The sequence below is a fragment of the Copadichromis virginalis genome, linkage group LG1 (assembly GCF_057382275.1).
Source record: "Copadichromis virginalis isolate Kocher_CV1m ecotype Utaka linkage group LG1, C_Virginalis_male_GT1.1, whole genome shotgun sequence".
NCBI lineage: Eukaryota > Metazoa > Chordata > Actinopteri > Cichliformes > Cichlidae > Copadichromis > Copadichromis virginalis.
The window spans coordinates 42632349-42918102 of NC_140618.1; the positions used below are offsets into that span (position 1 = coordinate 42632349).

The window sequence follows — 285754 nt, forward strand, 5'->3', positions numbered from 1 at the left end:
AGCTAAGAAACATTAAATCACTTTTAAAAGTCTTGTACATTCAGTAAATAGCCAATGCAGATACAGTGGGGCAAAAAAGTATTTAGTCAGCCACCGATTGTGCAAGTTCCCCCACTTAAAATGATGACAGAGGTCAGTAATTTGCACCAGAGGTACACTTCAACTGTGAGAGACAGAATGTGAAAAAAAAATCCATGAATCCACATGGTAGGATTTGTAAAGAATTTATTCAAGTATGGGTAAGGTAAGGGTAAGTGACGGAAGTGACGGACAAGGTAAGCGACCCATGTTGTAGGTGACGTCAGACGCCGGAGATTTTGGCGGAGAAAAAGCAAATGGTAGCATAGAGTTTAACAAAGGTTTTCCAAGCTTCAGTATTACCAAATATACTAATCAATTGTCATATAACTAACAACATCTGTTTTATCATCTCTAACACCCTGGAGGACAACGGGGAGAGTTTAGACGCTCTCCAAGATTACATCGACCGCTGTTTTCAAGATTTAGTAATGAATAAAGCCCAGAGTGCATCTTCCCCGGCCAGAATTGAGACGCCGTCATCGGAGAGATGTCGCCCGGCAGACTCCCCCGGTACAACATCGCCTGCCGGCAAAGACATCGCAGACATCCTGGAGTCAATCGACAAGCGATTGTCCAGTTTCGATGCGAGGCTGTCCCTGGTGGAGATTTTACACCGGGAATTTAAATCTCTGAGAGAATCCCTGGAATTCAGCCAGCAGCAGGTGGAAACGCTTGCCGCTGAAAATGCCACGCTACGGGAGTCGGTCAAATCTCTCACCGATAACGTGACCCAGCTAAACATTGAAAATAAACAAATAAAAGAGTCCGTTATCGATCTACAAGCCCGTATCATGAGATAATCTTGTGTTTTCTGGTATTCCAGAAACTGCCGGAGAGGACGCGGAGGCAACGGTGAAAAACTTCATTAAAATCCACCTGAAGCTGCCGGAGGACACCGTAAAGAACATCAACTTCGATAGAGTACATTGCTTGGGGGGGGTGCGGTCGCGGACCGGGAGACCACGGCCTATTGTGGCCAAATTCGGTCAATTCAAACAGAAGGAACAGGTGAAGAGTCGCGGCAGAGAGCTGAAAGGAACGGACTTCAGCATGAACGTCCAGTTCCCCAAAGAGATCCTGGAACGACGCAAGGTCCTGTTCCCAGTTCGACGTAGCTTCATCCAGAAAGGCTCCCGTGCTGTCATCGCCGTGGACCGGCTCTACGTGGACGGACAGCTCTACCGCGACCCCGGCACCACACCGTGGTTATATTGACTGCACTCCAGATAAGAACCCGCTACACTCTTTTCTTATTCATTCACACTTTCTCCTTTAACATGGGTTTAACCTAGTAATATCAATATGATGTCATAGCAGATATAACACCGTCACCCTCCGTCATTACTTTAATTGGAACGTTTCCGTTTCATTTCTTTTTTTTTGTTGTCGCTCACAGTTCATGTGGTTTCTTTCTTTCTCTTGTCTTTCACTGCTGTGATCACCTACTTCCCCACTCACCTACAAACAACACCCTCTATTTCTCCATATTTTCACACCGCGATCACGCAAACACATCAGCTCAACGGCAGCACATTCACAACAGCCTCACAGCACGCACAGACTTGCAGGACACATAAGCAAGCCACGCTTGTTCATATTAGTGAATATTCACACATAGTCAGACTTATGGAGCCTCTCACCACACTTCTTTTTCTCTTTCTATTTACAAACAAGGGATGTTTCCACATTCTCTCCACCCGTCTAAACGAAACACCCAGCATACATCATTAGACATACACACACAATTATGGGCATGCTGAGGTTTGTCACATGGAATGTAAATGGAGCTGGCACCAGAGGAAAGAGGTTAAAGATATTTAACCAGCTTAAAAAACTACAGGCAGATATTGTTTTATTACAAGAAACTCACAGACCTGTCACAGGTTTAAACGAATTTAAAACACCTGAGTTTCCTAACGTGTTTGCAGCCTGTTATAATTCTAGACAACGGGGAGTAGCAATTTTAATACATAAAAATGTTAATTTTACAGTACTCGATACAGTTATAGATCCAGAGGGTAGATTTCTAATTACTAAACTATCAATATTGAACAAAAAACTATGTATTGTAAGCAGAGATGGGCAGTAACGCGTTACTTGTAACGCGTTACTTGTAACGCGTTACTGTAATCTGATTACTTTTTTCAAGTAACGAGTAAAGTAAGGGATTACTATTGCAAAATCGGTAATTAGATTACCGTTACTTTCCCGTAGGAACGCTGCGTTACTGCGTTACTAAAACCGTGATTTTTTTTTGCGAGAATGTCTCATGACAGTGACGTAAGCAAGTGCGACGTTGGTGACAGCAGCTGTGTGCAGATCAACAATGGATAATATATCGAGTGCGGGAGAGAGTATGAGCGTGCAGCGTTTAAAGTGTGGAAGTACTGACCTTACTTTGAGTTTGATTCCATAAAAAGTGACAAAAACATTAGCGTCCATCGTGCGTGGGAAGAAAACTTCTTTTTACAGCGAAAAAAACCCCTAAACTTCCGAGCAAGCACCGAGTAGCTACGACGTGATGGGAAACTCACAGAGACACTCGCGCGGATTCTTCAACTGACCGCAGCACACCTACACCAGGGTAACCCTCCGCCTACCCTGCTCCTGCTTTACAGGTGAAAATAGAGCAAAAGGACCGCTGAGTCTTTGACTTTATTTATGTTCTGCTGTGTTTTACTTGCATCTGTTTGAAAGAGTGAGTGAAAACACAAAAAATATTTTATTTTATGTGCTGGAATGTGTAGAAAATAGGTTTAAATGTTAAACTAATTTATTCAAGTCAGAGAATGTTGCATATAATTAAATGTTTTGCTTGATGCATAAAGTTAAAAGATTAAAACTGATAAAACAAGTTAAAAAAAGAGACTTTTCCATTTGATTACATTTTGTATGATGGATTATGTAGAAAAAGTAGAATTGGGCTGAAAGATCTATCACTTTATCACCTCTTCAGGTTGTAAATCGTGTTTTTAAAAAGTAACTAAGTAACTAAGTAACTAAGTAATTAATTACTTTTGAAAATAAGTAATCAGTAAAGTAACGGGATTACTTTTTGGGGGGAGTAATCAGTAATTAATTACTGATTACTTTTTTCAAGTAACTTGACCAACACTGATTGTAAGTATATATGGTCCAAATGTTGATGAACCCTCATTCTTCCACGGATTTTTTAGTGCACTCTCTGAACACCTTGATTGCACACTCATTCTTGGCGGTGACCTCAACCTTGGACTAAATGAAGACATGGATAGGCTTAACACAACAGGAACTCAGCGCAATTGGCAGTCCAAAAATATAATCAAACAGTATATGAGCGACTTTGGTCTTTGCGATGCATGGCGCTCTCTTCACCCCAACAGTAAGGAATATACTTTTTTCTCGCATGTTCATCACTCTTACTCTCGTTTGGATTATTTTTTGGTCAGCAGCTCACTGCTGAGTGACATTTCAGACACTGAGATTCATCCTATAGCTGTCAGCGATCATGCTCCTGTATCTTTAACACTAATGCACAAGAATAATACTACGCCAAGAAAAAACTGGAGATTTAATACATCACTGCTTAAAGATGAAGACTTTATTAAATATTTTAAAAAGGAATGGACTTCATATTTAGACTTTAATGACACTCCCGGAATATCTGCTTCTGTTCTATGGGAAGCAGGGAAAGCTGTGATGAGAGGTAAAATAATTTCTTTCTCATCACACAAAAAGAAAGAAGAAAACAAAAATATTCAGGAATTAGAAAAAAACATCAAATCACTAGAAGAAGCCTACGCGTGCGACCAAGATCAGGAAACATTGAACAAAATATGCAAAACAAAACTAGAATTAAATGAAATTATTAATAAAAAAACACAATTCCTTATACAAAGACTTCGCTTGCAGAATTTTGAACACAGTAACAAATCAGGTCGATTTCTAGCTAACCAGCTAAAAATAAATAAAGAAAAAACAACTATATGTGCTGCTAAAGATTTATCAGGGAACACAATATATGACCCTGGAAGAATAAACAACATTTTTAGGGATTTCTATGAAACTTTATACTCACCACAAATAAACCCATCTAAAAATGAAATTGATCTGTTTCTTGACAACGTAACTCTTCCAAAATTACTAGACAGTCAAGCAATGGAACTGGATTCGCCACTGACGCCAAGTGAACTCCAGGAAGCCCTGATAAGTATGCCCAATAATAAGGCTCCAGGTCCAGACGGCTTCCCTGCAGAATTCTACAAAGAATTCTGGACAATTTTGGCACCAGTATTCCACAGCATGTTGCAGGAAATCGAGGAAAATGGCAGACTACCACCAAATATGAATTCTGCCAACATTAGTCTCCTGCTAAAACCAGGCAAAGACCCTTTATTTCCCTCAAGCTATCGTCCAATTTCTCTTTTAAATGTAGACCTTAAAATAATCTGCAAAGCTCTCTCAAAGAGATTAGAGAAAATGACCCCCCTCTTAATTCATCCTGACCAAACTGGTTTCATAAAAGGTCGGCACTCCTCAACAAACACTCGTAGATTACTTAATTTAATAGACTACTCATACGATAAAAACATCGAAACCATAATATTATCTCTAGATGCAGAAAAAGCCTTTGACAGAGTTAACTGGAAATTTTTATTCGCAACTTTACACAAATTTGGTTTTGGAAACTCTTTTATAAACTGGATAAGAATATTATACAATTCCCCAACAGCTCGTATCAGAACAAATGACCAGACATCCTCCAGCTTCTGTCTCCTGAGGGGCACCAGACAGGGATGCCCACTCTCCCCTTCACTTTTTGCAATTTTTATCGAACCTCTAGCAGCAGCATTTAGACAGGCTACAACAATTAAGGGCATAAAATGTAAGAACATAGAACATAAAATCAGTCTCTATGCGGATGATGTGTTGCTTTTTCTGCAAAACACACAAACCAACCTCTCTGAGGTAATTACTTTAATAAACTGGTTTTCAAGAGTTTCAGATTATTCAATTAACTGGCCAAAATCTACAGTTCTCCCCATTAACTGCTCCTTCCATAATTCTTCCTCTGCCCCACTGCAATCCGGAAATATTAAATATTTAGGTATTAATGTCTCTCCTAAGCTTTCAGACTTAACTAAACTAAACCACATCCCACTTCTAAAGAAAGTAGAAGGCGATCTGACTAGATGGAAATCTTTACCCATATCACTCATGGGAAGGGTCGCCACTATAAAAATGATGATCTTGCCAAAAATAAATTACTTATTTTTGATGATCCCTAACAAACCATCACAAGATTGGTTCAGATCTCTGGATTCATATATTTCCAAATTCCTTTGGAAAGATAAACCCCCGCGTATCAGCTTAAAAACGCTACAAAGAACCAAGGATAGAGGAGGATTAGATCTGCCTAATTTTCACCAATACTTCTTAGCCAACAGGCTTCAGTTCATCTCAGAATGGTTAAAACATACCTTCTTAGTTGAGCCCTGGCTAGATGTTGAACAGGCACTATGCAAGGATCTAGAGATTTCAGACCTACCATTTATTAGCTCAAACATCAAAAGACATGAATGCTTTAAAAGTATCAACATCAGCTTTTCTCTAACAGCATGGTGGGAGTTTCTAAAAATAACGGAGTCTTCATTAATCCCATGCAAACGTACACCTATCTGGAATAACCCTGACATATTACAAAACAATAATATGATTAATTTCCCAGAATGGAGTTGTAAAGGAATTAAATACTTAGAACATATATTAGAGGGAACAGAATTTATTCCATTTGACAGACTAGTTGAACAATATGGGATCAACAAGACAAGATTTTTAGAATATCAACAAATTAAATCCATAGTAAAAAAGAAATTTAACCTCAGTCAAGTTGAATTACAAACACCACTAAGTGCGGCACATTTTCTTACTCTTAAATCCCCCAAATTATTATCTAAAATATACAGAACACTTTCTAAATTAGATGAATCAATATCCCTTCCTACTGCAAAGTGGGAAGCAGATTTATCAGTCAACCTAGACCAAAACTTCTGGTCTCAGATTTGCTTAAAAACTTTCAAATTAATTAAAAATCCCAGTCTGCAATTAATACAATACAAAATACTTCATAGAGTGCACTATACAGGTCATCGGATGTTCAAGATGGGCTTTACATCTTCCAACAACTGCTCACACTGTCAAGGCAATACACCAGACAATTACATCCACGCTCTTTGGTTCTGTCCACCAGTGCAAAAGTTTTGGCGCGAGATATGTGAAGACTTATCAAAGTGTCTGAAATGTAACATTCCAACTTCCCCCTTAGTGTGTCTACTGGGCAGCTTAGATAATGTCACTTCAGAAAAGAATATAGCCCATATGATCTTCACTGCCCTATGCATAGCCAAGAAAACAGTCCTCATGAACTGGAAAAATAAAAATAATCTTAATTCTAACCAATATAGAAATTATCTATTAGATTACATTAGTCTTGACACAGCCTCTGCCACCACATTAGATCAATTGCTCTGGGCCCCTTTTATCAGCTCCATCACCTAGTGGGGGTGGGGGGTCATAGTTTGGTCCCGCCTTCACTGTTGTGATTGGTGAGGGGGTAGGGACAGGCTTAGGGCGTCAGGGGGTTCCCCGGAGGCATCTTCCTTGGGGGGCTCAACCCGGGGTAGCGGTCACGTCCGGTTGGGGGCTCTGTTGGCTCTCAGGTGACTGTTTCCTCGCGGCTGCGTGCAGCGGGGCTAGGGGAGGGTCTGTGCTGACGGACGTGGGTTACTGACCTGGCAACCTGGCTGCCCCTGGGTGGGTCCGGGATGGGCGTGAGGTTCTGGGGGCGCTCCGTCTCTGGGCTGGGGCCCGGGCCGGGCCTCGGGGGCTTGGGTCCTGGTTGGTGTGTTGCCGGGGTTGTGGGCGGGTGGGTGCATGGGGGCCCGGCCCTGGAGCAGGGTGCCGCCGGTGCGTCGAACCGCCTGGGGGGCTCTTCATCTGGTGGGGGGGATGGTCACATCTTGCAGGAGCTTTCTTCTCTTCAGGAACTCTCTGCGGGAGGGGGAGATACAGGAGAGGTGGAGGAAGATCTCAGCCTGGGCGTTTACCGTCTTATGTAGTCTGGAAGATGTGTGGATGGTGGGGTGGGTGCAGTTTTCTCTGTGGTGGGGTTGGGTGGACTGTCCAGGGCTCTGTGGAGCCGGAGGGCGCTACTGCACTGGGCCCCGGTCTGATGGGCCTGGGCCCCCCTTCCCTGGCGGGTCGCGGAGGGTGGGAGTGCCTACTGGGGTCAGCGGGGGAGCTGGCCCCAGGGAGGGGTTACCTGCCCCTCCCTTCCTTCCCTCCCCATCTCCAGCTGCCTCCCTCTTCCCGCTCCTCCACAACCACCCACACATGCAGGGCCTTGGAGTGGGGGTATGTCACCAGGGTGCAGAGGAGGCTACCCCCCCCCCCCCCCCCCGTCCCCTTCTGGCTGCCTCTGCCTCAATTTTATCCCACAACTTAGACATTCACATTATTCACACTCTCATTACACATACATATAGGATCTTGGGGGTGGGCACAATCACGGAGTCCAATTTACCATCAGGGTGTATACCTCACCCCTGACGTCGTTGCCCACCTCTCAATTTTAAATACACTTAGACATTGAGGGCTAGCAGGAGGGACTATGCGCTTACCTGCTGCTCCATGGCAGGTAGCTCCATGCCCTCCTGGGTTTTAATTGCACCTTAGAACACATATGCATCAACACTACAATGAGCGGGTGGAGGGAGGTTTGGAGTCTTCTCCCACCCCCATTCTCTGCGGCCTGCTGGAGCGGGAGGGCTAGTAGGAGGAGTTGGCCGTCCGACTGCGGTCTGGGGTGTGGGGCCTCCCTGCTGCTGCGGAGTCAGGGTGGTCTGCCTCTCCCCACCGCAGGGAAAAGGGTAACACCACCTGGGTCTGGGTGCAATTCCCCCCTCCAGGGACAAGGGTACCTAGACCCGGTTTGTAGAGTACGCTTGGGGAGTGTGATTGTGTGTACAGCGTCTCTTTATGTCTGTCTCCACGTTGGTTGAGTGTGGAGTAAGTGCATATGAGAGCATGAGGGTGGGAATGGATGTTTGTGTCTGTGTGTGCCTGTATGTCTGTGTCTATATGTCAGGTTGGGTATCAGACGCCACCTCTCTGGGGACACCTCAGGCCCTCCAAGGTTTGGAGGCCTATCTCCACCCACCACCACTTCCCCTGCCGGTGGCGGACTCCCTCAGGTGTCGGTGTGTTGGTGGTTCTTTGTGTCTGGGGGTGGGCGTCCGGGTACACACCGGCTCACTCCTTGGCGGCCGCTTGTCGGGGCCTGGGGCCTGGGGCTCGCTCGGGCCCCTTTGGAGGTGGGGTGCCCCCGGCCTCTCGGCCTGGGGCTCGGTCACTCAGGCGCAGCTGGGGGCCGGCGGAGCTCACGGGCGCGTCACTGCAACTCCCCCTGACTTCTGCTCCGCGGCTGCTGGGCGAGCCCTCATCTGGGACTCTCCTCAGCTCTTACTGGAACAGTGGCGCGGCTGCCCCTCTGTTGGTCTTCCATGGTCTCTTGTGTTCTGGGGGCCTCTGGATGTCTGGAGTTTTGATCTCCTCCATACCCGCTTCACACCCTGGAGGACGGGGCTGTGGCCCCCCCACACTCCCTAGCAGATCATTACATGGAGAAACCTTTGGAATGCAAGCATGCTGATCCACACAGGTATGCACACATGGGTATTCACAGACACGGACTAAAGCTTTCTTGGCTGCTACCTCAAAGCACACTGTGCGCTGTCTATCTTGCGTGCTGCACAATATCGTTTATTATTTAGTAAATATTGATATCTATGACTAGCTAGTTTATTGTGATGGTGCTTTGTTTTCTCTATTATTATGTTGCTCTTTGTTGTTTGCTGTCTCCTCTGTTTGTTTTTTTTTGCTTGGTTTTTTTTTTCTCCATACAGGTGACCCAGGAGTTCTTTTTTTTTTTCTCTCTCTTCCCCCCCCTTCTCACCGTCTCTTCTCCCCTTTGGTTTTCTTTCTTTCTCTCCCCCTCTTTCTCTCATTCATTCCCCCTGTCCTATTTATTAAAAAAAAAAAAAAAAAAAATGACAAAGGATGAACTGAAGCTCTGCCATCACGTAATGTCGCATACTGCTGTTTCTGATGTCATTTAAAAAAAAAAAAAAAAAAAAAAAAAGAGAGAGAGAGAGAGAGAGAGAGAGAGAGAGAGAGAGAGAGCTGTGCATGAAGTGTGGTTTTATCCTGGTGGAAGCAAAACAGTAAAAGTCAGACTGAATCCATAACGATGTTTATGTGAAGCCCAGTTTGGATCTTCTTTTGCTGCTGGTTCAGTCAATGTTGTTTGGAGAGAGATCAAACTAACAGCTTTAGAATCGGCGCAAAAAGGGCGTGAACACAAAGCGCCGACCCGCCGAAACATCAGAATCAGCGAGCTGTCGGCTTTCAGCCCCGACCGTGAGAAAGTCACATCTCACTGATTCTGATCCGTCGGCGGCTCGGCGCTGTGTGTTTACGTCTCTGTGCAGAATCCGTGTTCCTGCTCTCATTACTGTCTTAGCGGTTTGGTGGCTGTTGAAATTTTGAGGTTTAACCTGAGATTCTGGCATTTTGGGCAAAATACATTTATATTAAAAAATCGATTCAGGATTTTAATGAATCGATTTCACGTTATCCAAGCCAGAATCGATTTTAATCAATAAAGGTAACAATGCTATTCATGACATCTCTAAGGGAGATATCCACAATCTGGCATAAGACAGAAAAACCATTCTCAGATATTGGGACTAGCGTTATTCTCCTGAAGTTCTACCCCTGGAAAGGTGTTCTGGAGGGAAAATGACTGCATGATCCTGCATTTTGTCTCTCGCTTCTAAAGTTTTACTGTGGTCTGAAGGTCTACACTTTGAAACAATAAAAATGTAAAAATAAAACACCATTGAGAAAAGCATGTAGCCCCTGTAGTCAGTCATGTCTGTTTACAAGTGTCAAGTCTGTGTCACTCTGTTTGTGGGTCTTATCCCTGTTTGTTTACCCTTTCCTTGTGTCTAGTTGTATTTTTTCAGTCAAGGTCTCTGTCTCTGTGTTTATGTTCCCTGTTTTATTTTGACAGTCCTTGTCTCGTGTGAATTCTGCTCAGTTTTGCTTCACCCGTCTTATCAGGCCATCCAGCCGTTTTCCCCAGGTGTGTCCACTCTGCCCTGATTCCCTCTTGTGTATATATTATCTTTGTCTCTCACTGTTCTTTGTCGTTATCTCATAATCAGAGATCAAACCCTGTGTTGTCCATTTGGTAATGACAATGACTTATAAGAGAGAAAATCTTTATATACTGTAATATAAATATGATCACCACATATAATAATTTACACACTCCAACAGCTGCAAGGGTTCAGTGAACACATTAATATGATGTAAAATGGCCTGTATTTATATAGCGCTTTTATTAGTCCCTAAGGACCTTAAAGCGCTTTACATATCCAGTCATCCACCCATATACTGGTGATGGCAGCTACATTGTAGCCACAGCCACACTGGGGCGCACTGACTGAGGCGAGGCTGCCGGACACTGGCGCCACCGGGCCCTCTGACCACCACCAGTAGGCAACGGGTGAAGCATCTTGCCCAAGGACACAACGACTGAGACTGTCCAAGCCGGGGCTCGAACCGGCAACCTTCCGATTACAAGGCGAACTCCCAACTCTTGAGCCACGATCGCCCCAGAATGTACCGTAATGAAAGGGAGAAGATGAAAACATGACAGGCAATTTGAAACATCTGACAAATTATCTTTCCCCTTCCATTACCCTCCTGCCTCTAAGTCAGATGACATTGCAGTCAAATGACAGATGCCCATGTTTTTGAGTGGCCCCCTCCTCTGGCATCTCTTTGGCTGTCACTAGCAAAGATAATCTTTCAGTTTTTATTTTCTTTTTAACCTTAATCTGTTGTCAAATATTTTCAACAAATCATCTGAAAGACAGAAAAATAAGTGAAAAAGACAGATTTAAGGAGCTTGTGAAAAAAGTAAACTTGGCTTCTTTAAATTTCTTGAAGACATTTCACCTCTCATCTGAGCTTCTGCAGTTCTAATACCAAATGGTGGTGAGTCCTAGATATTTAATCCCTAGTGGGATATTTCATCCCTTGTCCCTTAAGGAGGTCGTTGACCCACAATTGATCATATGTCAGAATCAGAGAGAGATACACAGAGAGAAAGCCACAGGCAAGAATGATTTCCTGTATTACTCAGTGGTGCATTTGGATCTCAGTCTCTTACTGAACCTGCTCCTTTTACTGGCCAGCACGTAATGCAGTGGGTGGGAGGTATTGTCTACCGTTGTCCTTACCTTGGATAATATCTAGTGAGTTTGCTTGCATCTGTGACTCTTAACCTTCTGCCCCAGCATGCGACAGCATAGAGCAGGGGTGTCAAACTCAAATACACAGTTGGCCAAAATTCAAAACTGGAACAAAGTCGCGGGCTAACATTAATATTTATTGAAATATATTTATTCCTCCAGATATGAGAATGAATCTTTTCTTATGGACTCAAACAAGTTTTGCTGAAAAACTGAATATGGAACAAGCAAAGCTTAATACTAAACAATATATATATATATATATATATATATATGTGCAGAACACAACGCGTAATCTAGGAAGAATACTACAAATAAATTAAGTTATAAATAATACAAAATAAATAATTCATGTGATGGCTGAATATATAAACCGCCCGCAGGGGCGTGCTGGGTGTTTATATATATATATATAAACACCCAGCACGCCCCTGCGGGCGGTTTATCCTTCAAGCTCGGGTCCTCTACCAGAGGCCTGGGAGCTTGAGGGTCCTGCGCAGTATCTTAGCTGTTCCCAGGACTGCGCTCTTCTGGACAGAGATCTCCGATGTTATTCCCGGGATCTGCTGTAGCCACTCGCCTAGCTTGGGAGTCACCGCACCTAGTGCTCCGATTACCACGGGGACCACCGTTACCTTCACCCTCCACATCCTCTCGAGCTCTTCTCTGAGCCCTTGGTATTTCTCCAGCTTCTCATGTTCCTTCTTCCTGATATTGCTGTCATTCGGAACCGCTACATCGATCACTACGGCCGTCTTCTTCTGTTTGTCTACCACCACTATGTCCGGTTGGTTAGCCACCACCATTTTGTCTGTCTGTATCTGGAAGTCCCACAGGATCTTAGCTCGGTCATTCTCCACCACCCTTGGGGGCATCCCCCATTTTGACCTCGGGACTTCCAGGTTATACTCGGCACAGATGTTCCTGTACACTATGCCGGCCACTTGGTTATGGCGTTCCATGTATGCCTTGCCTGCTAGCATCTTGCACCCTGCTGTTATGTGCTGGATTGTCTCTGGGGCATCTTTACACAGCCTGCACCTGGGGTCTTGCCTGGTGTGATAGACCCCAGCCTCTATGGATCTTGTGCTCAGAGCTTGTTCTTTCTTGGATCTTTCTTGTCTTTATGTCAGTGGCTTCTATCTCCTCCTTTGGCCAGCCTATTACCCCAGCAGGGTACCTGATCACGGGCAGGGCGTAGGTGTTGATGGCCCGGATCTTGTTCTTACCATTCATCTGACTCCTCAGGACTTGCCTGACCCTCTGCAGGTACTTGGTGGTTGCAGCCATTCTAGCGGCCTCTTCATGGTTCCCATTCGCCTGCGGGATCCCCAGGTACTTGTAACTGTCCTCTATGTCTGCAATGTTGCCTTCTGGTAGTTCAATCCCCTCAGTTCTGACCTTCCCTCTCTTTGTTACCATTCGACTACACTTCTCCAGTCCGAACGACATTCCAATGTCATTGCTGTATAGCCTGGTAGTGTGGATCAGTGAATCGATGTCTCGTTCACTCTTGGCATACAGCTTGATGTCATCCATGTACAGGAGGTGGCTGACAACTGCTCCGTTCTGTAGTCGGTATCCGTAGCCAGTCTTGTTAATGATCTCACTGAGGGGGTTCAGGCCTATGCAGAACAGCAGTGGGGACAGAGCATCTCCTTGGTAGATCCCGCACTTGATGGTGACTTGTGCTATGGGCTTGGAGTTGGCCTCTAGTGTTGTACGCCACATCCCCATTGAGTTCCTGATGAAGGCTCTTAGGGTCCCATTGATCTTGTACAATTCTAGGCATTCCAGTATCCAGCTGTGGGGCATTGAGTCATAGGCCTTCTTGTAATCAATCCAGGCAGTGCACAGGTTGGTCAGTCTGGTCTTGCAGTCTCGGCTGATTGTTCTGTCTACCAGTAGCTGGTGTTTTGCGCCTCTGGTATTCTTGCCAATCCCTTTCTGTGCCCCACTCATGCATTGACCCATGTGCCTGTTCATCTTAGCCTGACAGGAGCTTCCACGTGGTGCTGAGGCAGGTTATTGGTCGGTAGTTGGATGGGACCGGTCCCTTCTTGGGGTCCTTGGGGATCAGGACCGTCCGGCCTTCGGTTAGCCATTCCGGGTGTCTCTCGTCAACTAGCAGCTGGTTCATTTGTGCTGCCAGACGCTCGTGGAGTGCAGTCAGCTTCTTCAGCCAGTAGGCGTGGACCATGTTGGGCCCTGGTGCTGTCCAACTCTTCATACTGGAGACCCTTTCTTGGATATCTGCCACTGTGATGGTTACTGGACCCTGTTCAGGGAGGTCGCTATGGTCTGCCCTCAGATCCACTAGCCACTGAGCATTATGGGTTGCATCCTTCTCCCATATGCTCTTCCAGTATTGCTCCGTCTCCAGCCTTGGTGGTGTTGTTCTCTTATTGTTCCCTTGCCACTGAGAGTACACCTTTGCTGGTTCTGTGGAGAACAGCTGGTTTATTCTCCTGCCTTCTATCTCTCTGGTGTACCTCCTCAAGCGGCTGGCCAAGGCTGTGAGTCTTTGTTTGGCAGTTTCCAAGGCCTCAGGTATGGACAGTTTGCTGTATTTCTTATGCACCTTCTTTGCCGCACCTTTCTGCAACTCCGTTAGTTGGCTAACCTCCCTCCGTGCTACTTTGATCTTGCCCTCTAGCCTCCTTCTCCATGGAGGGTACAAGCACCTCACTGCTGCCGTATTGTAGATCAGCTTGTTAGTGTCGGTAATCGTGGTTGTAGGTATTGTCCGTAGTGCTGCATTAACATCATCTAGCAGACCTTCTGAGGGTACTTCACGTAATCTTGGTAACCGGCTACAGGGGATCCAGGTTTCAAGCTTGGCCATGATCCTATTTCTCAGGTCAGTTCCTCTCGCACTCAACGATCCTTCTCCTATCGCACTTGGGGCTATGTACCCAATCTCGGGTTGGGGTGATGATATCTCCCCCCTGACCTGGCGTCCTGACTCCTCCTTGCCGTAGCATTTATGTTGTACCTCATCAATCTCTAGCTGTGATAGCAGTCCCTTCTTTCGAATGTTGGAACACTGAGCTACTAGTTGTTTCGCCGTCATTGTGCATGTTGGGTATCGAAGAATCCATAGGTCCCTCAACCTATTCATGTAGCCCCTTCCGCCAGGGTTACTTGCGTAGTAGCATTCCAACAACGCCCTGTTTTCGTCTCTTGCCCACCGATGCCTTCTTGTTCCAGTAGCCCACTTGTCGTCAGGGTGCCCTGGTTCCTCAACACCTGACGCGGACCTTGTTGATCCGGGCGACGTCCGAGCCGGCATGCCTTCATATTTATCTGTCTCGCTCATGTCTGCGGTAGGCTTGCTTAGCATAGGGGGTCTCGCCTTAGGACCCTTACTGGATACAGACGCCCCAGGCAGGAATCAAACTTGCGACCCTCTGCTCCAAAGGCGTGTAGTCTAACCACTACGCTATCCAGCTGCTATATATATATATATATTAACTGTATAATACCAGTAGGCCAGCTCTAATAGTAATTTGTTATGGCTTTGCGGGCCAAATGTAATTAGGCTGTGGGCCAAATTTGGCCCGCGGGCCAGAGTTTGACACCTATGGCATAGAGGATGGCATTCACCACACAGACTCATAGAATGTCCTGAGCATTGACCGACAGATGTTAAAAGACTTCAGCCACCTCAGAAAATAGAGACATTTCTGGCCCTTCCTGTACAGCGCAGTGGTGTTTTGAACCCAGTCCAGTTTATTGTCTATGTCTACTCTGAGGCATTTATAGCCCTCCACAATGTCAACATCGACCCCCTGGATTGAAACAGTGGTTGCAGGTTTCCAGTTCCTCCTAAAGTCCGTGGAAAGAAAACTTATTTTTACAGCGAAAAAACCCTTAACTTCCGAGCAAGCACTAGTGATGTGCGGATTGATCCTGAAATATCGATTCCTCCAATACCAATCATTTATGTTCTAGAATCGATTCTCACATTAAAATATCAATATTTTAGTAATTTAGGGTAAATTTGTAGTTCATCATTAACAGGAACACAGTGGAAAGAAACTATATCATTCGGATTGTCTACATTCAAAGGAACTACTTCCTCTTCCGCCTTTCATAAGGAACTGTGTGAAATACGTCTGTATAAATGTCTCGCAGCCCCTTGGCGTGCGCACTCACAACAATGGCTGAGCGTAGTTGAGTCATGTGTGGACTTGTTTTACCTCCACAAACAGCTGAGACGTGGTTTGCGATACATGTGGCAAAAAAGTGAGGTGTTGTGGTCATACATGCCAACCTTGAGACCTCAGAATTAGGGAGACATTCAGAGGGGCTGTTGGGGGGGGGGGGATAAATAAATTTACAGTGTTTATTTATCGGATAAAATACATTAAATCACCGTTATTATTGGCCAGCCCGGAAACAGCGCGGGTGTCCAAATTCAGAGGCTGCTTCCACCTGAGGACCGGCCTTCGTGGTCTAAAGAAAGCCGGGTAGTACGGCACGAGCTCCCTCGGCGGACTGAAACTCTGCCGTCTGCTCCTTGCTATCTAAAATATAACCGGGCACTGACGTAAACTCTCGACCGTCTCACACTTTGTTTAATCAGTTTTCTGTTTGTCATTTATTCAGCTGTGTGAAAACCCCGGAGGAACCCTCCCGAGGGATTAATAAAGTTAAATTTTATTTAATCTAATCTAATAACTTTAATCTCAGCCAAACCGATTTACTCACGAACAAATAAAACACTGAAAAAGCCAAACAAGAACATTTTTAGGTTATCAAAGTGACTTATATATCATGTTTAACGACCGCGGGGGTTTGAAGACGATGTGTCGGCTCAGATATTTGAAGTTCACACAGCTACATTCTCACCTGACAACATGTTAAAAGTTTTTTGCGACCCAGAAAGAGAAATAAGAGTGATATTAAAACTAAGTCGCTGCCGCCATTGTTGGAGACTGGAATTGGCTATGAATTCTGCGATATGGTTTTTCACTTTTGTTGTCCAGGTGGAAATTCAGGAGAAATTCGGGAGAATGGTGGCTCCGGGAGAATTTCAGGAGGGGCACTGAAATTTGGTATTCTCCCGGAAAAATCAGGAGGGTTGGCATGTATGGTTGTGGCAACATCACTAACCTTGTCACACATCTCAGAGTAACTCATATCACAGAATATGACGAGCGTATGTTGAGACTGAAGAGGAGGACAGGGACAGGTGGTGCTAGGGTGAGAGTCTCTCACGGAGTCCTTTAGTGCTGCAGGCAGGCAACGTGTTCAAATAGCCACAACTTCAGGTTTTTTATTTCTATATGATGAACTCTGCATTGTTACGTGATAAGAACAAGTAATCTGATGTCCTGTAATCATTATCAGAATCAGAATCAGAATCAGAATGGGTTTATTGCCAGATGTTGAGGTTTACAACATTAGGAAATTGCTGCGGTGCTTCAGTGCAGACAATAAGAATTAAAGTGCTATGTAGAAAGAAAGATATGTGCATGAGATATACATGAGATATATACATGAGAATAAGAATTATGAGTGCTACGTAGAAAGATATATACATGAGTGCTGTTAGATTTGTATTGTTGATTGTCATTTATGCTTAGAGATATTTACTTATATATGCTTAGAGTTTTGTAATTAGTTGTAGATTGGTAGAGGTTTTGATCCTTGATAGTCTGCAAACTTTGTGTGTATTAGACAGCACTTTGGGAGCATGAGAGGTCATACCGTGTCTTATTGTTTTATGGTAGGATTAACGTAGTTGCGTCTGTTCTAGTCTAAGTGCTCTTTGTTTAGATGAACTGCAGGACTTCCTCACCGTGTTATCTAGGATGAACCATCTAGGGTGAGGGGGAGGCTACCCTCTTCCTGACCAAGGATGTTTGACCCTTTGATCAGCAGTCCACACACACACACACACACACACACACACACACACACACACACAGGCAAGGTACTCTTTGTGTGTATGTAGACGTCATATGTTAATGAACTTATGCATATTCATGTAACCTCAATAAAAGAACAGTGGTACGGGAGAACGGACGAGAGCTACTGGGGTCAAGCGAAGGAACGGCGCTCTGTCCGGTTCTCTCCCGTGCACGAGGAACATGAAGAAGGTTGCCTACTTGCATCTTGCTTGCAGTGTAATTATATTGTCTTAACGTTCCAGCGAATAGGTTTATGCTACAAACCTATCAAGTGCAGGTGGTGATCAGTGCCAAACATGGAATGATGCAGTGACACAGCGTAGGGTCATGTGTTAGTGGCGGGGACAGTCATGTGGTTATTGTTCATGTGTCCAACAGCAGAGGGGAAGAAACTGTTCTTATGGCGAGAGGTTCTGGTGCGAATGGACCGGAGCCTCCTGCCTGAGGGGAGCAGGTCAAACAGACTGTGTCCAGGGTGAGAAGGGTCAGCTGAGATCCGAGCTGCACGCCGCAATGTCCTGGAGATGTACAGGTCCTGCAGAGATGGGAGTCTACAGCCAATCACCTTCTCAGCAGAGCGCACAACACGCTGCAGTCTCTGTTTGTCCCTGATAGTGGCTCCAGCGTACCACACGGTGATGGAGGAGGTGAGGATGGACTCGATGATTGCAGTGTAGAACTGCATCATCGTCCGTGTTGACAGGTTGAATTTCTTCAGCTGCCTCAGGAAGTACATCCTCTGCTGGGCTTTCTTGATGACGGAGGTGATGGTGGGCTCCCACTTCAGGTCCTGGGTGATGGTGGTACCCAGGAAGCGGAATGAGTCCACAGAGGTGATGGGGGTGTCAGTCAGGATGATGGGGGGGAGTGGGGCTGTGTGCTTCCTGAAGTCCACAATAATCTCCACTGTCTTCTGGGCATTCAGCACCAGGTTGTTGTGGCTGCACCAAGACACCAGACGTTCAACCTCCCTCCTGTAGGCAGACTCGTCCCCGTCCGAGATGAGTCCAATAACGGTGGTGTCATCTGCAAACTTGATTAGCTTGACAGACTGGTGGGTGGAGGTGCAGCAGTTGGTGTACAGGGAGAAGAGCAGAGGAGAAAGAACACAGCCCTGAGGGGAGCCGGTGCTGATGGTCCGGGAGTCCGAGACATTCTTTCCCAGCCTCACATGCTGCTTCCTGTCCGTCAGGAAGTCAGTGATCCACCGGCAGATGGGATCAGGCACATTCATCTGGGAAAGCTTGCCTCGGAGATGGTCTGGAAGGATGGTGTTGAAGGCAGAGCTGAAGTCCACAAACAGGATCCTGGCGTAGGTTCCTGGGGAGTCCAGATGCTGCAGGATGAAGTGTAGGGCCATGTTGATGGCGTCATCTACAGACCTGTTGGCTCTGTATGCAAACTGCAGGGGGTCCAGGAGGGGGGCCGTGAGGGTCTTGAGATGGGAGAGAACTAGGCGCTCAAATGACTTCATGACCACAGATGTCAGAGCCACGGGTCTGTAGTCATTTAGTCCAGTGATCCTAGGTTTCTTGGGCACAGGGATTATGGTAGAGGACTTGAAGCAGGCAGGCACATGACATGCCTGCAGTGAGGAGTTGAAGATGCCAGAAAACACTGGGGCCAGCTCGTTTGCACAGTGTCTGAGGGTGGCAGGAGACACACCGTCTGGGCCGGGAGCTTTCCGAGCATTCAGACTCTTAAACTGCTTCCTCACATCTGCTTCATGAATATGAAGAGTTGTGGTCGGAGGAGGTGGTGTGAAATCCTCTTTTGTGTGGGGTGAGGGGGCGGGTGTTGCAGGTGAACAGTTTGAAGGTGGTGATGGCTCTATGGAGGGGGGAGAGGTGGGGGAATGAGTGTCCAAAGTGCCTCTATTGTTGGGGTCGTTGGAGGTGTGAAGGCTGCCTGATGGCTCGTCAAAACGGCAGTAGAAGTCGTTGAGGGTGTTGGCTAAGAGCAAGTCATCAGTGGAGTGGGGGGTTTTAGGCTTGTAGTTGGTGATATTCCTAAAACCTTTCCACACAGAGGCCGAGTCATTCTCTGAGATCTGCTGCTGCATCTTCTCAGAGTGCTGATGTTTGGCAAGGTCCACTTCTTTAGTGAACCTGTACTTGGCCTCTCTGTAGCAGTCCCTGTCTCCGCTTCTGAACGCCTTATTCTTTTCCAGCCACAGCTTTTTGAGTTTAGGAGTAAACCAGGGTTTGTCATTGTTATAACTCACCCTGGTGCGTGATGGCACAATGCTGTCCTCACAGAAGTGGATATAGGAGTCTAATGTTCTCTCCTCTCTGGTCGGGCATTTAATATACTGCTTATATTTTGGAAGCTCATGGCTCAGATTGGCTTTGTTACAGTCCCCAAGAGCAATGATGAGAGAGTCCGGGAATGTCCGCTCCGTGTGGAGGATCTGCTCCGCGAGTGCGCACTGAGCTGCCTGCGCATCTGCGTCTGGCGGGATGTAAACAGCGGCCAGGATGAATGAAGCAAACTCCCGCGGAGAATAAAACGGTTTGCAGTGAATAAAAAGATATTCCAGAGAGGGAGAGCAGTGCTGAGCAATCACTGTTACATCTGTGCACCAGCCACTATTGATGTAGAAGCAGACACCTCCACCTTTGGTTTTGCCGGAGAGAGCGGCCTGCCGGTCCACGCGCAGCAGATGAAAGCCCTCCAGCTTGAGCGCGCAGTCCGGGATGTCCTCACTGAGCCACGACTCCGTAAAACATAAGACACAGGAGGAGGCAAAGTCTCTGTTCATGCTTCTCATCAGGGCCAGTTCGTCTAACTTATTCCAGAGTGAGCGTACATTAGAAAGGAAGATCCCAGGAAGGGCCGTTCTCAGTCCGCGTTTCCTCAAACGCACGAGTACGCCGGCTCGCTTACCTCTCTTTCGACGTCTCACTTTCCTGATCAGAGATTATGACGCTATAATTTAAGATACAATAAATAAAATCCGTTTTTGTACAAAGTATCGGTATCGGATCAGTATCGTCGATACCACCCTGAATATTACTTGGTATCGGATCGGAAAGGAAATCAGTGGTATCGCACATCACTAGCAAGCACCCAGGACGCTACGACGTAATGGGAAATTCACAGACAAACTCACGGATTCTTCCACTGACCGCTGCGGCACACCTGCACCAGGGCAAACATCCGCCTGCTATACAGGTGAAAATAGAGCAACAGGCCCGCTGAGTCCTTGATTTTATCAAAAAAAGTTGTAAAGTTGTTTTTGTAGGATGGCACATTGATTGTGTTTAAATATCAGAATACTACCATACCTTGGTACGTCTATTCTGCAAGAGTAATTTGGTTTTACAAAAGCAGTTTTATATCTTTTTAAAAACAAGAGTGTTGCAGTGCTCGCATTTAATCAAAAGACAACTGAGTAGAAGATGCATTTTTATTAAAGAGGTTCCATTCAGTCACTCTGAGTGACGGTTGGCATGTCACTTTTGGATTCACCTCTCATCTTCATCACCCTCATCGCTTTCTTTAATGCCTTCAAGTCGGGAGTCTTGTTCTTCAGAGTCGCTGTCAGCAAATTCATCCCACCAGTGGAACTGTTTGCTTGCATTACTTTTCTCATCATCACTGTCTTCCTCTCTAAACTGTCTCCTAAATCCTCCAGGAAGCAGATCCTCCGCTGCTTCTCCTTCATCCGGGTTGACTTCATAGTCAACCTCAGCAGCAGCAAGGTCACTTTCATCTTGATGAGCTTCATTGCGTTCCTCTTCATCGTTGCTGCTGTCAGCATTTTGATCATCATTATTATAATTGCAATAATTGTGGTCATTTTCAGTATCTCTGTTATTGTGGTCATTTCCATCATCAGAGTTGCTGTCATCATGTCCATCATCAGAGTTGCTGTCATCAATTTCAAAACGAATGTTGAAGAAATTATTCTGATTGATTCTGAGGGCATGCTCAAAAATCTCACTGTAAATATCTACCATCAGCTATCAAAGTTACAGCATCAAAAGTAAGTTTCACTTATAAAGCAGTTCCCCCAAAACTCACCTTTTTTTCAAAGAAACTGCTCTATGAAAATGTCCTAGTTCAGCTGTGTGTGTATCTGCTTGTTGCTGAAGTCATAAATATGTTTCAGTTGTAACATTTAAACCTGCACTGTAACTGTGCAATAGCTGTGATGTCATAAGAACTACCAGATTTCCATCCCATGACTGTTCCTTAAAATTCCACCTCAGGAAGGCCAACTCTGATGGCCTTCATCAGGGCTTATGTAAGCTTACTTCAGGAGTACCAATGTAGCCACTGTACTCCAGGTACCCTATGACCCTGATGGAGGGAGGTGTTAGCCCTTTTCTAACACAAAAATCAGTATAAATCACAATATACTGATTGTCATGGTCCTGGGTCGGTGACCCAGCGCTTTTAGTTATCATTTTCTAGTTTATGATGATGATTATTATTGTTTGAGTTCTGTGTGTTATATTTGGTCTGCCTTTGAGTCTGTGTCTCTGTCTATGGTGTCACCCCATCTGTTTGTGAATCTGTCTGTTTAGTTCAATGTCTTGTCTGGTTCCATGTGTCTGAGTTTCCTGTTTTATTGTGAAGGTCCGCGTCGTATGTGAGTGTGATCAGCTTACGTTTCCCCTGTCCCGTCAGCCCAGATTCCTCCCAGCTGTGTTGCCCTCCTGTCTCTCATCCCCTGATTACTGGTGTGTGTATTTAAGCCCTGTGTGTTCTCCTGCCTGTTGCCGGTTCGTCTGTGTTCCTCCGTGTCAGTCTGTTACCCTGTGTTCCACGGTGTCCTGTTCCTCGTCTGCGTCTCGCTGCTATTCATCATCCGTTGTCATATGCTCCCAGGTCTGTTATTTTTAGTTCTCCCTGTTTAGGTGTCTTTAGTTGTTTGTTATGCCCCACTGTTTGTTTGCCACTACACCTTTGTAAATAAAACCACCGGTATCTCATCCACTGCCTGCATCTTGGGTCCTCCTTCTAAATCCACACGGCTCGCCTCGGCAGCCGTGACACTGATATTTAAAAAACATAACCATGCTAACAGACAGTCATTTCTAAGTAGTGATCAGTGTTGGTCAAGTTACTTGAAAAAAGTAATCAGTAACTAATTACCGATTACTCCCCCAAAAAAGTAATTAGTTACTTCGTTACTTCGTTACTTTTTAAAAACACGATTTACACCCTGAATAGGTGATAAAGCGATAGATCTGTCAGCCCAATTCTACTTTTTCTGCATAATCCATCATATAAAATGTAATCAAATGGAAAAGTCTCTCTTTTTAAAACTTGTTTTAATCTTTTAACTTTATGCATCAAGCAAAAATTTAATTATCTGCAACATTCTCTGACTGGAAGAAATTAGTTTAACATTTAAACCTATTTCCTGCACATTCCAGCACATAATTTTTTTTGTGTGTGTTTACACTCACTCTTTCAAATAGATGCAAGTAAAACACAGCAGAAAATAAATAAAGTCAAAGACTCAGCGGTCCTGTTGCTCTATTTTCACCTGTAAAGCAGGAGTGGGGCAGGCGGAGGTTTACCCTGGTGCAGGTGTGCCGCGGTCAGTGGAAGAATCCGCGAGTTTCTCTGTGAGTTTCCCATTACGTCGTAGCTACTCGGTGTTTGCTTGGAAGTTTAGGGGTTTTTTCGCTGTAAAAAGAAGTTTTCTTCCCACGCACAGCGGACACTAATGTTTTTGTCACTTTTTATGGAATCAAACTCAAAGTAAGGTCAGTACTTCCACGCTTTAAACGCTGCACGCTCATACTCTCTCCCGCACTGATATATGATGCACTGTTGATCAAGTAACGCGTTACTGCCCATCTCTGTACATATGTGGACGCCAGGTCCTAGGAGGTTAAGGTGCCTGGGAAGGGAAAAACTGCATTATAGGTGGCAGAAAATTCACCTCTGTTCAAGGATCATCATTCACAGTGAACATAGATGGCCTCTTTCATTCCTCTTTCAAACCATCTGTCTTCTCTGTAAAAGATGTGAACGTCAGCATCCTTGAAAGAGTGACCTTTGTCTTTTCGACAGACATGTACAGCGGAGTCTTGTCCCATCGAGGTGGCTCTTATATTTTGTGTCGTGCATTATGTAGAGGTCTGAGCACTCCTCACTACACTGCACAGCGTACAGTGCGTTGTTTAGCTTGTGGTTGGGAGTTTTGTCCTTGGGATGAACCAGTTTTTGTCTAAGAGTGGCTGAAGTGCACTGGGATGTGATCCTTGGAGAAGACTCTGCTGTGTTCCTCTGATAAACCTGCTACATAAGGGATGACAGTGTTGTTCCATTTGTCATTCTGTTTCTCCCTAATTAATTGAAACCTTCTTTCCTACCCATCTTCGCTATTTTCATGAAAGATAAGATAAGATAAGATAAGATAAGATAACCTTTATTAGTCCCACACGTGGGAAATTTGTTTTGTCACAGCAGGAAGTGGACAGTGCAAAAGTTATGACGCAAAAATTAGAATACAATAAGAATAAATACAGTACACAACTGTACAGAATAGAATAAAATAATATACTATATACAGTAGAATAAAATAGAATAAAAATATACAATAAGATAAAAATAGAATACGAATGCTATATACAACTGAGTAAAAATACAACGATGCCAGAAAAGATTATTGCACTTAGTGTTATTGCACATGTATGGATGTGTGTGTTTGTTCAGTTAAAGTCTTTGTTGTGGAGTCTGACAGCAGTGGGGAGGAAAGACCTGCGAAATCTCTCCGTCCCACACCGTGGGTGCCGCAGTCTCCCACTGAAGGAGCTGCTCAGTGCTGTCACAGTCTGCTGCATGGGGTGGGAGACGTTGTCCAACAGGGATGACAGCTTAGCCGCCGTTCTCCTGTCACTCACCACCTCCACTGGGTCCAGAGGGCATCCTAGAACAGAGCTGGCCCTTCGGATCACCCTGTTCAGTCTCTTCCTGTCCCCAGCAGAGATGCTGCCGCCCCAGCAGACCACACCATAAAAGATAGCAGAAGCCACCACAGAGTCATAGAAGGTCTTCAGGAGTGGGCCCTCCACTCCAAACGACCTGAGTCTCCGCAGCAGGTACAACCTGCTCTGCCCTTTCCTGTAGAGGGCGTCTGAGTTATGAGTCCAGTCCAGTCTGTTGTTCAGATGAACACCAAGGTACCTGTAGCTGTCCACAGCCTCAATGTCCATACCCTGGATGTTCAGTGGTTGCAGTGGAGAATGCTTGTGCCTGCGGAAGTCTACCACCAGTTCCTTGGTTTTACTGGCGTTGATCTGGAGGTAGTTCAGCTGGCACCAGTCCACAAAGTCTTGAGTCAGTCCTCTGTACTCCTTGTCGTCCCCATCAGTGATGAGGCCGACTATTGCAGAGTCATCAGAGAACTTCTGCAGGAAGCACTGGGTGGAATTGTGGGAGAAGTCTGCAGTGTAGATGGTGAAGAGGAACGGAGCCAGAACCGTTCCCTGTGGGGCCCCCGTACTGCAGACGACCCTGTCCGACACACAGCCCTGAGTCCTCACATACTGTGGTCGGTCGGTGAGGTAGTCCAAAATCCAGGTAGTGAGGTGATGGTCCACTCCAGAGTTCTCCAGCTTGTCCTTCAGAACCGAGGGAAGAATAGTGTTGAAGGCACTGGAGAAATCAAAGAACATGATTCTCACAGTGCTTCCAGCGGTCTCCAGGTGAGCGAGGGAACGATGTAGGAGGTGAATGACGGCATCATCCGCTCCAATGCCAGGCTGGTAGGCAAACTGAAGTGGGTCCAGTGATGAGCTTGTTAGGCGCCGAAGCTGAGCCAGGACCAACCGCTCCAGGGTCTTCATCAGGTGGGATGTCAGAGCCACCGGCCTGTAGCTGTTGAGGTCCTTTTGAGATAACCACATTTTAAGAGCTTACTTCACATGTGTGTGTTCCTTCGTTTTCCCTTCTGGCTTAGAGGGAACATTTTCTTCCTGGTGTTGCAGGTTCCTGATTGCTCCAAGTTTGTGTTCCAGAGGGTGGTGGGAGCCAAAAAGGAGGTACTGGTCCGTGTGTGTGGGCTTTCGGTAAACTTCAATGTTGAGGTTTGATCTCCACTTGGCAGTGTGCATGCATGTACAGTGTGTGTATGGTGTGTAGTTCAATGTGTAGTAGCAGTGTGTGTCCATTTACCTTTGTGGTGGGGAGCCTGTCTCAGCAGCCGAAAAAAAAGCTCTAAGCTGCACTGATTCTAGTTGCTGGTGCCTTGTCTTGCGGTCTTGCGGGTTGCACACTTCGTGCTCACATGGGATCCTGGAGCCAGCCATTCCCCTGGCATATTGCCCATGGTCACACATTTCACACAGACAGCGGATCCTGGCAGTGGCTGCCTGAGGTCAGTGAGTTCTCTGATGTCGCGGGCGTCCCCCTGTTCCCACGGTCTTGCAAGTTCACGAGCAGTAATGTAGAAACTAATGGCTTATCTGTTGAAGCCGGGGCAGTCAGTGTTTATTTGTGTGTTGTTTTCTGGGAAGGCCAAGAAAGAGCTAGAACACCTAGCAGGAACTCCCTGCTCATTGACTCCCTGTAACTAAGGTTACGGACTCCCTGCTGGCTAGGCTACACGGGGCCATGTCTACCCGGGCTTGTCTAACCAATTTGGTGTTCATTTCATCCCTCTACCTGCATCACCTGTCCCATCACATGCTGGCAGGTTCTGAGGACCCTGACATTGCACCTGAGCTGCTGGCCACTTCCACTCACCTGGCTTCCCTACCCTGCCAGCTCTCCTCTTTCCACCATGCCTAAGTGGGCAAAGTGGGGATAGTGGATGCCTCACAGGCAATGGTGAAGTTTTTTGGCCCTCGGGTGGCATCCACTCCCCTATCTGCGTGAGGCCAGGCCCATCTTCCTGCAACCCCTCCCAGCACCTGCCCTCCAGCAGGAGCCAGTAGAGGGCGACTATCAGGAGGAGGATACTGACTCTGGGGTCCACTTCCCCGACATGCCCATCGTCCACAAGTTGGACCACACATACAGCCCAACGGTCACACCTCACCAATAGTTTGCTTCGCTTTAGTTTACTGAACAGTCACTGCTTTAAATATGTTTTACTTATTAGCCAATATAATTTCTTGGTTAAATTAATTTTTTTCATCACACCATACAATGTTCATAGGGAGTGTACACATGTCACGTGGCAGTGAAAGAGGCCACACGAAACAATGGTCAAAATTCTGTTTTATGTTATATTAATTCATCTTTCTTTGTTTGAGTAACCTGGGGGTTTGGCTTCTCCTCCCTGATTGGTAAAAGGTGTGGCAGAGGGCTAATTGATCTGAAGTACTGCTGAAAGCCTCATTGGACTAAACCAAATGCTTCAGTGCCTGGGGGGTGTTTGGAGTTTGTTTAATCATTTTGTGTTAGTAGATTATATGGCAGCCATTTGTCTTCCCCTTGTGTGTCATATGGTGTACCTAAGCCAGTATTTAAGTTCATGTGTCATTTCAGCAGGTCAGTTTGTCTTATGTTTGTTTGAGGTTTTGTTAGTTGGGTTCATTAAGGTTCAGGATCAGATGCATTTGCTTTATATGTGTGTTATGAGCAGTTTGCCTTATGGGCGTGACCTTCCTGTGCTTTTTGATTTGTTGGAGTCCGATCAGATCCAGCAATGCCATGTAGCCGTTACCAGAGCACAGGCTAAGCAAGTCAATACCCACTCTGAGATTCTGAGTGCGCTGCCCAAGACCACAGCTTGCATCAAACGCCATTTTTACTGGCCTGGTCTGAGCAAAGATGTGGCTCCATTTTGTAAAAGTTGCCCACAGTGTCAGATAGCATCTGTTAAAATTTCCATCAGCGCTGCACTCCAACCTCTCCCTGTCATCGGCATTCCTTTTGAGCATCTTGGAATGGAAATTGTAGGGTCTGTTGAGAGGAGCAAAGCGGCATTCCCAGGTGGAAAAGTGTGCGGCATCGCTCCAGAGAACATGTTTCCACTGCTCTAGACTCCAGTGGCAGCATATTTTAAATCATGGATCTAACACTTTGCATTGCACTTGGTGATGTAAGACTTGGATGTATGAGTATGCGCGAACATACTCATCAGCTAACACGACAGCTTCCTTTACAGCTTTTGTTCTCAGCTTACTCAAGAACGTGTAAATCACCTCTCAGTTTTTCAATTTTTCAACAAGGGCCAGTTGCCACAGCTACTGTTTCATCTCCATTTTCTTGGATGTACATCAATGATCAGATAGTTGTTCACACTCTAACTCATATTGCTCCTTTGCTTTGCCTCAGTTCTAGTTTCCTTCTCCACCTTGGTCCTTTGTTATTTCATCATCCTACAACGCTTTTTATCTTCTTCTTCAATGACTGAATCATCTGTCATCAACCACAGCATTAATGATTGTAACATAGTCCTCTTTCTCCAAATTCCCCTTACCACCAACACCATACTAGTGTTAGACTTGGGCAAACTAAGAGGTCCTGGACAACGTAACCTGAACTTCCAGAGTCTGGAAAATGAAAAGTATGCTTATATTTAACTAAATTATTTTGCTCAGTCATAATTACAGCAACATCTGCAAACTACAGAATCCTCTTCGATTTGGAATAGATCAGTGATGTCCAACTCCAGGCCTCAAGGGCTGGTGTCCTGCAGGTTTTAGATGTGACCTTGACAGTGTTGGGGAGTAATGGAATACATGTACCGGCGTTGCGTATTTAAAATGGTAAATGGCCTGTATTTATATAGCGCTTTACTAGTCCCTAAGGACCCCAAAGCGCTTTACACATCCAGTCATCCACCCATCCACACACACATTCACACACTGGTGATGGCAGCTACATTGCAGCCACAGCCACCCTGGGGCGCACTGACAGAGGCGAGGCTGCCGGACACTGGCGCCACCGGGCCCTCTGACCACCACCAGTAGGCAACAGGTGAAGTGTCTTGCCCAAGGACACAAAGACCGAGACTGTTCAAGTCGGGGCTCAAACCGGCAACCTTCTGATTACAAGGCGAACTCCCAACTCTTGAGCCACGATCGCCCAAAATCTAAAATACAAAATATGAGTAACTGTATTCCGTTACAGTTTCCATTTAAAAAGGTGGTATTCGGAATACAGTTACTTTGTTGAAATAAGTGGATTACACAGCGGTCTTTTCCTGTTTCATATGTTAGGCTATGCCCTCTCTATTTTTGATAATTCCACGTCATTGGAAACCCAAACAAAACACGCATTAAGAGGCTCTAATGTGTGTGTCTGAATCTAGCGGCCTATGTCACCCCTACTTGCGGCCCGCATAATGAAAAATTATTGTTCAAAAAATGATTTAATATGAAAGCAATAGGCAGAGTGTTACAGGCATAGCCCTAAAGAATGTAACCTTATGGGCAGTGTAGCCCAGTTGTAAGTAAGCTATTAAGACTCGTCTGTACACTGTGTTCGTGTTTTCCTCTGAAACAATAAGTTCTGTTGGAGCAGCCTTTCAACACCTCTGTCTGTCTCTCGCTAGCAAAGTTGACCCAGACAACAAAGTAAAGCTAGTTTTTGGTTACGAGTCCAACACGGAACCCGACATATTAGCCAGAGGTCCCTTTACTATGGTTCAGCGCCGCGGACCTGTTTTATATACAAGATCGCTGCAAAAAGTGCAGCCTTACCTAATGTCCACCTACTGTTACTCATTTATATTAAGATTTAAACATCTAGTTGGTGTTGGTGTGGTGAGTATTCTTCAGTAATAGTAATAAATCACACAGCAGTAGTACATTCACTGGACTGTTTGAATCTTATTATTATATTTTTACTACCCAGTATTTGAACATTTTTTATGTGTCTATTCGATTCGTTCTGATTATAAGAAAGGCCAGTTTGCTTTAAAAAGTCCAAAAAGTCAGTACCGTGCAGTAATAAAACAGAAGTACACCAGAAAAAATCCAGCTTTTGAAAGCAAATGAAGTTGTGAGAGAACAAATCTTTACAGTGAAGGAAGCAAATGTGATTGTGTAACTCCTGTATGGAAATGTTTGCTCCGAACAAAATATCAGGAAAAAGCATGCATAGCAATCAATAACCCTCTATCCCTCCCAATAAGCCGCTGAATCATAATTTCCTTCTGATTGTGAATCACAGTTTCAGCTTCAAAGCTCATGTCCCAGCTTCACACTGATTCACCTGCCTCTGCACTCTTCGAGGCCAAAATTGCAAAAAGAAAAAGCTTCCCCACATTCTGAGGTCAGGAGAAATGCTTCCCTCGTGTAATCACGCTCTATTGCTTGCTCTGGTCTCTCACTGACAAGCTCTGGAGAACCTTTTCTGACACAGATCACAACTCTGAGTGATGTCAACTCCAGACAACAGATACAGATCGGAAATGAACAAGACTAAAAAGCTGAGTCACCCAGATGTATGCAGGAGTGTTAACAGCATGCATTTAAATACATACAAGTATAATAAATACCTCTGTTACCATCCACTTATAATGTTTGGTTGTTCACAGAAATGGATATGAGCCAGGAAAAGCGGCCAAGTGTTTTCACCAAAATTTTTCCATAACACAGCTGAAATGTCTAAAATAGTCAGAAGCTTTCACAGCAGCAATGGAAGCTTGTGGCTGGGAGCTTTTATGGATCCTTTCAGTAATAATCTAGAAGACAGCTAACAGATGCTGCTTACATAAATGAACAGTGGACACTTGACCTCACAACTTCTTAGATCATCGTTGTTTGCTTTTTGCTTTTGGGGGCATACTGCAAGCTACCCAGGCACTGAAGGATGACAAACTTCCAGATGTCTGAAGTTATTACAGTTTGTTGGGAGCAGTGTGTTTTATAGTGACAGGAGGGTCTGAACAGATATGTGAAAGTTTTGACATATATCTGCTTCTGCTACTTTCTTCTTTATCAGGTGAATTTGTAAAAGATTCCACTAAACAGTCACTTTAACTGATTTTCTCGCAAATAATCAAAGAGTAAGTTCTCCAGATCCAGCTATCATCCATGTATTTCAGACGAAATCTAGTTTTCTCTTTTTGTTCAAATACTTTCTAATAATATAACACACATATATCAGATGTTGCTCCCTTCCGTTGTGAGAAGTCACTGAATGACGGTATATTGACGAGTGACAGTTTCCTAAAAGGAACAAGCACACACCCTAACCCTAACCGTTTTGTCTAAAGACTGATCATTTACCAACATAGTACATTCACATCGACGCAAAGGCACAATCAATACATGAGATCTGCATACAATTCAGACCAGCTGCAGTCTACATCAGCAGAGCGCCTAGACTTCTATGAGTTTTAATTATTCACAAGTACGCTTCATCGAACAAAACTGGGGCAGGGAGATGAATTACAGGGAGGCAGATTACAACTCTCCGCCCCTCCCATCCCTTGCTAACCATCTGCCAAGCTTCTAACTAAAAATAGGTGTTAGACATGCGTAGAGACGTCAAAAAATGTGCTCGTCTGAATAGAATAGATTTGAAAAGCATGAGAGGTGTTGCCATGGGCATATAAACAGTGTTGGGGAGTAACGGAATACATGTACCGCCGTTACGTATTTAAAATACAAAATATGAGTAACTGTATTCCGTTACAGTTACCGTTTAAAAAGGTGGTATTCAGAATACAGTTACTTTGTTGAAATAAATGGATTACACTGCGGTACTTTCCTGTTTCATATTGTCGCGGGTCAGGACTGTTTGGGTTTTGTTTGACAGCTACGTTCTGTTGTTCCAGGCGGCAGCGTTACGGTTGCCATGGTTACAGGGCGACACGCTCTCTCTCTCTCTCTCTCTCTGCGACTGCGTGTTTCCTGGGTGAGAGAGCGCCTTTTCGTTGTTGTTGTGCTAAGCTAACAGGCAGAATGCTACAAGCATAGCTCTAAAGAATGTAGCATCATGGGCAGTGTAGTCCGTGTTGCAGGGAGAATGGACTGCCATACACGTTATGTGTCTGTGAGCGAGGAGGGAGAAAAAGGGGAGTGGAAAGGTACGAGTTGTCATCGAGGAAAAACGGGAGCTGGAAACATGTAAATATAATAATAACCACTGCAGCCAAGAAGAGTGCCTGACGAGCCCAGTTGTAAGTAAGCTATTAAGACTCGACTGTACACCGTGTTCGTGTTTTCCTCCGAAAACAATAAGTTCCGTTGGAGCAGCCTTTCAACGCCTCTCTCTGTCAAGAAAAGTTGACCCACACAACAAAGTAAAGCTATTTTTCGGCTACGGACCCCGCCGTATTAGTCAGAGGTCCCTTTACTACAGTTCGGAGTCGCGGACCTTCAGTAACAGTAATAAATCACACAGCAATAGTACATTCATGTTGTTGTAAAAAGCATGATAATATATTAAGTAATCCAAAGTATTCAGAATACGTTACTGTCATTGAGTAACGTAACGGAATACGTTACAGAATACATTTTGGGGCATGTATTCTGTAATCTGTAATGGAATACATTTTAAAAGTAACCTTCCCAACACTGCATATAAATGGGTTATGAGAACAAAAAGTAAAAAAGTATTGTAAACTATAGAAGTGCACCTGTAGATAAACATAGCTACGAGGTAAACAGCACATTTGCTTTTATTTAATTTATTAAGACAGATGAAGCTCGAAACAGACCAGCAGCCTCAGTCTGAGATAAACTGCACCATTTAATCTCAGATTGTAGAACACCTGGGGGTCACTGTAGCTCTGTTTCATCTCCACCCACCTCCAGCATTCACTCACCAGCCCCATACTGCTGCCTGAGGATGCCTGCGTCTCCTGACAGGGGTGAAGCTGATGACCTGGCCACTGAGGTGGTGGATATGAAGGGAGACAGGAGACCAAGCTGAGACTCTTGAGACACCCGCTGCTTCCCCAGCCCTGGCATTTGACCTCCTGCAAAATTTTTGCGAGGCTCAGAGGTGGCCCTCCAAGATGAGGCACCTCCCAAAGCTGTGATGGTATTCCTCAGTGATCCACGGTTCTGAATGTGTGACACAGCCTCTTCAGCCACCATGCTGTCAGCCAGTGTGACATGCAGTGTAGCATGAACATTAAATTCCTGACTTTCATCAGCCCACAGATCAGAAACACGGCACTCATACACGCCCTCGTCTTCTTTCTTCACCTTGGACAGGCTGAGGCTGTGAGAGATGGCATTGCCCTGAACACGCACAGTCTGAAAGTCAAGCACAGAGATCATGGGAAAAAATGGCAATGCCTCAGTAACATCTGCTTTTATTATGCATTTTATTCATCGACCTGTAGTTCCATGTTTTATGACTAACCACCAAAATGTGACTCTTCATTAGTTGCGCAACACATCAACACAAAAGATTTATAAAGCCTTCATTATCTCTAATAAGGACACATGTTACTAACTCCTATATAACATATTATTTGCTAGTTTAGCATAAACTAAATGTGCACAAGAGGAATCTTTGAGCCTCACTTTTGTGCTGCCGCAGATCAATCTTCATGTGCCAGAAAGAATTTCATGCTCTCTCTAAAGTGTGAATATCATAGAACAAATCCAGGGAATAAAACACTTTCAACGGGACAGTAAAGCGGGTACTTACACTTATTTTTGTGGCTTCTCTTGAAACATCCTAAAAAAAGAGATACTTTTATCAGTTTTGAAAATCTCACTGAATGTCAGCTGCACATTTTGGCAACAACACGAGTTTTCCTTCATTTTGTTTCAGAGAGAGGAAATGGCACAAGCAGAGCTGTTTGTCTCAAAGACACCGCTGATAGCCTCTCTCCTCTCTCTTTGTCCCTTGGGTGTGTTTTCTTCTGCTTTCTTTCCCCCCTGCTACATGTTGTAATGGGCTGAAGGGGAAATGAATTTCCATATGCGCTCATGATGGTGGCTTGAAACACCAGACCTATCAGATAATGTTGACAATCACCAAGTGCCCAAAGTCTGAGTGGTGTGGATTTTAAAATGGTTCAACAAGTGCTGCTTATGGCTACTGAAATGTGGAGAAATGCTTTAGCAGTATTCCCAAATATAGTCAGTGTTAATGCTTAAAGGATGTTAAAATAAATTGTAGTGCAGATGATGCAGGGTAGAGACAGAGACACACACATATGCATGAGGGCTATAAGTACCTTGGCTCTGTTAGCCGGAGCAGTGATCTGCAGCTCATCTTCAGACATATCTTTCTTCAGGTACCACCACTGGATCTCCAAAGACATGGGTGCTGAGCTGACAGCTTTAAAGGCGCAGGGCATTTCAACATCATCTCCTTCCCCCACACTCACATCTTTAGGGACTTCAGTAAATGTAGCTTTGGTGTGTAAGGGTAGAAGAGAGAAAAAGGTGAGACGGCAATTTTGCAAGTTTTTAAATGAGCAATGCCCTCCTCTGCAGATTGGTCTTTCATCTGCCCCTATTTAAATCACACCCCTTTCATAGTCTGACACGTTTCTACTGAGGTATCCAAAAATCTCCCCTGGCTTTATTTAAGTGAAAGCATTTTATTTTTCTATTCATGTTATTAGAGAAGGATAAGCTGCTTAGTGTCAGCATTAGCAGGGCAAGTGGCGCTTAGCTGAAGGAGCTTTTTAATGCCAATCTATCTCCGATGTTTCCTTCATGTCACTTCACTTACCATTGGCACAAATCATACAGGCTGAGTTGATAAGGAAACAATAAAGGATCCCGTCGAGTCCCGTTTTTTCCATGTCACAGTTAATTCTTATCACGTTCACGAGCGTTGGACGGTCATTTGACCTGGACGCGATGTTACCCGCCTGCTCAGATAACTCCAAATACAGGCACAGAAGAACCCCGATTCAGACGCAGCAGCAGCAGCAGCAACACGCAGGATCCAAAGCTGAGCTCGGGCATAATTAAACTATTATTACAAATAGTGGATCCCTCAGAGAAGAGGCGCCTCCTTCGTTCCCAGCTGACTACCATCTGAGAAAACGAACTTCCTGATCAGGGACTTCCTCTACCTTGGTACAGCGCTTCCCTGAAAGAAGAAAGGCTCCATCCTCACTAACGGTCTTGTGCGTGTGTTAAAGGTCGGAAGTACTGCAGCTGAGGCAGCCAGAGACCAACAGCGATCGCTGCTGAAAAGTGCAGAGCTTCGTCGCTGCGCCTCCTCTGTCTGCTGTCACCGACCTGCAGCCCTCCCGCTGCTGTGCACGCTGCAAAGAGACACACACACACACCGCCAGTCTTGTCTTCCCACTGCTTCAGGGCTCCAAATATAAATACCAATTTTCTTTTATGCATTGAACTCACACACTTGCTGAATTAGTGTGAAAGCTGAGCTGAGTCATATTAATTGAACGACACGTTGTTAATGGAAATGAATGAAAATGTAACTTTTCAAAGCCGGTGAATTTAAAAAAATCTATTTATGTAAAATGATAACGAAAAAAATGATTGACTTTTCATGTTCAAAGCTATGATAGTTGTAAATGAACCTATTCAAAAGTAATTTTAAACTTGTGCAAATGATGACATAAAATCTTGCAGCAGCCTCTCTGTGATTTCTCTATCATGATCCAAGGTGAGCATCACGTTTTTGGGTGTATTTTTCCATCCCTGCTCAAGTGGGGGAGACGGATAGTTGTAACACACTGCAATCCAAAATATCTGCATGTCTCTGTTATTAAATAGTAGAGCTATTTTTTATTTTATTTACTAATTGCATGGCATGAGTGAAATTTTACAATTAACCACATAGTCTGGGTACGTTGTAACATAATGTAACACAATGAAATAAGGGTGCTGACAAAACCTTAGTATGTAATCTTTTTTATTCAACACTTAAATGCACGGATAAACATTTGTGTGTGTGGAGGTGTGTGTGACAGAGTGCAGAAATATGGATTTTGAACCTATTCTAACAAAAACAACTTTTCACCAACTGAATATTTCATTCATTTTGTTTGGCCTTCATTCAGTCTCGCCTCATTGGCTCAGTGGGCATTGTAACCTACAACTCTTGCACTAAGATTTGAACATAATAATGAAGATGAAAAAAATGTATTTGTGCACCAGCTTCATTAACTGAATTGCATGCGTTTGTGTCAAGTTTTTAATCACCATCAGATGGCTGACCTTGGTGTGGTTTGCAAAGTGCTTCAGAAAGATGAGGAACTCCATCCATCCTATATTTCCATTACCAATACTTCCTACTGGCCCATCTCTGACAAGTGTCTGCATAACGTATGCATGGGAACACAAACATTGGAGGAGTTGTGTTGCCAATGGCATTAACTGCACATACAAGGGTGAACCTCTCTCTGCTGATGTCATTGCCCCGACTTGTTTAGTGCCACATTTGCAATCATTCTGTCTGGGGTTTGCACAGTTGTTATGCCAGTCTCATCAATATTCAATATCAGTGCTAACAACTAACCTGATTGGCTACCTCCCTGGACTTTTTGAGGGACAACAACAACAACAACAACAACAATAATAATGTGCAATAAACACTCACTCATTCTTTTATTTATTTATTAAGTCATTCTTTTTTTGCTCATACCTTTCTTGCACTTTAAGTTACTGTGTTGTGTTGTTACTGTGTTGTGCTCAGTTGTGTTTAGTTGTGCATAGTGCCAACATGGAACAGTTTCCACTTTCGTTGTACTATTGTAGTAGATATGACTGTGCAATGACAATAAAGAGTTATCTTAAATTACATTAAAACATACCAAAGTAAAGCAATCTCTCTCCTTTCGTCTCAGACATCACTGCCATAAAGCTTCTCTTCTGCCACTTAATATGTGCATCCAGCCGCTACATTACTGCCATCTTGTTGCCGCAGTCGGCTATTGCTGCCAAAAGCTTTTTGTTTTTTTTGTTTTTCTTTGGGAGCAACATCTGATATATGTGTGTTATTTTTCTTTTCAGAATCAGAATCAGAATACTTTATTCATCCCGAGGGAAATTAGGGGTTACAGCAGGCAGCACGCTAATGGCGCATGCGCACTCACAAAGGAACCTTCTGACCAACTTTACACAAACATCAATGTCATTGCAATGGTGTTATGTCTCTGTCTCTGAGGGCGTGTCCATCATGTAACAATGACTGGAGCTGGCCAGCAACTTTTTTCTGATAAAGTTAGGGTTCTTGCACATGCACGCTGTCTTTGACAGGAAACTAAGGGGAAACCAGTGTGAGGCAAACAGGAGCTGGTCGTTTTTTGTTACTGCTCTGAGATCAGTTACAATTTGCACTTCCTATGGAAACACAGCTAGCATTAGCAAATAAATGAGCTCCAGTGATTTAGCATCCTAACAAATGAGCTTCCTCTTGCCTACCACTTTGGCCAACATGTGTGATGTATAGAAGATTGATTATTTGATCAATTTGATATAATTGATCATTTTAATATAATTTTTGAAAACTCAAGATGTAGACCTGTGTTTCTGAGGTCATGAACAACTTCTATTTCCAGTAGTATATGGCTAGTCAACGCAAATGTGATTTATAAAATATGATGATGGACATTAAACATTGTAAATGTCCATTGTAAATGAGCTCAGTCTTAAACACATGCAAGAGTAATTTTAATTAATACTGATCGGGGGCGTGGGGGGGCGGACTGGCCCTTTCAGCCCCTCTGCCACATGTCTTACTCTCTCTCTCTCTCTCCCTCCATCTTCCTGTCACTCTTCACTGCTCTGTCCAATACAGCCCCCCAAAAAAGGCCAACAAATATTTTAATAATGGTGGGGAACATTTTTCTGCAGAATAATCATTTTAGGTAAGTGGGTGACTGTAGCTCAGGAGGTAAAGCAGGTAATTTACTGCTCGGAAGGTTAGTGGTTCTATCAGGGCTGGACTGGGACAAAAAAATCGGCCCGGGCATTTTGACTACAGACCGGCCCACCAGGTATTATAGGAAAAGCCGTAAAGCCTGTGAATGAAAACGAACCCTGTTGTGACAGTGATGTACACTGTCTTGTTGGTATATATGTATCAATCTAATAAACTTAAACCTACACCATCACTTACATCATCAGACATTTTTAAATGAGAATAAGAAAGTGCACTACCTGCGACTACCGCTGGTTTCCTCTTTCCAGCGCAAAGAGGGCACTAAACAAACACGAGAGACGGGACTTGCGACAGAAAAGCCGATCAGCTGATCATTGATCAGTTTCATGATTGAAGTAGCAACAGGAGAGGGAGGGGGAGAGAATGAGAGAAGAAGAGGCAGCTGTGCAGTGTAAAGACACAGAATAACTCCAGCTTTGTGATTGGTTTTCATTCTAGCTGAAGTACAGGACAAATCGTGTTTCTTTTCACCTCAATATTCTTTTCACCTCAATATTGAAGTTCAACCTCCTCGGCTGTAATTGGTCCAGCCCAGAGTTGATCATGACCAATTGGCCAATCCACCACCTTTCATTGTTTATACCACAGGTGTCGAACTCCAGGCCTCGAGGTTTTAGATGTGTCCTTGATCCAACACAGCTGATTTAAATGGCTAAATGACCTCCTCAACATGTCTTGAAGTTCTCCAGAAGCCGTCATTCAGGTATGTTGACCCACGGTGATATCTAAAACCTGCAGGACACCGGCCCTCGAGGCCTGGAGTTCGACACCCCTGGTTTATACCATTACAACAGAAAAAAACAAAAAAAACATCGACCCATAAAAATGGAAAATTGCCATTGGGCACCGGGCAAATGGCCGGTATGCCTGACGGCCTGTCCAGCTGTGGGTTCCATCCGTGTATCTTCCAGTCTGCATGCCAATTAATCCTTGGGCAAGATACTAACCCCAGGTTGCTCTCCAATGCATCCATTAGCGTTTTATTGTTAACTAGAAAGCACTGAAAAGCATAGAAGAAAGGGAATGCGGTGTTGTATACAGCGCTCTGAGTACTCTGGAGAGTAGAAAGGGGCTATTCAAGAATCAGTCCATTTGCCATCTATAAGGTTCCAATAATACAGTTTTATGTATCATCATCATTATCAAGCCTGTAGACTCCTGGTGGACATAGAGCTGCAACAACACCACGCCAACGGACTCTGTTCTGAGCCGTTTTCTTCAGCTGGGTCCACGTCATTCTGGCGGCCTTTACTTCACTCTCGAGAGATCTCCACGTCTGTTTGGGTCTCCCCACTTTCCGTTTTCCTTGTGGGTTCCAGTCCAGTGCTTGCCATTGTCGAATGGTTTTTGATGTCTTGACCGACCGGGTTCTGTCTGGTTCTCTTCCACAGGTCTGTGTTCGAGATCTTCTCAGGCCATCTGATGTTGAGGATGTGTCGCAAGCACTTGTTGATGAAGCTCTGTATCTTGCTGGTAATGGTGTTGGTCACCTGCCACCAGAGATGGGGAGTAATGCGTAATCCGATTACTTTTTTCAAGTAACGAGTAAAGTAAGGGATTACTATTGCAAAAAAGGTAATTAGATTACTGTTACTTTCCCCGTAAGCACGCTGCGTTACTGCGTTACTAAAACCATGATTTTTTTGCGAGAGTGTCTCATGTCAATGACGTAAGCGAGTGCGACTTTCGTGGCAACAGCTGTGTGCAGATCAAAAACAGATAATATAACGAGTGCCGGAGAGAGTATGACCGTGCAGCGTTTAAAGCGTGGAAGTACTGACCTTATGTGCAGGTGTGACCGCGGCGGCACACCTGCACCGGGGCAAACCTCCGCCCCCCCCACTCCTGCTATACAGGTGAAAATAGAGCAACAGGACTGCTGAGTCTTTTATTTTATTTTGACCAACACTCCCTGCCACATCTCGGACCCATACAGGAGGACTGCTTTCAAATTGGTGTTGAAGATGCAGATCTTGCTGCGCTGAGATAAGGCTTTGGAGTTACAGATGGGTCACAGGATGTTGAATGCAAGCCTTTCTTTGTTGATCTGGCTCCTAATGTCTTCATCTGTGCCACCATTGCTGTTGATTAATCTTCCTAGGGTAGACGAAGCAGTCGGTTTCCACTAAGTCTTCTCCCTGTAGCTGCAGTGGATCTTTTTGTCAGTTGTTCATCTGCATCACCTCTGTTTTTCTGATGTTGATCTTCAGGTCAGGTAAGCTTGGACTGTGCATGTTGCTGCTTATGGGACAGAAGGCTAACGTCCTCTGCAAAATCCAGGTCCTCCAGCTGTTTGGTGAAGGTCCACTGGAATGCAGTATTGCTGCCCTCTGTGGTTCCTCTCATGCTCCAGTCCATGACAATCAGGAATAATGTCGGTGACAACATCCAGCCTTGCCTCCCTCCGGTTTTCACTGCGAAGGGGTTGGTCAGTTTTCCCTTGTGGATGATCTGGCAGGACGAGTCTTCGTATAGCTGTTGGATGATGTTGATGTGGGATTCCATGGTGCTGCATCAGTTTCCAAATGGTCTCCCTGTCGACACTGTCGAAGGCTTTTTCAAAGTCAACGAAGATTGTGTACAAGGGAGACGGCCATTCGATAGACTGCTTGATGATGATGCGCAGAGTGGCGCAGAGTGGCGATGCGCCGCCACCTTGTAAACAAGATGGCGGCGCGGCAATAGCACGCAGCGGACGCTCTGGGGCCAAAGTGGTGCTGCATTGTTTAAGTTTTTTGTGTGTTTTTTGTGTGCAGCGTGTTTATTTTGCACTATGTATGGATATCGTCGCAACTGGTGTCGGTGTCCGTGCATACAACAGCCAGACACTTTTCAACCTAAATAACCCGGTTGACAACATCCAGGATGGGCTGCGGGAAACACTGCGTGAACTCGGCTTGCTCCGCGAACCAGGCCTCGAAGCCTCGGCGTTGCCTGATGCCGGCGGCCGGAGGAGGGGACATCGGAAGCGGTGCGCAAGGAAGCGGAAGCGCGGCAAGCGGGCGGGAGTCTGTGCTAGGCTAAAAACAAACCCTAGCCGGCCGGCTCTACCATCCATCATCTTATCCAACGTCTGCTCCCTGGATAATAAACTGGATTATATCCGACTCCAGCAGGCTACACAGCGTGAGGTTAGAGACTGCTGTGTCTTTGTTTTCACAGAAACATGGCTCAGCGACAGAGTACCGGACACCGCTATTCAGCTAAACGGGCTGGCCTCGTTTCGCACCGACAGAAATGCAGCTCTGTGCGGTAAGACTCGCGGTGGCGGCTTGTGTGTTTACATCAACGCGAAACGGTGCAAGAACTCTGTGCTAGTTTCTAGTTATTGCTCATCGCTGGTGGAGTTTGTGACTGTTAGATGCAGACCTTTTTATTTACTACGGGAATTCACCACTGTTTTCATTATCGGAGTGTACATTCCACCTAGCGCTAACGCTAAGGAAGCGCTATGGGAACTGTATACAAAGATCAGTGAACTGCAAAATACACACCCGGATGGACTGTTTATTGTTGCTGGAGATTTCAACCATGCAAATCTCAAGTCAGTGCTTCCTAGATTCCATCAGTATGTGGACTTTGCAACGAGAGGGGAAAACACGCTGGATCTTGTTTACACAAACATCCCCGGCGCATATCGGGCAGAGCCCCGCCCCCACCTCGGCTACTCAGACCACATCTCTGTTATGCTAATTCCAGCATACAGACCACTCGTCAGGCGATCAAAACCGGTTCTGAAGCAGGTGAAAACCTGGCCAGCAGGAGCCATCTCTGCTCTTCAGGACTGCTTCGAGAGCACTGACTGGAACATGTTTAGGGAGGCTGCAACTTACAGCGACTTCACTGACTTGGAGGAGTACACGTCATCAGTGTCCAGCTACATCAACAAGTGCACCGATGACGTCACTGTCTCCAAGACCATCATCTCACGACCCAACCAGAAACCGTGGATTACTGCGGAAGTGCACGCACTTCCGCAGTAATCCGAGACTCTGCCCTCAAAGCGGGAGATAAGGTGGCGCTTAGAAGAGCTAGGGCCGAACTTTCTCGGGCCATCAGAGAGGCGAAGCGCGCACACACCCAGAGAATCCACAACCACTTCAAGGACAGCGGCGACACACGGCGCATGTGGCAGGGCTTACAAGCCATCACTAACTACAGGATGACATCACCTGCCTGTGACAGTGACGGCTCCCTCCCAGATGCGCTGAACAACTTCTACGCTCGGTTCGACAGGCAGAACAACGTGGCGGCGAGGAAGACCACCCGTCCTCCGAACGACCAGGTCCTGTGTCTCACTACAGCTGAGGTGAGGAAAACTCTACGCAGAGTCAACCCACGTAAAGCTGCTGGACCAGACAACATCCCAGGCAGAGTGCTCAGAGAATGTGCTGAACAGCTGGCAGATGTTCTCACCAACATCTTCAACATCTCTCTGAGCAGTGCCGTCGTTCCCACGTGCTTCAAGGCCATCACCATCGTCCCCGTGCCCAAGAAGTCTTCGTTGTCCTGTCTCAACGACTACTGTCCTGTTGCACTTACACCCACCATCACGAAGCGCTTTGAGCGGCTCGTCATGAGACACATCAAGACCCTGCTGCCCCCCTCACTGGACCCACTGCAATTTGCGTACCGCCATAACCGCTCAACGGACGACGCCATCTCCACTGCACTCCATCTTGCCCTCACACACTTGGACAAGAAGGACTCACACGTCCGAATGCTGTACATAGATTTCAGCTCAGCATTTAACACGATCATCCCCCAACAACTGATCGGAAAGCTGAGCCTGTTGGGCCTGAACACCTCCCTCTGCAACTGGATCCTGGACTTTCTGACCGGAAGGCCTCAGTCAGTACGGATCGGGAACTGCACCTCCAGCACCACCACACTGAGCACTGGGGCCCCACAAGGCTGTGTGCTCAGTCCTCTGCTGTTCACACTGCTGACTCATGACTGTGTAGCAACACACAGTTCAAATCACATCATTAAGTTGGCTGATGACACGACCGTGGTGGGTCTCATTAGCAAGAACGACGAGTCAGCGTACAGAGAGGAAGTGAAGAGGCTAACGGGCTGGTGTAAAGACAACAACCTGTCTCTGAAGGTTGACAAGACAAAAGAGATGGTTGTTGACTTTAGGAGGACACGAGGCGACCACTCACCGCTGAGCATCAACGGCTCCTCTGTGGAGATCGTCAGCAGCACCAAATTCCTGGGCGTCCACCTGGAGAAGGACCTCGGCTGGTCCCTCAACACCAGCTCCCTGCACAAGAAAGCCCAACAGCGTCTCTTCTTTCTGAGAAGACTGAGAAAGGCCCGGCTTCCACCACCGATCCTGACCACCTTCTATAGAGGAACTATCGAGAGCATCCTGAGCGGCTGCATCACTGTCTGGTTTGGGAACTGTGCCATATCGGACTGCAAGACCCTACAGCGGATAGTGGGAACAGCAGAGAAGATCATCGGGGTCTCTCTCCCCTCTGTTGAGGACATCTACACCACACGCTGCATTCGCAAAGCCACCAGCATTGTGGCTGATCGGACACACCCCTCTCACACACTCTTCACACTCCTGCCATCTGGAAAAAGGTACCGAAGCATTCGGGCACACACATCCAGACTGTGCAACACAGTTTCCACAAGCCACCCGTCTCCTCAGCAAAAAGGGACTGACTGATAAACACGCACACACACACACACACACACACACACACACACACACACACACACACACACACACACACACAAACATTATCACTCAGCTTAACTCAACTACCTCAAAACATTGAGACTGGACTGATTAATCAACACAAGCGCAAACACACTGACCTACACCACCAATATCGTACACACCAACCTGTAAATGCTCTTTTGCACAATATTATTACTGGACTTTTTGCACTAACTTCTTCACTTCCTAATTTTTGCTGCTACACTAAGGAATGTTTACTGTTCCTCCACTACCTCAACTCATCATCACAAAACCTTATTATTATGTTACGTTGTGTTTTTTTGTCACACTGTCACTTTGTTGCTCTTGTTTGCACATTTGCACGTGCACTTTGTTGTCTGCTGTCTGTTAACCAAAAAAAAAGGCTTCCTTAGATAGTTAGATAGTTAGTTTTTGTTCATTTATGTTGTAATTTATGTTAGGTCAGTCTGTCTTGTCTCTGCTAGCCAGCTAACTAAGATAAGAGATAAGATAAGATAGAAGCTTATTAATCCCTCGGGTGGGTTCCTCTGGGAAATTCGGTTTCCAAAAGCACAGCACCGACAGAAGTTTCAGTTACAGAATGTTATATATAAAAAACACCCAGCACGCCCCTGCGGGCGGTTTATCCTTCAAGCTCGGGTCCTCTACCAGAGGCCTGGGAGCTTGAGGGTCCTGCGCAGTATATATATATATATATATATATATATATATATATATATATATATATATATATATATATATATATATATATATATACACACACACACACGTATATAAATACACACACATATATAAATACACACACATATATAAATAAAATATACAAAGGGGATAAATAGAATAAATAGGAATAAAAATAAAAATACAAGTGAATTGCACATTTCAAGTATTGAGGTCTATTGCACCATTGACGATTTACAAAGGTATTGCACAGTGAGGTGAAGAGGCACTACAGCTTAGTTGTTCCCCCCTCCTTTGTCCTCCTGTTTCCCCTCCCTCTCCCCTCCAGAGAGGAGTTAAACAGTCTGATGGCGTGTGGGACAAAGGAGTTTTTAAGTCTGTTAGTTCTTGTCTTGGGGAGAAGCAACCTGTCACTGAACAGACTCTTCTGGTTGTTAATGGCCGTGTGCAGAGGATGCCCAGCATTGTCCATAATGTCCAGCAGCTTCTTTAGTGTCCTTTTCTCTGCCACTGTCACCAGAGTGTCCAGCTTCATGCCGACCACAGAGCCAGCCTTCCTGATCAGTTTCTCCAGCCTGGATGAGTCCTTCTTTGCTGTGCTGCTCCCCCAGCACACCACAGCATAGAAAAGTACTCCAGCAACCACCGACTGGTAAAACATCCTCAGGAGCTTCCTGCAGATGTTAAAAGACCTCAGCCTCCTGAGGAAGTACAGTCGGCTTTGGGCTTTTTTATACAGGTGCTCTGTGTTGCATGACCATTAAGTTGCATGACCATTAACTAGGCCTCTTAGTTAGCTAGTTTAGTGTTTTCTGTTAATTTATGTTGTAAATTTATGTTGCATGTAGCACCTTGGTCCTGGAGGAACGTTGTTTCGCTTCACTGTGTACTAACTGTATATGGTTGAAGTGACAATAAAGCCAACTTGACTTGACTTGATGTGCTCTGTACATGATCTGTCTTGTCTTAATCCTGCCTGCTCTGATGTCAGTCTCTTGTCCAATGCCTCCTTCATTCTCTCCAAGATGATTCTGGTCAACACCTTGCTGAGGATGGACAGCAGCATAATTCCTCGCCAGTTGCCGCACTGAGATAAATCGCCTTTCTTGGGGAGCTTCACCAGGTACCCAAGCTTCCAGTCAGCAGGCACTTGCTCCTGTTCCCATATTATCACTAGGATAGGTTGCAGCATCTCCACTGCTGCTGCCACGTCTGCCTTGACAGCTTCTGGAAGCCCTGGTACCTTTCCATTTTTCAAGGACTTGATGGCTTTGGTGATCTCTGCCTTGATTGGTGGACTGCTGTTGATACAGAGGTGCTCTTCTGCTGGTGGTATGTCGGGGACTGTTTGCGGTGTTAGTCGATTCAGGATCTCTTTGAGAGTAAATGGAGTAAACGGCTGTTTTTCCAAACAGCTGAACTCTTCTACTGGTTCACCACAGGGTTGCTGTCTCTCTCCTCTACTGTATATTTTGTCACTAATGACTGTCGCAGTACACAGGCTAATAGGCATTTCATTAAATACGCAGATGACACAGTCATTGAAAGCCTCCTTCATGGTGAAGAGGATTCCCATGGGCCTGTTGTGGATGAGTTTGTTTTGTGGTGTGATCAGTCCTTCTTAAAGATCAACACACTGAAAACCAAGGACATGGTTATTGACTTCAGGAAGACATCCCCCCATCCTGCACTAACAGTGGTGAATGGTGCAGCCATTGAACTGGTGGACAGTTATAAGTATTTGGGGGTTGTTCTTGATAAGACTCTGTCCTTTGAGTCACAACTTGCTGCTACAGTGAAAAAGGTTCAACAAAGACCTTTTAAGGAGGTTGAGAGGTTTTAATGTTTCATCTGTAATGATGACTCTTCTTTTTATAAAAAGTTTTATTGGATCTGTTTTAACCTTCTGTATCATTGCTTGGTATGGTAATATTTATTTGAATAATAAGACCAGACTTAGCAACCTGGTTAAAGTGGCTGGTCAGATTTCAGGGAGGTCTCAGGTCCAGCTTGTGGACTTCTATGACAGGCAGGTGCTGAGGAAGGCAACCTCTGTCATGTTGTGTTCTTTAATGATTTTCAACTGCTTCCATCAGGTTGTCGGTATAAAGTGCCTGCAGTGAATACAAAGAGACATAGATTGTCTTTTGTACCTAGTGCTATTATCATGGTTAATAACTCTAAACCATAAGGGTTGTTGCCATTACACACTGCACTTTTTTGATGATAAATTTAGGTTGTTTCCTCAGGGCTTATGGACATACTGCAAATTTCCCACTGGGGACAATAAAGTTACCATTACACATTGAACACTGAACCCATCTTCTTCTTTGTTTCTTGTCACTTGTGATTGTTTTCCCATTCTTGTCCTTGACTGGCTTCCTTGAGTTGAAACTTTTTCCTGACAAGGTCTGGGTGATCTCATACACTCACCTCATGTTGTTCTGCTTGGCTGCTGTTTCTGCCTCTTTTGTCATACTGTGCACAAATTGTCTTTTGTCCCGTCTGGCGCTCTTCTTCACTTCTCGGTTCACTTGACATCTGTTAATTTTTTGCTTCACCTCCTTTCTCTTCTCTATCTTCTCCCATGTGTCTTTTGTCATCCCATCTTTCTGCTCCCTCTTCTTCTTCCCCAGGACTTTGGTGTAAACGGCCTTCCAGGTCTTCTGTATTTCTGTCCAGGGCTTCTCTAATGTCTTTTCGACCAGATCCCCCAGCACCTCAAATCTGTTCCTGACTTCACAGTTGAACTCTTTTGCTTGCTTGCTGTCTTTCAAAAACTGTATGTTGAACTTGTGATGTGGTCTTCCTGAAGACTCGCAGAAGAATCTCAACTTGGTCTTCAGTGTTGCCACTAGCAACTGTCCCAACTCTCCATAATACAGTTTTATGTATACTGAGGTGTTTTCATAGTGTTGCAATAATAACGAAAGAGGATGTATGTTATATCACAAGACACGGTGGTAAGAAGACTGATCAATTTGTTTAACTAACTCGTTTACGCAAGGCATTTTGTAGAGGGCATAGGAGGCGTGGTATTTTTCTTGAAACAACAACTGTGATCTCCACATTTCAACCTCTTTTCTCGAAATGATCAATAATATATTTCCCTTAATGTAGCCCCAAGCCCTTTCGTGGGGAAGTGAGACGTAGAGAGAGTGGTGGAGAAACGGCCACGCCTGTGATCTGACGTGACGCTAACTGAGTGCAGACCGTCAGCCCGTTCTTGTGGGTCACATGACAGGCCAGCCTTCCCGACTGAGCTGAAACACGTCCCATAACCATGGTAAGCACTTTACCGAATACCGACTTTAGTGCAACGTTGTGCATTCCGACATTTGCCTGTGTGAAGTTTTGACCGCTGGAAAAACTCATTTTGACTGTGTAACGTGATTTGATCTAAAGTCAGCTGCGTGAATGGTCCTTTGGCCTAGCTCGGCGTTTGACAGCAGCTAGCTAAGCTAACTAGCAGCCGACTGAAGCTATCGAGCAACTAGATGCAACATTTGTTTGTCTTTGAAACACTCATCGTGCTCCTATATACAGTATGATATTTGCAAACACATCAACATTTCTGACGCAAATTAAATAAGACTGTACAGTTAGGTTTTTGTTAGCGTCGTCTTTCGCTTTGCTGTGTCATATTTTAATGTAAGCATCTAAATGTTGCCTCCGACTTAGAGTAACCGAACACGGAGCATACAGACGGAAGCATGTCGTGTGAGATTGTGCAGGCGAGCTCAAACACCTGTAGCAGCTTCGTTTGGTCTGATGGACATTCAGTCGTTTCTGTAAAACTCTTTTCTTCAATTCACGGACGATCCTGCCATCAAACCTCATTAGTAGATACAGCCGTCGTGACTTCAAACATGCAAACAAATCTGACTCGATGTGTTTTGGATTTAGACATGGAAACAACAACTCGGGAGTCTGCTGAACTCCTCAGACTGCTCCGTTTTTTCCTTTCTCTTTTCTGGCGTTATAGACCATCAGACAAGTCAAACTTGAGTTCTTGCTTTTTATGCTGTGTTGCATGAAGAAAATCCTGCTAGATCAATCAAGGAGTGCTATAACTTGTATTTCCATCCTCTGTTGCAGCCAGCAACACAGCAGTCACCCCAGGATGAACAGGAGAAGCTTCTGGATGAAGCTGTGCAAGCTGTCAAGGTCCAGTCGTTCCAGATGAAGCGATGCCTGGTAGGAGCATTTCAGTTTATAGGACTATCATCTTGATTGTGATGTGCTTTTTAAACCACTGGTTCTTCCTAAGGATACTCCTGGACTTTTATGGTCTTTTTGATTAAAAGGAATACTACAATAATATGGATAATCAATAGAGATGGCTAATATAACCTCAAAATTCTGTCATGATATTTAAAGAGACTGTGAAGTAATCATATTTCTTACACTATGGGGAAAAAGGATGAACTAAATTTTATTGATGTAAGTAAATGAGGGGCATTTTCCATCAGTTAATCCCCTTTTCCTTTTCATAATGATGTCTCAAAGATGAATTCAAGGTCCGTTCAGGCTGTTCAGCGTGTTATACATGAAGTGTTTCTTGAATCACGCATGTGTTTTGGATGTGATATGTAATATATTTGTGGCCTGCAGGACAAAAACAAGTTGATGGACGCCCTGAAGCATGCCTCCAACATGTTGGGTGAACTAAGGACCTCCATGCTTTCTCCAAAGAGCTACTACGAGCTCTGTATCCTTTACATGTGCTGATTAGACATTTATGTCTCATCTAAACAGGCTGACTGTATAACAGATGCTACTAGCCAGTCGTTACATGTCACAGTTTATAACTTTATGATGTTTGAGGTGGGGTTGTCATATTGTCATTCATTTGCCTTCATGTTAATGTTAATCATATTTGAAGGCAAATGAAGCAGCAAGCAGGCGGGAGATATTCACTTGAAAAGGACAAGGAGAATAAGCGCTGCCTAGTATTTTACTGCATGGTCACATTGATTTGGGGAGAAAACTTCAGACACTGGGCCAGAAGTTGAAACAGCGTGGACAGTATGCTTGCATTACAACAATATCTTGTTTAATAAATGAGAGCTGAATGAAGGCAGTGCAAACTGATGTTTGAAAGTGCAGAGCTGGCTGCCTTCTAAAGTCAAACACTCAGGTTGCCATTGGAGATCTCATCCAAAATAGTCTTAGTTGAACAACTGTTGGAAAAAAGGCAGAACTACTGCACTCATTTAATTCATCCCCGTTTTTAGTTCTACTGATGCTTCCTTTGAGGATTTGTTGGAGTGTAAACTCTAGGCTTATAGAGCCGTAATGTAAAATTGAAAGAACACTTAATGCTTAGGTGGCCTGACAGTATTGCGCCTGAACACACTGTGTGCAGATTGAAAGTGAAGCCACTACATTATAAACATGCTGCAAGGAACTGCATTGTTGAATGTGTATGATTTGTGGCGTGTGTGCATTGGTCCCTAACACTGTCTGCAGATATGGCCATCTCTGATGAACTCCACTACTTAGAGGTTTATCTGACCGACGAGTTTGCCAAGGGACGTAAGGTGGCAGATCTGTATGAGCTGGTCCAGTATGCGGGCAACATCATCCCCAGACTGTGAGTATCAACCAACCTGAACTTCTGTCAAATGTGGAGCATTAGTGGCGTCTGTTCAGCGCTGTCTTCCTTTTACCCAGTAGAGAGGCGACATTAACATTTCAGCCATACAAATGAAGTGCTGAAAAACACGTGTTTGGTCTGAAAAGGTTGCAAATGTGCATCAGTAAGGCCAATGTCTCCATGTTATCTGCTTTTTGTTTGAACTGATGTTTTCCTCCTAGGGCTATTTTATTATGGTGATATTATTTCAACTCTAGGCCCCTGTCCCAGGTTTCTACCTGCATTTGTGGATATAGCTCAGACCATACACAAGCAAATGTGGGTTGGTCCTTGTGTATCTGTGTCCAAATATTTAGACATTTGGATGCAGAGGCAGTGTTTCAGAATTAAATATTTCGATCTGTTGATGTAATGTTAATATGGATTCTGGTTGTGATGTGTGGATTTTTACCCCTCAGCCGTAAGAGGCTGAGGGGACTGTTGTTGTCAGCATGGCAGGTGAGCAGGTGCGTGGGAGGACAGCGCGAACATCTAAGTTTGTGAATGCGATAACTGGAGAATGAGGTCACGTAGGAGCTTCACATTGATACCATAGTTGACTCTGCTATGAGTCTCGGACGAGTTTCATTCCTGGTGATTTTGACCTCGTGGTCAGAATTAAGTTTCATGAAAATCCTCTCAAAATCTTGTGAATGTGATAACTTGAACAAGGCGACATAGAAATTGCAAATTGATAACATAAGTGTCTCTACTAGGAGAGTGAGGGTTAGCAGTGGTGGTCGCCAGTAAATGTGCAAAAGTTACTTTTACACATTAGTGGGTAGTCGCATTGGTGTAGGTGAAATGTGATGAATCCACATTTGTCACCTTGTGAGACTGTTGTCTGTTTATACTAACTTTATTCTCTGAAGTTGTGGAGACGTCTGTCTAATGAAGTCTTTTGTTTCCTCCCGTCTCTCCAGTTATCTGCTAATTACAGTGGGTGTGGTATATGTTCGGTCCTTCCCGCAGTCTCGCAAGGACATTCTGAAGGACCTTGTTGAGATGTGCCGTGGTGTCCAGCACCCACTCAGGGGCCTCTTCCTCAGAAATTACTTGTTGCAGTGTACTCGCAACATACTACCAGATGATGGAGAGCAGTCAGAGTAAGTAAGCTGAGCTTTTTCCCTCTGTGTGCACCCACGACTATCACAGTAGTTGTGGGTTTTTTTCCCTTTCCAACATTTCAATTACAAAGGAGTGTTTGCAACCGATGTTGCAATCTCTTTGCTACACTATACTATTTGCTTGTCTGCCTTTACATTCATATGAACTTCAATGACATCCCATTCTTAATCCATAGAGTTTGCAGCTGTATATAAAAGCTTTGACTATTCTTGGAAGGCTTTCCACAAAATTTAGGAGTGTTCTATGGACTTTTTAACCATTCTTACAGAATGGCATTTGTGAGGTCAGACACGAATAAGGCCTGGTTCACAGTCTCGAACTCATCCCAAAGACAATCTATCAGGTTAAGGTCAGGACTCTGTGCAGGGCAGTCAAATTCTTATGCACCATATTTGCTCCTCCATGTCTTTATGGACCTTGCTTTTTGCACTGGTGTGCAGTCATGTTGGAACAGGAAGGGGCCAACTGTTCCCACAAAATGGTAAATGTATTTATATAGCGCTTTACTAGTCCCTAAGGACCCCAAAGCGCGTTACACAACCAGTCATCCACCCATTCACACACACATTCACACACTGGTGATGGCAGCTACATTGCAGCCACAGCCACCCTGGGGCGCACTGACAGAGGCGAGGCTGCCGGACACTGGCGCCACCGGGCCCTCTGACCACCACCAGTAGGCAACAGGTGAAGTGTCTCGCCCAAGGACACAACGACCGAGACTGTCCAAGCCGGGGCTCGAACCGGCAACCTTCCGATTACAAGGCGAACGCCCAACTCTTGAGCCACGATCGCCCCACAAGTTGGGAGTATAAAATTGTCCAAAATGTCTTGGTATACTGAAGGAGTAAGAACTAAGTAAGAACCATTCACTAGAACTAAGGGGCCAGGCCCAGCTCCTGAATTTCACCCCCCCACACCTTAATCCCCCCTGCATCTGATGCTTTGCATAGTGATGTAAGGCTTGGGCATAGAAACCCATTACATGAAGCTCTCTACTCCCTGTTCTTGAGCCAGTCTGAAGGCCATTTGAATTTTGGAGGTCTATAGCGATTGAGTCTGCAGAAAGTTTGCAACCTTCACACAGAGCCTTGTAGGTTTGTGTTTACTTGTGTTATCTTTCTCTAATATTAACATTTGTTTGAGAATTTGAAACATTTAAAAATGACAAACGTATAAAAACAAGTAGGAAATCAGGAAGTGGCCACATCTTTGCATGTCTGCTGTATTTTTTTTAATGCTAGTATTTTGTTGGGTACCCCAGCTGTTTAATACATTGGTAATGTTATAATTAGATCTTATTAGAAGTCATGATAGACCTGTGAAGTTATTTTAACCAGGCCTGCAACGCTTTTTCAGAATCTTTATTCCATATTTAGTGGTGAAGAAATTTCTAGTAGTTGGGGTTATGTATAAGTGACATAATGATGATGACAAGTGAACCGAACAGAGAAGGTAACGTCAGACTCACAGGAGGAAGATGACTCTGAAGATCACAGGTACTTTATAATAATGGCTTTTTAAAACATATAGATGTTAATTATCGCTGTATGTGTGATGATGTTCCTTCATTCAGATTGCCCCATAGGGTACATAGAGACACGTATACATGCTTACACTGTGGTCATTATTGTAAGCAGGGATGGGAATTGATAAGAATTTGGTGATTCTGATTCTATTATCGATATCACTTTGAGAGTCACCACCATCCTAAGCAGCATATGAAAGACATTCATGCAAATTATTTACATGCTGAGTGGCCAGATGTTTATGGGTGTTGGAGGTGTTTCTCCTCTTGTTGTGATCAGGTCATTACTCCAAAGTAAAAAACATTATTACACAGAACGCCTTTCTTAAAAGTAATGCATTACATTACTTAATTTCTCCCTGGAGAAAGACATTCGTTATGCTGCTTTTTACATTGCTTTCAGGTTACTCTGTTTACTGACCTAAATCACTGGATCGGATATCGGAGAGAAATAAAAAATGTAACCCGATCCATTAAATATCAAAAAAGCACCTCAGAAAACTTGCGACACAGCGTAACTCTGCTCATAACCGTAGCACGTCGGAGCAGTGTGGTCACGTGATAGAGCAGCTGTGTGTGTTTGTAGCCTCGCTACCAACCCAGCATTTCATCTCCGACAAAGTTATCCCCGAGAGAAGTAAAGCAAGTGTGTAAGTCCATCTCTGAATGTTAGTAAAGCATTCCTGCGTTAAGCTTAACAAGCGATATATGGAGCGACTGCCTCTTCTTGCTGCTACTTCAATCATGAAACTGATCAATGATCAGCTGATCGTCTCTCTCCTTTGTTTTTGGCCCACTTTGCACCAGAAAGAGGAAACCAGCGGCTGAACAACAGCAGCACGTTTAAGCTTGATCAGCTGTTGTTAGAATGTATTTAATATTACTTTCTACTCCAGGATCTTTTTCTACGTAGCTGACGCTGGTAACTGTGCAGGGGCGGATCTAGCAAAGTTTAGCCAGGGGGGCCGATAGGGCATGAACAGGGAAAAGGGGGCACAAAGACATACTTTTCTTTCTTATTCTCATTTAAAATGTCGAGCTTTTAATAAATAATTATCTGACAGCCAAAGTTTTAATTTGATGTAAAATGTATAGAAGTCAATTACTGTATATAGTAACTATTAAGTCTAATATATATACCCTAGTAAGCTATAGTACTTTTTCCTTTGGGAAGGTACCATCTGTGCAGTCTGCAGCTCTGTTGAAGAAAGATGTTGAATCTATTTAACATTTCTTGAAAAATAATTGATGTCTGTGCATTTTTTTTCACACTGCATCAAATTAAAGTTGATTACGTCGATTAAGCATCATGAGGTGGAGCGTGAGGGGTGGTTCCCTATTTTTTATTTTTTTTGCTGGGAGTTTGCAGCCCTATTAGTTAGGTTGCTTAATATTTCTGCTAAGTACTCTTTAAAATACCAGAATAGGGAGGATGGTGCAGGTTTAAGTTTATTAGCTTGATCAGTATTGCTGAACTATGAAACATTTTTTTTTTTGCATACAGGTATAATCAGAATCAGAATCAGAATACTTTATTGATCCCTGGGGGAAATTATTTTTTGTTACAGTGCTCCATTTTAAACCAACATTAAGACAAGACAGACAATACACTAACTAAGAATAGTACAATATATACATATATATACATACATACATACATAAGTCACTCATAAATAAATAGTTGGAAAAGAAACATGTGTAGTTGTAGCAGCAAACAGTGTGTTAAGTGGATGCGTTGTACAGGGAGATGGCCACAGGCAGGAATGATTTCCTGTGTCGTTCAGTGGTGCTTTTCGGTAATCTCAGTCTCTCACTGAACGAGCTCCTGTGACTGACCAACATGTCATGGAGTGGGTGGGAGGTGTTATCCAACATTGTCTTTATCTTGGACAGCATCCGCCTCTCCGACACCACCTTGAGGGAGTCCAGCTCCATCCCCACAACATTGCTGGCCTTACGGATTAGTTTATTAAGTCTGTTGGCATCTGCGACCCTCAGCCTGCTCCCCCAGCATGCAACAGCATAGAGGATCGCACTGGCCACAACAGACTCATAGAAAATCCTCAGCATTTTCTGGCAGATGTTGAAGGACCTCAGTCGCCTCAAGAAATAGAGACGACTCTGGCCCTTCCTGTAAAGTGCTGTGGTGTTTTTAGCCCAGTCCAGTTTATTGTCAATGTGTACTCCAAGGTATTTATAGTCCTCCACAATGTCAACACTGACCCCCTGGATTGAAACAGGGGTCAAGTGTTTCCTGGTCTTCCTGAAGTCCACGATCAGTTCCTTGGTCTTTGCCACGTTGAGCTGCAGATGATTCTGCTCACACCACGTGACAAAGGAGTCGACCACAGCCCGGTACTCTGTCTCATCATCCCTGCTGATGCATCCAACCACCGCAGAGTCATCAGAAAACTTCTGAAGATGGCAGGTCTCTGTGCAGTGGCTGAAGTCTGTGGTGTAGAGGGTGAAGAGGAAGGGGGAGAGGACAGTCCCCTGTGGTGCCCCTGTGTTGCTGATCACCTTGTCAGACACACACTGTGGGAGACGTACATACAGTGGGGCAAAAAAGTATTTAGTCAGCCACCGATTGTGCAAGTTCCCCCTCCTAAAATGATGACAGAGGTCAGTAATTTGCACCAGAGGTACACTTCAACTGTGAGAGACAGAATGTGAAAAAAAATCCATGAATCCACATGGTAGGATTTGTAAAGAATTTATTCGTAAATCAGGGTGGAAAATAAGTATTTGGTCAATAACAAAAATACAACTCAATACTTTGTAACATAACCTTTGTTGGCAATAACAGAGGTCAAACGTTTACTATAGGTCTTTACCAGGTTTGCACACACAGTAGCTGGTATTTTGGCCCATTCCTCCATGCAGATCTTCTCGAGAGCAGTGATGTTTTGGGGCTGTCGCCGAGCAACACGGACTTTCAACTCCCGCCACAGATTTTCTATGGGGTTGAGGTCTGGAGACTGGCTAGGCCACTCCAGGACTTTCAAATGCTTCTTACGGAGCCACTCCTTTGTTGCCCGGGCGGTGTGTTTTGGATCATTGTCATGTTGGAAGACCCAGCCTCGTTTCATCTTCAAAGTTCTCACTGATGGAAGGAGGTTTTGGCTCAAAATCTCACGATACATGGCCCCATTCATTCTGTCCTTAACACGGATCAGTCGTCCTGTCCCCTTGGCAGAAAAACAGCCCCATAGCATGATGTTTCCACCCCCATGCTTCACAGTAGGTATGGTGTTCTTGGGATGCAACTCAGTATTCTTCTTCCTCCAAACACGACGAGTTGAGTTTATACCAAAAAGTTCTACTTTGGTTTCATCTGACCACATGACATTCTCCCAATCCTCTGCTGTATCATCCATGTGCTCTCTGGCAAACTTCAGACGGGCCTGGACATGCACTGGCTTCAGCAGCGGAACACGTCTGGCACTGCGGGATTTGATTCCCTGCCGTTGTAGTGTGTTACTGATGGTGACCTTTGTTACTTTGGTCCCAGCTCTCTGCAGGTCATTCACCAGGTCCCCCCGTGTGGTTCTGGGATCTTTGCTCACCGTTCTCATGATCATTTTGACCCCACGGGATGAGATCTTGCGTGGAGCCCCAGATCGAGGGAGATTATCAGTGGTCTTGTATGTCTTCCATTTTCTGATGATTGCTCCCACAGTTGATTTTTTCACACCAAGCTGCTTGCCTATTGTAGAGTCACTCTTCCCAGTCTGGTGCAGGTCTACAATACTTTTCCTGGTGTCCTTCGAAAGCTCTTTGGTCTTGGCCATGGCGGAGTTTGGAGTCTGACTGTTTGAGGCTGTGGACAGGTGTCTTTTATACAGATGATGAGTTCAAACAGGTGCCATTCATACAGGTAACGAGTGGGGGACAGAAAAGCTTCTTACAGAAGACGTTACAGGTCTGTGAGAGCCAGAGATTTTCCTTGTTTGAGGTGACCAAATACTTATTTTCCACCCTGATTTACGAATAAATTCTTTACAAATCCTACCATGTGGATTCATGGATTTTTTTTTTCACATTCTGTCTCTCACAGTTGAAGTGTACCTCTGGTGCAAATTACTGACCTCTGTCATCATTTTAAGTGGGGGAACTTGCACAATCGGTGGCTGACTAAATACTTTTTTGCCCCACTGTATTGTGGTCTTCCTGTCAGGTAATCAACAATCCAGGACACCAGAGAAGCATCCACCTGCATCGCTGCTAACTTATCACCCAGGAGGGTCGGCCTGATGGTTTAGTGTAGTTGTTGTTTTAAACTTGAGTATGAACTTATACAAAATGCAGCAAGATATTTAAAAATCAGTTTTATTGATTAAAAAACTATCGGATTCATATTGGTATCGGCAGATATCCAAATTTATGATATCGGTGTTGGACATAAAGTGGTATCGTGCCATCTCTAGTAATGACCAATCATTACGAGGCGTGTGGGACTAAGGCTGCAGCCCCACATGCCAACACAAATCCCCAAAGAACACACGTGATCTTTTCTTAATATTTGGGTATGAGTACAAAGATGAAAGAGACTAAATAGAATTTATTAACATTTAGGTGATGTAATGTAGATGTGATCTGTGAACTGGACTTTTCTATTCAGGGATATTAAGCAGGATTTTTCATATAATAAATTATTAAGTCCACTGTTTGGATTAAAAAACGCGTCACTGTTCATGGTGTTATATTGGTGTTTTAATAGTTGATACTGGGAATTTAGAAATCACCAGAGGGGAAGGACAACTCTAGTCCTGCAATCTTCTGCATCCCTCTTGTTAAACTGCAGCTTTTACTCCACAGGGGAACAGAGGAGATGACCGGTGACATCAATGACTCCATCGACTTTGTCCTTCTAAACTTTGCGGAGATGAACAAGTTGTGGGTTCGAATGCAGCATCAGGGTCACAGCCGAGACCGAGAGAAGAGAGAAAAGGAGCGACAAGAACTGAGGATTCTGGTGGGCACCAATCTAGTTCGGCTCAGCCAACTGGAGGGTGTCAATGTGGAGAAATACAAACAGGTGTGTTTTTGCTGATCTGTGCAGTGGGGACTGGTCTCAGCACAGAAATCGATTTGTTGCTGTCATCTTAGAAAGAGGAGAGCTGCTGGTTCTCTGGTGTGTTCAACACTGATCACGACTTTCAGAAATGTGCGAGTGATGTTTGATTATCTGTGTTTACTTATGTTATAGTGATAGGGTTGTTATCAACTCAAGTAACGTTATGTTGACATTACCTGACTTCCTGTGTCTTTTCTGCATTTACTGGAAGTCCCAGAGATGTGATATAATATATGACTACACATTGCTTTATTTTCACCAAAATCAACTATGGCCACTGTTATGACTTTATTGTGTGGTAATGGTTTGACACACACATTAGGGCGGAGTTATGTGCTCCAGTGAGTGATCGTCCTATCGGCCTCCTGTGAGCGATAGCATCACCACTGTGGGGGGTGGTAGAGGAGGCTAACACATGTGTGGCCCAAAAGCAATACGAAGATTCAGTGTTATTATGCACATCTGATTAAACTATGCTGGACGTCTGTGCGTAAATGGTAAATGGCCTGTATTTGTATAGCACTTTACTAGTCCCTAAGGACCCCAAAGCGCTTTACATATCCAGTCATCCACCCATTCACACACACATTCACACACTGGTGATGGCAGCTACATTGCAGCCACAGCCACCCTGGGGCGCACTGACAGAGGCGAGGCTGCCGGACACTGGCGCCACCGGGCCCTCTGACCACCACCAGTAGGCAACGGGTGAAGTGTCTTGCCCAAGGACACAACGACCGAGACTGTCGGAGCCGGGGCTCGAACCGGCAACCTTCCGATTACAAGGCGACCTCCCAACTCTTGAGCCACGACCGTAGTGTCAAAGTGGTCATCCCGTATTATCCTTTTATCCATTCCAGGATGCTTTTGGATGTAACCCCACTCCTCACTTTGAGTTTTCACAAAGCAGGATAGCACTTTGGAAGTAATGATACTCCAGAAACAAGTACAGCACAATGTCGTATCCTTGAGCATTGATGATTCTTTTGACATTGAATTGTAATGTTTCAGCGTCGTGTTTGCTGCATTTGACATGTATTTATACCGTACATACTTACATACATACTGTTGTTGTATTTATGATAATTTGTTCAGTCAAACCATTTTTCTTGTGCCTTTTTCTCTCCACAGATTGTTCTTCCTGGAGTCCTGGAGCAGGTTGTGAACTGCAGGGATTCACTGGCTCAGGAATATCTTATGGAATGCATCATTCAGGTACCTTATGTGAAAATTCTCGAGTCTCATTTACAACTAATCCAGTAGACCAGACTTTACTTGCTGTTTGTACCTTAGTTTATAACACTGGCTTTAGGGAATAGTAGGGATGACCAGAAATCATGCACTGTTAGTAAAAACAAACAAACACTGTACCAAGGAAAACAAATGGGGGATTGGTCACATGTAAGCAGATTTGTTCCACCCGCCGTGTTCCCCAATAAGCCAACATTATTTGAAAAATTCAAATGGCCTTTATTTCAATCATCCTGGTTGTTTCAAATATATGACGTGCAGTCACAGTCATTCAGGCCTCAGCTAACATAATCTCGTCTCCGAAGGTTTTCCCAGACGAGTTCCACCTTCAAACACTGAATCCTTTCCTGCGTTCCTGTGCTGAGCTACATCAACATGTAAATGTCAAGAACATCATCATCGCCCTCATTGACAGGTATGGTTTTATTTGCTGGAGTGTAGCAGAGCTACCCAGTGAGCAAACTGCAATTTAGTGCTTTTTGAGACTGGTTGACTGACAGTACCAGTTACAGTTAGCCATATATTACTTTATTCTATACATTTTAAAAACATTAGTTTGTATTTAAATATTTGTATCTTAATCATAGTCAATTTAGAGTTCTCATTCAACCCAACACTTATGTCTTGTTAGGTTGTCGGAGGAAATTGGCACAGGGAGCTAACCAGAAGCTTCTAGCCAGTGCTAACCTTCACCACTGTGCTGCTCCATAAGCATGTTTTTTACTCTGGTCCCCAAGCTTAAACCTTTAACTGCAACATGAGGTTTCCAGCATTTTGTTCTTCCTGTTTAAACTAATGATGATTTGCTCATAATAATGCTTGTTCAGCAGTGAACAGTACAAACCTTTTAAAACCCTGATGCACAGCTGAGCTCAAGGACTTACTGTTTATGGAGATGTTTTTAAGCCAGCTTCTGATTTGTGTTTCAGACTTGCTCTGTTTGCTCATCGAGAAGATGGCCCAGGGATCCCTGCTGAAATCAAACTGTTTGACATCTTCTCTCAGCAGGTGGCCACTGTAATTCAGGTACGTTTCCTTAAATTCAACAAGGTTTGACATAGGGGTAGGCAATATATACTTGATGTGTCGCGGGTTTTTCCACGTATGATGATTAAAATGCCTTTATCATAACCATCGAGTATAGGTTGCCGAGGAAATATTAAGCTGTCTGCACGTAATTCACTGCAAGTTTTTGGTTTTCTCCCACACGCACAGAATGCATCATTTACCGGCACATTTTTGGCACATTGCGCTGAGCGAGAGTGTTTATATACTATCAGATAGGGGGAAATATGGCGATAGTGGGAGTTGCAGACTTGCTGTCATTTGGATTTCCAAGGTGGATGTCGAACAAAATGCGGTAATTTACAAAATATGACATAAAACTGTTGCTACAAAAGGTAGCAGTACCACAAATGTATTCCGCCAGCTGAAAAGTCATCCCCTGCAAAATTACGAATGTTTTAAACTGCGCGTGTGAACATCTCCCCACACACCAAAGAAAAGCTTAAATAAACCAGCGGCTGTGATACGAACTACAACAGCCAGAGAAACGGGGAAAACAGCACACGTGAGTCTGATTGCATGTTACTGTTTAACATGCAGTATATTTGTGGTGTTCGACACTTGCAGTGTAGGAAGATCTCTGCTTTCAGACAATGTGCCATTGGCTTGGTTGTGTGAAGTCGAGTGAGTTCGTGGCTTCCATGTTTGTTTAGGCACATTTTACAAAATTATGTAACAGATGTTTTCATTGTTTGTTGTTTTCGCTGTGTTTGCTGGTCGTAGAAATGGTTTATATGAGCTTTTACCTGAGATTTGGAGGTTCAGTGGATACCACACATGCTGATATTGACATAAAAACCTGACTTCACAGAGGCTTAAGCTGCAACTCACCCGCGGTACCGGGGGAGCTGGGGCGCAAGACCTGTCATGATATATCTAGAGTGTATCACAATATAGACAAAACATTGTATTTGCCCTAGTTTGACCAAAGTAGATGACAGAGTTACTTTATTGAATGCAAAAGGTTTTTGGGAGAGAGCTATCCTTAACCATACGAGTGTGAGCACATTAAAAGCACGTAATATTATTATGGAGCCACATTTAAAGTCTAACAGAGATGGTATATCATATTAGGATCTTAGCAAACTAGCAATCATAATTTATTTGTTACAGGACAACAGAGTCAAAGGCGGAGCCTCTCAAACTAGGTAGAGTACTAGAGTAAGTGTAACTAACAATGGGACTACTGCTCCCTTCTGTTGTCTACTCTTTCAGTCTCGCCAGGACATGCCATCAGAGGATATTGTATCGCTTCAGGTCTCTCTCATCAATTTGGCCATGAAATGCTACCCTGAACGTGTAGATTATGTAGACAAAGTCCTGGAGAGTACTGTGGAGATCTTCAACAAGCTCAACCTGGAACAGTAAGTCTCTGGCCCCCTGATGAACTCCTGAGTGAGCCGTGTGATGTCATGAAATCATAGAGCTGTGTTTAATAAAAGCTGCAGAATGCATTCATTCTTATGACATAAATTTGCATATTGAGATGTGTTATTAGTATTATTGAGGAAACTAGAAACTTGGTTGCTTTCATGAGTTGTGCAGATGAAAGATTTTACATCTCAGGACATAATAATCATCTTAACATTTGGCAAATACATCGTCAGATGCACAAAAGCACATGACATATTATACAGTGTCATTATTTATTTAACAAGATGGTAAGTCAGTGAAGCGGTACAGTCCAGGCTTCCTGCTTCCATGGGCATTAAGTAGCCGCCAGGTCCTGATTATCACATGCACTGTATTCTTTTAAGATTTTTACCTTACAATAGAAAGCGCCCTGAGGCAACTTTTGTTGTGATTTGTCATTTTTAAATAAAACTGAATTAAAAATGGTGCTTGGCTGACTGATCATCAGTTAAATGTGACCCCTCTGGTTGTTTGTAGGTGTGTCAGTAGTGAGTCAGCTGTGTGTTAACACACTGAAGTACCATGTTACAATAATCACATTACATATGTGGCATGCTAACACTAAGCTTGCAAAGAAGTCGACGTGATTTTTTTGTTGTGCCGACCGCAGACCAGCAGACCCTTCAGCAGGTAGCAGTCGTGCTGCATTTCTACCTGTTCGTGTTTCTCATGTAGAATCACCAATTTGTTTGGCCCTTTGGTCGGTTTTCAACTTTGCTTTGTGTTAAATAGCTGAAATCTAGGAGAAAGATCAAATGTGTCCTCATTAGTATAGATTTGTGTTGATGTGGGACTGCAGCCTAGAGTCAAAAGCAATGTAACAGTTACTGTAATTAGGCAAAGTACTGGATTACTTTGAAGAATAACAAGTAATGAGTAATACATTGCTTTCTTGAGAAACAACTGCAACACTGGTGTTGCAAAGCAGGAACAACATCAGCAGTGATCTGAGGGAAGCAGCCCTTTAATCTGGGTCAGGCTAGAAGACCATTTCCAATCAATCTGAACTCTGTGCAGTGAGAAAGATTATTCACAAATGGAAAACATCCAAGACAGCCCCGTCCAAGAGCGTGTTGTCCCACACAATCGACCCAAGAGCTCTGGAGGCCTCAGTAAGCATGTTAAAGGTCAACGTGCAAAACAGAGGTTACAAGTATGCCTGATTTGGAAATGTTGCCATTTTCCAAACAAAATGTCTTCTCTCTGAAAAGAGTTTGACAGTGTGACTTCATTTTGCAAAGTTGCAACTGAACAAAGTCCTTTAGACAGATGAGAGCAAAGATGTTTGGAGAAGAACAAACACAGCATGTCAGCAGAAACATCTCTAAGCATATGCTTACTTTTATGTGTGTCCTCACTCAGTTTCTCAACTTTAATAATTTCCACAAACTTGATCTTTGAGCCCATACTGATCCCCCCTGAAGGTATGAGGGTTTTTTGTCCCTTGGAACTGTAAACCTGAGTCGGCTTCTTTTAATCGTGCAGGGAAAAACATTTTCAGTCTCCTTTCTTCTCCCTCCTCTAGCATAGCAACCAGCAGTGCGGTGTCAAAGGAACTTACCAGGCTGTTGAAGATCCCGGTGGATACCTACAACAATGTGCTGATGGTCCTGCAGCTCAAACACTTCCCACCACTCTTTGAATACTTCGACTATGAGTCCCGCAAGAACATGAGTTGCTATGTGCTGAGCAACACATTGGACTACAACACCACCATTGTGGCACAAGAGCAGGTTATTAATCTAACAGCTGTAGATTTGTATTTAAACCGACAGAGCATCAGACAAAACACCCCCTAGCAACATTTTACATAAGAAAGGATGTGTGGTTTTCATAGATACAGTTTTTGTAATTATTTTTTTACACATTTAAATATCGTCTTGATGCATCTCAATCATCCAGGAACGTAAATCTCCCAAAGTTGGTTCTGTTCATCTGGACGCAGCGTTTTCAGTGGGAGAAACGTTTCGTCATCATCAGGTGACGTCTTCAGTCTCAGCTGACTGCAGGTTTCAATCTTATAAACAGGACATTTGCATAATGACTGAAACCAGCCCACTGAAGGAACAATGGGCTGAGAGGTCAGTTCCTTAATCTTAATTATGCAAATTATCATGACCACGGATCAAAGACCACTGATCGATGGCCATGAGTCCCATTCACAGAGAGTTGGAGAATGGCTGCAATCACAGCATTGTAAGATGGTGACAGAACACACCGGGTCAAAACACGCTGCACCAAAAACTGGTGCACCCCAAGGATCGGGTCCCCCGACACAAACAGAGTAACATAGTGTACGCTGTTCAGTGCAGGAGGAGTGCCAGGATTTATACGTCGGGGAAACCAAACAACCTCTGGCTACAACACAGAAGAGCCACCTGCAGTCTATTTACACCTACAGGCCAGTGGACACTCTTTCAATGATGAGGATGTAACATCCTGGACAGGGAGGAACGCTGGTTTGAGGGCGGAGTCAAGGAGGCCATTTACGTGAAAAGGGAAAGACCATCTCTGAATGGAGGAGGGGCCTAAGGGTACATCTGTCACCATCTTACAATGCTGTGATTGCAGCCATTCCCCAACTCTCTGTGAATGGGACTCATGGCCATTGATCAGTGGGCTTTGATCAGTGGTCATGAGAATTTGCATAATTATGATGAAGGAACTGACCTCTCAGCCCATTGTTCCTTCATTCGCTGGTTTCAGTCATTATGCAAATGTGCTGTTTATAAGGGTGAAACCTGCAGTCAGCTGAGACTGAAGACGTCACCTGATGATGATGAAATGTTTCTCCCACTGAAAACGCTGCGTCCAGATGAACAGAACCAACTTTTTGCAGACACATTTATATAGTTTCCCAACAACCTTGCAAATAGGCTTGTCAAAGTTAACAAACACCCCAAACTACAGTCGCCGTAGAGAAGCCCTCACCGACAGATGAAAAAGTGATGTTAGAAAACTTATGTAGGCTGTTTGACCACAGCCACAGTCTCTTGCTGAATGCACGCTGGTTATGTATGGCTGAAGTATCATCTGTACTTTGTGATGCAACTTGTCATATTTGCTTAGATTAGTGAGAAATCTGTATAAAAGTAGCTGTTTTTTCATTTTTGTTTTAGTAGTTTCATGTTAAAGTATTCTTTAAGGTTTTTGTGCAGACATCTAACCTGGTTACACAGTTTGTAAATAGTATCGGTTTAATGTTGTACCCTTTGTTCCTCTAGGTGGACGCCATCTTGAACTTGGTGTCCACACTGATACAGGACCAGCCAGACCAACCAACTGAAGATCCAGACCCAGAGGACTTTGCTGAGGAGCAGAGCCTTGTGGGTCGTTTCATCCATCTGCTCCATTCTGAAGATCCTGATCAGCAGTATCTTGTAGGTGTTTGCGTTAACATTGTGTCTTTCTACGTTCTCAGTCATCAAGGTTGTGGTAGTCTTGAGTGCTTGAAAACAAGGCAACTGGACATTTGTACAGGCAAGGCCAACAACGTGCCATGGGCTCCTCTGTGTCCCCCACTGTAGCTAAGCTTATCATGGAGGAAGGGGCTGAGAGGGACGGCACTGAGCCACAGGTTCAGGTATGCGGGTGACATTCACTGATTTACCAGGGAGGATATCAGGGTTACCATTCCTGGACTGTGCTTTGCTCGTTAAGGAGGCTGTAAGCCTCAACATTGAAGTTTACCGGAAGCCGACACAGACTCCCAGAAGCCTACGCTTTGACTTACCACACCCTCTGCAGGGCTCGCAAAATCGCCCCGCCCGTCGGGCTATATGATAACCGATGGGCGGGGCTGAGATAGATTTTGTTCACCCGACCGGAGATATTGCTAGCTCCGGGACGTGGGGCAAGCGATTTTGCGAGCCCTGCTCTGGAAGACGAGCGTGGAGTCATCAGGATCCTGCAACGTCAGGCAGAAATGTATCTTCTGAAGCAGAAAGGAAAGAAGAGGAAGAGTCGTGTGTTTAAAAAAACAAACAAAAAACCATCTTAGATATGTGGTTCTCCCAACTGGACCTAAATGAAATCAGCTGCACACTCACGTGTATCTCTACATCTAAAGGTCACTCAGGATACCAATGTTCACATTTTGGACCAAGAAGACAGGTGGTTTGCTAAAATGAGATCATCTGTGTCCACTGTGAACCATCTTCATTGAATAGAGGCGTAGCCTATGACACGAAGTATCAGCCACTTACTGTGCAGTCTGACATCCTTCCAGCCACTTCAGGTGACCTCAATAGCTCCACTGATGGTGGGGTGACAGTGTCCTACACCGGTTTCACCCTTAACACCCAGTGATGACCTAGGAATGTTTTTTGGCTCATGTGATGACTCGCATGATTAACTCATTCACTGCCAGCCATTGGCAGTGAATGAGTTAAACCCATTGACTCATTCACTGCAATTGATGGCTATAGACGTCAATGGCAGTGAATGAGTTAATAGTGGATCAATAACCCTCAGGAACCAATCCAAGGTTTAAATTAACCGGGTGCACTTGCCTCAGCGGCTACGTCGCCCTTACTCCAGTGGTGAGAATGAGGAGCTGGATGCACTGGTTGCCACAGAGCGGTGTGCTCAGCCCGACGTTATTCACTGTATTTGCTCAAAACTGTTCAGTCGTGAAGCTGTATTTATTTTTGTTTTACTAGTTTTATGTTGAAGTATTTAAGTTTTGTTTGGGTCTGATATTGGAACAATGATGAGACTCACTGTAGAGAGGAGATCCAACACCCGAACACCAGCAACACCGTGGAGGTCATTGTGCGTTGGTGGAGGTCCAGGCAGTGTGGACGTCATCTTCCTGGATCTCCACATAATATCTTACCTGTTGTTTCTATTCTTGATTGTGTGTATATGTGAATGTAATGTTGTTATGTGTGTGAAGACATAATGACAATAAAGGATTCTTATTCTTCTTCACTCCACCTTTTGTTTTCAGAATTAAAGAAGCCTCGTGGAAATGTATCTGAAGTTGTAGAAGTCCAGTTGTCTTCTTTTCAAGCATTTGAGACGAACCCGAAGAGTCTTAATTGTGCACATTATGTATTAGAAAGAGTCCTGCAGGTGGTCTCCTTTAAGTTGCTGCTAGAGATTCTGAGAATAATGCTGCAGTGTTTCCTTTGTCCCCACCTTATCTAGTTCTTGGGAAAATTCCAGCAGTTTGTTCTTCTGTGAGTGTTTTTGCTGAGACCAGTGGTTTTCACTTAACTTTGTTCTTGTTTGCTTCAGATTCTTAATACAGCACGCAAACACTTTGGAGCTGGTGGAAACCAAAGGATTCGTTACACATTGCCTCCCCTTGTGTTTGCTGCCTACCAGCTAGCCTTTCGATACAAGGAAAACTCCTCCACCGTGAGCAAATGTTATTTTTCATCACAAAGCACATAATGCATTTTCTTTTATGTCCTGTTATGAAATCATACCAATTTCTTTTCCTCTTAGGATGACAAATGGGAAAAGAAGTGCCAGAAGATTTTTTCTTTTGCCCACCAGACAATCAGTGCACTCATTAAGGCTGAGCTCGCCGAGCTGCCTCTTCGACTCTTCCTGCAGGGGGCGCTGGCTGCAGGGGAGATTGGCTTTGAAAACCACGAGACTGTAGCGTATGAGTTCATGTCACAGGTAGAATGTTTAATAATACTGTCATGCCTTTAAATAGTTTATATACATACATGTGTGCACACTACCGGTCAGAGTTTTGGATACCTGAGTTTTTCCAGTTTTTTATTGAAAATTCTGCAGTTTAATGTCTCATTGCACTCTGAAATGAAAGCGGTTGGACTGAAAAGAAGAAATCATTGAATCAATTTAGAGACCAACATGTATTCTAACCCTTTGACCCAAAGTAGCCACCTTTGGTGTCTGAAAACACCCGTGGCACTCTTTCTACAATAGAAATCAAATATTGTTCAGAAGTTCTTCCCATATCTGTTGCAGAAGTTCCCATAAATGAGGCACTGCTAGTTGCTTTGCTTTCACTCTTCTGTCCAGTTCATCCCAAACAGCTTGATGCGGTTTAAGTCTGGAGACTGTGACTTATGTTTTGGGTCATTATCTTGCTGTAGGATGAACCCCTGACCAGCTAGTCATATACCAGAGGCTATTGCATGGGCCTGCAGAATGCTGTTCTGTCCTGAGTGCCTTTGATGGTGAAGGAAACTGTACTCCCTGACTTTCTTTGAAATTGCTGCAGAATAGTTTTAAATGTTGAACCCATGTTCTGTTCCCTGGAAAAGGCCTTTTGGATGATTCTCAAATGTGCAGAATGTTTCAGTTTTGGCTAACTTTACCTTTCTTTAACCTCTGGCAGTTCACCACTTACCCTTGTACCATTTGAAGCTATTCACTGAACTTGAACGACTTGAACTTCAATAAATAATTGGAAAAATTGGGGTGCTCTAAAACTTTAGAGTGTATAACCAAAAACATAACTTTATTTTGTTGTATTTTAAAACCATTAGACCGCTACAGTCCTCTTTCTGTCAATGGGTGGTGTTGTTCCATCCCCTCAACCTTTTCATCTCTTCTCTTGGTTCTCCATACTTTGTCCATATTAGGCATTCTCTCTCTATGAGGATGAGATCAGTGACTCCAAAGCTCAGCTGGCAGCCATCACCTTGATTATTGGCACTTTTGAGCGAATGCGATGCTTCAGCGAGGAAAACCACGAGCCCCTGAGGACTCAGTGTGCACTGGCTGCGTCCAAGCTGCTGAAGAAGCCTGACCAGTGCAGAGCTGTCAGCATCTGTGCCCATCTCTTCTGGTCAGGTCGCAGCACTGACAAAAATGGTGAAGAGGTGTGTTGGAATTAGGCTTTTTTCCCCACACACTAACATAAAGTTGTTGAAGATGGTTGTAGTAAAATCATGTGCATGCAGATGAGTGACGTTCTAAAAAATGACATTTAAATGGAATCATCAGTGTGTGGTGTAGGACTTTGTTCTAGAGGAGGAAGAAGGCTAAACAGTCACTGTATTAAACCCCAAAAGATTAGTTATGGAATCAAATGGATGGAAGGATCAGCAAGTTCAGTTTTACGGGACACAGTGCGCTTTAACACACTATATAATGCTGTTAATGCTATTGTGCACTTTAGTCTTTTTGCACATCTCTAAATGCTCCCTGCTCATTTTACACATTTAGATCCGTGATGGTAAGCGGGTGATGGAGTGTCTAAAGAAAGCCTTGAAGATTGCCAACCAGTGCATGGATCCATCACTGCAAGTTCAGCTTTTCATTGAAATCCTCAACAGATACGTCTGCTTCTATGAGAGGGAAAACGATGCGGTAAGACAAAAAAATGTTTGTGCTAACCAGTAACTGGTCATTTTGCCAGAGAGAATAATTTCTTCATTTGCCTCAAACCAACCACTCAAGTTAAAGTGTTGATTAACAGTTAGGTCCAATGTTCCCGCTAAGCACTGCTGGCACGTCTCTGCGCACAGAACATCTGCGTTGCAGACAAAAAAAAATCTAACCTGAATTGAAATTAAAATTAAAACTTTAACAGTTTAGTCAGTGAGTGACTGGCTGCTCCTGTATGGGATCAGAACGATGCCACCGTATCCCACAGTCCAGCCAATGATGCGATTCACATTCGTATATACGCAGCTAATCAACGTCGACAGGCTATGACAGCGTCCTTATGTGCCGGTGTTTTAGCAAAGCGGCTGATGTGGAGTGAAGCCACGTTAATGACAACGTGTACAACCATTGGAGATGTGAGCAGGACAGACGAACAACTGACGGACAAAGTGTGGACTTTATACCAGTTTGTAAATTGTGTTGATCGGCCACGTAAAACCAGAGTTATGATAAAATATCTGCAATGTTTGTTTTTCTTCCTGAATACTGTCGTTGTTTACATTTACTGCAGGAAGAAACGGTAAAAACGCCGTTTTATAAGGAAAACGCTCGAAAGCCTGTGAGCAAAAACTCCACCCTTTCCTATTGGTGGAAAATGTACCATGTGGACCAATCAAAAAAATGATATGGCAACATGACATTTAGTTGTTTAGGAAGGAGGAAGTTTTAGGAGTGACGGCGTGTTTGAGATGTGAGAGATTTGCAACGTTTAGCGTAAATCTTGTGTAGTTAGTGTGTAGTTAGTGTGTAGTGTAGTCAATAGTGTTGTTGTGTGTGTCAGAACAATGAGGCGACTGCTGAGTGTTACAGGTGTTACAGCAGTGATACATCTCCTGTTGTCAGGCCTGCAGGTATCAGGCTGTTGTTCTCCTTCATCTCATAGTGGACAGAAATTATTTTTTGGAGTGGCACAGATAATTTGTGTGGCATCAGATTTGATGCAGAACAGCTGATTGTAGAGCAGGGCGATATGGCCAAAAATATTTATCACGATATATATTTGAAAATTTGCGATAACGATATAACTGACGATATAATTGATGCGAGACAAAATACAACTCCACAACATTACTAGCGCAAAAAGACAACCTTCCATTAATTTTCACTTAAACAAGAAGCTGGTTTTTATGTACATTAAAGCTTCATAAAAATGTAACAGTGCAAATGCAAATTGCTTGCTGAAAGTTTAACCAAAAGGCATTTCCAGTAGAAATGGGCTGACATATCCTGAGCATAACCATGTATAATATCCACTGAAGTTAAAAAGAGGTGCTTTGCAACATTAAACTGCAGTGTGCAGTACGCATTTTTCGGACCATAAGGTGCACGGGATTATAAGGCACATTAAGTGAAACAAAGCAGTCAGATAAATCAAACTTTATTAAACTCATTCTTCTTGCTTCCTCCACTTCTGTACCATTGATTCATTAATGTTGAATTCTCTGGCAGCTGCTCTATTCCCATGTTGTTGCAGTATATTAATGACTAACCTCGTATTGTGGATGGATTATCTCAGTTGTTCTCCTGACTGAAGTTTGGTCCGTTTACAGCATCCTGCCATGCGATTGCATTTGTCTCTAACCATGAAGAACCTTAACGTTAACTTTTATAAGTGGAAAAGTGTTAGTGTTCGTCCTCCAGCTTCACTGTTTATGTTATGCTAATATAGCTGTGTCGCTAGCGATCACGTAGCACATCATTATATACCAGCTAGCCCAACTTCAGTAACCCTACAAACGTCACTGCTGTTTAGTTTCCTGTCTTCATTTATGTTGGAAGTGATAGCAGAGCTGTACGTTTGAATTTTTTCAGAAATCTCTCAGTCAGAACATGCTATATCATGCTTAGGTAACTAGCGAAACTAGCGAGCTAACTTCCGCTAGCTTCCTGCTAACTTCTAACTCCGTTAAATGTAATAACTTTTGTTTTCATGGATGCCTGGAAGTTAAACTTCATAGTTACACCTGGTAAAGCAGCAATGCTGATCGTTTTATTAAAGATGAAAGAATTTAGACAGTTTTTAACTCTCAGTGATGCTGCAGTGTTGTTTGACCTGAAGGATACGGAGTTTAGGACCCAGATTACTCCCAGATTTAAGAGCATCTTAGTCCGACAAATACGACAATAACAACGGCCGCTTGCATGTTCTGCAAAAAAATGTGCTTTGTCGTGTACCTGACGGACAAACACCAAACCAGTTCCACATCACGGAAGTTGCACCATTTTTACAAACCAATTCTGGTTCATCTGTTTCACTCAACAATCGGCCATGTGCGTATGAAAACAAAGGCACTGCGCATGCGCGTTTTACTCCCATTCTATCGCGATATTTCATTTTCCTATCGTTGCCTAACATTATACCGGTATTACCGTGAACGGTATAATATGGCCCAGCCCTAGCTGATTGTTCTGTAAATAGTTTGAAATGTTTATTTAAAACCCGCCTTGGCTGCATTTTAGGTAAACTGCTGCAAAAACTTAACTCAGTTACTTTTTTGAAGAAGTAACTACAGTGGGGCAAAACAGTATTTAGTCAGCCACCGATTGTGCAAGTTCCCCCACCTAAAATGATGACAGAGGTCAGTAATTTGCACCAGAGGTACACTTCAACTGTGAGAGACAGAATGTGAAAAAAAAATCCATGAATCCACATGGTAGGATTTGTAAAGAATTTATTCGTAAATCAGGGTGGAAAATAAGTATTTGGTCAATAACAAAAATACAACTCAATACTTTGTAACATAACCTTTGTTGGCAATAACAGAGGTCAAACGTTTACTATAGGTCTTTACCAGGTTTGCACACACAGTAGCTGGTATTTTGGCCCATTCCTCCATGCAGATCTTCTCGAGAGCAGTGATGTTTTGGGGCTGTCGCCGAGCAACACGGACTTTCAACTCCCGCCACAGATTTTCTATGGGGTTGAGGTCTGGAGACTGGCTAGGCCACTCCAGGACTTTCAAATGCTTCTTACGGAGCCACTCCTTTGTTGCCCGGGCGGTGTGTTTTGGATCATTGTCATGTTGGAAGACCCAGCCTCGTTTCATCTTCAAAGTTCTCACTGATGGAAGGAGGTTTTGGCTCAAAATCTCACGATACATGGCCCCATTCATTCTGTCCTTAACACGGATCAGTCGTCCTGTCCCCTTGGCAGAAAAACAGCCCCATAGCATGATGTTTCCACCCCCATGCTTCACAGTAGGTATGGTGTTCTTGGGATGCAACTCAGTATTCTTCTTCCTCCAAACACGACGAGTTGAGTTTATACCAAAAAGTTCTACTTTGGTTTCATCTGACCACATGACATTCTCCCAATCCTCTGCTGTATCATCCATGTGCTCTCTGGCAAACTTCAGACGGGCCTGGACATGCACTGGCTTCAGCAGCGGAACACGTCTGGCACTGCGGGATTTGATTCCCTGCCGTTGTAGTGTGTTACTGATGGTGACCTTTGTTACTTTGGTCCCAGCTCTCTGCAGGTCATTCACCAGGTCCCCCCGTGTGGTTCTGGGATCTTTGCTCACCGTTCTCATGATCATTTTGACCCCACGGGATGAGATCTTGCGTGGAGCCCCAGATCGAGGGAGATTATCAGTGGTCTTGTATGTCTTCCATTTTCTGATGATTGCTCCCACAGTTGATTTTTTCACACCAAGCTGCTTGCCTATTGTAGATTCACTCTTCCCAGTCTGGTGCAGGTCTACAATACTTTTCCTGGTGTCCTTCGAAAGCTCTTTGGTCTTGGCCATGGCGGAGTTTGGAGTCTGACTGTTTGAGGCTGTGGACAGGTGTCTTTTATACAGATGATGAGTTCAAACAGGTGCCATTCATACAGGTAACGAGTGGGGGACAGAAAAGCTTCTTACAGAAGATGCTACAGGTCTGTGAGAGCCAGAGATTTTCCTTGTTTGAGGTGACCAAATACTTATTTTCCACCCTGATTTATGAATAAATTCTTTACAAATCCTACCATGTGGATTCATGGATTTTTTTTTTCACATTCTGTCTCTCACAGTTGAAGTGTACCTCTGGTGCAAATTACTGACCTCTGTCATCATTTTAAGTGGGGGAACTTGCACAATCGGTGGCTGACTAAATACTTTTTTGCCCCACTGGATATAATTAATTGCTCAACATTGGTCATTATTTACTGTATTTTGCAGACAGAGTTACCGACTCTCTCCCAGACCACAGACTCAGAGTACAAGTCAGAGCTTTATAAAAAAAAATTAATTAAAAAAAAGTTGTTTTCAAAATTAGAGTTCAAGTTATTTTTCCTTCCAATAGTGTTAACATGCTGCACAGGTCAATGACTAGATTTTTTAACATTTTCGTTGTAAGTGGGTTAAAGCAGTTAATTAAAGATAGTCTAACATAAATGCTGTAATTTGATTACTTTAATAAACATGTAGCTTGGATGCTGGCGTGACCACAGTGCACACGTCTGCTGTTGCTCACAGTGGTCCAAGGGACGCTCAGTTTGTGTGTTCGCTCAGACACGTGAAGCATTAGAGGGAACATTGGTTAGGTCTATAAATGTTTGGACAATGATACGGTTTAATAATGTTCGCTCTGTGCACAACAACCGTAGATTTTAATAATCAAAATTACTAAAACAGTGTAATTATCCAGAAGCTTATAGACCTAATTCTCTATTGTCTTACAAAGCTGCAAACAGCAGTCGGAGGGCTTGTGCGCCCTGTTGCATGTCCAAGCATGCCATTGTCAAGTTGAACTACGGCTTGGGCGTGGTGTGGGTGAGCTGCTATCTGGTCTGGGATGTTGATTGGTGTTGTTATTTACGCACTAAATATACTACCTTTGCCGACTAGGTGGTGATGGAAATTACCTACTTACTACAAGTCACCCTAATGCATATCATGCACGGATCCACCAACTGAAATGTTATTTGCATGGTATGATGATTATCATCTACTGCTGATTATCTGTTGCCACTAGGTGGCATTGTCACTTAATATTAGATCCCGACTACAGTTGTTTTCATGCTGGCCACACACCCCCGTCATGGAGTGTGATGTCACATCACCTAGGGCTGTTCGATATAACGATATAAAAACGTCCATCGTTTCATTTTACGCTATCGTTTGTTTCGGGGTGTCGCAAAATAAACTGTTTACAGCAATATTTTTTCATGGTTCTGATGTCACTGTAGTGGCTGTATGAATTCCTTAAAGTTCTCTCTTTCTCTTATATTTAATATAACCACACTACGGACGGAAAAGCACCTGTATTTATGCGTTGTCGTTAGCAACAACGACGGTAAAACCATCGCGTGTCTGCTTGTTCCACATAAACCTTTCACAATAAAGCTCAAGATCCTGTTGAGACTTCAAAATAAACTGAATAACGTGAACGAGTATGCAGAGTATTTTTTATTAATCCTTTATTTATCCAGGTAAAAAATCTCATTGAGATTAAAAATCTCATTGAGATTAAAAATCTCATTTCCAAGAGAGATCTATTTACGGATGAGAAGCAGAAAAGAGCCGTCAGGTGCTAATAAATAAAGCTCAGACTCAAACGTTAGAACAGGCTTTCCCCCGCAGCACGCCGTGTAATAAATACTCACAAAGAAACGGCGCCGTTACAACTTAAGTCTAAAAATGTATTGTTTGATGCATCGGTTAAAACACTCGACTCCAGCTACACGACGCGCAGCTGGAAACACTTCATGCAAGACGAGCTGCTCGAGATTCACAGAATTTACAGAAAATGTTAAATGTTTGTGATTTATATCGTTATCAGACGATATAATTTTTATATCGGGACATGAGCTTTTGGTCATATCGCACAGCCCTAACATCACCTGTCGCGCCACCTTATTTGTGGCACTGTGGGTGATCGAGCACTTCTCTCCTTCGTTTTTTTCCCCTTTCCCTTTATGGTCATGTTTCACTGTGCTGAAGAATGACCTGTTGTCTTAATGAGTGTATTGAATCCTTGTGCTACACTCAAAAAGGTGCTTTGTGAGGTGACCTTGAAGCGCTTTGGCTAGTCTGCTGAGGAAGAGCTTCTTGTGAAGCCAGGATGTGTAGATGTGCTTTTTAGACTCAGGTTGGTTCGCACAGGTTTGTATATGATTTTGAAAATGAACTTCTGCCACATTCTTAACAGCATCTTGAATCTGGGCAGTTATTTTTAAAGTTATTTACTTAAATGTGAAGCAAGCCCCAACTTTAATTTCAGTGGTCACAAAAAAGTTTTTTAAAAAAATGTAAAGAGCCAGTTAAGGTAACTCGGGCATCTGACAAGGATGCATCCTGGGCGCCTCCTGGGTGAGGTGTTCCAGGCATGTCCCACCGGGAGGAGGCCCCGGGGCAGACCCAGGACACGCTGGAGAGATTATATCTCTCGGCTGGCCTGGGAACGCCTTGGTATTCCCCCGGATAAGCTGGAGGAGGTGGCTGGGGAGAGGGAGGTCTGGGCTTCTCTACTTAGGCTGCTGCCCCCGCGACCCGGCCCCAGATAAGCGGAACAAGATGGATCGATGGACACTTAAAAAATGGCATTTATATTGTGGCTGTTGATTGGTTGTCAGGACTCCTTGAGCCCTCCTCCCTGTGTAGTCCCTCCCCGGACCAGGCCCCTGTTTTTATTAGTGTTTGGTGGGATTGTTTCCGTGACCAACCCTGGCATCCATGTCGGAGCTGGAGTGAGGCTTAGCCATCAAATTGAAAATGTGTCACTTTTTTACAGTCGCCTTTGTGTAAAACTCAGATTGTTGTTTGGATTTGAACAGTTGCTCTTATCTATTCCAACTGACCCACAGAGCGTGCACATGAATACTTTGGTACGAGTGAATGTTGTCCACCCAATAATATTAGAATGTAAACAGGAACCCTTGTGCTGTTCCTCCTCTTCCTCCCATCCAGGTGACAGTCCAGGTGTTAAACCAGCTGATCCAAAAGATCAGGGAAGACCTTCCCAACCTGGAAGCTAGTGAAGAGACGGAGCAGATCAACAAACACTTCCACAATACACTGGAGCATCTTCGTCTGCAGAGGGAATCCCCTGAATCTGAGGGCCCTGCCTACGAGGGCCTGGTCCTTTAAAGCTAATGTAGGTTGGAAAATATAAAGTCCCTTTTAGATGTTCCACTATATTAAGAGTAGACGACCGCACACCATCACAAGAATAAAGAAGTTGTGTTAAAGGCCAGGAATAGAAATAAACATTAAGAGCTGAAAGACCTCCTTTCGGTCCTTCATTTAGTTGTTGATGTCTCTTCATCATTCCTCCTTGCTATCCATCCTTGCATGTGTAAAGCAATGCTGCACGTAACTTTAGTGTGCAAGTCTTTTATTTACCATTCCTTTATAAGGCCACAATTAACCAGTTTGTCTGTATCCTGCACTATGTTAATGTTGATGGAGGACTTGCTAACTGTGTCATCATGCCTTCAGTTGTTGATATCTGTCCATATTGAGAGCGAATGTAATAGCCAAGTGTATAAAAACTACAGAAAATCTCAAAGTTGTAGTTGTCTTGCAGCGGGTTTGCATACGGCCTGGTTTCCTGAACATGAATAATCAATAACTCTGCTGTTCTTTAGGTTGGCTTTGTGGCAACTTTAAACAGATTGTGCCAAACCAAACTGAAGACCAGATGACCGTGCGATCTTTGGCCGTCACACTTCAGCGTTCTTCTTTTTGCCACATCGTGCTCGTCATTCTCTCTTTAGGCTCCTTATAGTGTCTCGTTTGAAGTCAGGACTTCTCACCACTGGATTGACCTGGTCAAAACTGTGGTGTGTTTGCATGCTTTAGTGTGCTTGGCATCAGAGGGCCAGTGTTTAGTTCACTCTCTATGGATCTCACTAATTACACACTGTTTTTTGTTCTTCCCCATGATATTTTTTGATAACAACCATGTCCTTTTGGATGAACATGTTAAGGAGGTGCAGCAGTTCCTCAGGATTGTATGTTGGCCGACTTGTCAGTGTACAATGGTGCAGAAGCTTTGTGTCGTTTTCCACAACATTTATTGATTTCTCTTTCTTGCTTATCAATGTTGATTTGTTGGAGTCGGCATTGAACTGTTACCTTTTTGCTTTTAAATATGTGTTTAAATGCACTTGTAAATCAGATAAATAAAAATACAGACTAAGTAGAAATGATCATTGTCTCTGAAATAAAATTGACATTAACAGTTCTTGAACTTTACTTATTTTACACACAGTATTTCCTGAGTGTGATTAGACTCTCCTGTGCTGTTGTATGTTGCTGAAGGATTATTTGGTTGTGGCTCAAACTTTGATTCAACGTTTGAAATGGAATAATATCAGTAACAGTTGCATTAAGATAGACATATAAGTCTATCTATATTTAACCCCCCCTCACCATGCGAGCTTTCTTTATCCTTCAAGCTTGGCCCTTGGGAACTTGAGGAGGACTGTGCTCTTCTGGACAGAGATCTCTGATGTTGTTCCTGGACTTTGCTGGTCGGGAGTCACTACACCTTTTTCCCCAAGGCCAAATAGACTTGATTAACACCAGTATGCTAAAAGAGATTAAAGAAGTCCTTGTGTGTTTAAACAGGGGGGTCTTCGTTTTGTCCTTTGATTCCAACATCAGCAGCATTTTTTCAACATGCTCTTCTATTAGGAGACTGTTACTCTTTCACTTTTTGCACTCATATCATCTTAAGTAACATCTAATCCTTTTGGCATATGTTAATATAAAGAAGTGCAATTTCATCAGTGTGTTTCACATTATAAAGAAATGATACTCTTCCCTAACCATCACTGGGTTATAATATGTAATTTTATGTATAACACTGAAAAGGGGTCTTTTCGGTTTCGTTTTATTATTTACTTTTGTGTATGACAAGCTACAACTTTTCTCTGTCAGTAGCAAGCTCCCCGGGCTTCATAAAGTTGAGGTAACTTAATTAGAAGAGTGGCTGGAGAGAAACACTTTCCTAAATGACCTCAGTGACTCCCTGGCCAGCTACTCTGGTTTGTACCACACCAAAGGAAAATCCCAGTGGTGCATGTTAAAATGAAAGAAAAGCAACTAACTTCCTGAAAAACAGTGTAGTCATGTATACTCTACACTGTAACATGTTAGTACTCGATTCTGATTACTATTACTAGGCAGTTTTCGTACCCGTGAAGCTAAGCTGGTGTACTGTATGTTATCAGTCTGTGTCTTAAAGTCAAATTCCCGACAGTTCCGGGGACTAAATTCTACTGAAGTGTGTCTGAGGAAGTGTGGCACGGTTCATCCTCTTTCCTGTCGAAAAAACTGTCGTATATAACTGTAGCTTTATTCGTTCACATACCAGACTATGAATATAGCCCCTGACACAGACTTTCAGCATGGCTTTTCCATTCTGCTCCCATTCGCAAACCTAACTTCAGGCTTATGTTCCAACTATCCTTTTCCCCAAGGAACTTGAACGCAACGCTACAACAGAAGGGCGAGCTGTGCGCATGCTCGCAGGTTTTACGTTATTAGAAGCCTATACAGAAGCGTGTACCTATTCGTTAATGGGGAGTCGTCATCTAGTTAGGTAGATATCGAAGTGGTTTTGTGGCACGTCTGTGTCCGCGTTTGCTGGATAAAGACCTGCGGCATTCATGTACTGACAGATATTTAAGTTACCGTAAAGCTGTTTGCGTGTCGCTGGAAGAAGGGACGATGTCGGCAAATAAAACAAAGAAGGTCAAAATGGCTACTAAATCTTGTCCTGAATGCGACCAACAGGTAAGAAAATACATCTTTAATTGTTAGGGCTGTGTTACTGATTGCGTTTCGTTTTATTGATACCAATCATGGCAGCCTACGGTAGTTTCCAGCTCTAGAGACGGAAACGGGGTTCAGTGCGAGCCCCGGTGATCACGATGTTTCTCAAACGGCTCAGCTGGTAGATGTTGATTTTCCGTTCGGCAGAGAGAGCATCGGCATCTATGTCCGTCTTCACGGTTGTGGCTTTGTGACTTTGTATGTATAAAACAGACGGACATATGATCACATATTTGCGTTAGTAATGTAAGGGACTGGCTCAAAAGTTCAGTAAATGAGTTGGGCTATAGTAGCGCATTTTCATTACCGTACCTCAGTTACTTGTGATCTTCACTGAGCATTTCGATTGGTTAAAGATAAAAATAAAAAAAAATCAGCCCTTTGGCTTTGTGAGCATCTCTTCCTGGAACTACGGTAATGGTGCTGGATCACAATGGACTCTTCAAATTAAAGCCAACAGTGGGTAGACTGCAACAAGTCTACATCAGTAATGCGCATGGTTAGTTACACAGTTCGACCCTGTCCTCACACTACCACCACACACAAGCATGTGTTACTGCTAGTGATGTGCGATACCACTGATTTCCTTTCCGATCCGATACCAAGTAAAATTCAGGGTGGTATCGGTGATACTGATCCGATACCGATACTCTGTACAAAAACGTAATGTTTCATTGCATTTCAGAATACAATATACAATTGTATTATGTAATTGTAATAATAACATAACCATATTGCTTCATAATGATTAGAGGACATCAGACAACTTGTTTTTATTGCTTAATAATGCAGAATAATCATATAGAAATAAAAAAAAAAACTGACTGACTGGCTGTTTGTGGAGGTAAAACGCGTCCACACATGACTCTGTTTGCGCTCAGCCATTGTTGTGAGTGTGCACGCCAGAGGCTGCCACACATTTATACAGCCGTATTCCGCACATGACTATGAAAAGCGTAAGAGGAAGTAGTTCCTTCCAAATTAGACGATCCGAATGATATAGTTTTTTTTCCACTGCGTTCATTTTAATGGAAAAACTACAAATTTACCCCAGAGTACTAAAATATATATATTATAATATGAGAATTGATTCTAGAACATAAATTGCTGGTATCGGAAGAATCGATATTTCGGTATCGATTCGCACACCACTAGTTACCGCGTTTCTTTCTTTTCATTAGCTGCGTCTGGCTTACTCTTCTGACCCTGTGAATAAATCCGTTGAAAATAGTTCTGCTCAGCAGTAAAACGGCTGCTGGTAAGATGTAGATGTTACACTTAGGCTATAAAAATATGAAATGGGTGCAGTACAAATGCCAGCATTTTATCACTGTTTAATTAAATATTCCTAAAAGCAGTTGTAAACAACATGTGCATGGTTTTGCAAAATTTTAACTTTATACCAAATGCTGTTGCTATTTGTAGTTTGAAAAACTGTAGATGAGTCATTAGTTTTTCTTTCTTGTTCACTGAAAGAAATCTGTCCGTTTTGTGCTGGAAAAAGTGCATTATAGTCAGCTTCAGTGTCTGAAGCTCCTCCTCAATGGTTCATAGAAACCATACCTGTAGATACCATCCATTCACCTTTTCTGCTTCCCACAAAGACATGGCCAGTGGAATCAAAGATCTCAAATTTGGACTCATCAGACCAAAGCACAGATTTCCACTGGTCTAATGTTTATTGGCTAAAACAAATCTATTTTGCTTGTTGCTTTTCCTTGGTAGTGGTTTCTTAGCAGCTATTTGACCACAAAGGCCTGATTTGCACAGCCTCTGCTGAACAGTTTATATAGAGATGTGTCTGCTACTGGAATTATGTGTAGCATTTATCTGGGCTCTAATCTGAGGTGCTGTTAACTTGTGATTTCTGATACTGGTGACTCGGATGAATTTATCCTCAGCAGTAGGGCTGCCACAAACGATTATTTTGATAGTCGACTAGTCACCGATTATTTTTGCGATTAGTCGACTAATCAGAGCATCATCCATTGGATGTAAAACTACAGCTTATTGCACCAGCAGCATCTGCTCTTATATAACTATCATTAGCTTACAGCTTTAGGTGTGTAAGGTCTGTGCTAACTAACAATAAAGACAAGATGATAGTTTATTAAATTTTAATGAAGTTTGCAGATTGTTTCGGTGAAGTTTAATAAACTCCTTGCTATCTAAAATATAACAGGACACCGGAGTAAATTCTCGAGCATCTCACACTTCTGATAATCAGCTGTCTGCTTGACGTTTATTCAGCTGTGTAAAAACTATAACTTTAATCTCAGCCAAACCGATTTACTCAGGAACAAATAAAATACTGAAAAAAGCCAAACAATAACATGTTTAAGTTATCTAAGTGACTCATATATCATGTTTAACCTGAGCAGCGAAAGACGGAGGTGGGTTTGAAAACGATTTGCCGGGAGTCCGGTGTTCTCGCGGCTCTAGTGAGCCTAGCCCCTATGGCGTGATTTTTGTGCCACTATTCTGAGCGCACGTAAAAAAAAATGCTAGATGGTGGGTAACATGCATCTCCAAAAACGTTAGAGCACTTATGCAAATATTTGATGTCTTGATAAATCGAGCAGGTATTTGAAGTTTACACAGCACCATTCTCGCATGAAAATATCTTAAAAGTTTATTTTGTGACCCAGAAAGAGTAATATTTCAAACTCCGCCACTCTGTGTTCCTCCGCCACTGCCTCGTTTGAGTTTTGGACGAAATGGATTCTGGGATATTGCATTTCGTCATTTCGAGCTGATTGGAGACCAAAACAGCCAACAGATTTTTTTTTGCATCCAAGTCTGTGATTGGCTGGTTTTGTTGAGCGCGCACGGACAGAAATGTTGAGAGCGCGAGCGCAAGTGCAAAAACTGAGCGACAGGGGCTGCTATTGTGTGCGTGTGTATGGATAATAGCAAACACTGAAATACATTTTTTGCACGCAGCAATGAATTTTGTTCACTCAAATTTAGCTTTTCTTTGCTCAAAAATAAATTTCTCCTCAAAATACAACACTTGCACCTGGAATTTATTTTTACGTGCGCTCAGAATAGTGGCACAAAAATAACGCCATAAGCCCCCGGCTAGCTATCGAGCTAGTGGGTAACAGACGTCTCCGAAAACGTCGGAGCGCTTTTGAAAATATGTGGTGTCTTGATAAACTGAGCAGATATTTGAGGTTTACACAGCTACATTCTCGCCTGAAAATATGTTAAACGTTTATTTTGTGACCCAGAAAGAATAATAAGAGTAATATTAAAACTAACTAGCTGCCGCCATTGTTGGAAACTGTGCTGGGCCGCGCTATGAATTCTGGGACGCAGCTTCTTCTTCTTCGGGGTTTAACGGCAGCTGGCATCCTTGTACATGCAGTGCTGCCATCTTCTGTTTCAGTCCGTTATTACACTCTTAAATCCTGCTACTTATTCCTGCGTCTTTTGTGAGCTTGCAAAGCTTCAAACGACGCGTCGACTATTAAATCAGTCGTCGACGATTCTGATAGTCGACCTAATCGTGACTAGTCGACTAATCGTGGTAGCCCTACTCAGCAGCAGAGGTGACTTATGTTGTTCCTTTCCTGGGGCGGTCCTCATGTGAGCCAGTTTCATCATAGCACTTGATGGTTTTTGCGACTGCACTCGTTGACACATTCAGAGTTTTAGCAATTTTCCAGACTGACTAACCTTCAGTTCATAAAGTAATGATTGACTGTTTTTTCTCTTTACTTAGCTGATTGTTTTTTTGCCATTACATGAACACTGACAAGACACACCTGTAATGTGAAAACCATTTCAGGTGACTACATCATGAAGCTCATTGAGAGAAGGCCAAGAGTGTACAAAGCAATAATCAAAGCAAAGGGAGGCTATTGTTATTAGAGTTTCAAGATGGCGCCAGTGTGTGTGGCTCGCCGTCTGGCTCTTCCTCTGTTGTGTTTGCTTATGTTGTTTTTTATTGCTAGAGTCAACTCTCTTTTAATGTACAATCGCCAAAAACTGTTGGACCTCCGACTAGTTGCCAGTGATCTTACCAATGCAACTTATAATGGACATAAGGCGTTACCTCCATTCCTGTCTGGGATACCAGCTAACCTTTGTCGGACCCTGGCCCCAGCCTCACGGCGAAAGCGTTTCAGACGCCGGGGCAAACGTAGCGGTCTACTCGTGAAACTTAAGGCGTACTTGATGCGCTCTTCCCCGGCTCTTTGGAACGAACGTGGATCTGTGCCTTGTCATGCCTTTTCTCCGTGCTCTCTGGAGCCCATCGATGCCTGGCTGGTGCCCGTTGTTGGCTCGGATCAGATGTCCCAGCCACGAAAGATTTCCCCTCATCTTCGTCGGCGCGGTGCGAACCTACAGAACTTGCGGCCGCTGCGTCGGGTCTCGCTGTCAGCCACGAACACGCTGACCTCCACCAGGTTTGGATTGGTGAACACTAGATCGCTGAGTAATAAAACTTTTATTTTAAGGGATTTATTTATGACCCAAGGACTGGATTTCCTCTGTATAACTGAGACATGGTTGAGGGCCGGTGAGTCCAGCGCTTTCACAGATCTCTTACCTGATGGCTGCTGCTTTTTAAACTCTCCTCGAATATCAGGCAGAGGAGGAGGACTAGCGGCTGTTTTTAAGAAGCAGTATAAATGTAAACCACTGCCATTATCAACCTCACCTAGTAGCTTTGAACTGAGCATGTTTGAGCTAGGTCGCTCTCACACAGTGCTCTGTGCTGTGGTTTACAGACCCCCAAAATACAATAAGAACTTCTTAAATGACTTTTCTGATCTGTTGGCTGAAATTATGCCAAAATATGATCATGTCCTTATTATTGGGGACTTCAATATTCATGTGTGCTGCCCTGACAAGCCAATGGCAAAGGACTTTTTATATCTTATTGACTCTTTTGATCTTGTGCAACCTGTGTCTGTGCCTACACAAAAATATGGGCACACGTTGGATCTTGTTTTAACTCATAATTTACCTGTCTCTAACTTAGAGGTTTGTGACATTGTAGGGTCGGATCATTAGCCTGTCTTGTTTGAGGTTTTCCTTCCTTTTACCAAAGTTAATCTTCCTCCTGTTGCTGCTAGGAGCTGTCGTATTTTTAACCCTTCCTCTGCTGGACAGTTCTCTATTGTTTTTAATCAGAACGGCGGCCTTCCTGATTCCATATGCAATGATACAGAAGAGCTGAGTACGTGGTTTTACTCTGTCTGCCAAACTGCTTTAGATTCAGTGGCCCCCTTTAAGCTTAGGCAAGTAAAAGCCAAATCTGAACCCTGGCTGAATGAAGACACCTGGGCTGCCAGAAGAAAGTGTAGGAGAGCTGAACGTAAATGGAAGAAGGATCAACTTCAGGTGTCATACCAAATGTTACAAGACTACTGGAATTCTTACCAGAAAACTGTAAAAGACGCTAAGAGGAAACATTTTGCTGCTATTATTCAGGCAAATTGTCGTAAGCCTCATGTCTTATTTAAGACTATTGACATGGTCCTTCATGCTCCACAGACTGCTGGTGTCGAGTCTTCTCAGGAAATTTGTGAAAACTTCCTGCACTTTTTTATTGATAAAGTGCTATCTGTCAAAGCGCAGACTTCCCAGTCCATTCTCGACCCTTCTACCCCTGTCCCTAGTTCTGCTGTCTTTGACAGGTTCGAGCCAGTTTCCATGCTCTGCCTGCAGGAGTTGGTTGCTCACATGAAGCCCTCAGCTTCCCCTTATGATGCTCTCCCTCCTCGATTTTTCAAAGAGGTTTTTCTCACTATAGCATCAGCTGTACAATCCATTGTAAATAGTAGTTTGTCCTCTGGTGTTGTACCTGTCAATCTCAAACATGCGGTGATTCAGCCTCTACTCAAGAAACCTGCTCTTGATCCTGATATTATTGTGAATTACAGACCTATTTCCAAACTGTCTTTTATCTCAAAGATTCTTGAAAAGGTAGTTTACAAGCAATTAATGTCCTTCCTAGAAGAACACGGTATTTTAGAAGTTTTCCAATCTGGTTTTAAAGCTTTACATAGTACCGAATCTGCCCTTTTAAGAGTTTTTAATGATGTGTTTTTGGCAAATGACTCAGGTGACTGTGTTATTATCGTGCTGTTAGATTTAACTGCTGCTTTTGATACAGTGGATCATAATATTTTAATCTCCCGTTTAGAGCAGTTGGTGGGTATGCGGAGTGCCGCACTGCAGTGACTCAGATCCTATTTGGCAGAGCGAACTTTCTCTGTGAAACTCGGGGAGTTTGTATCCTCTGCTGCTTCTCTTCAATGTGGGGTCCCACAGGGTTCAGTTTTAGGCCCGCTTCTTTTCTCTCTATATCTCCTACCCCTTGGGTCTATTTTCAGGAAACATGGGATTTCTTTCCACTGCTACGCCGATGACTCCCAGATTTATTTCCCACTTAAAAGATAAATGGCTTCTCAGTAGACTCGCTGCTCAGATGCCTTGATGAAATAAGGGCCTGGATGGCTTTGAACTTTTTAAATTTTAATGAACAGAAAACAGAAGTGATGGTTTTTGGTGGCGCTTCTGAGGCCACTATTATAGATCTTGGTTCACTGGCACAGTATGTTAAACCAGTCATCACTAATCTGGGAGTTAAAATAGAGGCAAATCTTAAACTTGAAAGCCAGGTCAGAGCTGTTGTAAGCTCTAGCTTTTTTCATTTGAGGGAATTAGCCAAAATAAAGCCTATCTTATCGAAACAGCATTTTGAGACAGTAATCCATTCCTTTGTTACTTCTAGGCTGGATTATTGTAACGCACTTTATTGTGGGGTTAGTGATGCAGCTCGTCTTTTAACTGGAACAAAAAAGTTTGAGCACATTACCCCCATTTTAATTTCACTCCACTGGCTACCTGTACATCTTAGGATTGTTTTTAAAATTCTCATATTTGCTTTTAAATCTCTTAATGGCCTGCCGCCCCCCCCCCCCCCCCCCCCCCCCCCCCCCACCTCTCGGAGCTACTACAACCATATACACCTGCCCGTTCCCTTAGGTCCGCCAATCAGCAGCTCCTTAAGGCACCAAAAACTAAGTATAAATTTAAAGGTGATCGTGCTTCTGCTGTAGCTGCTCCAAAGTTGTGGAATGATCTACCCTTGCATGTTAGGCAGGCCTCTTCTCTCTCTGAATTTAAAAGTCTTCTTAAAACATATTTATTCGCTGAAGCCTTTGGCATTGATTAGAGGGGTTGACTCAATTTGTTATTTATTTTATCTTATCTCATTTTAATTTTCTTTACTTATGCTATTAGCATGTACAGCACTTTGTGAACTCTGGTTTTATGTTAAAGTGCTTTATAAATAAAGGTGGTATGGTATTAAGAATCTAAAATGTAAAACATGTTTTGTGTCACTTCACACACATTTGTTTACTACATAGTTCCATATGTGTTCATTCATAGTTTTCATGCCTTCAGTGAGATTGTAAAATGTAAATAGTCATGAAACAGGAGAAAAAACATTAAATGAAAACGTATGTCCAAAAACTTTGACTAGTAGAATATGAAGGCAGATCCAAAGAGAGCCAACATCTCTACTGTTGGTGTGTGAATTACAATGTTGCTCTCCAGTTGTGCTGAAAGAAACTACAACTTTCTCATGAAAACTCTTGCCAGACTGTACATTTAATGTGCAAATAGAGCTTCACCAGCACAGTGCATTAAGGGACTGTCATTCATGCAAATGCAAGCTGGTGATGGAATATGAAGAGATGGCCAAAACCAAAAGTAAAGTTGTCGACATTAAAAACTCACGTTGGTGAGCTGCTGTATTTTAAAAGACGCAACGGCCCATGTGACTGGGATGGAAGCAGCACAAAGGGGCTGAGCTCACAGGCTTTTGGTGTCTGCTAGAGGAAGGAAAAACATCACCTTCAACAACATTTTGGTAAATATGTTGGTGTGATCACAGCATCATCTTACTGGGAGGTTATAATTATAACGCATTCACATGTTGTAGTTGCATGTCATAGGGCTGTTGCTATGGTAGATAACATAAAGGTAGTCTGTTGGCCTCAATTTAACAACAGACGTTCTCTGCAGACAGTGTCAAAAACATGTGAGTCTTAAACCTGCCTTCTCCTCTAACACCATCAGATGGTTGCAAAAGGACTTTCGGTCCCATCAGATTGTATAGGAAATTACTTTTTGACTTTTCCTCTGTAAACACTGCTAAGTTCATGGACTCAGTCACAGGTTTTGGGTGATACTGAATAAAAGTTTATTTCAGAATACTGTGTTTACTGAGACTAAAAGCGAAAGCTAAGAAGTGAAATTGAAAAATCAGCTATTTGACCTGTTGCACCTTTCAATCGGGATGGGGTTGTTTGCGGCACACGACTACTTCCTTTCAAATAACCACTGAAGGCTGTTTCACCTTTTTAAATAATTTGGGTAGTCAGCAGACATTTAGAGATGTAAGTCTATTAGGGGTGGGCGATATAAACAATATACGATAGAAACTATATAAATTTGGCCAACGATAGAGATTTTGACTATATCGCTCTATCGCGATAGCGCATGTTGATGATGTCATCAAGCTGCGCATGTTTTGGTCGCAAGCATCGCAGCGGCTACAACCATTATCATCTGCAAATGATGGCGGGCGACAGTCACAGCAAAGAGATGAAGCACTGTTGAAATATGGGGAAAGCCAAAAACTGCGCTTCCTCCACTTCCGTAACATTGATTCATTAATGTTGAATTCTCTCGCAGCTGCTCTGTTCCCATGTTGTTGCAGTATATTAATAACTAACCTCGTATTGTGGATGAATAATCTCAGTTGTTCTCCTGACTGAAGTTTGGCCCGTGTACAGCATCCTGCTATGCGACTGCATTTGCCACCAGAATACTCACGTTAACTTTTATCGAGTGGAAAAAAAGTTGGCGTTCATCCTCCAGCTTCACTGTGCTAATGTTATGCTAACATAGCTGTGTCGCTAGCAATCACGTAGCACAACATTATATACCAGGTAGCCCAACTTCAGTAACCCTGCAAACGTCACTGCTGTTTAGTTTTCTGTCTTCATTTATGTTGGAAGTGACAGCAGAGCTGGACGTTTGAATTAGTTTCAAAAATCTCTGTCAGAACATGCTGTGAAATGTTTAGGTGTAAACTAGCGAGCTAACTTCCTGCTAACTTCTAACTCCGTTAAATTTAATAAATTCTGTTTTCATGGATGCCTGGATGTTAAACTTAATTGTTACACCTGGTAAAGCAGCAACGCTGATGATTTAATTAAAGATGAAAGAATTTAGACAGTTTTTAACTCTTAGTGTTGGTTTGACTTTGGGACCTGAAGCTGTCGGAGTTTTGGACCCAGATTACTCCGCGAAGCTCCTCCCTACGGCAGCCGTAATGCTCTGACGATCCATCAAGCAGTGCTGCTTACCAAAGTTGTACTAAAACATTTTTAACAGATTTCTGCAGCCAAAATCTGTTCGAGGTCAGTAAGCACAACCAGAATTCATACATAAGGCACACTCTCGATTTTTGAGAATATTAAAGGATTTTAAGTCCTTATAGTGTGGAAAATACGTTATACAGAAGAAAAGAATATATCGCGATATATATCGTTACCGCACGTGCTTCAAATTATATCACGATATGGATTTTAGGTCATATCGCCCAGCCCTAAAGTCTATTGTATCAAAATTTGGTCACTGTAGTCCAAACTAAGAAAATTCAAAACAACGTTTCCACATACTCATTCAAACTGTACTTTTTCTACTCATATTAATATGGAGCATGAACATTTTTCTTGTAAAACAAAGGAGGGCCTAGCAAAAAAAGTTTGGGAACCGCTGAGAGAACCCACACAAACATGGAGCGAACATGCAAACGCCACACAAAGGCCCCGATCAGATGGAGAAGTCAAAGTCCATCTCGATGTTACTGTTGCTTCTCACTGTGAAGCAATAGTAATCAGTGCGGCACCGTGCTGTTCATCTAAATGATATTAAATAAACAAAGCAACTCAGCCTGAAAATAATTGAAATTTTGACAAATTGCATGCAGTTTTTTTTTTCTTTAAATTGTAATTGTGAACAGTTTGTTGGTTAAAAGGCAATAATAACAATAATCCATCCATCCATTTATATAATAGTAATATAATAATTTATTTTTATTATTGTTGTAGTAGTAGTTTGTCATTTGATTATTATTATTAGTAGTATTCATTTTAAAGACTTGTTTAAATTCCTTAAAAATCTGTGCTTTGTTCGTACACATTGGTCAGGGGGACTTCTACACTTGTTTGTAGAGCACAAACCACTTCATGACTAAAAATATTGATAAATCACTATAGCTGCTGCTGTATAAAATGTTTATACTGGACTGGTTCTTACACAATAAAACATAGCCTTTATCCACTGAGCACTCAAACATACAACTTGCATCATTCACATCTATTCATGCGCCTCAGCTGTCGTGCCGTAATCCTTTGAGAGAGAAGAGTCTTATCTTTTGGTAACCCTTCCAAACAAGTCATACTTGTTCAGTCTGTTTCTAACTGTACTGTCATGAACTCATGAACCTCTAACATGCTAAGTGAGATCTACACTGTCCAGTGAAAAACATTGACATCAGTGAAACTTAAGTGGACGCTAGTGGGCTTGCAGATGTAGAAAATACAATCAAACCTTTGGCTAAATTCTTCTGCAAGTAATGAGTCATAGTGCGCAATGGTTATGATCCATTTAGTGCTAAAAATGGCATGATTTAGTGGATATCTTCATTCACTCCATTGAAGTTTATCAACTCATGTCATTTATTTGGAATAAACCTGCCCTGTGTTAGCTTTGATCCTTGAGATATGTGTCAGACATGGAGACCTCTAAGAGTGTGTCAGATTGTCTGCTGCAGGCTTTGTGCAGCTAAAACAGGAATCCACCTTGTGGAAATGATGTAGTGATGTTTTAACAGTAATGTTTCTTATTTCTCACTCTTTCTAGATTCCAGTGGCGTGCAAGTCCTGCCCATGTGGTTATGTATTTATTAGCAGGAAACTCCTTAATGCAAAGTTAAATGAGCGCTCCTCCCCAGCCATAGCAGGTAAGTTGGTAGTTGGTGAGTTGAAGATACAGTAAACCTACAGCCAATTGGAATCACCAGTTATTCCAACATGCATGTTTTTGGATTGCACAAAGCTAAAGAACAAGTAGTGCTGTAGGTTAAAGAAAAATGTGAAAAAATAAAGTGACATGATTAGGAAATTGCTACGGTACTTAGTGCAAAAACATACTGTCATATAACACTTAAATAGACATAAAAATAAGAATTAAAAGTGCTAAGTAGATAGATATATACATGATATATACATGAGTGCAGGTGGTGATCAGTGCCAAACATGGAATGATGCAGTGACACAGCGTAGGGTCATGTGTTAGTGGTGGGAACAGTCATGTGGTTATTGTTCATGTGTCCAACAGCAGAGGGGAAGAAACTGTTCTTATGGCGAGAGGTTCTGGTGCGAATGGACCGGAGCCTCCTGCCTGAGGGGAGCAGGTCAAACAGACTGTGTCCAGGGTGAGAAGGGTCAGCTGAGATCCGAGCTGCACGCCGCAGTGTCCTGGAGGTGTACAGGTCCTGCAAAGATGGGAGTCTGCAGCCAATCACCTTCTCAGCAGAGCGCACAACACGCTGCAGTCTCTGTTTGTCCCTGATAGTGGCTCCAGCGTACCACACGGTGATGGAGGAGGTGAGGATGGACTCGATGATTGCAGTGTAGAACTGCATCATCGTCCGTGTTGGCAGGTTGAATTTCTTCAGCTGCCTCAGGAAGTACATCCTCTGCTGGGCTTTCTTGATGACGGAGGTGATGGTGGGCTCCCACTTCAGGTCCTGGGTGATGGTGGTACCCAGGAAGCGGAATGAGTCCACAGAGGTGATGGGGGTGTCAGTCAGGATGATGGGGGGGAGTGGAGCTGTGTGCTTCCTGAAGTCCACAATAATCTCCACTGTCTTCTGGGCATTTAGCACCAGGTTGTTGTGGCTGCACCAGGACACCAGACGTTCAACCTCCCTCCTGTAGGCAGACTCATCCCCGTCCGAGATGAGTCCAATAACGGTGGTGTCATCTGCAAACTTGATTAGCTTGACAGACTGGTGGGTGGAGGTGCAGCAGTTGGTGTACAGGGAGAAGAGCAGAGGAGAAAGAACACAGCCCTGAGGGGAGCCAGTGCTGATGGTCCGAGAGTCCGAGACATTCTTTCCCAGCTTCACATGCTGCTTCCTGTCCGTCAGGAAGTCAGTGATCCACCGGCAGATGGGATCAGGCACTTTCATTTGGGAAAGCTTGTCTCGGAGATGGTCTGGAAGGATGGTGTTGAAGGCAGAGCTGAAGTCCACAAACAGGATCCTGGCGTAGGTTCCTGGGGAGTCCAGATGCTGCAGGATGAAGCGTAGGGCCATGTTGATGGCGTTATCTACAGACCTGTTGGCTCTGTATGCAAACTGCAGGGGGGCCGTGAGGGTCTTGAGGTAGGAGAGAACCAGGTGCTCAGTCAAAGGAGCTTGCAAAGAAAAGCGTCTGGACTTCTTTAAGTTGCTTGAAGACGTTTCACCTCTCATCCGAGAAGCTTCTTCAGTTCTAAGGTCAAATGGTGGAGAGTCCCAGATATAAACCTAGTGGGAGTAACCCCCCACAGAGGGACAAAAGGACCCCCTGATGATCCTCTAACACTTAGAGTCCCCCGAGAGCAGCCATTTGGCTTTTCTACCTTTAAAACTCGCCTTCCAGCCAAATGGCTGGTAGGTGTTTAGCTAGGCTTTAGCTTCAGCCAAGTGGAAGCTAAATTGGCTAGTCATTCATATGTAAATTAGGTTGTTATCTGGGAATTCTGGAGGGGAGTGGGGGTGTGTGAATGAAGGGGTGGGGGAGCTGCTAAAAGCTGTGAACTTCCTTTTGTGTTTCATCTTGATGCATTCTCAATCATCCAGGGAAATAAATCTCCAAAAGTCACCAACTTGGAGTGTTTCAGTTTGCCATCTTAGAGAGAAATCAACACACATGGGTGTATGTCCTTTGTTGCTGAGATTTATTGATAAAAACAGTACAAAAAACCAACCATTTGTACACATATTTACAAATAATAATAAAAAGTGAGTGAGTACATTTCAACATTTTCAGCAATCACTCACAATCCTGGCACTGCCATGGTATCTGTAGTCTGCATTTACCACATGTGTATCTGTAGCAGTGAACACATCGCAAAGAACATATATATATATAAATATATATATAAATCTCAGCAACAAAGGACCCATGTGTGTTGATTTCTCTCTAAGATGGCAAACTGAAACACTCCAAGTTGGTGACTTTTGGAGATTTATTTCCCTGGATGATTGAGAATGCATCAAGATGAAACACAAAAGGAAGTTCACAGCTTTTAGCAGCTCCCCCACCCCCTCATTCACACACCCCCACTCCCCTCCAGAATTCCCAGATAACAACCTAATTTACATATGAATGACTAGACAATTTAGCTTCCACTTGGCTGAAGCTAAAGCCTAGCTAAAAGCCTACCAGCCATTTGGCTGGAAGGCGAGTTTTAAAGGTAGAAAGGTAGAAGCTGCTCTCGGGGGACTCTAAGTGCTAATCGCCTGAGCCAAGGTGTGAAACTGGGTGTGGGTCCCAATCAGCCAGAGTTTCGGGTGTGTTCATTGTGAAACCTGGCCCCACCTTATCATGTGAATTCCTGAGGTCAGATGGCCCAGGATGTGAGTGGGCGTTAAGGCGTCTGGGAGGGATCTCAAAACTGGATTATAGATGGCAGAGAGTTGGTGTCGTAAACCCCGCCTCTGTTCAAAGATGGTCGCTCACAGTGGACATAGATGCTTCTTTCACTCCTCTTTCAAACCATCTGTCCTCTCTGTCCAAAATGTGAACGTTGGCATCCTCAAAGAGTGTCCTTTATCCTTAAGATGCAGATGGACTGCTGAGTCTTGTCCTGTGGAGGTGGCTCTTCTGTGTTGTGCCATGCGCTTGTGAAGTGGCTGTTTGGTCTCTCCAATGTAGAGGTCTGAGCATTCCTCGCTGCACTGTACAGCATACACCACATTGTTAAGTCTGTGTTTTGGCGTTTTGTCTTTCGGGTGAACCAGTTTGTGTCTGAGCGTGTTGCTGGGTCTGAAATACACCGGGATGTCATGCTTGGAGAAAACTCTCCTGAGTTCCTCTGATACACCGGCTACATAGGGGATGACAATGTTGTTGCGTCTGTCCTTCTTATCCTCCCTCGCTGGTGTCTGGTCTTCTTTTCTGTGCCTCTTTGCTGACTTTAAGAGCGCCCATTTAGGATAGCCGCACGTTTTGAGTGCTTCCTTTACATGTGTGTGTTCCTTCTTTTTCCCTTCAGGCTTAGAGGGAACATGTTCTGCCCGGTGGTGTAGGGTCCTGATTACTCCAAGTTTGTGTTCCAGAGGGTGATGGGAGTCAAAGAGGAGGTACTGGTCCGTGTGTGTGGGCTTCCGGTAAACTTCGATGTTGAGGTTGCCGTTCTCTTCAATGTGCACAGCGCAGTCCAGGAAAGGCAAACAGTTGTCCTTTGTGTCTTCCCTGGTGAACTTGATGTTTTTATCCACAGCGTTAATGTGCGCAGTGAAGGATTCCACTTCTTGTGTCTTGATTTTGACCCAGGTGTCGTCCACATATCTGTACCAGTGGCTGGGTACTCTTCCTTTGAAAGAGCCAAGAGCCTTCCTTTCCACTTCCTCCATGTAAAGGTTGGCTACAATAGGTGACACGGGGGAGCCCATGGCACAGCCATGTTTTTGTCTGTAAAAGCCTTCGTTGTACTTGAAATATGTAGTGGTGAGGCAGAGGTCTAACAGTGTGCAGATCTGATCGGGTGTGAAGTTGGTCCTGTCCTCCAAGGAGCTGTCTTCTTGTAGTCGTTTTCTGACAGTCTCCACGGCCTCCGTGGTGGGTATGCAGGTGAAGAGAGAGACTACATCAAAGGACACCATGGTTTCATCTGGATCCAGGGTAAGTTTCTGGACCTTGTCGGTGAAGTCGGTGGAGTTCTTGATGTGGTGTGGGGTGTTCCCCACGAGAGGCGCAAGGATGGTAGCAAGGTGTTTAGCAATGTTATAAGTGGCTGAGTTTATGCTACTGACTATGGGTCTGAGTGGGACAGCTTCCTTGTGGATCTTAGGAAGTCCATAGATGCAGGGTATGGCATCCCCTGGGTAAAGGCGGTGATATATAAGGCGGTCAATAATTTTGTCCTTTTCAAAGTCTTGAAGGCAAGCTATAACTTTCTTTTTGTAGCTGCTTGTGGGGTCTCGCTTTAGGGCTTCGTAGGTATTGTTGTCACTGAGGAGAGTAGTGATCTTTGTATGGTAATCTGTAGTGTTTAGGACCACGGTGCATCTTCCCTTATCAGCTGGTAAAACAGTGATGTTGTGGTCTTTGCTCAGGGAAGCGACGGCCTTCTTTTCCTGTATTGTGAGTAGGGATGGGTATCGTTTAGGTTTTATCCGATACCGGTGCCAAATCGGTACTTTTGAAACTGTGCTCGAACCGGTGCTTAAAGAATGGAGAACACAAACTTTGTCCAAAAACCTCTCATGTTCAGCTGTTTTTGTAAAAAGATAACAATGTTAGCCTTTTCTGCAGCTATGGGGCATATATGGCATCACTCTTGGCTGGAAGCAGTGCTTAAACAATGGAAAAAGACACAAACTTTGTCCTAAACCTCTCATGTTTAACTGTTTCCCACTTTTTCTTTGGTCATTTTAGCCTTTTTGGCCAGGGTGAAGGGAGTATCTGCCATCAAACAAGAAGACAGCCGCATGTAGCTATGATGATGTTTGCTAGTTCACCTTACATGCATTAATGTAATAACGTGGTTAGCCTACTCAACGTAAATTACACATGAACAACATTAAGCTACTCACGCAGAGAAGAAGGGCTGCTGCCATCATCATCCTCATCATTTCTGCTACACTGGCAGGGCTAGGGGCCAGGACTCTATTCTTCGGGTTTTTGGGGGATGTTGCTCCGGGTCCGATAACTGGCAACCCACCCGACGTGCTCGGTGTGAGGTCTCGCAGCAAGCTATCAAATACGGCGCATTTCTCGGCTTTTAAAAAAAACGCTATGCGTCGCCAGGTGTTTCATCGGATTCGAGGTGTTACCTCCTTTGACAGTATCACAGTATCAGCTTAAAGCACTTGTTGCTGCTGAGTTTGCATATTTTGCTGTGAAGTACAGCCAGACTTTTGACCGCTTCGCCTTGGACATTTTTAATCTGGAGCTCTGCTCTAACAGAACGTACGTACCTGGCCCCGCCTACTATCCTCGGAAACGTAAAATGATTGGCTAGAAGTGTATCACAGCTCAGGAAAAAAAAGCACCGAAATAAAGCACCGAAATGTGCGCTGCTTTTCGGTCTGGTTACTACCGTTTATGTCACCGGTACCCAACCCTAATTGTGAGGTTGGATGGAGGGACTTTGGCACTGGGGAGCGTGGCTGAGACTTTCATCCTGATTTGCTCTGCTTCTGTCTGTGATAATGTATTAATCCGTATGGCAGATTCTGTGGCTGTGATGAGGTCCACTATGGGCAACTGTTGTGGAGAAATGGCAAAATTGAGTCCTTTGGCTAATACTCTCTTTTCAAGTTCAGTGAGAATCCTGTCTGAAAAGTTCTTAACCCATTTCTCCTGACTGGCATCAGGTGTGTTTTCTTCTCTGGGTTGTGTAGTTTCAGCATGAGGAGTGTGTGTTTTTGAAAGCAAGGTGTGGAATTTCCTGCGTTGTCTTTCTTTTCCTTTAGAGTGTTGGGCCCGCTGAGCCTTGTCCACAAACTTGTAAACCTCTTCTAAGATTGGAGATGGTAGAAGGATTTCCAGTTCCTGCAGGGTCTGGCTGATCTTGTTCTGGAGGGCATCTATAGTGAAATGGACCTCTCTTATCCTTTCACTTAAAAGGTGATTTTGTGCTCTCTGTAGAATCAAGTCTGCTCTGTATCCCCTGACAGTGGATCCAAGGCGCAGGCTCTTAGGAACAACTCTGCTTTGTCTGCATCTTAGGTTGAAACGGAGATGGTTCCTATAATCCGCTAGTTTCCTTGATTCCCTTTCATACTCCCGCACCAGTTGAAGGGTGTTCCTCCCAAAATGGTGCTCAGGTGCTCAAATGACTTCATGACCACAGATGTCAGAGCCACGGGTCTGTAGTCATTTAGTCCAGTGATCCTAGGTTTCTTGGGCACAGGGATTATGGTAGAGGACTTGAAGCAGGCAGGCACATGACATGCCTGCAGTGAGGAGTTGAAAATGCCAGAAAACACTGGGGCCAGCTCGTTTGCACAGTGTCTGAGGGTGGCAGGAGACACACCGTCTTTTCAAGCATTCAGACTCTTAAACTGCTTCCTCACATCTGCTTCATGAATATGAAGAGTTGTGGTGGGAGGAGGTGGTGTGAAATCCTCTTTTGTGTGGGGTGAGGAGGGGGGTGTTGTAGGTGAAGTGTTTGAAGGTGGTGATGGCTCTATGGAGGGGGGAGAGGTGGGGGAATGAGTGTCCAAAGTGCCTCTATTGTTGGGGCCGTTGGAGGTGTGAAGGCTGCCTGATGGCTCGTCTAAACGACAGTAGAAGTCGTTAAGGGTGTTGGCTAAGAGCAAGTCATCAGTGGAGTGGGGGGTTTTAGGCTTGTAGTTGGTGATATTCTTAAAACCTTTCCACACAGAGGCCGAGTCATTCTCTGAGATCTGCTGCTGCATCTTCTCAGAGTGCTGATGTTTAGCAATGTCCACTTCTTTAGTGAACCTGTACTTGGCCTCTCTGTAGCAGTCCCTGTCTCCGCTTCTGAACGCCTTACTCTTTTCCAGCCACAGCTTTTTGAGTTTAGGAGTAAACCAGGGTTTGTCATTGTTATAACTCACCCTGGTGCGTGATGGCACAATGCTGTCCTCACAGAAGTGGATATAGGAGGTGACAGTGTCCGTAAACTCGTCCAAGCTGTTAGAAGCAGCCTTCAATGTGTCCCAGTCTGTGGTCTCCAAACACGTGCGAAGCTCCTCCACAGCCTCGTTGCTCCACAGTTTTTTGGTCCTCACGACAGGTTTGGAGAGCTTCAGCCTCTGTCTGTACGCGGGGATTAGGTGGATCATGACGTGGTCAGAAAGTCCGAGTGAAGCGCGGGGCACCGCGCGATAGGCCCCGCTGATCGTGCTGTAACAGTGGTCTAATGTCCTCTCCTCTCTGGTCGGGCATTTAATATACTGCTTATATTTTGGAAGCTCATGGCTCAGATTGGCTTTGTTAAAGTCCCCAAGAGCAATGATGAGAGAGTCCGGGTATGTCCGCTCCATGTGCAGTATCTGCTCCGCGAGGGCACACTGAGCTGCCTGCACATCCGCGCCTGGCGGGATGTAAACAGCGGCCAAGATGAATGAAGCAAACTCCCGCGGAAAATAAAACGGTTTGCAGTGAATAAAAAGGTATTCCAGAGAGGAAGAGCAGTGCTGAGCAATCACTGTTACATCTGTGCACCAGCCACTATTAATGTAGAAGCAGACACCTCCACCTGTGGTCTTACCAGAGAGAGCGGCCTGCCGGTCCGCGCGCAGCAGATGAAAGTCCTCCAGCTTGAGCGCGCAGTCCGGGATGTCCTCACAGAGCCACGTCTCCGTAAAACATAAGACACAGGAGGAGGCAACGTCTCTGTTCATGCTTCTCATCAGGGCCAGCTCGTCCATCGTATTCCTGAGTGAACATACATTGGAAAGGAAGATCCCAGGAAGAGCAGTTCGCAGTCCGCGTCTCCTCAGACGCCCGAGTGCGCCGGCTCGCTTTCGTCTCCTTCGGCGTCTCTCTTTCCTGATCAGAGTCTGCAGTAAATCTGCCGCAGATGTGACAAATATTGGAAGTAAATCCACAGGTGTTGTAGTCCTGTAGTTAAGAAGCTCTTCTCTGGTGTAAGAATATCCAGAGGAGTGCCCAGACACAGAAGTTATGCACAAAAACAAAACAGAAGTAACGCACTGAAGCACCAGGGCATATATATATTTATTTATTTTTATATATATATATATAATTTTTTTTTTTTTTTTTTTTTTTTTTTTTTTAGGGGTGCAACGATACTCGTATCGATATTGAACCGTTCGATACAGTGCTTTCGGTTCGGTACGCATATGTATCGAACAATACAAAATTTTTAATTTATTTTATCAACTTTCCTCCTGACTATGCTGTCTGTGTTGAGCGCTCAGTGGATCTGCGCTCGACAGTGCAGCCTAGGCGGAGTAGTCGAACGCAGATTCACTGAGCGCAGGGCAAGCTAGCGAGACAGAAGTTAAGCTCTCCTTGCAACATGGCAAATTGAACCTCCCCCACCTCATTCAGATCTGGCATTTGGAATTATTTTGGTTTTCATGTGACGTATGACCCTGAAGGTAAGCGCTCATGGACTAAAGTAAAACAGTATGTTGGATGTGCCACGCAATGCTCAATTACATGGGTGGGAGCTAGTGCGTTAGCGCAGTTAGCTCGTTAACGTGTTGGCCGTCCAGCCCCACGCACGGGGCGATCCGCGGTAACTCGTTAACGGAGATTGCGTTAATGCCATTTCAGATTAACGCTGACAGCACTAGTGGGAACACAACGAATATGACTGCACATTTACACCGACATCATCCTAGTGCAAAGACAAGTGGAAGCAGACAAAAACAACAAGCACGCATGCTACAAACTTTACCCGAGTCATTTAGACAGCTGTTAGCACAGGATTCTCCTTATGGGGACCTGATATGTTTAATATGCTGCTGAGAATATAGCCCAGAAGAAGCGTATAGTAGAGCTTTTATTTTGGAAAGATTTCTCTGTAATAAACTCTCTTTTCCAAAGATGAGTGATTCCTCAATCAGATACAGGGCTCGCAAAATCGCTAGCCTGACGTCCTGGGGCTAGCGATTTTTCCAGTCGGGCTACCAAAATCGATCTCTGCCCTGCCCGTCGGGCTATTGTAGGAAAAATATATGTCAATGCTTTTGCATTCTTTCAGAAATGTAGCTGGGTAATTATGTCATTGGCATCGATGAGCCACTGTCAATATGTGACATATTGAAGTCGCGTTTGAATTTGCGCTTGTTTTTTGCTTTCACTTTGCAATCGTGCGAACTGTGTATAGAGAGCGACAGCACTGATCTGTGAGTGATGATAATTTGTGCACCAATTCCTCTGACATCGTCTTATTAATCGTTAGCTTACTATGCAAACATGACAAGTGAAATCTCCCGCAGCTTAAACATGTGAGAGGTTGATCGCGCAGAGAATCGCTGAGCTTATGTGAGTGCGCGTGTAAAAGCAGCAGGATATATATTTTAGTTCTGCTGAGCCAAATAAGACAGGTCAGGGTGAAGAAGTGACAGCCAAAGAAAAGCTTACCACAAAACGGAGAAGTTATGATAAATCAGACTATAAGGCAAAAAGAAAGTGCAGCTTTATGGTTTCATGGACAAAAGAATTTCTGTTGCTGCGATATGACGAGCTAAATAACCAGGGCTGCACATAAGTGGTCCGCAGGTGCGCATTCGCTGTCAAAATAAAAAACACGCACAAGATAAGAAGTTGCAACGCGTGTTTGCGTACATAAGATTTTCTGGAGGAGGACAGACATTTGTTTAGAACTCTTAAAGATGTCGAAGAAGCTCCTTTAAGCAATTACTGTGATGTTCCTCCACCTCCAAACAAATGTCAGAAGGAGTCCGAACCACAAAAGAAGCACGTATTCTCGGAAAAGTAGTTGCAGGAGGTGAGCTGGCTTCAAACAAATGATGAACGCACAGAGATGTGGAGCAGAATGTGCCGTGAAAATTTAATAAATGACAAATTAAAAAGGCATGAACATTTTTTTTTGTATCAAAAAAATATCGAACCGTGACACCAAAGTATCGAACCGAACCGTGGATTTTGTGTATCGTTGCACCCCTAATAAATAAATATATATATATATATATATATATATATATATATATATATATATATATATATGCTCTTAACTCAAAAAGATCAATTGGAGAATAACTTCAGCAATTACTTCCTCTAAATCATCAACCCCATTTTTACAAGAAGTCCTACCAATTAATGGTTCAATCTATCTCTATTAATTGCACAGGCCTTCAAGCTGGCAGGAGTTAAACTGTTACTTAAAAAAGTCATCTCTTGACCCAGCGGTCTTAGCTAATTATAGACCCATCTCCAAACTCCCTTTTGTTTCAAAAATTCTTGAAAGAGTAGTTGTTAAACAGTAGATGCAGATGACTGCTCTGTTCATGTGCAGAGGAATGGAAGAGTTTCAGAGCTCATCACAGCACAGAAACAGCTTTAGTGAAGGTTACAAATGATCTTCTTATGGCCTCTGACAGTGGACTCATCTCTGTGCTTGTCCTGCTAGACCTCAGTGCAGCGTTCGATACTGTCGACCATAATATTTTCTCATAGCAATCAGAGTATGCAAATTACATTAAATGTAAATGGAGAGTCCTCTTCACACACTGAGGTTAATTATGGAGTTCCTCAGGGTTCACTGCTAGGACCAATTCTGTTTACATTATACATGCTTCTCTTAGGCAGCATCATCAGAAGGCATTGCATACATTTTTAACTTTCTGTCTACTATCTGATTGGCCTCCTGGTTTGTGGGAAAGACCTTGGAAGCCCAGAAATACAAAATATTTAGCTCCTTATACTGCCCATACACAGAAACCGTGTGATTGTGAAAACATGAATGAAATGTTAAAAATTGGAGACCTTGCTCAAAAAACAAAAGAGAGAAAACAACAAAAAAACAAAGCTGCTTTTGGTAACAAGGATTTGGGTGGAAGTCTGAACAACACCCCCCTGAACAGATGGCTAAACAGCATGTGGTATTTGTAATCCCTGCTTTAGACAAGCTGGACTTTAGGCGGAGGAGGACTGAGCGCATTCGCAGAGAGAGAATTGAGTGTCCTCTAACCAATGACATGGAGAACAGGAGGAGACCCCGGGCTAACAGCCAATCAGATCCCATACGAAGAGGACGAGGCAGACCAAAAACAGTGGGGCTGAAGAAACAGGAAGAGGAGAAAGGTAAAACAAGTCATATTCACAGATGCATTTTGTGGCACTGTTTTTTTGTTTGCTCATTTTAGGGACCTTTTTTTTAGTTTTGCCTTTGTTGTGTTGTCACAGTACAAATAGACAGGAGGACAAAAGAAATGAGCAGGAACTCACTAAATAAAGTGGCTATACAAACTATGGAATAATATCTATTAAATTACAAATGCATCCAATGAAAATGGGGGGAAACGGCGAGGTTAGATCTAGACTACCTGGCGCTTTGATATTGCCTTCTAGAGCTCAGTCTGCCCGTGACAGGAAAACCAGCATTGCCACAAACTTATACACACGATAATTAAAAATCCTCTTCTTTTTATAATTTGCTTGGGAAATGTGTGCAACACTTTCCTGAAATAAACATACATGGAAATACATACTTACGATGGTATTTACAACTGAATATTTGGTGTGAGCACCTTTATTCCTCAGCACATCCTGAACACTCTGAGGCAGTTTTCTGTCATTTCTTTAAGTAGTCTTCAGGAAGTGGAAGCTCTCCAGGCTTCTTATAAGTAAGTACAGATACAGTTTCAAACTGGTCCTTTGTTAAGTGTCTCATATGCAGACACAGCACTGCTCACCACTTTTTATATTCAAATGATTTATGTCCATGTTAAGCAGCTTAACAGACAAAGAAATATGATGATCAGAAAGTAAAATATAAAGTAAGGAGGGTGGATCAAGACTCCTGCATGTTACTGTGTATTAGCAAGGACTTGTTTGCACATCTTGCACTGATTCTGGGTTGACTATGCAAATCTGCAAAAGCAGAATGAAATAAATTGCCTTTGAGTTGTGTTGTGGAAAATTTAACAATAACCTGCAACACACCCAGTGAGCTTGATTTGAAGTGGGTTTAATAAACACATTGCAATGTGGAGCGAGCTCCCAGTGAAACCCCAGGGCCATCTCTGAGTTGTGGCCTCACATCTTACATGCAGAGACGCAGACAAAGAACGTTCCACATTATTTATTTGTAACAAATGTTTGGAATCATGTCTGATTTTCGTTCCACTTCTCACGTGTGCACCACTTTGTGTTGGTCTTTCACGTGGAATTACAATAACATTGATTCATGTTTGTGGCTGTAATGGGACAAAATGTGGGAAAGTTCAAGTGGGCCGAACACTTTTCAAGCCACTGTAGATCTTGCCACTCTATCTATGCTGTGTACTGCACTCTTCACTGTTGTAGGGCCATCAGCCCATTTAAAAGGTGTAAAACATCTTGGGGAAACTAAAACAACCACGTTTAACTCTGGAAGAACAACCGCCTTCTTTAGGTGCTTCCAGCATGTTTGAGGCCGATCAAAATCCCTCAATGAAATGTGATGAACCCAAATCCTGTCTTTACGGTGTGACACAATGTTTCGAAGTTCTGTACACATGTCAAAAGAAACCACAACTGCTGTTATTTTTATGTTTCCTCAGACAATGAGGGCCTAATGCACTTATGCACTGACATGCTGGAAAATCAGTCTAGCTACCCTACAAAATGAGCACAAGTTGCTGTAAAACCTGCATGCTATAATTACTCCAGTCACTTTCACTCATGCTCAGGACTCTAACGGAGTTTGTGATGTTCAGAGAGTCGTGTAAATGCATATCATTTGTAAAATGATTAGAAACGTCACACCACAGAATTTTTTCAGGTAAAACTGCCTGACTGTTTAATCAGGTGTCATCTGCATTCATTCGCTGATCCCTGTTGGGTGGCACCGAGTCTGCTCTGCAGTCGCTGAGTTGGAGCTTGGCACGCTCTTGTTGGATTGATCGTTGGGTCCTTCACATTTCTCTCTTTATGTGCGTTTGTGTGCATTTTATTTTTACCTTTGTTGCGATCCTACGGACTTTTCTCAACCTCCACACGCAGCCGGCCACAGTTTCCCAACCCAATTTTCATGTGTTCTCACATTATCAACAACAGCCTTCATTTCTCCTCCATGCTCTCTTCTCTCCACTTCTCACAGCTGCTGTGTCTCTCCCACCTCTGCAGCAGTTCACGGTTGTGGCGTGTCAGAGGCCCAGTGGGCCGTTCTTCTTCAGCTTTGCCTTTTATCTTTCACTCTTTTCAGTCTCTGTCTTTGCCATTTCAGCTCCCAGTATGGCAAATGTGAAACTCGGTCTTCTCAAGTGCATTCACACACAGTGATGTCGCTGGTGAACCTCAGCTTGTGATCAGGAGCGCATGCTTGCATCCATGATGGCATTCGTACATACTGCTACATGCTGCTGAACCCTTCAGGGTTTAGGGCAGTGCTGCTGTCTGTTCACCTTGTTGACTCTTGAAGTCGACGCCGTTGCTCTCGAACTGCATTTTGTCTTCAGGGAGAGATTGATTGTCCTCGAAGCTTGTTCTTCAGTGTAACATCTACCTGAAGGTGAAGCTGTGTAATATTCAGCCAAAGCACGGCTGGTGTGGTTCCAGTTATGTTAATCTATCATTTTGCTCCGGCCGCTGAGCTTGTGGAGGGCGCTGATCCAGTTCCGCAGCCACCTGTACCAACACACATATATTTAATATCATTTTCATCACTGCTCAATAACACTTTGCCTCTTGTTCTTCTATCCATCACTCTCTGTTGCACACACACTTCACTGCATTCCTCTTCTACAGCTTCTACACACTTCATGCTGCATGTATTCTTTCCCATATTTCTGAAAGAAAAAAAAATCATACAATCAAAACCTGGATTTGCCCGGACCACCCGAGGGGATCCTCCGACGGCCTCACTGGTCGCACTGCTGGGCTCAGCTTTGTGGACAAGCGCGTTCGCCGTCCGGCCTTTTCTTTCTGGTCCAACAGTGTTAACCACCATAAACTAAGGACAGAGTCCTTCCCACAACAGTCCTGAAGTCAGGCGTCGTATTCCTGAGGTTTCCCTCCCAGTGGTCCATCCAAAACAAAACAAAAACTACAAATAAAAAAACTTTTATCCCTGTCAGCATCTCTTTCTATCACACAACCATCTTCCACACACTTGGAGTTTTCAACCAGACCACGTAGAGGAAAGCCTCCCACGGCTCCAGTGGCCGTGTTGCTGAGCTCAGCTTCCTTTGTACGAACAAGCGCCTCCTCTGACCTCGTTTTCTGCTTGGCCGTCACCTAAAGATTTACATCCCTGATGAGCAGAAGACGTTCCACATGCATGTAAACTGGTGACAGGAGTGCTCTTACTATGAGAAAGTGATATTGCTATAACTAATGTGATGTGATTAAATATGTGATTAATGAAAAAAGAAATCTGCCACCACAGTTGTCTTTAGAGCAAAATGCTTTTGAATCTGTATGTGGACCTTATATTATGTGCACATGCTCCATTTGCCAATTTGGTTTTCAAACACAAGCAATGTATTTATTTACTAACAGTTTGTGAAGTAATAGGTGTATACTGAATATGGCCTTACAGTACAGATTGCTCTAGAATTTGCAGATACTGTTATGGTACTATGGGTCTGAGACTGCAGACACCTGAAACTATAGCCAGTGTTGTTAAGTACTTATTGCCGTGTGTGTGTGTGTGTGTGTGTGTGTTCACAGACAAACAGGAGAAGGAGGTGGATATATACGCGAGTCTCTCTGATGAGAAGGCCTTTGTGTTTTCTGTGGCATTGGCTGAGATCAACCGCAAGATCCTGGCGCAGAGACTTATCTTGTGAATCAAATCCAGAGTAACTAAGAAAACGGATGACCAAAGAGACGAGACCTCTCTGGAGCTGAACCTGGCTGTATTTCACTTGGATTACGAGACACAGTTCATGAAACTGCAAAGTCTTATCTCGTCATGGCGAGAAGGATTTGTGTTGGAATATCAGTTGCAACAACCATGGATCAGAAGACTTTTCCATGAAGTCAAAGAGAGGAAGAGCTTATATGTTATCGTATTCAAAATAAATGGACTGTTATGAAATGATCTTTACTGGAATGACCATGAAAAGACAATACATTTGCATACACGAGATTTAAAGCAAACTGTCAGTAATTAGTGCTTTGCACAGTGCTCACCATATTTTATATAATGTTAGGAATCTTCTGTAGCCATGCTTCACATGAGTTTCACAATGCCTACAATGTGGATGGACTAAAAACTGCAGTCAGCCCAGTGTTCAGCTCTCCTGGAGGAAGGTGGATGTTTCTGAGGCAGAGACACTAATGTTGCTTTTCAAATCTGTCCAACTTTGATTCCTTCTGTTCTTTTTGATCGCTATTGGTGGCTTTGGATGTCCACAGTGACGCATGAATCTGTTTGATTACTTTATAAAAATGTATTAAAGACAGTCAACCCAAACATTTGACATGTAGTTGGGACTCAAATGTTTATCTTTTCTAACTTTTGGTTGTAACTGCTGATCCCATTTCATATGTCAAACTTTGGCTTGCAGCGCAGTTGCTTATATCTGTATTTGGTAGAATAGCAAAGATGGTTGTAGAACTTCCAGTGGGAAAATGTTCTTTAAATCTTATTTTGGCACTAGGTTGAGTGACTTTAGATAACACCTAAACCTAAGTGGCCTAATAAGTGTCCAAAGGCATTTCTTAACATGGATTACAAACAGTTGCTGTACACATGGGTTACTTTGAGGAAATACTGAAACAAAGCAGTTAGATTGAACTGAACTGGCTAAGGGAGAGCTCTCAAGGTCCAAATGTTTCATTTTAGGAGTGTTGTGTGTACAGTAGGAGAGTAGATTTGAAATGAAACCATCAGCTTTTATTCAAGGATTAAATAAGAATATAGAAACAAAAAGATTTTGCAACAAATTGAGGAGATTGATTCAAACACCAAAATCAAGTGGACAGCACAGTGCAGAGCTATTAATCACACCACAACAGCGTCCATAGGGTTTCTTCAGCCAGTCAGAGTTAATCAGGTGACCATATCCCAGTTAACGATGCTTTTATTAATCTCTGGCTCTCTTCCACAGCATGTCTTTATCCCGTCCTCCTTTTCTCACCCTAGCTGGTCGTGGCAGATGGCCCCGCCCCTCCCTGAGCCTGGTTCTGCAGGAGGGTTCTTCCTGTTAAAAGGGAGTTTTTCCTTCCCACTGTCAAAGTGCTGCTCATAGGGGGTCATGTGATTGTTGGGTTTTTCTGTATTATTATTGCGTCTACCTTACACTATAAAGCGCCTTAAGGCGACTGTTGTTGTGATTTGGCGCTGTGTAAATAAAACTGAATTTTCACGAAAACAAAACAGACTGAGATTAACAAACCCGGCATTTAGGGAACTTCCTGACTTCAAGCATTTTCATACAATGCCAAGGATTTGTATCCGGTTACATTTAAAACAACATCAATACTTTTGTTTCATTATGTCCCTTAAAAGATGGAGAAACAATGCACTTTAAAGCTCTAACAATAACATGTTTGCATGTTATGATTGAGTATTGTAGGATTAGATTGCCTATACGTAATCTTTGCTTTTTCACTTTTCGTGAGCAAGTAGCACCAGTATTATGTACTAGAGTAAACTATCGTGCAGCGACTACAGAAAACCTGTGAAATCAACAAGGAAGATGTCATGATGGCTTCTTCCAACTATGTCCTTCTTCTACTGCATGTCAACTTCCATTGAAACTGGTTATGTGTCACCCTGTTCCACAGATGAGATGGAATAAAGTCTCAGGTCCGTAAGTATTTGGCCAGTGACACAGTTTTGTCATTTTGCCTGTGCACGGCATTACAGAAGGTTTGGAAACAAACATTCAGGATATGAATGACGCGCAGACAAAATAATGTTTATGCGTTTCTACACACAGTACTAAGAAAACAATTATCTGAAATAATCCTATATAGATACAAGTGTATATTCAAAATAATGTAGCAATAATAAAATGCTGGAATTGGAACTTTGAAGAGACGCTGCTGACTTATCCAAAAGAAATCATGAATGTGTATACTGAGGATGAACCCTGAAGTCTAGCACTAACATTCATGAGCCAGTGTGCATGTGTTAATAGTTTATTGCTGCTAAAGGAGAAAACTACTTACTTACACAGTGCTGGTGCTTAAGCTAAGCTCCCTTATGATTCTGGCTCAATCCAAATAACTATACATGTTATACTGTGACACTGGAATTATGAACAACAGTTACATTTTAAAACATTTTAAAGTAAAACATTCAAACATTGCAACGCTGCCAGTAAAAAGCATATTTTTAAGAACCAAAATGAATTCCTGTTTCTAACCAGTCACATTTGTAGGATTCATCTCCAACAGTTTAACCTCGAATCAAACCTGATAAAACACTTAAGGATCACATGACGCATCATGCATTCATCAAGCCAATCATACAGTCACAGGGGATGACCTTATCTTTTAAAGGCTGTAAAGAAACATTATTTAAAAGGAGTTCTTTTCTCATGACTGCTTAATGGAAAATGTATCTAGTATTTGTCTAATGCTTTAATAAATATACACATTTAATCTTGATGTTAGCGCACACAGTGTCTGATATGCAGATTAGTGTGTATAGAAGCTGGAAGTGGGACACTTGTTATCTATGCATGAACACACAGTTAGCCCTGTTTGCAGGAACAGCCAGTTATCTGACTAAAATGTTCAAAGGCTAATTAAGACAAACTTTGAACTCTTGCTAGATGAACAGTTAAACTGTGTCCAACCAAGACCTGCAACACCAAGGTATTAATAACTCTAAATGGCAAAAATATATGTTTTAATATCAGAACATCACAAGACCTCATGTGTAGTCTGTTAACACCCTGATACATGAATCTAAGAATGCTGCAGCTGGGATGTAGTGCAGCAGCCATATCCATCTTTCCATTTCATATTTCACCAAGGCCACATGTGCCAGTGAGCACAGACCTGAGGTCAGAGTGGGGAAGTCAGACATCTGTTGATTTGCTCAGTTTCTTTTCACTGGAAAACAAAGCACACAAACACGATTTATAGAATAAGATCAGAAGAAAATCCACAGAATGTAACATGCTCACATGCTGAAATATGTCACAATAGCCAAAGTACAAGACACTTCTATGGATTCACACTGACTGTTGGAAGTCAGGGAATACTCAAACCAGCACTTCCAGTTCCTGATTCCATCTCAGTTCAAAATGTTTGCTGTCTTCTCTTGACTACTACTACTACGCTACTTTTAAGATTAGCAAAAAATAAAGTTTCAATTCTAAGTATATAGTTAGGGCTAGAGATGGCACGATACCACTTTTTTATGTCCGATACCGATACCGATATCATAAATTTGGATATCTGCCGATACCGATATGAATCCGATATAGTGTTTTTTAATCAACAAAACTGTTTTTTAAAATATCTTGCTGCATTTTGCAAGTCTGCAAGTTCATACTCAAGTTTAAAACAACAACTACACTAAAGCTATTCTGTTATACCTGTATACAAAAAAAATATTTCATAGTTCAGCAATACTGATCAATCTAATAAACTTAAACCTACACCATCCTCCCTATTCTGGTATTTTAAAGAGTACTTAGCGTAAATATTAAGCAACCTAACTAATAGGGTTCCAACTCCCAGCAACAACAAAAATAAAAAAATAAAAAATAGGGAACCACCCCTCACGCTCCACCTCATGATGCTTAATCGACGTAATCAACCTTAATTTGATGCAGTGTGAAAAAAAATGCACAGAAATCAATTATTTTTCAAGAAATATTAAATAGATTCAACATCTTTCTTCAACAAAATTGCAGACTGCACAGATGGTACCTTCCCAAAGGAAAAAGTACTATAGCTTACTAGGGTATATATATTAGACTTAATAGTTACTATATACAGTAATTGACTTCTATTCATTTTACATCAAATTAAAACTTTGTGTGTCAGATAATTATTTATTAAAAGCTAGACATTTTAAATGAGAATAAGAAAGAAAAGTATGTCTTTGTGCCCCCTTTTCCCAGTTAATGCCCTACGGCCCCCCTGGCTAAACTTTGCTAGATCCGCCCCTGCACAGTTACCAGCCGTCAGCTACGTAGAAAAAGATCCTCGAGTAGAAAGTAATAATAAATAAATTCTAACAACAGCTTATCAAGCTTAAACGTGCTGCTGTTGTTCAGCCGCTGGTTTCCTCTTTCTGGTGCAAAGTGGGCCAAAAACAAAGACGGACTCCCGACAGAAAAGCCGATCAGCTGATCATTTAAGCAGTTTCACGATTGAAGTAGCAGCCAGAGAGGGAGAGGCAGTCGCTCGTTAAGCTTAACGCAGGAATGCTTTACAAACATTCAGAGATGGACTTACACACTTGCTTTACTTCTCTCGGGGATAACTTTGTCGGAGATGAAATGCCGGGTTGCTAGCGAAGCTCCAAATGCTATCCAGACCACAGGTCCCGCATGCCACAGCTGCTCTATCACGTGATGCATACTGCTCCGACATGCTAACGTTCTGAGGCGAGTTACGGCGTGTTGCAAGTTTTGTGAGGTGCTTTCGTGATATTTAATGGATCGGATTACATTTTTTATTTTTCTCCGATATCCGATCCAGTCATTTAGGTCAGTATCGGACCGATACCGATACGTAATATCGGATCGGTCCATCTCTAGTTAGGGCTGCATCAAGTGACCCTGAATCCTCCCTTAGTTATGCTGGAATAGACGTAGGCTGCCGGGGGATTCCCATCATGCACTGGGTGTTTCCTCTTCAGTCACCTTTCTCACTCACTATGTGTTAACAGACCTCTCTGCATTGAATCATATCTGTTATTAACCTCTGTCTCTCTTCCATAGCATGTCTTTATCCTGTCTTCCCTCTCTCACCCCAACCAATCACAGCAGATGGCCCCGCCCCTCCCTGAGCCTGGTTCTGTCAGAGGTTTCTTCCTGTTAAAAGGAAGTTTTTCCTTCCCACTGTCGCCAAAGTGCTGCTCATAGGGGGTCATATGATTGTTGGGTTTTTCTTCGTATGCATTATTGTAGGGTCTACTGTACAATATAAAGGAGGTGACTCTTGTTGTGATTTGGTGCTGTATAAATAAAATTGACTTGACTTTGCACATTTAGCTGTGATTCTACCTCTCAAACCTAGATCGTATGTAAATTGTGTACATTTAAAAATATTTATTGTGGCATGTTTTACTTAGGTTTAATAAACTTTGTCTCTTTTTTCAGGTTGTACACTGAGACATTCCCCTTCAACTAGTTACACCATAGTAAAGGTGTTTTTAAGGAACATTTTATATTGTTAGCAGGGAAACTGGCTTCATCTCAAGTGTTTGGATATCCCTATAACATGTGGAAATATTTAAGAGGCATTCTGATAGTATAGTTGTAAAACATAACTTTACTCTTACCGTAGCTCGTGTTTCAGACGAGTCAGTTTGTCTTGCAGACGTTCATTTTTCACTTGCGTGGGATTATCTGGGACGAACCAGGCTGCTATAAACTTGCACATCACTAAAACATGCTGGAGAAACACAAGAAAATATTCAGGTGGATATTTCAATGTTAAAAACAACCCAGTCTGAGCCACGTGTGATGAACAAACCTCAAAGAGGATGATAAAGGCAAAGCGCACAGCCAAGACCATCCAGAACTGAGACTTCAGCGAGTAGTCGTTTTCATTCCTGTAGTCTCTGTAGCTGCACATGTAACACAGTCCTGTTAATCACATCTGTGAATGACTCGTATATTTACACCAAGCAGAGTAATTCTGCTTATGTTAAAACATAATATATCTGTTATGTTTTAACCTTGAAGCACTTTGGTTTTAAATGTGCTATATAAATAAAGTTGGATTGTATTCTCACCTGCACTCTGTGATGCTGAAGTTATGCCTTTCCCAGGGATTTATGAATGCATCGAAGTTTGAACTATTCATATACGCTGTTGACAGAGTGTCATTAATGTAGCCCTCCATGCAGCTGCAACAAGAGCACGAAACACATGAGACGACACAGAAACCAGTCATCTCACATCTTCACACGTTTCTCTACCAGCTGAAATCTGACTGACTCTGTGTAATCGAGCTTTCCCTTAGCGCACGGGCCATAATGGTAACGATAGACAAGTCGAGGAATAAAGTCCGATGTGATTCCAATAACCAGACCATTAGCGATCACTGCCAGCACACCGATGGCCTCCAACAGCTTTGTCCACACACCTGCAGACATATTAAACACACATTATATAACATTTTCAACCCACAGTGAATGTTTTGTGCTGACTTATAATGGACATCAGTGAGTTTAATCCAGCTCTTGATATCTTATTGCTATAAAAAAAAAAACATGAATACTGAAACTTTGAATTATGGATCCGTTTCTGAGTATTTGGAAACTGAGGCCATTTTGCTGGTCAGTCTCTTAAAATGACAGAGTGGCTTTATTGGATTCTAACCAGACAAGCTTGTTACAGGCACAGCTGCACTTATAACAAGCAAAAACGAAAATCTGAAAATTGGGACTGTATATAAAACTGGCTGTAAGTCTCTAATGGTTAATGCAGTAGTTCTGTTGAATCCTTGAAACGTTAAAGTCTGCACTTCACTGTAGTGCTGTACTGTGTCATGGTATAAACCCACACAGCTCACCGATGTCATTAGTCTTCTTGGGTACCAGCCGTTGCTCCAGGCGGACCATTTTGATAGCATCCAGACGGATCTCAAAGATGTTGTTGACGAGGGCTAGAAGGGGTGCGAGGGGAAATGCTGCCACGAATATGGTGGTGAAACTAAACTGGATCACTGGACAACACAGAGATAAGAATTTCATAGATTTGAAGTCATTTCAGAAAGCATTCACATTTGTTTCATGATGAAAGATAAAAACCTGGTGTAAAAAAAATAATTTTCACCAGTTCAACAGTCAACTCAGGGCACTTTATGATTTAACCTCCTAGGACCTGCGTCCACATATGTGGACATCACTTTTTGGGTTATTTAGACCAAAATACTCAATTTTGCTCTACAAGGGCCTGATATCCACCTACGAGGACATTATGCTGCTACTGTTCTATCAAAATTTTAAACGAATGTCCTCTTATGTGGCTCTCATTTTTCATAAAAACAAAAATAAGGTTAAAAAAAAAAATCTGGTAATTCTTTGTTTTTACATTCATCGGGCCCCAATCAGCCCAAATATCAAAGAGAAATTAAAAATGCTGCTGTGGAAGAGTTCGGGTCTTAGGAGGTTACGGTAGAGATCTGAAAAACGTCCCTGGTGCCAGAACCCTGGCGATCAGATGATCCCCTCTGTTTAGGAAAGATATGAAGGACATGCTGGTGCCCAGTGATGTCCACTGGAGCAAAAGCTGCAGCTGATTCAGTTTGTCTCTAAACTGCATCTGCTCATGACTGTCCTCCAACATTTAACCTTTGCACAAACATGTCAGGCATTCTCACTCGGGTGCCATTTGTGTGAGAAACAACTGACCCTGTAATCAGTGAGTTGTTTTTTGAAGATGTGGTCAGGAGACTAAGAGCACCCACCCATTTCCAAAAATTCATTGAACAGGCTGAAGGCATCACTGCTGGCCAGGTGGTAGTTACGCAGCCATTCACGATGTTTGCAAATGTCACATGGTTCAATACATCCATTTTCCTCTCGACAAGCCTTCCTGTAACAGTGACCGCATTTCCTCTCCAGCTTCTTTGCAGCTTTTTCATTCACAAGTCTTTTGCACCAGCTGGAAACCATACACATGAAGAAGTACAACACATTGATTACACCATTTTCGATGAGGTCCTGTAGCTGCTGAGCCATTTCCTTAAAGGAGAGCTGTAATGAAAACAGCACACTTACGGTACTGTGAACTCAACGATGTTGTTGAGAGTCTGTTTGAGCAGCATGATCACAGCCATCTGGATAAAGAGGTCTGTCAGACAGCCGCTGGGATGACACTAGAACACACGACAGTGATGAGTGTTAGCACTCAAACATATATATGGATGTTTGATTATCTCCATACCTCTTCCAGTCGATGCCCAGCGAGACGCACATAGTTTCCTGGATGGCCATTTATCCTGTGACGAAACAACGTCACATAAGCAGTCAGCTGGGGGAACATCTGTTATAATGCTCTCAGTATCATATCAGAGTAATGACAGCATGGTAAGTGTACAGTAACGTACTCTACACTATGTTCTGTGTCACTCTGTGAGGAAGATCTTCCAATAAGAGTTCATCCGCTGACCATTTTCTAGCTGACCGTTTGCATTAGAGAATTTTATTTTACCTTCCGACTTTCCAAGATGTTCATTTTTTATATATTTAATATTTTTTTATATATATTTTACAAATGCATTTGAGGAGTCTGAACAATGACAGGTTGGATATTTCTATACATGACTAAAACATAAATAACAAAAAGTAAAAATCTAACTTGGTTTGCTGTCAAAACCCAAGATCATTAGTCAGCCAATCATTTAAGCTCTAGTTTGTCTGTCATCTTAATGTTTAAAATAAATAATAATAATAATAATACAGAGTACCTGCCCAGAAAAAAGGCCACATAAAAGAGAGAGGAGAAGAGGGTGAAGAACTGGAAGGTGAACATCTTGACTGTGAAGCTCCTCTCGGTAGCAGCAAGTGAGTTCAGCTTCTCTGAATACAAACACATGCACAGACAAACAAAATGTCTTATATTTCGTTTTCTCAGGAAAACATGTCAAAATTAGTTTATTACACATGAATGAGCTAAAATATAATGGCCTGCTTATCATTGCCACAGGCTGTGCTGTGGTTGCTGGCACCAGGACAACAGGTGCTTTAAAGCTTTCAGTTTATGCTTCGGAGCTTCAGCTGATCACAACAAAACCTCCGCCTACACCATCAGCCAGCCCAATGATCAGTCCCCACTTAGATCAGCACCACTCTTTAAGAGCACCCAAAGCTTTCCCTTTCCTGTCAGTAAACATCAGCTTTACTGACACGTTTTGCTTCTCCAGCTCATGTGCCAGAAGGCCGTCAGGAGCAGAATCACATGATCTGTGTTTCCCCCTTTTTCTGATTGGTCAAAATAGTCTGGCTCAACTGTGAATATATTAGTATCGTTATTGTTTGCAGTGAAATAAATTGCTTCTCACCAATATCACACAACTTCAGGGAGACCCATCTGTTGACCTGCAGGTGGAGTTAAAGACACAGAAGTTAATTATACGCATCACGTTGGTTGGATCCATACAGCAGCACTTTTCAGGAGATTCCAGTCAAACTGTCCTCTGTGTCTTTCAGCTTGAAGACTACATGTAAAGGTTTTTTGTCTAAAGAGCATTATCAGTTGAGTTCTATAAAAGGCAAAAACCCCATACCTGTTTTAAATTAGTCTGCTTTTGCTTTAATCCCCCTGAGGGCATGCTGCTCTGACTCTTTGGATCTCCTCGACTGAATATGGATAGAGCAGTGCTTTTAAAGGCTGGCACTGGCATGCTGGACGAGGATTATGTTGGTTTGGTCGAAAAGAAAGTAATATGTAGGTATGATTATACAGTGACAAACAGATGACTAGTGATGACCCTTGAACTGAATCAGCTTGACCCAGAGGGTGAGGGTTTTGGTCCAGACAACGAAAGCATTGGTGGACAAATTACATCAGGTGTTTTGATCACATCTTGTATATTGACCTGTCAGATCAGTTTCAGGGGCAGGTTGAATGCTCCGATAGCTGTGAGACGCTCTGGCACAACAAAATTATTTTACTCACTTTTACTGGCTGCCAGGACTGCAGGAAAACAAAAGAAGTCAAGGATGAAGTGTCAAGACAGCAGAGACCATCAGACCTCATTGGCCCAGTCCAAACGCCCACGTAATAGTCGGGAGATTTCAAAATCCAACTGAAATGCGACTTCATGGGTAATGGTAAGGGTAAAAATCAGGAGGGAAAGAACGCGACTTAAAGACGCAACTTTCTTTCCAAACCTACACAGACAATAAGGAGAGCAAATCTCCTGTATGTCTGTTGCCAGACAATGTGGAGCAGTTTTGATAGCAAGTTTGGCCAAACAAGTTTCAAATACACTATCCTTTGGTTTTCTGTGCATGCTTTTGAGAACGACAGCCTCTCTGTTTTAGAGGTTCACCATCAGTTGGTCCCCAGACTCATTACAGGGCAAAAGATGCAGAGGCTGAGGCCGACTGTTCACTTGTGCTCTAAGTCAACACTCAAAGCACTTTATATTTTGAAAATGTACGTACAAATATATACAATGCATTTCCTATGATTTTAAGTGCTTTCTAAATATCACACTCTGACAGTGTCAGTGTCTGGCCAAAGGCCATTTGGAAATGAGGCAGCCCACAGCAGCCTGAGCCACAGCAGCCCAGACTAGAGTGCTGCTATAGTAGACAGCAAACACAAAGGGAGACCACTGTGTGCTCCCCAGCTTCAGCTGGCTGCAGCCCACGGCAAGATTTACAGAAGAAACTTGTTCAAACAGCATGTTTTTGGCTCTGTTTAAGCAGGGTGTGCAGGTTGGCTTTTAAACTTAACATGCTGGGAGATTGGTCATTGTTGCACACTGCAACAATGACCAATCAAAGGGGTCCCCTGGTCCCCTGGATAGTATTTTAAGCTGGTTAAACGGAACATGCTCTTCCTGTTCATTCTGCCAACACTGAGTGATGAAGATCCAGGTATACATACGCGGGTCATGATCTGAATGGTGATGTAGTGCAGCACAGCTCCAAGAAAAACAGATACAAGGTTGGCGTTGTCTTTCAAAAACTCCCATTTACTCTCAGACATCAAGGGCGCAGCGACAACTCGAAATACCACCAGAGCATGAGCGAGGCCGATAATCAGCATCAACTGCAAAACAATCACATCAACACATACTTTTATTCAGTGGGCCACAATTTCATTTGGGTTTTTATTTTATTTTAAAAGTCTGATTTTTATTTTCCATAAATCAGGTTCATGTTCTTCAAGATCAATCCAGATTCTGCACCTGAGAGTTATATAGCATTACAGTTCTTGTTTCAGGACTTTAAAGTGGTTGTGAGCTGGTTTTAGTCAGCGATGTGTCCTAGAGTTTCTGAGAAAAATCACACCAAGGAATGCTGCACACAGGCCCCATCCCAAACTCCATCCACAGCACGTGTTCAGTTTTACATATTTAGAGGTTTAGATGTGTGATGCATGGTCCAGGTCTCTTACCATGAGTGTGACCAGGATGAGGACCAGGGTACTCCGTAGATAGGAGTGTCTGAACTGTTTAGCTTTGCAGTTTGGATCATTCACTAGTTCCATGATCAGTTCCTCCTGATGAGATGCGCACACACAGATATTCACACATTAAACATATATAAAGGCAAGTTTATTTGTATAACACAATTCAACAACAAGGTGATTCAAAGTGCTTTACAGAGACATTAGAAACAAAAACAAATAAAAAGCATGATTTCAAATTGATTAAAACAAGCAAATAAACTAACTAACTAATTAACAAACAAACAAAACAGTATATAAAATCAAAACAGATAAAATCAGAACAGTAGATAAAATCAGTAGTTAAATGTAAAGTAGAAATTTGTGTTAATATAAGGGTTTTAACAAGAGCAGTAAAGGTTGAAGATGACAGAAATAACTTTATGTGACAAATTAAATGTCTTATCACTGCAGACGGGTGATGATTATCAGCTGATCAGAGTTCTTTATGCACACATGAAAGTCTTGAACTCTTCATGTGTGCATTTTGAGATCAGTGAATGAATGTTCGTGGTTAAGCCAAGTCAGTCATTATATGAGAGCAGACCCCAAACGACAGCATGTAACATTTTATTGTACGCAGACACAGCTAAAGGTCTTACCTCCTCTTCACACCAGTCATAGACCTTCCATTTAGAAACATGTTTAGCTCTGTGTCTCTTCCACAGCTCCAAGAACAGAGTGGCTAAAATGACACATTTTAATTCACCCAGAAGTACAAAAGAATCAGACATCAGATCCAATTTAATTGCACATCACAGATGCTCAAACACTCACCCCAGATTGCCATGAACATTGCAAAAGCCACAGTGCCGTCATTGTCAAACAAATGTGTGACCTGTGCAGACACAACACGTGTGTGATGAAGAGCAAAATAATAACAATCACATCAAGAGCAGGACTGTTAGCTCTTCACTTAGCTCTGTATCATTGGGGGGGGAGGGGGGGGCTTTAAAGGGTTTTTGCAGCCAAGAAGAAGAAATGCTGTTGGGAGGGGACTTTACAGCTGGTAGGTGTATTTTTGAATGTTAAATGATTTGAACTGTTTATGCATACACCTGAGACAACACATGAGAACAAGATTAACAGAAGAATTAAGGTCACCTTAGCATAGGTGCAGCTGTCTGACAGTTGCCATGTCCCACACCTCTTTTCACAGCGAGGACACATCGTGATGTTGGACTCGCACACTTCCTTACTGGGGACCAAAAGTATTATACATGATACAATATTAGGCCTTATAATACTGGTATGGCTCAGCCATGTATTTTAAATTTTTATCTTTAAGATTGTCTGAGATTCATCGTTTTGTATAGAAACAATATAGCACATGATGTTATTACATAAGAGGGTTGGTGTTGAAAAAGGCGAGGCCATAGAGAAACACTATAACACCCAGAATAGCAGCTGGTACCAGCAGTTTAGTGTACCAGGCAAGCCAGAGGTAGTACAGAGCCACCTTCTCCCCGAAGTACGACCTGCAAGGAGAAAGCAAACAAACACATGTTGGTACACTATAACCCTGCACTTTACCATTTACCCTTTAAAATAATGAACCAGGTCAAAGGTTCCCTTTCTGAAAACATGACAGTTTTCCTTCTCTGAAGAAATCCAGCGTAAAATCTATCATTGCTTTATGAAGCCAAGAGAAGTTGTCACGTTCTGCTAAAAGGTCCAGCAGATGTGCAACAGTAACAAGTGTCGGGTTGAAAAAAGGAGACAAAGCAGTAAACTTGGTAAATAGCAAAGAAACAAATCTCCATGCTCAAAAGGGGTTTTTTATTTTAAACTAATGTTTCTATTACTAATTAAACTAAAAGAGACGACCAAGCCGCCATTACCTTTAAAAGAGGGAGAACAAGAAAACCAGGCATGGTCACTACACTGCAAAGCAGGAGCAACCAGCCACCAAGCACACGGCTCACTAACTACAAAACCAACCGGCCTGTCTCACACTAGAGTGCACATTCAGTGCAACTGGATAGTGTAGTGTAGTGCACTCCTTTGGAGTGAGAGTTGCGAGTTCCAGTCCCACCCTGTATCCAGTGAGGGTCCTGGCTGGTCCCCCCGTGCTAAAACTGAGCCCTGGAATGGCGCACCACGTCTGCAGCCTGCCCGCAGCTCGGACACAAGCATCTCACTACATGTTCACTACATGTTGTACTGTGTATGTGACAAATACAATTTGAATTGAACTTTCTTAATTGCTGGTTAGAGTAGGCTGTCCCTTATCAATAGTACATTTGTACAATGGCTGAAACTAGCATCACTGAATGAACAACGGGCTGTTAAGTCTCTTCATCATTAATGTGCAGATTGTCACTGATCAAAGACGACTGCACATTAATGATGGACGTGACTTGGCCGAGTGACGAGATGTTTCTCCCACTGAAACGCGACGTCCAGATGAACAGAATCAACTTTTGGGATCATGACGCTGTTAGACAGAGAGAGAAACCATCAAAAACAGTTACAGGGATAGACCGACTTGATGTCATTGACCGGCTGTCTGCTAAACAGAGCTGTCCATCGAGCCCATTTTTTCCTCAGCTCTTTCTGCTGCTTTCTCTGAAAGGCACAGGGAGGGGAGGGGGGACAAGGAAGCATCAGGATTTCTGTAATATGTAATACAAAGAAGATTTTATGGCCAATTCAAAGCACAGATTGAAAGCTAATGTCTTTTCTCACAGTTTCAAATACTAAATTGTTCTCAGACTTTCTGTACATATGTAAATATTTAATAAGGATCTTTCATCTGTTTTGTATTTTTATGAACTGATGGAGTTTCGTGCTCACAGAATCAAGTATGTTTGGCATTTATCAAGACGAAACACACTTTGAAGAGCCATAAACACGAAGACAATACTTGTATTTCTATTACACAATTAGTCATTTAATAAAATCTACAGTGCTATTAATGCTCAAATTCTTAGCCAGTATTCAGTGCTTGTTTCGTACTTTGTTTCTTTACTGTGCTTCAGAACTGAATCTGATTTCCTAGTGAGGCTGTAGTTTGAGTTGCTTTGCACGTTGACCGAGAACATGGCGAGTAAAGAGCAGCAGGTTAGTCTTACTCACTTCATGAAGACAGAACATCGTTTCAAACACATCCTTCATTAACAGCTCTTCCAGGTTTTCTGACACAACAAAACATGTTTACATGAAAAAAAGTTGCACATTAACATACATACAGTACTTCCACGTTAGCTAAAGATTTACAGATTCTCTCACCTCCTGTGTTGATGTACGTGTGATGAAGGATGAAATGAACAATTCGGATCCTGGAGAAAAGATAAAAGGCTCAAATGAACACAGTGTGGATGCGTGGCGTTTTTAGGATTTATTTTTGGGCCTTTTTGTCTTTATTTGACAGTTGTGTAGTGAAGAACAGCCAGGACAGAGGGGAAGAAGTAGCAGGGGAAACACACGGGCTGCAGGCCAGACTCACACTCAGGCATTGCTGCATTTCGATGTGAAACCTGACCCTCAGATTAGCACAAATGAAAGAAGACCTTCCACGAGGAGTTTTATTAAACGGTTTCATTCTTGCATTGTGTAACAGTCCACAAAGAGCTCTCACACTAGTGTGCATTCAGAAAGTATTTGCATGCCACTTGTTTCACATTTTGCCATCGCAGCCTTATTCCACCTCACAATCCTACACACAACACCCCATAATGATCAAATGCAAACGCCTGCTAGGTGGCTGGGTTAATCCAGAGTTCTTTTGGGTTTGAGAAGGATTATGTTATTTATTGGTTCTCACCCCAACCGGTCGCAGCAGATGGCCCCGCCCCTCCCTGAGCCTGGTTCTGCCGGAGGTTTCTTCCTGTTAAAAGGGAGTTTTTCCTTCCCACTGTCGCCAAAGTGCTGCTCATAGGGGGTCATATGATTGTTGGGCTTTTCTCTGTATCTATGAAGCGCCTTGAGGCAACTTTTGTTGTGATTTGGTGCTATATAAATAAAATTGAATTGAATTGGTTAACAGTGTTTTGTATTTCTCTGCGTTTGAGTTTTCTTATTATCCTGACCCCTGGTATCGCTTTCTTATTTTATCATTTGTGTATTTCATCTTAGTTAGTTATTGATGGTTTAACAGTACATCTTTGTCTTTCCTTGCGGTGTTCTTAGTCTCATCTTTGTGTCGGTCTTCTCTCCATGGTTGTCTGTCTGCCTCCAGTTCATGGACCCTGAACAATGTTCAGTCAGGTACAGTAAGGTAAATCTGATTGAACATTGTGTTATTGTATGTTTATCTCACAATATTAGGAACCATGAGGCAACTGTTGTTGTGATTTGGTAATAATAATAATAATGATAATAATAACTTTATTTATAAAGCGCTTTCAAACAAAGTGCTGTACAACTGTTTAAAACTGTATAATTGATTTAATTAAAAACTGAACATCTTTGGAGAGATCTGAAAATGGCTCTGCATCGTTGCTCCCCATCCAACCTGATGGGACTCTGATGGAAAAGGGCTCGGCGGGGGGTGAGAGAGAGAGAGCGAGCAAGAGAGCGAGCGAGCGAGCGCAAGAGAGAGAGAAGAAAGCACCAACATCTCCTCCTGCAGGAAGAGTTTGTCACCTGGTTGCCTGGGTGACGGCTCCTTTCTCATCTCCACAACAGTTGCAAGAGTCAGAAACTTTCAGCAGGTACTGGTAGACTTCAAACATCTCACTGGGAGCACGTATGCCAAAAAAGTCTTTGTTGTCATGGGTAATCCTCTGAAACACACACATATACACATGCATGCGCACACATTATCATCACTTATTCATTCAGCTGTTCGTGCTTTGTTACATCAGAGATTTTTGGAGAAACTCACAGTGATGTGTATGTTTTTCTTTTTCAGCTGTGCTATGAAGGCTTCCTGTCTCAAAGTCTTTTGCTCATTGTCCACTTTATCGGCGACCAGCACATAGTCAAATGTTCTGTGGGTGGGCTGTTCAAAGACAAAAATATATACATGTAAGGATGTGTCGAGGGGAGTCTTGTGGGAGTCTATGAAAGCCTATATTAGGGGCCAAGTTATTTCTTATGTGGCACACAGAGACAAGGAGCGCTCTAAACAACTTAAAGAACTGGCTGACAAGATTGCGGATATGGATAGGCGTTACGCTCTTTCACCTACGCCAGATCTTTTTAAGGAGAAATTACTGTTGCAAACTGAATTTGACACGCTTATGACATGGAGAGCCGAAAGAAATATTTTTAAATCCAGGCAGGTATATTATGAGCATGGAGATAAAGCGGGGAGGCTCCTTGCACTTCAGCTCAAACAGCGGTCAGCTGAGCGCGTGATTTCGGGAATTGAAATAGGTGCTGATTCGATATCTCACGACCCCCGAGTCATTAATGACCAGTTCAAATATTTTTACTCTACCCTATATAAATCAGAGGTGGGCAGTAATTCATCCGAGATCTACTCGTTTCTTGACTCGCTGGATCTTCCCAAGCTCTCTCCGGACGCTCAGTCGCCTTTGGAACAGCCGTTGTCGATTGAAGAGATAACGAACGCTATTAAATTATCTCAGACTGGAAGGTCGCCAGGTCCGGACGGTTTCCCCATGGAGTTTTACAAGGAATTCTCTTCGAAGCTCACACCTATTTTAGAATCAGTTTATGCTGAATCTTTTGCTACTGGCAATCTGCCACAGACGCTTACCCAGGCCACGATCTCAGTCTTACTAAAGAAAGATAAAGATCCTGTACAGTGTAGCTCATACAGGCCAATAAGTCTTTTGTGCTGTGACTATAAGATTTTAACCAAAACTCTTGCACTACGGTTGGACCCTATTATTTCCACCATTATTAATGAGGACCAAACGGGCTTCATTCCCGGACGGCAGTCATTTTTTAATGTGAGACGACTGTTTAATGTGGTATTCTCCCCCCATTCGACAATACAACCGGAAGTTATTCTGAGCCTTGACGCTGAAAAGGCGTTTGATAGAATCGAATGGTCCTACCTTTTCACAGTTCTGGAGAAATTCGGCATGGGACCTACTTTTTGTAGATGGATTAAAGTCCTATATTCAACGCCTATGGCTGCAGTCAGGACAAATGGTCTGATTTCGGAATATTTTTCGCTCTACAGGGGGACGAGGCAGGGCTGTTGCCTGTCACCCTTCCTGTTTGACATTGCGATCGAACCGCTGGCAATTGCTATCAGATCTGATGAGAGGATTAAAGGTATATCCAGGGGTGAGGTAACTCATAAAACTCTGCTTTATGCTGATGATCTCCTTTTGCAGATATCAGACCCAATTGGGAGTATGCCCCACCTTTTCCGCTGGCTGCGGGAGTTCAGCAACATATCGGGGTATAAGGTTAATTTATCAAAATCTTTACTGTTTCCATTGAACAATCTGGCAAAACAGACCACTTATGACGATTTGCCTTTTAAAATTGAAAATGACAAATTCACATATTTGGGACTGGAAATAGCTGGCTCGATTAAGACTATTTTCCAGTATAACTACAGGTCTATTCTGGACAGTACTAAATCTGATCTGGGTAGGTGGTCAAAACTTCCACTTTCGCTGGCAGGACGGATAAATGTGGTGAAGATGACTGTAATGCCCAGGTTTCTTTATCTATTCCAAATGATCCCCATCTTTCTCCCCAAATCCTATTTTGCCCAGCTGGATCGCTTTGTCTCTTTGTTCATATGGAACAAAAAACCTGCACGCATAAGGAGAGCGAGCCTGGAGAGAGCTAAAGCTGATGGTGGTTTGGGCTTACCTAATTTCTTATTCTATTATTGGGCTGCTAACATTGTCAAGCTGACATATTGGATAACCATGTTTGCGGATGGGGAGGGTCCAGTCTGGGCAGATATGGAACTGAGAGCTACACTCCCAATCTCTCCGATTTCGATCTTAACTGCCCCTCTCCCACTGAATGTCAAAGCATCTGGGCTGAACTCCAATTTGGTGGTTCAAAATTCAATTAAGATCTGGGGTCAATTCAGGAAACATTTTAACTTGACAAATACTTGTAGCTTTTCTCCGATAATGTTCAACCATCTTTTTACACCATCTCAAATAGATCATTCATTTGCAGTCTGGCACAGAAACGGTCTGGTTTTCTTTCAAGATCTCTTCACTGAGGATGGCTTTGTCTCATTTAAATATTTGTGTGAAGACCATAACTTACCAAAGTCTCACTACTTCAGATACCTTCAGGCTCGGAGTTTTGCCTCTAAATTTCTCCCAGGGTACCCGTCTCTGCCCTCTAAGGACCTACTGTATCTAGTTCTTAATGTGAGTCAGCCCACTAAAAGAGCAATATCGAAGATTTATGCATTGATTCTTGAAAGCTGCCCTCATACATGGGACAAACCTAAGGCGGCGTGGGAAGGGGAGGTTGGAGAACTCATATCAGAAGACATCTGGAAGAAAGCCATACAGCGTATACATACGTCTTCTCTCTGTATTAGACATGGCCTGATTCAATTTAAGGTCGTCCACAGGCTCCACTATTCTAATGACAGACTGTCTAAACTGTACCCTGATGTTGCACCGAATTGTCCTAGATGTGATTACTCTCCTGTTTCTTTGGGGCACATGTTTTGGTCATGTCCCTCCCTGTATGGTTTCTGGACATCAATTTTTCAATCACTGTCAGCTATATCGGGTGAAACACTGCGGCCTGACTCTTTGATAGCTATCTTCGGTGTACCTCGGGAAGAGCTGAGACTCTCTCCCCTCCACAAAAACGCAATAGCCTTTGCCTCGTTGCATGCCCGCCGTCTGATACTGCTGAGCTGGAAGGCGTCGAACCCTCCTTCCTACGTCCATTGGATTAGAGAGGTGATGTTGGGATTAGCTCTGGAAAAAATTAGGTATACCGTGCGCGGCTTGGAGAGTAAATATGACAAAACCTGGTCACGGTTCATAACTCATGTCAAGAGTCTGTCTTTTGCCTGATTTATTGTTCTTTACTTGTTGGTAATTTATGCTCTTGCTCTCTTCTCGGACTGCTGTCCATAGTCTCCTCAATGCCCGTACTTTGACTGTTGGGATTTCTTTATTCCCTTTTTCTTCTTTGTTTCTTCTCTCATGTGCCGGGGTCCGGCTGTTGGTGCTATAATGACTGTCACAGATTGGTTTGAGTGTTTCTCCCCTTTTTTTTTTTTTTTTTTTTTTTTTGTGTTGTGTGTATTGTGCTTCCTGGTTGTGGGGATGCCACCTGGATGGGGGTGGGGGGTAGGGTTCGCAACTTTTGTAAGAAATTCTGGACTGTTTTGTTGGAAAACTATAAATAAAGTTGTAAAAAAAAAATATATATATATATATATATATATATATATATATATATATATATATATATATATATATATATATATATATATATATATATATATATATATATATATATATATATATATATATATATATATATATATATATATATATATATATATACACACACACACACACACACACAAACAGAGAGGGAGAGAAATGGGAACATTGCACCGAGATAGAGCATGCAAACGAGACGAGAGACACAAACCGTTTCAGAGTTTTATCCTGAACATAAGCAGGAGATAAACCTGAATGTTTCCACGTCTGATGTCACACAGCTTTGTATATTTTATGTCTGCATGTTACAGACGACATTTGTCTGCTGTTATCTTGTTAATGTAGGGAAGTTTTAGAGAGCGACAGCAGATTCTTACCAGCGAACGAAGTAAAGGCTCAGCGTCATCCTTCTTGCTGCCCCACAGCTCCATATTTTCCTTGCACACAAACACACATACACAGTCAGTACTGAAATATACTCCACCACATGACATCATACTACACACATTTCCAATATATTGGAGACAAATTAAAGCAAAAGGCCTCTTTCAAACTTTTGAAACTAGAATTCATACATTTTGAAGTGAGAGTCAAACTCATAAAGTACAACACAGTTTGTCACTCGGTGCTCTTCTGGTAGCTCTTACAACAGTGCTGCTATGAAGCAGTCACTGGCTCGGTACCTGGAACAACTTTGTAATGTGTTATGCATCTTCACACTATGAAACAGGGAGGCCATAACCACATATGTAATGAGTTGTAACACACTTACTCATGACTAAATACTGGAAAAGCAATGCTTACAAGCACAGCTGCCAGTTATCCTGCCTGGAGGATTTTCTTTCTTTAGCTAAAACACTATGAATGTTTTTCATTTCCACAATTTTGGAAATATACGTCATTGTTCATCTGTAAAACATGCAACTCTGCACCTGTCCATGTCTGAGACGGATCATCTGCTGCCAACTGCACCTTCTTCATGTTAACACACACAAACCATTTTAATCACAATTGGATTCAACATTCAACACCAACCTGTTTCTGCTCAGCTTCTACAGTTTGTAGCTGGCATTACCAAATATACACCTAAAGGTACGATGTGCTTCACAAAGTCTTTAAGAGCTCCAAATGAAGTTCCACATTTAATGTTGAAATGGTTTATTATTAACGCCCTTTCCTTTTCTAATATCTTTCATGTACTTAGTTAAAAAACAAAGAGTACTAAGACCAGTGTGTATTTATTGTAGAGGGAGAGCATTCACAGCAGGTTGGTCTGGACCGATAGCCTGCTTGTCATTGACCTGACAATTACAACCAGTTTCATTTTCCTTAATCAAGTCAGAGTGCAGAGTCCAGCTGACATCATTACTGATGTAAATTTAGTTTCACTAAATCATCCAACACACGTTTATTATAGTCACCGTTTGCTATGAGTGGAAGCAGGATGTCAGTGACACATTTCTAATAAACATCCGTACATTTGTAAAGTTTAGAAACATGAGCAGAGTGTCAGACTCTGTCCTCTCCGGCCTGTGGCTGCATGCAGGCCCAGACCTGCCCGGAGCTCCTTTGTTTCTGCTGCTTGTGAAGCTCGTATCAGTGTTAAGTGGCTCACAGCATTCACACAGTTACTATCTGTCAGTGGCAACCTTTAGCATGGGTGTGACCCAGTGCCCATCCTAACCTGAAACTGATTTACCAGCTATTGGGTTACTTTCTTTAGGTGCAACCTTTGAACATCCTGCTTCTCAAATACAAACACCGTGTTTTTATTCGGTACTACATGTCAAGTCAGTACAGACTCGCCTGGCATTCTTCACACTAAACTGAGAATCAAGCCTCACGACAACAGGACAGGATTTCAGACTGTTGGAATAATCTGAGAGTAGCTAAAAACGTTTCTACAAATCAATAATAAAGCAGTATTTTCTTCGTGGACATGATTTCATTCAGCTGCATTTCTATCCAGGTCAGTTTCCAGTAAAAAGCCAGAGACGCCCCATCTCTGTCAGAGGATGAAAACACAGGCGCTCCATTTACCTCGACCTTCTTGAAGAACATGCTGAAAGGTGCTTCAGAGCAGATGTGGGTTCCGTCTCTCGACACTTCTCCACCCAGCAGCTCAGCAGTGTCTCTCCATCACTGCCGCAGGAACTTTGATGGAAACTCTTTCTAAACCAGCTCGTAGCGCTTCACTTCCGCATATTTTAGCTCCGTGTTTGTCCGTGTGGCGGTACAGGTGTGCCTTTTTACCTGTAGCACTGACGTCACATTTCAAAACAAGACTGTTGCGTTCAGGTTCCCCGGGAAGTGTAGTTCACTTGAGCATTCAAATCCTGAGAAAAACAGTACCTGTTCTCTGATCTGTGTTTGGCACGTTTTTAATTCCGTCTCAGTCAGTGTACGCCACACTGCACTCGCTTAAACTGTAAACGGGCTTCTGCTCTTGTTAATGCTTTAACTTTGGTTTTAAATGTCATATTTATCGGTTTTTCCGAAAAATAATGATATATGACACATCGATATATGTGCGTGTTAACTTATCAAATTTATACTCACTGTAATTCATTCTGTTGTGATCTAAACTGGCCACACAAATTCACCAAAGTCCCAAACTAACATAATGACTGGTCTGTAGGTCACCTCCTCAACCATGTAAGCAATAGCAGCTGCAACAGAAGGGCTCAGCTGGAGAGCGACATTGAGAATATTCTTCAGAGAAACCCTCAATCTTTTATTTTGTTTCCTCACTTTGAAATTCACAGCACAGCTTATTTATATCTGATCATTTAAAATAACAAAAAGACTTCCTCTTGTGTCCTTTGTGAAGGTGTCTGCTTCTCGACTACATGCAGCCCAAACTGCATGGGTGTAGTTTCACAGAATCAAAATAAAATGCAATGACTGATTCATGGTTTCAGTTGGGGAATCTGTAGCTGTGACTCCAGCCTGTCTGATGAAGCCTCAGCAAAGTGAAACTTGGAGCTGGTCTGTTTACATGCCATGTTCCTGTCCATGAGTTTTCTTCAGCAAGCCAAGCTACTTCTTGGAAAGACAACCTGAACACACCTTAAACATCGTCGGAGTTACTACAAAGCAGCCTTCCTTGTTTTAAAAAACAGAATCACATTTAAACTTTGCCATGAGTCTGTAACCATGACACAAACAGCAGGAACACTGTTCCTGCACAGCAGCACACAGTGAAAGGCCTCTGTCCTTTTCATGTTTAACAACACATTTCTAATTTGCAGAAGATAACAAAACTGCCGTCATCCCTAAAGTTGCCATGCAAAACTCCAGTTATAAAGCCTGCAGGTCAAGTACAGAACCATTACAGCATCACTGATACAGTCTGTATGCAAACACAGGCTGTTAAACGCTGAGATATGTAGGAAAAACTGTAACAGGGAGTGTGCACAGACACACTTTGTAATCATGGTATCCAGCTGTGCAGGATGTAGTTAAACTTAAAGGTGTGTTATGTAAGGTGTGTTAGCTAGTCTCAAAATGAAGGCTGAGTTTAATGTCACAGCTTCTTATTCACACTGAAATGTGAGCTCTATTTTTGATGCAGAACTTTCACACTTTTACACACACACAACATGTGGGAAATAGCGCACTGTTACACTGATTCAATACAAAAAGCACCTGTTTGTCACCTGTGCAGCTTAATGCAGAACAACGCAACATCTCAGGCACAAATTCTAACCAACATATTGTGGCATGCAGAAAAGTGTCCATGTCATCTCGTCTTTATCCCCGAGTTCAGTAAACCAAACTTAGCACAAAAAGTAAGAGAAAAACAGAATTCACTTTCGCGTCCCATTTATGGATATAATTCACTTCATGTTTCGTTCAGTTTATGTTCTAATTCTACTTCAGTTAGATTTGTCTTTGGCACATTTTCACATGAACATTTATAGTAAAATAATCCTATTTAATTCAAATACAGTGGAATTCTTACTTCTCCCTTTTAAAACTCTGGAGACAAGCCGAGGATGAGCCCCTCAACTCTGGACCTGGGCCCGCTGAAGGTTGCCAGGGATTGCAAGTGGACTTGGATCAGAGGCTAATTTTTCCCACAGAGATCGTAACAACTACTCTGCGACCAGACCTCGTCCTTTGGTCTAACTCCTCAAAACTCAGTCGTTGAGCTGACGGTAACATGGGAGGAAGCAATTGAGGAGGCATTTGAGCGTAAGAACCAGCGGTATGCCAACTTGGCAGCTGAGGCAGAGGACAGAGGCTGGAAGATCAAGGTGCGTCCAGTGGAGGTGGGGTGCAGGGGCTTTGTTGGCAGTACAACAGCAAAGCTGCTCTGAGAGATTGGGATCAAAGGACAGGCACAACGGCAGGCTGTAAGATAGATAAGATAAGATAAGTCTTTATTGTCATTGCACAGTCATACATAGTACAGTAGTACAATGAAACTGGAAAACTGTCCTACGTCGGCACTACATATAACAACACGACACGATATGACACATCACAACGCAACACAAACAACACAACACAGTATATTAACTTAGTAATAAAAAAAGAAGAAGAAGTGTATGTGTATTGCACACTGTTATCATTGCACATTAATTATTATTGCACCTCGTTATAAATGTCCATCCATCCATTCACTTCCGCTTCTCCTTTTCAGGGCTGCGGGGGGCGCTGGAGCCTATCCCAGCTGTCATAGGGCGAGAGGCGGGGTACACCCTGGACAGGTCGCCAGTCTGTCGCAGGGCCAACACACAGGGACAGACAACCACTCGCACATTCACACCTAGTGACAATTTGGATTATCCAATTAACCTATCCCCACAAGCTGCATGTCTTTGGATGGTGGGAGGAAGCCGGAGTACCCGGAGGGAACCCACGCAAACACGGGGAGAACATGCAAACTCCACACAGAAAGACCCCGGCCTGATGGTGGAATTGAACTCAGGACCTTCTTGCTGTGCGGCAACAGTGCTAACCACCGTGCCACCGTGCTACCGTTATAAACATAAATATTATTATTGTTATTGTTTTAAACATTGTTACCTCCCCCCTAAAAAAGTCCAGGGAGGTAGCCAGTCAGGTCAGCTGTTAGCATTGATCAGGGCTGTTGTGAATTAGAGATCTAGCTAACACTGCTGAGAGGACCAGTCACTGGTTATGGCTAAAAAGGGCTGACATCACTTTGGCAGCTAAGGCAGTCAGCTAACCGCGAGACAATTACCATTTATTTGTATTTATTTTATGCAACTTCTTGCATTAAGTCATTTTAAAAGTCAGACATTTGGAGGTTAGTGGCTCCAGTCCAGCTCTACACACACACACACCTGGATACACCAAGGTCAGGCTCTGAGTGAGGCCTGTCACTATCATTATCACAATTATACTACACTATTATACTACTACTATATACTACATTATACTGGATCATAATAATGGATTGCATTTATATAGCAATTTTCAAGACCCTCAAAGCGCTTTACAATGCCAGTATTCATTCAGTCTCACACTCACACACTGGTGGAGGCAGCTACAGTTGTAGCCACAGCTGGGGCAGACTGACAGAAGCTGCCATATCGCCCATCGGCCCCTCTGACCATCACCAGTAGGCGGGAGGTGAAGTGTCTCGCCCAAGGACACAACGACCAGGACAGAGAGAGCTGTCGTCCCACATTTAACTTAAACATATTTATTTTTTTATTTGCACTCAAAATGAATCAACTTTCAGCAAAACCCAATAATTACAGTTCTGTGTTAAACAATTACAAAACTTTCAGATTCACACACACCACCACCAAACTCAGACATTAGAACAGTTGTTTCTACTACTCAAACTACATTTCTTATTTATATATTAATCAAACTAATTCTGATTTATATTTGACCAAAAATGCTTTATTATTAGGAAATAGAGAAAAGCATTTTTACTCACATAAGGCTGGATATTAAGACCTTTTAACCTCTCTGAGCTGTGTTGTGGAGGTGGCTAGTTGGAGGATTTCAATCTCTTTCTACTAATGCATAGCTTGGGAAACAAACAACAACGTGTGGGACTAATAAAGGTTATCTTATCTTATCTTATTGGAGAATTCATTAATGAAGCAGAACACGTGAAGTAGGCAGAATCTGGACTCATCGTTGAGAATAACTTTCCCCCACATGTTCAGGTTCAGTGGACATGTTGCTGATATTGTCACGATATTCATGTTCGATGTTGAAATACCTGCAGCCCACATGCACCCCATCGAGGCAGGAGAATGCCCGATGGTAACAGAATATGACTAAGTGCAAAGTATTAACTTGACCTTCAAAATCCCCAGATCGCAGTTCAGTCTAGTCTGCAGGAAGAATGAGTCTGATCCACGAGGGCCCTGCCTATAAAAAAATCTGGATTTACAGGATCTGTAACACAGGGGACTCTCAGAAGTCTCGCAGAGTCGGGTCTCCCTGGGTCAGAGCTGTTTCAGCAGCCGGAGGAGCCACACAATTTTAGACGAGTAGTTTACAACTTTACAACAGTTTTATTCCAGAAGATGGCAACAGTGTTAAATCAATGGTTAAAACTGACTTATCCAAACATTTGTAATTTGGATCCATTTCTTCAATTAAAAAAAGGACAGTTTATTCAGATTGGAAGATGTAGCAAATAATAAACCCTTCATTTTACTTAACATCTCTTTACATTTTGTGTACTGCCTGTCTCATTCATTAATGTGTTGGTGAAACTGGTGATGAAGGTGTGTTTATTTGTTTTTAATGGTAGTAATTACTATCACTGGGAAAACTTTCCATTTCTTATTTTCTCAAAAACCTTTGAATTCAACACTTGATCTCACAATACCAAATACAACAGGAACTAAAATTCTACAATAAGGAAACTGGAAGTATGAAGTGAAGCACTCTGGAACATCGCTGCTGGGTGAAGCAGAACAAACACAGGCATGCGGAGTAAGAGTACAGTTCACATATGACCGTACGATGAAACACTGAGCTGCTGACGGTGAGGACGTCACTGCCGTCATCAGTTGTCCTCACAGCCGGGACGCTTCCTGTAGTTTTTAGTCATCATATTCCTGAAGGAGGTGAACTGGCACCTGGACTCTTCTACCTTCTTTTCTTTTTGCACCTCTTTCTTTTCCTCTCCTTGACCCATAGCTCCACTCGTGTCCTTCTCTTCATCTTTTTGTCCTTTCTCAGTTTTGTCTAGATGTTCTTCTGTTTTCCTTCCTTCTGCCTCTTCGTCCTCCTCCTCCAGTAGGTGACTGAGATGCATTCCTGTCTCCTTTGCACTCACAAGAGAAAGCTGATCATTAGGTTGTTCCTTCGGCAGTTGCTTGGGTCTGAAGATCATCTTGTGCTGGAGGTCACAGGGGGAACTGCCTCTTGCCTCTTGCCCCAGGCTGGACAGGAACTGATAAGCCACCCTGCTATTTTCCTGATCGCTGCTCTCATTCACATCCTCCAGACTGTAATGTGTCCAGCGCTCAGGATGCACTAGGTAGTCTGGGACTAATCTCTTCTTTGGTGGTGTGGGACAGATGGATGACGGATGGCTTGTGTTTTGACTGTGAAGTGAGGATTCGTCTGCAACAGTGTTCTGATTTAGAGAGGAGAAAGTCTGCCTGCCAATACTGTCTAGGCAGTCAAAGATACTGTGGCTGCGGTCAGAGAAGGCTGAGGTACCTCCACTCAGACTGAATGAACTCTGAGATATGGGAATAGCTGCTGGTGCACACACATCATCATCATCATCATCACTGTGGTCTAGGTCTGGGTCAAATGGAGCTCTGCTGGGTTGTTGTTCAGGCTCAGATTCATCACTGGCTGACAGCTGGTCGCCATCGTCACTGTTTATCATATCACCGTGCTGTCTGACATGCTTCTGATCACACATCTTGACACCAACACTCTGACGAGAACCTGATGAGGGAGAAAGGAACAGAGCTGTGCTATAAATAACCATCATAAGGCCAACAAGGCTCAACTGTTGTTCCTCAAAGAACATTGCAAAATCAAAAAAAGCATTTCATGCTATTGTTTTGTAATTATATTTAAACTTGTTCTCTTGACGCTGCAGGGACTCCTGTTACAATGACAATAAGGATATACAGATTCTGGACGAGTCAAAACTGGATGCCAATACTTTGTGTTTTCCACAAACTCTCCAAGTTTTCAAACTGTTTCAATGTCTCTGAGCTTCTTTACTGGAATGCATCATTACAACGGTGGTAGAAAACCTACGATTGTACACTCGAGTCTGAAATCCAGCTGTGGCAGCCACAGCACACTACAAAAGAGGGGGTGAGAGGTGCACGACCGACTGAAGCACGTGACACAGGATGTGATGTCAAATTCAGCATGCAACACCCTCGACATGGCGATAATTATTAATAACAATATTTAAGTCATGCCACTAATACTGTAGAGTGAGCGTAGGCCATAATAATACACTGACCTTTATACTTAAGTGAGCACTCAAAGCGCTTTCTGCTGCAAGCCTCATTCAACCAATAACACACATTTCATGCAAGTGCTTCTGTTTACATTATAGAGGCTTCCTTCATACTGCCATCATTAGTATCATTCCCAGCTCTATCTGTCAATGAGCAGAGACACCACCCATCAATTAGTTTAAAAACAGGAATGTCTCAAAGAACTGGATGACCTCTAACTTTCTGCTTCCAAGTTCAGCTCAAACGGAGATTATTGTACTCGGCCCTAAAAATCTTGGGAATATCAAAGCTGATTCTTCCTCTGGAGAGCATTTCCTGCAGTAACACTGTGAGGAATCATGGAGTCATGTTTGACCAGGACATGTCTTTCTCGCCTTCAGTACTCAAGTTAAACATTGCAATCAGTGGCTGACAAAGTGACTGCTATACATCCTTCACTTATTCGGGTAAAGAGTGGCACTAACATAAATTCTTTTTAAAGAGAGATGCGGCCAAGAGGACAACAGAAACTGTAACCGTAACCGGTATAGCTCTGACTTACTTTATATAACCTTTTTGCAAACCCTGTTCTCCACAGCCTATCTAACAATAGAAGTAAATGTACTGTACGCTGGAAACACAAAGAAACATCGAAAATTACTTTGTGGCACAGCGCTGCGCGGATCTCCCGGGTTACTGATTCTGCGCAGTCCCGGCTCCTGTCCAGCCAGCTAGCACGCTAATGCTAAGTGCTGTTGCGCTGCAGAGCAGCGGTAAGAGAACTGCCGGGGATCATTCTCAAAAAACATTTCACCCTGTCATAGGTTTACCTGACTGCTGGCGCTAACACCGACCCGGTAGTTTACAACGACGCATAAACATCGACTTCCTCTACGCTTGCGTCTCAGAAGCTGCTGCCCCCAGCGGCCACAAACTGTGGCTGCAAAAGGATCAGACGAGCCTCCCGCGAAAAGTCTACACAGAAAAGGCGCGTTTCACTCGGGAAGCATCCTGACATATACTATGCACCGTTTTATGTTTGGAAGGAGAGTGCGGTGGCTGCCTTTTGTTGACACGGAGAAAGCTTATGATATATCGCGGAATGTTTTTAATAAAATTAAAGGAGATAGGCATTAATAGTTCAATGTTTGTTTGTTTTTATATTTTTTACATGATCAGTGAATACAAGTAAGAACAGCACAAAGTGTTTCAGGGATTTGTTTTGTTTTCTGAGAATGGTTTCTCCCAGGGAAGTATAGAGAGTCCACATTCTGATCTATCATTATTACTGGTAAGTTTGAACATTTGGAGAATGGATTGGGCTTTTCTGATGATGGCATAATCTGGAAGATTGGTAAAATGTAATGTTTGCTTTTAAAAAGATAAAAGAAGAATTTAATAATAATGAGGATCATCCATGTCAAGAGATTTTAAAACTACGTTGGGGAAAGGAAAAAGGATGCAATCAAGTCATTTTGGCTGCACAGTAGACAAGATTACAGGGGATTAATGTTAAGGGTCTGAACGGGATGATGGGAAGGGCCAAATGTACCACTGTCCAGTTGACTGTCTGTCCTTTGCCAATAATTTCAATAATTTTATACTCGTTTTGATACTGCAGATTTTAAAGAAAGGACAATGGACTGTGATGGCTGACGTAGCCCAGAGCACTACAATTCATCTGTCTGAGGAAATGGTTGGCAAATGTTTGTCTATGATTGAGCCATATAAAGCATTTTGAAAGCTTGTTAAGCACAGTTGAAGGGGAACTTAGGATCTTGATCAAACTGTTTTGGTTTGTATTAAATACTTGAATAGTTCCTAGAATACGGAAGACTAGTGTAATTAAGAAATAATTAAGAAATAATTAAGCCACTTCTCAACAGGCCGGGTTCCAAAGCCCTTAGTGAGTTTCGTCCAGTGGCCCTGACCCCTGTGCTTAATGTATGGAGCAAGTGGTTAATAAATAGCTCACCTCTTCAAAAGTGGATCAGTGGGAAAAAGTCACAAAGGGCACAGGAGGTGCAATGTTGTTGATTTGACTTCTGCCTTCAATGCAATGAGGAAATACATTTTACTTCAGCGAGTATTTAACGTGTGTGTGGGGGGGGAATAATAACCTCATTTGTTGATTTATCTTTGCAAAAGATAAGAGCTTGTCCCAAATGCACAGGCAAGAATGCACATCAAAAGAATCCATATAAAGAATCCTGCAATCCATGTTGCAGGAAAATGAACTTTTGTTTTCAAGAAGAGGCAGTATAACATTATTGTTCTTTACAAAATATGAGAGAACTGTTACATAATTTACAAAACAACAAATTGCAGCTGGACATAAAGATGTTTTGGACAAATTTCTAGTTCAGATGTTCTTTTTTGTTGAGTTAATAGAGAGAATATAGTTTATAATTTTATTATTATATATTATAAATATATGGCTTGATGTATACTCAATCATCCAGGAAAGGAAATCCCAAAGGGTTGATTCTGTGTGTCTGGATGGAGCATTTTCAGTGGGAAAAACGTTTCATCACTCATCCAAGTGACTTCAGTCTCAGCTGACTGCAGGTTTCCCTATAACGGTATCAACAGCACATTTACACATTGACTGAAACTACCACTGGCAAACAATAGGGTGTGAGGTCAGTCCTAGATATATATGTAGAAAGTTAGTATACCATTCACACTTCACTCCAGTTGGTGGAGGTACTGCACCAAAACGTTGCTTGCTAACCGCCAATAAGAAGCCGAAGAAGTCCGCTCCAGTGTATATTAAAAACTCAGTGTTCAGTTCTTTTTTAATCAATTTAATCAAGGGACTCTGACACAGATAGTTGAGCATTGCTGAATTACTCTGAATTTATTTATTTTTTTAATCTGGCATTCGCAGAATCAGTTACAGATGTCATTCCCTCTTCACTCTTAAAAAATGGACAACCTATCTGTCTGGACCCTATAATGACATCAGTGTCCTCTTCATTAAAACAAAAATAATTGCAACATACAGTCTGTATCACCATATTTTCCAAAACAGAGGACACTTGACCCAGTTTTTAACATATTTAAACGATGCCTTCGTTTAAATATGTTAATTAAAAATGAAATTAAAAAATGGAATTAAATAATGGTACAGAAATAAGGCCTCATCTGTATAAGAAAAATACGACGGTACGAGGGAATTTTTTTTGCAGTTCGTCTGAAAAGCTGCAGTTGTGCTTTGGCATTTTTTAAACATCAATAGGCGCTGATGCACGCAGTCTGTCCCGTCTGTGAGCGCAGAACAACCACAAAGCTGCTGCTCAGGGATGAAGTCACACATATGAGTCCTCTGTGGGAAAATCCGGACATTTTCATTAGTCTCGAAAATCCCCCCGGTTTTTTTGCTGTTTCACCATTACACTGACATTTCCCAGTGCTGATATGTAAAACCATTAAAATACAAAATCTTAAAATACAAAAATACAAAATCACCAGACCCGGCATGTGTGCAAAATTTCATGAGTTTTTGAGCATGTTTAGGCCCTCAAAAAGGCCCTTGTTTTTCCTGAATAATAATAAGAAGAAGAAGAAACGGAGCAGACACAATAGGGCCTTCGCACTCTCAGTGCTCGGGCCCTAATAATAATAATAATAATAATAATAATAATAATAATAATTATTATTATTATTATTATTATTATTATTATTATTATTATTATTATTATTATTATAAGAATCATCAGGGCGGACGCTAGTCCACACGTCTGCACTAGGGGGCGGACCATCCCGCAGCTGCCCTGTTGTGATTGGTTGAGACACTCCAAACCGGGATATTTTGAAAACAGGGTGGCTGCTGCTAGTTTTGTGACTGTTTTCCGAAGAGACGTTAGTGGCTTTCAGCCTAAACGTGCAGAAGAAAAGATTTTACAAGTTCTTTATGGAGCAGGATTCGCGGGATGCTGCGTGTCCGGGGAACGACGCGTCAGACGTGGTCGTGGTTAATCTGGACTTGGGTAACGGAGACACGGACAACGGCCCGGCCGGTAAAGGCTACGGCGGGGCGGATATAAATCGAGGTGAGGTCAGCAGCAGTGATCATCCACGTCCGCGTTGTAATCTTTTAAAACAGGAACCAGCTTGTAGGTTTCCTGCCGTGCATTTGACTGCTCTAGCACTGCTTAACTGACCCATGTGTGCTAATGACAGCGCATATGTGTTTGTAGCAGGCCTGTCACGTTAACGCTGTTAGCTTTCATGTTTCGCTCACGCGACGCGTCTACGCAGACGGTTCTGCAACAGTGATGCAGATAAACGTGCACACATCGTGCTGTAGGCTGAACCTTCAACACTACTGTGGCACTAAGCTATGCTTACATTTTGAATGGCTCTTTCAGCCCTCTGTGCAAATGTACCACATGCTAGTATACGCTCCAGCTGTTAGGTGTCGCAGATTAAGTGGTAACGCTCAAACAGATGTGTGGTAGACTTGCTTTTCAGGAGTCCCTACAAACCAGGAAATAAACGCTGAATATTTCATTTATGAGGTTAATTTAAACACAGTCCGTCAGTCTTATTGCTTTTGACCAGTAAAATAGTCCATGTGAACAAAGATTTTCCTCCATGGTGTTTCCGTCTTTAACAGCCTTGTTTAAAAACGAGGAGGAGAAGAAAGATGAAGATGGCAGTGATGACGACAGTGGAACATACTACTATAACACTGAAGCGTCGGGGACTGGGCTGCAGAGACGTGAGCCACCTTCGGGAGGAAGTTCAAGTCTTCCTGACACGTTCCAGACCAGCCACCTGTTGTTCTACGAGAGGTTCAAGGCCTACCAGGACTACATGCTCGGTAACCGACGTCTGCTAATATTAATAATCGTAACCCTGAGAAATTAGACTGCTGATCTCAGTCCTTGTGTTCTTGTGTGTGTAGGAGACTGTAAGCCTTCAGAGGTGAAGGACTTCACAGCAGACTACCTGGAGAAAACGGTGGAGCCATGTGACTGGTTGGCTCTTTGGTCTACTGATATCTTTGATGTTCTGGTGGAGGTAACGTAATGCTTTCATTAACCTGTGATCACACAGTCTAGTCATAACGACGCTGTAAGGACTGCTTTCCATCCCTCTCTGATGACATGTGTGAAAGCGGAGTCTGCAGGGTGATGGCTGTAGCTGTGTACTCCACTCTGCATCATGTTTAGCTGCGTGCAGCAGTGCAACAAGTGCAAACAAAAACCATCTCAGCTTTGTCAGCTTTATCAAACACCGATTGCATCTTGAACTTGTGACAGGAATGATGTTTGTGGCTCACACTGACTTGATGTCATTCATGACAGAATGTAGGCCAGCGAGTCCTTTACAGCAATTTAAATGCCTACAAACGATGCTGGCTGCCGTTCAGCTGTAGTGGTTGTAGGCTGTCAGTGCGCCGTCTACCTCAGCTGTCAAAATGTCTGTTGTCCACATCATTTACTCTGGAGGGAAGTGTAAGTGTGAAAGGAGTCGAGATGCGTGGATCAGTCACTTTTGGCTCATGACAGAGATGTTGAGGATATTCTGAACTTTTCTGTCACTAAGTCTTGCCTGTTTTATTTTTGTGCAGTCTCTGTTAGGAGAAAAGTTGCTTAAAGTGGATCTAACGTTGCCAGACTCTGACATTTAGTGAAAAAACTTTTATATTGTTTAAGAATGTAATCTAAGTGTTTATCAGAGGGAAAGTGTGATTTGTAGGACACTAGAGCCTGACATGCTGGCATGATGTTAGCTTATGACCAGCTGGTCTTTATCTGGCTTGTAGTCAGCTGTCCTGAGACAGAAGGGCCAGATGTGTAATCTGCTGTGACAATTTCAGGAATAAACAAGCATGTTCATACATTGTCAAAGGAGCTTGCAAAGAAAAGCGTCTGGACTTCTTTAAGTTGCTTGAAGACGTTTCACCTCTCATCCGAGAAGCTTCTTCAGTTCTAAGGTCAAATGGTGGAGAGTCCCAGATTTAAACCCAGTGGGAGTGACCCCCCACAGAGGGACAAAAGGACCCCTGATGATCCTCTAATCACATGAGCCAAGGTGTGAAAGAGGGATTGGGTCACAATCAGCCAGAGTTTCGGGTGAGCTCATTGTGAAACCTGGCCCCACCCTATCATGTGATTTCCTGAGGTGAGATGGCCCTCACACCCACTCAGGGTGGGTCCTTGGTCCCTCTGTGGGGGGTCACTCCCACTAGGTTTATATCTGGGACTCTCCACCATTTGACCTTAGAACTGAAGAAGCTTCTCGGATGAGAGGTGAAACGTCTTCAAGTAACTTAAAGAAGTCCAGACGCTTTCCTTTGCAAGCTCCTGAGGCTACGATGACCTGGATGACTGAGAACCTTCACAGACACATGTTTATGCAAGTTTTTCTGTGTTGGAGCCCTGACTTCAGTTCAGGAGACAAGGCATGAGGTGAGGAGGAGGGGCAGAAGACAGAGGCCAGTGGTGAAGTCATGTAGGTTGAGAGTTAGGCATTTGTCATCTTTAAATTTAAAAAGTACGTATCTGGCGAGTCTCCAGTGACATACAGAGGTCCAACCTGAGCGCTGGATTCGAGGTGGCGGGCCAACATAGCCTGTGCTCCAACATTGCTCCTGTGAACTCTTAATGGATAAACGTTTTTAAGAACACATCAGTTTGTTAGGAAATGTTATTGCACACTAATCAATGTATATTTATGAGTGCAGCAATCTTTTTTACTAAAAACATTACTTTCTCTACCTTTTTAAAATTTCTTTAGTTTTTCTGAAAGTGCTCAGTGGTTATTTTATAGTTTGGAAACACCACCCACAGTGCTATAGTGTTAGCTACACTATGTCACAACTATAGTGCACTGTAACGCTGTTGATGCCATCAGTGACTGTAGCTCACTGGAAAAGGACCAAAGAGGGGGCTGCACAGTGTCTGCTGCCTTTACAGAATGTAAATGCACATAATCAAAGGCGCAGCAAACAAACGTGCGTGCTAATGTAGAGCTTGGAGGACGTTGGTTTGTAATCCTTGGGTTGTGGCTGCTGGTGGTTTCAGGTGCGAGACGTGGAAGTGAAGGACCTGAAGGCACGTGTGAGGCTGGTGCTGCCTCTGCAGTGTGATACCAGAGGCGTTGAGCTCCATGAAGAGGCCATGACGTCTCTCCTGGAGGCCACTCAGCACAAAGTGCCCCTGCAGGAGCTGCAGGTGGTCTACGAGGAGTCTGGGGACATTGATCAGACTGCCCTTGCCCTTGAGCATGTAAGGTAGGACTTGGAGGCCACGGGGAGATTACATGTTGTTGTTTTGCCCTGACGTATATGTGACATCCTTTCCTTTCATCTGCAGGTTTTTCTATAAACACATCTGGAGGGAGTGGGATGAGGAAGAGGAGGATGATGACTTTGACTACTTTGTCCGCTGTGTGGAACCCCGGATACGACTGTGAGCACTCTAGGATGATCCTATATTAAGAAGTGTTGGTTTGTGCCCGTAGCCCTGACTAAAACATGTCTTATCGTAGCTACTACGACATGTTGGAGGACAGAGTCCCAGCAGGCCTGGTGGCAGAGTACCAGTCCTTACTGGAGAAGTGTTCCAAGTGCTTCCAGCAGTTCTCCGCGTTGCGCAGTGGCCTCAGTGCCGACTCGGACTCGGAGCTCGACAACGTGTCCATGGTAGAGGGCCTGAAGCTCTGTGACCAGCTGGAGAGCTTCAAACGCAAGCTGCGCATCATTGAGAACCCCCTGCTGAGGTAGTGTGCATCAGGGCTGGGCATCGTCACTGATTTCTAGAATCGATTCGATTCAGTTCGATTTGAATCTGGGAAAATTGCCTCAGACAGTCAGAAATATTATAATTCAGATCAGTACATTTCCATATTTCTGTATCAATAAAAAGGAAACTGACACACGCAAGACTTTATCAAAGGTGTGAGCATCACAGCAGAGGCCTTTGTGTCAAAGTAGCTGAGCATAAAACACAGAAAAACATGAAGGAGATTTTCCTGTTCTGGATTTCATAAAAACATTCTGCAGTAGATCAAAAACGAAAGAAAACCATTAATCAACATATGAACGTTAGCTCTGACGTTACAGCGGTTTTATTAGAGATACGGCTAACAGGCATTTTGTATAATTTTAAAGAGTTTAAATTTGTTCAGTAAGTAAGTTATTATTAATCCTTTATTTATCCAGGTAAAAAATCTCATTGAGATTAAAAATCTCATTTCCAAGAGAGTAAAGCAAAAAGGGCGTGAACACAAAGCGCCGACCCGCCGACGGATCAGAAACGGCGAGCTGTCCGCTTTCAGCCCCGACCGTGTCCGTGCTGTCGGGTGAGAAAGTCACATCTCACTGATTCTGATCCGTCGGCGGGTCGGCGCTGTGTGTTCACGTCTCTGTGCAGAAGCCGTGTTCCTGCTCTCATTACTGTCTTAGCTGTTTGGTGGTTGTTGAAATTTTGAGGTTTAACCTGAGATTCTGGCATTTCGGGCAAAATAAATTTATATTAAAAAATCGATTCAGGATTTTAATGAATCGATTTCACGTTATCCAAGCCAGAATCGATTTTAATCGATTATTAAAACCCTCGTGTGCATGTCCTTCATTGTTCCTTCTCACGCCCAGTGTTCTACACCCCTCCTCTCATGTAGATACGTGCTGGCCTATAAAGGAAATACGAGGCAGCAGTGTGTGCAGAGCAGAGGACCTCGAGCATCAGGCGCAAAGGTGGTTCATGTGGTTACTGCGTCCTGCAGCACCGTCCAGCTGCAGTCTCTGCTTAGTGCCAGACTCATTCCTCTATGCTCATCTGAAGACACTGAAATTCAGGTCAGTTGCACAGAAGCATAGCTGCGTGTCCAAAGATCACGTCAGCGAATACATTTGGAGTTTGGACCGGATTGTTTCTTCTTCTTTTCTACTCTACCTGAACTCAAAGCGCTTTTTACAACATGCCTCACACCCACAAGCACTTCTTTCTATCCGTTCTTTCCTTCTTTTTAACGTTCACACTCCGATTGATGCATCAGAGAACAACTTGGGGTTAGTACCTTGCTTAAAGGTATTTGGCATGCAGACTGGAGCAGACGGGGATTGAACCACCAACCGTCCAGTTAGCAGATGACATGCTCAAACCCCTGAGCTACAGCCACCCAAACCTTCACCTTAACCCCTCGCACTGACAGCATTCATGCTCTATTACACAGCAAATTTTAATGTTGTTGTCTTGTAACCATAGTGAGGCGACTGTAAGCTGCTAATGGTGACTGTGTCATGTACGTAGTTCCACAGAGAGCCGGTATCAGCTGTGGATTCGTGCTATCAGGGCGACTTGGTGATTGTTCTCCCAGGAATGTACAGTGTCAGCAGCTCCATCTTCATACCAGACTCCATCACCATAGAAGGTAGGACACTCACGCCATGCTTGTGTAGAAGTGATGCTAATACATGGAAACCAAAGATGTCAATTCAGATGTTTTATGCATGATGTGCCGTTCCTCTTGAAGAGCCGTTTGTGTGTCCATCAAATTAAGAAGTACATGCAAGCTCGCCATGGTTGAAATGAAGGGGCCACTATGTTTTACGCAAACGTTGGTTATAAGTTATTAACCTGGGAGCTTCACAGTGCACTTCATAGTTGTATGTACAGGTAGACTGATCTGTGATGGTCACATGCAGCTACACGTCAGGACCCCTCGAACATTGACACCATCAGCGGAGCTCCTGAGCTGCAGCTGAGCCCAAACGTTCGCAGGTTGATATATTACAAAAAAAGACAGCACATACACTGGTGCTGTGATATCATATCACCTGTGATAGCACTCGTACATTAATACAAACATTATTATTGCTATAGCAACACCATTCAGGGAGACGAGATGGACATCAGTTATGAAGGTGCTGACGTGGAGCCGGGTGTAAATGCCTGCACCTGCTGACACGTCTGAGGGTGGATCGCACACATTTCCATCTTTGTCACACTTTCTTCATCCTGAATGCCGCGGTCTGTTTGCCAACTCAGCTGAGATCTCCTCTGATCGTGGTTACAGTTACATGCAGCCACCATTGAATGGAAAGTGTGTGAAATGCAGAGCCCCTTTGTGTGGTTTCAGGGGCTTCTTTAAGTGTGTGTGTGTGTGTGTGTGTGTGTGTGTGTGTGTGTGTGTCAGGCTTTGGGTTTCCTGATGAAGTGGTGATTGAGAAGAAAAGCAAAGGTGACTCATTTGTGGAGTCTACAGGCGCTGATGTCAGACTCTCCAACATCAAGTTCATCCAGCATGATGCCATTGAAGGCATTCTGTGTGAGTATTACGTGCTCTGAGCTGCCATCACACTAACGCATTGTGTCATATTCAAACAGGAGCTAACCTTTACTCTTTAAAAACCCAGCCGCAAACACTAAGACAAGTGCAGACATAGGCTGATTACTTCATTTTGGGTGTTGTAGCTTTCCTGAACAAAGTGTCAGATCAGAAGAACAGTAAATGGTAAATGGCCTGTATTTGTATAGCGCTTTTCTAGTCCCTAAGGACCCCAAAGCGCTTCACACTACATTCAGTCATTCACACACTGGTGATGGCAGCTACATTGTAGCCACAGCCACCCTGGGGCGCACTGACAGAGGCGAGGCTGCCGGACACTGGCGCCATCGGGCCCTCTGACCACCACCAGTAGGCAACGGGTGAAGTGTCTTGCCCAAGGACACAACGACCGGGACTGTCGGAGCCGGGGCTCAAACCGGCAACCATCCGATTACAAGACGAACGCCCAACTCTTGAGCCACGCCCAGTATTCTGTATAACTTTCAAACGCACACCTTAAACAGATAATTCTGAGGAAATGATATCTCGCTAATTTAGAAGATCATCATTTAGCCCGGAAAGCCAGTTTGCTGCGTTATAAAAAAAGCTCTCCTTAAAGCTACAACATCTGACTGATTTTCATGACTAATTGAAGAAAATATAAGCAGCCCTAGGTTTGTCTCTAGCACTGTAGCCAGGCTGACAAAAAGTCTGTACCACAGGCCTTCAGGCTGGCAGTAGTTAAACCGTTACTTCACTCAAGCCATCACCTGACCCGGCGGTCTTAGCTAATTATAGGCCAATCTCCAACCTTCCTTTATATCAAACATCCTTCAAAGAGTAGTTGTCAAACAGCTAACAGATCATCTGCAGAGGCTTATTGAAGAGTTTCAGTCAGGTTTCAGAGCTCATCACAGCACAGAAACAGCTTTAGTGAAGGTTACAAATGATCTTCTTATGGCCTCTGACAGTGGACTCATCTCTGTGCTTGTCCTGCTAGACCTCAGTGCAGCGTTCGATACTGCCGTGTGTGTGTATATATGTATAAAAGCTGCTGCTGGTAATCAGAAGTATAAGAATATTTTGTAGATATTTCTGTATATTTTTGAATTGTGGTGTAGGACGAAGAAGAAAATAATCCTATAAAAGTAACAACAACTTAAAACAAAAACTATCATTACTCTTCAATGTTCCTTTTAGCTTGTTAATTTTCACAAATACTGTAAAGGTGTTTAAAAATAAGCAACTTTTGATGTTTTCAGTTTAGTGAGGAAAAATCCAGTCTGTCTTCAGCTTGAACAAGTGTATTGAAATCTGGCTGAATGTCTAAGGTGGCTATTCAAAGTACAGCTAAGAGGTGATCATCAGTGATAGAGGATCTGGATTGGTTGAACTTCATCACTGAGAATGTGTGTTCACATACGTAGGTAGATCCTAAGTGGAGTAGAATTCTCTGGGCTTGTGTGGAAAGTCTTTGAGTGGAGAGTGAAACTCGGGCAGTGGGACTGACCTAAACTGCTCTGCCAGTAGTGTGTCAGACTAGGGAGAAGAAACTGTGTGCATTTCACTCTTGGCTGTGTTGAAGTCTTGAAATTGGCTTGAAAACTCACCATGCAATGCTTCCAACATGGATGAGTACCTGTGGAGGTGATCAGCTGGTGGTGTGGCTTCCTTGAGTGTTGGCACGTGAGTGAGAATATTGTCCCACATTTGGCTTAAGAGAAGCTGCAACTTTCTCTTGAAAGCCCTCACTGCTCTGTACGTTGCATGCACAAAAAGGCCCTTGCTTTGCAGTTTTCCCACACCGAGCCTCCTGACAGCTGTGTGGTAGCTTACGTTTTCCTCCAAAAGTGCAACAAACTGTCTGTGATTCAGTGCTCTGCTCTGATGAAGTCCAACATTTTTAGCTGTCAGACTTGGTCAACCATCTGTTCTCACACCTATCGCTTTGTCCCATTTCACGCCCAGCTTCTCCAAGCATGCATTTAACTTTGTGAAGAAATGACTCCCTGTCCCTTTCATTGACTGCATGGCTGCCAGCTCCTCCGTGATTTTGAAGTCTGCAGTGATCCCACGTAAAAAGACGAGTAGCTGGGCAGTGTCACGTACACCGCAGCTCTCATCCACAGCCTGGGAAAAGTAGTCAAAGTCAAACATGACCGAGGGGGCCAGGGGTAGCTGGCATCACCTGACGCTGTGCAGACAGAAGCAGATAATACGTCGAGGGTTTTCAAAATAAAAGCAACACAGTTGTATTGCATGCACAGCATAAACACTTGTTAATTTGTGCTTACAACATACCGTATGTGGCCCGTGTAAAATGCCCAGGTCTGTTTTAGGTCGTGTGGTCAGTTGGACTGGAGGTTGTGTTTATCTTAGGTGCGTGGTGTTGTGTTGAGGTGTGTAGTAATGATGCCTTTCTTCTCGTTCCGGTTTGACTGCCAGGTGTGCGTCAGGGGACTCTGAATATGGAGAACTGTGTGCTACAGTGTGACACCACTGGAGTCATCGTGAGAACATCTGCCCGTCTCACCATGAACATGTGCGACCTGTATGGCTCCAAGGTGAGACCTGAACTCCACCCATCACATGGTTTTCTGGAAACAAAAGATATGGCCAGTTCCTCCATGCTGTGAAGTAGGGCTGCCACGATTAGTCGACTAGTCACGATTAGGTCGACTATCAAAATCGTCGACGACTGATTTAATAGTCGACGCGTCGTTTGAAGCTTTGTAAGATCCCAAAAGACGCAGGAATAAGTAGCAGGATTTAAGAGTGTAATAACGGACTGAAACAGAAGATGGCAGCACTGCATGTACAAGGATACCAGCTGCCGTTAAACCCCGAAGAAGAAGAAGCTGTGTCCCAGAATTCATAGCGCAGCTCAGTTTCCAACAATGGTGGCAGCTAGTTAGTTTTAATGTTACTCTTATTATTCTTTCTGGGTCACAAAATAAATGTTTAACATATTTTCAGGCTTGAATGTAGCTGTGTAAACCTCAAATATCTGCTCAGTTTATCAGGACACCGCATATTTTCAAAAGCGCTCCGACGTTTTCGGAGACGTCTGTTACCCACTAGCTCGATAGCTAGCCGGGGGCTAGGTCACTAGAGCCGTGAGAACACCGGACTCCCGGCAGATCGTTTGCAAACCCACCGCCGTCTTTCGCTACTCAGGTTAAACATGATATATGAGTCACTTAGAGAACTTAAACATGTTATTGTTTGGCTTTTTTTAGTATTTTATTTGTTCCTGAGTAAATCGGTTTGGCTGAGATTAAAGTTATAGTTTTTACACAGCTGAATAAACGTCAAGCAGACAGCTGATTATCAGACGTGTGAGATGCTGGAGAATATACTCCGGTGTCCTGTTATATTTTAGATAGCAAGGAGTTTATTAAACTTCACCGAAACAATCTGCAGATTTCATTAAAATTTAATAAACTACCATCTTGTCTTTATTTTTAGTTAGTACAGACCTTACACACTTAAAGCTGTAAGCTAATGATAGTTATATAAGAGCAGATGCTGCTGGTGCAATAAGCTGTAGTTTTACGTCCAATGGATGATGCTCTAAGTAGTCGACTAATCGCAGAAATAATCGGTGACTAGTCGACTATCAAAATAATTATTTGTGGCGGCCCTACTGTGAAGTATGTGTTACACTGGAAACTATGCTGACCTGCCAGCTAATGACCTGACACAAGATCAGTAAAGCTTTGTGTAAAAAAACAAAACAACCCTATGTCCCAGTGTTCTTGTTGTGTGTGACGGTTCTCTGATCAGCTGACTGGTTATGCTGCTCCTTGTCTGTGTGCAGGGGGCAGGTGTGGAGATTTACCCCGGCAGCGTTTGCAGTCTTGTTGGTAACGGCATCCATCATTGTAAGGATGGGATCCTCATCAAGGTGAGATGAGATTCATCTTGCCAATATTCATATTTCTGCCAACTCCATCGTCCTGACTTTGTAAAGCTGTTATCACTGATGCTGTATTGTTAGTAGGCCTTTTACCCCCATTGTGGACACAGTAGTGCTTGTGCTTTGAGTGGCAGTGATGCAGTGGTTAGCACTGCTGCATTGCAACAAACAGGCTGCAGGTGTGATGCCCAGCATGTGCGTGTGCGTGTAGGACTTTGCTGATCAGATGGATGCAATGCCTTCCATCACCATGGAGAACAATGTGATCCACAACAATGAAGGCTATGGGGTGATTCTGGTGAAACCCAACAGTGGGGAAGAGCCCAGCATCCCTGTGGGCAGAAGTGAAGGTGGGTAAGGTGGTAATGTGAGGCAGCTTTGATAGCCCAGTGCACAATCTATAATCAGCTGCCCCTTTCCTCGCAGAGCACCCTGATGCACACACACAAGAGGAAAAGCAGGGAGGATCTTTAGACCATCACTTGATCTCCACCTCATTTTCAACACCACCTGTCAGCACCACGTCCAGCAGCAGCCCCTCGCTACCTCTTTTGGCTGGGTCTGCTAAGAACAGCTCAGACGGTGATGCGGCTGCGTCTACAGGCAGGAAGTGGCAGTTTAGCCGTCAGCTAAGCAGGAACGTGGAGATGTCCAGCCAAGCTGTTGAGGATCTGAAAGACCACCAAATCTTTGTGTCCTTTCAAGGAAACCAGTTCAAGCGCAACGGCATGGGCGATTTTGGCACCTTCTGCTACTAACACTGTGACCTAACGTTGCCACGCACCCCTCGGCATTTCTGCCCAGTGTGTATGATGACACTAATCTTTTTGCCATAAAATAAATGTTGCAGGAATGTGTTGTTCTGATTCACGTGTGTGGAGCTGTGCACAGGCAGGTCTAAATATCAGCTCTGATGTTAACGTCCAGTGGCTGTGGATCAACCCTTCCTGTGGAATTTGCACAAATTCTTTTATCCGTTTTATTCCTCTGAGCTTTTTAAAAAAGAATTTAAATCCACGTTTGGTTTCTGTTTTATTCTGAGGTGGTGGCTTGCAGAGTGCTGAGGTTCACACAGATGCTTTTTAGAACAATGAGTTCAGATTTTTCAGACGTGTATGACAAAGTTAACAGTTTAGAAAAGTTTTATTTGCCATGTTCTGAAAACAGAATAAAAATTAACTCTACAGTTTAATATTTAGAAAGAACCAAGTGTGGTTGATGATGCATTTTGTGAAATGGATGAATAAAATACATTTTAAAGTCATATTTCCATCCTCTTCTGTCTGGATGTGCACCTCACCTGGGACAAAGAACACATGTCGGACGGGTCTTTGCTGGCAAACTTGTGTGGCCGTCCTTGACCAGTTCTGTGCAATTCCATTAATGAAGAACAAAAACAAAACGTACAACTCCTTTTTAAATACCATGGTTTATGTAGTTAGGTCCTTATATATGTTTAGACACTGACGGGGGGGGGGTTAACCTCTTTACTGAAACACTCCAAATATAGTTACATAATTATAGTTACATAACAGACATGTTTTTGAGTCTCAGCTTTCAGTGTATTCTTTCAGGATATGTTCTGTCATCAATGTCATAAAAGAGCTGGAGCTGATGTGAGGTGTGGTGCTTTCATGTGACAAATTTTGCTGTGAACAGGCAACAAGAGGTCAAAGTAGATCTCCATGCAGGTGAAACAAGCCATCTGTTATGTTGCGGGTAAGATTGACCCAGAACAGAAGTGATGTCACATGTCATCTGCATCACTACAGAAAACGGAAAAAAAATCAAAATTATAAAAGAAAATAGTAAAATAATCAATGCCAGTGTTTCTGACACTTTTAAATGAGTAAACATGCCCAGGGAACATAATTGGTGTTCCTTGAAACCAACATAACAGAGAAAGTCAGAGTGCTGGTGAACATCCACAGGAGACAGCAGTGGTAGATGATCATTTCCATGGTCAAGAGAAACCCCTTGACAACAACCAAGTGAACAAAACTCTCCAGGAGGAATAACAATATCCAAGTGTACCATAAAGACAAGACTTCCAGCTCTGGAAAAACATCCTTTGGCAGATGAAGACAAGATCAATCTACCCGAGTGATGGTGTGGAAAACCTCATGATCCAGAACATGCCACAGCCCCTTTAAACACAGTTCAGGCAGTGTGATGGCTTGGGCATGCATGGTAGTGAGTGGCACTGGCACACTGGTGTTTATTGATAATGTGACAGAATTCTGAGGCGTCGATTGCCTGATCTTCACTTATTGAAAGGAAAGGCCCACAAAAGAGCAACTGGAACTGCAGTAAAGGCCTGGCAGAGCACAAAAGAGGACACCCAGCATCTGCTGATGTCCATGAATCAAAAACTTCAAGGGTTTTCTACCAAGTATTAGAAATTTCCATTTTCTGTCATATAATTTGTCCGATTACTTTTGAGCGCCTAAAACGAAGCGATTGGGTTACAAAGAAATGTTTTAGCTCCACAATTTAAAATTCATCATGTACAGAACCCAAATTAGAAAAATGTCCGTCTAAATATTTCTGGACCCAACTGTATTTACAGCATCTAGACAGCTGACACTTCACAGCCTCACCTGAAGTGGCTGTAGTTGCCAATGTCACTGAAACGTGCTTATTTCAAAGTGTAATCGTCTCCAGGGATGCGTCTCCTGCTACAGTGACTGTAGCACCACTACTCCAGCACTTACTGTGTCGCAGGCCTTTTAGAAGCAAATCCCGCCACGTCGCTTCATGACATTTTTCAGGCAGTTACTTTGAAAAACAGATCGAAGTAGAGGTGGGGGGCAGGATAAACTTCAACCCTGACCAGTGGGACATGAAACTGGTCAGCCACCTGTCAGATCTGATAAAAACCAACTAAATGTGCTTTTCCCTGCAGGTCTACTTACAGCACCATGAGTGTTTGCACAGATTTCAGTGTAGAAGTATGTCTGGTTTATAAAAATGCTATAAGGCACTGTTAGGCAGAGGGCAGGCCTCAGGTTGCTCCACACCAGATGCTGCTGGACTGCACCACAGATGACTGTTCAGACCTGCACGGGGATGGATTCCTGACTCGGCATGTGCCCAGGCTGAGAAGCACTGCGTCATCCTCGGGTGATTTCAGAGTCCACATGATAACGTTTTCATGGCTTGGGATGAGCTAGAAAAGCTTTGCGCATTAGTGACGCCTGAAGTTGTCCACAACATTTGTGTCACTTAAGAGTCCAACTGCTCACATTGTACAGAAACCATGTAAAGTGTATTTTCACGTCCATGAGACAAACAAACAAACAGCTGCACATGTGACAAAGACACTGGACAAAAACGTCATTTTATCTTAAGGAGTTATACAAACATTTCATGAATCCTTCTGTTCATCTTGCTATTAACATGACACCAGTTTACTGCTGGTGGTGTTAACTTTATCCTCCGTCCCAAACAGGCGTGAACACAGTCCAGGCAGTACAAGTGACACAGAATCATTCCACATAAGGCAGAGTGTTAGATGTTTTTAAGCAAAGCGCAGTGCAAAAGTCCCATTTGTGTCCAGGTCTTCTTTAATCAAAATATTGCTTCATGTGTTCAATAAAAAATAATCTCAGGTTACGTGCTGGTTAGCTGTTGAACTCCACAGAAAATCTGCCAGCGTCCTGTGAAACCTGCTCAGAAAGACCCGAGCTGTGGATGCCAGCTCACTGGTAGTCTTCAGAGTCCTGGTTACTGCTCATCTCCAGCTCCTCAGCGCTCACCATGGCAGGGTTTATAGCAGCGTACCTTGTCCCGTGAAACTGGCGCATATGAATCTGTAGACAAGTTAAAACAACGTCAGCTGACAGCGTACGACACACAACGACATGATCAGTGAGCGAGCACAGCTCATCCAACATGAAAATCATCCTCCGTCATCTAAAGCTGCAACAGACTATCCTGCCTGCAGAAGACGAGTTCGGCTAGAATGTGTTTGTGGAGAAGTGCTACGCAGGAAACAGACCTGGAAGAAACAGCCTACCTGTATGTAGAGGTTGACCTCAGCGCTCCTGCACAGGTACGGGAAGTTTCCTCCCGTTTTCAGGTGCGCTCTTCTGGCGTTAGGATACAGCTTATACATCTCCTCTTTGGCTTCCAGTGACAGAGCGCTCTGATCAAACACCTCAACATCCAGAGGAAACACCACATCAGGTGACAGGAGCAGCTGAATGGGTTCTGCTATACTTCATGACAACTCTGCTTTAACACTTACATCTATGATGGTCACAGCAACGTCCTTTATCTTGTGTGGCTCCACATACGAGTTCTGACAGTTGAGCGTTAGTCGCGATGCTAACTCACTTTGGTTCAAACTCTCCAGCTGCGGGACCAGGAGGGGAGACAGGAGAGAGGTGCACAAGGTTACACTGCTGTGTTCACAGTGGGCAGTCGGAGGGTCACCCACCCACCTCTGGCTCTATTCAGACACGGCTGATGGAGCACAAGGATGTCACTGCACTGGTTTAAAGAAAGCTGTCGGCAGCAGTTCAGGCTGTGTCGATAAATAAAAGGTGCTCAAATCAAATATTGAGGTTTAAGAATTGTATACACTGAGTTTCAGCCTCATATACTGGGTTTCCATATATATTTGTATAATTGTTGCACCCATTTTCCAATTTCTTAATTAAATGGTCCTGTTCTTCAGCCTGAAAGAACACCGTGTTTAGCAAAGTGAAATATCTCTGCCTTGGAAAAGCTGATCGAGCAGTAAGGTATTCTGTGGTAACAACACTGTACAAGTAACAGACGCGCACACACTTACCCTGTCTACCATGAAATCAATTGCATCTGCCATTTTAGGGTCCACAGGTCCTTTTGCAAAGTTTCCCAGAACAATCTTCTTCAGCAGGAACGCTGGCATCAACCAGAAACTGAGGGACAACACAACACACATGAAATTGACCAAACACTTTGATCCATCCACCATCCATCCATCCATCAAAAGCACCTGTTTGCAGTCCATGTCTGGTTAAAGATGGAGGTGTCGCTGAATGAGTTGCAGAGGATGAGCGAGTGCACTCGGGGAGACTTGTGTGTATACTCAGCAAACTTCTGAGCCAAGAATCCTCCCAGAGATGCTCCAAACAGATGTACCTGAAGAGTCACAGCAACACCGTCACACACTCGAGGCACACCTCGAAGCGGCCATGAGCTCTGCACCTTAATACACGTTCAGTTAAAAACAACATGTGAACGGTAACCAGCAGGAGTGAGTGAAAGCTGTCCTAGTTTTGGGTAAACATCTGTTCATACTGTGGCCATGATGGCGAGTGCCAGCGGTGTCCAACAGCAGGTTTCACGAGGTCGCAGTTCCAGCCATTCAGATGTAGCTCTGCATCCATATTCATGTCATGATTACATCCACACGCCTGCCACTGTCAGCAGTTCTGCTCTGGTGTGAATGGACTCCGCTACACACACTTTCTATCACAGTATCTGCAGAGTGCAGGAACTGCTTTCCCCACAAGGGGGCACTGTGGTGGTTCCTGAAGCACACTGCTCATTAGCCTAACCTGTGTTTTAGACCCTGGCAGAGTTCTGCATGACCTCCGTTTCTGCTCTCAGCTCACGGTCAGGGTGCTCGCACTCATAAGCTGCGGTTCTAGTGCTTTGGCCAAATCCACTGAGCGGGATCAAAGCCGACTGAAGCCTGACTGACACCAGCATGTAGGGATTTCAAAACCCGACAGCCTTCCATAATATTGTTTGTGTGTAGGCATTTATGAGTTCTTACTGAGATAAGGTGACAGCGCAGTTTAAAAACAATGATTATTACAGAGCCCAGTGCAGTCAGAGCCCTCTCTTTCTTGACCACGGTTGAGGTAAAGTTGTCAGCAGGAGGTGGGAGGACTGTTTGATCACAACTAGGGCTGCCACGATTAGTCGACCAGTCACGATCACGTTGACTATCAAAATCGTCGACGACTAATTTAATAGTCGCTAAATTGAAGCTTTGTAAGATCCTGAAAGACGCAGGAATAAGTAGCAGGATTTAAGAGTGTAATAACGGACTGAAACAGGAGATGGCAGCACTGCATGTACAAGGATGCCAGCTGTCGTCTAATGCCAAAGAAGAAGAAGCTGTATTGTAGCTGTGTCCAAATTTAAGGGCCGCATCTTTTGGAGGCCGTTACGTTACAGCAGGGGTCTCCAATCCCAGTCCACGAGGGCCGATGTCCCTGCAGGTTTTAGATGTGTCCTTGATCCACCACAGCTGATTTAAATGGCTAAATTAGCTCCTCAACATGTCCTGAAGTTCTCCAGAGGCCTGGTAATGAACTAATCATGTGATTCAGGTGTGCTGACCCAGGGTGAGATCCAAAACCTGCAGGGACACCGGCCCTCGCGGACTGGGATTGGGGACCCCTGCGTTACAGTGACGTGACAAAGGCCATCCAAGTTCAAAGACTCATCCAAATGCGTCCTCCTTTCCCCCAGATTGGAAGGATGGCTCAGGTGTGTCCTTTGTGGCCCAACCTATCCCACAATTCATAGCACGGCCCAGCCAATTCCAGTTTCCCACAATGGTGGCAGCTACTTAGTTTTAATATTACTCTTTCTGGGTCATGAAATAAACTTTTAAGATATTTTGCAATATCTTAAATATCTTTCTAACATCTTAAATATGTAGCAGTGTAAAATTAAAATATCTGCCCGGTTTATCAAGACATCACATGTTTGCAAAAGCGCTCCGATGTTTTCGGAGACGTCTGTTACCCACCAGCTCGACAGCGAGCCGGGGTTCAAGGCTCCTTAGAGCCGGCAAGAACAGTGAACTCCCAGCACATCGTTTTCAGACTGTGCGCAGTCTTTAGCTACTCAGATTAAACTTGATATAGAAGTCATTTAGATAACTTAAAATGTTATTGTTTGGCTTTTTCAGTGTTTTATTTGTTCCTGAATAACTCTGTTTGGCTGAGATTAAAGTTTAAACACAGCTGAATAAACGTCAAACAGAAAACTGATTAAACTGAAGTGTGAGATGGTCGAGAGTTTACTTCAGTGTCCTGTTATATTTTAGATAGCAAGGAGCAGACGGCCGAGTTTATTAACCTCCAGAGAGACAATCTGCAAATTTCATTAAAGTTTAATAAACTATCATCTTGTCTTTATTGTTAGTTAGCACACACCTTACACACTTAAAGCTGTAAGCTAAGGATAGTTATATAAGAGCAGATGCTGCTGGTGCAATAAGCTGTACGTCCAATGGATGATGATCTGATTAGTCGATTCATCGCAAAAATAATCATTGACTAGTTGACTGTCAAAATAACCGTTTGTAGCTCTGGTCTACATACAGATCAGTCACCGTCAACACAAAGTACGGCCTTACTTTATCCAGTTGCAGATGATCCAGAAGCTTCCTGAAGCCATCGCAGAACTCCATGAGATCCCAGTAGACGGGATACTGCAGCTGCAAATCACAGCACCAAAACAACGCCATCACATTCAGTTAGTGGTGTCAGGCATATTCCATTATCTGGTTAGTAAGTTTGTACTTGGAACAAACTGTGTGGGGTTAGCAATGAACATTTCAAGCAGGTCCATCATGTCCCCGACTCAGCGGCAGACACTCCCACAGTTTCACAACTTCCTGACTCGGGCTGGGTATCATCACTGATTTCTAGAATTGATTTGATCCCGATTCACAAGGTCCCGATTCGATCCACGACTCAATTAGATCCAATTTTAACTCAGACATTCAGAAATATTATGATTCTGATCATTTATCAGTACTGACACTTGTGAGACTTCATCAGAGGTGTGAGCATCACAGCAGAGGCCTTGTGTCAAAGTAACTGAGGATAAAACAGAAAAACATGAAGGAGATTTTCCTGGCCTGGCTTTTTATAACAGATAACCTTAAAAACATTCTGCAGTAGAACAAAAATGAAAGAAAACCATGAATCAACATCTGAATATTACCTGATGCTGCTGAAGTGAAGCAGAGCAAAGTTACAGAGGTTTGATTAGAAACACAGCTGAGCGTTTTGCAATTTGGCATAATTTTAAAAAGTTTGTATTTCTTCAGTATGACACAGCAGAAATGAGGCTTTGTTGTTGGAAGTCATTAAAAAAAACAAAAAAAACAGCGGTGGACAGCGATGTTTGACTGGTGGGTAATTAGCAAGTAAATAATGCAGAAAACAGGAAACTGAGCTGTTCAGGGATTTTACCGTGGTGGCAGCAAAGCAGCAGAAGTCAGAGGGAATTCATGACGATGTTATCAAACATGAAGTGTAGTTTGAATCTTTTGGTTTCGTGAATGTTGGTCGGAAAGTGAGAAAACCTGCAGCATCAGAATCTGTGAGCTGTCGGCTCACAGATGCACCTGATGCGTCAGGTCCACGCTTTGTGTTTGTGCTGAATCCGCTCACCTGCTCTCATTTACTGTTTTAGCTGTTTGCTGGTTGATGAAATGGTTTTGTGAGGTTTAACCTAGGGCTGGGCGATAGGACCTAAAATCCATTTCACGGTATAATTTGAAGCATGTGCGGTAACGACTTACATCGTGATATATTCTGTTCTTCTGTATAACGTGTTTTCCACACTACAAGGGGCAAAAGCCTTTAATTTTCCTCAAAGATCGACAGTGCGCCTCATGTATGAATTCTGGTTGTGCTCACTGACCTCGAACCGATTTTATGCGGTACCCGCTAGCTTCCACCTAAACATGACATAGCATGTTCTGACTGAGAGATTTCTGAAGCATTCAAACGTTCGGCTCTGCTATCACTTCCAACATAAATGAAGACAGGAAACTAAACAGCAGTGGCGTTTGCAGGGTTACTGAAGTTGGGCTAGCTGCTATATAATGATGTGCTACGTGATCGCTAGCTACACAGCTATGTTAGCATAATATAAACAGTGAAGCTGGAGGATGAACGCTAACTTTTTTTCCCCCACTCGATAAAATTTAACGTGGGGGTCTGATGGTCAGGGACAAATGTAATCGCATGGCAGGATGCTGTAAACGGACCAAACTTCAGTCAGGAGAACAACTGAGATGATCCATCCACAATACGAGGTTAGTCATTAATATACTGCAACAACATGGGAACAGAGAGGAGAATTCAGCATTAATGAATCGATGGTACGGAACTGGAGGAAGCGCAGTTTTTGGCTTTCCCCATATTTCAAAAGTACTTCATCTCTTTGCTATGACTGTCGCCCGGCATAATTTGCAGATGATACTGCTTGCAGCCGCTCCCATGCTTTCGTCCAAAACAGGCGCAGCTTAATGACACCATCAACATGCGTTATCGCGGTAGAGCGGTATAGTCAAAATCCGTGGGCCAGATTTATATAGTTTCTGCCGCCCACCTGTAGTTTAACCTGAGATTCTGGTGTTTCTGGCAAAATACATTTATATTTAAAAATCGATTCAGGCTTGAATGAATCGATATTGCTTTATCCAAGGTAAAATTGATTTTAATCGGAAAATCAATTATCAAAACCCACTCCTAATCCCGACTGAGGCTTTGTGCTACTGTGGCAGAGCGTCTCATCTTCCAGTAGCAACTGGACTTAATATGTTATTCAAAGAACTGCCAAAGAAATTTGAGGCAGACTATCCTGTGCAGAGTTACTGCACACAATAGTCCACCGGGATCGCTCACCGAGATGACTCTGTAGCCCCAGCCCGTCAGAGCCAGCACCTGCTGGAAGAACACCTCCGCTGTGCCGCTGACTGGAGGGAGGAAGATGATGGGACAGCGGACACTCTTTGGCCCAGCGTCGTACAGTGACCACACCTTACTGTCATCGTCATCAACAATAATCTGAGGAGAGAAACACATGACAGAGACCAGCTGCCTATTTAAAACAACATGCCAACAGAAAGACTGCAGCTCTTAAAGGTTGTGATGGAGACTAGGGCTGGGCGATATGACCCAAAATTCATATCTCGATATTTTTTTTTAAGTTTTAAGTTAAGAACAAAAAGAGAGTTCTAGTCACACTGTGTCCCAGATGTCACACGGGCACTTTTATTTACATACAGCGTAGATGTACATGAAGAAATTACTCAAAAATAAATTATCAGCATTTATTAAATAATCATGGTCCATAAATAAAAGAAAACAATGTTGTTTTTGTGCATAACAAAAAGCTCACAATTATGCAGTCAAAATGTAAACTAATAGACGCTGAGCGTAATAACAAAGAGACAGATTTCACAGCTGCACCACGTCTCTGAACAGGAGCCATTTGTGGTCCTTATACACACAGTACGGTAATATTACGTTGAAGCACAGAACGTATCACTCCGCGAGGCTCCTCCTCGGTAGCTGTAATCCTCCGACAATCCATCAAGCAGTGCAGCTCCGTAGCTTAGCAAAGTCATATTAAAACATTTGACAGATTGCTGAGCGCCGTGTTCCACATAAAATCGGTTCGCGGTCAGTAAGCACAACCAGAATTCATACATAAAGCGCGCTGTCGATTTGAGAAAATGAAAGGATTTTAGGCCGTGCAGCCCCTCCGGGCTGCATGTCGTTAGCGCGGTTAGCTCGCTAACACGTTGACACTGTCCAGCCCCACGCACGGGGCGATCCGCGGTAACTCGCTAACGGAGATTTTCCTCTTTCATCTTGTCATTGCCTGCAGGTGAAGCTATGGGGGAGGGGGAGTTGTGTTCAGTGAAGGAGAGGCGAGGCCGAGTAACGTTGCGTAGAGACAAAAGTGGACGAAAGAGGCAAACCTGCGGCTCCACAAGTATAATTATAACGTAACATAGACTATATCGATATAAACGATATTATCACATCTTATATCTCGTATGAAAATATATCGATATTTTTAAAAAACTCGATATATCGCCCAGCCCTAATGGAGACCAAACATTTTACAGTTGCCGTTTCCTGAGCCCATTCAGTCACATCTCTGTTTTTCAAAAGCATTCATTATATGTTCTGATTTTTGTACATTTTATATTCATTTCATCATTCAGCGTGAATGTGATGCCAGGTTCTTTGTTGGCCATTCTACGTGCCGCCCATCTGTGACTAAATGCTCACTACATGTATCCATGTTGGAGTTTTATTACAGCGTTCACTAAATACAGAATGATGAGTGCTGCAGGCCTGGCTCATGTTACATATATGCTGCGGTAAACGGACTGCTTCTACTCTACCCAAACATTTTTCTATGCATGTGCTTTCTATCCAGCATTCATTCTGTTGGATGCCTCAGTATATGCTGTTATTTTTGGGCCTCTATTCTGAGTGCGCCTACATAATTTTTGCAAATACAAATGTTGCATTTTGAGGAGAAAATTATTTTGAGTGAAGAAAATTCATTGCTGCTTGCAAGAAATGTATTTCAGTGTTTGCTATTATCCACACACACACACACACAAATTCTGATTGGCTGTTTTGGTGTCCAATCAGCTCGCTAGCTACTGCATTCCAGAAACACTGTCCAAAGTGTAGCTGAATCCAGTGGAGTGGTTTGGTTTAAACTAGATTAAAACCCATTTTTGGGTAGTGTCTTTAATTATTTTAATTTAAAATATATAATTTTTAAGACCATTGTTGGTTTTATTCTAGTTTAAACCAAACCACTCCACTGGATTTGGCTAGTAGCTAAATCTTTATCTAATATCTTTTATCCTGTCTTTCTCTTCTCACCCCAACCAATCACAGCAGATGGCCCCGCCCCTCCCTGAGCCTGGTTCTACAGGAGGTTTCCTCCTGTTAAGAGGGAGTTTTTCCCTTCCCACTGTCGCCAAAGTGATTGCAATAAGTTTCTTAATTATTTTGTGGAAAAGGTTGCTAGTTTGAGACCTCCGACTCTACCTATTGCTGACCCAGCCATGCATGGTTCTTGCTCAAGTCTGTTCTCTGCTTTTCTACCAATTGTTTTATCTGATTTAGAGAAACTTGTGTTGAATGCTAAACCGTGTGGCTCTCCAAATGACGTTGTTCCTCCCCGTTTTCTTAAAAAGGTATTTCCTATCATCGGACCACATATTCTGAACATTATTAATACTAGTCTTTTGTCTGGTCAAGTACCTAGGGAATTTAAGCATGCAGTCATACATCCTTTACTTAAGAAACCAGGCTTAGACAGTTCAGTCATATCAAATTTTAGACCCATCTCTAAGCTTCCCTTTCTTAGTAAGATTCTGGAAAGGATTGTTTATACTCAGTTGATGGACTACTTGAATGACTCTAAATTGTCAGAAATCTTTCAGTCCGGCTTTAAGCCATTCCACAGCACGGAGACAGCCCTCGTAAAAGTTATGAATGACATCCTGATAGCGACAGACCGTGGTAAATATGCAGTGCTGGTCTTGTTGGACATGACAGCTGCATTTGACACTGTGGATCACGATTTGCTGATCTCCCGCTTACAGCACTGTGTGGGAATTACTGGTTCGGCACTTTTGTGGTTAAAGTCCTATCTTTTAAATAGGACATTTTGTGTTAAGTTGGGGTCGGCCTCATCCTCTGTGGCCCCTCTGCTTTGGGGTGTTCCACAGGGATCTATTCTTGGGCCGTTATTGTTTTCATTGTACCTCTTGCCTCTTGGCGCGATTTTCCGAAAGCATAAAGTGCCATTCCATCTATACACAGATGACTGCCAGCTCTACTTACCTTTTAGTCATTCTGATAGTCTCCCAACTGGACCTCTGCTTGACTGCCTTACTGATGTCAAAGCATGGATGGCAAAAAACTTTTTAAATTTTAATGATCGGAAGACAGAAGCAATTTTATTTGGCCCAAATCGTTCTTCTCATACTCTGGATGTTGATCTTGCAGCTTTGACTTCCCAACTAAAGAGTTCGATCACAAATCTCAGAGTTAAAATTGATTCTGCACTCACCTTTGATGACCATGTAAACGGGGTGGTAAAATCAGCATTTTATCACCTCAGACGTTTATCAAAGGTTAAGCCCTTTCTTTCCAAGCGTGACTTGGAAAGCGTTATTCATGCCTTTATTACCTCACGTTTAGATTATTGTAATTCTCTTTTAACAGGGGTTGGGCAGGGCACTTTGTCACGCTTGCAATTAGTGCAAAATGCTGCGGCACGATTTTTAACTGGTAGAAGAAAATTTGATCACATCACTCCGATTTTGGCCTCTTTACACTGGCTTCCAATTGAATTCAGGATCCGTTTTAAAGTCCTTTTATTGGCTTTTAAATCCCTAATGGTCTGGCACCTGTTTATTTGTCTGATTTGTTGAAGCCCCACGTCCCCACTCGTTCCCTTCGGTCAGCTGAGCAGTTGCTGCTTTCAGTCCCAAAGTCACGGCTGAAACTTAGAGGAGACCGAGCGTTCTCTGTTGCCGCGCCGATGCTTTGGAATAACCTTCCTCTCCATATTAGACAGGCTGCATCAGTGCCAGTTTTTAAGTCTTTATTAAAAACCTATTTTTATTCCCTGGCTTTTAACTCTGTGGGTAACTGACATTTTTATTTTTATTTTTTTATTTTTTTATTGTTTTTTAACTTTATTGCTATGTCTGGTTTTATTACTATGTGCATATTAGTATTGTACAGCACTTTGGTCTACCAGGTGTGTTTTTAAAGTGCTATATAAATAAATAAATAAATAAATAAATAAATAAATAAATAAATAAATGATGATGATGATGGCTTATGGGGGAGGGGGGGGAGGTCATATGATTTTTGGGGTTTTCTCTGCATGTACTATTGTAGGGTCTACCTTATAATATAAAGCACCTTGAGGCGACTGTTGCTGTGATTTGGCACTGTGCAAATAAAATTGAATTGAAATTGAACACTTTTTACTCTCTACTGCACAAATATGGGCACTGCACAGCTGTGGATTAAATGAAGCTTGGAAACAAAAGATTTTTTATCGTCCATGCCGCCCTAGTTTAGCTGTCCGAGCACGTGATGCTGAAAGCAGCGGCCCTGTGACTACTGCACACAACATCAGTATAAATGTGACCATGTGACAGATGGCTGACTGACCAACATGTGTTAAGGACAGAAGCCTTCAGTGCTCACATGACAACAAAGCAGGAAGTCTGCAGTGGCAGAAAGCCTCATGCACACCAGATCTGAGGACAGCCAGGCATTCAGTAGCTCACAGACTAACCACTTGGAGCCTAACTATTTCCTGGCACGGCGACAGAGTGAACCCATGTTCAGACAGCACCACCAACAGCAGTGTGTTAGTGTGAGCAGAACTAAGCTGCTGTGACTCTCCCTGGAGGAGTGTCACTGGAACTAAAGAGAAGATATCGTGATGAAGAGCAGCTCTAACACATGGACGGGGGAAACGTGGTACATACTAGCACATAGTAGTACTAATGTACTAAAGTACTAATGTAGTAAAACTAGTTTGTGGTGCAACTCAAATGCGGCTGCACCAAAATCCTGTGGATCATATGAGATGTTGTCATGTTCAGTGCCAAAGGTCACACCGAGCACACGACTGGTGATCTGACCACAAGAATGCTTGTGCATCCACGTGTAACCCTCCATGTATTCATGTGCACTGTCACAATCACTATGACATTTCAAAATGAAATACACTGCCATGTCAGAAACACACGTATAACAACATAAACAACTCCAAACAACGTTTTTAGAGCGTTTCCTGCTCAGTCATCTCTGAAAACTCAGACATGGATGATGATGATTCTGAAATTATACCTTCATATATCACATACATTTACTTTTAAAGTCCTATCCACCCACCTTTCCCCACTTTAAAGTCCGAGGCCAAATTTGAACATGAGCATTTAAAAACTATTAAAGAAAAAAGTCTAAATTGTCTTACATCAAAATCAGGGTCTGTAATTTAGAACAGACGTTAAAAAAACCTCAAAGTTGTGTTTCTAATGCCACTTCCTGTAAACTCTCCCCGACTCCTCCAGGGTATGCTCGCAAAAATATTTAACAATCATTTTGTAATTAGTCGAACTACATGTGCAAACTCTAGACTGCCTACTGACATTTTTGTTTTCATACTGCTCAATCCAGCACGAAAGTTAAATAAAAATGGCTTTTTCTTCGTGTCGTGGTTCAGTGGAGCAGAAGGCCTCGGTGAGCTCGGATCATAGTTTCGGTTCCAGCCCGCCTCCGCCATGCACCTGTACTAAACAGTAACCTGGCTTCTAACCGCAAGCGAGTTTGTTTTTCCTCGCAGGCACAGAGAGGACATAACAAGTGTGTACTTCCTTAATGACGCAGTGGGCCGAGCAGCTCTGTGTACTCACTCTCTTCAGTGGCACCGTGCTTCTGAACCAGTTGTAGTCCGGAGACACTTTAATCTCGTCCATCTGTGGACACACAAAGTAGCAGTCACAGGATGGCGGCGTGCTTCGGCCGGGGGAGGTTCGGGGAGAAAACACCACCCGCCGCGGCTACCTGCTGTTAGCTCCGCGGCTAACTGCACGAGAGCACCGGCTAAATGACTTACCACAGATGTTCACCGCGGCCCGAGACGCCGTGACGCCGCTGTTCCCGTGCTACCCGTGGACGTCAGTCACCGTATTCGAGACTCCAGGTCCATGTCGGGGTACCGTTTCTTAAGCGGCCGCCTGCTCATGTGACTCTGCTTTCACACACTTCCGTAAAAGCTCCTGGCTGCCGCGTTCACCTCCGTGCCACTTCTTCTATTGGTTTAATGAAGAATGAATCGAAAGCTTCCAGCGCAGCGCCCCCTGCTGTTTCCTTTCAAGCTAATAATCTAATTTATCTAACGCAAATATGGCGTAACTGCTCCAGGTTTGTATTATCTGCAGTGATGAGGATAAAACACAGAAAAACATGAAGGAGATTGTCTTGGCCTGTTTTTATAGCAGCCAACCGCCTTAAAAGTATTCTGCAGTAGAGCGATAAGTAAGCAAATCATGCAGAAAACAGATTTTTGATGGTAAACTGTTCTTGGAGCACAACGAGAGAGAGAGAGAGAGAGCTGTGCAGGAAGCGTGATATTATTGCGGTGGAAGCAAAACAGCAAGAGTGAATCTGTGACGATGTTTTTCAAACATGAAGTGTAGTGTCGTCTCCCAATTCAGGGGGTGAATCTTTCGGACCGATTTGAAAGCTGATTATGTCACAACGAAGGCTGCTGCAGAAGCAGATGAGGAATAATAAATGTTAACCCTTTGCACATTTCATGTAATTTTGCTTGGCAGTTTACTTATTTTTACTGTTTGTCCTTTTTTGTGCTCCTTTATTTCATCTGCACTTGTCTGTTTGTGACGTCTGCACTGTGCCGTGTTTTTGTTATTCAATAAATGCATTGCAAAAAACAACAACAACAAAAACAAATGCGTCCTCCGGATTTGAAGATGGGTCGGGGGTATCCTTCGTTGTCCACGCTATCCCAGGATTCATAGCATGGCAGAAGAGTAAGCTTTTAATAGTAAGTACTCAGTTTTATGTCACTCATTTATGCGGCGAAACAAACGTTTTAAGAAGCCTTGCACTTCCGGCCTGCGAAGGCCATGTACGTCGAAGGATGCCCCAAGAGCACCTGGCTGCAGCCACTGTGGAGCTCCACAGTACAGTGTACCTTCTCAAGGATGCGGCCCCTGAGTGGCTGAGTTCCACATTTCCGCCTGTAGGTGGCGATGATGCAGCCGCAAGTTGGTTACTACACAAACATCTAGAACTAAAGAAGAAAGTCGCCGCGTACTGTTCTGTTTCAGCGGTGTCGTTCCGAGTTTTCTTCAAGGATACGGTGACTGTTACCAGGCCATGGATAGCTCGTACCGCTCAGACACTTCGGGCTATAACAGCAGCTATGTGCACTCGCAGTACAGTCACCCCGGGCTTCACGAAGCGCGGGAGCCGGACCTCACGGCTCCACAGTGGACGCCTCCGCCGGCTTACGACGCTCGTCCCTTCGGTGTGGGTTTCACGGGGCCACCTTTTGCCCAACCTTATGGATTTGACCCCTCTGTGCCCCCGCCTGGTTTCGGCTGCCCACCCCCCGGACACCTCCTGAACGCGCCACTCCCAAGCATCCCCGGAGCCCCCCAGCAACTCCAAACACGGCCTCACGCTCCTCGCTGTGACCGTGAGCTAGCGTCAAACCGCAGCCACACGGAGCACCGCGGCCCGGTAGCGACACGGGATCCGGACGATGATGTGACCCGGCAGAGGAAGCAGGACACGAAATGGGTCAGACAGTTCTTACAGGCCACAGGGAAGAAGAGCTGCGGGAGGCTACAGAGCCAGCACTCGCCGCAACTGAGCTCCATCTCCTCCCTCAGACAGGCTCTGTACGGGGCAGCTCAGCTCATTTCACGGCTGGAAGACCTTTGTCACACTCTGACTCACTCTCTGCACGGTGACGGTGAGTGGACGCACTCATACTTAAGGGCTTTAGGCATCAAGGCAGAGCTGGCGGACAAAGCCAGACTTCTCGCCGACACCTCACGGTTAGGTGAGCTGAAGGCTCAAGTGTCCCGGGCTGCTTGCAGGAGGCTCCGCAGACTCAGAGCCAGGAGAGAAGCAAAGACGGAGGAGAAAGACGCGGAAGAGCGCAGGTCTCTCAAAGAGACCGCTGTAGACAAATGGAGGATGAAACTGATGCAGGAAGTGGAGGAGAAGAAAAAGGTATGAACGATTTTGTCAGCCACGTGTTTAAAGAGTTAACTGTTACACTTCCCGTGGCTGTAATCATGGCCAGGGTTTCATATTATGAAGTCAACTGCATGTTTGGGACAGTTTGTTCCACTTTTGGCTCAGATCATAGTGCTGCAAAGACTGTGTTTATGAGCGGCAGCCAATCAGACTGCAGCAAGCTTAAAGAGCGGTTGGTACTGAAACAAGAGGTGCTCCAAAGCGCTTGTGTCAGGGCTGCATCAAGTATGGAGAATGAAACGCTCTGAAGAGGGCTCATTATGGCCACAGCTTGTTCCGGTCATAGCGCCTGTCGTCCTGTGTGGTGTTGTTCCAAATGCTAACATCAGTGTTTGTGTTGCAGGAGAAGGAACTGAAGATGGCTGCAGACTCTGTCCTTTGTGAAGTTAGGAAGAAGCAGGCGGATGTGAAGAGGATGCAGGACATCCTGAGATCCCTGGAGAAGCTGCGTAGGCTGAGGAGAGAAGCGGTATCCAAGAAAGGTGGGAGTAGGTGTTGTATCGAGCTGGATGCAATCTCAGAGTGGACTCTCCCCCTGTCTATCAGGTTGCAGCAAACCTGAATCTTTCTTATTAATTTATGCTGGAGTCTTTAATGCTTTAGTATTGAATGGGCTTTGCAGACTTCACCATGGTTACAGTTGGACAATTTTTCCATGCCTTAAAAACATTTGACAGACCCCCAAAAGTCGTTGGTGGCGTTTGAATGTGTTCTTACTTAAAGACATGTTATTTGCTATAATGATTAGGGGTGACATACATTTTTTTTCCTGAGATGACACAAAAATGGGTATCTGGTGGGATGCTACGAAAGAATATTTGAGGACGAGGATTATTTCCTTAGCTTCCTTTTATGAAGAAGACAGCTAATGAAAATATCACCACACAGGAATCTCAGCTAAAAGGAGGCTTTACATTCTTATACTAAGAACAGGGCTATGAAAGATAGCCTTTGATTGTGTTGAATCAAATCAAATCAAATCACTTTTATTGTCACATCACATGTGCAGGCACACTGGCACAGCACATGCGAGTGAAATTCTTGTGTGCGAGCCCCACAAGCAACAGAGATGTGCAAACACAACAACACAAACGAGCAAAATACAAGAATGCGAATGGGATTATTTGTTTAAGACATTAGAAAAAGTTGGCTTTGGCCTTCGTTTTGACACATGGGTTTATATTGGTTGCATTTTATTCACAGAGATCCATGAGACAAGGTTGCCCCCTCAGCCTTCGGTTGTTCACAACTGCCATAGAACATTTGGCACAAAAGTTGAGAAACAACATGAAAGTTGCTGTGGACAGCAATCATCATAAACTTATTTTATATGCAAATTCATAACATGACATGGGCAGAATAATGCCCATGTTAGGACAGTCCCCTTATACTTTATTCAAACAGTGGCAATTTTGGTGGTCCTCAAATGGTCTCAGATACTCCTGTATACAAATTGCCTCCGACTATACTGATATGGTCAAAGCAAACATGAGACCAATGCTGGAAAAAATTGGTAGATTGTTTAGAATAAACCTTACACAATGATGACTGCACATGTGATTTATTATATAATATCTAGTATCCCACTTATATATTCAAGATTCTTACTTTAAAGAACTGGATAGTTTGATTCAGCAGTTTCTCTCGGGCAGGTCAAGTCAAGTGGCCTTGTTGTCAGAAAGTTCCTCCGAGACCTGGTGCTACATATTACATATAACAGGCAATCAACAAAAGACTATATAAAGTACAAGTGTGCCAAAATTGCAAAACAAACAGTGCAACACCAGGGCCCTATTTCAGGAAGCCGGTTTAGAAAACTCAGAGTGAAAAACGATACTCAGGGTTGAGTAACCCCGAACTGTCCAACTCGGAATATTCGGTTTCAGAAAGGCTGATAACAATTAGTTCAGTCAACGCGGAGTTGCTTTAACCCCAAATTAAGCGCGCGGACGAGGATACATAAAGCCCTGATTAGTGGAGCACAGATTAAGCGAGTCACCATGGAGACGGAGGGAAAGAAGGCGCGGTCAATGTATTTTACAGCGCTTGAGGCCGAAATTCTGATGGCAGCATATGCCGATAACATGCAAATTTTGCAGAAAAAAAGTAACACAGGCTCAGCTGCTAAAGAAAGGGAGCATGCATGGCAAACATAGCCGACAGAGTCAATGCGTGAGTGTTAATTTAAACATTGATCTAGGGATTTCCACCCATTTAACACGTTATGTTATTATATATCACGGGGCGATTGTGGCTCAAGAGTTGGGAGTTCGCCTTGTAATCGGAAGGTTGCCGGTTCGAGCCCCGGCTTGGACAGTCTCGGTCGTTGTGTCCTTGGGCAAGACACTTCACCCGTTGCCTACTGGTGGTGGTCAGAGGGCCCGGTGGCGCCAGTGTCCGGCAGCCTCGCCTCTGTCAGTGCGCCCCAGGGTGGCTGTGGCTACAATGTAGCTGCCATCACCAGTGTGTGAATGTGTGCGTGGATGACTGGATATGTAAAGCGCTTTGGGGTCCTTAGGGACTAGTAAAGCGCTATATAAATACAGGCCATTTACCATTTATATTTTATTTTATTTTTTATTTTATACATTTTATTTTGTGATGTGATGTGAGCGCAGGTGCAACCCAACAGGCCCCAAATGTTCCTGGCAGCAAGTAAAAATGAAATATAAAAATATAGTCCAAACAGGTAAGATGTAATTGTATTATGAGCCATAGTGCTTGGTCTGTTTGTCCCATGTAAATCAATTGCAGTTAGAGGCTACATTAATTTCCCCTCTGTAAGCACGTATTGAAATTATCTGAGCACATTACAAGTACATATTTGCTTACTCTGTATGCTCAAATGTGACCCGTTATAGCCAACAGAAAAAAAGCGGAGGCCTGAAAAACAGGTGGGGGTCCTCCACCACCACCCCTCACAGAGCCTGGCCACTTGGCTTCCACATTTGTGATAATGTTGGCAGCATCATATATGATCTTCACAGTGCAGAGAACACAAATTAGCATCCATTACTATAATGAAATAATTTGTTAGTTTGAAATGCTACAGGGAACTATGTACCTGTACATTAATGCTGTGGAAAGACTTCCTGTTCACATAGTCTCCTTCATTTACTGAAGGAGCAATGACTGGAATGTGAGTGCCATCTGTACAGCCAATCACGCCTGGGAACCGTGAGAATAAATGTAAAATTTAAGTAGTAGTTCAAGTATCACCACATCATGAATTAAGTTTCGTTCATGCTGATACCTGCAATTTTGTGGAATCCCTCTTTGATAAATCTTGTGGGTCTATGACCGGGGAACACCACAAACGAGTACAGGAGACGTTTCAGTGCAACTGTAACATTCCTGACTGCCCGACAGACGGTAGCCTTGGAAACGTGCTCAGCGTCACCAATATTATACAGAAAGCTCCCGTTTGCAAAAAACCGAAGTGCGATACAAATAATATGTACAGAACTGAGAGGATGTCCGCGATGTGTCACATGAGCAATATTAGGCCTGAGGATGTTATTCAAATAAATTATAGATTGTGCTGAAAAACGGTAACGTTCACACAGGAAATCATCAGGAAATGATAAAATGTCCAAACGCGCTCTAATCACTCTCTCCCGGCGGAGAGCTCTGCGGAGAATTTGGGCTTCAACATCTACTGGCTCTTCAAGGAAGAGCACGCCATGTCTGACACTTCCTACAGTCAGGTTTCCGACACAGAGGCGGAGACAGTCAGGGTTAGTTGAAGTAAACCTGCTAGGGGGCAGGTTAGCTTCACGGCGTGTGTCGTCATAGTGACTCACTCAGGCTTCATCTGAACTCGCTTTGTGAAACTGAAAACCCAGAGTTTTCGTTAACTCAGGGTATACTTACTCAGAGTTTGCACTAAACCGGCTTTCTGAAACAGGGCCCAGGCAACAGAACGATGCAGACACAGGACAGTGCAGTCACAACACTGCAACAGTGACAGTGGGTTGTGCAAAAAGTGTGTGTATGAGAAAAAAAAAGTGCTTATGGTAGGTGTGTGTCAGTCCACTCATTGAGTGTTCAGGAGCTTGATGGCTTGGGGTTTGGTTTGGTTCCCAAACTTTTTTTGCTGGGCCCCCCTTTGTTTTGCAAGAAAAATGTCCGCCCCCCCCCGCGCACGCACACGCACACACGCACACAGTTAAGCAAATACAAGTAAACAGCAATAAATTACAGGTAGTAATAAAATAAACTACTAACTCTTTTACGCTGCGTCCGCACCTACACGGGTGATTTTGAACACGCAGCTGTTTCGTCCACGTAAACGGCGTTTCGAATTAAAACTGAGATTTTTTAAACTCCTTTTTTGCGTTTCCGTGTGCACGAGGAATACAGAGTTGGTCACGCAGCGTCAAAGGTATGCGCCTTTTTCACGTCACGCTGTGGCCACGTTATTGTTTACATGAGATGAATTGCAGAATGATAGAGACGAAATACTGTTAATCTGACTGTCTGCAGGTTTTACACGCAGTTACTGTCCCTCTGTTTACAAAGGCAGAGGCGTCACGGTGTCATTATTTTATGTGTTGTTGTTTTTCCTGTGTAATAATGTTCAACATTGCATCAATACATTTTTCAAAAAATGCCTCTCTGTGCAAAATGGGTTCAAAAACATAAACAGCTGTGGGATCCTGTTTGTCTGTGATTTGAACCGAGGGGACAAATCGTGGCAGGATCAGCCTGATGTTATTTGTATCCTGCTGTAACTTTACTGTATAAAGAGCAAACATCTCCAACATGTCAGGAGTAGTTAGTCATTATGAGAAGTGTTTGAACTAAAAATCAAGAATGTGGGATCCTGTCCCTGATTTAAACAGCCCAGCGCTGCTCCCGATGCAGGGAAAACCAATCCTGCAGGGAGACCTACCTCAGCACCTGTGCAGGTGAAGCCAAAGGGCAGATTTGCTTCAGCAGATTTTCTAGTCTTTGTCTTAGAATGAAGCTGGTTTGGAAACTTATTCAGCGACGCTTCATCTCCTGCTTTGCGTTTGTGTGGGCGCCCCGTGGTAGCAGTGTCCAAGCGTTTTGGTTTTTTTTCCCCTTTTCATACTGCGTCCCCCCCCTGCAATTGCTCTTCGCCCCCCCTAGGGGGCGGGCCCCACACTTTGGGAAAGTCTGGCTTGGGGGAAGAAAGTGTTTCACAGTCTGGCAGTGAGGGCCCCAGTGCTCCGGTACCTCTTGCCAGAAGGCAGCATGGTGAAGAGTGTGTGTGAGGGGTGTGTGGGGTCCTCCACGATGCTGGTGGCTTTGCAGATGCAGCGGGTACAAAAAGTGTCTGTAATGCAGGGAAGAGAGGCTCCAATGATCTTCTCAGCTGTTCTCACTAACCATTGTAGGGTATTGTGATCCAGTATGGTGCAGTTACCATACCAGAGTGTGCAGCTGCTCAGGACGCTCTTGATAATTGGACCTCCATAGAAGGTGGTGAGAATGCATGGAGGGAGATGGGCTTTTCTCAGCTTCCGCAGGAATTGGAGATGCTCTTGGGCCTTTTTAGTTATGGAGCTGGTGTTGAGGGACCAGGAGAAATTCTCCACCAATGAATTTGATGCTCTCGACGACCTCCACAGAGGATCCCTGTTAAGTGGACAGTGATCTCCTTTGTTTTTTCCACGTTTAAAGACAGCTTGTTGACTCTACACCAGTCCGTTAGCTGTTGCGCCTCTTCTCTCTATGCTGACTCATCCCTCTTCCTGATGAGACCCACAACAGTCGTTTCCTCAGTGAACTTGATGATGTAGTTTGAACTGTGCATTGCTGCACAGTCGTGAACAGCAGTGGGCTGAGCACACAGCTCTGAGGGGCTCAGGTCCTCAGTGTGGTTGTGTTGGAGATGCTGTTACTGATCCGGACTGTCTGAGGTGTCTCTGTCAGAAGGTCCAGGATCCAGCTGCAGAGGGAGGTGTTCAGGCCCAGTAGGCTCAGTTTTCCAATGAGGTGCTGAGGAATGATTGTGTTGAATAATGAACTGAAGTCTATGAACAGCATTTGCACATACATGTGTTTATTGTTGAAGTAGGTGAGAGGTGCCAGAGCTGACAGGAGTTCAGTTAATTTGGGTCTGTTGTGTTGGTCATTGATCAGTGATGACTGATCCAACAAACAAGAGATCAACTGCAGGGATTATGGACACTTGGAACAGTCTGAGGGTTGTTAGAGTGCAGGTGGGGGAACCTGACCTGATGTAGGTGAGGTTTCAGGGCACATGTACCCATGCATTCATAGGTGCGTCATGAGCCTCACATCCACTGGCCTCCACAAGTGTCCTGGAATCTGAGAGAGTCCGTGCAGGCGTCCCAGCGTGAAGTTATGCAGAAATGTTTAATTGCCAAGTTTAAACTCACACATAGATTCAGACATGAGACATGTGACTCCATTTATGCCAGGTGTCGTGGAAGTTTAACACTGAAAAGCACAGCACTTCTTTAAATACAGGTCATCCTTGACCCCTCAGAGAAAGAGATAGTGTCACCTAAAGACTGCTTCCTGCCTCATCCCACCACTTCCCGAGAGATATTGGAACAAAAATCTCCACCTGTCGAATCCCCCCACACGGCCCCTGGGTGTCTCCAATGTCCTCACGAAGCCTAGTTGAGCGTGCAATAAAGTTGAAACTAAATGCTGTCCCGCATGAATTCAACTGAGTGACACAGAAGCGATATTACTGAAACGTGATAAATAATAAAATACATTTCCATCACACAGGCATTGTGACTGAGTTGCAAAACGATGAGGTGTTCAGCAGCACCCTGGAGCAGCTGAGACTGGTGATAAAGAGGAGGACTGTAGTTTACTCGGCAGAGGAGAAGGCCCTGATGGTGATGCTGGAAGGAGAGCAAGAGGAGGAGAGGAGGAGAGAGCGGGAGCGCCGAGTGAGGAAGGAGAGAGAGCGACAACTGCAGAGGAAGCACAGAGTAGACTCCATGCTGTTTGGGGGTATGGCTGTGCACGTGTGTGTGCGTGTGTGTGCGTGCACAGGATATGACTGTGTTGTCATCCACTCCTGTTGTGTTTGTTTGATAGAGGAGTTCCCAGGCAGCTGTGCCCTGCAGCCCTTCAGAGACTATTACAGCCAGGCGGAGCACTCGCTGCCTGCGCTCATCCACGTCAGGTCAGTCTGCTCGTCACACATCTTTGTACACTTTGCTTTCTCTGTTGGGCTCTTTGTTAGGGGTGCAACGATATTCGTATCGATATTGAACCGTTCGATACAGTGCTTTCGGTTCGGTACGCATATGTATCGAACAATACAACATTTGTAATTTATTTTATCAACTTTCCTTCTGACGATGCTGTCTGTGTGGAGCGCTCAGTGAATCTGCGTTCGACTACTCCGCCTAGGCTGCACTGTCGAGCGCAGATCCACTGAGCGCTCAACACAGACAGCATCGTCAGAAGGAAGAGCGCAGGGCACCTCCCCCACCCTCATTCAGATCTGGCGTTTGGAATTATTTTGGTTTTCATGTGACGTATGACCCTGAAGGTAAGCGAGTCATGGACTAAAGTAAAACAGTATGTTGGATGTGCCATGCAATGCTCAATTACATTGGTGTTAGCTCGTTAACGTGTTGGCCGTCTAGCCCCATGCACGGAGCGATCGGCGGTAGCTCGTTAACGGAGATTTGCCGTGTTGTGGCGTTAAGGTCATTTCAACGAGATTAACCTGACAGCACTAGTGGGAACACAACGAATATGACTGCACATTTACGCCGACATCATCCCAGTGCAAAGACAAAAACAACAAGCATGCTACTAACTTTAGCCGAGTCATTTAGACAGCTGTTAGCACATGATTCTCCTTATGCTGCTGAGAATATAGCCCAGAAGAAGCGGATAGTATAGCTTTTATTTTGGAAAGAGCCATTTCTCTGTAATAAACTCTCTTTTCCAAAGATGCATGATTCCTCAATCAGATACAGGGCTCGCAATATCGCTAGCCCGACGTCCTGGGGCTAGCGATTTTTTCAGTCGGGCTACCAAAATCTATCTCTGCCCTGCCCGTCGGGCTATTGTAGGAAGGAAAAATATATGTCAATGCTTTTGCATTCTTTCAGAAATGTAGCTGGGTAATTATGTCATTGGCATCGGTGAGCCACTGTCAATATGTGACATATTGAAGTCGCGTTTGAATTTGCGCTTGTTTTTTTGCTTTCACTTTGCAATCGTGCGAACTGTGTATAGAGAGCGACAGCACTGATCTGTGAGTGATGATAATTTGTGCACCAATTCCTCTGACATCGTCTTATTAATCATTAGCTTACTATGCAAACATGACAAGTGAAATCTCCCGCAGCTTAAACATGTGAGAGGTTGATCGCGCAGAGAATCGCTGAGCTTATGTGAGTCCGTGTGTAAAAGCAGCAGGATATATATTTTAGTTCTGCTGAGCCAAATAAGACAGGTCAGGGTGAAGAAGTGACAGCCAAAGAAAAGCTTACCACAAAACGGAGAAGTTATGACAAATCAGACTATAAGGCAAAAAGAAAGTGCAGCTTTATGGTTTCATGGACAAAAGAATTTCTGTGGCTGCAATATGACGAGCTAAATAACCAGGGCTGCACATAAGTGGTCCGCAGGTGCGCATTCGCTGTCAAAATAAAAAACACGCACAAGGGTTAGGGTTAAATTTAAAAACTGTACTTTTGAGTTAAAATATATATTTATAATTTTAATAAATGACAAATTAAAAAGGCATGAACATTTTTTTGTATCGAAAAAATATCGAACCGTGACACCAAAGTATCGAACCGAACCGAACCGTGAATTTTGTGTATCGTTGCACCCCTACTCTTTGTGAGGAAAGTGTAGAAAATATGAATAATAATATAATAATAAATTTTATTTATAAGTGCCTTTCAGACCCCCAAGGTCACCTCACAGTAGCACGTAAACAATACCATAAAAAACATAAGAAAAATGTACATATAGCAAACATGGTAGATAAAATCTAGACATAAACAGTCATAAAAGTATAAAAGCAAATATAAAAACTGAGCAGGTAAAAATGGCCTAAGACAGATCAGGTGTATGCAGTTCTAAACAGATGGGTTTTGAGTAGTGATTTAAAAGTGGTGAGACAGTGTGTGGTCCGGAGAGCAAGTGGGAGTGCATCCAAAGTCTCGGGGCAGAACAACTAAAGGCTCTGAGTCCCATGGTATTCAGGCGAGCAGGTGGAACTGACAGAAGGGAAGCTGAGGAAGAGCGGAGTGTACAGAGGGGTGAGTATGGAGAAGATCGGATAGATATGGAGGAGCGAGGTTATGAAGCGCTTTGAAAGTGAGAAGCAGGATCTTGACACGGAGGTGAACTGGGAGCCAATGGAGCTGTTTAAGAACAGCTGTTATATGTTCAGTGGATCTAGTTCTGGAAATAATACGAGCAGCTGTATTTTGAAACAACTGCAATTTATGGATGATTTATGAGGTAAACCATAGAGAAGAGAATCACAATAATCCTGACGAGATGTGACAAGAGCATTGACAAGTATGGCGGTACTGTGTGGTGTGAGTGAGGGACGAAGACGGTTAATATTACGGAGATGAAAGTAGGAAGACCGAGTGATATTATTTATATGTGCTGTGAAGGACAGAGTGCTGTCGAGGATGACACCAAGACTCTTAACCTGAGGGGAGGGTGTGACATCAGAGTTATCAATGGATAACAAAAGACTGGTTGGAACTGGAGTCAGTTTTGATCTGGAGCCTATTAAAATTCTGTTTTATTGCCATTAAGTTTAAGAAAGTTGTGAGTAAACCAGAGCTTGATTTCACTTAAACAGTCAGAAATGGATGTGGGTGGGAGAGTAGCTCTGGGTTTGGAGGACAGGTAGAGCTGGGTGTCATCTGCATAGCAGTGAAACTGGATGTTATGCTTCCTAAAAATATTACCTCGGGGTAGGAGGTAGATGATAAAAAGTAAAGGACCCAGGACAGAGCCTTGGGGTTCACCGGAATTAACTGGAGTAGATACTGATCTGTGACGGAGTAATTGAACAAACTGTGAGCGGCCAGAGAGATAAGAGGTAAACCAGGCGAGTGCTGAACCATTGATGCCAATAGATGCTAATCTGTGAAGGAGGATGCGGTGGGAGATGAGTCCAGAGTCAGCTGCAAGCAGAAGATCATTGGAGATTTTTACCAGAGATGTTTCTGTGCTGTGACATGAACTGAAGCCAGACTGAAACTGTTCGTACCGGTTATTGACAGTGGTTAAACTGGCATCTTATGAAAACATGGCTCGTGGTCTCTTAGATAAATATTATCAGTATAACTGTATTTGGTCTTCTTTCACCAGTTGGCTCTTTGCCACTTGATGTACATGTAGGTAAGTGAGTAGTGGTTGGTGTGTGCAGAACAGAGTACAACAGTGTCCCAGCCTGAGTTGGCTGGGACGTCCACTCTGGGGAAGCGTGGCAGCGGTGTTGAATGTGGATGATCCTTCTCGCTGCAGAATGAAGGGCTTGGGAATGACAGCAGCTGCTGACATCCTCTTCCTCGGCACCGTGTTCAACATACCTGAGTGCTGCAGACCTTCAAACTTCTGCTTTCCTCGAGGTGTTCACACTGATGATGATGAGCTAACTAAGTGTGTGTTACTCCCACTCTTCATTCCAGTGGCAGCAGCAAGGCTCGTGTGGGGACGTAACAGCTGCAGTTGCGTCTGGTGTTTGCATTTATCATAGTTTTGAATGTTCCCACATGTATAATGTTAGAAGTGACAGAGAGAGGACTCGTATGGCAAAAACAGCTGTTCAATAAGAGAACGAGCTATGATTCGTATACCAGCAGTTTGACTAATAACATGAGTTCTGCCACCCACGTATTTGTGTTTCAGAAAAGAATGGGACACATGTTTGGTGGCAGTAGATCATCCTGGTAGTTCATCCGTTCCTCAGAGCTGGGTCCTGCCGAACCCCCCATCAGACCAGGCCTGGGCCTCCGCCCTGCAGACGAGTGACACGGACTGTGAGAACCTCTGACTGGTCCTCGGCTGCACAGTGCAACAACCAGGTGACGGTGACAAAGATGGCCGCAGCTTACCTGGAGCTTTCAACGCGCTTCCATCGACACTTAGACGAGAGGAGCAGCAGTCTCTGCATTTGAAACGGATGTAAGCCTTCTTGGGACAACAGGAAGTGTTTTATCTGTGAGGTGCAGCGTGGAACAGCCCACAGTATGGACTTATGCCTGTTTTCTTTACTCAGTAACAGTTTGTATTTTACTCTGATGAATTTTCTAAAGACAAAATAAAATGAACAATATGAAGTTGTCACGCAGTTTATTATCCACAGCAACATATTACTCATGGTTCAGTGCCCATGTGTTTAGGAGAAAGTGTCACCTGTAGCCCGACTCACATGAGAGGGGTAAACGCTGCTCGATCACAGAGGAGTGGGCACAGCAGGACGGTGTCTGCGTCCTCTGATCGTGGCTTTTCTCAGCTCTGTGGTGTGCAGCAGCTTCATTTCTATACAAAGACTTTACACTATATTGTTAGCTACAAATACTACAGCCCCCCTTTAAGACGTCTGGTCTTCTGATTAGCTGCCCTGTATAAACATCGGAGCCAAGAGCTGAAAAGGTGTTGATCTCACAGGGATCACGTGTACTTTCTTTGACCTCTTCGGTCATGTTGCCATGTTTAATGATTGTCCTCCACTGTGAAAACACGTAATGCACCTAATAAAGTGACCGGGAGGTAAGTGTGGCCACTATGTTGTTAGGTATAATTAGTGTGTGTTAAGTCCTTATTGACTTCAGAACAGCCTTAGTTGTCACGCTCAAGAACTCAGTCTGACATTATTTGGGCTTTACCTCACAACGGCTTATCCTAAAGAAGATGCCTGCGCATCAGCAACAATACTTGGGTAGACTGGCGTTCAACAGTGCTGAGGAGGCACTAAGGAGCTCTTCTGCAGACAGTTTAAAGCAGTCTGGTCGTTCTCCCCTTATTGCTGCCGCAGCTGCTGCCACCAAGCTGCTCATTGTGTGTGTGTGTGTGTGTGTGTGTGTGTGTGTGTGTGTGTGTGTGTGTGTGTGTGTGTGTGTGTGTGTGTGTGTGTGTTAAAGATGCCATCAGATCATCAGTTTCTGAAATACTCAGGTCAGCCTGGCACCAAGTCCCTTCAATCACCTTTTTTCTTTGTGCATTCTGATATTTAAACTTCAGTAGTGCGTCTTGATTGGGTCTAGATAGCTAAAGGGATTAAGTTGCTGCCGTGTCATTGGCTGATTATATACTTGAACACCTAATAAAATGGTCTGTGTATATACACATATACGTTCAGACTCAGACAGGTGCCCTGGAGTCTAATATTTGTGTGACTTCACACAAATATTAGGGACATGTGGGTGTCCTCGCGACTGCAGGCACCATCTGATGTCCTTACTTGCTTCTCTTGAGCTGTCAACTGTGTACACAGTAAGTCAGCTGATGAGGGTTACTGGAGATCAGTGGATTAGTGTCCCAGGTGGTTCTCTAAGTGATGAATGATACATCACAAACTAAGTGACTGCAGCTCTGACCACACAAAGACACAAGGGTAAGCTTTTTTTCTATTTTCAACAGTGTATTTCATTAGATCTCTCCGTGTGTATATGCGTGTGTGTGTGTGTGTGTGTGTGTGTGTGTGTGTAGGGAGAGTGGGGGATTTAGAGCACATTTTATTGTATTTATGAAAGGCACATAGTCTGCTATGTGACTTAAAGAGTAGTGAGTGTGCAGCATCAGATAATTATACTTGTCTTAACAAGTCTTGCACAGCTTTTGAACTTAGAAATAGTCATATACACATTTGTTCTTATTCAGCAGCAGAAAGCGTCAGAGGTGACACACAAAGCCTTCAGCATCTGTGGTCTTTGGTGTTACGAGTCCTCGGCCATCTGTCTGCTGGCTGTGTCTTCATGCTGCACAAACCTGATTAGTGCTGAGTGCACAGTTGTGTGTACCATCTCTCTCACACACACACATTAACACCTAGAGACAAACTGTAGGTTTGTTTGTTTGTGAAAGAGGCCGTCCATTCTCTAATCTGAGCTCGAGATGACAGAAAGGAAAAGCTCATGATGACGGTTTTCTAGGAAAATCCTTTCTCGCTGCTTCATGCTCTGTTTATGAATGTGATAAACACTTCAGCAGAGCTCCTCTTCGTCCTTGTTTTCCGGATAGGAGTAGTTTCTATGAGCCTAGAGGAGGATAACAGAGGCTGCATCATTCCTACCGATGCAGAGTAATGATGGTGTCGTGGTACCTGTGTGCTGATGACTGAGAAATGGATTGAGCGTTGTTGGCAGTCTGACATCTTTATTCAAGCCTGACTGAGCATGGAGAACACAACCGTACCTTACAACAAAAATTGTACTGTTTGACAAAAAGAGTAGTTGAAGGAAGATTTATGGATTGATTGTGCTGATGAGGACAACCTGTACTCACTGAACCGCTTCGACGTCTGATGTGCATCACCTTTATGAAGATGAAAATCGCCTGCTGAAGTTGAGTGGAATCCCCTCTGAGGAGGACAAGACTGGACTTGGACTTTGTAGCACAGACTTATTACTGTAGAATCTAAACATTCGACAGTTGTTGATCCAAAGTAACACTCAAAGCAGTGATGCTCTTACCTTTCTTCACATGCTGGAAAAAGTAAATACAAAAAGCATTAAAAGAAATTATAATAACCCTGTTATCACATAATGTTAATTGTTTTTATAACCTTATTGAATATATTAGCGATAACAATAATGTTTGACAGATTACAGAGAGAAAAAAGAGACGGTGTTCTATTTTGCCTAATGGAAATCTTCAGGCTTCTCGTGGGAGGAATCATCAGGGACTCTAATATAAAAGCAGAAAATATCGAAAGGCCAGCAGAAGTGGAGTGCACACTTCTGCAGTTAGAGCGGAGGGGTTAGAACAGGGCCACTGCCTGAACGCTGCAGCTCTCTGAGCTTGTGGAAATACAGATTGTTGTGTTTCCTTTCAGGGAGCACGGCGGTCCACATTACAGATCCACAACTGGAGGGATTGTGTGAGTTGTTCTATGGCTGACTTATCTTTGTTTTCTCAGTGGACTGAGCAGTATGGATGGTGTACCTCTGAGGGTGCCTCAGAGTGCTTCCTTTCAGGAACTAAAATATTCTGTCAGTACGACTGTCCCTGACTACTTCAACATCCTGCAGGAGACAGAGGTGAGTGTGTTTCTCTCTCTTGTGTTTCCCTGTTTGTTCCTCCTCCTTGCTGTTCTGTCTGTTGTGCAGTGTACCTTCTTTGCTGCACTGCTTTGAGCTGTCACCATTATTTCACTCCTTTAAAAAACACCAAAACAAACAAACCCTATCACACTGACAGGTGATAAGTTACAGGAAGAACCATGGCTCAATATCTGACTTTTTATGTTTTTTGTATGTATGTGATTAGTACACACTTACTAGCACTGCCAAATAAAAGACAACATTGCTCTTTACAGCTTTATGAGTATATGAAAGATGAAGGTCGATCTCGGACAAGAATGTTACAGCTGATCAGATTCCATACACAACATCACAGGTCTCTGTGCAGAAGAGTGCAGTCCTAGGATCAGCTGAGATACTGCACAGAACCCTCAAACTCGCAGGTAGAGGGCCTTGCACATACCACTAAAGGATGTACGCTTTAACAGGTAGCACTGGTATGGATCTGTCTTAGATTCAACCAGGTGCTGGAAACATTTCGTAGATTTTGGTCCATATTGACATGACGTCAGAACCCTGCACAGGAGGGTAAGCCACAGAAGATCACAGAAAAGGCTGGATGCTTGCTGAGTGCTACATCTAATCACTTTAATAGAAAGTAGATTAAATGGGAATGGGATAGAAAAGGTGGTCGTGACAATACAGAACATAGTCTGTCTGTTATTTTTATTTATTTATTTATTTGTATACCACTTTGGTCTACCAGGTGTGTTTTTAAAGTGCTGTACAATACAAATTTAAATATAATAGTAAAATAGCAAAAACCAGACATTGCAAAAAAAAAAGAAGTCAGTCACCCACAGAGTTAAAGGCCAGGATGGAAGATAAGAAACATCTGACCCCAAAATAAAAACTGTCATCAAAGCTACCTGGGCTTCAAATCACCTCCAAAGGGCTACGAGGGGATTGTCTCCATGCCACATTAATGCAATAATTAATGGGAGAGCATCCCTATCAAAGTATTTTTCATCCTCATTACTGAGTACAAATCAACATACTTTCCAGATGTTAGACATTTCTGTATTGTAAATGGTTTTTAGAGTAGTCATTGGTAATAATGTGAGATGCTAGATGCTACCATAAGTTTCACAAGCCTTACATTAGCCAGTCAAGTGTTGTTTACACTCAACTGGCTAATGTTAGCAAGCCAAAAGACTAAACAATAAAATAATGAAAAGCCTGTCATCATTGAGTTGAATTTAAAAATGTAGCTTCAGACCTACAGAAGGACTTACACGATGTTTGCATGTTTGACAGTATGGATTCAGTCTGGAGAACTGGGTGCTAACTGGGCTGCAAAGTGGCTTTGCCACCCAGCACCAGCTTAACCCCTCTTCCTCTTCATCAAGCCTGCTGTCATCTTGTCCACCATACTGGATGCTGTTTAGCAGCCCTCGACAGCGGTCCCACAGCCTCAACTCCTCCATCCTGCGTACCAAGGCTACCATCTCACCTTCAGATGACGAAGAGGGCACTACACAGAAAGCCAGGACGAGTTCCATAGTGACAGTGAGTCCGGGGGAACAGCGTCCTTCTGCAAACTGTCAGCGTGGTCAGAGGAAAGCACAGAAGGCCTTTGTCCCTGACCTGCTGAACCCCCCGGCCTGTCTGAGCAGCCTGCCCCACCAGCGCAGAAAGAACCTGCGCCAGTGTTCACTGTCAGTGCTCGACACGCCCACACAACAAGATCCCAACACAGAGACTTATCCCCAGAGCACTTCATCACACACAGCCTCGGACACGAGGATCCCTCCCAGCAGAACCAGCACAGCCAGCATGGTAAGAGGAACACGTGAGCTGTGTGTTTATGTGTGCGTGTGCTTTTGAAACTTTTACTGCAGAATGTAATACACAGTACAATACAGCTGATGACTGTGATACAGCATCACTGTCCAGGGAAAAAACACTAAATTCATACAGCCGTCTTCCAGCTTTACTTTGTGTTTATTGTCATAATTTCAGTATGTGGCTGTTCATTCACGAGGCCATGTGAGTCGGCAGTGTGGCGAAGTCTCAGTAGTCTAGACTATTGATAGTTCTATTTCCTGTCTAAATATAGCTTGAAGCTCATGGCAGTACCATCACCTGAGCTGCACGGTCAATCTCGAGTATAACTAGAACCAGACAGGCTCAGCATGATAACAGGTTCACTCTGTTTATGGTCAGGATTGTGACTATTGAGATGTGTCAGATATTCTCATGGGATTACATTTCTTTTAATGTCAGCACTATTAACTATGAAAGGAAATAAGGTCTTCCTATCCAGCTTTTCTCCATTTTGCATTTTCAAAATGTTTTTCATGGATTTACACTCTAAAAATAATCTGCGTAAAGTATGCTCTCTGAATGCAGCCAAGGTGCAAGAGCTTCACGAGGATTAGCTAGTGTGAATTCTCACTAAAGCTGCATGTCAGGTCTACCATGCCCTGTTCTTTCTCAGCCACTCGCTACATTCACTGCAGTCTGCCATTTCTTAGATATTCAGACCAGACACCTGTAGAAACCCCCCTGTCATGTCAGGCCCCAGGGGTTTGTCCTCCTCTGCTTTGGACTCTACAGCAGAACTCCTGTCAGCTCTAAACCCAGCGGAGAGAGAGTTGCTGGAGGCCATCACTGCAAGGGGCTACTCTCTTCATACTGCCATCACTGCCCTTCAGAGGACAGGACAGCAGACCCCAGATGAGGTCAGTGTTATATCCAACAACAAGGCAGTGCTGCTCGAAAACACTTGGTCAACTTTTGGCTCCAGCTGTCGGGATCATGCAGTCTGTTCTATAAACACTGATGCAGTACAAATACAGCTACTATAAGTCAGTGTGAAAATAGTGGTCACACTTGGACCTACAGCATTATGGGTCCATGAACCAAACAGAATAAATCTGAAAGGACAAGAAAGGATAGGTGAGAAACCAGGATCAGCCTTAACTGTGCATGGATTAAATAGCTTTAAAGAAACAAACTTAGTCCTTCAGCAACATTTGTTAGTTCTGATGCTGGAAGATTAAAGACTAGTGTATTTCATGATTTCACAGAGCTCACACTCTGATCTGAACTCTGTGCCTCAGTCAGTATGAGGTTCTCTATCATTGGCTTCGTCTGCTCACCCCTAACTTGTCGTGGCAGATGGTTGCCTTCCCCAGCCTGGTTCTGCTGGAGGCTCTTCCTGTTAAAAGGGAGTTTATATTTCCCACTTTCACCAAATTTCTTGCTCATAGAGGGTCACATGATTGTTGTTGTTTTTTTCTGTTTTCTCTGTATTAATGATTGGTCTTTACTAGAGATGATGCGATACCATTTTTTTTTATGTCCGATACCGATATCATAAATTTGGATATCTGCCGATACTGATATGAATCCATATAGTGTGTTTTTTAATCAATATTTTATTTTTTAAATATTTTAATCAATCAATTTTAATATCTTGCTGCTTTTTGTATAAGTTCATACTCTGTTATACCTGTATGCAAAAAATACACTGCACCCAAAATATTTCATAGTTCAGCAAAATGGATCAATCTAATAAACTTAAACCTGCAGCATCCTCCCTATTCTGGTATTTTAAAGAGTAAGCAACCTAACTAATAGGGTTGCAAACTCCCAGCAAAAAAAAAAAAAAAAAAAAAAATAGGGAACCACCCTCCACCTCATGATGCTTAATCGACGTAATCAACTTTAATTTGATGCAGTGTGAAAAAAATGCACAGAAATAAATTATTTTCCAAGAAATATTAAATAGATTCAACATCTTTGGGTGTAAGATTCAGATAATTATTTATTAAAAGCTCGACATTTTAAATGAGAATAAGAAAGAAAAGTATGTCTTTGTGCCCCCTTTTCCCTGTTCATGCCCTATCGGCCCCCCTGGCTAAACTTTGCTAGATCCGCCCCTGCACAGTTACCAGCCGTCAGCTGCGTAGAAAAAGATCCTGGTGTAGAAAGTAATATTAAATAAATTCTAACAGCAGCTTATCAAGCTTAAACGTGCTGCTGTCGTGCTGCTCTATTACATTTTTTATTTCTCTCCGATATCCGATCTAGTAATTTACGTCAGTATCGGACCGATACCGATACGTAATATCGGATCGGTCCATCTCTAGTCTTTACATAACAATATAAAGCACCTCAGGGTGGCTGTTGTTCTGATTTTGCACTATAAATGAAATTGAATTAAATTGTTATCTTCTTAATCACAGTAATAAGAAATGACTGCCTTACAGAGCATATTATTGTGTTCCTGTTTGGTCTGGACACTGTGCTTTGTGTATGTTAGAGCAGAAACAGGTTGCAGTAATGTGTGGATGGTGGATTAGTGTTAGTCAGAGCATTACTAAAGTTTATATACGTTGTAGAGGAACATCCACAGTTTCAAAGGCCTGTAACAGAAAAGATGACACATACGTTTTAACGAAATGGTTGGTTTGGAAAGTAAGTTGTTGAGAAAGTTCTACAGGAAAGTTAATTTTTTTTCCCCAAATCACTTTAAACTTACTCTCAACTTCACTGAATATTGAAAACAACAACTGGCCCTAATATAATCCTCAGCTGTCGCACTCATGCACCAGGGTTGTGTTTTTGCTTTTATTTATCACCCATCTGTAAACAAATGGAAAATATAAAATTACATTTTACAAATTAAACTACACATATTCATACTACTTTTTAATTTATTACATAAACCTTACCCAATGAATCAATCAACTGACTAACAAAAAATTATTTGGCCGTTATTTTGGTTAATAATGGAGTTCCACCGGGTTCTGTGCTAGGACTAGTTCACCCAGATACCCAACTTTATCTATCCGTAAACCCAGATAATGCGCAACAATTAGTTAAACTGCAGGAATGTCTTAAAGATGTAAACATATGGACTACTCAAAATTTCTTGTTTCTAAATGCAGATAAAACTGAGGTTGTTGTATTAATTGAATCTGATTGGAAACAGTCAATAACTTTTTCCATGTGACAGCTCTTCTCTTGTATGAATGAATATTTGGCAGATCTTGAGTTATCTGGTGGCGTGTGACCACTTGTGTCAGCTGGGTTATGACATGTCCCAGGTGGAAGAGGCCTTGGAGATGTTTCAAAACTGTGAAACAAAGGTAAGTTTTTAAAGTTATCGGAGACAACAAAGCTTGGCACTTTTTGTCTGATGAAGTCAGTTCGATTAGAAACTTTAAAGAAAGTAAATGTTTTCTTTCTCGAGGCAAAGGAGTTCCTACACCTGCTGAATCAGTTCAATGAGATGGGCTTTCAGAAGAATGCCATCAAAGAAGTGCTGCTGGTTCATGAAAACCACCGAGATCGGGCCCTGGAGGAGCTGATGATGCGTGTGTCCTGATAAAACACACACACTTTTCACATTGATATCTTGCAGACAATCATCTGTATTCTAAAAATTGCAGTCATATCTGACCTTGTGCTGGTATGAAACAACTGCACACATATAGTTGATGCTGACACTGCATTGTTAGATGATCTATTCATATTTCTGAATTAACCCATATCTTCTTTACCACTTTTTTAGATTCGTTTTGGAACAAAAATACTCTGATTAAAGTCCTGCTGTGTCTAAATTTTGAAGTGACGTAAATATTTGTAGTAATTGTGAACAAACTTATTAAAAGTGTGAAATTAATTTACACCATGACCATCTGTTTTCTTCAAGGACTGTGCAATAAAAAGTGTATATTACAGGGTGGGTCCCACAAACAAACACGATAAAAAGCTACATTAGTGCTAGCTTTGCAGCTTCATCCATCAATCCTGCTTTGATTCCTCCGTAGACAGTCTGAACAGTAAACAGTCTGAAATAATAGTTTGGGCAGACTAAACCAATTCTTTAGAGGTGCGATTGAAACAGCTGCAGTGTGGGCTGTAATCCTTTGCCACATATTATTAGAATAGAAATCAGAATGATGATCACCAGCTTTTAAATGTGCTGAGAGCATCCCAGGGGACATCTGTGACAGACATCAGTGTCTCTCAGGTTCTGGCTTGGGCAATTTCCTAAAAGGGAGGGAGTGGGTTTAGGAAGCCTCATCAAAAATGTATATATGGATCCAATCCTGCCAAAACCTTTCATCTCACGCCGGAGCCTCCATTTGTTCTCCTCTATGGTGTACTCTGTGGTCACGTGTCTGCTGAGCGTGAACACAGAATCTCCTCTGACCGCTGCCGTGAACAGAGAGCTCTTGCTGTTCCCGTACTGACCGGACATCACTGTCCACTGATCTGAAGTCAGGTTGTAACAGTCCATCACACATTGTAAGAAGTCTTCACATGGTCCATTCCGCATCACATAGAGGTTATCCCTGTGGGCCACCATATGAAGACCATAACTGTGCTGGCGGATGAGTGTAGTGACCAGATTCCACCGATTGTGTTCAGGTACGTACTCATGGATGTCTGTGGCCCCTTTCCCTTTCCAAAGACAGATATAGATCCTCTTCATGGCTACAGTGGACACCACTGAGGCTGCAGGGCACGGGAGGGAGGAAACAAAACTCCAGTTCTGATCAGACAGCCCATATCTCTCCACTGATGACAGAGCCTTCTTGTTATACTCCCCTCCTATAGCATAGAGACATCCCTCATGACCTATCAGAGAGAAGTTGTAGCGTAGCTGCTGAGGTCCACAAATCACTGACCATGAATTGGCCACGGGATCGTAGCAGAATCCAGTCTCCACCACCTTCTTGCTTAAATCATACAATCCTCCGATTATGTACAGTTTGTTGTCGAGGACTGCCACGCCTGCCATGATGGTGCTGGTGCTCATAGGAAGATGTGTGAGGATTCGCCACTCTTTTTGCTCTTCATCCAGATGACACACTGTCCTCTGGGCATCCTGGAGCAGCTCAGTGGATGGAGAGTGACTGCACACTGCCATGTAGCTACTTGGGAGAAGAGACTCAATGTACTCCAGCAGCTTACTGGGTAAGCTACGAACCTCCTCCCCTAGGTCAGCGTAGATGTCTCTGATGAATAAAGCTGCTCTGTGGAACAACTCCCACTCTCCGTAGGTTGCAGCTGTATGAAACATGAGCAAGCAGTTTTGGGAATTTATAATATTGATCAAATGCTTGGTGAGAGCTGGCACCTGGAGAAAAGCCGTACACTCTATTGCTTCGACGATCTCGTCACTGTTGAGGATGGGTCGCTTCCCATCCAGCACCTGCAGCAGAACTTGAAATCCCAGATTCCCCACACATTTCAGCTGGACCTCCTCCTGTTTAGACTCTCTCATTCCTGACTGGAACAATGCTCTGAAGTACTCACAGTTTTTGACTACAGTGGGTTTATCCACAGTGAAAACACAGTCTTTAATGCTGACTCGCAGGCTGTCTGCTCCCTTATATTGTCCTGACTGTTGGCTCAAGTGTGGGCAGCTGCTGGACTCCATGACATCTGTTCCATAAATCTTCATTTCATCTCCGGTGGAACTGGAAACGACGAGAAAAGTTTGAATCACGCCAAACTACAGCACGTAGACTGCGTCGTACCACAAGCTTGAGCGAATCCCTCTGATCCAGACCAAGGGTATCTGACACTGTATAAACTATTTGTTTGCAGAGCTCTGACAACAGACTCTATACATAGCAGCTAGAGGTGTGTCACAGTTCAAGTACATTATGAGGACATGCAGCCAGAGCAGAAAGAGGAGCTGGATAGTAGCTGTCAGTGTGCTGATGATTCACCCTTCATTTGTGGCTGACAGTTCTGGAACAGCTGAAGCTTTGTCCTTGATCGACATAAGCAAGAAAACTAAAACAATGGGCTTTTCCCCAGGGGCAGGACCTCCACTGGTATCTTTATCTTATGTTTATTGTGTCTTTTTCCAACGTGTTTCCAACACTACAGTCGACATAAAGGCAAATGTACAGGTCTACACAGGTTATAGTAAGATTCTGCTCATAATTTCAAAATTAGAGTGAAGTTACTCACCCCGGTTCTGTTAGCCGTCAGGGCTGGGGGGCTGGGAGGAGGTGCTGGCCGTCAGACTGGGGTCTGGGATGCGGGGCCTCCCTGGTGGTGTGTTGGTGGTCCTTGTCGTCTGGGGCTGGGCGCTCATGTATGTACCGGCTCACTCCTGGTGGCCGATTGGTGGGGCCGGGCGCCTGTGGCCCGGCTGGGCTCCTTCCAGGGGGTGGGATGCCCTCAGGCCTCTGGTCTCAGGGCCTGAATCTCGGTCCTCTCTGGCACAGCTGGCTGCCGGCAGAGCCCGCGGGCACGCCACTGCAACCCCCTCTGGTCTCTACTCCGCAGCTGCTGGGTGACCTCTCCTTTGGGGCTCTACTCAGCTCTTCCCAGGAGGGTGGCACGGTTCCCCCCCTTTGGTGGTGCTCCTCGGGTCCTTGTACTCTGGGGCCTCTGGATATCTGGGGCCTGGATCTCCTCCATACCTGCTTCATACCCTGGTGGACGGGGCTGTGGCTCCCCACACTCCCTAGCAGATCGTTACATGGAGAAACCTTTGGAATGCAAGCATGCTGATCCACACAGGTATGCACACGGGTGTTCACAGACGCGGACTACAGCTTTCTTGGCTGCTGCCTCAAAGCACATTGTGCGCTGTCTATCTTGCGTGCTGCACAATATCATTTATTATTTAGTATCTACTGTTATCTACTGCTAGCTAGTTTATTGTGATGGTGCCGTTTTTATTATGTTGCTCTTTGTTGTTTGCTTTCTCTTCTGTTTTTTTCTCCATACAGGTGACCCAGGTGTTTTGTTTGTTTTTCTTTCTTTTTTCTCCCCCTTCTCACCGTCTCTTCTCCCCTTTGGTTTTCTTTCTCTCCCTCTCTTTCTTTCATTCTTTCTCCCTGTCCTATCCCCCAGTCATGTCTGTCCCGTTTGTAGCAACCGAAAATAAAATAAATTCATAATTATATTAAAGGTCAATCAAATGGACCAATATGGCAAGGCCATGATGATCCACTTGGTAAAATAAATCCGCTTGGCATCTTTCTTGGCCTTAAGACAACAATTCTGATGCTATAGATCCAAACGGGACACACAAAAAAACAACAAAAACAAAAAAACAAAATTAGAGTGAAGTATAAATATCTTGATCTCACTTTGGAGCCTACTTTAAAGGTTAAACACGATCATGCTAAAACTTGTTCAGCTTTCTAAAATTTATCCTACAGATTTTTAAGTAAATTAGGCCTTTCCTAACAGGAAGGAAGCTAGAGTACCTAGAGAGAACCCACAAGGACAACATACAACCTCCACACAGAAAGGTGCAACTGCAATCACTACTGTGATGCCTGTGTGTTAATGTTTGTACAGTAAATGTCTAAGTGTGTAAATTGCTGCTGAGAGGTCCTGAAGCAGTGTCTTGGTGATATAATTTAGCCTAGTCAGGGCTCTAGACTAACTTTTTGCCATGGGCGTACCGGTACGCCTAACTTTAAAAAGTTGAACGTACCGGCACAAAAGTTAGGCGCACACAAATTTTATAATAATTTATATAATATAATGTGTTTTTCTGGATACACTGTTCTTTTTCAGCATTCAAAGATTGATGAAACCGTGTCAGAGCACTGGCTATGAATTTCAGAAGGATCAGGCCTTAACATAAGGCAAGGCAAGTTTATTTGTACAGCACAATTCAACAACAAGGTGATTCAAAGTGCTTTACAGAGACATTAGAAACAAGAACAAATAAAAAGCATGATTTAAAATTGATTAAAACAAGCAAATAAACTAACTAACTAATTAACAAACAAACAAACAAACAACAGTACCACCTCCACTGGACCCAGTGGAGGTGGTGAGTGACAGGAGAATGGCGGCTAAGCTGTCATCCCTGTTGGACAACGTCTCCCATCCCATGCAGCAGACTGTGACAGCACTGAGCAGCTCCTTCAGTGGGAGACTGCGGCACCCACGGTGTGGGACGGAGAGATTTCACAGGTCTTTCCTCCCCACTGCTGTCAGACTCCATAATAAAGACTTTAACTGATCAAGCACACACATCCATACATGTGCAATAACACTAAGTGCAATAATCCTTTCTGGCATCATTGTATTTTTACTCAGTTGTATATAGTATTCGTATTCTATTTTTATCTTATTGTATATTTTTATTCTATTTTATTCTACTGTATATAGTATATTATTTTATTCTATTCTGTACAGCTGTGTACTGTATTTATTCTTATTGTATTCTAATTTTTGCATCATAACTTTTGCACTGTCCACTTCCTGCTGTGACAAAACAAATTTCCCACGTGTGGGACTAATAAAGGTTATCTTATCTTATCTTATCTTATAAAATCAAAACAGATAAAATCAGTAGTTAAATGTAAGTTTTGAAATTTAAGCTTAAAGTGTGGATTTGGTGCTTTATTCAAATGCAGCTGAGAACAGGTGAGTCTTCAACCTGGATTTAAATAAACTGAGTGTTTCAGCTGATCTGAGGCTTTCTGGGAGTTTGTTCCAGATATAAGGAGCATAAAAGCTGAATGCAGCTTCTCCGTGTCTGGTTCTGACTCTGGGAACTGATAAAAGACCAGATCCAGATGACCTGAGGGATCTGGATGGTTCATACTGGGTCAGGAGGTCATTGATGTATTTTGGTCCTAAACCATTCAGAGCTTTATAGGCCAGCATCAGAACTTTAAAGTCTATCCTCTGACGGACAGGCAGCCAGTGTAAAGACCTCAGAGCTGGACTGATGTGGTCCACTTTTTTGGTCTTAGTGAGGACTCGAGCAGCAGAGTTCTGAATGAGCTGTAGTTGTCTGACTGATTTTTTAGGTAGACCTGTAAAGATGCTGTTACAGTAATCAAGCCTACTAAAGATGAATGCATGGACTAGTTTTTCCAGGTCCTGTTGAGACATCAGATCTTTTATCCTTGATATATTCTTGAGGTAATAGTAAGCTGACTTTGTTATTGTCTTAATGTGTTTTTCTAAGTTTAGGTCTGCATCCATCACTACACCCAAATTTCTCGCCTGGTTTGTGGTTTTTAGATGTATAGATTGAAGTTCTCTGGTGACCTGTAATCGTTTTTCTTTGGCGCCAAAGACTATTACCTCAGTTTTGTTTTTGTTTAGTTGGAGAAAATTGTGGCACAACCAGTCATTGATTTCCTCAATGCATTTACCAAGAGCCTCCTCTCCTGCTCACCCTGAAAACTTCCAGGAGATAGCTGCTTACATTGAAATGATTCATTAAATAAGACAGCAACCCCTCCTCCTCTCCTGCTCACCCTGACCTCACTGATAAAACTGTAGTTAGGAGGGGTCGTCTCGATGAGAACAGCTCCACTGTTACTTTGGTCCAACCAAGTTTCAGTTAAAAACATAAAATCAAGGCTGTGCTCAGTGATTAAATCATTAATTAAAAATGTTTTCCCAGCTAGAGATCTAATGTTTAATAAAGCCAACTTAAGTGTTTTAGAGGTATTACTTGTCCCCTCGTGTTTGGGAGCAGTCTGTGGCACACAAGGTATGTTTACTATGTTTAAAGATCTTTTAGAGTGCAGCTCTCTGTGTTTTGACCAGGCCACATGTCTCCTGTCACCTAAAAGTACAGAAATTTTAAAACCTTCTAGTAAACAGAAAAGTTAGCAATAGTTCTTTTCCTATTACAGCTACATCTACTTCTGTCGTGCCTAGGCTGCTCACTAGGGCTGGGTATCATCACTGATTTCTATAATCCATTCGATTCCGGTTTTCAAAGTCCCGATTCGATTCAACTTAGCCTCAGACAGTCAGAAATATTATAATTCTGATCATTTATCAGTACTGACTTCATCAGAATTGTGAACATCACAGCAGATGCCTTTGTGTGAAAGTAACTGAGAATAAAACAGAAAAACATGAAGGAGATTTTCCTGGTCTGGCTTTTTATAGCAGATAACCTTAAAAATATTCTACAATGTTCTGCATATAAAGTTTAAATTTCTTCAGTATTGAACAACAGAAAAAATAGGCTTTCTTGTCCGAGGCAAGGCAAGGCAAGTTTATTTGTATAGCACAATTCAACAACAAGGTGATTCAAAGTGCTTTACAGAGACGTTAGAAACAAAAACAAATAAAAGCATGATTTAAAATTGATTAAAACAAGCAAACAAACAAACTAACTAATTAACAAACAAACAAACAAAACAGTATATAAAATCAAAACAGATAAAATTAGTAGTTAAAAGGTTAGTTTTGAAATTTAAGCTTAAAAATGTGGATTTGGTGCTTTATTCAAATGCAGCTGAGAATAGGTGAGTCTTCAACCTGGATTTAAATAAACCGAGTGTTTCAGCTGATCTGAGGCTTTCTGGGAGTTTGTTCCAGATATAAGGAGCATAAAAGCTGAATGCAGCTTCTCCGTGTCTGGTTCTGACTCTGGGAACTGATATAAGACCAGATCCAGATGACCTGAGGGATCTGGAAGGTTCATACTGGGTCAGGAGGTCATTGATGTATTTTGGTCCTAAACCATTCAGAGCTTTATAGGCCAGCATCAGAACTTTAAAGTCTATCCTCTGACGGACAGGCAGCCAGTGTAAAGACCTCAGAGCTGGACTGATGGGGTCCACTTTTTTGGTCTTAGTGAGGACTCGAGCAGCAGAGTTCTGAATGAGCTGTAGATGTCTGACTGATTTTTTAGGTAGACCTGTAAAGATGCTGTTACAGTAATCAAGCCTACTAAAGATGAATGCATGGACTAGTTTTTCCAGGTCCTGTTGAGACATCAGATCTTTTATCCTTGATATATTCTTGAGGTGATAGTAAGCTGACTTTGTTATTGTCTTAATGTGTTTTTCTAAGTTTAGGTCTGCATCCATCACTACACCCAAATTTCTCGCCTGGTTTGTGGTTTTTAGATGTATAGATTGAAGTTCTCTGGTGACCTGTAATCGTTTTTCTTTGGCGCCAAAGACTATTACCTCAGTTTTGTTTTGTTTAGCTGGAGAAAATTGTGGCACAACCAGTCATTAATTTCATCAATGCATTTACCAAGAGCCTGTACAGGGCCTCGGGCTCCTGGTGACATTGTGATATATATTTGTGTGTCATCTGCATAGCTATGATAGTTTATTTTGTTGTTCTTTATAATCTGTGCCAGTGGGAGCATGTAAATGTTAAACAGAAGGGGTCCCAAGATGGAACCTTGGGGAACTCCACATGTGATACTTGTCTGCTCAGATGTGAAGTTACCTATTGATACAAAGTATTTCCTGTTTTCTAAGTATGTTTTGAACCAGTTTAGTACAGTTCCTGAAAGACCTGTCCAGTTCTCCAGTCGTTTGAGTAATATGTTGTGGTCGACTGTATCAAATGCTGCACTGAGATCCAGTAAAACTAGGACTGACATTTTTCCACTGTCTGTATTCAGACATATGTCATTAAACACTTTGGTCAGAGCGGTTTCAGTGCTGTGGTTCTGTCTAAAACCTGACTGGAAGGCATCGTAGCAGTTATTCTGTTTTAAGAAGTAACTGAGCTGTTGAGAAACTGCTTTTTCAATGATCTTACTTAAAAATGGGAGATTTGAGATCGGCCTGTAGTTTTTCATTTGTGTCTTGTCAAGATTGTCCTTTTTCAGTATAGGTTTAATTACAGCAGTTTTTAGTGATTCTGGAAACACACCTGACATTAAAGAAAAGTTGACGATCTGTAACAGGTCTGACTCTAAAGTCTTTGAGACCCTTTTGAAAAACTTGTTGGCAGGACATCTAAACAGCAGGAGGAGGAGTTCAGCTGACCTAAGATGTCCTTCAGGTCTTTGCTGTTAATCGGGTGAAACTGTTTCATAGTGTTTAAACAGTTTTTCAGTGGACACAGTACATGGACACAGTACATTTCTGTGAAGAATTTGGCAAAGTCATTGCAGGCCATGGTCGAATGAAGTTCAGCTGCCACTGGCACAGGAGGGTTTGTTAGCCTGTCAACTGTAGAAAATAAGACCCGAGCATTATGGCTGTTTTTAGTGATGATGTCAGAGAAGTAGGACCTCCTTGCACTCCTCAGTTGTAAATTATAATTGTGAAGTTTCTCTTTATAGATGTCATAATGAACCTGGAGGTTTGTTTTTCTCCATCTGCGCTCAGCTTTCCTACACTCTCTTTTTTCATTTTTCACCAGTGTGGAGTTTCTCCATGGAGACTTTTTCCTTCCAGAGATAACCTTCACCTTAATGGGAGCAATAGTGTCCATTACATTTAACATGTTAGCATTGAAGCTATTGACGAGCTCATTGACTGAACCTTTGGACAGGTCAGGTGTTAATGGGAAGACCTGGTTAAAGATCTCACTACTGTCTTCAGTTATACACCGTTTTGTGATCACTGTTGTTGATATATTTGTGTGGGCTGAGATTTTACTTTCAAAGAAAACACAGTAATGATCAGACAGGCCCACATCAGACACAGTAACCTTTGAAATGCTCAGGCCTTTGGAGATCAGTAGGTCAAGAGTGTGTCCTCTGTTATGTGTGGCCTCTGTTACATGCTGAGTCAGCCCAAAGTTCCCCAGAGTGTTACTCAGGTCTTTAGTCCCTTTGTCCTGAGGGTTGTCCACATGAATGTTAAAATCCCCAACAATAATTACACAGTCGAAATCATTTAAGGTCATTTAAGTGAAAAAAAGAAAAAGAAAAGAAAAAGACAGCAGCCGAAAGCGCTATAAACAACGGTAGACTGGTGGGTAATAAGCGAATGAATAATACAGAAAACAGAGATTGGAGACGGGAAACTGTTCTTGAAGTACAGAGAGAGAGAGAGAGAGAGCTGTGCATGGATGTGATTTTAATAGTCGTGGAAGCAAAACAGCAAAATTCATGACGACGTTGATCAAATGTGAAGCGCAGTTTTCTGCTTCTTTTGCTGCTGGCTTGGTGGATTTTGGTTGGAGAGACAAAACCTGCAGCTCAGAATCAGCACAAAAAGACGTAAACACAGCGCGGACCGGACGCATCGGATTCGCTAAGCTCCGACAGCGTGTCCGTCTACGGGCCGTCGGGTGAGAAAGCCGAGAAAGACAAAGCTGATTCTGATGCGTCGGTCCGTTCTGTGTTTACGTCTTTGTGTGGAGTCCGTGTACCTGCTCTCATTTGCTGTTTGGTTGTTGTTGAAATGGTTTTGTGAGCTTTAATCTGAGAATCTGGCGTTTCTGGCAAAACACAGTTATATTTAAAAGTCGATTCAGGATTTAATGAATTGATATCGCTTTATTCAAGCTACTCACCTCCCACTTCCACCTGCACTTTCAACTGGACCAAGGCCAATCAGAGAGGTCCCGCCCCTTACTATCTCTGATTGGTTTAGTCCACGATAGGGGCAAAATGTGTGTCTGTTGTTGACCACAGGGAAGGTTGCAGATGTTTTTTGTTTTTTTTTGCTACCCGAACAGTTGGTCGCACAGGTGCAACCAAATATTTTTTTTTAGTCGCACCACTGAAAAATTTGGTCGCATTTGCGACCAAATTGGTCGCACTCTAGAGCCCTGCTAGTATGTATTTAAAGTAACCAATTTTAGGAGTTAGAAACTAAGTAAGAAATAAAAGATCCCAAAACAAGATTCATAATCTTATACTTCCTGCTCTTGCTTGGTATATCACTTTACAAACAAGATCAAAAATACTTTTTGGGACTTCCGGTTGAGCTTTGATGGAGTAGGACGCGAGTCTGGGAGCTCCCGCCGATTTCGATTAAATTGTTATTTATTCGCGCGTTTTGGCCGTATTTTCAGTCCTGTTTTGGTTTGTGGATTGTCTTGTTGAGAAGTTTTACTCGGGCCGGCGTAAAATGGCAGCAAAAAATGTTAAAACCCGCAGTACTATTCAGACACAACTGAGGCCTAGTTTGCAAACCGCGACCACACCCTCGAGTGAGCCGTCGTCTCCTGCAAAGCCTCCCACATGTCAAGCTAATCCTGATATTGAGGCTCTCAAGGTCGAGTTGCTGGCTTCGCTGAGGAAAGATATCGCCGACATCTTTAAAAAGGAACTTCAGGATGCTCTGGGTGATGCTTTGTCTACCATTAAGTTCGACCTGCAGGCGGTGAAGACGCAGCTGGCGATCGATAAAGCTGCAAATGACGCTACCATGTCTGAGCTAAAAGGTACGGTGAAGGAGATGGAGCACGCACTTACTGTCTGCTCTGATGATATAGCTGAGATGAAAAACACTATCAAGGGTCTCACAGCTCATGTAGCCAAGCTGGAAAGTAAGTGTGAAGATTTGGAGTCCAGATCGCGGCGCAACAATGTTAGGATAGTGGGAGTACCGGAGGGCCCTGACACGTGCACCACTGCCGCCGTAGCTTCCTTGCTAAAAGAAGCATTTGATCTGGGGAAGGAGCCGCTTTTGGATCGTTCGCACAGGACCCTCCAACCCGCACCTAAGCCTGGCGACCGTCCACGAGCCATTGTATGCAGGTTTCATTACCACACTGACTGTGTCGACATTTTACGACGTGCTAGAGAACGCCGACAGATTAAAGTTGGAGATCGGACCATCTCAGTCTTCCCCGACTACACCGCCAGGGTGGCACGGGCTCGTGCTGCATTCAACACGGTCAGGCAGCAACTCCGTGGCATTGACGGTGTTCGGTATGGCCTGCTTCATCCAGCGCGACTCCGCATCACATATAAGGGTGTCGAGAAGGACTTTGTTTCGGCAGAGGAGGCCAGTGATTATGTCAAAACTTTGATTTCTGGGTGAGCTTCGTTAGCTCCTCAGCGTGCTAAGGGTTCACGCTCTCCTTAGGTTTAACGCCACCTGTGCATTGTTTTCTTAGGCCATTGTGCTGGTTATTGTACTGTTGGTGTGCTGGTTCCTTTTATTTTCATTGTTATTTATTGAAACTGGATCATATAATATACTCTTGAACTTCGGACCAGTCCGGCACAATCTTCTCCAAGCTTGCTGCATTGATTTGCATAGGACTGAGTTGTTTTTAGTTTCTGTTAAATTTTTATTTATTTATTTTTTTGTTTGGTTGTTTTTGTTTTAATTGTTTATCTATTTATGTATGTTGTTTTTGTTTTTTGTTTTTTTAAATTTTATGCACTTTCGGTGATTTGTTGGAAAGTTCTCCTTCTGAGGAAGTCATATTTTGTACTGTGAGATCTTTTTTTGGTTGGTTGGTTTCCTTTTTATTTTTTCCCTTTTTAAAAAAAACATGTTTACTGTTACGCGCACACTGTTATGCTGTAGAGAAGTTGGTGAGAGGTTATTTTTCCCTCTCTCGCTTTTATTTTTATTTAGACAACAATTAGTCCAGTCACTTCGGTGAATCATTTTTGCTACTTTGGGGGTACACTGCTGTCTCCTTTGTTCTGTTCTGTGGAGACTTGGGGGTGTATTTGTGTTCAGGGTTGGGTTGGGGGGGGGCTGTCCCATTTCGGCTCTTCATGGCCACTGGCATTTTGGTTTGGTCTTTTTCCTCTTCCTTTTTGTAAATGGTTAATGGAAATATAGACCCCAGCATTGCTGGGTCAGGTATGCCTCTTAGATTCATTAGTTGGAATATCAGAGGTATGGGTAACCCTGTTAAGAGATCTAAGGTTTTTACTCACTTGAAACGTCTAAATTCTGACATAGCATTTTTACAGGAGACTCATCTTCGCATTAAGGATCATTATAGGTTATATTGCCCTTGGGTAGGTCAGGTCTTTCACTCAAATTTTAATTCGAAGGCTAGAGGAGTGGCCATTCTCATTAATAAGAAAGTTCAATTCACTTTGACCAATGTTGTCGCTGATAGGAACGGTAGATACATCATTGTTGCTGGTACCCTAATGCAGAAAAAGGTTTTGTTGGTAAATGTATATGCCCCGAATTTTGATGATGCTGAATTCGCTAATAGATTGCTGAGTAACATCCCCTTTCTGAATACACATTTGCTTATCCTTGGTGGTGATCTGAATTGTGTTTTTGATCCAATTTTGGATCGATCTAGTCCTCGTAATTTGACTCAATCATCTATGTCTAAAACATTCTCAGATTTTATGAAACAGAATGATCTTGTTGATCCATGGAGATTTCGCAACCCTTCAATCAAAAAATTTTCATTCTTCTCTCAGGTCCACCAGTCTTATTCCAGGATTGATTATTTTTTCATCGACAGAACTCTTAATTCATGTGTTAATTCTTCCGACTATTCTGGTATTGTAATATCTGATCATTCTCCTCTGCTATTGGATGTTCATCTTTCTACCCATAAACGTAGCCCTCCACTTTGGAGATTTAACTCTCTCCTTCTGGCGGATAAAGAATTTTGTGAATTTATTTCAGGCTCTATTGAGGAGTTCTTGTCCTTCAATCAGGATGATTCTGTCTCATATTCTCTGCTATGGGAGACTCTTAAATGCTACCTGAGAGGTCAAGCTATTTCTTACTCTGTCCGTGCTAATAAAAAGATTAATGCCAGGCTTAAAGAACTTATAGCTGCAATTAGTAACCTTGATCAAAGTTATACACTGAACCCTTCTCCAGAATTACTGAAGCAGCGCCTTGATTTGCAAGCAGAATTTGATCTTATGTCAACCAAAGAGGCTGAGCACTTATTACTACGCAGTCGTGGCTCATATTACGAATATGGTGACAAGGCTAGTCGCTTGTTGGCACATCAGTTACGACGTCAGGCCTCCTCGCGTGTGATCCCCATTATTAAACACTCTGATGACAATATTACTACAGATCCCTTGGAAATTAATTCTACCTTTAAAACATTTTACTCTTTGTTGTACAGGTCCGAATTTCCCACGGATAAAGCTAAAATGAATGCATTTCTTCATAATCTTTCAAAGCCTGTTATTGGTGCTAATGATGCGGGGCAATTGGACTCCCCATTATCTGTTGAAGAAGTATTAAAAGCTATTACAGCTATGCAGTCTAATAAAGCCCCGGGCCCGGATGGGTTTCCAATTGAATTCTATAAAACATTTATTGGTAAATTGGCACCATTGCTTTTGTCTGTGTTTAACGAATCCTTGGAAACCGGTTCATTACCACCTACTTTCACACAAGCAACCATAGCGCTCCTTCTCAAAAATGACAAGGACCCAACCTCCTGTGGTTCCTACAGGCCATTATCTCTGCTTAATGCCGATGCAAAGGTATTGGCTAAAGTAATTTCATCTCGCCTTGAGGATGTGCTTCCTCGAATTATATCTGAAGAGCAGAATGGCTTTATAAAGGGACGGCAATTGTTTTTTAATACCCGTACACTCTTTAATGTTATTTACTCAAAGCGTCTATCTGAACTTCCTGAACTTGTGATTTCTTTAGATGCTGAAAAGGCTTTCGATAGGGTGGAGTGGGAGTACTTGTTTGCAGTTTTAGAGAAATTTGGTTTTGGTGATAAATTTATTTCCTGGATTCGGCTTCTTTATTCGTCCCCTAAAGCCAGTGTTCATACTAATGATGTTTACTCTGATTATTTTGCGCTGGGTCGTGGTTGTCGTCAAGGTTGCCCTTTGTCTCCCTTACTCTTTGCCATTGCCATCGAGCCTCTGTCTATTACATTGCGATCTTCTTCTGTATTCAGGGGAATCATCCGTAATGGAATTACACATAAAGTATCATTGTATGCGGATGACTTGTTATTATATATGACTGACCCCGCATGCTCCATCCCTGCTGTTTTAAGTATTCTGGAGAACTTCAGTTCGTTTTCAGGTTATAAATTGAATTTGGGGAAGAGTGAGTGTTTTCCTGTTAATACGGCAGCACGTCAACTTCAACAGTCCGATCTACCCTTTCGTCTCAGTCCGTCTGGGTTTAAGTACTTAGGGATTAACGTGACTCGCTCTCTAGCTGGCCTTAAATCAGCAAATTTGTCTCCTCTTATATCTAGGGTCACATCTGATATTCAAAGATGGGGTAATCTCCCCCTTTCTTTAATCGGTAAGATTAACGTTGTTAAAATGAACATCTTACCAAAATTTTTATTTTTATTTCAGTCAATTCCCTTATTTTTGCCGAAACATTTTTTTGTTTCACTGGACAAGATTATTGGTTCTTTCATTTGGGGAGGGAAGCCACCTAGGGTCTCTAAAACTTTGCTGCAGCGATGCAGATTTAGTGGAGGACTTGCATTACCTAATTTTTTAGTCTATTACTGGGCCGCTCACATCCATAAACTTTGCTACTGGCTAAAATCTTCTGGTTCCTCGTGGTGTAAATTGGAGCTATCATCATGTAAGGGCTCTTCTTTACCGGCTTTGCTCTATTCCTCTTTACCCGTGAGACCCTCTCTGTACACTGATAATCAGGTGGTTCTTAACACACTCAAAATCTGGTTTCAGTTTAGATGTCACTTTAATTTTGTAATGCCGTCTTCCTCGGGTCCTCTAAGCGACAACCATTTGTTTCCCCCTTCACTTTTGGACTCGACATTTTCAGTGTGGTGTGACAAGGGTATAAAACAGTTCAAACATTTATATGTGGATGGTGTTTTCGATAGTTTTCCCAACTTGTCTTCTCGTTACAATCTCCCTGTTACCCATTTGTTTCGCTATTTTCAAATTCGAAATTTTGTTGCCAAGTGTTTCCCAAATTTCCCCTCTTTACCTCCAGAACAGCAGTGGGAAACTACATTATCATTTGTTCCTCATCACAGAGGAACCATTTCGAAACTCTATGATGCTATTCTGTCTTTTAGTAACCACTCTAATGTTAAGCTTAAGCGTACATGGGAAGAAGAACTGGGATTTCGAATACATGAGGAGTCTTGGGAACGGGCTATAACGAGGATACGATCTTCCACCTCCTGTGCTCGTCTTGGACTTATTCAATTTAAGGTCATACACAGGGTGCATTTCTCTAAGTCTAGACTTTCTGAATTGTATCCAGAAGTGGAAAATAAATGTGATAAATGCCATGGTTCTCCTTGTCACCTTAGCCACATGTTTTTTCTGTGCCCTGAGCTACAAGGTTTCTGGACAAGGTATTTTGCTATTATGTCAACTGTTCTTGGGGTAACTCTTCATCCTTGTCCTCTGATTGCTGTGTTTGGGATTCCTGCTCGCTCACTTACACTTGATTCCACACAAAGGGATATTATAGCCTTCACATCCCTATTAGCGAGACGTCTAATATTGTTGCATTGGAAGTCTGCTAAGTATCCTACTATTTCCCGGTGGCTTAAAGATGTCATGTTTTTTTTAAAACTTGAAAAAATTAAATATACGTTGAAAGGTTGCACAGCCAAATTTTTTCACAAGTGGCAACCCTTTATCTCTTATTTTGCTAGTCTAGAGGTATTGCCTGTTTAAATCTACTTTTGTTACTGTTATATTCCTCTAATATGTTTGATGGTTGTGTTGATCTGGTTGGGACTGGGGGGGGGGGGGGGGGGCGTTGTGTTTTGTTTTTTTGTTTTTTTTTGTTGTTTTTTTCATATATATATATATATATATATATATATATATATATATATATATATATATGTTAATTTACTTAGGAAAATTAAGAAAGGTTGATTGTATTTCGGTAACTGCAAGTACTGTTTTCTTTTTTCAATAAAAATATTTTCAAAAAAAAAAAATGTGGCTTTAAGATCTGGCAGATGACTTCTGCAAATTACACAGTTTAATGTGTTTTTCTCAATAAAGCAGCACGACTTTATCCACATAAAAAAAAAAAAAAAAAAAAAAAAAAAAAAGACTTTTTGGCTGGATATAAGATTGTAAGAGTTGGTTAGACGGCCAGTTTTTGCAGTCCAGGTATTGAATAATCACACCCCATCCTATCTTAATGACCTTATAGTTCCTTATCACCCCAATAGAGTACTTCACTCTTTCCTAGAGTATTTAAAAGTAGAAGGTGAGGCAGAGTCTTCAGTTTTCAGGCCCCTCTTCTGTGAAACCAACTCCCAGTTTGATTTCAGAAGACAGACACCCTCTGTACTTTTAAGATCAGGCTTAAAACATTTCCTTTTGATAAAGCATATAGTTAGTGCTGGATCAGGTGACCCTAAATCCTACCTTAGTTATGCTGCAATAAGTGTGGGCTGTTGGGGATTCCTATGATGGACTGTGTCTTTCTCCTTCTCTCACCCCTTTTTACTCACCATATGTTTATTCAGCTCTCTGCATTTAGTCATTAGTTATTATTAATCTCTAGTTCTCTTAGTCCTATGTTCCTTCCCTCACCCCAAAACAGTTGTGGCAGATCCCAAACAGTTTAATCTGTTCATCTGGACATGGCGTTTTCAGTGGGAGAAATGTTTGGTCACTCACCCAAGTGTCTCAGCTGACTGCAGGTTTCCCCAACCTTATAAACAGTACATTGAACAATGGGCCGTGAGGTGAGTTCACTGATCATTAATCTGCAAATTGTCATTACCATTGATCAACAAGCACTGATCAAAGACCGTTGATCACTGATCAAAGGCCATGAGTCCCACTCACAGAGAGTTGGGGAATGGCTGCAATCACAGCATTGTAAGATGTTGACAGATGTACCCTTAGGCCCCCTCCTCGATTCAGAGATGGTCTTTCCCTTTTCATATAAGTGGCCTCCTTGACTCTCTGCTCAAACCAGCGTTCCTCCCTGTCCAGAATGTTACATCCTCATCATTGAAAGAGTGTCCACCAGCCTGTAGAGGTAGACTGAGGAGTCCTGGCCTGACGAGTTAGCTCTTCTATGTTGTGCCATCCGTTTCGCCGATGTATAAATCCTGGCAATCCTCCTGGCACTTAACAGTCTACACTATATAACTCTGTTTGTGTCAGGAGACCCGATCCTTGGGGTCCCCTGACACGCTTTTGGCAAAGTGTGTTTTGAGGTTTCAAAGCCACAGGGACATGGTGTTTAGAAAAAAATGTGTCTCAACTGTTCCAATATTCCTGACACATACAGGATCTCTAACTGTTTTTACTTGGGCAGCAGTTGTCCATCTCTCCTGGATCAGCTGGAGCTTTCTTTGTGTGCCTTCTCAGCTTTGACAAATGACAAAAACTCAGGGCCTCCTTGATGTGCTGTTCTTCTGCTTCCCTGGCTGCTGTGTCTGTGGGGAAGGTGTTTGCTCTGTGTTGTAGCGTCCTGATGACACTCAGTTTGTGCTCCAGTGGATGATTTCCACTTCTTCCATGAACAAGTTGGCCACAGTGGGTGAAACTGGGGAACCCATGGCACACCCATATAGTACTGACCCTTGTATGTCAAATAGGTGGAATTAAGACACAGTTCTAAAAGCAAACACACTTGGTCGGTGCTGAGAGTGGTCCTGTTGCTGAGGTGGGGGTCATCCTGTAATATCTTAAAAGCTACCTCCAACACTTCAGACAGAAACGTGTGTTCCAGTCGACCACAGCATGTCTGTCTGAAGAGCTGCCACTCGGACAACATCCAGCACAGGGACGCCACAGGGGACGGTCCTATCACCCTTCCTCTTCACCCTCTACATGTCTGACTTCAGGTACAAGTCTCAGTCATGTCATCTGCAGAAATTCTCTGATGACTCTGCCATTGTGGGCTGTATCAGGGATGGACAGGAAGAGGAATACAGGAGTGTGGTGGACAGCTTTGTTGAGTGGTGGGAGCTAAACCATTTACAACTTAACATCACAAAGACAAAGGAACCTGGACTTTAGGAAGCATGCTCCTCCTCCTATCTGTCACCATCAGAGGGGCTGACGTGGAGGTAGTTGAGGACTACCGGTACCTGAGGGTACACAATGATCAAATGCTTCGATCGGTGGATCTGGATGTCACTGCCGTGGAGGTCTCCGAACCAGCTCCCCTCAGGTTGGGTTTAATAAATGCCAGATCGGTGGCGAATAAGACCTTCATCCTGAAGGATTTCTTTTCTTCCCATGCATTGGATTTCCTCTGTTTGACTGAAACACCCTGTGAGTTAAGCGTCTTTTCTGAACTGCTGGCTGTGCTTATTTTAGCACTCCGAGAGCTACTGGTCGTGGCGGGGGGTTAGCTGTTGTTTTTAAAGCACACTTTGAGTTTAAGCAACTATCCTCATGGACACGCCACACAAGCTTTGAACTTTGCCTGTGTGAACTTGGCCACTCGCCTTCATTGCTGTGTGCAATAGTTTATCGGCCTCCTAAATATAACAAGGAGTTTTTATCTGAGTTTCCGGAGTTTCTCGCTGACTGTGCATCCCGGTGTTCCAGATCTACTGCCGTTTAGATCAACTGCTGTTGGTCGAACAGATGTGTGGCAGTCTTGCGTTTCAGGAGTTGCTACCGACAAACCAGCATGCAAATAAACCTTTGAAATGAATGAAATGACACTAATATTTCACTAGTGTTGTAACATCACATGTCGTTAGAGTAGTCTGCCTGTTTCTTTTCTCTGCGAACAAACATTTTAGAGTTGGTAGTTATATACAGTCTGTATAAGTGTGGTTAATCTAATAAACATTTGTAAGGAGATGGCAGTTACTGTGAATTCACAGCAGTTACACAGTGATTAGTAATAAACAGAGTGAGTGGATTTAAGAAAGTCAGTGACTCAGGTGTGGAGATTGGTAGCCTCAGGGCTGTGTTTTAAGCCCCCTGCTGTACTCACTATACACATTGCAGTTATCCTTCTATCTTCTAGTCTCCCTCAGCATGTATCACCTGGAAAGTTACGCCAGTGAAGCTTAAGACCCTTAATGAACCGAACATCAACTCAAAATAAGCACAGATATGCAATGTGTATAAAATATTTCTAACCGTACTTGTAATAAAAGTTAACATAATGGAAGGATCCTCAAATGGACATCTTCAATAAACAGCTGTAATGCAGTATCAATACTGTGAGAAATATTATTAGATGAAATAATGCTGTAAAGAATGTTATTAATGCAATTATAATGATGCAGATTATATGGCAGCAATAAAAGAATTTCTGTATCTCCACACTGTGTAGCCACATCAGACACCACCTCCATTGTCAAGTTTGCTGACGACACTGCTGTTGTGGGCCTGATCTCCGACAACATCGAGACGGCCAACCTGGAGGAGATTAGGAACCTGGAGACCTGGTGCAGGGAGAATAACCTCCTCCTAAACATCAGCAAGACTAAGGAGCTGATCGTGGACTTCACTAAAAAGCAGGCGAGGAATTACAAACCCCTCATCATCAGTGGCACGCCAGTGGAGAGAGTGGACAGTTTCCTATACCTGGGTGTCCACATCACTCAGGACCTGTCATGGTCCTGTCACATCAACACCCTGGTTAAGAAAGCCCGTCAGCGTCTGTTCTTCCTCAGAAGACTTAGAGACTTCCATCTGCCACTGAAGGTGCTCAAGAACTTCTAAATGGTAAATGGCCTGCATTTGCATAGCGCTTTTCTAGTCCCTAAGGACCCCAAAGCACTTTACACATTGTTACGAAATCAGTTTTACCCTGGTTCTTTTTATTCCTCGAGCATCCAGAGATGGCACCGGACTCAGTAGTCATTTTCACAAAACTTTATTCATCTTTACTCATCTTCATTTAAGGGAAGACTGGCAAGGGAAGACTTGCCAGGCCGGTGCCCCTCAGCAAAATCTACACTCCTTTGTCTGTGAAACACAGTTTTGTAGGGGCGACCCTATCATAAACCCCCCACGGTGTGCTGCAAACTCTGTGTCTGTGTGCACGAGCACATGAATGCCTACATGTGCGCGTTCCCGCGTGTCTATGTGAGTGCTCGTGTGTGACCGTGTACGCATACCTGTGTGTATGTGTGAGTGCGCGTGTGGATGTGTGTGCGTGAATTTCCACTCAGCATTAACTCCTCTCTGTTTTACTTTCACAGTTCAAGTGGGGGAGGGGTCTCCTACAATCTACTCCTAAGTTCACGACACAGTGAAGCCTTTATTATATTGAGGGCAGTGTCAGTGTGTCTACAATAGTTCTACATTCTATGTTAACACATTTCTAAACTCTAAAATAGGCTAAACATTCTACAACATCCAGTCATTCCCATTCACACATACATTGGCGACGGCAGCTACATTGTAGCCACAGCTGCCCTGGGGCGCACTGACAGAGGCGAGGCTGCCGGACACTGGCGCCACCGGGCCCTCTGACCACCACCAGTAGGCAGACATAGTATCTTGCCCAAGGATATTTGGCATGCAGCCAGGAGGCAGCCTGGGATCGAACCACCAACCTTCTGATTAGTGGCTGACCTGCTCTGCCACCTGAGCTACAGCCACCCACTTCTACTCCTGCACTATCGAGAGCGTCCTGACGGCAAACATCTGCACCTGGTTTGGGAACAGCACCAAGCAGGACAGGCGAGATCTGCAAAGAGTGGTGCGCTCGGCCAAACGTATCATTCAATCAGAGCTCCCTGACCTGCTGTCCATCTACACCAAGCGGTGCAAGTCCAAAGCTAGGAAGACTATGATGGACCTCTCCCATCCCAACAATGGACTCTTCTCACTGTTGAGGTCTGGGAAGCGCTTCCGCTCCCTTAAGGCCAAAACAGAGAGAATGAAGAGGAGCTTCTTCCCCCAGGCTATTCGGGCCCTGAACCAGGTGTAGGACTGGACTCTCCCACACACGTCACTATAAGACTGGACTCTCACACACATCACCACACGCACCACCACACATTTCCTATAATCCTATAATTCCTATAATTTATAATCTTTATAATCTCTTCTGCTATTTGCACATTCTTTACTGTAAATTCCTAAGTTCATTTGTAAATTTTGTAGTAAACTGTAAATTGTAAATATTGTAAAACTTTTCTTCTGTCATTTAATGGTCGGGCATTGTACAGCTACAAGCATTTCACCCCCATGTCATACTGTGTATGGTTGTGTGTGTGTGACAAATAAAATTTGAATTTGAATTTGAAAATTTGATTTGGTTTGTCATCTGTTTTTGAGACTGGAGGAGATGTAGAAATCTTTTGTTTTAAATCGTAGTTAGGAAGATTCCTGTTTGAAAACAAGCACTTTTTGTGAGAAATGCAAGAAGTACATCTGCAGAAAGCACACAGTTACATTCTGTCCATCATGTGGACAAAATTGAAAATGTTGAGCATTGAAAAACTGAGAACGTTGGGCAAGTTCAAAAGAAATGTGTTTGTAAGAACGAAAAACCAAATGGTACCTACAATAGTTATGGAAAGTCTAACTGTTGTATGTCTGTGTTCTACATGTTTATCTGATGGGAAATAAAGTTGCTATTGTTTTATTGCAGTTTTTTGACAATTCTGAGTGGATTTACACAGTACGGGTCACAATGACCCACAACAAAATCAATGTCATTTTTTTGTTTTTCAACATAATACAAGGGTTCATTTCCAAAACTTGCATATGATCTTCAATTTGTAGCAGATCCACTATTACACAGCAGCTGGAGCAGTCTCCAATGGAGGTCAGTCCAATGCTGCCACCTGTGGCCAAGTACCATAGCCTACTACTAGATTAACTTGTGACACATCTGCACCTGCTGCTATGATCACATTGAGTAGAGGCTGAGTGGCTGCACTTACCCCTGGTACATCCACATCTACCCACACACATGTTGAAAGATGCAAACCCAGCAATGTGGATTGTCAACACTGAAAACAATCAGTAAGCAAAGACAACAGGGATCAATTTTGTCTGTTTATTTAGCACCCACAACATTTGTAGTCGTCTTCTGCACAGGGGAAGTCCACACACACTGTGTGGTACCACTTTCCACAGAAGGTGCAATCTGCAAGACTGAATGAGATTGTCAGGGTCATTGTCTGACTGTTTATTACTAATCACCTGCTGTACATTCACAGTAACTGCCATCTCCTTATAAATGTTCGTTAGATTAACCACACTTAAACAGACTGTATATAACTACCAACTCTAAAATGTTTGTTTGCAGAGAAAAGACACAATTTTTCAATTCAATTCAATTTTTTTCTTTATTGTCCCACAAGGGGAAATTAGTTTAGCAGCAGGAGGATAAGAACAACAGAACAATACTATAAAACAATAATAACAATAATAATGATAGAAAATTCAAGGACAATTATTTGCCATTAAGGAGACAAGACGCAGTAGGGATAAAAGAGACCTGGAGTCTTTTAGTCCTCCTCGGAGGTACTCTAAAACGGCGGCCGGAAGGCAACAACTCAAACTCACTGTGAAGTGGATGGTTCACACAATTAATAATAGAATGAGCCTTTCTAAGCACGTTTCTATTGTAAATGGCCAAACGTCCATCTTGCCAGCGCCCTGAAATTTTGCTAGCGGTTTTTACCAGAAATCCCAACCGATTCTTATTCTTCACCGTCAGGTTACCAAACCAGGCAGCGATACAAAAAGACATCACAGATTCGATAAAACTTCTATAAAACAAAGACAACATCTCAGATGAGACGTTAAAAGATCTCATTTTCCTTAAAAAGAACAGTCTTTGTTGAACTTTTTTAGTAGTGGCATCAGCATGAGATTCAAAACACAGTTTATGGTCAAGTACCACACCTAGATATTTATAACTCTCAACGATCCCAACATCGGCAGTTTTAATGATAGTGGGTGATGAGCTATAAGAGGACTTCCTAAAATCAATAATCATGTCTTTAGTTTTTGACACGTTCAGTGAGAGGAAGGACTCATCACACCAATTCACAAAATCATCTACAACCTGTCCATGGCCTGACTCGTCCCCCACTAGAAGACTGACGATTACTGTGTCGTCAGCAAACTTCAGGATGTGTCTGTTTGTGAAATTGCTGCGACACTCATTTGTGTACAGAATGAACAGAAGGGGAGAGAGGCAGCAACCCTGGGGTGATCCAGTAGAGGAGGAGAGCACATCAGAAAAGACATGATTCACCCTCACACATTGTGACCTATTAGTCAGAAAGTCTGTCACCCAGCCGACCAGACTAGTGTCAAGCTTGAAATGATTGTAAAGCCTGTCAGCAAGTAAGAGGGTTGAATTGTATTAAATGCAGATGAAAAGTCAGCAAATAATAATCTTGCGTGGGTGTGGGGGGCCTCAAGATGCTCATACAAGAGATGCAGGAGTGTGACAGCAGCATCCTCCACACCTCTCCCTGCTCTATAGGCAAACTGGAAGGGGTCAAGATGGTGTTCAACATGCATTAAAATCTCCTTCTTAATTATCTTCTCAAATGTCTTCATCACTAAAGAAGTCAGAGCCACAGGCCTAAAATCATTCAGTGCCTTAGGAGAACTGCCCTTAGCAACAGGAACAATGATCGCATGTTTCCAAATTTTAGGTACCATCTGTAGCTCTAAAGAAAGTGAGAAGATATAGTGAAAAATCCCACTCAGCTGCTCAGCACAAGTTCTCAGTACCTGTCCACAGATGTTATCAGGTCCAGGACTCTTGCTTTTGGTGTGTCTGAAAAGATTAGCTACCCCTGTCTCATCAATACAAATAGATGGGGGAGTGATAGTCCTTTCCCTCAGTGTGCTGGTCTGCCTAGAGCAGTCATAGTTCTCAAAACGAAGGTAAAAACTGTTAAGATCGTCTGCCAGATGTTTGTCAGAGGTAAACCCTTCTAGGGTAATGCTGCTTTTACCTTTCGTCTGTAACCCTGCCATTGTTTTCATACCAAGCCAAGCTCTTTTGAGGTTGTTACTACTGAGTTCTGCCTCAATCTTATTTCTATACCTCATCTTGGCAATCTTTATTGCAGCCCTCACCTCCTTCCTCAATATTCTCACAGTGGGAGCGTCTCCCTCGTTAAAAGCAATTTTCCTTTTAAGAATCAGATCCTTAATATCTTTAGAGAGCCACGGTTTGTTATTAGGGAAAGTCTTAAATTCTCTGACTGGAACCACAGAGTCTTTGCAAAAAGAGATGTAGCTACACACCACATCGGTGAGTTCATCCAAATCAGAAGTGCTCTCTTGAAACAAGGAGCAGTCAGTGCAATCAAAACACCCCTGAAGGGCAACACAACTGTCTTCTGTCCAGACATTAGTCCGCTTCACACAGGCCTTCTCCCTCCTAACCACAGATCTGTAGACAGGGAGGAGGTGAATAACATTGTGATCCGAAGAACCTAGCGCAGGTCCGGCCACAGACTTGTATGCCCCCTTAATTGGTCCATAACACAAATCCAGCGTTTTGTTATTCCTTGTAGGACAAGTGACATATTGAAAGAAATTGTTCAGTGATTTCTTAAGATTACAATTGTTAAAATCACCGAGAATAAAATTTGGAGCATCCGGTGAGAGAATCTGCAGATTGTGTACCACTTTAAAAATGGCATCGGCAGCAACTTTAACGTCAGCCTTAGGATGAATGTAAACAACAGTGACAAAAATTTGAGGGAACTCCCTCGGTAAGTAAAAAGGCCTGACAGATACTGAAAGGAGCTCGATGTCAGAAAGACACAACCGCTCCCGCACAGTAAAATTATTACACCAGCCCTGGTTGATATATAAACAAACCCCTCCTCCGTGAGATTTGCGTGTTACTCCACAGTTCCGATCCAGCCTGACAGGGGTCCCAAAGCCGCTGATTCGCAGTGAAGTGTCACTGTCCATATCGGTCAGCCATGTCTCGGTAAGCGCCATCAGACAAGCCTCCCTGTATTCCCGTAGATGAAGCACATTCCCTTGTAATTCATCCGTTTTGTTCCTAAGAGATTGGACATTGGCCAGAATCATAGAAGGCAGAGGAACACGATTCCTCCTCCGAAGTTTTCTTACACGCTGACGCACACCGCCTTTCTTTCCGCGTTTTCTCAAGCGGCGGGTCTTTCCAAAATTAGTCTTTGACCGGGGAAATAAATCCTCACCAAGAATCACATCTGTCCGAGCATTAGAAGAGTCGTGCATAGACAAACAGGACCACCGTAATCCAAGGAGTTCCTCGCGTGTATAAGTGATTGTCAGTGAGAGTGAATGACTCCAGGTGAATATCGCCAACAACAATAAAACTAAGGTGTAGAAGATCTCCATCTCGGCAAAAAGTTAAAACCACGGTTAAGAACAGAGTTAAAAACAAAGGTTAAAAACAAAAAGAGAAAGTAAATGCCAATAAACACCTGCTGCAGGTCGCCACAAGAGCAGCGCCCGTCTCACAGCTGGTCGCCGCAGGCAGACTACGCTAACGACATGTGATGTTACAACACTAGTGAAATATTAGTGTCATTTCATTCTTTTCAAAGGTTTATTTGCATGACGCACAAACTGACAAGTTTGAAAGGTACAAATGTGTTGTGCATGAAACGAATTCAAACGTGGTGCAGATGTGTGTCACAGGCTGATCTGGCTGTAGGCTGTGGCACTTGGCCAGAGGTGGCGCTGGTTGATTCGAGTCCATGTTAGAGCACAAAGTAAACTGCTCGCTTTAGTTGTGAAGCAAAAACGCTGAAACCGGAGAAATAAAACGTAGGAGAGGAACGATAACGACGACGATTCTCACTCCCTTAGCTCCTCCGCTTGATAAAATGACATCCATCAGTTTTGGAGTGCAATGGTCAAGTGTAGCCATTCGAGACTTGCAGTGGTTATTCTCTTGAACTCCTCCTTTATCTGTAGACCACACAAACAGAAGAATTAAACCTTGCAGACTATTAGCTATACCGCATTAATGAATGCTCTAATACATTGCGCAACGACGTACTGGGAAACTCACAGAAAGCCTCCGCCTGCCCCACTCCTGCTTTACAGGTGAAAATAGAGCAACAGGACCGCTGAGTCTTTGACTTTATTTATTTTCTGCTGTGTTTTACTTGCATCTATTTGAAAGACTGAGTGTAAACACAAAAATATTTTATTTTATGTGCTGGAATGTGCAGAAAATAGGTTTAAATGTTAAACTAATTTATTCAAGTCAGAGAATGTTGCATATAATTAAATGTTTGCTTGATGCATGAAGTTAAAAGATTAAAACTAATAAAACAAGTTAAAAAAAGAGACTTTTCCATTTGATTACATTTTGTATGATGGATTATGCAGAAAAAGTAGAATTGGGCTGTCACGGTCTCGCTGGCAGACCGTGGGGATGTGGGGAAAGGAGGACCCAAAATGCAGGACTCTACAGTGCAACAGTGTTTATTTACAGTGGTGACAATCCGAACAACAATAAATCCCCCCGTGCGATCCCAACTCCCGTTCCGTGTCTTCTCCTTTATCCCGTGCTCCGTGCTCTGTCTCCGTTCCCTGTGTACTCTCCGTGTGCTGCCTCCTGGTCGCCACAATTCCTCCTGAGGAAACACGCATACCAAAGGCAGCCGTGAGTACAAAACCTAACAGTAGACTTGCACTAACCTTGCACAATACACTTAAGACTGACGGGAAGTCACTCAACGATCCAGCGTCGAGGAGCTCTCAGCCACACTGTTTTGAAGCTCCACTGACGAGGCTTGATCGGCGCCAGGTGTGTGTGGATTCCTGGGTGGGACCGGTCAGCTGGCAGGGCCACACCCACCAGGCCTAAAAGTGCCTGCCACGACCGCACCCTCACATACACAAGCACACACCCCTAAACACCTGACAGTACACCAACACGGAAAAACAGGACAGCAGACACAACCATAATAACAACAACCACAATAATGATAATAATAATAATAATAATAATAATAATAACTACAATAGTAGTCCACACTGCTCACGGACCCCGAATCCCTGGAACTGGGTCCGTGACATGGGCTGAAAAATCTATCGCTTTATCACCTACTCAGGTTGTAAATCGTGTTTTTAAAAAGTAACTAAGTAACTAAGTAATTAATTACTTTTGAAAAGAAGTAATCAGTAAAGTAACGGGATTACTTTTTTGGGGAAGTAATCAGTAATTAGTTACTGATTACTTTTTTCAAGTAACTTGACCAACACTGACTATCAGTAACATCATAGCACCACCCAGCTGTATAGAAACTCCGTCATGCTAGCTCACGCAGTACGAGTTATTGTAACTGACTGTAAAAAGTCAGCACAACGAAAATAAACTCCAGCTAAACTTGGTTTATATCTGACCCAGATAGACTGCAGCTCATAACTGAGAAACACCAAACACTCTTCATGTTATCATTCATATTTCATCCACACAAATATTTTATTTCTTTTTGTCCACTGGGCAGGTGACCTGCAGAATCATGTCTGCCCCAGCTGGATACCTTTTCACACACACCGTGACGTCAGACACACTCACTTCTGCTTAGCGCACAATTTCACTTCATTCATCAACCATCCACACACCACGTACTGCCCAATAAATACTTTGCAGTGTATTTCACCCTTGGACTTCTTTTACGTTTGCGGCAGGAAACGCGACTTACTCCAAAACCCAGGCTACGTGTACACAACAGATCACAGAATTCTAGTTTCTAGGTATGTGTGTGCATGTGAGTGTGTGCATGTGTGTGCATGTGTCTGTGTGTGTGTGTATGCGTGTCCATGTGTGTGTGTTTTTGGGGATGCATTTGTGTGACCTCCTGCTCACCAAAAGGGTCATAAAGGCAGGACGTTTACTAAAGAAGAAAACAGAACCCTCACATAGGCTGTGCCTATAATAAAAGACTACAGCCTCCCCCCACCATTCAACAGGCTGGGGAGGGGGTCACAAACACAGGAATGTGCTTTTTTTCATGTATTCATGTCCAGGTTTGTTCATGTTCATGTCAGGGTTCTTCATGTTGTGTTTTAGTTCACCCAGTTTAGGTTAAAGTTTAGTTTTGCATCAGTTTGCCTTGCCCCTTTCTTTGTACCCTTCGATCAGCCTTATTGAACTGCTGGAGTGATGATGTCCTATGACAATGAGATTATCACATGACATTTTTGAATGGGGATATTTCTTTTGAACTGTTTTCAATTTAACGTAATATTTAAGTGTTTCTTAGTTTCAGACTAGTTGGTTAGTCTATTTCAACGTTTTAAACCATATCCCAGGGTTTTTACTTCACCATTGATGGGGTTTTAACAAGCAAATAAAAGACAGAGCTTAATTCTGTAAAGATTAGATGAAAAATACTCAAAGGATAAATTCAATTGGTTTATTATTTTGTTACATAAGTTGAAAAAAGTAAAACAAGTAACTACAGAAACAACAAAAGAAAAGTTAAACAAGTAAATGAAGGGGGGAAAGGAGGAGGGGAGAAAACCCCAACAATCCCCTCTGAGCAAGCACGAGGCGACAGTGGTGAGGAAAAACTGCCTTTTGACGGGCAGAAACCTCCAGCAGAACCAGGCTCAGGAGGGGACAGTCAACTGCTGGGACTGGTTGGGGGGGGAGGGTGAAAAAAGATGAAGAAGGTGGAGAATATGTGTTGGGGGGACAGGAGAGGTGCAAAGTAAGATGGGGCACAGGTGGAGGAGGACGAGGCTAAATCATCTGAATAAGCGGCAGAACCAGCCTTTTTTCTTCTTTTTCGGGTAGTTTTCCACGAGCTCGTTCTCCAGGATAAGGGTTCTCAGCTGATCGTTTGTTTCTGCATTCTGCTGCTCGAGTTGCTGGCATCTTTGCTTCATTTCTTTTAAGGTTGCTTGTTTTTTTCTAAGCTTTTCTTGCTTTTTGTTGTACATCTCTTCTAACAGCTCGTTTTTTCTCTGGATTTCTTGACTCGTACGCTGCAGGTCTTCATGTATTTTCTCTTGTTGTTGCTTTTGTGCCTGCATTTCAATTATTTGGCTCTTCAAGTCATTGGACTTCAACAACATCTCATTAATGACCTTTGAGTGTTTCCTCTTCATTCCATCAATCCTACACTGCATCTCTGAACATCGTTTTTCCAGTATTTCCTTTTCTCTTTGCAGTTCAGGAGTTTCATCACAAAGTTCTAGCAATGCTAGATTCCTTCTCTCAAAGTCCTGGATAATACGTTTTTCTTCTTCCTGTTGCTTTTTTTCTTCAAGAAGCTCTTTATTTTTGCGCTTTATTTGACCAAACCTGACTATCAGATTGTTGTACAATTTCCGTGTGGCTTTGAGTTTGTCCTTCATTTGTATTTCCTTTTCTCTTTTCAGTTGAAGTGTTTCCTCATATTCTTTATTATAAAATTCTTGCAATTCTAGATGCCTTCTCTCAAAGTCCTGGATAATACGTTTTTCTTCTTCCTGTTGCTTTTTCTCTTCAAGAAGCTCTTTATTTTTGCGCTTTGTTTCACCACACTTGACTTTCAGATCGTTGTACAATTTCTGCATGGCTTTGAGTTTGTCCTGCATTTGTATTTCCTGTTCAGTCTTCTGTTGGTGGATTTTTTCAATTGTTTTCTCCGCTGCATTGAGCTTTCCTCGAAGCACCTGATTCTGTTTCTCAATGTTTTGGAGATCCCACTGTATCTCCTCAATAGTAGCTTTCTTTCCTTGAAGCTGGGCAGATGTTTCTTTTAATTCAGCACTCTGTGTTCCTGATGAAAGAAAACGAGAAAAAATCTCCTCTCGTCCTTCACCAAACTTCACTCCCGAGCCCTCGTTGATCATTTTTATATCAGGCTGGCGTTGCTGTTTTTCTTCCAGGTCTTTATTTCGTGCTTCCAGTTGTCTGCACTTTTCCACTAGTTGAAGCTTCTCTTCTTCAATTTGTTTAATTTTGTAATGTAGGTCAGATTTTTCCTTCTGACTTTCCTGTAATGTTCTTAGGACTGATAAGACACCATCCGTGGTAATTTCTCCTGAAGAGATTGGCCGCACAATTTCTCCTGGAGAGATTGGCCGCACAATTTCTCCTGGAGAGATTGGCCGGCCAGAACACAAAGGACAGGCAGCATAATCTTTTTGTCTTTGTTGGCCTTTTCGTGGAGGCATGTTGGAGCCCGTGCACAGTGACTCTGAAAAGGCTTAGAAATATTTCCAAATGGATCTCTGGTCGAACGTTTGAAGGCTGTGAACAAACTGATAAATTGCTGCTTCTGACCCCTATTTATAGACTTCAGATCAAAGGCGACATAGTCCTTGTGACATCATCACTCCGTAAGCCAATCAGATTGTCACATGACATTTTAGAATGGGGATGTTTTGTTTTAAATTGTTTTCAAATTTAACTTTAGTGTTTCTTAGTTTAAGACCAGTTGGGCCAACACTTTCAGGCTGCTCACAAGGTGCAAAATGGCGGTACCTGCTCCACGTCACGGGTTCTATTTATGGACTCACCTGGCAACTTTAGTGATGTCACTGCTGATGTCACTGTTGGTGTGACCTCATGACTCATTCATGCTATCTGAACTGTGGTGTAATTATGAGGTCACAGGGGGACGTGAATTTATTCACAAAGTTGATAGAGAGTTTGGGTCATAACTCAAAGACGCAATGATGCAGTCAAATCATTTGGAATTAAATATCTCTGTCAGTGCGCCCCAGGGTGGCAGTGGCTACAATGTAGCTTGCCGTCACCGGTGTGTGAATGGGTGGATGACTGGATGTGTAAGGTGCTTTGGGGTCCTTAGGGACTAGTAAAGCGCTATACAAATACAGGCCATTTACCATCTGTAAATTACAACATTTAGAGGGTTCTGACATCACAGTCATCTTTCTGACATCACATCCAGTCTCTCTGCTGTGATGTCAAATATCAATGCCAGACTCGCTTCTCTGTTGTGATGTCAAATATCAAGCTGAAGTCTATGTATCACGTGTCTCTCCCATTTTGTAGAATTTGCGACCACAAAGTCTGGGTTCTTTTCTAGGTCAGCTCTTACTCGTTCTGGTAGACCTGCCAGATTCATCTCTCTGTTGTGATGTCAAATATCAATGTTTGACACAATTTCGGACCATCTGCTCAAGCCCAACAATAACAAGCATTGCCCTGGTGATTGAGGATCAGATTGTCCTCAATGACGTCTGTGATTTCCCTAATGCAGTTGCACTTTTTCTTGGACTCATCTATGCACTTAACCTGGACTATCTAAAGGACTTAAGGTACACTTTTGAAGTAATTCAAAAGGTGTTCGTGGGTCTTGGTACTCAGTGCTCTGCCTGGGGTTCATGCTTTAAAGAATAATTTGCTGAAACGGTGGGCAGAAAAGTGTTCGTGATAACAAAATCTGTTCTCATGCTGGGTTTTTTTTTTAAGTAACCCAGTGCTATGATTTGATCATGATTTGGTCAATAAAGTCATCTTAAAAGTCACTGCATACACTTCAGTAATTATTTAATTTATTTCTTTTTATATTCATACTAGAAAAAAAAGCAATATCTGACTAATATTTCATATTATCAGTTCCATTGATATCGTACAGATAAAAATATTGGTAACAGCATTGTTTGTTTCTGTGGGTATGTTCTTGGTATCTTAGCAGTTCTTGTCATTACCGCTTGATTATAGTACACCTGAACTATCCAGTGCTGGCTCTGCACTTAGGATGTATCATGATTTAATAGTTAGTTAGTTTTTATTTTCATGTGCTATGAAACAAGTGTGTGTTTCACTTTACATGTTTGAACCTTAGGGGTGACACAGGACTTTGTATTGCTAGAAAAACTTAAAGAAACAGAATAAAACATTTTCCCATCGTAAAGAAAACTCCCTTAAAATATGGACAATAACAAATCTCTGTGTAAAAGAACAGTACCAAAAAAGATGTGTCACAGTTTCTGGATGATCCCCACAGAAAGTACAATTAGTATTTATGTCCCTTTTAAATTTGACCATGTAGTGACTGGCTGGATAACATTTATGTAGAATTTTAAAAGAGACTTCTTTCACCTTATTTATGTAGCCCTGTCTGCAATTATTCGGGCTTGCAGTATAAAGAAAAAGTCTACTGTTATAAAAAGTGGTTAAAATATAAATAGTTGATAAAAGGTTTAAAAATCAAATGCAAGTACAAATGTATTTCATTTACAGTTAAGAGTCCAATAAATAAAAGGGTTTCATGATTTAGAGTTCATTTTCTGTGCACACTAAATATGTTGGGGTGTAACCTAAGCTTATTTACCCATCTAATGTCAGTTATCTCAATATTGTATTGTCATTGGTTGTTGTGCTGACGAGCCAGTCAATGTCACTCTTCTCTGTTATGGGGGCGGGATGAGTGGTAACAGTTTGTGTGAATCTGTGGGAGCGGACACAGAAGCTAAGTCCGAAGAGAGAGATGTCGTAAGGCAAACGTGGTGTGGATTTTGCATCTAAGTGTATCATTGAGGTCGACTACCCGTGGTCCTGATATTACTTATTTGTGATCTGCAAGAGGTAAATGAGACTGTGTGCCTTGACATTTGTACTGTAACTATTCGTTATAGTGATGCTAACTAGCGACTTGCTAATTAGCGCAGCTTACCGCGTTATGTGCTGTGATGCCATGCTGTATGTTTAGCTCTGTGATTTTCAGTCAAAGCATGCTAATGCTAAATCGTTATGTGATAGCATTTGGTATTGTTAGCTCAAGTGTTTTAATATGTTTAGAAGCCGAGGGACGCTCTGAAAGGAGAGGGAGAGAGAGGTTTCTGCCCGGATGGACCCTGCTATTTCCTCGCCCCTGACTGTTTTCTTACCCCTGAATGTCTTCACTACTGGTGAACTAACTGCTAACTGCCCGTTTCTGATTGCCCCACTAACAAACTCATTGGACTTGTGAGTACTAACTGGAACTAAAGTGCACGTATTTTGTTTATTGCTCAGTTTGAGTGAAGCGGCCATCAGTTTTAGGCCTCACCGCACCCGAACTTCGAATCAGGCCTGCAACAAGCACTGTGCTACCGGTGTAGTGTGGACAGGTTAAAGTATGTGTGTGTTTGTGTGTGGGGGCCCACTGTTACAAATTTAGTTTAAATTGAGTAAGTGTTGTAGTTTTAATCAAAGTTATTATCAAAGGTTGAAATTCATCCCTTTTAAAGGTGTGAGCTGTTGTAACTGAAATAACAGTTGGCACTAAAGAAAGAGGTATTTTGTGTTGATAATCTTTTATTGAAAATCCATGTAGTCACATTTACAGTATTTTTGTTTGTTCATTTGAATTCAATTCATTTTATAAAAGTAACTGTTTATTTTATTCATTTCTTTTTGTCTAAACAAATACCCGGTGAGGGATAAATTTGTGTAAAATACAGTTGTGGTGGTCCTTATTAGTTAAATTAGAGGGTATCAGGTATCATTACTAGTAGCACTACGAACCCAGGCCCAGTCTCATTGTACTACATACTCTAGCTTTACCATAGCTACGTGGGACCTGGGTTACATTTACAATCAAATATTTATGGGGGACCATCCAGACTGTCTTCCACTTGATATCTGTTTGCACTATAATATAATATAATACATTATGTTGCTATTTAATGTTTTTTGTTCGTGTTGCAGCTGCTCTGTGAGCCAAGCTTTCGTTGTCTAAATTCAATGGCAATATATCTCTGCACCACACGATAGCGATAGACACAGTCTGTGCTCTGCTTCCGCCACCAGTCATCTTTAAATCTTTTTTTATTCAATGAAACCTTTATTTAACTGTCCATCTCGCAGCATTACTTAAAAAAATCATATTTAAATACAAAAATTAAATACATGAACGACAGTAGTAGAAAATTGATAAAATAACAGCAAATAAATATATTTACAAATGATAGCAACATCAATGGAATAAAACCATGAACACCAGCAACAGGAGAAAGAGGCCTGTATCTACATTATTACTCTGGCAGCTCAGTCTCCATACAGACAGGACACGTTGCAGCGTAATTGCAGACAGGTGCGTGGGCCTGAGCTCCGCCCCGGCAGAATGACGAGTGGAAGAAAGCAGCAACACAATAAACATATGTAGCCTTGCGGAGCCGGCCGGGCAGACACCGAGACCGTGACGGAGTGCAAAGATTTTATATGTGACAACACACAAAAAAACACAACAAAAATCAGAATGTGTTTGTGATTTGGATTTTTATTTAAAGGTGGAAGCTTTTTTCTTTTCTTTTTTTGCCAGATTAGACATTGTGATTCATTTCATTGAAGTATACTTTAGTTTTTTTGTTTTACTTTGATGCTATAATAGATGTGCATCAATTTGCATCATGGCAAAACAACAGTCTCCTCAAGCTGCTTTATACTGTAAGGTGAAAACACTACAGTAAAAGCCAGAAAACCCCAACAATCCAATGATCCCCTTTTGAGCAAGCACTGGGCGACAGTGGAGAGGAAAAACTCCCTTTAGGAAGAAACCTCCGGCAGAACCAGGCTCAAGAAGGGACGGCCATCTGCTGCGACCGGTTGGGGGTGGCTGGGCAATCTCAGTCCACGAGGGCCGGTGTCCCCGGCCCTCGTGGACTGAGAATGCCCAGCCATGATATAGGGAGACAAGATGAAGTATACTTCTAATGGCCTATTTTAGCAGTTAATTTTTAACAATCAACTGGTGGTAATCCATCATCAGAATTGAGGAAAGGTGGTGTTGATGGAGACTCTACAGGAGGATTCACTGGTACAATTCCTCTTGGAAGTGGCGCTCTTTCTTCTCCAGCCAATTCACTTTGGATATAAATCTTTCCCGTTGCTTTTTTGTGGAGTGCAGTTTCTCTTCGTGCGCCACCTTTTCAGCCAGTGGTGAGGAAAAACTGCCTTTTGACGGGCAGAAACCTCCAGCAGAACCAGGCTCAGGAGGGGACAGTCAACTGCTGGGACTGGTTGGGGTGAAAAAAGATGAAGAAGGTGGAGAATATGTGTTGGGGGGACAGGAGAGGTGCAAAGTAAGATGGGGCACAGGTGGAGGAGGACGAGGCTAAATCATCTGAATAAGCGGCAGAACCAGCCTTTTTTCTTCTTTTTCAGGTATTTTTCCATGAGCTCGTTCTCCAGGATAAGGGTTCTCAGCTGATCGTTTGTTTCTGCATTCTGCTGCTCGAGTTGCTGGCATCTTTGCTTCATTTCTTTTAAGGTTGCTTGTTTTTTTCTAAGCTTTTCTTGCTTTTTGTTGTGCATCTCTTCTAACAGCTCGTTTTTTCTCTGGATTTCTTGACTCGTACGCTGCAGGTCTTCATGTATTTTCTCTTGTTGTTGCTTTTGTGCCTGCATTTCAATTATTTGGCTCTTCAAGTCATTGGACTTCAACAACATCTCATTAATGACCTTTGAGTGTTTTCTCTTCATTCCATCAATCCTACACTGCATCTCTGAACATCGTTTTTCCAGTATTTCCTTTTCTCTTTGCAGTTCAGGAGTTTCATCACAAAGTTCTAGCAATGCTAGATTCCTTCTCTCAAAGTCCTGGATAATACGTTTTTCTTCTTCCTGTTGCTTTTTTTCTTCAAGAAGCTCTTTATTTTTGCGCTTTATTTGACCAAACCTGACTATCAGATTGTTGTACAATTTCCGTGTGGCTTTGAGTTTGTCCTTCATTTGTATTTCCTTTTCTCTTTTCAGTTGAAGTGTTTCCTCATATTCTTTATTATAAAATTCTTGCAATTCTAGATGCCTTCTCTCAAAGTCCTGGATAATACGTTTTTCTTCTTCCTGTTGCTTTTTCTCTTCAAGAAGCTCTTTATTTTTGCGCTTTGTTTCACCACACTTGACTTTCAGATCGTTGTACAATTTCTGCATGGCTTTGAGTTTGTCCTGCATTTGTATTTCCTGTTCAGTCTTCTGTTGGTGGATTTTTTCAATTGTTTTCTCCGCTGCATTGAGCTTTCCTCGAAGCACCTGATTCTGTTTCTCAATGTTTTGGAGATCCCACTGTATCTCCTCAATAGTAGCTTTCTTTCCTTGAAGCTGGGCAGATGTTTCTTTTAATTCAGCACTCTGTGTTCCTGATGAAAGAAAACGAGAAAAAATCTCCTCTCGTCCTTCACCAAACTTCACTCCCGAGCCCTCATTGATCATTTTTATATCAGGCTGGCGTTGCTGTTTTTCTTCCAGGTCTTTATTTCGTGCTTCCAGTTGTCTGCACTTTTCCACTAGTTGAAGCTTCTCTTCTTCAATTTGTTTAATTTTGTAATGTAGGTCAGATTTTTCCTTCTGACTTTCCTGTAATGTTCTTAGGACTGATAAGACACCATCCGTGGTAATTTCTCCTGAAGAGATTGGCCGCACAATTTCTCCTGGAGAGATTGGCCGCACAATTTCTCCTGGAGAGATTGGCCGCACAATTTCTCCTGGAGAGATTGGCCGCACAATTTCTCCTGGAGAGATTGGCCGGCCAGAACACAAAGGACAGGCAGCATAATCTTTTTGTCTTTGTTGGCCTTTTCGTGGAGGCATGTTGGAGCCCGTGCACAGTGACTCTGAAAAGGCTTAGAAATATTTCCAAATGGATCTCTGGTCGAACGTTTGAAGGCTGTGAACAAACTGATTAATTGCTGCTTCTGACCCCTATTTATAGACTTCAGATCAAAGGCAACATAGTCCTTGTGACATCATCACTCCGTAAGCCAATCAGATTGTCACATGACATTTTAGAATGGGGATGTTTTGTTTTAAATTGTTTTCAAATTTAACTTTAGTGTTTCTTAGTTTAAGACCAGTTGGGCCAACACTTTCAGGCTGCTCACAAGGTGCAAAATGGCGGTACCTGCTCCACGTCACGGGTTCTATTTATGGACTCACCTGGCAACTTTAGTGATGTCACTGTTGGTGTGACCTCATGACTCATTCATGCTATCTGAACTGTGGTGTAATTATGAGGTCACAGGGGGACGTGAATTTATTCACAAAGTTGATAGAGAGTTTGTAACTCAAAGACGCAATGATGCAGTCAAATCATTTGGAATTAAATATCTCTGTCAGTGCGCCCCAGGGTGGCAGTGGCTACAATGTAGCTTGCCGTCACCGGTGTGTGAATGGGCGGATGACTGGATGTGTAAGGTGCTTTGGGGTCCTTAGGGACTAGTAAAGCGCTATATAAATACAGGCCATTTACCATCTGTAAATTACAACATTTAGAGGGTTCTGACATCACATCCAGTCTCTCTGCTGTGATGTCAAATATCAATGCCAGACCTGCTTCTCTGCTGTGATGTTAAATATCAATGCCAGACTCGCTTCTCTGTTGTGATGTTAAATATCAATGCCAGACTCGCTTCTCTGTTGTGATGTCAAATATCAAGCTGAAGTCTATGTATCACGTGTCTCTCCCATTTTGTAGAATTTGCGACCACAAAGTCTGGGTTCTTTTCTAGGTCAGCTCTTACTCGTTCTGGTAGACCTGCCAGATTCATCTCTCTGTTGTGATGTCAAATATCAATGTTTGACACAATTTCGGACCATCTGCTCAAGCCCAACAATAACAAGCATTGCCCTGGTGATTGAGGATCAGATTGTCCTCAATGACGTCTGTGATTTCCCTAATGCAGTTGCACTTTTTCTTGGACTCATCTATGCACTTAACCTGGACTATCTAAAGGACTTAAGGTACACTTTTGAAGTAATTCAAAAGGTGTTCGTGGGTCTTGGTACTCAGTGCTCTGCCTGGGGTTCATGCTTTAAAGAATAATTTGCTGAAACGGTGGGCAGAAAAGTGTTCGTGATAACAAAATCTGTTCTCATGCTGGGTTTTTTTTTAAGTAACCCAGTGCTATGATTTGACCATGATTTGGTCAATAAAGTCATCTTAAAAGTCACTGCATACACTTCAGTAATTATTTAATTTATTTCTTTTTATATTCATACTAGAGAAAAAAAAGCAATATCTGACTAATATTTCATATTATCAGTTCCATTGATATCGTACAGATAAAAATATTGGTAACAGCATTGTTTGTTTCTGTGGGTATGTTCTTGGTATCTTAGCAGTTCTTGTCATTACCGCTTGATTATAGTACACCTGAACTATCCAGTGCTGGCTCTGCACTTAGGATGTATCATGATTTAATAGTTAGTTAGTTTTTATTTTCATGTGCTATGAAACAAGTGTGTGTTTCACTTTACATGTTTGAACCTTAGGGGTGACACAGGACTTTGTATTGCTAGAAAAACTTAAAGAAACAGAATAAAACATTTTCCCATCGTAAAGAAAACTCCCTTAAAATATGGACAATAACAAATCTCTGTGTAAAAGAACAGTACCAAAAAAGATGTGTCACAGTTTCTGGATGATCCCCACAGAAAGTACAATTAGTATTTATGTCCCTTTTAAATTTGACCATGTAGTGACTGGCTGGATAACATTTATGTAGAATTTTAAAAGAGACTTCTTTCACCTTATTTATGTAGCCCTGTCTGCAATTATTCGGGCTTGCAGTATAAAGAAAAAGTCTACTGTTATAAAAAGTGGTTAAAATATAAATAGTTGATAAAAGGTTTAAAAATCAAATGCAAGTACAAATGTATTTCATTTACAGTTAAGAGTCCAATAAATAAAAGGGTTTCATGATTTAGAGTTCATTTTCTGTGCACACTAAATATGTTGGGGTGTAACCTAAGCTTATTTACCCATCTAATGTCAGTTATCTCAATATTGTATTGTCATTGGTTGTTGTGCTGACGAGCCAGTCAATGTCACTCTTCTCTGTTATGGGGGCGGGACGAGTGGTAACAGTTTGTGTGAATCTGTGGGAGCGGACACAGAAGCTAAGTCCGAAGAGAGAGATGTCGTAAGGCAAACGTGGTGTGGATTTTGCATCTAAGTGTATCATTGAGGTCGACTACCCGTGGTCCTGATATTACTTATTTGTGATCTGCAAGAGGTAAATGAGACTGTGTGCCTTGACATTTGTACTGTAACTATTCGTTATAGTGATGCTAACTAGCGACTTGCTAATTAGCGCAGCTTACCGCGTTATGTGCTGTGATGCCATGCTGTATGTTTAGCTCTGTGATTTTCAGTCAAAGCATGCTAATGCTAAATCGTTATGTGATAGCATTTGGTATTGTTAGCTCAAGTGTTTTAATATGTTTAGAAGCCGAGGGACGCTCTGAAAGGAGAGGGAGAGAGAGGTTTCTGCCCGGATGGACCCTGCTATTTCCTCGCCCCTGACTGTTTTCTTACCCCTGAATGTCTTCACTACTGGTGAACTAACTGCTAACTGCCCGTTTCTGATTGCCCCACTAACAAACTCATTGGACTTGTGAGTACTAACTGGAACTAAAGTGCACGTATTTTGTTTATTGCTCAGTTTGAGTGAAGCGGCCATCAGTTTTAGGCCTCACCGCACCCGAACTTCGAATCAGGCCTGCAACAAGCACTGTGCTACCGGTGTAGTGTGGACAGGTTAAAGTGTGTGTGTGTTTGTGTGTGGGGGCCCACTGTTACAAATTTAGTTTAAATTGAGTAAGTGTTGTAGTTTTAATCAAAGTTATTATCAAAGGTTGAAATTCATCCCTTTTAAAGGTGTGAGCTGTTGTAACTGAAATAACAGTTGGCACTAAAGAAAGAGGTATTTTGTGTTGATAATCTTTTATTGAAAATCCATGTAGTCACATTTACAGTATTTTTGTTTGTTCATTTGAATTCAATTCATTTTATAAAAGTAACTGTTTATTTTATTCCTTTTTGTCCAAACAAATACCCGGTGAGGGATAAATTTGTGTAAAATACAGTTGTGGTGGTCCTTATTAGTTAAATTAGAGGGTATCAGGTATCATTACTAGTAGCACTACGAACCCAGGCCCAGTCTCATTGTACTACATACTCTAGCTTTACCATAGCTACGTGGGACCTGGGTTACATTTACAATCAAATATTTATGGGGGACCATCCAGACTGTCTTCCACTTGATATCTGTTTGCACTATAATATAATATAATACATTATGTTGCTATTTAATGTTTTTTGTTCGTGTTGCAGCTGCTCTGTGAGCCAAGCTTTCGTTGTCTAAATTCAATGGCAATATATCTCTGTTGAACTTCTACAACTGTGCCATCAGCAGCGTTCTGACGTATGGATTTCTAGTGTGGTTCCCCAGCTGCACCAAGGCCCGATCAGCAAGCACTCCAGCGGGTGGTGAAAGAAGCTGGCAGAATTATTGGAACAAGTCTGCCAGAGATCAGTAATATCTTCCCCACTCGCTGAGGAGGGTGCACAGTATCCTGCGGGACCAACATCACCCTGCGCGCCACCTTTTCCATCTGCTACCCTCAGGGAGAAGGTACAGGTCTATACAGGCCAGAACATCCAGACTGGCCAACAGCCTGTATCCACAGGCTGTGAGGCTCCTGAACTCTCTGCCCCCCTCTCACGCACAATAACCATATCCAACTTCTTAATAGCAATGAACTGGTCTGCATTGGTGCATCATATCTTTGTTCTCTTCCCCCTCCTGCCCCCCCCCCCTCTTTCTTAAATAGATAACTATCATATCTGATATCATATCTCACAGTACAATAATATTGAATGGGTTGCATTGTTGTATTTTGTCATGTTTCTCAGGTCTTTGTCTGAATTTCTACGAACATTATTGCTAAGGATTGTCTTATTGCATTGGAGTCACACTGGGTTAAATATGTACACTTGGGTTTTAAGGGGTATTTATTATTTTCTTCTTTTTTTTGGTTGTATGGAAGCCCCAAACGCAATTTCATTGTTCTTGACAATGACAATAAATAAATAAATACTAAATACTAAGGGGCGTCATTAATTCAAACCCTGATGCTATAAAAATCTGTGTATGCTTTGAGTAAGTCGAAGATCAATTGCTGTCTGCGTACAGAGTGTTCTTCCCACACGTGTGTATTCATTAAAATCATTGTTTGACCAAGATCATCTGGACCATGGTGGTTTGTACTCTCCTTCCTCAATATCTGAACCCTAACACCGATAAAAACCCTGAAAACTATACATTTCACACCTGAGCCTCAACTCTCGCGGCCCGGTACCAAACGACTCACGGACCGGTCCGAGGCCCGGGGGTTGGGGACCGCTGCTCTAGGTTATCCTCTGACAAAACTATTCACAGCTTAAAGGCTTCTAATTTTGGTAAAAAGAAAAACATCCCTCAGGATAAATAAAATTCATCTTATCTTTAAACAATTTTATGTAGGTTGTCCTAATAATTTGGCTGCTGTAACAGTGCTCTCCAAACATTTGCATCGATAAGGTTTATCTTGTTAAAAGGAAGCTGCTAATATGATCACAAATGTGCTTTCTTTTAATGGGAGATTTGAACTTGAAATGGGAATGAAAATGTGCTACACAAATATCCTTTGGCACCCAGAAAAGCTTGGACTGTCCCTGTACAGAGGTAAGAGAAACAGTTACAAATATATGGTTTATTTATGAAAGGATGGACTTCTGAGCCCTCTCTTGAGTGAAATCAGACAATTTGCTCCACTAGCATGGGGACAGCTTCAGCTTAGTAAACCAGGGCCCTATTTCAGGAAGCCGGTTTAGTGCAAACTCTGAGTAAGTATACCCTGAGTTAACGAAAACTCTGGGTTTTCAGTTTCACAAAGCGAGTTCAGATGAAGCCTGAGTGAGTTACTATGACGACACTCTCCGTGAAGCTAACCTGCCCCCTAGCAGGTTTACTTCAACTAACCCTGACCTTCTCCGCCTCTGTGTCGGGAACCTGACTGTAGGAAGTGTCAGACATGGCGTGCCCCTTCCTTGAAGAGCCAGTAGATGTTGAAGCCCAAATTCTCTGCAGAGCTCTCCGCCGGGAGAGAGTGATTAGAGCGTGCTTAATTCATGATGTGGTGATACTTGAACTACTACTTAAATTTTACATTTATTCTCACGGTTCCCAGGCGTGATTGGCTGTATAGATGGCACTCACATTCCAATCATTGCTCCTTCAGTAAATGAAGGAGACTATGTGAACAGGAAGTCTTTCCACAGCATTAATGTACAGGTACATAGTTCCCTGTAGCATTTCAAACTAACAAATTATTTCATTATAGTAATGGATGCTAATTTGTGTTCTCTGCACTGTGAAGATCATATGTGATGCTGCCAACATTATCACAAATGTGGAAGCCAACTGCTCAGCCTCTGTGAGTGGTGGTGGTGGAGGACCCCCACCTGTTTTTCGGGCCTCCGCTTTTTTTCTAGTGGCCATAACGGGTCACATTTGAGCATACAGAGTAAGCAAATATTTACTTGTAATGTGCTCAGATAATTTCAATAAGTGCTTACAGAAAGAAAAGTAATGTAGCCTCTAACTGCAATTGATTTACATCGGACAAACAGACCAAGCACTATGGCTCATAATACAATTACACCTTACCTGTTTGGACTATATTTTTATATTTCATTTTTACTTGCTGCCAGGAACGTTTGGGGCCTGTTGGGTTGCACCTGCGCTCACATCACATCATGAAAAAAAATGTATAAAATACAAAATAAAATATAATAAAATAACGTGTAAAATGGGTGGAAATCCCTAGATCAATGTTTAAATTGACACTCACGCATTGACTCTGTCGGCTATGTTTTGCCATGCATGCTCCCTTTGTTTTGCAGCTGGGGCTGTGTTACTTTTTTTTCTGCAAAATTTGCATGTTATCGGCATATGCTGCCATCAGAATTTCGGCCTCAAGCGCTGTAAAATACATTGACCGCGCCTTCTTTCCCTCCTTCTCCATGGTGACTCGCTTAATCTGTGCTCCACTAATCAGGGCTTTATGTATCCTCGTGCGCGCGCTTAACTCATTCACTGCCATTGACGTCTATAGACGTCAATTGAAAACATACGTTGACTCATGGCTGGCAGTGAATGAGTTAACTTGGGGTTAAAGCAACTCCGCGTTGATTGAACTAAGTGTTATCAGCCTTTCTGAAACCGAATATCCCGAGTTGGACAGTTCGGGGTTACTCAACCCTGAGTATCGTTTTTCACTCTGAGTTTTCTAAACTGGCTTCCTGAAATAGGGCCCTGGGCCCTGTTTCAGGAAGCCGGTTTGGAAAACTCAGAGTGAAAAACGACACTCACGGTTGAGTAACCCCGAACTGTCCAACTCGGAATATTCGGTTTCAGAAAGGCTGATAACAATTAGTTCAGTCAACGCGGAGTTGCTTTAACCCCAAGTGAAGCGCGCGGACGAGGATACATAAAGCCCTGATAAGCGGAGCACAGATTAAGCGAGTCACCATGGAGACGGAGGGAAAGAAGGCGCGGTCAATGTATCTTACAGCGCTTGAGGCCGAAATTCTGATGGCAGCATATGCCGATAACATGCAAATTCCGCGGAAAAAAGTAACACAGCCACAGCTGCAAAAGCATGCATGGCAAAACATAGCTGACAGAGTCAATGCGTGAGTGTTAATATAAACATTGATCTAGGGATTTCCACCCATTTAACACGTTATTTTATCATATGTTATTTTATTTGTTATTTTATACATTTTATTTTGTGATGTGATGTGAGCGCAGGTGCAACCCAACAGGCCCCAAACGTGCCTGGCAGCAAGTAAAAATGAAATATAAAAATATAGTCCAAACAGGTAAGGTGTAATTGTATTATGAGCCATAGTGCTTGGTCTGTTTGTCCCATGTAAATCAATTGCAGTTAGAGGCTACATTAATTTTCTTTCTGTAAGCACTTATTGAAATTATCTGAGCACATTACAAGTACATATTTGCTTACTCTGTATGCTCAAATGTGGCCCGTTATAGCCAACAGAAAAAAAGCGGAGGCCCGAAAAACAGGTGGGGGTCCTCCACCACCACCACTCACAGAGGCTGAGCAGTTGGCCCTCAGCCAAAACAGTGGGCGCCCTGTGGCCGAAGGCATCTCTGCGGGGACATCTTCTGAGTCAATAACCCCGCAAGACACAAGTGCCTACATAAGGGGTAAATTCAAAATAATACATGATGTGCATACATCCTTTCTTCACAGTCACCTTTGCAGTGCGACACATTCATTTGATAAACCCTTTACCATAATGGATTATTTTGTAGTGAAGTTATTTTCCGACTGATTTTGCCTTCCCTCAGCCTTGGTTGTCTTTGAGAGCATAATGACAATGAAGTGTAAGGTGCTTGGTATGTTTGTTAATTGCCATTTGGTCCCTTGTAAGTTATAAGTGACCTGTATAAACCTCATATTCTATCAGTTGATGGTGATGGTGTACTGCATCTGGTGCAGCCTCCTGTTGAGCCAGACCAACATGCAGTTGTGAGTAATACTCCACAGATTATATGAGTTTACAGTAGAACAGCAATGTTGTCTATTTCTTTACTACAGGAAAATAATGAAGAAACATTGACAGCTGTTAAGGAGGAGGAAGCAACAGAGACACTTTATGAGGTTTACATCTTTTAATACTTTGTGTACAGGAAATACAGGCGACCAATAAAGCCAGTTGAACAAAACATCTGTTTATTCTTCTTTCAACATGTTGAGGTGATGGGTCAAAAGAAATGATTGTGACATATGGTGTCTCTGACTGCTCTTCCATCTTGTATGTCCGTGGGAGGGTCAGGATGTTCATGGTTTGGATCACTGCTGATGTTTGGTTCAGAAGGACAGTGTTCTCCTCTAATTGTGGCAATGTTGTGAAGAATCACACATGCCACAATAATGTCACATGCCCTTTCTGGGGTGACCCTGAGTCTTTGCAGGCACTGGAACCGGGCCTTAAGCATTCCGATAGTCATTTCAATTCTGGCTCTTGTCCTGCAATTAGCCAGATTATATCGCTGCTGTGGGCCCGGTTCAGGGTCAGGGTAAGGGGTAAGCAAATAGGGTAAACATGGATACCCCCTATCACCAAGCAAGTAGCCAGTGAACTCTCCTAAGACAGAAGGGTACACTTCAGTTCAAATGTCCCTGAAGCAATTGGTCTTTATATATTTTAAAGTATTCTCAACTCACCATGTCCAAATTTTGTGCTCAGTGTACATTCACGGAATATTTGTGAGTCATGGACAGAGCCTGGCCACTTGGCTTCCACATTTGTGATAATGTTGGCAGCATCACATATGATCTTCACAGTGCAGAGAACACAAATTAGCATCCATTACTATAATGAAATAATTTGTTAGTTTGAAATGGTACAGGGAACTATGTACCTGCACATTAATGCTGTGGAAAGACTTCCTGTTCACATAGTCTCCTTCATTTACTGAAGGAGCAATGACTGGAATGTGAGTGCCATCTGTACAGCCAATCACGCCTGGGAACCCTGAAAATAAATGTGCAATTTAAGTAGTAGTCCAAGTATCACCACATCATGAATTAAGTTTTGGTCATCCTGATACCTGCAATTTTGTGGCATCCCTCTTTGATAAATCTTGTGGGTCTGTGACCGGGGAACACCACAGACGAGTACAGGAGACGTTTCAGTGCAACTGTAACATTCCTGACTGCCCGACAGACGGTAGCCTTGGAAACGTGCTCAGCGTCACCAATATTATACAGAAAGCTCCCGTTTGCAAGAAACCGAAGTGCAATACAAATAATATGCAATGAACTGAGAGCATGTCCGCGATGTGTCACATGCGTAATATATGGCCTGAGGATGTTATCCAAATAAATTATAGATTGTGCTGAGAAACGGTAACGTTCGCACAGAAAATCATCAGGAAATGATAAAATGTCCAAACGCGCTCTGATCACTCTCTCCCGGCGGAGAGCTCTGCGGAGAATTTGGGCTTCACGATCTACTGGCTCTTCAAGGAAGTGGCACGCCATGTCCGACACTTCCTACTGTCAGGTTTCCGACAAAGGGGCGGAGACAGTCAGGGTTAGTTGTGGTAAACCTGCTAGGGGGCAGGTTAGCTTCACGGCGTGTGTCGTCATAGTGACTCACTCAGGCTGCAGCTGAACTCGCTTTGTGAAACCGAAAACCCAGAGTTTTCGTTAACTCAGGGTATACTTACTCAGTTTTTCCACTAAACCGGCTTCCTGAAACAGGGCCCTGGTGGTGCTTCCATCCAGTTCAGTTTAGCTTTTTCAGGCTCCGTTTGAAATCTTTTTCCTAAAATGGAGAGGTCAGTGCATCATTTGCACACGACACCGTTTCTGCTTTCCCCGGAGCAGTAGAGGCACACTGTGATCACAGCACACATCTGGATCTTATAGTCTTTTTATTTTCAGTATTTTCATCTGAGAGAAGAGAAAACAAGCATATTTCTCAGATTCAGCATGTTTGGATGTCTATTTTCTCCCTGTTAGCATCATTTGAAAGCAGGGGCATCTGTCAGGAATAAGTCTGTGTAACGGTCTCTCTGAAGATATTCCTGTCGATGATGTTTGGGAAGGTGAAGACGTGTAATCCTGCTGAATGTAACCTGGTGATTCTTGGTGTGATGGGCTGCGGGAAGTCAGGTCTTTTAATCTTTCACTTCAACAGATGTTTAATCTTCCTTTTTAAACTGAGGGCTGACTGATTTGCTAGATTGTTTTTACTTGTAACCAAATAACTGTTTTAGCAATTCATGTTTAAGAATCACAATGTTACAACTTCAGTGAGCCTGCATGAACACCAGATCCACCAGGAAATAAAGTAAAAGATTTTCAGTAGTAAGTAGAAACAAAACATTTCAACTTTCCAGAGGAAGTTGTTTCATGAGATGGACAGTTCCATAATTCCCTGGGTGGGTTTTATTTAGCATTTTCCCTCAAACGTTCAATGTGTTTTTGTAGCAGTGGTTTTCTCATGCCCCTCACTAACCCTGGTCTCTTGAGGCTCCGTAAATTCTCTTCTGTCTTTGTTCTTGTTTTACAGCACTGACAGTAAAATTTCTCACAAAGCGCTTCATCACTGAATATGACCCCAACCTAGGTAAGAAAACAGACAGCATCATCGATGGTGATGAAAGTGCTGTATTTAAAGTGAAATTTCCACCCAGTATATTTCCCCTTCATGCTCAAGTATTTGTATTGTGTCTTGGAAGCCAGTTTCACCATATTGTTGTTTGTGTTTTACAGTTGTAATTGTCTTCAGCCTGTTGTGTTTCCTTTTAATGTGACTTTTGTTAAGTTTCTGTGGGACACATTTTCACTCTTGAGTGCATCACCCCACCCCCATGCTGTTCTGGAGCCGATTACGTTCAGAGTTTCAAATGAAAATGGACTGAATACGTTTCATTTTCATTGATTCTTTTACTCGCAGTATGCTGTAAGTGATATTTAGCATCTCTGCTGAAGAGTCATATGTACAACCTGTGGAGCCTTAACGTTCTCACTGGGATTTGTGTGCGCAGATCTAACATTATGAATGAGAAATGACTTCGATTTGTAGATTTGTTTAAAAACAAACTTTCACATTTTAGACATTTGTACACAGTCCCAATTTTCAGAGGCTCAGAAGTAGCTGCAGAGCCAATGGTTTTGTTGTCAGGAGAGTGGCCTGGCTCCAGTCAATGAATCAGAGAGCAGCCTGGGGTTCAGTATCTTGCCCAGCGGTACATTGGCATGCAGACTGGAGCAGCCATGTATCGATCCCTAGTGGATTACCTGCTCTACCTTTTGATCTACAGCTGCCCCTAGAGAGGCGTGTTCCTCTGTCTTTCTGTGACAAACTGAGTAAATAAATGATCTAGAGTTTATAAAATATGTTGTGTTGAGCTTCTATTTGGTGGCTATTCACCGAAAGTCTTAGTAGGAGTTCCAAAGAGATGCTGGTGAGTAAAGGCGACTGCACTTTAATCACATATTGATGAATTGAGTTAAAATCCTCTGTGATGGTGTACAGAGGCAGAATTACAAACTGTATCATGGTCTAGAAGCACTTATTATTCTCTTTGACCTGGTGACAAACAAAAGCGATTTCTATATCTCCTCTTTTCTCGTGTAAGGGACAAAGTCAGACCTGAAAACAGTGACTGACATGTAATGTTTAAGCGTATGCACTTTAACATTTTAGACTTTTAACCCTCAGCTGTGATGGAACAGACTCATTTATTTCAATGAACATAATTATTTTTCTATTCTTTGTCATGAATTCATGAATTTCTGCACTTTGTTTTATCTGCAGTAGCATTGTTGCCTTTTACAACATTTTGAGGTTCTTTATAGCTCTCTAGCATTCATTCCTCTGATGATGCCAATGGCTGCACTCAGTCGGTCCCTTTTAAAGTAAAATGATGCATCAAATGCCCCTTAATATGAGTGCACTTAGAGACTGAAACAGAATGCCCGAATTAACAAAGAAGCTTGATAACCTTTATCTGGAGATACCTGTTTATCTGGAGTTTTGTCAGATTAGATAAAGCAAAGAAAGCCTGGCTATGTTGAATTTCCTTCTTTGTATAGCCCTAAGGTGCATCTGAATATGCAGATAATCCTAGAACCTTCATGCAGTGGGCTTCTTTCTTTCTTAACCTTCATTCAGACTGAAAACAACCACTGAACATGATCAAGGTTTTTTCAAAAAGCTGCAAGAAGCCTTTTCACCCCCTGTACTGTGCAAGCTGCATTTCCCACAAGCTACACAAGATTATAAAAGTTAAAAAAAAAAAAAAAATTCTCTGGTCCCCTCCCCAATCAGACCAGGAGTGACATGTTTAGCCGCATGTTCTCCTTAAATTGCTGGTTGTCTGAGTGGTGTCCCAGAAACGATGTGGGCTTCATAGATAATTGGCAAACCTTCTGGAGGAAACCTGGTCTTGTTAGGAGAGACGGCATCCATCCCACTTTGGATGGAGCAGCTCTCATTTCTAGAAATATGGACAAATTTATTAAACCCCCCAAAATATGACTATCCAGAGTTGGGACCAGGAAGCAGAGTTGCAGTCTGACACGCCTCTCTGCAGCTTCTCTCCTCCTGCTACCCCTCCAAAAACCCATCTCCATAGAGACTGTGTCAGCTCCCAAACAGACAAAAAACAAACTAAAAACCATCAACAAACGACTTAAACATAAACAATTACAAAGAAAGAACAATACAGTATCCACATCTGAACCAAAGAGTAAAACAGTGAAATGTGGATTATTAAATATTAGGTCTCTCTCCTCCAAGTCTCTGTTAGTACATGACTTAATAATTGATCAACAAATCGATTTACTCTGCCTTACAGAAACCTGGTTGCAGCAGGATGATTATGTTAGTTTAAATGAATCAACACCCCCGAGTCATTCTAACTACCAGAAATCTCGAAGCACAGGCCGAGGGGGCGGTGTGGCAGCAATTTTTCACACCAGCCTATTAATTAATGAAAGACCAAGACAGACTTTTAATTCATTTGAAAGCCTGATGCTTAGCATTGTCCACCCCAGCTGTGAAACTCAGAAACCAGTCTTACTTGTTATCATCTATCGTCCACCTGGGCCTTACACAGAGTTTCTGTCTGATTTCTCAGACTTTATATCTAATTTAGTTCTGAGCTCAGATAAAATAATTATTGTGGGTGATTTTAACATCCATGTAGATGCTAAAAATGACAGCCTCAACATGGCATTTAATCTGTTATTAGACTCAATTGGTTTCTCTCAAAATGTAAAAGAACCCACCCACCACTTTAATCACACTCTAGATCTTGTTTTAACATATGGCATCGAACCTGAACATTTAACAGTGTTTCTTGAAAACCCTCTCCTGTCTGATCATTTCCTGATAACATTTACATTTGCAATAATTGATTACACAGCAGTGGGGAGTAGACTTTATCAAAGTAGATGTCTTTCTGAAAGTGCTGTAACTACACTGTTAAAAAAACCATCCTAAAACAACGGTAATATTCCGGCAGCTGGGGGGCCAAAATACGACTGTGAAATAACAGAAAATAACTCCCCATAAAAATACGGTTATTTCCAGTAATGAAAATACAATTAGTTGCGCTAATTTGACATGGGATCTCGCCTTTTTCAAGTGCTGCTAAACATTAAATCAGGAACATGTTAATGTGATTAAACAATGAAATCATCTATAAATTGGAAAAAAAAACCCATCTTAAAAAAACGGTAATATTCCGGCAGCTGGGGCGCCAAAATACGACCGTAAAATAACAGAAAATAACTGTCCCATAAAAATACGGTTATTTTCAGTAATTAAAATAGAGTTTGTTGCGCTAATTTGACATGGGATTCTGCTTTTTCCAAGTGCTTTTAGGAACATTTTTACGTGATCAAACAATGAAATTACCTATAAACAAGGTCACTGAATGTGGAAATATGAAACATAATGCGTAAATGTACAGAAATATACAGTTAACAGTTGGTTTAAATAATAATTGATTGCATGCCCTGGGACAGACTGACAGAGGCGAGGCTGCCATATCGCACCATCGGCCCCTTTGGCCATCACTAGTAGGCGGAGAGTCTTGACCACGGACACAACGACGGAGAGTGTCCGAGCCGGGGCGCGAACCGGCAGTCTTCTGATCACAAGGCGAACTGCCAACTCTTGAGCCACGATCGCCCTAACTAGCAACGATAATAATACTTATGTGATGTAACACAAGCTTATAGGGATCATGTTATATACTTTTCCATAGCATTAGGGGCGATCGTGGCTCAAGAGTTGGGAGTTCGCCTTGTAATCGGAAGGTTGCCGGTTCGAGCCCCGGCTCGGACAGTCTCGGCCGTTGTGTCCTTGGGCGAGACACTTCACCCGTTGCCTACTGGTGGTGGTCAGAGGCCCCGGTGGCGCCAGTGTCCAGCAGCCTCGCCTCTGTCAGTGCGCCCCAGGGTGGCTGTGGCTACAATGTAGCTGCCATCACCAGTGTGTGAATGTGTGTGTGAATGGGTGAATGACTGGTTGTGTAAAGCGCTTTGGGGTCCTTAGGGACTAGTAAAGTGCTATACAAATACAGGCCATTTACATTTGAATTCAACAGTTCAATCTTTCAAATATTGGACAGATATTTGTGAAATCATGAAACATTTGTGAATGTATTTTAACAATCTAAATATGCATATGTACAGACAGATACATTTAATAATCATGACAATTATGTTGTATTACATTACAGTGATTTAACGTTAATTTACATTCACATGTGAAGTCAAAGTCTATTTACGTAACTTTAATGATATTCTAGAAGAACAGAACATTACTGTAAAATGCAGTAAAATACCTTCATATTAGGGTTTTTTCCTATGGTCGCAGCCATACCCGCGAACTTGTTGTTGTTAGTTCACATTCATTGGCCGATGCTTAGCGTCATGTTATTTATATTAACTGCAATTCCTACCTCTATATTTCTTTTTCAAAATATATAATTAGCACAGCGTGTCCGTGCAATGTTTTACATTGTGGCATGCAGAGAAATCTTAACAACGAAGCTCACAGAGAGATTGAGCTTGTTATTTAACCCCAAGCTGGTAGGGGGAGCTATTTATTGAAACACTTGCCAGTGCTACAATGTGCCTCAAGGTTCAACAACAGCACAACAGAAGTCACTCTCTACAAAACAACAGCTGTCAGTGACGCTGCACCACGGCGTAAACACAGCATTCAAGATAACAGTTAAAAGTAACGTAACCATAAACAATAAAACAAGAACATCTAAACAGCAGCACATGTCCCAAGGCATGATGGGAGACATTCCTGGATGTATTTTTACGAGCTAAATATGCATATGTACAACAAAATATATTTAACAAACAAGTAAATTGTGTTTTATTACATTTACAGTGATGTTATGTTATTTTACATTTGACATGTCAGATCACAGTCTACTTTTGTAAATGTAATGATATTCTAGAAAAACAGTACACAACTGTAAAATACACAGTAAAATAATGTGACATTACTATTTTTTGGAACAGTGTAAGTTTAAGAATATAATCCACCCACTGTTATCATCTCCAATGCCCTGTACCAACATAGAGCAGAGCAGCTATCTGAACGCTACCCCAACAGAGGTCGATTATCTTGTTAATAATTTCACCTCCTCACTACGTACGACTCTGGATACTGTAGCTCCTGTGAAAACTAAGGCCTCTAATCAGAAGTACCTGACTCCGTGGTATAATTCTCAAACACGTACTTTAAAGCTGATAAATCGTAAGCTGGAGAGGAAATGGCGTGTCACAAATCTAGAGGATCATCATTTAGCCTGGAGAAATAGTTTGCTGCTTTATAAGAAAACCCTCCGCAAAGCCAGAACATCTTACTATTCATCACTGATTGAAGAAAATAAGAACAACCCCAGGTTTCTCTTCAGCTCTGTAGCCAGGCTGACAAAAAGTCAGAGCTCTTTTGAGCCAACCATCCCTTTAACGTTAACTAGTAATGATTTCATGAACTTCTTCACAAATAACATTTTTATCATTAGAGAAAAAATTACCAATAATCATCCCACAGATGTAATATTATCTACAGCTACTCTTAGTACCATTGATGTTAAGTTAGACTCTTTTTCTCCAATTGATCTTTCTGAGTTAACTTCAATAATTACTTCCTCCAAACCATCAACGTGTCTTTTAGACCCCATTCCTACAAAACTGCTCAAAGAAGTCCTGCCATTAATTAATTCTTCGATCTTAAATATGATCAACCTATCTCTAATAATCGGCTATGTACCACAGGCCTTCAAGCTGGCTGTAGTTAAACCTTTACTCAAAAAGCATCTCTAGACCCAGCAGTCTTAGCTAATTATAGGCCAATCTCCAACCTTCCTTTATATCAAACATCCTTGAAAGAGTAGTTGTCAAACAGCTAACAGATCATCTGCAGAGGCTTGTTTGAAGAGTTTCAGTCAGGTTTCAGAGCTCAGCACAGCACAGAAACAGCTTTAGTGAAGGTTACAAATGATCTTCTTATGGCCTCTGACAGTGGACTCATCTCTGTGCTTGTCCTGCTAGACCTCAGTGCAGCGTTCGATACTGTCGACCATAATATCCTATTAGAGCGATTAGAACATGCTGTAGGTATTACAGGTACTGTGCTGCAGTGGTTTGTATCATATCTATCTAATAGACTCCAGTTTGTGCATGTAAATGGAGAGTCCTCTTCACACACTGAGGTTAATTATGGAGTTCCACAGGATTCAGTGCTAGGACCAATTCTGTTTACATTATACATGCTTCCCTTAGGCAGCATCATTAGAAGACATAGCATACATTTACACTGCTATGCAGATGACACCCAGCTCTATCTGTCCATGAAGCCAGATAACACACACCAATGAGTTAAACTGCAGGAATGTCTTAAAGACATAAAGACCTGGATGGCCGCTAACTTTCTGCTTCTTAATTCAGATAAAACTGAGGTTATTGTACTCGGCCCTGAAAATCTTAGAAATATGGTATCTAAGCAGATTCTTACTCTGGATGGCATTACCTTGGCCTCCAGTAACGCTGTGAGAAACCTTGGAATCATTTTTGACCAGGACATGTCCTTCAACGCACATATTAAACAAATATGTAAGACTGCTTTCTTCCATCTGTGCTACATCTCTAAAATTAGAAATATCCTGTCTCAGAGTGACACTGAAAAACTAGTTCATGCATTTATTACTTCCAGGCTGGACGACTGTAATTCATTATTATCAGGAAGTCCTAAAAACTCCCTGAAAAGCCTTCAGCTAATCCAAAATGCTGCAGCAAGAGTCCTGACAGGGACTAGAAAGAGAGAGCAGATTTCTCCTGTTTTGGCTTCCCTTCATTGGCTTCCTGTTAAATCCAGAATTGAATTCAAAATCCTGCTCCTCACATACAAGGTCTTAAATAATCAGGCCCCATCTTATCTTAATGACCTTGTAGTACCATATCACCCTATTAGAGCACTTCGCGCTTGCTCTGCAGGCCTACTTGTTGTTCCTAGAGTATTTAAAAGTAGAATGGGAGGGAGAGCCTTCAGTTTTCAGGCCCCTCTTCTGTGGATCCAGCTTCCAATTTGGATTCGGGAGACAGACACTATCTCTACTTTTAAGATTAGGCTTCAAACTTTCCTTTTTGCTAAAGCATATAGTTAGGGCTGGACCAGGTGATCCTGAATCCTCCCTTAGTTATGCTGCAGTAGGTGTAGGCTGCCGGGGGATTCCCATGATGCATTGAGTTTTTCCTTTCCAGTCACCTTTCTCACTCACTATGTGTTAACAGGCCTCTCTGCATTGAATCATATCTGTTATTAACCTCTGTCTCTCTTCCACAGCATGTCTTCATCCTGTCTTCCTTCTCTCACCCCAACCGGTCGCAGCAGATGGCCCCGCCCCTCCCTGAGCCTGGTTCTGTCGGAGGTTTCTTCCTGTTAAAAGGGAGTTTTTCCTTCCCACTGTCGCCAAAGTGCTGCTCATAGGGGGTCATATGATTGTTGGGTTTTTCTCTGTATCTATGAAGCGCCTTGAGGCGACTTTTGTTGTGATTTGGCGCTATATAAATAAATTGAATTGAAATTAAAGGACATATTATATTTTACACAGGCAAGGAGCACACAGGCCAATGGAGCAGAGCTATTGTTATAATTAAAATCAGAAACATTACACTGATAATATTCGGGTTCTTCTTATTTTTATTCACTGCTCCGTTACTGTGTTTACTGGAATTGTTTACTTCCTGCACAGCTATAGAAAGCCTTTGAAAAGTTAAACATGGCTGTTCTGTGTCCTTGCATATACAGAAGACGTCTACTCGTCTGAGGAGGTGGTGGACCAGCAGCCGGTCACACTGAGAGTGATGGACACCTGTGAACAGGTATGAGCCAAAATTTGGTTTTCATACAGGAAATTATTCTGTGGCCTATGTCTGGTTTTCAAAATAAAAGCCCCAGAATGGTTTGCACTTTTCCTAAATAGCTTGCAATTACTTACTGGTTCATATTAAGACGTGTCAGTGGGGTAACATTTTCAAAATAAAATCTTCTAGTTAATTTTAGAAAATTTACATGATACCTAGGACGGTGTCTGACTTGTTTTTCTTTCCTTTTTTCGATTGTCTTGTCCTGCGCTATCAGAATTATTGTCTGAATTCCAAGAAAAATGCCCAACAGATGTGTCTGTGACGGTTCTCAGTCATCCAGGTGATTGTAGTCTAAGGAGCTTGGAAAGAAAAGCCTTTGGACAACTTTAAGTTTCTTGAAGATGTTTCACTTCTCATCCGAGAAGCTTCTTCAGTTCTAGGAGCAAATGGTAGAGAAGCTTGTCTGTTAAGCCCTATGGGGAGTGCCCCTAAGAGGGTCACGGACCCCCTACTAATCCTCTACCTAATCGCACGAGCCAAGGTGTGAAAACAGGTGTGTGTCACAATCAGCCAAGGTTTCGAGTGAACCCATTGTGAAACCTGGCCCCACCCGATCATGTGACTTACTGAGGTCAGATGGCCCAGGATGTGAGTGGGCCTTAAGGCGTCTGGGAAGGGATCTCAAAACTGGATTATAGATGGCAGAGAGTTGGTGTCGTAAAAGATGCTTCTTTCACTCCTCTTTCAAACCATCTGTCCTCTCTGTCCAAAATGTGAACATTGGCATCCTCATAAAAAGTGACCTTTGACCTTTCGGTGTAGATGGACAGCCGAGTCTTGTCTGGTTGAGGTGGCTCTTCTATGTTGTGCCATGTGTTTATACCAATCCTCGCTGCTCTGTACAGCATACACTACGTTGTCAAGTTTGGGTTTAGGAGTTCTGTGTTTGGGATGAACCAGTTTGTGTCTGAGTGTGTGGCTGGGTCTAAAGTACACTGGGATGTTGTGCTTGGAAAAGACTCCTGAGTTTCTCTGATAAACCTGCTACATAGGAGATGATCGTTCCGCTTGTCTTTCTGATCCTCCCTAGTTGGTGTCTGATCTTCTTTTCTGTGCATCTTTGCTGATTTGGTGAAAGCCCAATTAGGCTAACCACATGTTATAAGAGCTTCCATGTTACATGTGTGTGTTCCCTCTTTTTCCCTTCTGGCTTAGTGGGAACATTTTCTGCACGGTCTTGTAAGCTGCTTGTTTAAGTGAAAATACATTGATGGGTTTTTTTGCACTAATAAAGTTGAGGAGTTGTAAAGTATTTTGTCTCGTGTCAGTTATATCGTCAGTTATATCGTTATCGCAAATTTTCAAATGTATATCGTGATAAATATTTTTGGTCATGTCGCCCTGCTCTACTTCAGATATCCAGCACCAAAACTCTGAACTGGTGGAAAGAACCAAAAGAGCCTGGATGTAATTGTCAGGTGTATTACCGTGACAGTGTGAGCAGTTGTTAGATGACGTAAAGGCCATCTTGAACATCTGTTGACCTGTATAGTGCACTCTACGTAGTATTTTGTATTGTATTAATAGTAGAGTGGGATTTCTAATCAATTTAAAGGTTTTTCAGCATATCTGACACCAGAAGTTTTGGTCTAAGCTGACTGATAGATGCACTTCCCATTTTGCAAGGGAAAAGATATCGATACATCTATTTTTGAGAGTGTCCTGTAGATATCTGACTTTCAAAATAAAAGCTTGTCTGCATACCCAAGGTATCAAAATGCCCCCCACCCGCACGTTTTTTACTTTTTATTTATTTATTTATTTATTTATTTATTCATTTACTCTGATAAATCTGCTCAGCTTTTTATCCAACTTTTTTCCATCCAAGCTTTTGGCAGCAAAACACTGGTCAGCTCCATTAGCAGCAACATTGGACATTCATTTCTCTAGAAATTGAGATAATTAGTGCACTGTGCTGATAGCAAAATCTTTTAGTCTAGAATCTAATGACAGCTCACACAGTAATTTACAGAAAATGAAATTGAGTATGTGTGTGTGTTTGTAGGAAGGTCCAGTGAACAGTGAACGTTATCTGTCATGGGCAAACGTCTTCCTGGTGGTCTACAGCATCGATAACATGGAGAGCTTTAATGGCTGTCAGCTGTACCTGCAGACACTTGCCTCACACAACAAAACCTTCAGGCCACAAACTCCCATCATTCTTCTGGGCAACAAGAAGGACATGGACAGATACAGGCTGGTGTGTGTGTGTGTGTGTGTGTGTGTGTGTGTGTGTGTGTGTGTGTGTGTGTGTGTGTGTGTGTGTGGCAGCGTGTAAATTAGTCTGTAGACCTTTTCACTGAAATTAGCCACATGAAGAAAGCTTTGTCTCAGACGTCCCTGGAGAAATGAAAAAGACACCAAAGTCCTCATTTGTAAATTTGACTACCTTTAGAACACCTTTTTGATTTACACTCATTAGACACTTAATTAGGTACAATTTGCTGGTACTTTGGTTGAACCCACTGATCATGAGACACAAACAATTAACATATGTTTAACTTCCATCTGTAATGCAGTGGACTCAACAAACCATTGTTGACGGTTAGATACTCAAAATAATTGGACAAACTAGTATAATTTAAAATAAAATTTTGGATTAAAATGCTTTGCAGTCAATGACTGCCTAAAGTCTTGACGCCACGATCATCACCGGGTGCTGAGCTCATTTACAGCAGTCACTGTTTTTTCTCTCTCTGCCTTTAGTTTCGGCTTTAGCAACTGAAAAGCTCTGTTGTGCTGAGAACGAGTGACTGAGCTGAACATTGAAAAATATGTTATTTCTTTGTCTGCACAAACTCTTGGGTTGGTGTTGGAGTGTCCTTTGGGTCATTATCCAATCGTACTGTCTGCTGTCTGATCCGTATTGTTATAAACCTTCGTTTTAATTCATGAAGACATCTGTTGGTTGCAGACTATGACAGTGATACTTGTTGTAAAGGTGTTTTTCCTAATCAGAGAAGTTTGTCCTATCAGACAGGTGCGTCAGTCGGATGGTGAGGCCTTGGCGTCTCATTTTGGATGTGTATTCTTCGAGGTGTCAGCCTGTCAAGACTTCCACTCTGTACAGCAAGTCTTCCATGAGGCAGTGAGGAGGGCGAGGAAAGGCGGTGCCTGTGGCTGCTTGGTCCCCGCCATCTGTGCCAGCGAGGACAAAGCACTTCTGGGTGTCCCATCCTTTACTACACCATGTTACAAGGAGCTGCCAGTGCCTGCCAACGCGAAGCTGATCACAGTGAAGACATCCAGAGCTCAGAGCAAACGGAGAGCTTCCACTCTCACCTTACTCAAAGGGTTTAAGATATTTTGACACATTCTACTGCATGTCCTGTGATACTGTAAGAGAGTTGTAGGTCCTTATGTAGACAGGCTTCTGAAGCAGCAAGAGCAGCTCCACCCTACAGACATTTGGCAGGTTCAATGAAAAAGCCTGAACAATCTTAACAGAGGCTTTTCTTAATATGTTGATTTTATGTTGAGGTTTTACACTGAAAAAACGGCCATGTTGGATTTACTTAACTCAATAGTGGACATTGGTTGCACACAACTGCTTTGCCTTGGCAGAAATTTAAACAACTGAGATAAATCAACACAACGTATTCATGTTCAGTAAACCTGTGCATTTTGTGTTGATAAAACGCAAGCGAAACATGTTCAGATGGAGTAAGTTGAGCTCTTGGAATATTTTAATCCTTCACAATTTTGTCATTTTATTTCAACACTGTTCAATAACTTTTACCACAGTACTACTTGGTCACTTAAATACTACATGGTGTCTTCATATTACATAATGTTCAACAAAGTCTGGTTAACATAAAAAATGAATGAATCTACAACAACTACCATCCTCCTATCTTGGTTGCAGGGGGGCATAACCCTGAAGTGATAGGGTAAGAGGCGGTGTACACCCTGGACACCAGTCTATCAAATATAGACAAACAACCACTTGCACTCACAGGTAACTTAGAATCGCCAATTAACCTAACCTAACTCTAATGACTGCATGACTTTTAACTGTGGGAAGAAACTAGAACACCCAGAGAGAAACCACTGTAAACTAGCCAAACTGTGGATTTGAACTCAGGACCTTCTTGCTGGGAGGTAACAGCACTAACCTCCATGCCACCAATCCAGGTATAACAAAAGTAGGAAAGCAATGATTTCATGGCTTGATGCAGAATCTTCTGTGCATTTTTGCCCTTGACAGGTTAAACCACAGTAAATAGCGATAGCACACACGTGGTGTGTCTGTAGATATCTGCCTCTTATAATTCCACTGATTTTCCTGCAGTTTGAAATCTCGTGTGATCTTGTGAATTTTGTGAGACCAGCAACTAACCACTCTCACTAGATTGGGAAGGACACTGTCTCAGCTGAACTCTGGACATACACATACACTGATACACACTCATCCCCCCTCCCTTTCCTTTTTTTTTTTTTTTTTGCCTGTCCCATTTGGTTCTTTAGCCATCAGAATTGTTGTCTGAAGACCAACAAGGATACCCAATGGATTTACTTTGCCAAATGGATCATCGTGGCATTGCCGTATTGGTCCATTTGGTCGATCTTTGTTTTTATTATTTATTATATTTTATTTCCAGATGTTACAGACGGGACAGACATGAGTGAGAGATAGGAAAGGGAGAAAAAAAGAGGAAGGAAAGGAAAAACAGAAGGGGAGAGGGACAGTGAGAAAGGGGGGGAGAAAAAAAAATAAAAATCTCCTGGATCACCTGTTGAGAGAAGAATAGAAAACAAGCAAAAAAAGACAAAAAAAAAAGAAACAAAGCAACATACTAAACACAACACCATCGCATTAATCTAGCTAAGTGTAAACAGCAGTAAATACTAAATATTCAATGTTGTTGTGCAGCACGCAGGACAGATGTGCTTCGAAGTAGCAGCCAAGAAAGGTGTAATTTGGGTCTACGAGCAGTGAACACTTGTGTGCATACCTGTGTGGATCAGCGCGCTTGTATTCCAAAGGTTTCTCCATGTAACGATCTGCTAGGGAGTGTGGGGGGGCCACAGCCCCGTCCTCCAGGGTGTGAAGCAGGTATGGAGGAGATCAAAACTCCAGACATCCAGAGGCCCCCAGAACACAAGAAACCATGGAAGACCAACAGAGGGGCAGCCGCGCCACTGTCCCAGTAAGAGCTGAGGAGAGTCCCAGATGAGGGCTCACTCAGCAGCCGCGGAGCAGAAGCCAGGGGGAGTTGCAGTGACGCGCCCGTGAGCTCCGCCGGCAGCCAGCTGTGCCTGAGTGACCGAGCCCCAGGCCGAGAGGCCGGGGGCACCCCACCCCCGAAGGGGCCCGAGCGAGCCCCAGGCTCCAGGCCCCGATAAGCGGCCGCCAAGGAGTGAGCCGGTGTGTACCTGGACGCCCACCCCCAGACACAGAGAACCACCAACGCACCGACACCTGAGGGAGTCCGCCACTGGCAGGGGAAGTGGTGGTAGGTGGAGATAGGCCTCCAAACCTTGGAGGGCCTGAGGTGTCCCCAGAGAGGTGGCGTCTGATACCCAACCTGACATATAGACACAGACATACAGGCACACACAGACACAAACATCCATTCCCCCCCTCATGCTCTCATATGCACTTACTCCACACTCAACCAACGTGGAGACAGACATAAAGAGACGCTGTACACACAATCACACTCCCCAAGCGTACTCTACAAACCGGGTCTAGGTACCCTTGCCCCTGGAGGGGGGAACTGCACCCAGACCCAGGTGGTGTTACCCTTTTCCCTGCGGTGGGGAGAGGCAGACCACCCCGACTCCGTAGCAGCAGGGAGGCCCCACACTCCAGACCGCAGTCGGACGGCCAACTCCTCCTACTAGCCCTCCCCCTCCAGCAGGCCGCAGAGAACGGGGGTGAGAGAAGACTCCAAACCTCCCTCCACCCGCTCATTGTAGTGTTGATGCATGTGTGTTCTAAGGTGCATTTAAAACCCAGGAGGGCATGGAGCTACCTGCCAGAGAGCAGCAGGTAAGCGCATGGTCCCTCCTGCTAGCCCTCAATGTCTAAGTGTATTTAAAATTGAGAGGTGGGCAACGACGCCAGGGGTGAGGTGTACACCCTGATGGTAATTTGGACTCCGTGATTGTGCCCACCCCCAAGATCCTATATGTATGTGTAATGAGAGTGTGAATAATGTGAATGTCTAAGTTGTGGGATAAAATTGAGGAAGAGGCAGCCAGAAGGGGACAGAGGGGGGGTAGCCTCCTCTGCACCCTGGTGACATACCCCTACTCCAAGGCCCTGCATGTGTGGGTGGTTGTGGTGCAGCGGGAAGAGAGAGGCAGCTGGAGATGGGGAGGGAAGGAAGGGAGGGGCAGGTAACCCCTCCCTGGGGCCAGCTCCCCCGCTGACCCCAGTAGGCACCCCCATCCCCCCTCCCTTTCCAAACGCCGTCGATGCTTGTTCCCTCCTAGAGAACACGGCGGGTTTGGGCCCAGCGCTGGAAGAATAGCTGCAGGGCAGGATGGCTGCTGTGTTTGCTTGGGACAACTCCTCACCCCCCACCCACCCCTGTTACTGGTCACGTGCTCCATAATGTTGTGCTGTGGACATTTATGTGCTTTCTGTGCAGAGGAGTTTTTTGTTTCCTGTTCTCATGCTGTCCTCCCAGGAGCTCAGCATGAGTAGAGGTCTCCTTTTTCCCTCTTGGACTTTCCCATTGTTTTGTATTTCAGTGTTTTTCTGTAATACTACCGGTCCCTGACCTGTCTCCCCATGTGATGTCTGTGTTGTGTATGTAAGGTCGGGGGGTCCCCATTTCACTGCAGGGCAACTTACATGTGACAAATAAAGTTCTGATTGATTGATTGATTGTTTGTATCAGGTCATCTCAACAAGAAGAAATTAAGTTGTTGAATTTCATACAGATCCTACATGATTTCCTAACGTTCAAGATAGAAACATGAAATTTTTGTGCTCAAATTACAAGGTAGACTTTTTTTTTCGGCTTGAGATGGAGGCCTTCCTCAAACCACGATCCAAAGGTGTAGCAAGATTTTATTTAATTTAGCTATATTATTGACTTACTTCACTCGAACATGATTTAATCTACTCTCTCTGCATATCATGTAGTTTCTACATGACACAGTTACACTTAACTTTAAAGCATGAGGCAATTGTGTTAAATACACGCAAGATGCTTACATAAATCCAAGAGATGGCCAATCCCTTTTTTTCAGCGTAGTTTGTTTTTCTTATGACCTCCTTAATGTTGTCATACATCCACTGAAATGATGGATAAACCAAACCATTATGTCACTGAGAAAAAGACATGCATGCCTTATAAGCTTGCTCTTCCAATGTGGTGAGCAGCATGAAGGAAATTCTTTCTCTACGCTAAGTAATGTTTTCCCATATCAGAGACATTTATACGAACAATGACAAGTCCGAAAGGCCTTCAAGATCAAAGCAAGTGATTTATTGTGATGCAATAATATCTGAGGCATCAGCACAACACACAAAAGTACTCAAATCTCATTAAGTTTTTCCCATTTCAGTTCACAACACAGGATGGAGGAAGACTAGAACATTCGGTGTCTATTTGTCAGACTCCCTGTGGACAGAACCTTATTGAAAGCAACTTTACAGCCCATCAAACCAAAAATCATCATCAACACCACAAGAGGAGCCCTAGAAACTGAACCATCAGCAGGGGCAGAGCTGCCTCCTTTAGCCACCCCAAAACTAACAATGGCGAAGCCCATTGGGGGAAGCACACATAAGCAGATCTGAACTTACATCCAGAAACTGTTTTTATAGAATACCTTTACAGGGAACCATTTTTATACAACTTTTGTTCCCACGTGGACACATTTTATGAGCGCAACCACCCACTGAAACTGTAATGTAAACTGTTATGAGCTTTATTAGGAATGAATAAAAAAGAGAACTGTTTTCTGATCATTTGAGGGTTTCATAAAATTTCACTCTGAAGTCATGAAAATAAGAATAATCAGAAAATTATGATCAATTATTAAAGCAAACACTGCCACTCCCACTGCCGCTGGTATTCACTGTGACCTCTTCAGCTCATAATCTTCACTTCATCTGGAGAGTCGAGCTCAGCAGCTGTTATTTTCTCTTTCCTCTCTTCCTCCTGTTTCTCTTCCACCGCAGGATCTGGGTACAGGCAGGAGGTGTTGCCATCTTTCCATGTGACCACAATATTTCCTGCATTGCTCTGCTCACTTGTGTCACTGTTGGACATGTGAGGCTTGTTTCCCTGCAGTGGCATGTCTGATGCTGGGTGTGTGCTGTTTTCTTTGAGCAGCTCCTGATCTTCATTTTTCTGAAGCAGAGATGTTGCAGCCTTGTACTCGGCTATCTTCTTCCTGCTCCTGTTTGAGTTAGTACAGAAACCTTTAATATAATATACAGTATGTTCGCTCTCAAAAAAATAGCAGTCAAACAACTTCGGGTCATACTTATTTGCCATGGCTCCCATTCCCAGGAGAAGAAAACCAACAAGAAGGCAGACAAAGGCCAGTCCCAGCAGTACAAATGTCCATGTGGTTGCTGCAACACGAGGATAATTAAAACCTGAAAACCTCCCTGCCCTCTTTCATATGAGAATATCATATGCACACTGCAGAATCAGTAACACACACACACAAACAAGAGTTAAATAAGGGCTTGTCAGTATTTCCCAACTTTTTATTTTTGATAATCTGTAGAATATTAGCCTCAAAACAAATGCGTATCTACAGATGTGAGATGTTTCCCTGATTAGAACATGTAAAAATTTGACATAACAGTATTTTCTACATGACAGCATTACAACATAACAACACTAACCTTTTAGTCAGCGAATTTCTCTGGATTTTTGAATGCTCGCTTTCTTACTAAAATATGTGGCATCAACGTTTTTGCCAAATGTGTAAATTAACAGTCCGAGCTGTTCACAGCTACTCCCCCTGACAGCCTAATGAGTAATGAAAATGAACCAGTGCCAAGACCCTTGTGGTCTGGTTCACCAGCATGAAGCTGAGAAACTGCTGAGCAGAATTCTTGCTCTGAGCTTTATCATTTAGCTTTTCCCCCCCGACAAGTTTCCGTTTTCTATATGGAAAAGCTTTCAGCATGTGGCAAAGTGGCTGGGACAGAATTCATTTGCCATTTGTCACTTGCATATATTGTTATTTTGTGTTCTGATATCTTATAGTCTATCATAATGCTTTAATGTAGTGATGGGTCCAGCAACACTGACGCACCGACGCATGTCTCAAGCTCACAGAGTGAAACCTGTATCGGTGCGTGCGTCGCTTTAAGAAAAAGTCACGTGATCGATACAGCTGTGTTTAAAAGATGCCGAATTTTTCTGAATAAAAACTTATAATAAACTCTGAATCAATTACATTTAAATGGGTAATATTACATTCACAATACTGTCATTTTAATTTTCACTTAATGTCATTCACAATATATTTTAAAGATGTCTGCAATAGTTGCAATGTAAAAGATATAAAATGATTCCATGGAAAGTACAATAGCTTACAGTGTGTACAAGTATGACTAGGTCATTGAATCAGTGTCTGTTGAGTCTCAAGTAAGGTGCCTGCAATGATATTTAAGGTCCAGCAGGTGTCGGTATGGAGCAAAACAGCAACACTGTGTCGACACAGATACAGTTTGGGGAATGTGCTGAAAGGCTTCACGAGGCCTCATCTACCCATCACTACTTTAATGTAAACACAGCACATGCAACCTTGGCTCTACATACTATCCCGGGTCTGTTTGTGGTAGCATTGGTTATATTCACTTCATCATTAATTGATTTGAATCTTTCATTTGTTTATGTAGCTTGGTTATACTTACCATTGTGTGTTCCTTTGAGCAGGTCCTATGTGTAAAACAGTACTTCCTGATTTTATAGGATATGATGTCACTGATTATGTCAATTGGGTGTAACCAAATGAAGAGGTGTTTCTTTTGTGTAAAATTGTTTATTTCATTTAAAATAACTTCACGAGTCAGATTAAGTGAAGAGATTGACTTTTCAAACTGTTTAGTTGGGTGAATGAGTTAAGTGGAAAAATCATTTTATTCCTGTTTCTTTGTCTAGACTGTGTTGTGTTGCTTAGTCTATCCTGTTTTCCCAATTGTAGAGGTTAATGAGATCCAGGTGTGAGTAGAATTCTGTATAAAGCAGGTGAGATTTTGACAGGTTCTTATGTTTTTGTGAAACAATTGTTGAAAGGCGACGCCAGAAAATAAAGAACACTTAAAGGAAACTTGAACAGTCTGCAGATGCTGTCTTCCTATCACCTCTCATGCTGCTTATGTTATGCTACTTCACACAGCATACTATGTCTCAGGAAAAAAAAATATTGCAGACTATCCAAATTACCAAGTATTTCATGTTACACATCCATTTGGATCAAGTATTCTAGCAGGAGCAGCACTTACGGTCCTCTGTGCGGTAGAACCAACGTAGATACTCTCTTTGTTCCTTTGTCATAGCTGTCAGCTCTCCTGTTTGTGCTTCATCCTCGTACGTCAAATCGTCAGAAGCTCTCCGATGTCCTTAAGAGGACACACAGACAGACCCCACAGAAGCTTTGATTGTCAAACACAAATGTAGCAAACTGAGGATTTCAGTATCAGCTCTTAAATTTGTCTCTGTACCAGTAATGATGAAGTGGCAGGAGAGCAGGTCCTCTACTGCCAAGTATGCATGCAGAGTATCACTGGGCAAGATACTAACCCCAAGTTGCTCTCGGATGCATCCATCGCATTATAAATGTGTACGCATGTTAGGAAGCACTAAAAAGCTTAGAAGAAAAGTGCTTGCGTGATTGGGTGAATTTGGCATGTTGGGCGCTTTCTGTGCTCTGGGAGAGTAGAAAAGCGCTATACAAGAATTAGTCCATTTAACATTTACATGTGCTGTTCATTAAACATACTCTTCTGAATGTAATATATTTTGAGTTCCTTAGTGATAAACTGTAAAGATTTTGTTGGCCAAAGATTCAGGTCACTGTGACCTGACCTCCTCAAAGCACTTTCTAACACAAGTCTCATCCACACGATCACACACACATTCATACAGCTCTTATCTATACACTTTGATCTAACACTCACACTCCAGTGGATATATCAGGACAACTTGGGATTCTGTATCGTGCCCAAGGATACTTTGACACATACAAAGTACGTTATGTGGATCCAGCTTTCTAACTGCTAGCTGACTCACAGTCTCTCATGACAAGAATGTTCTGCAATGAGTTTTCTTTGCTTTTCTATCTTTATTGCAATCAAAAAACACAGGTCACTAATAAGCACAATAGTATGGACAAGTTTGATTTAGACAAGATTAGTGAAAGAAATTCACTGACGTTTAAATGAGCTCCACCTTTTTCAGCTGAAGAATTAAAGTGATAAATGAACACTTTAATAGAATACTTAATAATATTAACTACTTTTTGACTACTTCAATATATTTTCATGAAATCACATTATTGCACTTTCACTTTAAATTTGTCCGAGTTCCTTTTCTACTTATATGTGAACGTGTTGCGTATTGCTAAAGCAGGATTTACGGTGTGTCCGCGTACATGTTTTCAGTCGAATGGTGGGGGTTCCACCCACCCTAGATACATTCCCGTGCAGTCATCCAATATCCTGACTGCATGTTGTTGGAAGCGTATGACATAAGCATCTGCCAAATGTAGACTGGTTAATAAGTGAGTCAGAATAGAGGAAAGAGTGATAGCAGAGTTCACTAAACTACAAAAGTCCAACATAAAGAAGCACAGTGGCTGCGGTGGACATTTTCATTGTTTTTAACTCTCTTTGTGTGTTAGAACTTCTCTGCTGCCGGCTGACAGACCAAAATCTAAAAGAGCAACAGTGGCCTGCAGACCAGCTGTTACACACACTTTGTACACTGCCTCCATCTGACAACAGAGGCAGACTGCAGGCCTACAGGCAGGCCCTGGACTAAAGTGGGCAGTGAACCCGCTGTCTTTGGTGGACCATAAATCCTGCTTCAGTGTGAAAAGTGTGCAAAGAACAGAAAAGCTGCTTTCTGTTCAATAACTACTGAGTCTTACTGAATCTTTCCTGGCAGATGTCCCCCTGATCCAGAGATCTCCACTTTGGGTGTTTGCTGTGTTGTACGAGGATCGCATGCTGGCCATTGTGTGACAGAAGCATTGATAGCTTTCTACTGATCAGTTGGTCCCGGTCACAGTCCCATATTAACCAAGCAGCATCCACCTCGGGTTCATGGCAATCCTGGGTGTGCACTGGCCCTTCGTGCTGGGCTGACAGACACCTAGATGATGCGACACACATCAGCATGTCCCGACTGATCCAGATCCACTGCTGATATTCAGAGTCTAGGTTGCATGTCTTCAATTGGACTTCACCTGTATCTGCTGAATCTTCCAGACACAGGTTGTGCTGGGTGTTGTGGATCATGAATGCTCTTGCCCCTGCAGGTGTTGACAGTATAACAACGTTAGATATAGACCACTTAAAAAATGATATTTTACATGGTTGGAGCTTAACAAGGTTCCAAGTAGAGCTTCAACATGGAACAAGACAAAATGCGAGTGAGACAAAACATTTTTTTGAGCATGCAATTGATTTAAAATAACGCTTAAACTGAAACAGGCTGTTTTACAGCTGATCAAAAGTTTAGGACCACATGCCTTTAAAAGGCCATATCTGTGTAAAAATGTCAATTCATTGTCATTTTCTGTCAGGTAGTCAAACTGTCATGATGTTCTGACGGCAAAGGCAAAAAAAAACTTTCCCTTTTTGAATGTGGTTGGGTTGTTGAACTGCATAAGTCTCTCACAGCACGCCATCGCTGCTGAGGTGGGACACAGTAAGAAAGTCATTTGGAATTTCTTAGATGATCCTGAGGGTTATGGAACAAAAAAAATCAAGTGGCAAGACCCAAAGAAATGTCACAAGCACTGAACCAGAGGATCCAACTGGCTGTCCGTCAAGACACTGGACAATCCTTGACCCAAATTAAGGCTTTTACTGGTGCCGACCGCAATCGCATAACCATCAGACGACATCTGAGACTGAAGGGCTTTAAAAACAAAAAACGTCTTCAAACTAAAACGTCTCTGTTTTGCACTTTGCAAGAGACCACCAAACATGGGACATTGAAAGGTGGAAGAAAGTTTTACTCTGATGAGAAAAAAATTAAACCTCGATGGTGCTGATGGTTTCCAATGTTACTGACGTGACAAGCAGATCCCACCTGAGATGTTTTCAAATTTACAAAAATGGACAACAGTTCCAGACAGTAGATGCCCTTCATGCAGTTGTCTTCAGCTATGGGTGGCTGTAGCTCAGGTGGCAGAGCAGGTCAGCCACTAATCACAAGGTTGGTGGTTTGATCCCAGGCTGCCTCCTGGCTGCATGCCAAATATCCTTGGGCAAGATACTATGTTTGCCTACTGGTGGTGGTCAGAGGGCCCGGTGGCACCAGTGTCCGGCAGCCTCGCCTCTGTCAGTGCGCCCCAGGGCAGCTGTGGCTACAATGTATATGGGAATGACTGGATGTGTAAAGTGCTTTGGGGTCCTTAGGGACTAGTAAAGCGCTATATAAATGCAGGCCATTTATCATTTCACCACTTGGAGAAATTTTCCCACTCACTTCATAGAAACGCTTGCATCAAGCATGGCGCATCGAGTTTTTAAAGTGATCAACAATAACGCTGGAGCTACTCATTGCTGAATTCATGTTTGGAACTTTGACTTCTGTTTTGGAGGAGGGTTAGTGGTCAGTTTAACCCTCATAATGTCCTCCCGATTTCCATACAGCTTTGCTCCTCAGGGGTCAAAAATGTCCCCACTTCATTTGACTGTTTTTTAAAGTATAAAGTATAAATTGTCAATCAATTCAGTGTTACACCTTAGTTTTACTTAAGACCAACACATTAACACAAAATTTACTCAACATTTTACATTTTAGGGCCACCAGACCTTCTTTACAAAAACCACACCCTGTTTTTTAGCGAAAACAAATTGAGAAAATTAAATATTTAATTGTTTAGATAATTTTGACTATCTGACTAACTACAGAGTGCTGTATGTTGAACTTTAGTGAGAATTTTTTTTGAACCATTTAAATTTTTTAAATGGCAGCACGTAATCACACCGGTGGTCCTCAGGAGTCAAAAATGTCCCCATCTAGTTTGATTGATACTTAAATAAGACAAAATTTGGATTTTACAGCAGTAAAATTTTTGTATCTCTACAGTTCAAAAATGTAATAAGCTTTGCCCTGCACAGAGTGGATAGTGAAACAAATGGAATCATCATAATGACATTATTTCATATTTATTACTTCCCCCTCCTCATTGCTTTATTATTGTAGCTCTAGTAATAAATAATAATGTAAGGATTCTGGATCAGCACCGTGATGCCCATAGTATATACAGTATTCTGAAGAAGGTCTAAAATGTCCCTGTGTGTGCGTGCATGTGTGTTTTATTTAGATGGATTTTTTTTAATTATTACTCATGATATAACATTGTGCAGACATGGCTGGTAAGGACATGAGGAGGAAACAGCAGGAGCTGTGTGAGGCTACTAAAGGCAGGGCTATAACATTTTTCTGTCATCATTTTATTATAGATTAAGTGCAGGAGTTGTTAGGTGTGGATAATTAGATTATAGTTTATTGCAATAGCAAGTTGTGCCTTGTTCTCAGATAGACAGCAAGTGGAGAGTGATATATGAAATGATGGAAGGAAGAAGAGAAGCAAAGAGTGATTCACAGGCAGAGCCGAGTTTGTCACAGTTTTTGTTGCCTTATGGTTCCAAGCGCTGTCACCAATCTTTGCATTTTGTTATTATCTCATGACACTTGTTTAATCAGCTACCATCTCTCCTGTGGACTTTTTAATGTCTACAGTCTCAGATCAACACAGCCCTGCCCTCCAGCACTATCCACAGCAACCCCTCAACAGCAACATTGTACCCATCATGTAAACCATCGGCTACGTTTGCTTTGCCTTGTTGCCCATATTAGATTCTTGATGAATGTGTGTTGTTGTTATTCAGCCTGGTTCAATGTGCCCCTTTTTAACTTTGAGCACCCGCCCCTTTAAGCCTCTCTGCACAGCCCTGCCGGGCGCTGGCGTAAACTCTCGACCGTCTCACACTTCTGTTTGATCAGTTTTCTGTTTGACGTTTATTCAGCTGTGTGAAAACCCTGGGGAACCCTCCCGAGGGAGTAATAAAGTTACATTTAATTTAATCTAATAACTTTAATCTCAGCCAAACCGATTTACTCACGAACAAATAAAACACTGAAAAAGCCAAACAAGAACATTTTTAAGTTATCAAAGTGACTTGTACATCATGTTTAACCCGAGTGGTGAAAGACCTCGGGGGTTTGAAGACGATGTGTCGGCTCAGATATTTGAAGTTTACACAGCTACATCCTCACCTGAAAATATGTTAAAAGTTTTTTGTGACCCAGAAAGAGAAATAAGAGTGATAATAAAACTAAGTAGCTGCCGTCATTGTTGGAGACTGGAATTGGCTGGGCCCGCTATGAATTCTGCCATATGGTTTTTCAATTTTGTTGTCCGGGTGGAAAATCTGGAGAAAGGTGGTATTCTCCCGGAAAAATCGGGAGGGTTGGCATGTATGGTTGTGGCAACATCACTAACCTTGTCAAACACCTCAGAGTAAATCATATCACAGAATATGAGGAGCGTATGTTGAGACTGAAGAGGAGGACAGGGACAGGTGGTGCTAGGGTGAGAGTCTCTCACGGAGTCCTTTAGTGCTGCAGGCAGGCAACGTGTTCAAATAGGCACAACTTCAGGTTTTTTATTTCTATATGATGAACTCTGCATTATTACGTGATAAGAACAAGTAATCTGAATATCCTGTAATCATTATGACGCTATAATTTGAGATACAATAAATAAAATCCGTTTTTGTACAAAGTATCGGATCAGTATCGTCGATACCACCCTGAATATTACTTGGTATCGGATCGGAAAGGAAATCAGTGGTATCGCACATCACTAGCAAGCACCCAGGACGCTACGACGTAATGGGAAATTCACAGACAAACTCACGGATTCTTCCACTGACCGCTGCGGCACACCTGCACCAGGGCAAACATCCGCCTGCTATACAGGTGAAAATAGAGCAACAGGCCCGCTGAGTCCTTGATTTTATCAAAAAAAGTTGTAAAGTTGTTTTTGTAGGATGGCACATTGATTGTGTTTAAATATCAGAATACTACCATACCTTGGTACGTCTATTCTGCAAGAGTAATTTGGTTTTACAAAAGCAGTTTTATATCTTTTTAAAAACAAGAGTGTTGCAGTGCTCGCATTTAATCAAAAGACAACTGAGTAGAAGATGCATTTTTATTAAAGAGGTTCCATTCAGTCACTCTGAGTGACGGTTGGCATGTCACTTTTGGATTCACCTCTCATCTTCATCACCCTCATCGCTTTCTTTATTGCCTTCAAGTAGGGAGTCTTGTTCTTCAGAGTCGCTGTCAGCAAATTCATCCCACCACTGGAACTGTTTGCTTGCATTACTTTTCTCATCATCACTGTCTTCCTCTCTAAACTGTCTCCTAAATCCTCCAGGAAGCAGATCCTCCGCTGCTTCTCCTTCATCCGGGTTGACTTCATAGTCAACCTCAGCAGCAGCAAGGTCACTTTCATCTTGATGAGCTTCATTGCGTTCCTCTTCATCGTTGCTGCTGTCAGCATTTTGATCATCATTATTATAATTGCAATAATTGTGGTCATTTTCATCATCAGCATTATTGTCATCATGTCCATCATCAGAGTTGCTGTCATCAATTTCAAAACGAATGTTGAAGAAATTATTCTGATTGATGTGATCATTGTTGTTGTTAAGCTGCTCTGGCTCCCAAAGTCTCGCAACTTCACGTGGTAAAAATATTATAACATGTTCCACACCATTTTCAAAGACGTTGTCCATATCTCCCCAGTTACCACCTTCAGCCAAGAGTGGTTGCTCTACATGAAAGTTCAGTTAGCAAAGTCACAGCTAATCAAAAGAAACTTCAACACTGCATTACGTTTCTCTTGTACAATAACAGATCAAGTTCTTACCCTCATTAGGCTGAGCATGGGCCCCATCTCCTTGTTCCATCATCTGAACTTTAAAGATCCCACAAAGACATAAGTTATTCAAGTTAAGCAGTACATTTCCCATCTGTACTGTAGGGCATGCTCAAAAATCTCACTGTAAATATCTACCATCAGCTATCAAAGTTACAGCATTAAAAGTAAGTGTCACTTATAAAGCAGTTCCCCCAAAACTCACCTTTTTTTCAAAGAAACTGCTCTATGAAAATGTCCTAGTTCAGCTGTGTGTGTATCTGCTTGTTGCTGGAGTCAAAAATATGTTTCAGTTGTAACATTTAAACCTGCACTGTAACTGTGCAATAGCTGTGATGTCATAAGAACTACCAGAGTTCCATCCCATGACTGTTCCTTAAAATTCCACCTCAGGAAGGCCAACTCTGATGGCCTTCATCAGGGCTTATGTAAGCTTACTTCAGGAGTACCAATGTAGCCACTGTACTCCAGGTACCCTATGACCCTGATGGAGGGAGGTGTTAGCCCTTTTCTAACACAAAAATCAGTATAAATCACAATATACTGATATTTAAAAAACATAACCATGCTAACAGACAGCCATTTCTAAGTAGTGATCAGTGTTGGTCAAGTTACTTGAAAAAAGTAATCAGTAACTAATTACCGATTACTCGCCCAAAAAAGTAATTAGTTACTTAGTTACTTTTAAAAAACACGATTTACAACCTGAAGAGGTGATAAAGTGATAGATCTCTCAGCCCAATTCTACTTTTTCTGCATAATCATCATACAAAATGTAATCAAATGGAAAAGTCTCTCTTTTTAAAACTTGTTTTATCAGTTTTAATCTTTTAACTTTATGCATCAAGCAAACATGTAATTATATGCAACATTCTCTGACTTGAATAAATTAGTTTAACATTTAAACCTATTTCCTGCACATTCCAGTACATAAAATAAAATATTTGTTGTGTTTACACTCAGTCTTTCAAATAGATGCAAGTAAAACACAGCAGAAAATAAATAAAGTCAAAGACTCAGCGGTCCTGTTGCTCTATTTTCACCTGTAAAGCAGGAGTAGGGTAGGCGGAGGTTTACCCTGGTGCAGGTGTGCCGCGGTCAGTGGAAGAATCCGCGAGTTTCTCTGTGAGTTTCCCATTACGTCGTAGCTACTCGGTGTTTGCTTGGAAGTTTAGGGGTTTTTTCGCTGTAAAAAGAAGTTTTCTTCCCACGCACAGCGGACACTAATGTTTTTGTCACTTTTTATGGAATCAAACTCAAAGTAAGGTCAGTACTTCCACGCTTTAAACGCTGCACGCTCATACTCTCTCTGCACTCGATATGTGATCCATTGTTGATCTGCACACAGCTGTTGTCACGAACGTCGTGCTCGCTTACGTCACTGTCATGAGACATTCTCGCAAAAAAATCACGGTTTTAGTAACGCAGTAACGCAGCGTTCCTACGGGAAAGTAACGGTAATCTAATTACCATTTTTGCAATAGTAATCCCTTACTTTACTCGTTACTTGAAAAAAGTAATCGGATTACAGTAACGCGTTACTTGTAACGCGTTACTGTAATCCGATTACTTTTTGCCCCGATTACTTGCCCATCTCTGCACATATGTGGACGCCAGGTCCTAGGAGGTTAAGGTGCCTGGGAAGGGAAAAACTGCATTATAGGTGGCAGAAAATTCACCTCTGTTCAAGGATCATCATTCACAGTGAACATAGATGGCCTCTTTCATTCCTCTTTCAAACCATCTGTCTTCTCTGTAAAAGATGTGAACGTCAGCATCCTTGAAAGAGTGACCTTTGTCTTTTCGACAGACATGTACAGCGGAGTCTTGTCCCATCGAGGTGGCTCTTATATTTTGTGTCGTGCATTATGTAGAGGTCTGAGCACTCCTCACTACACTGCACAGCGTACAGTGCGTTGTTTAGCTTGTGGTTGGGAGTTTTGTCCTTGGGATGAACCAGTTTTTGTCTAAGAGTGGATGAAGTGCACTGGGATGTGATCCTTGGAGAAGACTCTGCTGTGTTCCTCTGATAAACCTGCTACATAAGGGATGACAGTGTTGTTCCATTTGTCATTCTGTTTCTCCCTAATTAATTGAAACCTTCTTTCCTACCCATCTTCGCTATTTTCATGAAAGCCCAATTGAGATAACCACATTTTAAGAGCTTACGTCACATGTGTGTGTTCCTTCGTTTTCCCTTCTGGCTTAGAGGGAACATTTTCTTCCTGGTGTTGCAGGTTCCTGATTACTCCAAGTTTGTGTTCCAGAGGGTGGTGGGAGCCAAAAAGGAGGTACTGGTCCGTGTGTGTGGGCTTTCGGTAAACTTCAATGTTGAGGTTTGATCTCCACTTGGCAGTGTGCATGCATGTACAGTGTGTGTATGGTGTGTAGTTCAATGTGTAGTAGCAGTGTGTGTCCATTTACCTTTGTGGTGGGGAGCCTGTCTCAGCAGCCGAAAAAAAAGCTCTAAGCTGCACTGATTCTAGTTGCTGGTGCCTTGTCTTGCGGTCTTGCGGGTTGCACACTTCGTGCTCACATGGGATCCTGGAGCCAGCCATTCCCCTGGCATATTGCCCATGGTCACACATTTCACACAGACAGCGGATCCTGGCAGTGGCTGCCTGAGGTCAGTGAGTTCTCTGACGTCGCGGGCGCCCCCCTGTTCCCACGGTCTTGCAAGTTCACGAGCAGTAATGTAGAAACTAATGGCTTATCTGTTGAAGCCGGGGCAGTCAGTGTTTATTTGTGTGTTGTTTTCTGGGAAGGCCAAGAAAGAGCTAGAACACCTAGCAGGAACTCCCTGCTCATTGACTCCCTGTAACTAAGGTTACGGACTCCCTGCTGGCTAGGCTACACGGGGCCATGTCTACCCAGGCTTGTCTAACCAATTTGGTGTTCATTTCATCCCTCTACCTGCATCACCTGTCCCATCACATGCTGGCAGGTTCTGGGGACCCTGACATTGCACCTGAGCTGCTGGCCACTTCCACTCACCTGGCTTCCCTACCCTGCCAGCTCTCCTCTTTCCACCATGCCTAAGTGGGCAAAGTGGGGATAGTGGATGCCTCACAGGCAATGGTGAAGTTTCTTGGCCCTCGGATGGCATCCACTCTCCTATCTGCGTGAGGCCAGGCCCATCCTCCTGCAACCCCTCCCAGCACCTGCCCTCCAGCAGGAGCCAGTAGAGGGCGACTATCAGGAGGAGGATACTGACTCTGGGGTCCACTTCCCCGACATGCCCATCGTCCACAAGTTGGACCACACATACAGCCCAACGGTCACACTTGTACTTGGCACCTTGTTAAGATCCAACCATGCAAAATATTGTTTGTTTGTTTTGGGTTTTTTGCCATTTTTCAAGTGGTCTTCAACTTTTGATCGGGACTGTATATATTATATTAAGTATTAATAAAATCATTTCAAAATGTGTTTGAATAACAAGGTTATTTACCAGACAGGAGCAGCAACAGTAAGATCCTGGCATCAAACATATCTGAAAAAGACAGAGTAAGGGGATTCTTTCAGAACACTCAATAGAAGCTGTACAATATAATGCCAAGTGCAGCAATATCATCCTGTTGATATCAAACATACATTGACTATACATCTATTTATTATCAGTACATTTCTTTTATATGCCCATTATTTCATCTCTTTTATTCCTTATCTTGCACTTTTAATCTTTTGTGCTACTGACAGGAGGGTTACATTTTGTATTCTATTGTATTCTATTCTGATTACAAGACTATACTAACTATGTTTTTTATACATGTTTACATGCAGATAAGAGAGAGCCAGCACAGTGACAGATTTATTCTGGTCAACCAAGAGGAAAGTGAGCACACATCCAAAGAACCAGCAGTACATAGAGAATAGTGGTGTATGTTATTTCCACAGCCAGTAAAAAAAATAGTTGTATAGTGTTCACGTTGTTTCAAAACACCTTTAGTGCTTGACTGACATATTTCAGCTTGTAGGTGTCACCAGAATCATCATAAAACTATATGAATAAAACATTTCAAATAATATTTATTCTTTTAATAGGCAACCATATAATGTATGGGTCAGAGAGACAAAGTTTAGACCATGTGCCAAGATTACCCACTGGACCAAACGTACTGATGAAGCAATACAACTGTTCAGTCTAAAAGCATTGCTTTCATCCATGCAACTTTGAAGAGTGTCAGCTGTGTCAGAAGTCACTTCTCTGTCTGGCTCACAGTGAACAAATCTCATTGTAAAGACCTATTTGAACAAGCATGTGATGAGCCAGTCAACTCCAGATATATACCTTGCATATAAATATAATATGGTGAGAAAAAAACAACTTAAACATAAAAAATCGCAAAGAAAGAACAATACAGTATCCACATCTTCACCAAAGAGTAAAACAGTGAAATGTGGAGTATTAAACATTAGGTCTCTCTCCTCCAAGTCTCTGTTTGTACATGAGTTGATAATTGATGAACAAATTGATTTACTCTGCCTTACAGAAACCTGGTTGCAGCAGGAGGATTATGTTAGTTTAAATGAATCAACACCCCCGAGTCATTCTACCTACCAGAAACCTCGAAGCACAGGCCGAGGGGTCGGTGTGGCAGCAGTTTTCCACACCAGCCTATTAATCAACCAAAGACCCAGACACTTTTAATTCATTTGAAAGCCTGATGCCTTGCCCACCCTAGGTGGAAAACTCAAAAATCTGTCTTATTTGTAATCATCTATCATCCACCTGGGCCTGACAGAGAGTTTTGGTCTGATTTCTCAGCATTTTTATCTGATTTAGTGCTCAGCTCAGATAAAATCATTATTGTGTGATGTTAACATCCATGTAGATGCTAAAATCACGGCATTTAATCTCTTATTAGACTCTGTTGGCTTCTTTCAAAATGTAAAAGAACCCACCCACCACTCACTAATCACACTCTGGATATTGCTTTACTGTTGCCAGAGTGCTGCTCATAGGGGGTCATATGATTGGATTTTCTCTGCATGTATTATTGTAGTGTATACCTTACAATATAAAGCGCCTTGAGGTGACTTTTGTTGTGATTTATTGGCGCTGTATAAATAAAATAAAATTGAATATAAATCTCCATAATGTGTTTCTAATATTACTGACCACTCAAAGCACTTTTAGAGTACAAGTCACATTCTAACCATACATTTGAATATTAGGTCAGTTTTATGATTGTTACATACAATTTTTCAGCTGGTATGATTAATGATTATGAAGGCCGGAGAAACCTGCGGTCAGCTGAGGATGAAAAAGTCACCTGGTTGTGACAAAACATTTCTCCTTCTCAAAATGCAATCAACTTTCTGGGAATGTGTTCAAAGACATTTATATGGGATGTGGCACTGATAAGCTTCAGTCTGACTCATTATCACTGCTGATTTTCAAAAGGTTCAGCAGCTAACCTCTCACCATCATCCTAATTTAAGGGCTTAAAATCATTATTAGTACTAATCATTCATTTTATCCATAACATATTTTTAATGTCTTTATCCCTCTTCCCTTTTTAATTACTTCTATCAGACTACCCCAAGTATTTTGTTTCTTAGTGCTGTTTGACTGCAAAGACGTCTTATTTTCAGCACACCTTTGGATCACTTGCACAGATGTAATACTTATTTTGTTTCTGATGAAACATGTCCCTCTCTTCAGAACTAGTCTGTGGCACAAAAAGAAATGTTTTGTTTTTTGGGTTTTTTTTGCAAACAGCATGAAACAAACTGTGAAACAACTTTCCCCTTCATAGAAACCTGCTGGTTACACTTACGTAAATCACAAGAAACCGTCTATATTTACTGATAGTGTACTTACTTTTTGATGCTCCAGCTCTGGCAGAAGAAAGGAGAGAGTATCTGTGTGCTATGCAGGCAGAAGGCTAAAAATGAGACTTTCCAAAGTGAATGGGGAGGAGACTGTCCAATGTTTCATTACTCCGCCTTCTTTTTCTGAACGCTGATTGCGTTAAAGCCCATAAACAGAAACACTGTGATATTTTGTTGAATTATTAAACAGAACTACTATGTGAAGCTGAAGCCGGTTGCTGTTCTGCTATAACTCAGTCATGCTGTCCTGTTAATCTTTGATATCAATATGAAACTCATTCTCACAAAAGTGCTGCAAAGTCTTTGAACCAAAGTTCAGACGGTTGCATTTCAGGTCTTTGACCCTGTTGCATAGTTACTATTTATATGACCTCGTTGCAACCTTGGTTTTTCTGTTTGTAAAGGTACATGACTCATTGGTCAAACGCCTGCGGGCTAACTGCTGGCTGTAAAAAGATTCATTTTTATAGCACACTTGTGGAGAGGTGAATAACCTCTGTGTCAAGAAAGAAAAGCACATCTTGTTGTGTATATAAAAAGATTCTGGAAGGTATATTAATGGGTGTTTCTCCCCTTTTCACTCGTGTTTATACTCTGCATTTAATCATTAATTATTCATCTCTGGCTCTCCTCCACGGCAGGTCTTTTGTCTTGTCTTCCTCCCCCCAGCAGATGGCTGCCTCTTTCCTAAGCCTGCTTCCCACTGACGATGTGCTTCCTCATAGGGAAATGGAATTAGATTGATTCTTGGGGTTTTCTACATTTTCTTTGTATAATTTGTAGGATTACAAGTGGTTTGAGGAGATTGTTGTTGTGATTTGGTGCTATATAAATAAAACTGAATTGAGTTGTATGTGAGGCCTGGCACTGAGGAGAAAATGACTTGCACTGTTTGAGAGAACGAGCTGGAAAGGATGTGCAGCAGATTAAGGATAGAGATCAAAATGTGCTTAGAGGTGAAGAGCATGTGTTCAGATATGAGAGTACTTTGATGAACTGAAAGAGAGGAGGACAGATGGAGCACAGCTCCTGAATCAGGAAGAGCAGAGGATTAGTAAGGAGGAAGGGAGGGAAACTATAGACTACAATGTCAGTAGAAGCACGACAGAATACATGTATGTGAATTAGAGAGAGAGATACAGGTTTTCCACCTGAATATGTAACATGAAAGGTGACTGTTGTAAAGATCCAGATTTTAGCACATCCCAGCACACCCACTCACTTCACCAGATGCACCTTGTTTACTTCTCTCCCCTTTGATTGGGTGTGGTGCTTGTCCTTAATTGCACTCACCTGTCACACATTATATAAGGACTGCATTCACTTTTGGCTCACTCTTTCTTCACTCCCACACGGGGCGGCAGCAGAGCATTGGCAGTCCATGTGTGTCTTTCCTTTATTGATTTGGGAATAAAAGGAGAACCCTGTGAACGATTAGATGACTGCTTATTCTCATTCTAATCGGATGAGCCCATGATGCTGATTACTTAAACCCTAAGCCTTCCTTCCTTCCTAACAGTGAGAGTGAAGACAGATGAGTTTAAATATCTAAGTTATAAGGAAGTCAAATTTAATTTATATTGCACTTTTCACAGAAAATTAATAAATCACAAAGTGCTTCACAATAAAACATTTGTTTGGTTGATATATGGATTGGAGACAGTGGCACTGAGCTGAGCATGCTCAGATGATGGACAGAATTAGAAATGAGTCCATCAGAGTGACAGCTCAGAGTCAGAGAGGCTGAGATGGTTTGGTGCAGAGGAAGGAGGGTGAACAAAGGATGATGAAGAGGAGGACCTCAGCAGAGGTTTATGGGTGTAGTGAGGGAGTGCATGCAGATGGTTGGTGTGACAGAAGATGCTGGAATAGTGTGAGATGGAGCAGATGATACGTTGTGGCCATTTTGGTTGCGTCCACATATGTTAATCTATTTTATTTTAAACAAATGCAACACTCCACGGCTGCAGGATGTACTGTAGGTGGAATCCCTTCTCTACACTTGCTATAGTACATGGCACTTTAAACAGCACATGTCCAAGTCTCATTGAGGTGTAATGTGCTCCTTAGCGGATACTCAAACTGCATCTTCTGTTTGTAGTATAGTTCGACTGGATTCTTGTTTTGTCCATCCTAATTGTGTTTACCACTTTTCCTTTATGTAAATCATATATGCTTTCCCATTATGCCCAATAATTACACCTTTAACATTTCTTTGGCTGTTACTTGTTATAATTCTGTCCACAACTTTGTTTCAGTTTTTCATGGACAGTTTAATATTTCCTCACTGCTTTAGTGTGGTTGTCAGTTCAGTTCTTCTGAGGCTTGTAACTAGGGATGGGTACCGGTGACATAAACGGTAGTAACCAGACCGAAAAGCAGCGCACATTTCGGTGCTTTTTTTCCTGAGCTGTGATACACTTCTAGCCAATCATTTTACGTTTCCGAGGATAGTAGGCGGGTCCAGGTACGTACGTTCTTTTATGCAGAGCTACAGATTAAAAATGCCCAAGGTGAAGCGGTCAAAAGTCTGGCTGTACTTCACAGCAAAATATGCAAACTCAGCAGCAACAAGTGCTTTAAGCTGATACTGTGATACTGTCAAAGGAGGCAACACCTCGAATCTGATGAAACACCTGGCGACGCATAGCGTTTTTGTTAAAAGCCCAGAAATGCCCCGTATTTGATAGCTTGCTGCGAGAACTCACACCGAGCGCATCTACTGCGGGTGGGTTGCCTGTTATGCAACATCCCCCAAAAACACCAAGAGGAGAGTCCTGGCCCCTAGCCCTGCCAGTGTAGCAGAAATGATGAGGATGATGATGCAGCAGCAGCCGTTCTTCTCTGCGTGAGTAGCTTAATGTTGTTCATGTGTAATTTACATTGAGTAGGCTAACCACGTTATTACATTAATGCATGTAAGGTGAACTAGCAAACATCATCATAGCTACATGCGGCTGTCTTCTTGTTTGATGGCAGATGCTCCCTTCACCCTGGCCAAAAAGGCTAAAATGACCAAAGAAAAAGTGGAAAACAGCTAAACATGAGAGGTTTTTGGACCAATTTTGTGTTCTCCATTCTTTAAGCACCGGCACCGTTTCAAAAGTACCGATTTGGCACCGGTATCGGATAAAACCTAAACGATACCCATCCCTACTTGTAACTTTATCGCAAACACATCTGGGCTTTGTCTTGATGTATGTTCAGTTATTCAGGTAAGTAAATCCCAAAAAGTAGACCTGCTCAATTTATCTTCTGTCCAAGTATTTCGATGTGACCTGAACATCAACAGAATGTTAAACAAAGGCTTAACACAGACCCACAGCTGTCAAATACAATTAAATCTTTATTATCCAAATCTGAATACATTTGTTCTCCAGAGCTAGATTATATCACTCAAGATGTTTATCATGTTCAAGTCGTACTCAGGAAAGGAAAAAAAGACTATGAAGTTTTCCAAGTGTAGTCAACTGTCTGAATGCAAAACTCAAAAGCTCCTCCTTGTTTTTAGCGTGTAATGTGCCTTTATGGCATTATATAAAACAAAGCAGAGGTGCTCTCATGTTCGAGTGAGCTGTTGAAAGGATCTAAACCCTTCGAACACCTCAACATCTTCTCACTAACACAGCAGAATGCACCTGAATACATTTGTGATGGACTGACAACTGAAGTACAAAGCCATCTCAGTCCTGTGAGTGCCATTTATCCCACAATCACTGTGTTGTCATCTGGAAACTCGTAGTAAGGTACCTCCAGGTTGAGGGGGGCGGGGCCTTTCCTGATGCGGCCAGAGGCATCATAGTGCGAGCCGTGGCAGGGGCAATAGTAGCCACCGTATTCGCCGGCATTGGCGATGGGTACACATCCCAGATGTGTGCACACTCCCAGCACGATGACCCAGCTGGGGTTGATGACTCTGTCCTTATCATGCTGAGGGTCTCGCAGCTCTGTGAGGCTGACAGCAGCCTCGGTAGCAATTTCCTTCTCTGTGCGGTGACGAACAAACAGTGGTTTGCCTCGCCACTTGAAAGTCATGTTCTTGCCTTCAGGGATGTCACTCAGTTTGATTTCTATCTTGGACATAGCCAAGACATCAGCTGAGGCACTCATGGAAGAAACAAACTGAGTGACCACCGTCTTGGCAGCGTAGACGCTCACCACCGCTGTCGCCCCAGTAACCAGGTAAGAGAAGGTTCTCCTGGATTCACTGCTGTCCTGAGATGACTTGCTGGGGTCAAGCACCTCTGGACGCCTGTAGTCAGAAAAGTCTGGTACTCTGATGTCTGTATGAGCAAATCTGACTCCTGCAGATCCTGCAAAAACAGTAGCTGGAAGTTAGACTACTGGGATTAAATAGAGTAAAGATTCATCACCAATGAATGGTGCCCAAACTATTAATTCAAAGCAAATTAAACGAAACTAGAGACTACTAAATGATTTTCTAAACAGATCTGCCTCTCCAGTGAGCTGCGAACGAGTTCAAGGACCACAACAACAGTGTCCTTACCAGCTTTTGCCCAGCAGTTAAAGAGGAAGACTGACTCCCTGACGGTGGCCAGGAAGCTTCAGCTTACACATCAGGGTGAGACATTCAGAAAGAAAGTAGCGTCTTTATTATCATGTTTTTCCTTGGCATACATGTGCTGCACCAAACACATCTGAAAACATTTGTTCTCCAGTGACTGGCTGGATATAATTGATGAAACAGATAATATGATAGCAGACCACCTCTACTGCAAACAAAGAGTTACACAGTTTTTTTCTTAGCCTCAACAGCTTGAAAAAAATGCAACTGGGCTTTAAAGTTTCCAGCTTTAAATTAGTGGATCCTTTGTCTAAATTAAGTAGTATACTGCATTTATTGGTTTGTTTGTTTCCTTTAAAATGCAACTTCTGCAAATATAAAAATGTTTATTTAAGAAACACATGTGAAACACAAACACGATTTTGATATTCTTACTAACAAGGATAAGGCAGTAACATTCAATATAATTCAGAAGTTACAAGGCTGCAAGGTTAAAAAAATCACTCAAAATACATCTGATCACCTACACTACAAAAGCACGTGACATTTATGAGTGCCAATGCAAGAGCACACTTATTATTCGTCAGATTTATTCTTATTCTCCATCTTCAGCCTCACATTTCATACTTGAAATGTGCAATTCACTTTTATTTTTATTTTTATTCCTATTTATTCTATTTATCCCCTTTGTATATTTTATTTATATTTGTCTCTTCATTTATATATGTGTGTGTGTGTGTGTGTATATATAATATTCTGTAACTCTGTAACTTCTGTCGGTGCTGTGCTTTTTGGAAATCGAATTTCCCAGAGGAACCCACCCGAGGGATTAATAAAGTTCTATCTTATCTTATCTTTGCTGTGACACTCGCCTCGCAGCTTTGACACAATCCCCACAACTTATATCATTTCGAGCAGCTCAATTGGGATGGTGTGCTATTACTTTTGGTGGTGACTCGTCGCCTGATTATTATTAGCATATTATTACTACTTAATTCTACTCATGTTACTTTAGATGGCTATAAAATGAGATGATTTTATAAGCCTCTGCGCTTCTTGTCAGTTTAGCTTTGACTTCAAATTGGGCAGATGGACCTTTGAGTCCTTGGGTCAAGTAAGCTCAGAGTGAAGAGCAAGTTTAGACAGTGCTACCTTCTTATCACTTCAACTGACTGTTACCAGAGGGGGAAAACCCAACCGCTCAACTTTTCTATGTGGAGAGCACAGTGAAGAGTAGGGAACAGACAGGTGAGCCTCATGTAAAAACATGCTGTACTATGTATTAGAACTACACTCTTCAAATTAGTAGTCCCAGGGCTGGTAGTCAGGTATGGAGCAAAAAAAATACGATTACTTGATTTAGTGCAACGATAAGTTCCTGTGTCTGGAGTTTTGTCTGCGACCTAAGAGGAGAAACGCACATACAGAGCAGGAGACGTATCGCATACTGGGTGGCACTGAACGGACCCCAACAACGCTCACGCCACGCACACTGCGGTACTTAACAGAGCCTCTAAAAAAGGTTTTGTATCAGATATTTAGAGCCCTGAGATGATGTCGTCAGTCCTGATTATCTAACACTAACGTAACGCTCACGTCAGCTGTAGCCTCCTTTTAGCCCCAAAGGCTAACTGCCTGTATAAGAAAGCTAACAGCAGCCGACTGTATAAACGTAAGAGGGAAAACCTCCTACTGACAAATATATCAGGATATAGACAGTCCGCGGGATCCGACGTTAAAGTTAAATGTGCTTTTTCTAAACAAAAGGCTAACATTACCAGTTCAGATAATGCTAAAATTCAATGACAACTTACCATTGATGCTAACTGTCACAGCAGGGCCTGTCTTTGGGCTTTGACCGTTTAGCGACTCGCGACACAAAAACTGTTTCTTCGGGTTCAACAGAATATTCTCTCCCTTTACAACAACCCCGGGTACAAGAGCTTTCAGAGGCCCCGCAACTGCGAAAGCGGTGGCCTGCATGTAAGGGGAAAACACCCCTGAGCGGGCAGCTATAGACATCATGTTTAACCGCTGCAGTAACGACCTTGTGTCGCTCGACTGCGCACCCCTCGATCTGGCGGAACTCAGTGCGTACTTACGTAACATGTAACAGTTACGTACGTATACGTAAACGTGACCAAAGCCCTTTCATTTAAGGTGAACAATGAACATTTACAGCACAGGTGACAATAGTACAGACATTCTGTATTTACAGATACTTGTGTTAAAAATTACTAAAAGCTGAAGTACTGATTCAGCTTCTTTTCTCAAGTAAAGGTTAAAAAATACAGGCTCTGAAATGTACTCAAAAGTAAAAAGTTGCTCCTTGAAGGACGAGTCTACCATCTATTTTTACACAGAGGAAAATTAATCGTGTGCTATTTTAATATTTTAATAGTAATACACGAGAATAAAAATGTTATTCCATTTGAAATTCTAACGAATCTGCTCAGCTTGTTATGTAGGACACATGTAGTGACAAAGACATGTAAAAATGAACTATTTTCTGTTGCCCATCTGGTAGAGGGTGACTTTGCCTCCACACCTAAACAGGAATATGTGAACAGTCAGGTCTTTAAGTCACCAGATGTTTCACAAGATATCTTGGCTGATTTCCATTTCCTACATTTTCAGTATAGTGGATATTTTCTTTATACTAGACCTATGCAGTTAGCATGAAGGTGGAATTCAATGAATGAATCTAAGCATCGTCAGCTTAACTACAAATTAATCTACGACACTTGATGTGACCCAACACTGACCATGAGCATCACAGCCACAGTCCAACACAGTGCCCTACTGTGAAATCACCACAGTACTACCAGCTAACCAATTTATCATCTACTAAACTACTGAATATTTTCATGCAACATTTTAATAACGCAACATTGTTTTGCAGGATGTTTCCCGATATGAAAATACATAATTTATCAAAACACATCATACACAGATCCAGTATGTGATTAAAAATGAACTACCTTTAAATCTAATTGCACCTCTACCTCTCCTGTCCCGTCTTTCTGAGATGCTGTCTTTCTCCTCCTCTGAGAAAAGCTATTCCACATTTTTTTCTCTCCCTAAATACAGTAGCTGGACATTTAGCTGGCAACACATTGTGTGATAAACTGCACACACAGTTGTATGTTAGCTGATGTCTGTTACCTAATAGAGATGTTGCATTTGAAATTACCTGACAGTTAAAAAACTTTACTCCCTTTATACTCACTCCTCAGAAGCGCTAGCGAAATGCCTAAATATCAAGGCTACACTGGATTGAATAGTATGTTGCTTTTAATAGAAAAACACCATACAGGACAGTGTGACTGCAATAAAGAAGAAGAAACAATAGAACGTGTTTTAATGCACTGTCAGAAATATGATGCTGAAAGAAGACAATTGATCAAAAAGCTGGGTGATATGAAAGTGAAACTGGACTTGGTTGATTTATTTCATAAGAACTTGAGAAGTGAAAGTTATCAGGCCATATTTTGCTTTTTAACCCTGTAAGACCCAACCCATCAAAAATAGCCAGAAATTCTTTTTTCTTTTTTAACTGAGATGTTTAATAATCCTAATAACAAAATCCACATTTTCTTTGGTATATCATGTTGTGTATAATATGTTTTTATTATATATTTTTTGTTTTGCATTTGATACATTGGGCGTTTTGGCAACTTTTTGTTAGCAACAATGTTAATTTTAGACAAAAACAAAGAGTTTTGTCCATAACATTTTATGGACAAATTATGGCAAGTATTGATCATGTTGATGAGATGGAGGTCTCAGAAACTCGTGTATCAAATATGACACAGAGGGCATTATAGGGTTAAGGCGGACTAATTTGTTTGGAAGGATTTGAATGTTTGTTTGTTTTTTTATCCTTTTGTGGACGTTTCGGTCAACACTCCACACCAGTTGGTGGCGGTAGTGCACCATTTTGCTGTTTGTCAACCGCCAATAAATATTATAAAGAAGAAGAGGAGGAAGTCGAAGAAGAAGAAACAAATATGGCGGCTTCCTGTGGGTCAAAACGGCGACAAACTGAGGAAGTTTTTCATTCTGTGAACTTGACACTTTGAGCCGACGCTGCTTTCAGTATGTGGACGAGCGCCAAGACAATAAGAGCTTCTGTGGAATCGCTGAAGCGCTGTCAGCGTTGCTGTATGGGGACAGTATGGAGGGGCGACACTGACCGCGGGCAGCGACAGCTATGTAGAGTCCTGTCATCGGCATCAAAACCCAAATGGAGGCTCCTGTTTTTTGGCACTGATCACTTCGCTGTGGAATCTCTCAAACTTCTCACATCCTGCAGGTGCGTGTCCCACACAAGCCGCTTACAGGCGTGCACACGGGGTTTCACACTGCAACGTGTTACATATCATGTCACATATCATACACACAGAGGAGGATTTTTTTTTTTTTTTTGCAATATTATTGCAATAGTTTGCAATAATATTGTAATGTATTTTTTTATTGAAATTAATCTTAATTAATTTGTTGAAATTGTTTCCTCTTCAGACACAGCAGTTTAACCTGCCAGAAATCGTCCTCTTGCCTAACGTGCTATTTAACTTAAAATGTAATACGAAATAAGCTCCAAATGTATTAGCACAGAGTGCCGTCAGTTTTATTAAATAATAAATGCAGTAGATTCTGAAGAAAATGGCCTGTGAAGATTTTTTTCAGCTTTTTTTTTTTTTTATATCCACATCTCTAAATTTACAGACAGGAACTGTGTTGTGCCACAAAGTGATCGTCAGCTTTTTGCAAAACAACGTTTATGTATCATTTATGTATGACTGTAAAACTCTTATTGACATTAAAAAATGACCAGATAGATTATAACGTAGAAAACAGGGTATGCAATACCTCAGGTAATTTATTTATTTTTAATGTAACCTCTTTGTAAATCCTATTGACTGCTGACTTTTTAAGAATATAAGCAAAGATATTAAACAGAAAACACACATCTGAAATCACCTTTGGCACAACCAAGGAAACGGCTCTTTTACATTTACTGAGATCAGTAGCAGACTTGGCGTTTCAGAGTGAACATAAGTCATCTCTAGCATGTTTTACACCGTAATGGACTACAGTTTCTGTGTTATGCAGTGCAAACACAACCAGAGTTCATACATAAGGCACACGGGATTATAAGGGGCTCTGTCGACTTTCAGAAAAATCAAAGGATTGATTTAAGTGCGCCGTATTTTCCAAACAACACGGTAATAACGACGGCCCGCTAGCATGCTCTACCAAAAATAGTGCTTTGTTGTGTGTCTGACGGAGGAAAGCTAAACCAGTTCCACACCACTGAAGTTGCAGCATTTTTACAAACCAGTTCAGGTTCATCTGTTTACAAAAAAATTGTAAATGTAAAATAATAAAATCAATATTCTTCTGTAGCAATAACAAAGTATAACATAAATTATTCTGTAGCAATTACACAAGAATATCCAGTAATGTCCCTGCCTACAATTAAACACATTCACTTATCGAAAATCATCTGCTGTGGCAAATGGGTGCAAGCCTTTGACCACAAACGTAGTCACTGCTCGGTGACATTCGTCTGGCCTGAAAGGAGACGCTACCGGTAGACTGCAGCGAGGACTGCCAGCATCTGAGCCAGACTCTGTCTGTGTCTCTGATTGTGGTTATCTAAATGCACAGTAATAGCAGGTTTGTAATAAGGCAGATTGCACTAACATAATATGCACTGTTAGTTGATTATTTATTTACCTGCCGTATGAACGGGAGAGGACGTGTTTCCTGTTTCAGACAGTTGTCTTCAAATCTCAGTAGCTGATCAGTTTTTTAAAAAAAATCCTCAGATTTGCTCCTGTGGCACCAACAATCAAAGTCACTTTCTTTCCCAATGCATTGCCCTTTGCTCACTTTTAATTTCAGCACGTTGTCTTGAACTACAAGTGTACATTCACTGAATTGTAGCAATGTCAGTGGTTGAGTGGTGAAGTTCAGTATTTGTATCATACTCATTGATCAGTGAGTGTACATAAACACACAGGTTACATACAAATGGAGCTTTTCTGTGAACTTCTGTGAGAAACAGTCCTTGCATAAAATACTAAAATACTATTATCACTTTCAAACAAGTCAAAGTTCTTGTGAGAAAAGCGCCACCTCTTGGTAATACTCTGTAACTGAATGATAGTGGCTTCGTAATAGTTGACACATCCCACAGGGAGGACCAGGCAGCAGTTCTTGCTGGCTTTATCTGTATGTGCAATTCCAGTGTCCTATGTACATTTAAACATTTAGAGAGGGCAGGGCTGCAACTATTCATTGAGTATTTACAATAATTCAATTATAAAAACTCTGGACACATTCTTCGCTTAATGCACGGCTCTGTACTGCGCCATTGTCACCATGAAAACAAGACATTGCACACTTTTGTGACTAAAAACAGACCTGCAATAGAAACTTATTTAGGAGAAGTGTGTGAATAAAATCTACATGGGCGAGTAAAACTCTTACAAAACCCTGAAAGACAGAGTGAAGGTAATTTTTTATGCCTTAATTTAGATTGCATACATATTTTATGTTATTTGACTTTGATCTTAGACTGTACTTTAGTGTATTTATATAATTTTGCATTTAAGAAATGTTTGTCTTTACATACAATCAGTGGGCTTGGTTATTTTTTGACAAATGGAACAAAAAACATTCCACTTTCTAAAACGGAAACTAATGAGCACTTGAAAGATCTTTATTTTTTCTCTTTTGAATATTTATCAATGCTCATTAATAAGACACAAGTACTAATTGATGGAATAGATTACTAAAAGAATCGTTAGCTTGCAGGAAATAGATGAGGGCTTCATTGACACAGAACTGTGTTGTAGTTTAATTCCAGACTCCATGATCAGAAATCTCACTGCATACATTGTTCACAAACACAAAGTCAATAAAAGTGAGGAAATGAATACAATCAGTTTAATGCTCTATTTTCCACTTTGATTTCCTGGTAAAATAGAGCCTTTAGTATCTGGTATTGACTTTAAAACATATTTTTGTCCTAGAGAGTTGAATACACTGCTGGCGTGCTACAGTTATTAGTTTGTTTTTTTTATACTTAACCCTTCCTTTTGTGTTGTAGGGGCACCAGTGAAGGGATAGTGGAGACCCTTGAAGTTGTTACCTTGGCTGGTGATGTTCCAGTGAAGAGGTTTGCTCAAGAGAACCACCTTCCGCTACACAGTTGGCCCCCTGATGATGTGAATGGACGGTTTGATGTTGGTGTGGTCGTGTCTTTTGGCTGCCTACTTCCTGAGAGACTAATCAGCAAGTTTCCATAGTGAGCATTTATCGTTGATCAACTAATCGTTAAAACCTGGGGACTGGTGCCGTGCTGTGGTTTGACTATGATCTCACGGTCTCTGAAATGTTGTGACAATGTCCTCAGTACCCAGGGCTGCCTCTTATAGCTCTCACCCTGGGTCTTTCAAGGGTGGGTTAATTGTTGTAATCAGATTTTTCTTTTCTGTTTTAAGAATCCGTTTAACATCTCAGTAAACTCATGCAAATGCACTGGGAAGAGAAAATAAAACAAAATAGGTGATACTGTGGAGAGACACATAAATACAGTGTACATATGATGGGTGACAAATTAAAAGAAAAGGCTGAACCCTTGGCCCTGTCACTGAGAGGTCCAATTAGCACTTTCTGCTGACATCCACAAAGAGAAAATGAATGAATATCTAGATTAGTGATACCCCCCCAAATCAAGGAAATATATGACTTTCTCTTGTATTTTGATTAGAGTGAAGATTTAAGATTGGATAGGTCCCCTGGGTTGTTTTTTTTTTTTTGGGGGGGGGGGGGGATGGCTGATCTAGATGAATGGTGTCATTAGAGTTTAAGAGAGTTTGAGTTTTAAGTCTCTCTAAGGCAGTCCTTCCCAGAGTGTGGGACCCGCCCCCTGGGGGGGGCACAGAGCCATTGCAGGGGGGGCGCGGTATGAAAAGGGGGGGGGGGGGGGGGAACAATAACGCTTGGACACTGATAGCACGGGGCGCCCACACAAACGCAAAGCAGGAGATGAAGCATCGCTGAATATGTTTCCAAACCAACTTCATTCTAAGCCAAAGACTAGAAAATCTGGTGAAGCAAATCTGCCCTTTGGCTTCACCTGCACAGGTGCAGAGGTAGGTCTCCCTGCAGGGTTGGTTTCCCCTGCATCAGGAGCAGCGCTGGGCTGTTTAAATCAGGGACTAACAGGATCCCACATTCTTGATTTTTAGTTCAAACACTTCTCATAATGACTAACTACTCCTGACATGTTGGAGATGTTTGCTCTTTATACAGTAAAGTTACAGCAGGATACAAATAACATCAGGCTGATCCTGCCACGATTTGTCCCCTCGGTTCAAATCACAGACAAACAGGATCCCACAGCTGTTTATGTTTTTGAACACATTTTGCACAGAGAGGCATTTTTTGAAAAATGTATTGATAACAATGTTGAACATTATTACACAGGAAAAACAACAACACATAAAATAATGACACCGTGACGCCTCTGCCTTTGTAAATGGAGGGACAGTAACTGCGTGTAAAACCTGCAGACAGTCAGATTAACAGTATTTCGTCTCTATCATTCTGCAATTCATCTCATGTAAACAATAACGTGGCCACAGCGTGACGTGAATAAAGGCGCATACCTTTGACGCTGCGTGACCAACTCTGTATTCCTCGTCCACACGGAAACGCAAAAAAGGAGTTTTAAAAAATCTCCGTTTTCGGAGATTCGAAACGCCGTTTACGTGGACGAAACAGCTGTGTGTTCAAAATCACCCGTGTAGGTGCGGACGCAGCGTAAACGAGTTAGTAGTTTATTTTATTACTACCTGTAATTTATTGCTGTTTACTTGTATTTGCTTAACTGTTTACTAAATGTTTGAGGTGTGAAATAAACCAAAATATGGGCGCGTGTGGTTGGAGGATGTGTGTGTGCGTGCCAGGAAGAGGGGGGGGCGCAAATATTTTTCTTGTAAAACAAAGGGGGGCCCAGCAAAATAAGTTTGGGAACCACTGCTCTAAGGCACAGTCAAGCCCATAATTATTCACACCCCTGGCACATTTTGACTTGAAGTTACTTTTATTTAACAAGCGAGGTTTTTTGTTGTTGTTTTTTTCGTTTGTATTTGGACTGGAAATGACACAGGCGTCTCCCAAAAGATAATAACACGATGTACAAGAGGTATCATTGTGGGGGAAAAAAATATTTCTCCACTTTTATTTAGATTTGATCAAAAAGTGTCATGTCCAAAATGATTCATACCCTTCACAAACTGTCAGTCTCTGGGAAAATCCAAAAATTTATATCACCATTTCAAATAGTCCAAGCTGTTCTAAAGCATCCTAATGACTCTGATTAATTGGGAACATCTTTTTTAACCAAATCAACAGGCGAAATTCAATTCAATTTTATTTATACAGCGCCAAATCACAACAACAGTCTCCTCAAGGTGCTTTATATTGTAAGGTAGACCCTACAATAATACATACAGAGGAAAAGAAATCTCAACAATCATATGACCCCCTATGAGAAAGCACTTTGGCGACAGTGGGAAGTAAAAACTCCCTTTTAACAGGAAGAAACCAGGCTCAGGGAGGGGCGGCTATCTGCTGCGACCGGTTGGGGTGAAAGCTTACAGCACCTGGTACTCCCAGGCGGTCTCCCATCCAAGTACTAACCAAGCTCAACCCTGTCTAGCTTCCGAGAGCAGACGAGATCGGGTGTGCAGCAGCTCTCTGCAGTTGCTTATGGACAGTCATGGCTAAGACAAAGAAGCTCAGTGAGGACCTCCGGCTGTGCATTGTGGCTGCTCACAAGGAAAGGGATACAAGGCCCTATCTAAATATTTTCAAGTTCTAGTGGCTACAGTATAAAGTGTTATTAAAAAAATACAAGATGGCCACACCTGTGCTGGCCAGATAAGATAGTGAAAGAGGTGAAAAAGAATCCAAGGTCCACCACTAAGGCCATCCTGGGGAATCTGGGCTCTGTTGGTGGCAGACAGTCCAACGCATACTGCACACTGTTGGGTTTCACGGATGCAGACTGAGGAGGACGCCAATTCTCCAGAATTGCAAATGCTCATCTGGATAAGGAAGAAGATTTCTGGTCTTCTGTGTTATGGTCAAATGAATCAAAAATTGAATTATTTGATCACAATGATGTTTCCTTCATTAGGTGTTTAAAAAAAAAAAAAAAAAAAAAAAAAAGGGAGAAGCCTCCAACCTTGAGAACACCATCCCCTCCTGTCAAACATGGTGGTGGGAACCTAATGCTTTGGGGATGTTTTTCAGCCAATGGACCAGGGAGTGTAATCACAGTGAACGGCACCATGAAAAAAAGAGCAACACATGAGGATTCTTCACAACAACATCAGGCAGTCTGCAGAGAAACTTGGCCCTGGGCACCGGCGAACATTTCAGCACGACAACGACCCAAAACACAGCAAAAGTGGTGAAGAAATGGCTGGCAGACAAAAACATTAACATTTCGCAGCGGCCCAGCCAGAGTCCTGACTTGAATTAAGAATCTGTGCAGGGAGCTAAAGGGTCTTAGACCCTCCAACCTGAAAGAGTTGGAGCTCATTGCTAAAGATGGGTGAAAATACCCGTGGAGACGTGCAAAAAAAGCTGGTCTGCAATTATAGGAAGCTTTTGATTGATGTAATAGCCAATAAAGGCTTTTCTATTGATTATTGAGAATGGTATGAATAATTCTGAACGTAACACTTTTTGCTCAAATCTAAATCAAAGCTGAGATTTTTTTCCCCACAACGATACCTCTTGTGCAACATTGACGCCCATGTCATTTCCGGTCAAAAAAAGCGAACTCGTTGGTTAAATAAAAGTAACTTTAAGTCAAAATGTGCAGGAGTACGAATAATTATGGGCTTGACTGTGCTCTAAGGAGCACTGAAGCTGTTCTACACAAGGCATGAGATCAGAACCTGTATATAAATCCACAGAAACAGACACTGCATTCTCTTTCAGTGGGATTTTGAATGTTCACCCTAGCCTGCTGCCAAGATGGCGCGGTCCAGCTCCTATCTTCCACACCATCTTGCATGGTGACAGTGTGACAGGAGTCTCCATCATCCAGATCCGACCTCACAGGTAAACAGCAGATAAATGTCTGAGTATTTTCTTTTTCCTGATAACAACCATAACAGAGCTCAATATCACCCTGCAGGTTTGATGTGGGGCCTATTCTCAACCAGCAATTCTATCAGGTCCCTGAGAATTGTACTGCTGATGAGCTGGGAGGTACTCTAGCCACAATGGGAGCACATCTCGTGAGTTAGAACATGCAACGTACAACTCCAGTTCCATAAAAGTTGGGATGTTATGTAAAATGTAAATAAAAGTAGTGATCCGAAAGTCTCATAAACCCAGTCTATTTACAATAGAACGTGAAAATCTATTAAATGTTTACATTGAGAAAATTTTCCATTTTAAGGACAATATGAGCTCATTTTGAATTTTATGGCAGCAACATCTCAATACCAGATGTTCTCAGCTGGTGAAAGGTCTGCAGGCAGGCCAGTTCAGCAACAGGAGTCTTCTATTTCAAAACCCTATATACGCCTTTCAGCATTGTTAGAGCATTTCCAGATGTGCAAGCTGCCAGCTCCATAGGCACTAATGCACCCCCATAACATCAGAGATGCAGGGTTTTGAACTGATAACAAGCAAACCTTGGTAAAGATTATTGAACCTCTGCCCCAGCTTTACTTCAGAGAAACACTACCTCCTTAAGATACTCCTTTAGATACTGATTAGATCAGGGGTCTCGAACTCCAGTCCTCGAGGTCCTGAAACTTTTCCATGTGTCGCTGTTTTGAGATTTGCAAATGAATTTTTTTTACCAACTTTCGCACAATGTCAGCATTTTCAGAACTGTTGCAGATCATGGTTATTTTTTTTTACCTTTTACCAGCAGGACTGTAACATGATTGCTTGTGTGTGCTTTTGCAGCTGATTAACACGTTGATGTCACTGTCTGAGAGAATGGAAAATCAAAGGGAACAAGGACAAACTGGTGCAACATTTGGTGCGTAACGCTGAGCTGGATACATATAGTTGTCTGAATGAAAAACTGGTCTTCTAACTTTCAACATGATTTCCTCCAACAGCCCCAAAAATCAAGATGTCCATGAGCTGGATTGTGTGGGAGGAACAGACTTGTGACCAAATTGACCGTCTATATCGTGCAGTCGGGTCCCGGGTAAGGCTCATTGCATAACTAAGTCATGCCAAACTCTCTTGGAGATCTCAACAATGACCCTCTCTTACATCAGATACCTTTGAGGACTATGTGGATGGGCAGAACAATAAAACTTCTGGATTTTGCTGGAAAATGTCATGTGTCATTATCAGGTAAAGTGATTAACCAAACCGGTAACACAATAAACAGACCGTATGAGTGTTTGTGACGTTGGTGGAGTTTTAAATGAATGTCTTGGCCAGATTCTATGCATAAAGTGCCCAAATATTTCTCCTTGAGTTGGGATCTTTTGGTGTGAACAAGAAGCTAGCCAACAGAGGCACAGGTCATGTGACTCAAAGTTAAGGGTAGCTCAACAGCTTCTAAAAGATGCAAACCAGTGAAAATATGAGGATAGGACTCTCTCATTAAATCACAGCGGCCTTGACAGCCTCTATTTTTAGAAAAGCCTTGAGCTGATCCTGTAATAAGAGCACTAACCTGGACTTGAGAGGATATTTTTCCCATATCAGCTTCTTTTCCTTGGCTAAAATTCAGAATCACATTCAAAATCCTCCTCACAGTCAAGGTCTTAAGTAACAAGGCCTGATCTTTTTTTGAAGACCTCATAGTGCCATATCACCACAATAGTTCCTCTGATACTGCTGGTTTACCTGTGGCTCCTGGAGTATTTAAAAACAGTATGGGAGGCAGAGCCTTCAGCTTTTAGGCCCCTCTCCTGTGGAACCAGCTCCCAGGTTGGATTCGGGAAACAGTCACCTTGCTGCTTTTAAGATTAGGCTTAGAATTTTCCCTTTTGATACTGCATATAGTTAGGGCTGCATCAGGTTACCATGAATCCTCCCTTAGTTAGGAAGCACTAGGTTTAGGTTCCTGGGAACTTCCCATGATGCACTGAGTTACTTAAGTGATTAGTTGTGAGGTCTGTCATCAGCTAGAAGGAACGTGAGACTACTGCAAGCAAGAAATAGTAAATGGGAAAACTCGGATGATTTCAAGGCATTAATTGCAGCCAGTGTGATGACTAGTTTCCCAGAGGAACCCACCCGAGGGATTAATAAAGTTCTATCTTAGTTTCTGGTCTCTGCGTCGGGGATATTGGGCTTTCGGTATCAAGGACACTTTACATGCAGACCAGAAGTATCTAGGCTCAAACCACAAGCTTTCCAATTAGTGAACAATCCAGACATACTAAAAGAAAACTCCAATTTTTTGTGGAATTTGTGGAGAAAGATGACAGTTTTTCAAAAAAAAGATCATCTCAGCCACAAAAATGAACATACATGATCATGTAAATTGTCTAGATAATGTCACTGCACCTGTGTTGTAGACCTTTGTTAATAAGTAAACCTTTAAATAGAAATATTTGTAGAATCAGAGGTGGGAACCTCTAAGTGAGAGCTATGGAAGTTGTAATTTGACATAAATGTGCCCTACTGTATGGTATTCCAATATTGTATAACAATAACACTGTGCTGCCATTATCATTCACATGCTGTTTGCAGATCAAAGAAGGAACCCCATCCCCGGTTCAGTGAGCTTTCAGAAGGAGTCAAATACTCTAGCAGTCTGCTGCAAGGTTGGTCCAACTGTTCCCTCGAGCACCCCTGACCTTCTTCACTACATGCTTACCATAGCGTCTGCACTTTTCCTTAGCTTTAGTAGTGAGGTGACAGGTGACTTTCACACAGTTGCCACCATTGCTAAGCAACATATCAAAGACATTGTATTTGTGCAAATTAATTGAATGGTGTGGTTAAATGTTCGTCTGTGTTGGAGATGTTTCTCCACGTTGTTGTGATCAGTATTGGATTCATTACTAAAAAATAATGTGTTACACAAAAAACACTTTTCTTTAAAGTAATGCTGTTCATTGATTAATTACTCCTAGAAGAAAGTCATTTGTTCTTAGTGTCAGCATGCAGTCTGTGCAGGTGCTTGCAAAGAGCTGAAGTTGTGTTAGCAGCAGAAGGTGGTTGTTTCTGTGGGGTGGGGGTGCTTCTGCTTCATCCTGACATCTGCAATGACCACCTTGGTTTTCTTCGTGATGAGGAACAAGTTGTTCTTTGCACTCCACTCTGGCAGATGCTGCACCTCGTCCCTGACGGCCATCTTGTCCCATTCAGTTATAAGGCCCACCAAGGTGGCTTCATCTGCACCAGTAACATCAGCTAGCTGTTGGCACATTTTGGGGATGGGTGCGGATGTTATTAGAAGGACCTTTACTCTTATTCACTGTCACATCTGATGAGAAAACTCTTAGTAGCATGGTCTCCAGAGGTGGAGAGGACTTTAGAGTAGAGATGGACCGATCCGATATTACGTATCGGTATCGGTCCGATACTGACCTAAATTACTGGATCGGATATCGGCGAAAAATAAAAAATGTAATCCGATCCATTAAATATCACGAAAGCACCTCACAAAACTTGCAACACGCCGTAACTCGCCTCAGAACGTTAGCAGTCGGAGCAGTATGCATCACGTGATAGAGCGGCTGTGGCATGCGGGACCTGTCGGTGGTCTGGATAGCATTTGGAGCTTCGCTAGCAACTCGGCATTTCATCTCCGACAAAGTTATCCCAGAGAGAAGTAAAGCAAGTGTGTAAGTCCATCTCTGAATGTAAAGCATTCCTGCGTTAAGCTTAACAAGCGACTGCCTCTTCTTGCTGCTACTTCAATCATGAAACTGCTTAACGATCAGCTGATCGGCTTTTCTGTCGCGAGTCCGTGTCTGTTGTTTGTTTTTGGCCCACTTTGCACCAGAAAGAGGAAACCAGCGGCTGAACAACAGCAGCACGTTTAAGCTTGATCAGCTGTTGTTAGAATGTATTTAATATTACTTTCTACACCAGGATCTTTTTCTACGCAGCTGACGGCTGGTAACTGTGCAGGGGCGGATCTAGCAAAGTTTAGCCAGGGGGGCCGATACGGCATGAACAGGGAAAAGGGGCACAAAGACATACTTTTCTTTCTTATTCTCATTTAAAATGTCTAGCTTTTAATAAATAATTATCTGACACCCAAAGTTTTAATTTGATGCAAAATGAATAGAAGTCAATTACTGCATATAGTAACTATTAAGTCTAATATATATACCCTAGTAAGCTATAGTACTTTTTCCTTTGGGAAGGTACCATCTGTGCAGTCTGCAATTTTGTTGAAGAAAGATGTTGAATCTATTTAATATTTCTTGAAAAATAATTGATTTCTGTGCATTTTTTTTTCACACTGCATCAAATTAAGGTTGATTACGTCGATTAAGCATCATGAGGTGGAGCGTGAGGGGTGGTTCCCTATTTTTTATTTATTTATTTTTGTTGTTGCTGGGAGTTGGAACCCTATTAGTTAGGTTGCTTAATATTTATGCTAAGTACTCTTTAAAATACCAGAATAGGGAGGATGGTGTAGGTCTAAGTTTATTACATTGATCAGTATTGCTGAACTATGAAATTTTTTTTTTTTTTGCATACAGGTATAACAGAATAGCTTTAGTGTAGTTGTTGTTTTAAACTTGAGTATGAACTTATACAAAATGCAGCAAGATATTTAAAAAACAGTTTTGTTGATTAAAAAACACTATATCGGATTCATATCGGTATCGGCAGATATCCAAATTTATGATATCGGTATCGGACATAAAAAAGTGGTATCAGTCCATCTCTACTTTAGAGCAGACTCTTTGTTGAGGAGAAACATACTCTGTCAACATAAACTCACACATACTGTAGTGAGAGCAGTTTGATACCAGCATTCAGACTTTGGCAGTGTTGCATTTTTTCTTGTCACCTGACCAAAAGGAAGACTTTTTGTAAAATATCAGTCATAAAAGCACCGCACATTTAAATAGCTTTAGGATTATAGCACCACAGTTTCATCCACAAAGAAGCTGTCAGTACATACAATCTCTACACCATGATGTTGTTTGAGCTATAAACAGCACCAGATAATTACAGGAGCTAAAGAATGTAACAATAAAATTGCAGCAAAACCACATATGAGCGGGCAGAGTCAGGTATGGGGTCTTCACACCCCCTTCTTTCCCTGTTTGTCATTTGGAGCTGGGAGGAGGAGTTGGCTGCCTGGTCGGGGTCTGGGCTTTTCTCTGGGCAGTCTGTGTGCCACCCCAGAGCAAAGGGAAACATCTCCTGTGTCTGGGGGCGGATTGCCACTCTGGGGAGGATGGCACCTGGACCTTGGGGTATAGAGTATGTATTTATATATGTGTATGAGGGTGGGAATGCATGTTTGTGACTGTGTGCCTGTTTGTCTATGTTTATGTGTCTGGTTGGGTCTTAGACTCTTCCTCTCTGGGAACATCTCGGGCCCCCACCTATCTCCCCCCACCACACTCCCTGCCGGTGGCTGATGACCTCACCTCTTGGTGCATTGTAGTTCTTGGTGTCTGGGGCTGGGTGCTCGGGTGTGTACTGTCTCACTCCTAGTGGCTGCTTGGCGGGTCCTGGTGCGGGTGGCTCGGTCGTGAGGGTGATGCTCTCCTCAGCTCTTTTCTAGGAGGGTGGCGCATCCGCCCTTTCGGTGGACCTCCTTGGACTCTTATGTTCTGGGGGGCCTTTAGATGTCTGGGCCTGGATATCCTTCACGCCTGCTTCATTTCCTGGAGGGGCAGGGCTATGGCTCCCCACAACTACTATCAGATATGGATAGTAGCATTCATGGAGAAACCTTTTGAATGCAGGCACGCTCACGCACACGGGTGTTCACAGACACACGCTATCTTCCTTGGCTGCTCCCTTTAAGCATATTGTGCTCGGTATCATTCAAAATGTATGATTTACAGTTACTTCTGCTTATCTAGGATGTTGCTGTGGTCTCCCTACTGTGTTGTTCTCTTTTTGCTTGTTTTCTTCCTTTCCCATCAGGTAATGTAGCAGACTTATTGTGTCTTTTCTCTTGGTCCAGTATGGCACAGCTGTACTGGTCCACTTGGGAAAACAAATCTGTTGGGCATTTTTCTTGGCCCTCAGACAACAATTCTGATTGGTACAGTGCCGAGAAACAGACCAAAAAAATAATCAAAGAATGGTGAAAAAAGACCTTTATTGAAAAGTCTTTCAGATAAGCAAATGGTTAAACTTTTTCCAAGATGGCGCCAGCAGTATGCACGGCGACACGTCCGTCAACTCTGCTAGCTTTGCTTTGGCTTGGCTAGCCTTATCCTTCTCTATTTTATCCCAAAATGCCCTCGCTCTGCGTGGCTTTACTAAATGTAAGATCATTAGCAAACAAGACGTTTGTATTAAACGACTTCCTAAAGTCACAACAGCTGGACTTTCTGTTTCTGACAGAAACATGGCTTCAACCCGGTGAGTCTGTAGCTTTTTCGGAACTGGTCCCTCCTAATTTCTCATTCTTCAGCCTCCCTCAGTCCTCTGGTAGGGGGGGAGCCTTAGCCACCGTGTTCAACGCTCGATTTCATTGCCATCAAACATTACAGCACGACTCATTTTCTAGTTTTGAACACCAGCTGTTTGAGTTACACCTGAATTTTGCTGCGCCTTTGCTGTGTGCCCTCATATATCGCCCTCCCAAGTTTAACAAGGATTTTATCAAAGAGTTTTCAGGTTTTATGGCTGGAATCGTTCTTAAATTTGACAGTTTTTTAATCCTTGGTGATTTTAACATCCATGTCTGCTGTGACTCTAAACTTTTGGTCAAGGACTTTTTAAATATTATTGACTCTTTTAACTTGACCCAGTGGGTTACTGGTCCCACGCATGAAAAAGGTCACACTCTGGACTTGGTGCTCTCCCACGGGTTGGATGTGTGCATCACGGAAATATCCGAGTTGCGCATCTCCGATCATCTTCCTGTGTTGTTCATTCTAACACTGCGCTGCTCGATGGATAAGCCGTACGTCCCAGCGCGCAAAAAGCGAGCGCTTAATGTATTAACAGCGCCTGCTTTTTCTGCTGCCTTTATGGACTCTGGAATAATGAACTCCAACTGTAAAAGTGTTGAGGACCTTTCGGACATTCTTCCTTCTACCTGCACTGATATCTTGGACTCTATTGCTCCGCTCAGGACTGTGCATTTATCAGAGCCGTGGTTGAATGAACATACGCGCTCCCTCAGACGTGACTACAGACGCGCTGAAAGGAGATGGAAAAAGGACAGATTGTATGTTTCCCTACAGATTTTAAGGACTCGTCTTTCTGCTCACCAAGAAGCTGTAAAAACTGCAAAGACACAGTTCGTCTCAAACTTAGTGTCAGTAAACAGTCACAGGCCTCAGGTACTTTTTAACGTTCTTAATCGCTTTCTTAGTTTATGTGATAATTCTGGAGTCACGTCTTCACCAAGTATGTGCGATGATGTTTTAGCATTTTTTTAATGACAAGATCCTATCGATTAGGGCCCTTGTCTCGTTGTCTGCTGCCTCAGATCAGAGTCCTTCTCCTGTGTGCTCAGCTGTCTTAGAGCAGTTCGATCCCGTCTCCCTTAAGGACTTGACCGCGGTAGTTAGTAACCTAAGATCATCACACTGCCCCTCTGATTGTCTCCCCCCGAGCTTGCTTAAAAGCACTTTTAATACTGTTGGGCCTTTCATCCTGAGATTAATTAATACGTCCCTTGCTACAGGCTACGTCCCATCATGCTACAAGCTGTAGTTCAGCCTCTTCTTAAAAAACAAAACCTGGACCCAGCTGTTCTGTCCAACTACAGGCCTATCTCAAAGCTTCCTTTTCTATCTAAAGTCTTGGAGAAAGTGGTCTACCTACAGTTGCAGGACCACCTTGATTTTAATATGATCTCTGAAAAATTTCAATCTGGTTTTAAATCACTACATAGCACTGAGACGGCACTTTTTTGGACTTGTCAGCAGCTTTTGACACGGTCGACCGTGACATCCTGTTATCACGGCTAGAATTTCATGCTGGCCTAAAAGGATCTGCCCTACAGTGGTTTCGTTCCTATTTGTCAGAAAGGTTTTTTTTTTTATGTCAATATGGGCCCCCACAACTCCAAAATAGCCCCTCTTAAATACGGTGTACCTCAAGGCTCTATTTTGGGTCCTGCCCTGTTCGCACTCTATTTGTTGCCATTGGGCTCCATCTTCTCGCAGTACAGCATTTCATTTCATTGTTTTGCTGATGATTTGCAGATTTATCTACCTTTAAAAGCAGGGTCAGACCATCCGCAGCTCTCATTACGCTGCCTTGATGATGTCAAACAGTGGTTGTCATTAAATTTTTTAAAGCTAAATGAAAATAAAACTGAGGTTGTCATTTTTGGCAACGTTAATCATATCGACAGCACTCTGGGCGCCTTTTCCTCGTATTGTAAAACACATGTAAAAAACCTCGGTGTCTACATTGATGGTTCTTTTAAATTGAATAAGCAGGTGAGTGCAGTAGTTCAGTCCTGCTTCTTTCAGTTAAGACAGCTAGCCAAGTTAAAGCCATACCTTCCAGCTAACGTCTTTGAGCGTGTTATTCGCCTTTTTCTTACTTGCAGATTGGACTACTGCAATTCATTGTGTTATGGTCTAGATCAGGCCTCCATCCATCGTCTTCAGATGGTTCAAAATGCTGCTGCTCGCCTGCTAACTGGTACCAAGCGGAGAGAGCATATAACCCCAGTTTTAGCTTCTCTACACTGGCTTCCTGTCTCCTACAGGATCCAATTTAAACTTCTACTTTTTGTTTTTAAGTCACTTAATGCCCGAGCCCCTCCTTACCTGTCTGAGCCCCTCTCTGCCTATGCTCCACGAAAAACCACGAGGTCTAGCTCAAAACTAATGCTGTCCATCCCACGGACTAACCTCAAATCTCGTGGTGATAGATCCTTCTCTGTGGCAGGTCCCAGACTTTGGAATAGTCTCCCCTTAAATATTAGATCTGCACAAACACTTGAGCATTTTAAATCATTACTAAAGACACATTTCTATGCCCTGGCTTTTAACACACTATGACCCAAGCATTTTGGTCTT

At 42.8% G+C, this 285754-nt stretch overlaps 16 protein-coding genes across 26 annotated transcripts in view; 7 read left to right on the forward strand and 9 right to left on the reverse strand.

The window, feature by feature from the left end:
* Positions 1-31910: 31910 nt before the first annotated feature.
* On the reverse strand, positions 31911-46310 carry vstm2b (V-set and transmembrane domain containing 2B). 2 transcript variants are annotated; one of them, XM_085463958.1, is made up of 4 exons: positions 45951-46310; positions 33426-33604; positions 32891-32920; positions 31911-32490 (listed from the first exon to the last, which is right to left on the reverse strand). In XM_085463958.1, the coding sequence occupies exons 2-4, from the start codon at positions 33546-33548 to the stop codon at positions 32047-32049; spliced, it is 597 nt and encodes a 198-aa protein (XP_085320084.1). In that variant the 5' UTR covers positions 33549-33604; positions 45951-46310; the 3' UTR covers positions 31911-32046. The 2 variants fall into 2 exon arrangements, with proteins under 2 accessions (XP_085320084.1, XP_085320095.1); XM_085463969.1 differs by lacking the exon at positions 45951-46310 and adding an exon at positions 33929-34105.
* Positions 46311-46409: 99 nt separating this feature from the next.
* vps35 (VPS35 retromer complex component) lies at positions 46410-76166 on the forward strand. 2 transcript variants are annotated; one of them, XM_085463946.1, is made up of 19 exons: positions 46410-46480; positions 46638-46803; positions 47616-47714; positions 48132-48228; positions 48990-49113; positions 50079-50261; positions 56630-56849; positions 58020-58103; positions 58445-58554; positions 59069-59165; positions 60420-60568; positions 62143-62350; positions 63842-63997; positions 65859-65981; positions 66072-66251; positions 67187-67426; positions 67773-67916; positions 74888-75074; positions 75568-76166. In XM_085463946.1, exons 2-18 carry the CDS (start codon positions 46801-46803, stop codon positions 75065-75067), a joined length of 2397 nt encoding a protein of 798 aa, XP_085320072.1. In that variant the 5' UTR covers positions 46410-46480; positions 46638-46800; the 3' UTR covers positions 75068-75074; positions 75568-76166. The 2 variants fall into 2 exon arrangements, with proteins under 2 accessions (XP_085320072.1, XP_085320064.1); XM_085463938.1 differs by having other exon boundaries at positions 74888-76166.
* Positions 76167-77439: 1273 nt separating this feature from the next.
* On the forward strand, positions 77440-104174 carry lg1h16orf87 (linkage group 1 C16orf87 homolog). The gene is made up of 4 exons (XM_085464001.1): positions 77440-77722; positions 88724-88823; positions 99670-99849; positions 103420-104174. The coding sequence occupies exons 1-4, from the start codon at positions 77657-77659 to the stop codon at positions 103536-103538; spliced, it is 465 nt and encodes a 154-aa protein (XP_085320127.1). The 5' UTR covers positions 77440-77656; the 3' UTR covers positions 103539-104174.
* Positions 104175-104575: 401 nt separating this feature from the next.
* On the reverse strand, positions 104576-125565 carry LOC146719364 (anoctamin-9-like). Of its 2 annotated transcripts, XM_085463982.1 has the most exons (24): positions 125372-125565; positions 123709-123768; positions 119848-119964; positions 119607-119746; positions 118251-118300; positions 118098-118156; positions 117508-117587; positions 116363-116497; positions 116124-116217; positions 115797-115857; positions 115622-115704; positions 114969-115073; positions 114456-114620; positions 112900-112936; positions 112306-112417; positions 111783-111837; positions 111617-111714; positions 111304-111500; positions 110407-110559; positions 109830-109977; positions 109625-109738; positions 109363-109456; positions 109169-109281; positions 104576-106761 (listed from the first exon to the last, which is right to left on the reverse strand). In XM_085463982.1, the coding sequence occupies exons 1-24, from the start codon at positions 125390-125392 to the stop codon at positions 106728-106730; spliced, it is 2325 nt and encodes a 774-aa protein (XP_085320108.1). In that variant the 5' UTR covers positions 125393-125565; the 3' UTR covers positions 104576-106727. The 2 variants fall into 2 exon arrangements, with proteins under 2 accessions (XP_085320108.1, XP_085320116.1); XM_085463990.1 differs by lacking the exon at positions 119848-119964.
* Positions 125566-129820: 4255 nt separating this feature from the next.
* Positions 129821-132715, reverse strand: tssc4 (tumor suppressing subtransferable candidate 4). 3 transcript variants are annotated; one of them, XM_085464012.1, is made up of 2 exons: positions 132582-132715; positions 129821-131239 (listed from the first exon to the last, which is right to left on the reverse strand). In XM_085464012.1, exon 2 carries the CDS (start codon positions 131211-131213, stop codon positions 130341-130343), a length of 873 nt encoding a protein of 290 aa, XP_085320138.1. In that variant the 5' UTR covers positions 131214-131239; positions 132582-132715; the 3' UTR covers positions 129821-130340. The 3 variants fall into 3 exon arrangements, with proteins under 3 accessions (XP_085320138.1, XP_085320147.1, XP_085320157.1); XM_085464021.1 differs by lacking the exon at positions 132582-132715 and adding an exon at positions 132413-132575; XM_085464031.1 differs by lacking the exon at positions 132582-132715 and adding an exon at positions 132314-132403.
* A 2823-nt stretch (positions 132716-135538) lies between these two features.
* Positions 135539-147218, forward strand: shcbp1 (SHC SH2-domain binding protein 1). The gene is made up of 13 exons (XM_085464042.1): positions 135539-135806; positions 136373-136579; positions 136664-136779; positions 138789-138997; positions 139080-139175; positions 139255-139485; positions 140386-140563; positions 141018-141138; positions 141904-142035; positions 144481-144599; positions 145856-145942; positions 146166-146304; positions 146381-147218. Exons 1-13 carry the CDS (start codon positions 135668-135670, stop codon positions 146710-146712), a joined length of 2106 nt encoding a protein of 701 aa, XP_085320168.1. The 5' UTR covers positions 135539-135667; the 3' UTR covers positions 146713-147218.
* A 2057-nt stretch (positions 147219-149275) lies between these two features.
* On the reverse strand, positions 149276-161605 carry spg21 (SPG21 abhydrolase domain containing, maspardin). Of its 2 annotated transcripts, XM_085464102.1 has the most exons (9): positions 161393-161605; positions 161190-161252; positions 155611-155772; positions 153324-153404; positions 150939-151084; positions 150753-150861; positions 150204-150311; positions 149973-150113; positions 149276-149766 (listed from the first exon to the last, which is right to left on the reverse strand). In XM_085464102.1, exons 2-9 carry the CDS (start codon positions 161250-161252, stop codon positions 149656-149658), a joined length of 921 nt encoding a protein of 306 aa, XP_085320228.1. In that variant the 5' UTR covers positions 161393-161605; the 3' UTR covers positions 149276-149655. The 2 variants fall into 2 exon arrangements, with proteins under 2 accessions (XP_085320228.1, XP_085320237.1); XM_085464111.1 differs by lacking the exon at positions 155611-155772.
* An 897-nt stretch (positions 161606-162502) lies between these two features.
* pdcd7 (programmed cell death 7) lies at positions 162503-174860 on the forward strand. The gene is made up of 5 exons (XM_085464067.1): positions 162503-163542; positions 163913-164051; positions 170302-170532; positions 170620-170707; positions 174430-174860. The coding sequence occupies exons 1-5, from the start codon at positions 162679-162681 to the stop codon at positions 174572-174574; spliced, it is 1467 nt and encodes a 488-aa protein (XP_085320193.1). The 5' UTR covers positions 162503-162678; the 3' UTR covers positions 174575-174860.
* A 917-nt stretch (positions 174861-175777) lies between these two features.
* On the forward strand, positions 175778-183441 carry ubap1lb (ubiquitin associated protein 1-like b). 2 transcript variants are annotated; one of them, XM_085464090.1, is made up of 6 exons: positions 175778-176137; positions 177662-177782; positions 179082-179603; positions 180302-180508; positions 182822-182923; positions 183028-183441. In XM_085464090.1, exons 1-6 carry the CDS (start codon positions 176085-176087, stop codon positions 183160-183162), a joined length of 1140 nt encoding a protein of 379 aa, XP_085320216.1. In that variant the 5' UTR covers positions 175778-176084; the 3' UTR covers positions 183163-183441. The 2 variants fall into 2 exon arrangements, with proteins under 2 accessions (XP_085320216.1, XP_085320208.1); XM_085464082.1 differs by lacking the exon at positions 175778-176137 and having other exon boundaries at positions 176150-177782; positions 183028-183440.
* A 5-nt stretch (positions 183442-183446) lies between these two features.
* On the reverse strand, positions 183447-185605 carry kbtbd13a (kelch repeat and BTB domain containing 13a). The gene has a single exon (XM_085464054.1). The coding sequence runs from the start codon at positions 185248-185250 to the stop codon at positions 183754-183756; it is 1497 nt and encodes a 498-aa protein (XP_085320180.1). The 5' UTR covers positions 185251-185605; the 3' UTR covers positions 183447-183753.
* A 24133-nt stretch (positions 185606-209738) lies between these two features.
* On the reverse strand, positions 209739-213588 carry LOC146719371 (uncharacterized). The gene is made up of 2 exons (XM_085464123.1): positions 209996-213588; positions 209739-209906 (listed from the first exon to the last, which is right to left on the reverse strand). The coding sequence occupies exon 1, from the start codon at positions 213442-213444 to the stop codon at positions 212029-212031; it is 1416 nt and encodes a 471-aa protein (XP_085320249.1). The 5' UTR covers positions 213445-213588; the 3' UTR covers positions 209739-209906; positions 209996-212028.
* Positions 213589-229644: 16056 nt separating this feature from the next.
* Positions 229645-242465, forward strand: rasl12 (RAS-like, family 12). The gene is made up of 5 exons (XM_085464133.1): positions 229645-229756; positions 230157-230213; positions 237936-238009; positions 240060-240250; positions 241031-242465. The coding sequence occupies exons 1-5, from the start codon at positions 229675-229677 to the stop codon at positions 241362-241364; spliced, it is 738 nt and encodes a 245-aa protein (XP_085320259.1). The 5' UTR covers positions 229645-229674; the 3' UTR covers positions 241365-242465.
* A 3012-nt stretch (positions 242466-245477) lies between these two features.
* LOC146719373 (uncharacterized) lies at positions 245478-261273 on the reverse strand. Its single transcript, XM_085464144.1, has 6 exons — positions 261000-261273; positions 258624-258665; positions 250133-250516; positions 248487-248603; positions 246506-246596; positions 245478-246418 (listed from the first exon to the last, which is right to left on the reverse strand). Exons 2-6 carry the CDS (start codon positions 258661-258663, stop codon positions 246106-246108), a joined length of 945 nt encoding a protein of 314 aa, XP_085320270.1. The 5' UTR covers positions 258664-258665; positions 261000-261273; the 3' UTR covers positions 245478-246105.
* Positions 254389-255867, reverse strand: LOC146719374 (uncharacterized). 2 transcript variants are annotated; one of them, XM_085456986.1, is made up of 3 exons: positions 255378-255867; positions 255164-255206; positions 254389-255067 (listed from the first exon to the last, which is right to left on the reverse strand). In XM_085456986.1, the coding sequence occupies exons 2-3, from the start codon at positions 255204-255206 to the stop codon at positions 254499-254501; spliced, it is 612 nt and encodes a 203-aa protein (XP_085313112.1). In that variant the 5' UTR covers positions 255378-255867; the 3' UTR covers positions 254389-254498. The 2 variants fall into 2 exon arrangements, with proteins under 2 accessions (XP_085313112.1, XP_085313029.1); XM_085456903.1 differs by having other exon boundaries at positions 254390-255067; positions 255164-255211; positions 255378-255865.
* Positions 261274-264338: 3065 nt separating the features above from the next.
* Positions 264339-267641, reverse strand: uqcrfs1 (ubiquinol-cytochrome c reductase, Rieske iron-sulfur polypeptide 1). The gene is made up of 2 exons (XM_085464190.1): positions 267350-267641; positions 264339-265323 (listed from the first exon to the last, which is right to left on the reverse strand). The coding sequence occupies exons 1-2, from the start codon at positions 267558-267560 to the stop codon at positions 264713-264715; spliced, it is 822 nt and encodes a 273-aa protein (XP_085320316.1). The 5' UTR covers positions 267561-267641; the 3' UTR covers positions 264339-264712.
* mtfmt (mitochondrial methionyl-tRNA formyltransferase) overlaps positions 266652-285754 on the forward strand; it is a 27605-nt gene continuing 8502 nt past the window's right edge. Inside the window, exons 1-9 of one of the 3 annotated variants that reach the window (XM_085464177.1) lie at positions 266652-266783; positions 269454-269850; positions 272656-272724; positions 276567-276689; positions 276766-276868; positions 277551-277626; positions 277709-277800; positions 277874-277952; positions 279306-279379. In XM_085464177.1, coding sequence (XP_085320303.1) covers positions 269636-269850; positions 272656-272724; positions 276567-276689; positions 276766-276868; positions 277551-277626; positions 277709-277800; positions 277874-277952; positions 279306-279379 — 831 coding nt within the window. In that variant the 5' untranslated portion in view covers positions 266652-266783; positions 269454-269635. Of the gene's footprint in view, positions 266784-269453; positions 269851-272655; positions 272854-276566; positions 276690-276765; positions 276869-277550; positions 277627-277708; positions 277801-277873; positions 277953-279305; positions 279380-285754 lie in introns of all 3 variants that reach the window. The other 2 variants (XM_085464156.1, XM_085464166.1) reach the window with 2 other exon arrangements.

What these genes read in the sequence shown, in the direction of transcription:
- vstm2b (XM_085463969.1), bottom strand. Translation starts at nt 34,001, where the DNA reads ATGGAAAAAACGGGACTCGACGGGATCCTTTATTGTTTCCTTATCAAC. An exon ending in CTGTATGATTTGTGCCAATG is followed by an intron (nt 33,605 to 33,928) that starts GTAAGTGAAGTG and finishes TACACACCAAAG; the next exon opens with CTACATTTACTGAAGTCCCT. An exon ending in GAGAAGCCACAAAAATAAGT is followed by an intron (nt 32,491 to 32,890) that starts GTAAGTACCCGC and finishes CTTGACTTTCAG; the next exon opens with ACTGTGCGTGTTCAGGGCAA.
- vps35 (XM_085463938.1), top strand. An exon ending in ATGTGGAGAAATACAAACAG is followed by an intron (nt 56,850 to 58,019) that starts GTGTGTTTTTGC and finishes TTCTCTCCACAG; the next exon opens with ATTGTTCTTCCTGGAGTCCT. An exon ending in ATCCTGATCAGCAGTATCTT is followed by an intron (nt 63,998 to 65,858) that starts GTAGGTGTTTGC and finishes TGTTTGCTTCAG; the next exon opens with ATTCTTAATACAGCACGCAA.
- lg1h16orf87 (XM_085464001.1), top strand. Translation starts at nt 77,657, where the DNA reads ATGTCGGCAAATAAAACAAAGAAGGTCAAAATGGCTACTAAATCTTGT. An exon ending in CTCCTCCCCAGCCATAGCAG is followed by an intron (nt 88,824 to 99,669) that starts GTAAGTTGGTAG and finishes TCCCTGCTTTAG; the next exon opens with ACAAGCTGGACTTTAGGCGG. An exon ending in GAAACAGGAAGAGGAGAAAG is followed by an intron (nt 99,850 to 103,419) that starts GTAAAACAAGTC and finishes GTGTGTTCACAG; the next exon opens with ACAAACAGGAGAAGGAGGTG.
- LOC146719364 (XM_085463982.1), bottom strand. Translation starts at nt 125,392, where the DNA reads ATGTTCTTCAAGAAGGTCGAG. An exon ending in CAGCCGGTCAATGACATCAA is followed by an intron (nt 116,498 to 117,507) that starts GTCGGTCTATCC and finishes TTCTCCTTGCAG; the next exon opens with GTCGTACTTCGGGGAGAAGG. An exon ending in CCATTCAGATCATGACCCGC is followed by an intron (nt 112,937 to 114,455) that starts GTATGTATACCT and finishes CTCCACCTGCAG; the next exon opens with GTCAACAGATGGGTCTCCCT.
- tssc4 (XM_085464012.1), bottom strand. Translation starts at nt 131,213, where the DNA reads ATGTGTGATCAGAAGCATGTCAGACAGCACGGTGATATGATAAACAGT.
- shcbp1 (XM_085464042.1), top strand. Translation starts at nt 135,668, where the DNA reads ATGGAGCAGGATTCGCGGGATGCTGCGTGTCCGGGGAACGACGCGTCA. An exon ending in CTACCAGGACTACATGCTCG is followed by an intron (nt 136,580 to 136,663) that starts GTAACCGACGTC and finishes TTGTGTGTGTAG; the next exon opens with GAGACTGTAAGCCTTCAGAG. An exon ending in GTGGAACCCCGGATACGACT is followed by an intron (nt 139,176 to 139,254) that starts GTGAGCACTCTA and finishes GTCTTATCGTAG; the next exon opens with CTACTACGACATGTTGGAGG.
- spg21 (XM_085464102.1), bottom strand. Translation starts at nt 161,252, where the DNA reads ATGGACGAGATTAAAGTGTCTCCGGACTACAACTGGTTCAGAAGCACG. An exon ending in GGGGCTACAGAGTCATCTCG is followed by an intron (nt 153,405 to 155,610) that starts GTGAGCGATCCC and finishes TGTGATTTGCAG; the next exon opens with CTGCAGTATCCCGTCTACTG. An exon ending in TTGATTTCATGGTAGACAGG is followed by an intron (nt 150,312 to 150,752) that starts GTAAGTGTGTGC and finishes CTGGTCCCGCAG; the next exon opens with CTGGAGAGTTTGAACCAAAG.
- pdcd7 (XM_085464067.1), top strand. Translation starts at nt 162,679, where the DNA reads ATGGATAGCTCGTACCGCTCAGACACTTCGGGCTATAACAGCAGCTAT. An exon ending in AAGTGGAGGAGAAGAAAAAG is followed by an intron (nt 163,543 to 163,912) that starts GTATGAACGATT and finishes TTTGTGTTGCAG; the next exon opens with GAGAAGGAACTGAAGATGGC. An exon ending in AGAAGCGGTATCCAAGAAAG is followed by an intron (nt 164,052 to 170,301) that starts GTGGGAGTAGGT and finishes TCCATCACACAG; the next exon opens with GCATTGTGACTGAGTTGCAA.
- ubap1lb (XM_085464090.1), top strand. Translation starts at nt 176,085, where the DNA reads ATGATACATCACAAACTAAGTGACTGCAGCTCTGACCACACAAAGACA. An exon ending in GAACCAGCACAGCCAGCATG is followed by an intron (nt 179,604 to 180,301) that starts GTAAGAGGAACA and finishes GCCATTTCTTAG; the next exon opens with ATATTCAGACCAGACACCTG. An exon ending in GACAGCAGACCCCAGATGAG is followed by an intron (nt 180,509 to 182,821) that starts GTCAGTGTTATA and finishes AATATTTGGCAG; the next exon opens with ATCTTGAGTTATCTGGTGGC.
- kbtbd13a (XM_085464054.1), bottom strand. Translation starts at nt 185,250, where the DNA reads ATGAAGATTTATGGAACAGATGTCATGGAGTCCAGCAGCTGCCCACAC.
- LOC146719371 (XM_085464123.1), bottom strand. Translation starts at nt 213,444, where the DNA reads ATGCCTCCACGAAAAGGCCAACAAAGACAAAAAGATTATGCTGCCTGT.
- rasl12 (XM_085464133.1), top strand. Translation starts at nt 229,675, where the DNA reads ATGATGTTTGGGAAGGTGAAGACGTGTAATCCTGCTGAATGTAACCTG. An exon ending in TGAATATGACCCCAACCTAG is followed by an intron (nt 230,214 to 237,935) that starts GTAAGAAAACAG and finishes TTGCATATACAG; the next exon opens with AAGACGTCTACTCGTCTGAG. An exon ending in AAGGACATGGACAGATACAG is followed by an intron (nt 240,251 to 241,030) that starts GCTGGTGTGTGT and finishes TTGTCCTATCAG; the next exon opens with ACAGGTGCGTCAGTCGGATG.
- LOC146719374 (XM_085456986.1), bottom strand. Translation starts at nt 255,206, where the DNA reads ATGATGGAACAAGGAGATGGGGCCCATGCTCAGCCTAATGAGG. An exon ending in CCATGCTCAGCCTAATGAGG is followed by an intron (nt 255,068 to 255,163) that starts GTAAGAACTTGA and finishes ACTTTCATGTAG; the next exon opens with AGCAACCACTCTTGGCTGAA.
- LOC146719373 (XM_085464144.1), bottom strand. Translation starts at nt 258,663, where the DNA reads ATGTTTGATGCCAGGATCTTACTGTTGCTGCTCCTGTCTG. An exon ending in CATCTGCCAGGAAAGATTCA is followed by an intron (nt 248,604 to 250,132) that starts GTAAGACTCAGT and finishes TGTCCTCTTAAG; the next exon opens with GACATCGGAGAGCTTCTGAC. An exon ending in ATGGGAGCCATGGCAAATAA is followed by an intron (nt 246,419 to 246,505) that starts GTATGACCCGAA and finishes TAACTCAAACAG; the next exon opens with GAGCAGGAAGAAGATAGCCG.
- uqcrfs1 (XM_085464190.1), bottom strand. Translation starts at nt 267,560, where the DNA reads ATGATGTCTATAGCTGCCCGCTCAGGGGTGTTTTCCCCTTACATGCAG. An exon ending in TGTGACAGTTAGCATCAATG is followed by an intron (nt 265,324 to 267,349) that starts GTAAGTTGTCAT and finishes CTGTTTTTGCAG; the next exon opens with GATCTGCAGGAGTCAGATTT.